This window comes from Haliotis cracherodii, unplaced genomic scaffold (genome assembly GCF_022045235.1).
Source record: "Haliotis cracherodii isolate W230 unplaced genomic scaffold, xgHalCrac1.p SCAF_5, whole genome shotgun sequence".
Lineage (NCBI taxonomy): Eukaryota > Metazoa > Mollusca > Gastropoda > Lepetellida > Haliotidae > Haliotis > Haliotis cracherodii.
In genome coordinates, this window is record NW_027266308.1 from 34729110 (window position 1) to 35017467 (window position 288358).

Consider the following 288358-nt stretch of genomic DNA (forward strand, 5'->3'; position numbering starts at 1 on the left):
GAGGAGTACGTCAGGGTTGTGTATTAGGCCCCCTCTTATTCTCGATGTTCATTAACGAACTAGCTGCAGAACAGTTGAACAGAATTCTGGACCAGGAATAGAACTTCATCCTGATATTACAGAGATATTCCTGTTAATGTTTGCAGACGATATTATACTAATCTCAGATACCATAGGTGGAGACCGCCTCCGTGGTCTAGTGGTAGAGCGTCCGCCCGGAGAGCGGAAGGTCCAGGGTTCGATCCCCGATCGCGTCATACCCCGTTAAAAGATGGTACTTGTTGTTACCCTGTCTGGCGCTCGGCATTAAGGGGCTAAAACAAGGACTGGTCGGCTCGGAGTCGGTATACTGTGTCTGAGTGGGGTATTCATGTTAAACTGCGGCATAGTATCTCAGTGAGCTAGCACTACAAATCGGCATCAGTCCGGACTAGTACAAGCAGCAACACAAACACACACATACATGCACGTCGCTATATAAGTGCAGTAATCTTGGACGCGACGTTAAACCACATTTCACCTCACCATAGGTGGACATACATAGTGTATTGATGTTCTAGAAAAGTATTGTAATGATTATGATTAAGACGTCAATTTGGATAAAACAAAGGTGGTTGAATTTAAGAAAGGTGCAGAGTTGTCAAGAAAAGAGATTTGGTACTATAGAGGGTATAAAGTTGGAGTGGGCGTTACTTTTACGAGAAGCCTGTCCTGGTCAAGTCGTTTCTCTAATGCTGGTTTACAGGGGGAAAAGGCAACGTTTGTAATGGCCATTGACAAAATTACATCCTCTTCGACAAGACTTATATTGTATTTGATATGAAAATAGTCCCAATTTTGCTCTATGGTTCCGAAGTCAATAAAAAAATGAGTGGCGCATGCGGTTATCGTTATGTGTTGAAACTGGGAGATACGCTAATTTCCCACGTGACAGAAGATAATGTTGTGTTTGTGATGTTGGGTGTGTGGAGGTATATGTTGGTTTGCCCCGTTTATAACAAGTCACTGGTGGATCACTTACCAAAGAACTTTTGTGAAAATTCAACCCAACAAAAAAATAATATCATTATGTCTACAACTGATTGAAATTTAAATAAACATCTAACTATCTATTTCTATCAAGCGACTTCGTATTACATTAATGTCAGAACAATTAGATGTGTTCACATCACCATCCATTGTCGTACATTTTTTACCATTGGCCGATGGCCTACACTTACGAAATAAACCGAATTGAATACCGAATTGAACAAAAGACGTTAAAAGACGTACTTGTTGTTACTCTGCCTTACGCTCGGCATTAAAGGGGTTAAAGCAAGGACTGCTCTTGGCTTCGGGGTCACTATACTGTGCCGGAGTGGCGTCTCCTTGTTAAACCACAGCATGGTATATCTGTGGGCTGGAACCTGTACAGTCGACGTTTGTCCAAGAGCAAGCTACACAAACACTACCACATTAACGTCGCTATGTAAGAGCAATGATCTCAATGCTAAAACCCCATTTCACCTCTAACTCGTGTGGACTCGAAACAAGAGCTTTACACAACGCACTTATGATAGAATTCTGTGATTTTATTTTGTGATATTTATATTATTTTTAAAGGCTCAGAGAATAATATAACGATGTTCATGTTAAAGTTTGTTGATGAGAAAAAAACTAAAGACAGGCTAAATATATCTTTGTTCATGGCTCTTATTCCCTTATTCTTCGACTATGCATTGGAAAGACCAACCCGTGAAAGAGCTTGCCGGAAGTACAGCAGCGGCAGGGAACACATGTCACATTCATCACGCAAAGGCGATTCACACAGCACAAAGGACCCGTGTAGATCCGGGCTAGAATAGGTCTTCAGCAACCCATGCTTGCAGTAACATTTACTATGGTTGTTGGAAGAGGCGACGAACGGGATCGGGTGGTCAGACTCGCTGACATGGTTTATTAAGTGTCTTCGTATCCCAATTGTGTAGACTGATGCTCATGATGTCAATCACTGGACTGTTTGGTCCAGACTAGACTATATATTGAGTATTTGTCAAACAACAAACAAACAAAATATACTACAAAGATTTTTCGTTCAAATATTATCCACAAAATGTTTTGTCAAAGTCCAAACAGAGGGATCTGTTTTTAGTTAGAGAAAATACTCGGTAACTATCGGTTTGTGACCATGAATCTGCGGGGATCGGTGAATCTCATTCCCGAACCGACAGTTACGAGTAGGTTCTCCTTAACAGTCAACAAATGGACACATGCAGAGCAGAATAATCTGGCGATTTGTTTACAATCTTGGAATATAAACACGAAATGTATCTCAATTATCAGAATAGGTCTTCAGCAACCCAATGGCATGCTTGTCGTAAGAGGCGACTAATGGGATCGGGTGGTCAGGCTCGCTGACTTGGTTGGTGCATGTCATCGTATCCCAATTGCGTAGATCGATGCTCATTATGTCAATCACTGGATTGTCTGGTCCAGACTCGATTATTTACCGACCGCCGTCATTTAGCTGGAATATTGCTGAGTGCGGCGTTAACCAACAAGCAAAAAAATTGTTTTTATTCATAAGTAAGGGTTCTGTGTAAACGCAATGATGGCCTGACGCAGGGAGTCTATACAGGTCTTCTTATATGGACTACTCGCAAAATATAAAGACGACTTCTGTGTGTGGCAAAAAAGGAAGTATACAGGTAGACGCGTATCATCAATTTTGGTGAGGTATTTCCATACACTATATGTTACCTTTGCTGTTTGTATCAATGACACTTGAACCGCCCTTACAAAAACAAAATAAAACTGTTTTCGCTCTATTCCATTGTCACACACACTATCGCATCTGTCACAAACTATCTAACCATTTAACCTATCGATGAAATAGGCGCAACCAGCGCATGTTGTCATGACAAAGACAGTATTGATCCGCAGTCATGGTGGGGATTACATGAAGACAGATTATATTAAGTGTTACTATTACGTATTTGTCACACGTACTCAAAGCTACACCGGGGGTGGGGTGGGGAGGGGGTGGGGGGGTGGGGGGGGGGGGATTGTTCCTTACCTGTTGCACATATCTCACAAGGGTCGCTTGTGAAAATCTGCTGGTTTTGTTGGTTCTCAACTTAGGCAACCCATCAAACAGGTTCAAGTATCTTCAGAAACGACCATCCGGGGAGAGGCCAGACACTGTTTTCTATAACCACGTGCAGCATGTACATAACATGTACTCACTTATGCCTGTTCAATTTGAGTGAGTGAGTGAGTGAGTTTTGTTTTACGCCGCTTTTAGCAATATTCCAGCAATATCACGGCGGGGGACACCAGAAATGGGCTTCACACATTGTACCCATGTCGGGAATCGAACCCGGGTCTTCGGCGTGACGCAGTTCAATTTGAATATAAGTCTGGTTGCAATGCAATTACAGCGTTTTATACACGTAGTGCAACCATTGCACATGCACAAATAATATTTGCTGCTTCTTCCGTGAAAGATATGCGGTTCGCCAACATTTACTGTTTGAATTAGTGATCTGAAGGCACGGGCTGGTTTTGCAATTTCGCCATCATAAGACTGTGGGACATGCACGTCAAGATTATATACGTGCTGTATGGGTTATAATCAGAATGACACCCACGGTCCGAATGGTTCAATTTCATGGTTTCATGGCGTTTGTGTGAACAAACATGATCAACAGGTATTCTAACATGGGGAGAAAATCACAAATAAACAAACGGGTTGCCACTCAGATCATATTACCACCGTTTCCACGTCACATCAAGGTTGGTTGACATTTTACGATTTGAGGGATGGCAATGTTCAGCAACAGGTGCGAGACACACGTACCAAATGATATACACACGGATACAGACTGTGACAGAGGAGGTGCCAAACAGCCTACAGATATAACTGTTATCTGGTCCTTGCTAATAAAACGCACGTGTGCATATTTATTAACCCTTACTGCACGCAGATCGATTTTAATAGCGTCATGAAGTTTTTATCTAAATAACGATTTACTCTCATTTGTCGATTTGTCATTGCTTTCTTAAATGAAATCCTGAAATGTTGTTATAAGCATATGCTATGTTGTAGCCATCATTTGAAATCGTACCCGATAAGGATTTTATGAAGATATTGTCAGATGTCATAGTTTTTTTCAAAAACTCTAACTACTAAAATCATAGTAAACAACCAGTCTTGGTAAAAGCAGGTTCCATACGGCACACATTTCTTTGCAGTACCTCATCATTTTCCACATATATCAATCCCATGCAGAAATGACAAATTCAGTTTTGGTATTAATTTTTTATTTACGATTTTACTACTTTTGCGTTTCTTCTTTTGCTGAGTATATAAGAAAAATACATTTTAACATATAATCATTTACCCCCGCGACGAGCCATACTGAGTCGAGACCACCCTCATACCTATGACATGTCACGAGGACAAAGAACAAATGGTATTTGGTGTTGCAGAGGTAACTTGTTTTCTTATAAGTTGTAATCATGTTCTACCTTCAATAGACAACCCGGTTCGAAACATTCATTTTCAGAGGTTTGTCTGAACCATACGGGCCGTGCTAGTGGTAAACGTCTGAGACCTGCATCACTTCGGGCTTTCCCTCCATTAATTAAGTTGACGCGCCGTGATATAACTGGAATACTTTTAGAAGCGGCGTTGAACCCAAATCACTCACTCAAGAGACAAACGTTTGGATCCCTTGAAGAAGTGACACAAACTGTAGAGCCCTACATATTTCTGCTCGGCAGTGTATAACATGGAGGTGTGTGACTGTGCACTGTAAAATAATATATCTCTTTTCAACTCAATTGGGTAATTACCATGGCATTATTAGGATGTTTATGGACGTGGCTCACTAATGAGAAATATCGTCTTGTTGTTTTAGTGACATACAAAACCGTCTGCTCTTTATTCGTTAAAAGTCCACATCTGCCAAGGTTGTCGTCTGCTTTGCTTGTGTTTGTGTGACCTCCTGTTTGACTGTTTCGTAGCACGCAAGGGTTAATGGAACACGCTGGAAACAGTCACACATTGGTGTGCATTATAGCCGAATGTTAGACAGTACATTTATAAATATCTCAATTGAGTAATTACCATGGGCAGATATTAAAGACCAGATGTGCATGGATGTGTCGGACTATAAAGATACATAATGCGGTTTCAGTCAAATGCAAAACCATCTCCTCTTGATTCGTGAAGCATCTACCATGATGAAGGTTATCGTCTGCTTAGCTGTTGTGACATTCCTGGCTGGACAAAGTCAGCAGCAATCTTCTGATGAAGGTAAGTTATACAGAGTTAAGGCTATTCCTGTTGCCTTTATTGCTAGAATGCGCGACATAACAGTTACCTTACGTCATGTTTCAATACTAGTACTGTCCAGGTGCGTGGCATGACACATATGTTCCCTAACATCATGTTTCAACGGTGTGTCACAGCGTGCATCTTTTTGTTAAAATATTACCTTGGTGTCTTGTATTGCATATTCTAAGATGCTTTGTTGAAAGATCATAGCGGCCGAAAGTACTTTAAGTTGCGATTAAAGTACACCTTTGAGTTACTTCATAATGGGCTGACGTCACGACGCTGTTCAAATTACCTCCCGTGTAAATCTAACGTATCCTTGGTAACGGTGTTCCATCATTTTTGTCAATCAATCCACATCAGTAACCGATCGGTGGATTAGTTTCTTTAAAGATGTGAATTTTTTTTTTAAATTATTGCCCGAGAAGAAATATAGCAAAATGACAACAAGCCTCTCCCAGGCTTTATATATATACATACAACGGTGTCCGTGTCCACGCCATCGGATCGTGTAGTGCAACCAACTCCATATCAAGGCTTGCTGTCTGCAGTCTACTAACATTAGCGGTGGAAACAAAGTTGAAACTTTTATATACATAAAACACCTCAACTCACAATAACCAGCGACACAGAACTTCGGCTTTGTTTTGTGTTAGTCGGCTCGACGGTTAAGATAAACTTTTTTGTGTACATTGTGTTACGTTTTCGCATGTGTGGATGTGTCATATACCAAATAACGACTACTTTATATGGTTTCCTTCTGGTAATATTACACTTGTTGTGTTACTTGAATTACCCTTGGGTGTGTACTACGTCACGGCATGTGTGTTCATCCGTCGGACATGTAGAAGGACCAGTAAAGAACAGTCGCTCAACACTTAAACATGTTGTATGTTCTTTTTGGACCCACAAGTCGTATGCCATTGATATCAGCATGTAACATGTTTCTCTTCTGGTCTTGACTGGTATGGGGGCGTTCGGGTAGCCTAGTGGTTAAAGCGTTCGCTCGTCATGCCGAAAACCCGGGTTCTCTTCCCGACATGGGTACAATGTGTGAAGCCCAATTCTGGTGTCCCCCGCCGTGATATTGCTGGAATATTGCTAAAAGCGGCGTAAAATCATATGCATTCACTTGACAGGTATGGTGATATGCCACATTATACTGTTCATGTACTGCTAATATGTGTGCTAGTTCGTCGTGTTGAGGTCAGGTGTCCGCGTTTCCAGTATAACGAATTTAAACAGATCTTGAAAGACATTACTTTCTAATTAATTCAGCCTGCAAGCTGAAGCGAGAAACCGGATTATGCAAGGCGTATTTCCTCCGGTACTACTTCAAATACAACCCTTGAATGACATCTATTCCTTCTTCATTTAGTCATTGCAAGAGAATCGCCAGTCTTGATTATCCACCGAAACAGATTTCCTTTTGCCGTAAAGGGCAAAATAGCTGTGAAGATCATATAAATGGACCACTGAAAATCAGTCAAGCATGTTTTGGTGTGTGACATACCAAATGGCTACCTTATATAATGTGGTGTTTGGAATGGAAGATGGCTACACTACATAATTATGTCTCTTATGACCTTGCCAGGTAATGCGATATGCCCGATTAGCAACCCATACTTGCCGTAAAAGGTGACTATGCTTGTCGTAAAAGGCGACTAACGGGATCGGGTGGTCAGACTCGCTGACTTGGTTGATGCATGTCATCGATCCCAATTGCGTGGGTCGAAGCTCATGATATTAATCACTGGATTGTCTGGTCCAGACTCGATTATTTACAGACGGCCGACATATAGCTAGAATTTTGCTCAGTGCGACGTTAAACAAAAAACCAACCAACCAACCAACTGTTCATGTACTGTTGATATGTGTGATAGGTTGTGTTGTGGTGACCAGGTGGCCGTGATAATGAACCTGAACATATCCATTGAAACACAGATCCATTGAAATATTGAAACACGTCTATTTCCAGTTCCTTCAGTCTGCAACCTGGAGTCAGAAACCGGATTATGCAAGGCGTATTTCCCTCGGTTCTACTTCAACCACGTCAGCCAAAAGTGTGAGACGTTTATCTACGGCGGCTGTGGTGGCAACGCCAACAACTTCAAGAGCATCGCAGACTGTGCGAAAACATGTACCTGATCTGTTACGTTAATAAAATCGTGACACCGATGGGGCTTCCTGTCATGATTATCATGTCCTTGGTCAGATGGGCACAAAACACGTGTGCCTGTCCAAACGCAATATTTGTGTCAAACGAATATATCGACGCCAATAACTTCGACGCCACGTGTCATAACAGCACAGTATTCCAATACATAAAAATACTTATGCTAAAAGCACGGGAGCACATACCAGAAGTAACAATAGGAAATTGCATCGGACATCGTTTTGGTCACTGTCCTCCGCAAGTTTGGAAATGTCCTTCACATGTCTACCACAAAACGTAAACGTAAAAGTTTCAAAATTTAGAAATCTTGGAAAAATGAAGAACCATCAGTGAAAATATAATATAAATACATGTTGTCGCCATGGGTTCCGGGTTAGAATTGGTACCAAGCAACCTTATCTATGTTTTTCTTACGAGGTAATGTATGATGAAGCTCGGTGATTTGGGTGAGAGTGTGTCAACGAGTCTTGATTATTTACAGGAATACACCGCCATATACCTATAATAAGTATGAGTATGGCGTTAAACAAAATATCCAGCAAAATTTTGTAAACAAAAATAATTATTTTGGTCACTCAGAGTCAGAGGTTTCAAATCACAATAACAACCCCTGAGTGAAACAGCAACACCGCGAAAACCAGTAGTTATAGAAATGTTATTTTCTTCAGTCATTGCCGATGGACATTTTGTAACTGCCCTACATTTCACAATACAGTTTAGCCCGGTGACCTATCTGTACATTTAAAACACAGTATGTGTATCCCCTAAAAACATATACAACATTTTGTTATTTAAGTCTTCAAAGTCCATTTCTGGTTGATTAGATAGCAAACATATAATCCCAATACACTAAAGAGCAACTACCATTTGATGCATTCGTTACAAAGCCAATTGAATATTTTCAGGTTGGACAAACATACTAATTCCGTATCTAGAACATTATCAGATTCATTATTCTAAATATCAGTTTAATTTATATTTCTGTCTGATGCAAAACAAAATTTCAAACTGTGGGCTTCTTTGAAAAAAATTATCATTATTATTTTGAACAGGGCGACATATACATAGAGAAGAACAGCAGTATTCAGATGTGCTTTGTGGTTGATCATACTATTTGCTTGACATGGCGTTACGAGTCACCATTATTATCAATTTGTTGTTAATATTCCAAGGTCAATATTTCTGTAAAATTGTAATTTGGGGATACAATCATTGGACTTCAAAGTAAATCCTATAAATGCTAGTACAGGGGATACAGTGTCGCCAAAGTTTCTGAACACAGAGAAAGTCTTGTGGTAAGTACACTCTTGGCATTTTACAACACAGAGAAAGTCTTGTGGTAAGTACACTCTTGGCATTTTACAACTACAACTACGGGACTTCCGTTTTAGCGCACCTGAGGTAGACGTTTGAAATTTCCGCTTCGACAATCCTTCGAAAATCTCAAATAAATGGACTCATCTACACGCGGAGAAGCCAGATCAAGTAGAAAGAGTGTGTGAGTGAGGTTTAACGCCGCTTTTCACAATATTCCAGTCATTCCTGACAAACCTAGAAACATAATTGGGGTGAACCGGGATTCGAACCCACAATCATAGGTTTCTGGCGTGCCCAAGGGATGCAACTCTACACAGCGAATCGCGGCGCCTTAGACGACTGGGCCACCCGTGCCCCCCTGGTAGAAAGAGAAACAGTTTGGATAATTACATTGTAACAAAAGACATGAACAAAAGGTATCCATTAAAACTACGCAGTGTTAGACGGAGATTGTTATGATTGTTTACTATGCCTCAACGAAGAAAAACAAATTCTTGTTTGGAAGGAAGAACTAGAAGGCAACCCGAGCCGAAATCCCGACTCATGAACATTAAGAAACAGATCAGCAAGAAGCAGAATAATTGGTTCCCATGTGGATGCCTACTTTTTCCCTAAATGTCCAAATTTCACATAGATGTTTTTAATGAGGAAGTACAACAATTCACGTTTTCTCAGTAAAATTCAGAAAACATGTGCTTTCATTTTTGACAAATTGTCCTAAACAGCTTAGCATGGAGATTTAAATATGGTCACCGCGTTTAGTATCAAATGCCCAACGACTGAATGAGTGAAGTTTACCTTTAGCTTGTGTGGGATTGTGCTGTACAGAGTTGAAAAAAGATATTTTTTGACAGAACATGAAAGAGAGAGAGAAAGATGTCGTTTAAAGTATGGAAACTTATACCTGTACAATGGGCATGTGGTCGACAAGATTTGATATTCGACTGGCTACCCACACCATATTTCTGACACCTGCATTTTCTCCAATGATTTGAAACCAATATGTCAAACAGATTTCAAGAACAGTCAGCTCAAGTCATTCCTGAAATTCAAGAATTCTCTGGTATCTTTGAAGACTGTTATGTGTGATAGTTTCGAATGACCAGATTAAACGAGTTACTTGCCTCTGCTCGGTTCATTATTGCAACTATTTCGCTAAACCAAACATGGTATACACTTGAATGGATAGCGTATAATATAAGTCACTGTGAAATATGTCAGCGGTTATGGCAGAGGGGGTCAAGTGAGCAATTCCAATAAGGCAGGGAGGGACAACTTAGGAATGGCCAGGAGTCCGAACTTGACCGACACAGAAGGAAGCGAGCTACAAAAACATGTTTTATGTCACTGGAAAGCTCTCGAAGAGACGAATCCAAATAATGTGTGTCCCAGTGTGTTCACATGTTCATAAGCTCAAAAATTGGCTCAGAAAATGCATTACTGCAGAATTTTCTGGCAGATTTTTTTTTTCTGCAGAAATTTCTGGCAGAATTTTTTTTTTTCTACAGAAATTTCTGGCAGAATTTTTTTCTGCAGTAATATTTAGCCAAATTATTTTATTTCAGGAGAAATAAGGTTCAATCAGTGGATAGTTTAACCTGGAGTTGCTTCAAATGACCTTTTTCCTCAAAACAAACATTTTTAGTTCACATGATTACAAGCAAAAAAATCATGGGGAATCGAAAATCAGAGGTTGAGGCAGTTCCATTCACTCAGTCATCAACAGATTTCCGAAATGCATCAACGATTATTGAGACAGATCGTATTGTAACGTCGGCCATGGTCTCCATATTCAAGATGCCGTATAAACGGAGTTCGCTATGAGAGAAGGTGTATATCCTAGTGGGTGTTTATTGCTGCCCTTAGGTACGCTAGAAACGTATGATCGAGGGCTCGAATCCCTGTCCGCGCAGATTATGTTTCTTGGTTTGTCAGCACCATACATGTGCTTGTGGGTTTTACCCTGCATCACTTCTGGTCTTTCCACCCACTTCAATCTGAAACGTAGTGATAGGACTGGGATACAGTTCAAAACGGCGTTAAACCCAACTCATTCACTCCCGCTTTAACCCAACTCACTCCCGCTCTCACTGTTTATGCTGCAGCAACAATACTGAATGTAATCGAACAATATTTAGGTATTTCATTCGTGTGATAGTCAAAAGGGTGCCGGTGTAAGAAGCGCCTTTCCCATCTTCCCGAGGCAAGTGAGTTAATTGACTTTACAAGTCAAGTTTCCACCTTTGTCGAACTAGGATGGAATTCCTGGGCTCGATCGTAGCGCCACCAGTGGCTATTACATGTTATGTTCCTTCTATGCTTCGCCTATGGACCAATCAGATTCCACCTCTCGTATCACTTGCATTTGCTTCAAACAAAATGGCAGCGCCCAGTCACGACGATCTGATCGATAATGAAGATGTGAATTGTAATAAAACGGGTCTTACATCGCCAAGTGCATCAAGTCACGCGAGCACCTTCATTTAAGATTAAGCACCGTCAACATGAAAAGATTTGAAAAATATGTGTTGACGAGTTGGCGGTGCACATGCTTTGCAAATCCTGCAATCGACCAAAATCTGCATCACAGTTTACGAACAGGATTTCGATTTGATTGGACGAATCATAGCCTCGTTTGTCCAGCCAAAATGTAACTCCATAATACCAGCCTAGTTCGGCAAGGGTGAAAACTGGACTTCAGTTAACTCATTTGCTCCTTTCCTTACTTAAATGGCACATCTATCGAATTATGTTTGTTTGCTATTGGTCAATTACTTGTGAAACGAACAGTGCAACAATAATGTGTTAAAAAAACCTGGCTATCAGGCAATTACAAGAAACTTTGTGAACTGTGGGATAAGGAGAAAGCATATGTTCGACGTGATAGGGCGGCCATATTAGAACAAAGATTATACAGGCCTTTTTCAGGTGTCTCTTCCCACGATAAGCTAACTTGTCATAACACCACCAAGAAACGGTTCAACACACCTGCGGCCATGTTGAAGTGTCTTCTCTGCTTGTTGTTTGTGGGTCTCCTGATTGCGCCAAGCTGGCAACAGTCCATGGATCAAAGTAAGACACCCTAGACATCAAACAGTATCCCGAGTATACAGCGAGGCTTCATGTCGGGCTGTTTTTATTTCTCATGCATATGTGACAAAGATAAGTGTTATATTTACAAGGTTTGTTAAACTGCCCTACAATCATCTCCTACGACTGCCTAATCTTCGGGGATTTGTGATTAAATGACATAAGAAGTAAATAATTACCGACAACGGTTTACCGAGATTTTGTGCTCAAAGGATAGAGAGATTACTGCACGAGTTGTGATATAAATGGTAGAGCTATAATTGTTCCTTAAACACACTAGCTTGGGCACCTTTTAGTATCGAATCGAGGCCTATCGTCATATTGCAGTGGCGCTTTAATACATAACACAACGGTCTTGATTGACGACGGGGGCACGGGTGGCCCAGTCGTCTAAGGCGCCGCGATTCGCTGTGCAGAGTTGCGTCCCCTGGACACGCCAGAAACCTACGATTGAGGGTTCGAATCCCGGTTCACCCCGATTATGTTTCTATGTTTGTCAGCACCATACCCATGCTCGTGGGTTTCACCGAAGTGGTAAACGTCTGAGACCTGCATCACTTTGGGCTTTCCTCCCACATTAAGCTGACACGCCGTGATATAACTGGAATAATGTTAAAAGCGGCGTTAAACCCAACTCACTCACTTGATTGACGACAACCGGCTGACAGCTTACAACTCAAACCTTGTGTGACCCTCCACTAAAACGTCTCAGTGGATTATCAAGGCGATAAAGATATTGAAAACAAGAAAAGATCTAGAAACATTCACAACACACTCTCAAACCAGTTGCGACACAGACGCAGGTGACTTCGACCGAAAAGAAACGCATTTATGAATTACAACTAGGAAAGTAGTCCGTCATATTCTGACATAGTTCATCACCATGGTGTAGCCAGTCACGGACCTAGAATTCGATCTCACACCAATGGTTGATATCAGTTAACCCAAGTGTGTTCTCGACCACAGGTGAGTAAGAAAAGTCGATCAGGTCCGAAGAAACGTAAACTACACATGTACGAGTGCGATTCTATAATTTTATCTGCGCAGATGTGAGTTTTTCATCACTATAATTAACACACGGGCAAACTGAATCTCGCAATCATAAAATGAGTTAGATTTTACGCTGCTATAATTAGTGATGCTTGCGCTGTCTCACTGGAGCTTACCTTAATTTTCAAGATATTTGTGAGTGAGTGAGTCTGGTTTTAACAGTATTCCAGTCATATCGCGGCGTGTCAGCTTAATGTGGATGGGAAGCCCGAAGTGATGCAGGTCTCAGACGTTTACCCCTTCGGTGAAACCCACGAGCACGGGTATGGTGCTTACAAACCCAGAAACATAATCGGGGCGAACCGGGATTCGAACCCACAATCACAGGTTTCTGGCGTGCCTAAGGGACGCAACTCTGCACAGCGAATCGCGGCGCCTTAGACGACTGGGCCACCCGTGCCCCCAAGATATTTGTGTGATAGATGACATTCTTAATGCAGGATAATGAAATTTGTGAATAGCTATGGTCAGCAGGAAAATCAATACTAAATAATCAAATTAAAAAACTTTACATAGTATCCTGTACATGCACAAACATATTGAAACTGTAACGACTGTAGGATGTTTTTTTAGGAAATCTATTCTTCCGTTGCTGATGCCATATGCACACGATGCGTCAGTTTCATGCGTTCAGTTGTTTCCGATATGTACGGTAATGAGTTCTAGTGTGGAAAATACTAAACAAAATACATCACATACAATTTCCCACTGACATGTGCAGGAATGGTTAAGAAAAAGAGACGTTTTCAATAAGGCTAGCATTGCTCGGATCATCCACATGATAATTGATTATTCCAATAGCCAACAAGGATACAACCCACCATTCAATGAGCTACTCTCACTCACGCGCCTACCCCTGGGGACTCGGATAATACCGATACCTAGCAGACTATGCTTGTTGTCATGGGCGACTAAACGCATCAAGTGGTCTGACTTGGTTGACGTTATGTCATCGTATACCAGTATTGTGTGGATCGATGCTCGTGGTGTCAATTACTGGATTGCCTGTCCACATTTGATTATTTACAGACCGCCGTCATATAGCTGGAATATTGCTGAGTGCGGCGTTAATCAACAAACAAATACTCACGCACCTGTTTCAGTGAACACAATCTTGTTGCAGCCTGTCACATGAAGCCGGAGACGGGGATGTGCAAGGGGCTGTTCCGCCGCTTCCACTACAACGCCGACACCAATCTGTGCGAGATGTTCATCTACGGCGGATGTGGCGGCAATGGCAACAATTTCCTCAATATCGCCGAATGTGAGAAAACCTGTCATACCATAAAAGTATGAAATGCGTTGAATGAAACCCGCTTATAACAAGAATAGTACAATCTGCCAAACAAATGTTTTGTTTTCTCTACTTCATTGAAAAGATATCAAACTTTTCTTAGAATATCAAAACTTTATTACGCCATTACCAGAATATCCAGAGGGATTGGTGGGGTCTAACATCTACTACTAGATCTAGGGCAACTGGCAGCAATTCTTATCCATGGTGGCTGCTTGTACTAGTCCGGACTGATGCCGATTTATAGTGCTAGCTCACCGAGATACCATGCCGCAGTTTAACATGAATACCCCACTCAGACACAGTATACTGACTCCGAGCCGACCAGACCTTGTTTTAGCCCCTTATTGCCGAGCGCCAGACAAGGTAACAACAAGTACAACCTTTTAACGTCTTTTTGTATGACGCGGCCGGGGATTGAACCCTGGACCTTCCGCTCTACCACAAGACCACGGAGGCGGTCACCTGCTTTGAGAACAATGGGATGACTACACAGGAGGCTTATGAGTAACAATACAATATTATATTATATATAATATATTACTGGCTATTGAACTTAATCTGTTGGGTCAAGCCTTGGATTGACCCTAGGTCAAGCCATGGGTCAAGTCATGGTCAAATCATGGATCAAGCCTTGGGTAAAGTCATTAGTCAAGCCTTGGGTCAAATCTTGGGTCAAGCCATGGGTCAAGCCTTTGGTCAAGTCATGAGTCAAGCCTTGGGTCAAATCTTGGGTCAAGCCTTGGGTCAACACAAGTAGCTGATCAGCATAAAAGAACAACAGAAGTTGGGTTTATTCACGGTTTATCATACATGTATCATCATTTCAAATGAAAATAAATTAAAATTAGCACACACTGTACAAGTGACAACTGATGTACATAATTACACACACTGGATCTCTCTAGCCTTCTGTATTGCTCACAGACTGCATGGATAGGATAGGATTCGTTATTTGACACAATTAGCACCACTGCAACATGATTGACCACAAAATATTTGCAACATCGAGTGGATCGCTCAGAACAGTGACATAAAACATGATTAAAGTTTCACATGATACAACAAAAGGATTATTTGAATATAAAGAAGCTTGCCCAAAATCAAATTTCAAATGATGACTTCCAATCAGAGCCAATCAAACATCAACAGGTGACAGTAAGGACATACATATATTTATTACATGTATTTTTCTTCAATCACTTTAACACCACTACTTTAAGTGTCTATTTGAAAGCAGATATAGATCCAGAATGTTCTAAGGTAATGGTGTGTGGTGTGGAGACGTTTGAGTTCTCTCCAGTGATAGGTTTAAACTTTGAGGTATTGACTTCAATGGTGGGATGACGTAGGGTGGACATCCACCACTATGACAGCATGATGACAGCACATTATCTTATAACTCGCAACTCTCAAATCATGAACAAACCTATACCCACTCAACCATGGTTCTAACCAAGATCATTCATGAAGATGATCAAAAAACATCATGAAATACATACAATCTGTGTAAATCATTAAAATCAACCTTCATATATTATTAGTTCCAGATACTAAAAATAAAATTATATGTATCTCCCAGTATTTTGTCTTTATAATTTGGCACATGGCACCACTCTAATTTTTCATTGACTATTTTTATGAAGTATGTTTACTTTATTGGTAAACATAATAACCATCCTCAATGCATGATGTTCATGCAAAACATGCCATCTCAATATTGCGTGCACATATAACTCATGAAACAATAAACTGTAATGAAAGTGGCACACTCATTTCTATGGACAGGTTTTCTTTCCACTGTGACATACATATTTTTCTGATGAGTCTATTTGAAGCATATTACCCCTGCAAGAAATGCTATTTTGTCTAGTTTCCCATCTCTTCACACTGGGCTGGGAAATGTCATTTCCACAAATGGGCACCTGTGTGTAATAAATGCATCTCATTGCTAAGAAGCAGATTCAACATTGGCTAGTTCCTGCTTCTTGGATGCTGACAGCTTCATGTCATTTAGAGAAAGTCTAAAAATTCTACTCTGATGAATATATAACAGCTGATAGCCTCACAGGTACTGTCCTTCCATCTAGCACCTTGTATCAGAAATGAATGTTACAATGTTTTCCAATTTCAAACAAACCTCACATTAGACAGTTGAGATAGAAAATTGCATATCTGTTTTTCCACCTTTAAGAATTATTGTGGCTACTCTATTATCAAGATGCTCTGAATATATTGAAATAATACACTTTTGGGTGTGTTCATTGTAATTCCTGCAGTCTGAGACCCGTGAAGGTCCGTGGTAGAATAGGTCTTCAGCAACCCATGCTTGCCGTAAAAGGCAATCATGCTTGTCGTAACAGGATCGGGTGGTCACGCTCGCTGACTTGGTTGAAGCATTCCATCGATCCCAATTAAGTGGATCAATGCTCATGTTATCAATCACTGGATTGTCTGGTCCAGACTTGATTATTTATAGACCCCTGTCATATAGCTGGAATATTGCTGCGTGCGACGTAAAACAAACCAACCTGCAGTGAGTCAGATGATTTCACATTTCCCAATGAATGTAAAACATCATCCACACCCACCAACATGGATTACTTTCACCACATCGGTCTGTATCGGAATAGCTGTTTTCCTAACCTTTTCTTTGTTTAAGTATAGACTGTGTATTTGTTGTTGTTTCATTGAGGTATGAATAAAAAACAAAACAAAGTGCAAACCGTATGTATCTGAATAAAATAGTTAAACAGGGTCAGACATATAGGTGTACTGATACGTCATGTAAGCAACTTACTCATTCAGCTTCTTTGCATTTACAGTACTTAACTTGTTCTAAGACAATAATTCTCAAAATCATGATGGCCTAATCTAACTTCCAGGGGAAATATTAAATAGTGTTAGTTTGTAGTCTATTGCCCTGGGGTCCTATTCTATACAGCAATCACCACAGGTTTGTCTATAGGAGTGAGCGAGTGAGTTGGGTTTAACACCGCTTTTAACAGTATTCCAGTTGGCATGTCAGCTTAATGTTGGAGGAAAGCCCGAAGTGATGCAGGTCTCAGACATTTACCTCTTCGGTGAAACCCACAGGCACGGGTATGGTGCTGACAAACCTCGAAACATAATCAGGGCGAACCAGGATTTGAACCCACAATCATAGGTTTCTGGCCTGGCCAAGGGACGCAACTCTGCACAGCGAATCGCGGCGCCTTAGACGACTGGGCTAACCATGAATCCTTGCCTATAAGTGATAGATTTAGATATATGCATGGTGGTTTGAGTTGCGAAGGAAACAAAAAAACATACCTGCAGACATTTATAATTTTGAAGGAGTGCCACTGATTTTTTCACATGATGACCTGGAATATTTGATTTCAAAACACAGCCCTTGAGTGATTTTTTTTCATTGAGGGTTACATAAGATAAAGAAGTCCTCAATATATGAATGTCTTCAAATTAATTGAGTCCGTGGACAATGTGTGAATCACATGGATTATTTTCCATCAAAGGAATCTCTGATATATTTGTAGCGAGCCAGTTCCATCTCGGACACAGACGGAGTGAGCTGTTTCAGAGCTTCCAGGAAGTCAATCTCACACACCTCAATAACTGACTGGTCCACCTCTTCACCTGGAAACAAAACAATCAACTAAAGCCACACAAAAAGCAAATATATTCTTGGTTATCAGATTTTTGGGGGGAAATTCCTGATATGTGTGGGAAATATAAATTAAAAAAACACATTTCAGATTACATTTTCTTCATTAAGTAATTTGCATATGATGCCATGTGTGCAGTTTTAGGGTTAACAAGTTTAATCTGTTGTATCCAAGATAGCCTATTATCATGCAGTTTTACATACTGTATGCACAAAGTTTTAGCATTTGGCGGAATAAACAATATAGTGCTTCATATATTGCCCAAAATAATATTATTAATCACATCGATCACCATCAAGTCTTCATTTGGAATATCATGTTCTGATATGCATCTACACTAAACTAACGTCATAACAAACAAGCTTATAACAAACTGACGGATATAGACAAACTGTTTTTTGGTCCTGGCCATTTGCTGTATATTTTATCAAATATAATTGATGGATATAATGAACACGCTGTTTATCTCTGAGCTGCTAACGTGTCACCATACAGCATTTGAAAGCAGCAATAAACAATGGAAGGCAAGTGATTAACTCAATTAACAATAGAAACCAGTGATTAGGCTTTGAAGTGGATATATTCTGTTTATAAAATTTTGATGAAGCGTTTGGAAACGTTGCTTGATCAAAGAGATCTGAAACACAAACTGTTTATAATGAAGTACAGTTATAACATACTAAAGTTGTGTGTGTGTGTGTGTGTGTGTGTGTGTGTGCGTGCGTGTGTGTGTGGTTTTTTTCTGGCAGTCAGTCTTAGTGTTGTTGTTGGTCATCTCACCTGCTTCCAGCATTATAATCTTCCTCTTTATGGCGAACAACATGGCATCTGATGACAGGGCGTAGAAGTCCGCGCCCGTCATGTTCCAGGGACACTTCTCCACCACCGACTTGAGAGACAGATCAGGGTCAAGGTGAAATCTGCAGTCGGACACATTAAATTATGGTGAGTAAGTCAGTAAGTTTTTTACGTAACTGGAAGCAATACTCCAGCAATATCATGGTGGGGGACACCAGAAAATGGGCTTCACATATTGTACCTATTTTGGGAATCGAACCCGGGCCTTGGCGTAACGAGGCAATTCTTTAACCATTAGGCTATCCATCATTAAATTATACTCACTGCCAAAAAACCGCAAACCTTTCAAAAATATAGAGAAGTTTGTACGTGGAGAAGAGATGTTTCCAATGTGTACCAATTAATGATAAACCTAAAAATCAGTCAAGTGTTACCACAGAGTGTCTTTATTCTTTTAAGTAGTGATGTGAGAATACTACACAGTGATGTGAGAATACTACACAATGATGTGAGAATACTACACAATGATGTGAGAATACTACAGTGATGTGAGAATACTACAGTGATGTGAGAATACTGGTGATGTGAGAATACTAGTAATGTGAGAATACTACAGTGATGTGAGAATACTACACAATGATGTGAGAATACTAGTGATGTGAGAATACTACACAGTGATGTGAGAATACTACACAATGATGTGAGAATACTACACAATGATGTGAGAATACTACACAATGATGTGAGAATACTACACAGTGATGTGAGAATACTACACAGTGATGTGAGAATACTACACAATGATGTGAGAATACTACACAGTGATGTGAGAATACTACACAATGATGTGAGAATACTACAGTGATGTGAGAATACTACACAATGATGTGAGAATACTACACAATGATGTGAGAATACTGGTGATGTGAGAATACTAGTGATGTGAGAATACTACAGTGATGTGAGAATACTACACAATGATGTGAGAATACTAGTGATGTGAGAATACTACAGTGATGTGAGAATACTACACAGTGATGTGAGAATACTACACAGTGATGTGAGAATACTAGTGATGTGAGAATACTACAGTGATGTGAGAATACTACACAATGTGAGAATACTACACAATGATGTGAGAATACTACACAGTGATGTGAGAATACTAGTGATGTGAGAATACTACACAGTGATGTGAGAATACTACACAATGATGTGAGAATACTACAGTGATGTGAGAATACTAGTGATGTGAGAATACTACAGTGATGCGAGAATACTACAGTGATGTGAGAATACTACAGTGATGCGAGAATACTACAGTGATGTGAGAATACTACACAGTGATGTGAGAATACTACACAATAATGTGAGAATACTAGTGATGTGAGAATACTACACAATGATGTGAGAATACTAGTCATGCGAGAATACTACAGTGATGTGAGAATACTACAGTGATGTGAGAATACTACACAATGATGTGAGAATACTACAGTGATGTGAGAATACTACAGTGATGCGAGAATACTACAGTGATGTGAGAATACTACACAGTGATGTGAGAATACTAGTGATGTGAGAATACTACACAATGATGCGAGAATACTACAGTTATGCGAGAATACTACAGTGATGTGAGAATACTACAGTGATGTGAGAATACTACACAGTGATGTGAGAATACTACAGTGATGTGAGAATACTACAGTGATGTGAGAATACTACAGTGATGTGAGAATACTACACAGTGATGTGAGAATACTACACAGTGATGTGAGAATACTACACAATATTAGGCTATCCATCATTAAATTATACTCACTGCCAAAACACCGCAAACCATTCACAGATATCGAGAAGTTTGTACGTGGAGAAGAGATGTTTCCAATGTGTACCAATTAATGATAAACCTAAAAATCAGTCAAGTGTTACCACAGAGTGACTTTATTCTTATAAGTAGTGATGTGAGAATACTACACAATGATGTGAGAATACTACACAATGATGTGAGAATACTAGTGATGTGAGAATACTACACAATGATGTGAAAATACTACACAGTGATGTGAAAATACTACAGTGATGTGAGAATACTACAGTGATGTGAGAATACTACACAATGATGTGAGAATACTACACAATGATGTGAGAATACTAGTGATGTGAGAATACTACAGTGATGTGAGAATACTACACAGTGATGTGAGAATACTACACAGTGATGTGAGAATACTAGTGATGTGAGAATACTACACAATGTGAGAATACTACACAATGTGAGAATACTCCAGTGATGTGAGAATACTACACAGTGATGTGAGAGTACTACACAGTTATGGTGAGAACATTACACAGTGATGGTGAGAATGAGCTACTCACTTCCTGGTGAGCGATGCAAGCACCTTCAGCTGTGCATCTCTTGTGTCAGCAACGCCCAGGTACAGCAGCTTGTCAAACCTGCACACACACAGCATCTAGGGTAACTACCTGCTGATGTGACTGCAGTCAGTGGAACATTAACCAAGTCGCATCTATTGCTTGTCATAAGAAGCAACTAAATGGATCACATGGACAGGTTCATTGACTTTGGTTGTTTTTTGTTTAACGCTGTACTAAGCAATATTCCAGTTACTTGACGGCGGTCTGTAAATAATCAAGTCTCGACCATGTATCCATCCACATAATTGGGATACGATGACGATGACAAGTATAGTCGCCTGTTAAAGCATGACACAGCATACTGCAATTTCACATTGGGGCACACATTGTCATTCGTTACCAGTCAGAGTTATCTGCCCTTGATATCTCACAGCCTTCTCATCAGCATGTAGCTCGATACCCAGACAAGGGGTCGATGGACAGGCCTGAGACCTGCTGTGTCAGGATAAGTATACTAATATCAGGAATATACAAGTTCAGGTAATTATTTGTTATCCTGACACAACATATTATTGCAATGCTTATCTCACAGTTGACTTGTGTTTTTGGTAACCAGTGCTGGGTTACCACTGGTTGAGACTATGCTCCACAAGAAGAAACTATGCTAATTGTATTCAACATAGAGATTCCAACTGACAATTCAATACAGACCTTCCTGGTCGGAGGAGGGCAGGGTCTAGCAGGTCAGGTCTGTTTGTGGCTCCAATAACGAACACATCGCAGGACTTGTGAAGTCCATCCAGCTCCGCCAGTAGCTGGGATACCACCCTGTGAAGGAAGGAGAGATCATTAAGAAGTACAAGATTATAAGATGTTTGTTTCTGATAACTTCCACAACAAGAACATGTCCCCTCTACTGCCTCCCTGTCCATGACTTTCCGGAATCCCCTGTACTGCCTACCTGTCCATGACTCTTCGGAATCCCCCCCTATTGCCTACCTGTCCATGACTCCCCCGGGATCCCCTCTACTGCCTAACTGTCCTTGACTCCCTCGGAATCCCCTCCCCCCACTGTCTACCTGTCCATGACTCCCCCGGAATCCCCTCTACTGTCTACCTGTCCATGACTCCCCCGGAATTCCCCTACTGTCTCCCTGTCCATGACCTCCCGGAATTCCCCTACTGTCTCCCTGTCCATGACTCCCCCAGAATTCCCCTACTGCCTACCTGTCCTTGACTCCTCGGAATCCCCCCTCTGTCTATCTGTCCTTGACTCCCCCGGAATCCCCCCCACTGTCTACCTTTCCATGACTCCCTCGGAATCCCCCCCACTGTCTACCTGTCCTTGACTCCCTCAGAATACCCCCCACTGTCTACCTGTCCATGACTCCCCCGGAATCCCCCCCTCTGTCTACCTGTCCATGACTCCCTGGGAATCCCCCCCAATGTCTACCTGTCCATGACTCCCCCGGAATCCCCTCTACTGTCTACCTGTCCATGACTCCCCCAGAATCCCCCCCACTGTCTACCTGTCCATGACTCCCCCGGAATCCCCCCCTCTGTCTACCTGTCCATGACTCCCTCGGAATCCCCCCAACTGTCTACCTGTCCATGACTCCCCCGGAATTCCCCTACTGTCTACCTGTCCATGACTCCCTCGGAATTCCCCTACTGCCCACCTGTCCTTGACTACCAAGAATCCCCTCTACTGCCTATCTGTCCTTGACTCCCTCGGAATCCCCCCCACTGCCTACCTGTCCATGACTCCCCCGGAATCCCCTCTACTGCCTACCTGTCCTTGACTCCCTCGGAATCCCCTCTACTGTCTACCTGTCCATGACTCCCCCAGAATCCCCTCTACTGTCTACCTGTCCATGACTCCCCCGGAATTCCCCTACTGCCTACCTGTCCATGACTCCCCCAGAATCCCCTCTACTGCCTACCTGTCCATGACTCCCCCGGAATCCCCACTCCGACCTCTGTTTGGAGCAAGGGAGTCCAGCTCATCAAAGAATATCACACAGGGCGTGGCACTTCGAGCTCGCTTGAAAACTGGAAATTGACACAGGCAAGATTTTCACAATCATTTTACCAATAACCCTCATTACATGTATTAACAATGCACTGCATCCAGCAATCATCTCCTCTATGACATAAGATACAATTGGAGAAATGTGGTAGTGATAATATACTGATTAGTATATAGAGAGTATAAAACGAGCATGTGTGTCACACTGATTTCACTAAACGAGTGTCAGAATTCTTGTATTTCCCGAGCGAGAGCAAGTTTTGAAAAATCAGTATGACCATGATGACACACATGTGATTGTCATAATTTCTTTATTACGTATTATTTCTTAATCTTTTTGAGCTCCACTTTAGAAAAATGCAGTGATCACTACGGCTGTCCTAGAAAAACACAACTTGTCGAATGACTTCAATTATCTTCAGCTTTTACATTGTTTCTAGTGTCATTCTGACCTATGGGTAATGACTTAAAGTATTCAGGTAAGCATATTGCTTGGGAGTGTATGTCTTTTACTGAAAGCATAGCAATGAAAATTCTGTAAAGGATGTCGTTGTCCATACATTTGAAGTACTAGACATACCTGGTACTGAGGTAGATACACAGATATCATTATATATCATCGTCATTTTGGCAAGTAAAAATGATTCATCATCTTACCCTCTCTGATATTCTCTTCACTCTGACCCACGTACATGTTGATTAACTCAGGACCCTTCACACTGGAATAATGAACAAACGTACAGTGAGGGATGTAGTTGAGAGTCACAGGTGTGACAGATTAACTACAGTATTATCACCCGTGAAGATCCTGGTCTTCAGCATCCCATGCTTGTCGTAAGAGGCGACTAACGGAATCGGGTATTCATGTCACTGACTTGGTTGATGCCTGTCATCGCATCCCAATTGCATGGATCCATGCTCATGATATCAATCACTTGAATGTCTTGTCCAGACAAATGTACAGTGAGGGATGTAAGTTAGAGTGACATGTGTCACAGATTAACTACAGTATTATCACCCGTGAAGATCCTGGTCTTCAGCATCCCATGCTTGTCGTAAGAGGCGACTAACGGAATCGGGTGGTAATGTCACTGACTTGGTTGATGCCTGTCATCGCATCCCAATTGCATGGATCCATGCTCATGATATCAATCACTTGAATGTCTTGTCCAGACATGATTATTTACAGACTGCTGTCAAATAGCTGGAATATTGCTGAGTGTGTTGTTAAACACCAAGCAAAAAAACAATAGTAACATGAAAGAGTTGGGGGTCCTCTGATTAGTATACCTAACCTTCAACAGCTATAACAAGCTCTTTGTATCTTGATTGATTTGTTTGTTTGTAATTTAAAGCTCTGCACGCTAACGTCGAACCCATTCGACAGAGGTGTCCATCCCCGTGCATCTGATGTCGAACCCATTCGACAGGCGAAAAGCATAACAACACCCCAAAATAAAACTCGCCATATCTATTTACCAAGAAGGCTTTGCGTAACATTTAAATTACGTATGACATGCATAAATGCTCAGCTTGCTCAATATCAAAACGTTCAGTCATTTATTTACCTCAAAAAGAAAATATCGCGAGTTAAAAAAGTTTCGGCCAAACTTCTCGGCACACATCTACCAGGAACGGCCATTGTTGACTTTTGGCACTTCACGTTGAGCGGCATGCAGTCCGATATTTTCTTTATAATTTCATCATTTTTCCTATTTGATCATAATTTTTTGTTTGCTGACGAAAGGAAAACACTCATGTTCCTTTATTTCTAAAAATTAGCAACTTTCGGTGTAATTAATTGTAAACAAAAACAATCTGAATCGTAACATCATCGATTGGATGGAACTTGTACGATCATGGCAACGGTAGTAAACAAACAACTCCACATGCATAGTTATCCCGTTAGACTATTACAATCATTTTGTTACATCTAACTTAATTTTCTAGAATTATTGACACGCATGTATAAATCTTTGTAAAAAGAATTTCATTTTTAAAGAGTTTGCAAATGATTTCGTTTGATAAATTTTCCGACCTATTGCCAAGCCGACAAACGTCAGTGATACGTTTGGGCGTGGCCTAACTCGCGATTTGTTGAGTCGAACAAAGTCAACAAACACTGCGAAAAATGACAAATATTGGATGATACGCAAAATCTGAACTGATATACATTCTAGGTAAACCATTCAATAGCAAAATAATGCATTTTACGAGAAATAATCAAAATACTTGCAATTTTAGCTATCATTTCTGAAACCGGAAGCACGTACCGCATGTGACACATGGAAGCAAAATATGCAAAAGTTGGTAAGCTATCATAAAGAAATTCCGAAATAGATTCCAATTCAAAAGAAAATACATAATTTACTATTTTTCGTCAACTATTTACTATTTATTGATCTGGAGAGCAGTCTTCACTCTTATTTGTTTCATATTTCTTCGTGATTGTCGCCATAAAATGTGTAAGTCTAAATCCGAAACTGTAATGGATTTCACGCTCGATGATTTTAATTTTAAAATATTTTCTATAAACGAGCGCAACGGAGAGCGATCCAACGTATTGATATGCCATAATAATAACATAATATTGTTATTGGTCTAACATTACAAAAAGAACAATTTAAATATTAAAGATGTTGTTGAAAACTTTCTGAGAACCTCCCGTCCTCTGAACCGATAACATTTTGGTACACAACGAGGTAGTGTAAATATATATAGATTCTAGGCTCCTATTTATATATATGTGTGATTTTGTACCCAAAACAAATTAAATTGTACCCAAAATACTTTGTGAATTTGTACCTAAGAAAATAAGACAATAGATCTATAATTATATTTATGTTTTAATGTAGATGAACAGAACACATAATAAAATATTTCATCAAGTTCCAAATATGATTATGACTGATCCTTGAAATTGATTGTTTAGTTTTGAGAGAAAACTGACGTCTTGTCACTGAAGGAGAGGCCAGTTAAGTTGGTTAAACCTAAGTTAGAATGAATTGTTTTGATAGGAAAGTGATATTATGTTAAGTTTAAGACACCAAATTAATGTATATCTTTGAAATAATTCTAGGTAGATCTACAAAATCACATACCCATTTGGGTAACAAATTACTAGAAATTTTGGGTACAAAAGTCACCACTGTACATTTCAACTGATTTTCGTGAATCAATGGGATAAAAAAAATTCGTCTGAATGATTCCTTTTCTCATTTTTTAAGACAAGAATTTGTTTTACATAACAAAACAGGCAGATCTACACGGATCACGTTTAGTCCTAAAAATGTGAAAAATATGGACACCTCAGAAATGAGGGCTTACAAGGTTATAATTCTACCTAACTAGTCACATGGTTTCACTTAGATCTAGGTCTATCTAAGAAAAGTCCTTATGAAAATCTGTTTTTATTTTTTTTATGACACTTACATTTCTGGCACTTAGACAAAGAGTATTCAAGGAAAGACAGATATGTTTTTGAATGAAAATATGACTTTCCTTTATAATTCTTTTTTCATGATGACAGGGGAACTTTTATACACACCAGCTGAGGAAGTTGTGATACTGTGATTGCATACAAAGAAAAAACAGTTTGGAAGCAGTACCTGTATGTATAAAATAGACCACATAAGGTGAACAAAAGTAATGGATTGGCTGACTGGAAAAAATACATCTGGCAAGGGTAAACATGTACACAGGCATGTTTCTTTCATTCCAACCAGAAGACTGAGATAGCATTTTCTAAGAAACCTATGGCAAACTTACCAGCTTATGTGCCACCATGGTTCTTGTGATTAAACAAATAAAAATGTCATGTACTGTTACAAGTACTGTTACTGTAATTAAATTAAATTAATTCCTATTAAATTATATTTCAGAATTGTTTTATTTGGAAACAAACCACATAATGCACAAAATTAATGTCCATATGAGTTTAGTATGTATATGTTAAGGATCTGATTTAATCATTATTCATGGAATACTAAAATTAAAATGATGACATCAGAGAGTTACTTATTCACATAGTTGATTTTCAGAGTGCAAGATAATAATTGTTGAATAAATATGTTTAAACTAAAGATAATAATTGAAGTTTGATCAGTTACACTGTGTTGATGCAAAGACTAATATTTACTGTCCCCACACACCATCATTGTGGGAAAAATAACTATTAAATATAACTTAAAATTTTAAAACCTGTAAAAAGCTGTAAATAATTAAACAATTACAAATCTATCATCAATGCGCAACCATGGTGGTCTTCATATTTTCGGAATAAATTTAGAAATCCTTCGTGAAACTGTTCTAAAATCATACTAGAATCTATGAATGTATTCCCGAAAGGAAACCTATCCTAAATGTAATGTGGAACTACCACCGAAAATATGTACGTAGAATTTTATTGCTTATATATACCCTATCATTTTCAGCAACGCGGGGATGTTATTTTGAAACACGTTTTGTCAACCCCATTTTCGCGCACCTGTTGTTGAGGGTGATCTTGCTGATCGACGATATCCATAGACGTATTACGTGGGATACACTTGTTGTAGTGAAACTTATCAGCATGTACATCGCAGAAATATGAATCATGTCCCATTTATATTCACAACATTGAATGGTGATTCTTAAATATCAACAGAAGTTCAAATAAAAGATACCGAGAAACTTGCATGTGGCATGTTGATTTATCGTCTACCGTTTCCGGGTCACGGGAGCATGCAAGGTCAAACGGATTAACTAATACGCGAATTATATCGTCAAAGTCACATTTTTATTTCATGTTAGTGGTGATTACTGATACTGTGTATCGACTTATATTTTTGCTGTATGTGATAGGCGAACTATTTAAAAATTTACTGTAATTGTTTTGTTTCGAAAGCTTATCAGCAGACTACCCCTGTCTGTGACATCACATCCGGTGACCTTTGCACTAATTGAAATAGTGCTGTCAGAATTCACGATCTTTATTTTCATTTTTCTCTCGTCATATTTATTGGAATATGACGAATAAAACATTTTTCGATTGAGAAGATCGTCAACTTTCGCCAAGTTATATTTATAAAGGCAATGTAAACTTTGTTGATATTAAAATAGCAATAAGTTATGCGGAGGTCGGGCGAAGCGCGCCATGTTTGATTTTAGGACGTCTACTAGCATCATGACACGGGTTGTTTATTTCTGTATATCGTAAATATTCAACCAAAACGCTTGAAATTAGGATTAGTGAATATTTATAAGTCATTAATTGTTTCCTGCAAATTTTATAACATGACACGTCAGATTAACCCGAATATTCGTATTTCTGCAACCGACATGATGACCTCGAAAATTAAGTTATTTTTCTGTTTAACGTTTAGATAATAAATTCACTGAAATGGTTCATAATTTACCATCGCGCTGATATATGCCGATTATAAATCCCGAATTTTTACTCAATTAAAATTATGATATCGGAGATATGATTATTGAAATCAATTTGCAAAAATGTTACGATATTAGAGGGTTCCTAGCATGAAATGCAAACCACCTTCAATAACGCAATTCAGGTAAGTTCAAGAAAATTAACAAATTTTGTGTTCGCTTTGGTCTTAACCTTGGTATGATTGAAAACACCAGGATATTTTTATATAGAATTGTGTAGTTTTCTATCGGGAATAAATGTGCAAAATATTTCTTCAATTGGCCCTTGTTTAATGAGGCACCGACTGTTTGAAATCACCCACCCTCTTTAGAGCGCCTTATGCTAAAATTAATCCAGCAGGCAGGGGTAAGAAGTGTGAAAATAATTCAGCAGGCTAAAGGTTAAAGCATCACTGAGCCATATTCCAGATGAATGAGGTGAGGTGAGGTGAAATGGGGTTTAACGTCGCGTCCAAGATTATTGCACTTATATAGCGACATACATGTACGTGTGTGTGTTTGTGTGGCTGCTTGTACTAGTCCGGACTGATGCCGATTTATAGTGCTAGCTCACTGAGATACCATGCTCCAGCTTAACATGAATACCCCACTCAGACACAGTAGACTGACTCCGAGCCGACCAGTCCTTGTTTTAGCCCCTTAATGCCGAGCGCCAGAGAGGGTAACAACAAGTACCATCTTTAAACGTCTTTTGGTATGACGCGACCTTCCGCTCTCTGGGCGGACGCTCTACCACAAGACCACGGAGGCGGTTGGGCGGTTGAGTAAGGAAGGGCGCCACTTTAGGCAATATTCTGGCAATATCATGGAAGGGTACACCAGAAATGGGCTTCACATAATGAATACACATGGGGAATCGAACCCGGGTCTTCGGTATGACGAGCCAACACTTTAACCACTAGGCTTTTCCAATGCCCCCTGTTACCTGAGGAAGTTTAGAGAACACTCCGTCGCCACAGCTTTAGCCAGGAGGGTCTTCCCAGTTCCTGGAGGCCCATACAGCAGCACACCTGGTGGAGAGAGGGAGGGGGGTCAGCGAGTGAGTGAACTGTTTCATCATATATCATAGCAGTACATTACTCGAATCCAGCCAAACCAACATGCAATGGTCTGCACTTCCAGGCCTGATGACACACCACCACCCATGTTCCACGCTGCAACCACCTAAACCTCACACTAGTCAACTGGTACCAGTATGGGTGGTTCGACCATGAGTTTGGGAATTACCTGATTCTGGTTGGTTAATCAGAAACTATCAAATCACAAATACCACCTCTTATTGTCAGAGACAATTTGACAACCACATCACTGTGGAAGATACTATTGATAGAAAAGTATTTTCTTGTCAGTCATTGTCGGTAGGCATTTTTAAATAAGTATATGTACATTATAGGTTACACTTTTGAAAACTCACGCTTTGTGTTCAGTTCCATGTTCAATTTAGCGTGGTTATATGTACAGGTAACCTAGCTCTAACTTGAACACAGTATGCTTGACTCCCAACTGACTCTGTCCAAAATTAGGTCAAAGATGATACTATCTCTTCCATGAAATCATAATCCTTGATCATGTTAAAAGTTAGTCTCTGGTGTGTTACATTGTTCAAGACTGACAAGTGTGCTGGGTCAGGCCTTAAAGTTGCGACTAAAACGGCGACCTTAATTTTAATTTGTCTACTGTCTAAAATTCAGAGGTAGCCAAATGACTACCTTGAAAAATATCTTTTGGCGACTAAATTCTATTGCTACACATATGTAGACACAAAAATGAATAACAGCTGATCTTGGTAAACATGTCTGCTAATAATTGTACTCACAAATAATTCCTCCTTTAGTCAACAATGAACCAAAATACATAAATATTTATGTAATTAGTATTTTATTTTATTTTAGTTGACAATGCTCATTGGATAAGCAAGGATATACCCATATAATCTAGTAACATAAATTGCATCATTGTCACAAATAACAAAAATCAAGTACAGTTTCCACTAATACCGTATACAATTCCAAGACTAGTGCTATGACTTGTACATATTATAATATTTATTTGATAAAAGATAATTTAAAATGCTTTTGGCTACCAACAATATTGGCTTTACTTTTCGGTTTTACCACTGGCTACCTGGAAAAAAATACTTGCAGTCATAAGACTACTTGGTAAAACTTTAAACTTTGTGGCGTGTGTGTCAAAATGCCTCTACCTGATCTCTTCAGTCCAGCAGCCAGCAGCTCAGGATGTTGCAGTGGTAACTGTACTGTATCCAAGATGTCCGACTTGACGTCTGCTAAACCTCCAACATCCTTCCATGTAACATTAGGAATCTACCAACAGAAATATTTGAATAAAAGTTACAGACACAAACATATACTACCCTGAAGCTCAAGATAAAAATAAACAAAACTTATATTTAATTTTTTCAATGAGCTACCTTCGGTGCCCCAATGGTGTCAGAATGTGCTGCTTGCAGTTTGTCCAGTGCGGTGTCGACGTCCGCCTGTTCAATGACCACCCCAGCTGACACCAGGTCCTCTTCCATCTCCAGTGTCACACCAGTAGACCTTGCAGCACTGCAGAACAAGACCAAGGCAGTGACTGCAGGATTGTTTGCAGGCGTTAGCAACAACCAAGCAATATCTTGAATTTTGGGGAACACCAAGACTGGGCTCCACACATTGTACGCAGGTGGGTCTTCAGTATAAGGTAGCCAGGTGGCCTAGTGGTTAAACATTGGCTTGTCATCCTGAAGACCTCAGTTTGGCTAAGCATCAATTTCAGTTGTGCAAGCTTATTAGACCCAAAAGACATTTTACTGGACTTGGGTTAAGGGCTAGGGACTTAAGTCAGAGACTGAGAACTGGGTTCAATTCCCCACATGAGTACAGTGTGAAAAGCACATACTTGTTGTCCGCTGCAATTAAATGGCTGGCAATATGTTAAACATGTTAAAAACTCCAACTACAGATTGCTTAGCAACAGAACCATGATTCTTCAATGAATACTGGTGTAAGACCTTTCTCATTTCTTTACAAAAAACGCTGCTCAGTAGTTGCAATAAGAGAAATTAAACAGACATTTCAGATTATTAACTTATCATGCTCAGTGCTAACCTAAAACTGTTTATCCAAATAAACCTCCCAGACTAAGAAGGAACAATGAATGAAGTTCAAATCTCCCGTTAAATATTTGGTCGAAAACAACTCTTTTATACTTGTACATACACAATAATTTGCTATCTTTCTCTAATGCAGTAAGAAGCAATGCATACCACAGTTTGAGAGCCTTCACATAGGCCTGTCTCTTGGCATGGCCAGCCAGTGCAACAAGATCCCCCAACACAAAACCCTAGAAACAAAGACAACACATATCAGGCCAAAGGAATCTATCAAAGGGTAAACAATAATAAACCAAACAACATAGTCCTGAAACTTCCAAGAGGAATAATTACCATGCAATGTACTAATCAGAAAAGTTTGATTCAAGTCATAATAAACCCACTTAATGATCATCATGCCGCTGGTCAATCTTTAACACGGGTTATTCTGAATGATAGTTACAGGTTTAACAACTGAATCCATATAATCTAGACCATCTATTAGCCATTCCAGAATGTTCTTTTGTTCAGGTTTCATATTTTTAATCGAGAATGTGTAAAAATATGTTTCTCGCTACCGCCAAACAAAGATCTGAGGACATCACACTAGGGGTCACGTCAGAACGACCATTCATCCGACCAATCAGAGCATCGCTTACCAGATCATGAAAGTGACACTCGGAATATGATTTCTAATCATGTAACCGCAAAAACTTTAACACAGGGTTTCCGAAAGGTAGTTGCGGGTTTAACGACTGAATCCATACAATCTAGACCATCTATCAGCCATTCCAGAATGTTCTTTTGTTCAGGTTTCAAATTTTTAATCGAGAATTTGTCAAAATATGTTTCGAAGCACAGTCTCCAATTTGAAATTAGTGCCGTAAAGCACAAGAAAGCTGCCTTCTGATTGGCTAATGTCGACTTCTTGTCAGTCCTTCCATTGGTCGGTCAAAGTTCATGCAAGGTCAGTCTGACGTGACCCGTAATGGGATGTCCTCAGATCTCTGTTTAGCGGAAGCGAGAACTCTGATCTTATTTTAATGAGATTGGAAATGGTCTCTCTTTCCTGATGTAGGTCTGTAGCATTCAGTTCATACAAAGGAATGTTTGAAATTGGATCTGAATAATGATACCAGTTGTAGAGACATCATAGCTGTGATTATCCATGTTTAAAGTTTCAATTTAGAGACCTTGTGGTTTTCAGAGACTTCGAAAATGTGAAAGTCAGACAGATAGACATAAATGGGAAAGTCCCTACTGATTCGTACAAGGGAATTCCATGTGTGGTGTATTGTACTTACAGCGGTTCTCTGTGCTATCCTGGGCAGGGATATGTCTGCAGACCTCACCTCCGATTCCATCAGGCCATGTACGATCTCCCTTCTCTCCAACTCATTTGGAGTCTGCAGATGTAAGCATAGTAAATAATAGCTAAGGGAGAAGACAAAGATAGAGCTAGCATTGATTTCTATCTACTGAAGGTGAGTAGAAGTGGGGTTATTATGCATGTTTCTTGTGTTATACACATCTGTGTGTGTGTGTGTGCGTGCGTGTGCGTGCGCGTGCGCGTGCGACTGTTCATACGAGTCCATAATTTTGCTGGTTTTATGGTGCTAGCCCACTAGAGACCATGCCACAGTTTACAGTATGCAGTATACTGACTCTGACAAGACCAGTCCTTGTTTAATCCCCTAAATGCCCGAGCGCCAGGCAGAGTATCAACATGGTGTGACGCTGTCGGTGATCGAACCACCGACCTTCCTCACTTCGGGCAGACTCTGCATCTATTAAATTTATCCATTGAAAAATATTTTAGTCAATATATATTGAATCTTGGAATATTTCAGAAAACGTCTGCTTTTAAAATTAGGAAATAATATTTACTTTTAAAATAAGTTATGAGACAATCAAGATGTTTGTGTGGGTCCTGAATGCACCATACCTCTATCTTGATATCATGTAAAAATGCTTCCTGCATGTCCTGCGAGAGCTGCTGTGCATTGTGAGTGGTTGCTATGACGATGAGCGGAAACTCCTGTGCCTGCTCTGTCATCTCCAGGATAGAGTTGTGGAAACTGCTGATCACACGCGGGTCTGAAATAAACAAGTGCCCTGATGAAACTGCTATGCACGATAATATATGTGATTCATAACCTCCACTTGAAATTTTCCATCTGCTACACTGGATTTTAGATATGATTCATATCCTATCCGCCAATGTTCCATTATAGATATGATTCATATCAAAGCCTTTGATGTTCCCGTCTGCTACATTGGATTATAGAATCCAATGCCCTCCCCGAAATTCTTTAAACATTTGATTGCATTTAAGCAATTTCGTGCAGTTTGGACAACATTCACACCAAGAAATGTAATAAGTCAATGGCAAAAGTCAATAAGTCAAATAAACAAGATGGCAGATGCAGCAAAATGTTTTCGAAGTTAAATCAGTACCTTTAAAAAATAGGGCATAGCTTCCGCACACCTGGCTACCCGCCAGGTCTGGGAGCAATACTGCCATAAACTTCAAACCCCCATCCCCCAGACACAAGGACAACTGTCACAAGCGTGCAATGTCTGACCCTTTCCCCATGTTGAAGCATATTAAAAAAAACTTACCTTGTACTTATACTTACCTTTTGTTGAAAAAAACCAAACTCCATTGCAAACATAAGACATTAATACAACATATATCCCCATGTTATGGGTTTTTGGACGCTAAAGAAACATTCATAGTTTTCTCGCTAATCACATGAACAACTGTAAAACATCTCATTCACTGACAGGCTAAAAGACAACTTTATCTTAAAAACAAGCCATCATCTGACTCTGAGTATTTACAATTTCATTGTAGTGCAAGTATTCGTGATAGAAAACGTATGATGTCCGAAAAACTATGCTGCTGAAAGCTCTGATCGAAAACAGGACAATCCACGACGGTTGTCGGTTTTCGATCATATTTTTCGGAGTGTTCTTTTTTTTAATCTTTGATTATTTTTTTACGCGGAAGATGATTTTTTTCGAGGACTACAGTTTTAAAAAACATGATTTTTCCCCTTTTCCGTGGAGATTTCCCATCCCTGTCAGTTATCATAAAATTTCCAAATGTGTAAACTTATCCTATCTCACACTAGATCTATGTGTTTATCCCACGGTTGGATGGTGGGGAGGAGATACCCGAGCCTGCAAGAGACTACAAATGGGAGACATACATGGGGAAGCTGGTGCTAAACAGTGAGATAAATAAATAATCTTAAACACTGCCTAGTGAGCGGGAAAACACACCACAACAGGCAATACAATCCCTAAACATTAGTCAGACATAACAGCATGATTTGGTATAACATGCGTTGCCTGTTTTCTTGTATGACATCGTTACATGATCGATTGCGTAGCAATAAAGAAGAATCGATATAGCTTCACAGCTTCATAACCGATCAATCCGGAAGGGGTCTCCAGCCAATTGATGCTACAAGACAGGTCACAGCACTAAATCCCAGCGAAGGCCCAGAAAAACCTTCCCATTCTTTAACCTCTCAAACTGGACCCTCTTAATTTCCAGAGACCGCCTCCGTGGTCTTGTGGTAGAGCGTCTGCCCGGAGAGCGGAAGGTCTGGGGTCCAATCCCCGGCCGTGTCATACCAAAAGACGTTAAAAGATGGTACTTGTTGTTACCCTGTCTGGCGCTCGGCATAAGGGGCTAATACAAGGACTGGTCGGCTCGGAGTCAGTCTACTGTGTCTGAGTGGGGTATTCGTGTTAAACTGCGGCATGATATCTCAGTGTGCTAGCACACACACGTGCATGCACATCGCTATATAAGTGCAATAATCTTGGAGGCAACGTTAAACCCAATTTCACCTCACATCTTAACGTCCAGAGCACAGAGAATGATAAGAAAGAGAATGATGTGGCTGGAGTAATCACATGATCAGGTAATGTAGGTTGCTATGCACAGGATTACAGTGTGTGACCCATTTGTTTGGGTTGTGACCATAGTGATGCTGAGTGTTCGGGTGATTTGTTTTTTAGAAGCTGGAAACTTTGTTCGAGGACGTTTCCATATCGGATCGAAAGAAAAAATGCATAGTGTGAGACAGGATAAGTTATAGACATGTAATAGACATGATTTATATCCTACCCCCTGATGCTCTGTCTACTACACAGGATTATATATATGATTTATATCCTACCCTCTGATGCTCTGTCTACTACACAGGATTATAGATATGATTTATATCCTACCCTCTGATGCTCTGTCTACTACACAGGATTATAGATATGATATATATCCTACCCTCTGATGCTCTGTCTACTACACAGGATTATAGATATGATTTATATCCTACCCTCCGATGCTCCGTCTACTACACAGGATTACGGATATGATTTATATCCTACCCTCCGATGCTCTATCTACTATACAGGATTATAGATATGATTTATTTCCTACCCCCTGATGCTCTGTCTACGACAAAGAATTATAGACATGATTTATATCCTACCCTCCGATGCTCTGTCTACGACACAGGATTATAGACATGATTTATATCCTACCCTCCGATGCTCCGTCCCTCTCTTTGCCAACAACATGGACATTCTTGAGCAGCAGGATACACGGCGCATACACAGCAGCTGGAATCAGGACAGGACGGGACACAATGAAATGGCAGAGGGATAAAATATTCCATGTTAAGACATATCTGTTATCATGGTTACTGGCGCTTATGTTTGACTCCGAAGTAATTGTAGCTGTGAGCACTAGACAACATGAAAACTTATTTCCATACTTACTTTTTCTGATATAAAAAAGTGATTTCAAATGCCAACTCAATTTGTGATTTAAACTTGGCTTTGGTTGGGGGGAAGAATTTATCTAGGACTCCAAGCTATGTGTCGTTAGAAGAAAAATTGGGAAGAAATGAAATTTGGTTCAAAAGTGAGATTTACTTAAATGTTCCTATTTTCTAAGATTTAGGGGTATCTTAATATTTCAGTCAATGCAAACATGTAAAACTATTCATTAAAGTCTCATCTTGTTTACAGTCTTGTTATCTGTGAAATGAAGTCTCCTTTGCAAAGCAATAACATTAGTTATTACGATAATAACATGATAAGGCAATCTATTAATTCCAATTTGGGATTTTTGCGACATTTGCCTTAGACTTGGGGCTTAATATCAGCCTCTGAGGTCTAGATAATTCCCTGAATTTTTTATTAGGGGCAGCATAGCAAACCCCTGTATCCCATTAAATTGTGAGATGTACCTGCAAGGAATGCGTTCTTGATCCGACTCTCAGTTGCCCCAGCAGCATCCCCGGACAGATGGTGACAGTTTACCTGTTGACATCACATGTTCCTCCATCACTGAACAGTCAGGTAGATACACAAGCAGAGTACTAGAAGCACTACAGGTAGAGGAGCGCACACTGAGCAGGCGTGTGCTAGCCCACCTGATTGGTTCTAAAACCATACGACCATGGACCAGGAGTTCTCTGTGAATGTTTTGGATTTTTTCATTCATGGCAATACCTTATTAGAGAGGATGAGGGATACGAAAATATCACTGATCAAGTTGATGTTTATTTCTAACATAATGTTCAGATGTTTAACTGTTGCCTTTCTCCTGATGTTTCCTTTTGCTTCAATATTTTGTTTGTTTTATTTGTTTGTTGTTTAACGCCACACTCAGCAATGTTCTGGACCAGACAATCCAGTGATTGACATCACGAGCATCGAACCACGCAATTGGGATCGATGACATGTATCAACCAAGTCAGCGAGCCTGACCATCCGATCCCGTTAGTCGCCTTTTACGCCAAGCATAGTCACCTTTTACGGAAAGCATAGTCGGACTTTACGGCAAGCATGGGCTGCTATTCTAACCCGGATCTGAACAGGTCTTTTGCTTAATATGTTCATGTGATACTTATGTATAAATCAAATAATTAATTCATGCTGCATAAACGTTAACTTGAATAAATCCAAATAAAAGCATAAACTTAATTGATATTTCACTTAAACTGAAGTAATGAAATGTGTATTCATATAAAGCACAAGTGACTGCCATTTGTGAAGAAGTAATGCATGTATAATAGCAGTATCACTATCATAATCATCAGTTACAGAGCTAAGATTCCGTGAAGCAGTGATACATTCAAAACCAATTTTGGTGAGTTGTATTAAAACTAGAGATGAAGTTGCCATGGTTACCTGATTGACATGTAAACACAGTCTCTTGGCAACAGTACAGACAACAGTGGTTTTACCACACGCCGATGGTCCAGACAGCAGGACAGACGGAGGTAGCTCCTTCAGCCGAGTGTTGTCGAATCTGTATGTATAAACCTTTATTTCAAAGCATTGCTTTACTATCAATTGGAGTTATGAAAAGGGAAAAAACGGAGCTCTGTAGCTCACCTAAATTGGGAATATCATGTAAGAACAGAAAGGTCTGACAAGGGTAATCATAAACATAAGCTTTTACAAAACAGACATCTTCAATAAATGTTCCATAATTACACATTATTGTGATACCACCATTTGAATGCGAATGAATATGTATCTCAGTATGTTTGGAAAACACTGGTATATTGTGTTTTTCAAAATCATGTATAATTTCAACTTGTTGGCTAAAACTAAACAATTCACAACCAGCATAGTCAATGACTGTCATAATGGACCACAACCTATCGGTAGTACATGGAAAATGGGCATAGCTCGATCATAAATTAGCATGATTAGATCTATGCACAGGTAATATAGAATGTAGAGCGAATTGGAAATAATAATCTTGAAAAGGGTTTGTTATTTGTAACAAAAGAATTAATGAAAAAAAGTTCCAGTGTGACATTAGTGAGGTCACGGTCATTCAATATTAAACAAATTAAATGCCAACCTTGTGAGACACATGTATGATGCATGGATTTATTGTTACGGCCTGCCTCCTCACTGTGTGAGCAATGTACATGACGATGACATGTTTCTGCAAGAGGGTTGACTGACCTCTTGCTGAGATGAGGCAGCAATATGGACTCCAGTTTGGTGATGTAGCTGTTGAGGCCTGGACAAGTCAGCTGTTGCCAGTAGCTGGGGTCTGACTCAGCAAAGTACTGGTAGGCAATCTGTGGTACATAGCTGTGGACAGACCCCACCTGTAAACACATGTATTCCAATGAAACTCGCAGAAAGTATGTGTAAACTGAGTAATCTCCCCTGCATCAGCTCTTCCACCACATAGCACTGTCCTGTTTATATCACAGTCCATAAGAGAGAAGGTCAATTTTGACTAGACAGACTGGCTTTACTGTCCCAGGAAATTCAAGATCTCATTATAATCAAATCGTTTATTCATTACCTCTCTTCTGGAACGCTGCTCAACTTTACCTGATTTGTGACAAACCCCCCAATACCATAGTCTGAAGCATGACCGCAGCCCTGTAAACTCACAGGAGTCGAGATGCCAAGCATGGTCACCCACCCAACTACTCTCCACGACTGACGCTGCTCAACTTTACCTGATTTGAGACAAACCCCCCAAAAGAGGTCACGTCCTCTTTTGATTACAATTCTTTTAATTGAAATTTAAAATGTGGATTAACCAATATTCAGGTTAAAAAAATGTATCTATTACAAACTAAATGATACCCACAACAAACTTAATTGTTTTAGCATTCTTACGGCAAGTCATACTGAGTAATAATTTATTTCCTTACATTTCATCTAGTTTGGAAAACTACATTCATCCTGCAGAATGGTATGAGTCTTCATCATATAATTGGTAGGTTTCTCGGCAGGATAAAGCCAATGGATAAAAAGGATTACGATTAGAGTAGCTTCCCTCTGACAAAGGGCAGTTACTCTAGCGGACAGACCGCTGCATTGCCGCGAAAGGCAAGTTAAAACAATTGTTGTTTTGCGTAAATGTTGCTTCGCCAGTGTATAAGAAACAGATTTCATTTGGAACTATATTGGGTACTGTCACTGTTCGACTGACACATCACTTACCATGTGACGTAATAAATATTAATGCTCACATTCCAGGAAAACTCATGTTATGGTAATGTTTGTGAGAGAGGGAAAGTGATTTTCAAGCACAGGATTAAAGAACGAGGTTATCACCCTTGTGTGTTTGGGGATGGTAAAGGCTCGCTAAATACAATGTTTATTCCTAATGCAGGATATTTACCATCCCCAAACGCTCGGGTAATAACCTCTATTTACCTGAAGCAGTCTGGTGTTGAATGAGTCGACCATGCAGGCCACCAGGTCAGGACGGCATGGCTCCACCCGGGTCACTTTGAAGAACATCACCGGGAACCTCATACCAGTGTCCAGACTGGATGTCTGCCAGAACTGAGGATCATCTGAAATTAGGGCAAGATTGCTCAGACAAGATATCACACACAACATAAAAAGTTCACAAACCTTTAACCTTTTTCTTGTACACACGTTCTGCGACACAGAAAATCTGATCATGGTTATTGTTATACCTAACGTAGGGCTTTGCGGAGGTGACTTTTTCACTGATAACCATGGTTACGGAACCAATATAGATGAAGAGCTTTGATGCATAGTTTTTTATGTTAAATTACCTCTGCATTCAAGAAAAGCGGAACTTTACTGAAGAAACCTCATTTTCAACAAAATAACTTTTCTGTTTTTCCAAATTTGCCTGACAAGGGCACCTAGATACTTGAGAAAAATTTACCTGAGGATTGGGCTGGTACAATTGATGACCAAGCGACATATTTTTATGAATTTGCATAGTGCACTTTACAATTCATAACTGCATTTGCACTATTACAGATCTTATTATTAACCCGGTCACTGGATCAGTGTGCACTTCATTTCCATTCTCAGCTCCCTGGGGAGTATACAACCTAGGCCACCTAGTGAGGCGCTAGAAGGTAAACAGTTCACTAACAGACCTCTTACTGAGTATCCTTTCCCTGCTGGGGGAACAGAAGCATATTTCAAAGTCACTTTCCTAAGGAGACACCATAGTGTGGAGCAGGACCAAAGCCCTATAAACTCACAGGAGTCGAGCTGCCGAACATGATCACCACCTAACAACACTCCACGACCAACTCTGTTCAACTTTACCAGATTTGTGACCTGTGCACTGGACACGGGACCATGTGACATAGCGCACCAGTGTCAAGGATTTTAATAAAAATATGTCACGATATTAACATCAATGAATGCTAATGGTCTTGTGATTCATCTTGTGATTCATCTTGTGATTCATCTTGAGATATAGTACATAAAATAATCGGAAATGATTACCATAACTGCCAAAACTTATTTCAGCCTCAGGCCGATACTTTATATTACTTATTATCCAAGACAAATGACATCATCTTAGAATTTAATGATAAATAGATATGCCTTTTGATGAAATATTCACCTGCACTCTTGATTGCAAAAACATCTCCATGACTTGCAATTCTGAAATGATAATAAGGAAGCATGATTTAAGCAAGTTCAGGGACCTTTGGCAATATTGTCCACCACAAGAACTGTGACAACAGTCCACCAAAGAACTGATGTCTGTCTTACATCCTTATAAATAGAAGATCCGGGTTAAAATTGGTCTTAAGAACCCATGATTCTTGAAACTGGCAAGAAATAGGATCGGGCGGTGAGGTTTGCTGACTTGGTTTATGCATGTCATCGTATCCAATTGCACAGATGCTCATATTGTCAATCACTGGATTGTCTGATCCAGAATTGATTATTCACAGACTGCCGTCATATAACTGGAAAATACTTGGTTTATGTATGTCATCGTATCCAATTGCATAGATGCTCAGATTGTCAACCACTGGATTGTCTGATCCAGACTTGATTATTCACAGACTACCGTCATAGAACTGGAAATAGCTGAGTGTGGTAAATATCAATAGTGAACATGATGAATGGGGAAGTTTGTACATGATCATTATGCTGTTCTCTTAATACACTTAGTTAATTGTAAATTTGTCAAATGTTCTACACTTTTAACATGTTTAAGGTTAATTCTAATCACAGGATTGTCAGCATTACCTGGCCACCTGGAAGTACTTCTTGAGGGCCTCGGTGTAGTTCATGCGTGGACTGTAGTTGGGCGAGTTGATGATGGAGATGTGGATCTCAGAGGCCACAGGGAGACTGGTGTCCAGAGAGGAGCTTAGGGAATGGCTGCCCTCGTCAACATCACTCTCAATCGAGTCATCAGATAATTTCTGTCATGAATATATCAGACACCTAAATTTTACAGATGTATGTACATGATGTACGTAAAGATTAAATCTGAAGCTGATGAAACTCAAGCAATGGCAAGTTCGCCCAACAAACAAACTGCAATATGTGCAATCTTTAAGGAACTCGCCTTTGTTTGACCATGTAACAAATTGTCTGGGAAGGCCTTGTATCATCATGATGTATTATGTTTATCATGTTTAAGGTGCCAGCATGATTATGAGGATCATCATGAACATGATTAATCAGTCATCATCATGATCATCGATCTTTCAAAAATGCAAGGGAAAAAAATAATAATCTGATAATACAAAAGCTCTCAGTATTCAAAGTCTAATAAAAGTCTGTACAGCTCTCAGGGATTTCAGGAATTTCTCTAGACCTCCTCAGATGCAAAATATCTGTTTGCAGACAAAATAATTACAAATTCCCAAATCGGAATTAAGAAAATTCCAAATTCATGTTCTTATCATGGTTATGGCTGTAACTAATGTTATGGCTCTGTAAGAATGGTGTACATGTTGTAGACATAGTAGAGGTGACTTGCATCTCACTGATAACAGGACTAATAACACGATAAAGAAGGCCCATTTTTAATTCACCCACATAGGTACAATTTGTGAAGCTCCCATTTCTGGTGTTTCCCTCACCCCCATGATATTGATGGGATAAAAGCAGTGTAAAACCATAATGTAAGGAAAGTTAATACAATGCGGAATGCATTTTACCTCACAAACCAGAACAGGATCCTCAGTGAGGGGAGGTGCCGAATGAAGATTGAACCATAACAAAGCAGAAATGAAAACTTTTTCTGATCCACTTAGATGTCTTGCAAGACATTTGACAGTTACAGCTTTCTGCTTTGGCAATTTACGTGATTCTAGAACTGGAGAAGTCACTGGATCATTTCCATGGCGACCATAACTCCCAACCAGACTCATAGGGTCTTCACTCTCACAGTTGACAGAATCAGATAAAGACACTTTCAAAATACTGCCTTCGAACAACCCATGCTGCAGCATCAGCTTTTTTGGTATGCCAATGAAATTATGAGGATCAGAAGTTCTCTCCAAATCTTTCCCAAGAATCTTTCTCCACTGTCGGTCTTGTTCAACAACGAATGAATTGAATGTTATCAGAACTGAACTGGACTCGAGGCTAGATGCACTGCCTGATGTATGACGACTTCTATCTGTTTGATTGCTAACTGTACTGATAGATCTACAGAAATCCGAAACATATAAATTGTCCGGCTTTGAAATTAAGTGTTCAATTGTAGCAGTCGACAGACGCTTTCTCCTGTCAACAATAGTTTGGTTTGTGAACTCATCAAAGAATAGCACAATCTCTGTGTTGACAGTAACAATTCCTTGGTGAAGTGGAGTGCATTCTACCACCTTCATTGTGCTGAACCAAGTACACTGAAAAGTATTGTCTTCCAGAAATAAAGGTGGGTAAGGAGCAAGGAAGTCCTGATCTTTCTTGGCAACAACTTCATGTTGTATGATTTCAGTGATGATTCCATTGCTGAATTTGTTATTTCGCAGCCAAGTATAGGCTTCTTTGTCAGACACTGCAATTACAACCTTACGGAGAGGAAATAGATGGACTTGTCTGAAGTACACCACATCACTCAAACTTAACTTGTAATGATCAAGAAAATCGTCACTACAAAGGAGTCGTGGTCTCTTTTCATGATTTAGTTCTTCCTCGTCGTCTGCTGTATCTGCTAACAGCGGCGTTGACAGGTCTAGAAGTAGAGGATCATGAACCCACACGTATGTGAGGATTTCAGAGCTGAATCTGTAACAGACATTGTCACTATATGGGGGCAACTTCACTTCACCAGACACTGAAGGCGACGGTGATTCCAACCCACTGGACATACTCAAGTTCAAGCCAGAAACTTCATTTTTTAACTGGTGGCGTACACTCAGAGCAGCAATGACACACGTTGTGTCATCTGCGATATGGAGATCATTTGCATCTTCCCTCGACACAAATAAATGCAGTGGGTGATCATTTGGTCCTAACCGTGCCGCGAGTAATTCAACCCGTGTGTTCCTCCTTACTGCCATTTCCCCCATGGCCGCAGCCATTTGTAAATAAAGCGCCACCTCGTGACGGACCGGTGCGTAATGAAATGAACCCCTGTAAGAAATTTTAGGTATTCATGCGTTCATGTTTGTATATATTGTTAGGTCAATACCATAAACTGAGGTGATTCTTATTTGGGTTTAAAATATAAAGTAAATGACTACTACAACCACAGATGGACGTTCTATTTGGTATACGAGAGTCAAAGACAGACGGAGAAGGTATTATCATTTTACAGGTAACTAATGATATTACACCGCACACCTGTATCCGGTGTACACTTCCGGAAAGCATGTTTTGCAGTGTTTGCAAGTAGTGTCATAAGATCAATTTGTTGCCGTGACAAGCAATCTACAATGAAGTACGCTTTATATCTTTATGTTTACCTCAGTTTCTTTCGAATTTTGTTGAAAGGAATTTTCTGAATAGTGATTTTGGATTTTTATCAATTTTCACTCTGATAACATTTAAAGGGTCACTAATCTCTGGCTTTTTCACGGCTGTTTAACACTGCCCGTAAGAGCTCACTAGCTGCCGTGGGTCGATTTGCTCGCTAACGCAAATGAGCCTGACAAGAGACTGGTCTACCTACTGTACTATGCTTGTAGTAAAGATATTGGGTGGTCACGCTCACTGACTTAGTTGATACATGTCATCGATCCCAATTGCGTGGATGAATGCTCATGATGTCAATCACTGGATTGTCTGGTCCAGACTTCATTATTTTACAGACCGCTGGAATATTGCTGAGTGCGGCGTTAAACAACAAACAAACAAACATATATTCGATCTATGAAGGTTTTGATATTACAAAGGATGCATGTTAATTAAATGCATGTTGATTAAGGTTCTTTGTACAGCTGAGCAGTACCGAATATTGTCCCTTTATGTGTGCATTTATGGATATATTCCTCGAAACAAGGTATCTGCCAAATATTATACATAAGACTTTGGTGGGTTGAATTACGCTATTTACATTTTGTTTTCATTCATTTGCTGTAGCATTGAACAGGGTCATTCATGTTCCTCTGCATTTTCTTTGGGAAGTTTTCTGAAGCAAGACACACAACACTAAGTCGTTGATTTACAAGCCTTTTCATTTGTATGCGTGTATATCATTTGTATATGTTACAGCCAATGTGTAAAATGTTATTATCTCAGGCAGTTAAAACATATCTAAATATTTCAGTCATTTTACAAATTGACTGAAAATTATAAAGACGTTCAAAAGAGCTTAAAAACATCACAATAAACTAATTAGGCTAGGATTAGAAGCCAAAAAATATGGAAATGTACTTTGATTTTCGTTTTCTTTTAATCCTATCATTTTCAGTATAAACTGGGTGATGAAATTAAACATCTAGATGTTTGGAATTCATCATCACAACAGCGTAATGGACTTATTTTTCGTTCATTTTGTGAAAGAACTGCATAACTTTATGTGATAAAGTGATAACTTTAGTCATTTAACACATTGACTATAACATATACACCCGATAAAATAAGCAATTCTCTGATGAAATATTTACTTTGAGTTACAATAGTGTAAATGGAAATCGCACAATACCAAACATCAAAACTTCATCACCATTACCGATGCTACCCCCAAAGATGTCTACATTTCCTTATTATTTCAAGACAAAACTGTATTTCATTTTGTTGACCGATGTTACGATACACCCCTATTCTATCAATAAAGGAACAAATGCACTTACGATTTGCGCAGCACAGGTCACAAACTAGTCGAGATTTCTGGGATATCATCTCGGTATCCACAGAAAAAACAAAAACGAAGGCAACAACCAGTCCCGGTGAAATGTCAGAGATCAGTGGTCCTTTAACTTTGAACAGTGATATATCGTTGGTTACCTGGCTAATCTATGTACAGATGATTCAACATATGATATATGCTCTCAAAATCTGTAACATGTTTACAATTCCAGGTTGAATGTAGAGGGCCTGTTAGTGTACTTTCCCTATGATTACATCTACCCAGAGCAGTATTTGTACATGGTGGAGCTCAAGCGTTCTCTGGATGCAAAGGTAACAGTTCTGGTACTAGTAGTGTGGTGTTTCATCAGATTGCTTCGGTGATGTTCACCCCAAAATATAAGATATCAGAAAACATAAAGAAGAATATTGAGCTTCGTTTAACCTTTAAACTTAAAACCCGTAAATCTTTACATAATATCTTTTAAAGGGAGGGTCATGGTAGATATGGGTACAGTCAAGTCTCGTTAATCCGGAAAGTGTTAATACGGAGAGTCAACCTTCCAGACGATTACTGCTGGGAATGTTTACAAAATGGCAAAACTTCTCAAGCATGATTTGTTAATTAGGCAATTTGTTAATCTGGAAGTTCCCCGTGGGAATACTACCATCCACTTTAGTGGGGCTTTACTGTGTCAGAATTTGACATAGTTTCCTGTCCCCTAGTGAAAATATTGTTGAAGTACTGAAAGCAGTTCTTGGTATATGCATGTTTATATATTTTACATAAATAAATTGGAGTGAAAAGAGCTGTGGACAAGTTGGATATAACCATGATAACTCATGGTGTCCACCGGTCAGTGGGGTGGCCTAGTGGTTCAAGCGATCACTCACCAAGCCGAAGACCTGGGTTCGATTCCCCACATGGGTGCAATGTGTGTCTCCTATATTGAACTTATCTGGCTTGTTGGATTAAGCTAAAACAGAGCAGCCTAAAATGTCTCCAAGATTAGCATTGATAACACAGATATGGATGGATGGATGGATATACTGTTGATCGTGTTTATTGTTGAAGTTACTTGCCAACACTTTTGTCTCAGTCAACAATTGCTTCCCTATGTTGTATCTTCAGGGCCACTGTGCACTTGAGATGCCATCGGGAACAGGCAAGACAGTGTCACTGCTCTCGCTGATCATCTCCTACATGAGGGTAAGGCCATCTCCTGTACTTATCCTGTACCAATATAATTATTAATAATAATGATAAGTAGAGGAACGATACACTGGTGCAGTATAAGTATTGATTACAATCACACACAAATTAAAAGTATTGATTCTTACCTTAAATGTATTTTTTTAATAAATGTTACACCAAACACTAATTACTAGTAACATTGAGTAGTAAAAACGTAAATATTTTCATCCATTGCGCTATACTTGACACTGCCAACTGTAAATTGTGAGTGTGGTAGGTATTTGGCTATCCTGTCTATGAAAAAGGTGGCTTATGCAGCACATGCATGTATCGTTATACATATCGGATCTTGAGTAAGGTATCTTGATACATATCAGATTGCACAGTTGGTATATCGTTCTAGTCCTAATTTTAATAATAGTAATAATCCATTTATGTGGCACTGTACTCCATGCATAAGTTTAGTTTCAGCATTTAGACATTATTACCCCTGTCAATGGACCAGTGTGCACTTGATATTCATTCTCAGCTACCTGGGGAGTATGAAACCCCTGCTGTCTGAGCGCTAGAAGGTTAACTGTGAATACCATCTCATCCTACCGGGTACCCATTCACTGCTGGGTGAACAAACACCAATTTTGAAACAAATCACTTGTGCTATGGTGTGGGTCAGGACCGAAGTCCAGGAAACTCTCTGGAGTCACCTTTGTGATCACGTTCACCCATCAAAGGACTCTCTGAGACCTAGGTTGATTAACTTCACCTGATTTGTGATTCATGCACTGTGCACAGGAGCACATGCCATCACTATTAGCTGAATACTGAATGTCATCTTCAGCTTAAAGAATTGAACATTGTTGAACATTCTCTTTAGCATAAAGTATTGAACATCATCTGTCATGTCTTGAATGTCAGGTAGCGGTCGGGTAGCCTAGTGGTTAAAGCGTATGCTCCTCATGCCGAAGACCCGGGTTCGATTCCCGACATGGGTACAATGTGTGAAGCCGATTTCTGGTGTACCCCGCCGTGATATTGCTGGAATATTGCTAAAAGCGGCGTAAAACCATACTCACTCACTCTCTCTTGAATGTCAGCATTGTCTGAGAGTATGGAGCATCATCAGGGGTTGAGTGTGTTGATCATCACTGTCAGCCAACTGAATGAGAGAGCCCTTCTTCCTTTTCAAGGCTCACCCTCTGGAGGTCAGCAAACTCATCTACTGCTCCAGAACAGTGCCAGAGCTGGATAAGGTAATGACTCACTTAACTTTATGTAAAACAGTGTTGAATGTTAAAGGTGCGTTGTTAGCTTTTGATAATTTTATATTCTATTTGATACAGAATTTTTATTTGATAAGCTGATATTTGGAAATGAAGTAATCATGTTAATAAATGGGAGAAATGTTCCCTAATGATGTTCTTCGCCATCAGCAGAAAATAGATTGGTCAGTTTTGAGTGCAAAGAGAGCTGATCTTTCAACATGATTAATGTGTTTAGCAGGATTAGCCAATTTAGTGTAATGGTAAACACACAGCAGTGGTGACATGTTAAGATAAAAGTGTGGTCTTGGTGTAGACAAAATATTACTTATTTGAAAATGCAATAAAAACATCAGCCGTCCAAAGAATTAATCTGATCTGGAACTTTTAAGTGAGTGTTATTCTACTGGTTGCTGGCTGCTTTTGAACTGCCTCCCTGGTGTAGTGGATAGAGTGTCTGCCCAAAGAGCCAAAGGTGGTACCAATCCCAAACACGTTAAAATATGTTACTTGTTGTTACCCTGTCTGGCGTTCGGTATTTGTGGGGTAAAACAAGGACTGGTCAGCTCGGAGTCAGTCTACTGTGTCTGAGTGGGCTGTCCATGTTAAAAATGAAGCATGGTATCTCATAGTCCTGCACCATGACCGTGGAATATATTTATTTTATAAAAAATAATAATCTAGAAATGCATACAAAAGCAAGTCTAGCCAGCTAAAGCTAGCTCTATTCCACAGCATAGGGATTTATTTTTTTTAGAGTCAAGAAGTATATTGTGTAATGTAAGATTTCAGAGACTAAATGTTAGTCTAGGTATCTCAGTGAGCTAGCAATGTAAAACCAGCAAGAGTCGGGACTAGTACATGCAGCCACACATACACGTGCATGCACGTATAAGTGCAATGATCTTGATGCGGTGTTAAACCCCATTTCACCACACCTCACCTCAGCTATTTGTTTTCCTACCTATATTATGTACAGTATTAGTTGTATCTAAATGCAGATGTCCAACCAACAGGATTTTAAGAACTAAATTACTGTTTATCATCCATGCCATTTTTATATTTATGATATAGAGGTTCTTTTGATTTTCATCATGTCTAACATGAAGTAGGCTCACAAATTTGAGTGTAAATTCAAGTTTCTAATAGCAATAGGACTTCATTTGTTACTTAAGGTTGTGGAAGAGCTGCGTAACTTGATGAAGTACTATGAGAAGGAAACAGGCGAAGTCCCCAACCTGCTTGGTCTGGCTCTCAGTTCCCGTAAGAACATGTGTGTCCATCCTGAGGTGAGAACATCGAGTTTACCATAGTGTCCATCCTGAGGTGAGAACGTTGAGTTTACCATAGTGTCCATCCTGAGGTGAGAACGTTGAGTTTACCTAAGTGTCCATCCTGAGGTGAGAACGTTGAGTTTACCATAGTGTCCATCCTGAGGTGAGAACGTTGAGTTTACCATAGTGTCCATCCTGAGATGAGAACGTTGAGTTTACCATAGTGTCCATCCTGAGGAGAGAATGTTGAGTTTACCATAGTGTCCATCCTGAGGTGAGAACGTTGAGTTTACCATAGTGTCCATCCTGAGATGAGAACGTTGAGTTTACCATAGTGTCCATCCTGAGGTGAGAACGTTGAGTTTACCATAGTGTCCATCCTTAGGTGAGAATGTTGAGTTTACCATAGTGTCCATCCTGAGATGAGAACGTTGAGTTTACCTAAGTGTCCATCCTGAGGTGAGAACGTTGAGTTTACCATAGTGTCCATCCTGAGGTGAGAATGTTGAGTTTACCATAGTGTCCATCCTGAGGTGAGAACGTTGAGTTTACCTAAGCGTCCATCCTGAGGTGAGAACGTTGAGTTTACCGTAGTGTCCATCCTGAGGTTAGAACGTTGAGTTTACCATAGTGTCCATCCTGAGGTGAGAATGTTGAGTTTACCATAGTGTCCATCCTGAGGTGAGAATGTTTAGTTTACCTAAGTGTCCATCCTGAGGTGAGAATGTTGAGTTTACCATAGTGTCCATCCTTAGGTGAGAATGTTGAGTTTACCTAAGTGACCATCCTGAGGTGAAAACGTTGAGTTTACCTAAGTGTCCATCCTGAGGTGAGAACGTTGAGTTTACCTAAGTGTCCATCCTGAGGTGAGAATGTTGAGTTTACCTAAGTGTCCATCCTGAGGTGAGAATGTTGAGTTTACCTAAGTGTCCATCCTGAGGTGAGAACGTTGAGTTTACCTAAGTGTCCATCCTGAGGTGAGAACGTTGAGTTTACCTAAGTGTCCATCCTGAGGTGAGAACGTTGAGTTTACCATAGTGTCCATCCTGAGGTGAGAACGTTGAGTTTACCATAGTGTGGGTGTGTGGATCAAAAATAATTGTTTGTTTGGCATTTCTTACAAGTTGACAGACGACAGTGTTGACTAGGGCTGCAATGAATACACTATGAGGCGAGTACAATTTGTATCACAAATATGGTGTAACGAATGTGAATATTAATTCATGAATACAATAACAAGTCAGCAGTTGATGTATTATTTGTTATATTCAATGAAACAAAAGCAACACAAATTATTTGACATGGTTTGTTAATTATTAATATATTATACATTTATATGCTTCACTTATCCAGGTACTAGTATCTGCTCAAATGTGACAATGACCAGTGACCACAATACTGTCAAATTAAATGTTATAAGAGTGTTGAAATATATGCATATAATATGTTCTTATGGATATTTTTAGATACAGGGTATGTAAATGAACATGACTGCATATTCATCATGTTCATAAATATTTGATTCTATTGGTCACGAATAAAGAATTCAATTCATGAATGGATACGGTTCGATTCACCGAATACGCGAATAATACAAGTTGTTATCCATAAATTGTGTCAACACTAGGGCTGTTACGATTCACTCGCGTATTCGGTGAATCGAACCGTATCCATTCATGAATTGAATTCTTTATTCATGACCAATAGAATTTATGGATAACAGCTTGTTTATTATACTGTAATAGCGATGTGCCAGTATACATCCTTATACCACTGACAGTGCAGTAGGGATCGGGGGTTGACAATGGTCTAAGGATCTATACCGGAACTTCACTATTAAAGTGTAATAAAATAGTTTTGATCCATAATTGTGTCTACTTTGTAATCAGAAAGAATGTTGACAAGTTTGTTACTGAATCAGATTGGGCGTGAAAGAGATGGTAAGGTGGTGGATGGCCGATGTCACAATCTAACAGCATCCTTTGTCAGGACCCGACACAAGACAGACCCTACTGTTCCAGTTTGTGACTTCTATGAGGTGAGTTGTTGAGGTGATATTCAAATTGTACTCTAATAGAGCTGTCGATTCCTGACAACGTCAAATGTTGTAACTTGTAATAAATGTGTGATTACTGTTGCAGAGTTTTGACCAACATGGGAGGGAAGCACCTTTGCCGCCCGGTGTATACAGCCTGGTAAGTAGGACTGACTGATCTGCACATCTTAGAGGTGGTAGTTTGTAAAATAGGCCTGCCTTTCAGTTTGAATGTAGATTGAATGGAAATTCCTTGTAGTTAGTCTATGTATATGTATGTTAGCATCATTAAACACCCAGCCTGGGATGGTGGGGTTGCCTAGTGGTTAAAGTGTTCGCCCATCATGCTGAAGACCCGGGTTCGATTCCCCACATGGACACAATGTGTGAAGCCCATTTCTGGTGTTCCCCTGCCATGATATTGCTGGAAATATCGCTACAAGTGGCGTAAAACCACTTGCTCAACACCCAGCCATTTTGACCATGTAACCATTTTGGTCATCTCATGTATGACAAATGTAAGTCATCACAGGTTTCAGTCCATGTAAGCAAATTTGACACTGAAGTTCTCCTCACACTATAACTTGGTTACCATAGTAACTGTTTTCGTTTATTCCAGGATGATATGAAAGATTATGGCAGGAAGAAAGAATGGTGTCCATATTTCCTGGCCAGATACGCAGTGAGTTGATGCAGGGGCTGCCTGTACTACAGACATGATTGATAGTGATAGAATATTGAAAGAAGTGGTGTTATGCCCTGTATTGTGAGGAACTACTGTTCACAGTGGTGGAGTTTGAATCCTGGTTCGCCCTGATTGTTTCTACTTGTGTCGGCACCATACCCGTGATCATGGGTTTCACCAAAGTGGTAAATGTCTGCGACCTGCATCACTTTCGGCTTTCCTCCCACATTAAGCTGACACGCTGTGATGTAACTGGAATACTGTTCAAAGCAGCGTTAAACCCAACTCACTCACTCATAGTGGTGGATGACACAGTATTAACAGAAGCAGGATTATTTAGTCTGCAGTGAGCTTAACCTGAATGACATTAGTAATTATTATTTTGTCAAATAGACACGAGAGATGTCAGACTGGTCAAAAGGAAAAAGAAGTTTGATTGTTGTTTGACGCCGCACTCAGCAATATTCCAGCTGCATGATGGCAGTTTGTAAATAATCAAGTCTGGACCATCGTCATCCAAACTTATGTATCATATTGTGAAAAACAACACAGAAGCTTTCATCATGTTCATCATCCAAACTTATGTATCATAATGCGGACAAAGAAGTGCATTGTGTGACTTTGGTGTATCGCGTGTGACTTTGGTGTATCGTGTGTGATGTTGGTGTATCGCGTGTGACTTTGGTGTATCTCGTGTGACTTTGTGTATCGTGTGTGACTTTGGTGTATCTCATGTGACTTTGTGTAACACGTGTGACTTTGGTGTATCGCGTGTGACTTTGGTGTATCGTGTGTGACGTTGGTGTATCGCGTGTGACTTTGGTGTATCGCGTGTGACGTTGGTGTATCGCGTGTGACTTTGGCGTATCGCGTGTGACTTTGGTGTATCTCGTGTGACGTTGGTGTATCTCGTGTGACTTTGGCGTATCGCGTGTGACTTTGGTGTATCGGTAGAATGTATCCTACGTGTTGAGACAGGTATAGGCTGAAGCTGATGATGTGTCTTGTCTGTCCCCAGCTCTCCCATGCCAATGTGGTAGTTTACAGCTACTACTATCTACTCGACCCCAAGATTGCCGAGACAGTGTCCAAAGAACTGTCAAAAACAGCAGTTGTTGTGTTTGATGAAGCCCACAATATAGGTAAGACTCAAGTAGGAGACGAAGGCAGTTTGTCACTATGATAATTTAATATTTTAGTTTGTGCAACGACAACAGTACTTAGTCATGCATATAGTTCTCCACAATACCATGTCAGCCACCCCATTACAGACAGACAGACAGACATTACTGTTTTAATCAACACGATTCCCAACACCACTATCGTCTAAACTTTTTCTGTCAGGATTATGTTACAGTAATTATTTCCCACAATTCCACTTCCAAACAGTCTGCACATGCCCAGTAAGGCGGACATGACATCACAGTGTTTACCTATATTAACCACATCAGCCTCGTACAAGTTTACAGTCTCCATTGTATCAAGCTACCAAACTGTGTAGAGCTTCACAGTAGGCAACCGAGGGAGCCCCAATATTACACAAAACATGTGTATGTAAATAAAAGGTTGTTTTTATGTACTACATGTTATGTTGTTTGTCGCACAAACTGAAGGTTAATGTCAGGAATATAGTGGAACCTCTTCAAGTATGTCAGGCCCAAGACATATTAGATGACTAACTTGTTAAGAATACTTCTCCAAGCTTTGTTAACCCGTGAAGATTCCGGGGTAGAATAGGTCTCCAGCAACCCATGCTTGCCGTAAAAGGTGACTATGCTTGTCGTAAAAGGCGACTAACGGGATTGGGTGGTCAGACTCGCTGACTTGGTTGATACATGTCATCGATCCCAAGTGCGTGGATCGATGCTCATGATATAATCACTGGATTGTTTGGTCCAGACTCAATTATTTACAGACCGCCGTCATATAGCTGGAATATTGCTGAGTGCAGCATTAAACAACAAACGAACCAACCAAATCCAAGCTTTGTTGTTTGATCGAGATTATTCAGAACTACAGAACTTTTTTGTATGAGCTTAGGCGTTCTTTAAGCATGTTAAAGCCAAATGCAGTGTAGGACAGATGGATATATCATTCAGAAGTTGTTGGGCCTAGACACAACTTTGACACATTTAGCCATTAAGAGGATTACACTTAATGATTTGACTTGAGACTGCTTCTGTGGTATAGTGGATAGAGCACTTGCCAAGAGAGCGGAAAGTCAGTGGTTAGGTCCTCGACCGCGTCGTACCGAAAGATATGAAAAATGAGGATTTTAGTACTTATTGTTACCCTGCCTGTCGCTCTCCATTAAAGGGATAAAAAAGGTTTTGTTTGAATATTGTGTTATGGGGCTGAAGGATGGGCTGACAATTTGTCCATGTTTGATTGCAGATAATGTCTGTATAGAGTCAATGAGTGTGATGTTGACAAGACGAACATTAGACAGGTGCTCCCAGAATATAGAGGCTCTCAACAAACACATTGACAGGTAGGAGGAAACTTAGCAAAGTTGGATAAAAATTGTGTTCTTTTTTTTTTTTTAAACAGATCAAGGTGCTGAATATTGAACTGCAGTGTGAACTTTGTCTTTTAATTATTTAAAAATGCAGTGTAGTCTGTTTTAAGACATCACACATAAGTATAACATAACCCTTACCTGAAAGTTTGAATATATTATTGAAACATACTAAGAAGACAAATGCATTTTTGGTGAAAAAATATTTAATAAGTTGTCAACAAGTGTGGCATGCAGACTACAGATTAAGGTTCACTGGACAAAATAATGTCCACTGAAGTGAATATACAGTTGTCACACTCCTCTAGTTTTGATCTTCTCAGCTTAATTTTTCCTCAAAACCCACTAGGTGTTTTGACGATGACTAATGTTAAATCCTTCCATACTCTTTGAGACATATTCTCTAGGTCGACACATAGAAGTGGTAATGTTGAGATCATATTACCCTCTTAATACTCCCATTCTCAGGATGAAAGCCAGTGATGCCCAAAAGTTAAAGACAGAGTACCAGCGACTGGTGGATGGATTGAGGGATGCCAGTGTTGCCAGGGAAACCGATGTCATCCTTGCCAATCCAGGTTAAAATCAATGAATGTTAAAATGGCTGTGGGAGACTTAAAAACTTGGAGTAATAAACAAGCCAGGAGTTTAAAAATACAATGGAAACCCGTTTATTTTTCTGAATAATTTTCCTTCTCACAATTCATATGTATACATCTATTGTGTTTCAGTACTACCAGATGAAATTCTACAAGGTAAGCCCTACGCCTTTCCTGTTATATTTGATCTGTGAAGATTCCGGGGTAGAATAGGTTTTCAGCAACCCATGCTTGTCGTAAAAGGCGACAAACAGGATCGGGTGGTCAGGCTCGCTGACTTGGTTGATGCATGTCATCGATCCCAATTGCGTGGATCAATGCTCATGATATTAATCACTGGATTGTCTGGTCCAGACTCGATTATTTGTAGACCGCCGTCATATAGCTGGAATATTGATGAGTGCGGCATTCAACAACAGTCCAATCCAATCCAATCCAATACAATCCAATACAATCCTGTTATATTTGTTCATGTCCTTCATTCTAGATCAGGGGCTTAAAGCATTCGCTCATCACGCCGAAGATCCGGGTTCGATTCCGGACATGGGTACAATGTGTGAAGCCCATTCCTGGTGTCCCCTGCCATGATATTGCTGGAATATTGCTAAAATTGGTGTATAGCCATACTCACTCACTCACTCATTCTGGGTCAGAGTGCATCTCGAGTAGCTGTTTAGTGTCCCCAGAGCACAGTGTAGTAGGGATCAGGGAGTTACAATATGTAAAGTACTATTCCTCTGAATGCCATCCAACCCATAGTGTTAGGACTTGCCAACTTTCATAACTATAGAGGGGCGGTCGGGTAGCCTAGTGGTTAAAGCATTCACTCGTCACACCGAAGACCCGGGTTCGATTCCCGACATGGGTACAATGTGGGAAGCCAATTGATGGGGTACCCTGCCTTGATATTGCTGGAATATTGTTAAAAGCGGAGTAAAACCATACTCACTCACTCATTACTACATAAATTAGCAACATTATCACAAGAAATTTTATTTGGAGATCAGTTGACATTCCTTTGCGTACCTTATTTAAAACAACAATATCATTTACATAAAATTAAATTTTCGTTGTGTTCATTGTAATTCCTGCATTCTGATTAGCTGAACTGGTCACGTGTTATTGTATTCATTTCCCAATGAATGTAAAAAATTAAACCGTGCCCACCGAAGCGGACTACTTTTATTACTACGGAAAGTCAGGGAATCCCAGTATTACAGTCAAGTCCCTTTCTGCACACTTGTATCGTCAAGCTCTCTTGCCTGTTTCGTTTCCCACAAATTTCATTTAAATGGTACAGTACATATTGTCAGTATGTTAGGCAGATAAAATATGTCTTTTAGATTCATGTTCATATTTGTGAGGCTGGTTGTGTTTATTTATTCTTCATCCTGAACCTTGATGTGGGTGTCAGTTACCCTCTGTCTCCGTGCTCTCGTTATACAGAGGCAGTTCCAGGGAATATTCGAACAGCGGAACACTTTCTCGGGTTCATGAAACGTTTTTGTGAATACATGAAAACCAGACTACGAGTGCAGCACGTGGTATCGGAGTCTCCACCCTCCTTCCTCAAAGACTGTCTGAACAAAGTCTGCATCGAGAGGAAGCCCTTGCGGTAGGTTGTCGCTGCACTTAATCAGTGAACTTTCAAAGCAAAACATGTTATTTAACAGACCAGTGTTCGAAATAATTTTAAAACCCAACAAGACAGTCGGGCAGGTGACCCATACGTGTTGCCTGGCTATCTTCAAAGTTACCTGCCCACATTCAGGGATTATAAATATTGAAAAATCGCAAAAATAAGAGACAAATCATGTCTTGATTCAGATGAAATAATGCTAACAATTACTTGAGAATCTACAAAAACTGAATACATAAGTAGTCTTAAAATTATCTTTTCGGGCAGATGAAGGAAAATGTCATGCAGCCTGACAGAAAAGTTAAGAGCCACAGGCAGGTGGGCAAGCAGTTATTTCGGACACTGTAACAGACCAAATCCTAATTCCAGAGCAGCTTTAACAAATCTAAATTCTTCATATAGATGCCAAATTGTGGAATCCACAGTATAACAAACTGATTTCAACATTTGCATGAAGCATCCAGAAGGGGAGGCCTATGCCGCCAGTGTCTCCTGAGTTTACATCTCAGATTCCCTGTGGTTATGATCCTTTGGCCCTGTGGGGAATCTGGGTTAGAACTGGTCCCCAGCACCGTACGCTGGTCGTGGTAGGCGACATAATGGATCGGGTGGTCAGGCTCAGTAACTTGGTTGATAGCGTGTCATTGTACCCCGATGGTGTGGATCATTGCTCACAATATCAGTCACTGGATTGTGTGGTCCAGATTTGATTATTTAAGGGCTGTGCTGTCATATAGCTTGAATATTGCTGAGTGCAATGTAAAAGACAAACACACACACACTCGGATCCTTGGTCTCACTGGTCCACACTGTATTTTGGGCTTTCCTCCCTAATTATTCTGATTCCCGTTTCTTATCTGGCATGTTTGAAATAAAAAATAACAAAAAAGAACCACACACTTACATAAAAATGATAAAGAAGGTGATGCTAGATTGAAAATTGTATTCGTTGTTCTCCTGATATAATATGTCACCCCACAGGGAACAAGCCATTTCACATTGTTCTGAGATGGAAAAATGTTGATCTGTTGTTTTTGTGATGGAGAACAAATTTGGGGTATTAATTGTCATTTGTAGATTCTGTGCTGAGAGGTTAAAGTCCTTGATGAGGACCCTGGAGCTGGCAGACACTCAGGACGTCTCCGCAGTGACACTGCTCTCCAACTTTGCCACACTTGTCAGTACTTACGCTAAAGGTGGGTCCATTTTGCTCATTATTTCATATTCTGCTTCTTCACAGTGTTTAACAAGTTTGGAATCCATATGGGAGTTCTAGGGATGAGTCCCATTATTCCAGGCTGGTCGTTAAGCTGACCAGAGTGAGTCTGGTGGATGATGCTTGTTGACTTGGCTGATTTTGTATTCCCAGTATTGCATGCTTGTCATCATCTTCCTGACTATAAAAGTCCAGTTTCCGCCCTTACCGAACTGGGCTGGTATTATGGAGTTATATTTTGGCTGGACTAACGAGTCTATGCATAGTCAAATCAAAATGGCATAAAGAAATCAACATCTGGTTTGTAAATTGTGATGAAGATTTCGGTCGATTGCAGGATGTGCAAAGCATGTGTACTGCCAACTTTATGTCAACAGATATTTTCCAAATCTTTTCATGTTTTTAATCAAGGTGCTCACATGCTCTGCACTTCACAATTTAGATCTTGATTATCGATAAGATCCTCTTGACCAGCCGCCGCCATTTTGTTTGAAGCAAATGCAAGTGATATGTGAGGTGGAATCTGATTGTCAATAGGCGGGACATAACTCGTAATAGTCACTGGTGGCACTACGATTGGGCCCAGAAATTCCAGCCTAGTTCGGCAAGGTTGAAAACTGGACGTTTATAGTCTGTTAACTCCTTGCCTTGGGAAGATGGCTTGTCATAAGGAAGGACTAAAGAGAGTCAGATGATGAAACTTTGGTGACTTGGCTGATTTTGTTCATCATGACTTGATGATGTGGATGGTTGTCATATAAACATTTGTTTGACAATCTGCATTTAGATGGTAGTCATTCTCGTCATTAGTCTGTTGATATGGAGAAAAGCAATACTAAGAAAATATTTTCATTGATGTTATGCAGGATTTGTCTTGATCATCGAGCCCTTTGATGACCGCACCCCAACAATCAACAACCCCATCCTGTACTTCAGTTGCATGGATGCTTCTATAGCCATCAAGCCGGTGTTTGACCGATTCCAGACAGTTGTCATCACGTCCGGGGTAAATATTGCCAGTATACACCTTCTGTGTTATATGCCTGTTACATAGATTTGTCAATAAAGCAAGAATTAACAGGCGAGGTTTTATTTTTTTAGAACTGTCTTGTCATGTGCGGGTACTCAAAATATTTTCAAAACTATGTACTGGTTCGTACTTTGCCTGTAGCAAGGAGACACGATCACTGTGTCAGATTAGCAAGCATGCAATCCTCTCTGTTTACAGGCTACATGATCCTGATGAGAGGGAATCAGTAATCCAAAATCAGTTTCATATTTTCAAAGACACTTTGTTAAATACTCTAATCCCAGAATACATTCCTGGTTATGCAAAGATATTATAAGATTGTATTTGTTGTTACCCTGCCTAGTGTTTGGCATTAAGGGCATAAAACAAGGACTGGTCTGCTTGGAGTCAGTATACAGTGTCTGTGTGGGGTAGGTGAGGCATGTTATCTCAGTGGGCTAGCACTATAAAACAAGAGTCCGGACTAGTACAATCAGATACATGCATACAGATGCTTGCATGTCGCTATATAAGTGCAACAATCTTGAACGCGATGCTAAACCCCATTTCATCCTACCTCACCCACAGAGGGTGACTATACTGGGGATTCCATGTGTGCCTGCATGGACAACCTCGTGTCTGTGTCATCCTGGCTTATTGCTGCTCATACACTCCAGCACTGGTCCGTGCCTTGTGTGATGTTGCTGAAGATCATGTAGGAAACATTATGTATCTTCTGAAACCTTTTTCCTATTTTAGTAGATATTTTTTGTTTGAGCTTCTGAAAGATGTGTGATCTGATTTGCATTTATTTTGAACATTTTCTCTGTTCTGATGTGGAAAAATCAATAATTCTGATTCAAACTTGTGGAAGCTCTAAATGTTAAGTTCTGTCTTGAAAAGTCCTTGAATTTAGATTTTTGCCTTGAAAACGGATAATGTGCCAAAAAGTTCTTGAATTTTACCATATCTACTGATATATTTTCAAAATTTGATAAAGCAGAAAACTGTTGAACACAATTGTAAGTGTTCTGTTCATCATGTTTATAGTCAATAACGATAGAATTATCTCCCTTGTTACATTTGAATAAGCCTGTCATGGTAACAAAATGAATGGAAAATTACAGAAATTTGGGAGAGGCAACCTTGAAATGAAAGTTTGGCCCTGAAATTCTGTACAAGATGTAAACAAGCAATGTCAGTGACTTCCTGTTTCTTCTGCAGACATTGTCACCTCTAGATATGTATCCGAAGATTCTAGATTTCCGTCCAGTAACCATGGCAACATTCACAATGACACTCGCCAGAACCTGCATATGCCCACTGGTAAGTTTGTCAGCTGACCTACTGAGTCAAAGTATATATTCTTAAGTGTTGAATCACCCTACAGTCTATCTCTTGGATCACAGACATATCAGCCTTCGAAATTCACGCTGCTCCGCTAGTCCGAGACAACTAAGATTGTGCCGAGGACAAGTAAAAATCCACTGATGGTAGTCCCCATAGACTAGTAGCATTTGAGGGCTATGATTCTGAACCAGTTCCCATTGTTTTTATTTTGCTACAAATTGACAGAAAATACAACAGACAGAAAATGTAAACATAGTGAAATAATGTGTCTCGTTCAAGCAGCACGACAAGGTACAAATTCTGGAGACAAGTGAAAAAAGGTTTCTGCTCTTCCTCTGGACTAGAGTTAAAAAAACATCAATTTATAAGGCATATTCACTAATTCAAACATAGAGGGGGAAATCATCAACTGTAAGTTTATAAATAAACGCAAGACTTAGTTGTACTCCTTTAGACATTGACTTCTCTGGCAGACCAACATATATTGATAGGAACAAAACACATAAGAATAAGCCCAGACACATCTATGATACAAGCAATTATTGAAGGATGGTCATAACATCAGACTGAGCTTGTAAATTGGTCACAATCTCTTTAAACATTTATCATTACACTATTCTTTCATGGGTAACCATTTTTACAGAGAGCTTTCATGATATGATGTTGTTATAGGAGCCTTAACATGCCAAAGACCCGCGAAGATACAGGGTAGAATAGGTCTACAGCAACCCGTACTTGCCATGAAAGGCAACTATGCTTGTCGTAAGAGGTGACAAACGGGATCGGGTGGTCAGGCTCGCTGACTTGGTTGATGCATGTCATCGATTCCCAATCGATGCTCATGATGGCAATCACTGGATTGTCTGGTCCAGACTCAATTATTTACAGACCATATAGACTGGAATATAGCTGGAATATTGCTGAGTGCGGCGTTAAACAACAAACAAACAAACAAACAACATGCAAACACTTACTTTTGTGTAAATGAAGGAACCTTCTGTTGTTGCAATGTGTGATATTGGTGGCTGAATTCCCAGTGGAGGTAAGTGTCACTGATGATCCCCAGCATATGGTTGCCATAACTACCACCTCAGCTTCAGGCTGAGTCCAGGACTGTGATTAAATACATATTTTTCTTTCAGATTGTGAGTAAAGGAAATGATCAAGTGGCCATGAGCTCCAAGTTTGAGACAAGGGAAGACATAGGTATGTGAGTCAGTATGTGAGTCAGTGTTTGAGTCAGTGTTTGAGTCAGTATGTGAGTCAGTATGTGAGTAAGTATGTGAGTCAGTGTTTGAGTCAGTATGTGAGTCAGTATGTGAGTCAGTGTTTGAGTCAGTATGTGAGTCAGTGTTTGAGTCAGTATGTGAGTCAGTATGTGAGTCAGTGTTTGAGTCAGTATGTGAGTCAGTATGTGAGTTAGTATGCAGCCTGGGCCATTATGACAGAAGTGACTATAGTTGATCTGTACATAGCATCAGGCCATGCAAGCGTGACCACTGCAGCAGAAGTCACTGTAGACAATATCTATCAAACACTAAAGCTTGATCAAATCGTTGATCCTGATAGGACAAGAGACTGGAATAATTGGTGATCTGTCAAAGGTTAGCAACACTTGTTGCAGATATTAACTTTTTTACACACCTAAAGTCTGTGAAAAAGATCAGTTTGCAGGAAGTACTGCTGCCACTAGTTCCTTCCACTTTTGTACAGATGATAATGTCTGGCTCATTTGGTGATAATTATTTCAGCTGTGATTCGAAACTATGGCAATCTTCTGGTGGAGCTGTCAACGATTGTACCTGATGGAGTAGCATGTTTCTTTACCAGCTATATTTACATGGTAAGCATGAAGACGGTATTTCGCTGATAAACGGCACGATAGATAGGAGTGGGGTCCACAGTTTTGCTGAGATTTGCATTTTGTTTGATAAATACAGTAAGCAGATTAATTATAAATCAGGGACTGTTCATTTATTACAGGGGGGTCAGAGATTTTTGATGCACAAATGTAAGGAAAATAATGACCCTCCTCTAATTCTTGTCATAATTTTAGATGACACCTCATGTCCTTTTCATGATCCTCCTTGAAAAAACAAAGTGCAAAAGCACTATTGTAACATGTCCAGTTTTCATGATGATTCAAAAATATGTGTATCATTTTTTATGACCCTCCCCAATGTAGCTAGAGACTGTCCTATTTTGTGGTGGATGCTCCCCTGATTTGCTCTGACCCCTATAGTAAATGGATGGTCCCTTGATCATGTTCATGTGTATTTTAAAGTCATATATTTGTCCCTCATCCTGTATTTTTTCTGTTTTGCAGGAAACGATTGTGGCATCGTGGTATGAACAGGTGAGTAGAGATATGTGCTGAAAGTGTGTAGAAGGCTTGTTGTCTGTCCTCCTGTGTGTGTTCTCTAGTCCAGGATTGGCTGTAGGGTGACGTAGATGCTCCTATGTGTGTTCTCTAGTCCAGGATTGACTGTAGGGTGACGTAGATGCTCCTATATGTACAGACCAAATAGGTCAGATGACAGATCCTGGCATTGGTAGTGCAGTCTTATTGAAATCAGTTCTTTTACTCTCATACGAAGATCTGAAGACACACCCATAGAAGGTTACTTCTGATGAACTTTCTCATCAGCCAATTTGCATGATGCTTTTATATTCCTGGTACGAATGAAAGAAGCATTAGGACCAGCATGCCTGATTGTTATATCTCAAAAACATATTTATTGGCCTGTTCTGAATGTAAACAATAAAGGCCACTGCACTATTATATTATTGTGGATATGCACCATGTCCTATCTGAGAACCATGGCATGTACAAAGGAAGTATAACAAGTGTTATTTGTGTTCTGGGCGGAAATTTCCAAAACAAAGTGGTAAAGAAATAAGCAGCATTGTTTAAGAAGGCTGACATCTGATTGGCTAAGGAACCAATGCTTCCATCATTTAGATTGTGCATCACTTCATGCATAGAGGTATTGTATCAGAGTTAAAAGTTTGATGTAAATGAGATTTAGTGATACTGTTTCTTGCATGAATGATATTCTTGGCAAATAAGGAAGAAAACGGTTGAAATTTATGTCTTTGAAATATTGTCGACATAAATATTTCATCAAAGGCTTGAGGTCTCATGTGGTAAACCACGAACTGTTCTTGATGGTGATTTTTTTCTTGTTCACGGTGAGGTGAAATGGGGTTTAACATTGCGCCCAAGATTATTGCACTTACATAGCGATGTGCATGCACATGTGTTTGTGTGTGTGGCTGCTTGTACTAGCCCGGACTATTGACGATTTTATAGTGCTAGCCCACTGAGATACCATGCCGCATTTTAACATGAATACCCAAATCAGACACACTATACTGACTCCGAGACGATCAGTCCATGTTTTAGCCTCTTAATGCCGAGCTCCAGGCACGATATCAACAAGTACCAGATTTTAACATTCTATTTTTTCTTGTTATAAAAGCTAATGACCTGACTGGCCACTTGTCATCTTGTAAAGGCCTTGCTTGTTGGCAGAAACAATAGCTTATAGACTGATTAGTTTGTAAACTTGATATTGAAATGATCTCAGACTTATTGACTGGTGAAGGAATAAGGGAAGATAATACTCATGCTGATATCCTGAGTTTCCAGTGTGGTCCCCATGTGGTCCCTGTGAGATCGCTGTGTGGTCCCTGTGAGGTCCTTGTGAGTCCCAGTGTGGTCCCTGTGAGTTCCCTGTGAGTTTCCAGTGTGGTCCCTGTGAGTTCAGTGTGGTCCCCATGTGGTCCCTGTGTTGTCCCTGTGAGATCGCTGTGTGGTCCCTGTGAGTCCCAGTGAGGTCCCGATGAGTTCCCGGTGAGTTTCCAGTGAGTTACTAGTGTGGTCCCAGTGTGGTCCCAGTGTGGTCCCTGTGAGATCCCTCTGAGATCCCTCTGAGATCGCTGTGTGGTCCCTGTGAGGTCCCTGTGAGTCCCCAGTGAGGTCCCTGTGAGTCCCAGTGAGGTCCCAGTGAGATCGCTGTGTGGTCCCTGTGAGTCCCAGTGAGGTCCCGGTGAGTTCCTGGTGAGTTTCCAGTGTGGTCCCTGTGAGATCCCTGTGAGGTCCCTGTGAGATCCCTCTGAGATCGCTGTGTGGTCCCTGTGAGGTCCCTGTGAGGTCCCAGTGAGATCCCTGTGAGATCACTGTGAGATCACTGTGTGGTCCTAGTGAGGTCCCATTGAGGTCCCTGTGAGGTCCCTGTGTAGTCCCTGTGAGATCCCTGTGTGGTCCCAATGTGGTCCCTGTGAATTGATCCCTAGCTTTTCCTATGAGCAACCAAATGGTTCGAGTGGTGAGTCAGTTGTCTGGTCCAGGTCTGGTCCGGCATTATAACCAGCTGCAGCCAAATAGGTGAAATATAGCTGAGTGTGGCATTAAACAACACAGAAACAGTAGGTTCACTGATGATGTAGCGGATAACTGGAACCTGGAGATCATCAAAGTGTCGTCATTTGTCCACGAATTGTTGCCTTTCACCAGCTTTTGTTGTCAACAGTCACAGACAAATAAAAGCTGACAACCACTCTTGGATGTTGTGTAATTTATTATCTGGGTGAATAAAATGGACTCCATCATGACTTCCCTTTGTGTTCGTGGACGTATCTGGTTGAGTTACAAGTAGATGTAGTGTCCCAAGTGAATAATCTTAAGTCAGAGTCACTGATTGTTAATACTAGGAATGACCGAGTGTTAGCAACTATGCTGCTTTGTCCTTTAGGTGCCAGAATTGACAGCCTGATTGTGACTTGCATGGGATTCACACAAGTTGATTATGACTTGCATCAATTTGGGCATTCCTCCAAGAAGCTGATTCAACTGGCTGACATAACCAGCTGACAATTCAGCTGAGAGCACCATGATATAGTTGTGTTAACTCAGACTTTTGTGTGCACTGTGGTCACGTTGTCAACGACAAGGCTGTTTGTTGTGCAGAATGAAATCCCATAGCCATGCCCTGACCTGTTGATGTTAAGGATTGACTGTGGATTTTTTTCACTTCATTGAGGTGTGGTAAAAAATGCAATGTGCAAACTGTATGAGAAGACATAAAATTTGTGGAACCTAGACGAACTGGAAATATCAGTTTGGTGTTTCATTCCTTCTCGGCCTTCGGTCTCAAAGGGTAGTTTGAACAATGAATATGTGTGAATTACGCATGCCGATACACATGAGCAGAAAGGGAATTCCCTCAACCGTAATATTGAGATTCCTTTACATGCCATAGTATTCAATAAAGTAGTCGCTTTACTGGGCGTGGCTTAATTTTTTACTTTCGTTGGGAAATGAATGCAATAACACAATTCAGCTAATCAGAATGCAGGAATTACAAAACAAAAATTTGATATTTAAGTATAACTCACTCACAAGTAAGGGAGATGTTAAACATGTTACACAGGAGCAGAGCACTCTCGCATGTCGCCAACTGAGGCAGTGGTTGCATAGCAACTCATAATGGTTTGGTATGTTCAGTTGCATGATAAATGACAGAGTTTTGCTAAAGAACATTGCAAAGAAAGGGGTAGCGGGTGGTCCGCAACAAGTAGTACTATGGATATGTGCGTGTCTTGTCTCGGCTGGCAAGCTCTAGTGGCACATAATAGTATGCGCTGATGTGATGTACCCGAAGACAGTGAAAAGGATGACAGTGAAAAGGATGACAGTGAATGTGCATAGATAACAACTGAGAAGTATCGTGACAATGAAGGAAATTCATTTGCTGTAAAAATCGAATTCTTTTTTTACCTCAGAATAATAATGAATAGTGTCATGTCATTCATCACATGATTGTGAAGGTTGAAACCTTAACATAGAGATAGATGACACAATGACATATTCTTTCATTTATCCCATGTGATTGTTTATGGGGTTTCAGCATACTTTAAATTGTATTATTGCTAGCTGGACTTATCTTGTGATACCTGGATAATCATAGCACTAGTCTTCACATCCTGATGCACTGTGGGTCATGGTGTCAGCCTTGCATAATTTTTTATTCAAACACACCATGATTCCCAGTGGGGATTCTGGGTTAGAACAGGTCCCAGCAATCCAAATGGATCTGATGGTATGTGGTTGACAGCATGTCATTGTACCCTGACAGTGTGGATCATTGTTCACAATATGAATCACTGGATTGTCTAGGGGCGGTCGGGTAGCCTAGTGGTTAAAGCGTTCGCTCGTCACGCCAAAGACCCAGGTTCGATTCCCGACATGGGTACAATGTGTGAAGCCCATTCCTGGTGTCCCCCGCCGTGATATTGCGGGAATATTGCTAAAAGCGGCGTAAAACCATACTCACTGGATTGTCTGGTTCAGGCTCATTTATATACAGGTCAGTCATATAGATGGGATATTGCTGAGTATGGCACAAAACAAACGTTCTGTTAGTTGCATGTTGGCTCAACTGTGTCCGAAACAAGTACCTGTCATCTTGAAAAAATGCTTTTAATTTATTGGAAGAAAATAAACGGCATTTCTGAAGGTTTATGAGGTTTTATTCAGAAATAAGTTAAAAATGACATTAACTTAAATCCTTATGTACAACATTTTGTACATCACAATGTTGGTGATATGAATATGCATGAGACTTTGTACAATGATGTAGTAGTAAAATGTACAGGTACTATAAACAAGTCATCGTAGAATGTATTGAAAACTCAATGTAACAAATTTCTGCAATAATACACACCACAATATGAGAAAACAAAGTGATATAAAACATTGTTTTATGAATAAAACTATGCATGGTGACAGGATGAATGAATGATAGGAAACACTTAAGATTGAATCACAGTAGATAAAAACTTAAGGGCTATCACAATATTTGCAAATCACAGTTTCAGTTTCATAAGAAGGCATATCATACATATATACAATCAAAGATATTTACAGCATGTAGTTACTCTATGTACATAGCACTGTTATGTATATAGCACTGAGCAAGGCAAACTTGCAATTAGATATCACAATAACCATAAAACGAACATAACACTGCATATATGTAAAACAGTATTTTCAAATGGCACAACATTCAAAGAAGGCAAATCTAGATTTATCTCCAATCTAAATATGTAGAAATTGGTTCACCAGAGTTATCTGCCCTTAATGTTTTGCTGAGTTGATGAGGGATGAGAGCTGTTGAATAACAAAGGAATTATCCATTGACTTATGTTGGCCATCTTTGGATAGTGAATGACATATGGTTAGTAGACGCTCTTGTAAATGCTGTTTCTCTACTTTAGGACGGGTGTTGTTGCTACGATTTCGCTTGTTTGCAAACCAGGACTTGACCTGCGACACTGTAATACCTCCCTCGGTGGCCATCTTGAGTTTATCCTGTTTGTTGGGGTATGGATTTTCCCGGTGTCCATTGTACCACTCGACCATGATCATGATTGCTTGGTGATTCAGGGGCTCATTATGTCGTCCACGCTTGTAGCTTGTATCATCAGCCGCTGGATCTGTATCTTGCCGCTTCCTCTTGCCGGGCTTACAATGAGATTTGACGTCTGCTGCCACTAGGGGGAGTTTCTCACTGGATGTAGAAACCTGGGCAGACTGGATGTGGACAGGAGTGATTTGGGATGACGTCTGCTTGTGATGACTGATGTGAACTGGGGAAACCTTGGATGTCACATGGGAGACTTGAATGGGAGAGATTGGCTCATACTTAGCACAGATGGATCCTAATGGATAGGGTTGACTGTTGTGATGGGAGGGTGTTGCAACAACACTGCCAGGTAGCTTGGTAGTGCTGGGTGTGGCTTGGTTGATGGGTGTGCACTGTTTGACCCCATTAGTGGTATGTGACTCTGATTTCTGTTTGGAAAGCACTGAGAAGAAGGATGAAGCAAAGCCTGGGATCTGGGGGGGTGTCTCTTTAGTCTGTGGAAATAAAGAATTGTATTGATATATGGAAAATAACATTTATTTGGTATAATACCATTAAAAGGAAGTAAAGGACCACCTGATTCTTTCAAATTACTATAGTTAATGTCATACCATGGCATAACCAGAATTATATGAAAGAATCGACTGGTACCTTTTTCCCTTGTGGATGCATGGCATGTTGTCATTCTAACAAAGAGTTTTCCATTCATACTGTGCCAAATGATCACAGTTGAGTGAGTGAGTGAGTGAGTATCACGGCGTGGGGACACCAGAAATGGGCTACACACATTGTACCCATGTCAGGAATCGAACCTGGGTCTTTGGCGTGACGAGCTAATGATTTAACTACTAGGCTACCCGACTGCATCGATCACAGTTGAAATTGATTTACATTTCTGCATTACGAAGTACAGTAAACTCTACTATACAGAACATTGGCCTGCTTGTCATTGAAGTCGGGAAACAACTTACAGAAAAATACTTTCTATCTGACACAATAGAAAGAATACCAGACATCTGATGTAGATGGTTGGAATTAAAAGGATATTGTCAAATACCCTCAGGAGAAGGTTGGTGGATCTCTTCAGGAACCACATTAGCATGCAGAAAGCTGGTTGTCTAAATGGTTCGATCATTGGTTTCAACATTTTCAGAAGACAATTCAGGGATTTATCTAGACTGCTAAGTGGCCGAGATTTGGTCCTCTACATTTCTGAACTTACGTTCATATACTTATAACCATGATCACCAAGGGCATGTCCTGTGTTGTGGAAGGGGAGGTGAACCAGATGGAATTAGGGGAGGGTCATCCAAAATGTGACAAGCATTAAGGGAGGGTCATAATTTTTTGTATTTTGTACATCAAAATCTGTTATGATTTTTGTCATTGGGCTTTTAAGGTAAAGTAACTTTTCCTGCCATGAGCAATTAGTTCAGAATCCCTGATAAATCACTGCTATTGTTTTACAACATGATCGAGGACAGTTGGACTTGAAGAAACTCACCTGTGACTGGGAGGCACTGGTAGACAGTGAATGCAGAGAGTCCTCCGACAGGTATCCGCTGTCCATGTACTCACGTCCTCCCGGACTGCGCCAGATGGAGGTACAGGGACTCATCACCGGCGATGTCGGGGGTGGGGGGGACTGGAGGAGGCTGTCGGGGGTCATCTGTTTCCCAATTGGAGACACATCATGAGAGTCCATCTGTAAAACGGTCTGGATGATGTCCGGGGTTGAGCAACGGCCGTACATACAGTCAGGGGCATCTGTCACGGGGTAGTATGCAATGACTGGTGCATACTCGTGGGGGTGCTGTGGCGAGTCTATGGGCAGGCACTGCGAGAGGGTAGACCATGGGGAATGCATGCTCAAGTCCTCATGCTTCACATAGGATGAGTGGTGGTAGGGGTGACAGGCGTACAAGTCTGTGGGACTCACTTCTACTTTGTGATGGAGTCTGTCATGGTGAGCACCTACATGGCTAACCCATTTGGGTTTGGGCATGTGTTCCTGAAGTTGGGACAAGTTTCGGCTGGCTTCATGGAGGTTATAGGATCCAGCCACCATGGCTGTCAGGAAATCAGGAATTTTTGAAGATGGACCAGTGGTATGATACATTTTCCCTCTATTTGAATCAGTCATGGTACAGATATACAGGTAAACTGAGTCTGCTATGTTATGTGTAGGTCAGCTTGTTTGGATATCCTTGAGCATCCTGTTTAGTACTTATACATATTTGCCTCCACTGACACTCACTGGTCATGTGATCTCAATGCCAGCTTTGATTGGGTCCTCGGCTCTGCATGATGACAGCTGATTGGCTGTGTTGACTGAAGCCAAGCTCACTGTGTTGAGTGAAGAGTGCCTGGTGATTGGTGTCATTGTTCAGGTCAATACAGGTCAATCATTCATCCTAAATTGGTTTTGAATGAATGACACTCTTTTCTTAAATACATTTCATTGCAGTGAAGTTATTTTGGAGTGAGTACATAATCCTGTGAGTATTGACAATACAAACATTTGCCTTTCCTCAGGACATGTGAACTCTCTTAGGTGATGTCAACAACACTTGTTATGTATTTTTAATAACAACATCATTTTTAAAAGTAATATCTGTTTTAACTGCCATATACACACACCTTGTGATAACATCTTCAACTGTTATTATTAGTATTATTAGTATTATTAGTATTATTAGTATTATCAGTATTATCAGTATTATTAGTATTATTAGTATTATTAGTATTATTAGTTGTTTATCTGTGTGCTCTGGTGTTAAAATGTTAACTTAATTCAGGTCACAACGGAAATTAATTGGTAACATGAAATTGAGAAACAAGCTGTGTATACATGCCTCTTTATATGCTTGAGGGGCAGTGGGACAGCCTAGTGGTTAATGTATTCACTCATCACGCCAAAGACCCAAGTTTTATTCTCAACTCTGACACAACTTGTGAAGCTGATTTTTCTTGGGCCCACAGCCTTGATAATGCTGTAATATTGCTAAAAGCAGTAAGACAATACTCACTAACTCTTTGTTTTTGAAGTGGATGGCAAAGCTTGTTTTGTTGCTTTGTATGTGATAGTTCCGGAGCACCCTGGACTTGGCTAGTGCTTGTTGGGAGACAATTACCTACCTGTTGGCAGGAGTTAGGTAACCTGTCTTCATCATATGCATGCTTTTCATGAACTTGCACAGAATTCTTGTTTTTTGTAGGTGAATTGCAGGTATAATTGTAAATGGGCACAAGCATATGAAATTGACAACAGACCTCTCTTTTTAAGGGGAGGCTGGTACACTGATTTCCTGATCTGTTGTATGAGGAATTAGGGAGGATATATAATCCTCTAGTTTTGCTTCTGTGAAGTACTTAAATGTGTGTTATGCAGGGGTATTTGTATATTTTGTGGCAAATAAGCCAGTTTTTCTCGTGAATAATAAGATGATTTGGCCTCAGTAGTTGATGACCATGATAATCATGATATTTTATTAACATTATGCTCAGTTGGAAGGTCTTTTTTTAAATACATCTCCGGTATTATATCCCTCGTAAACATGGAATTAGCATGTTTGTTTGTTTATTTGTTGTTTAACGCCGCACTCAGCAATATTACAGCTATATGACGGCGGTTTGTAAATAATCGAGTCTGGACCAGACAATCCAGTGATTAATGTCATGAGCATCAAGCCATGCAATTGGGATCGATGACATGCATCAACCAAGTCAGCGAGCCTGACCACCCGATCCCTTTAGTCGCCTTTTACGACAAGCATAGTCACCTTTTACGGCAAGCATGGGTTGCTGAAGATCTATTCTACCCCAGATCTTCATTCGCATGTAGTGATTTTGCTATTAATCATAATTTTATGGCAGTGACAGAAACCTATGTCATCTGACGATCCCTATAACATCAGGATATCACTAATCAATGAACAATACTTATCAACAAAGGATTATCCTATTAATGGTATTGCTTTGATGTGAATGTTGACTTGTGATTACTAATGATTGGTTACACATGATTGACTGTTAGTTCTGGCTGATTGGTTCTCATGATTGCCATGTGTGCGTGACAGTGAGTGAGTGAGTGAGTTGGGTTTAACGCCGCTTTTAACAGTATTCCAGTTATATCACGGCGTGTCAGCTTAATGTGGGAGGAAAGCCCGAAGTGATGCATGTCTTAGACTTTTACCACTTTGGTGAAACCCACGAGCACGGGTATGGTGCTGACAAACCTTGAAACATAATCAGGGCGAACCGGGATTGGAACCCACAATCATAGGTTTCTGGCGTGCCCAAGGGAAGCAACTCTGCACAGCGAATGGCGGCGCCTTAGACGACTGGGCTACCCGTGCCCCCGTGAGTGACAGTGTGTTTATACAGCTCATGTGACCCACTCACTCAACTCACTAGGCTTACACTGCTACTCAGGGAGAATACCCAGACTATTGCAGCTCAGAATAATATGAACAATTATCACAAATTTATTGTAAAAACGCACCCACTTGGGACATTGTACAAAAATAGAACATTACATGGTGCTGTGATCAGAACATGGTTAATGTATACAACATAATTGTATAAAAACATGAGGAAAATGAAAATACAGGTGACCAAACCCTTTCCTAATTTTACAAATTTTAAAGATAATTGTAAGATTCACCAGTGTACATGTATATTTAAAAGATAAAATACTTGGTTCTTATTGAACAGACGTTAATGCAGATACAGAATTATCCAATTTTTGGCTTTTATGTTGGTCTTGGCTGAAACATATGGAAAAAGGCCAGCTAACAAAAGTTGACCATTCCTGTGGAGGGGTCAGTATTTATGGTTTCAAAGTGGGTGGTTTTGTCAGTCTGAAAAGGGTCAACTACTTCTAACAGTGCCATTAGAATGATCCTGACGTCTGCATACAGTAGGCATGAGCGCAGGAAGTGTTCCTCATCATCCACCGAATGGCAATCACAGTGTGGATAGAGCCAATTGCTCATTAGACTTGTGGTTTGGTATTTTGACATACAGTTTATTTTACTTAAAGAGCAGTTCCAAAGATCAGAAATGGAGAAATCATGAGAATCTCTCGATTTGACTTTTGCAATCAACAGACTCAAGTGATCTCACCGACTTAAATCATGTTATGGTTGATATTATAGTTTCTCTATAATTTTGCATAATGACCTATAGTAACGTCCGTTTTGCTTGCACAAAATACATGATCAACGAATTCAACTGCAGCAGTAATAGCGTGTTATCATCATGATGGTGTAAATGCATGTTAAAAGCATTCTACTTGGCAGTACATGAAGCTGGTGTTGCCACAGAGGTCTCCAGTCTGTCAAATATGTTTACTGCTTGTTTGCTAAATGCGTTTTCATATCTATGATGGAGATGCCATTCATTTTCAGGCTAAAAGAAACATGATTTGCAATCCCCTGAAAAGCGGATGGAAGATTAGCAGAACTGTTACCTCCTGCCCCAAGAGTTTTATCAAATTTTTTAAATTCCATCTTGCAGGGCATCATAGACCAGGTGCAGAAGCACAAGCTGCTGTTCATCGAGACACAGGATGCTGCAGAGACCTCGTTAGCTCTGCTGAACTATCAGAAGGTGGGTTATGTGTTCTCACTTAGCAAGGGGGCGCGGGTGTCCCAGTCGTCTAAGGTGCCGTGATTCGCTGTGCAGAGTTGCGTCCCTTGGGCACCACAGAAACCTATGATTGTGGGTTCGAATCCCAGTTCGCCCCGATTATGTTTCTAGGTTTGTCAGCACCATACCCGTGCTCGTGGGTTTCACCGAAGTGGTAAAAGTCTAAGACCTGCATCATTTCGGGCTTTCCTCCACATTAAGCTGACACGCCGTGATATAACTAGATTACTGTTAAAAGCGGCGTTAAACCGAACTCACTCACTCTCAATGAGCAATGCAAATAAAGAAGCTCTTCCAGGTTTAACTCACAGATCAGACCAGTTGTATTGTTTGCCTTACAGACTCCAACATGTGTTCAGTTTTCTGAGTTAAAAGAGGACAAAGAAAATATTGCTTTGATGAATATCATTAGAATTCTCATATAAGTGTGAAAATGCCTGTTGATTGGAACTATAAGGTTACTTAAAGTGGCAATAGGGGGGTTTCAGTTCTGAAGAAAGAATTTTGTTTGGGATATTGTTTTGTAGCATTTGTAATCTCCAATTACTATATACTATATATTAATACCTTATTCGACGTAATAAGCGCCCCGCTCTAATAAGTGCCCACGGCGATATTTGCTAATATATTGGCTAGTGAACAATCCCAATTAGCACCCCTTCCGATTGATCAATGTACACATGACTTATTTATTCGTGTATAATATGCATTCATGTGTTAAATGCACCCTTAATTATGGGCAATTAATTTCTGGAAAAATATATCTGTCATATATAAACTTTTCAGGCTGTCAGCATAAAGCACGAAATTTACGATCTTTGAACTTATTTTTCACCAAAATATTATTCTAGTAAGAGCCCCTTATTTCTAATTTTTGAGAGTGCTTATTGCAGCGAATACGGTATGTTGTCAAAAACGAATGAGAGATTACGTCGAACATGTTGAAGAGTTAGATGTTCATAATTTGTATTTGGATTTGTGTATGGGATAAAATCAGTGTTTTGTACATATAAAAACCCCAATTGATTACAATTTTATTGCTTGTCAAGAATTGTAAGAGAAATCAAAACACAGATTTTCAAGGAGGACTGACTGAGTGTTTTTATGTATTAGGCGTGTGAGAATGGCCGAGGAGCTGTGCTGTTGTCAGTGGCTAGAGGAAAAGTATCAGAGGGTATCGACTTTGGTTAGTATGTTCTCTAGATTCATAAATACCTAAGTGCTTTACAGTGTATAAATCAATTTGTTCTAAGCTGCTTTCAGAAATATTCTGAGGCGGTGATTGCCTAGTGGTTGAAGCGTTTGCTTGTCACACTGAAGTCTCGAGTTCAGTTCCCCACATGGATAGTATGTGTTAAGCCCATTTCTGGTGTCCCATGCCGTGAAATTGCTGGAATATTGCTAAAAGCAGCGTAAAATCCAACACACTCACTCACAGTTATCCAGCTGTACCACAGCAGCCTGTATTTAAAGATTAGAGACTCAAATGTGCTGAGTTGAATATGTGCATCATGTGCATCTTTATCCCTTGATCTAGTTACTCATCAGACCGCCTCCGTGGTCTAGTGGTAGAGCATCCGCCCGGAGAGCGGAAGGTTTGGGGTTCGATCCCTGGCCGTGTCATACCAAAAGATGTTTAAAGATGGTACTTGTTGTTACCCTGTCTGGCCCTCGGTTTTAAGGGGCTAAAACAAGGACTGGTCGGCTCAGAGTCAGAATACAGTGTCTGGGTGGTGTATTCATGTTAAACTGCGGCATGGTATCTCAGTGAGCTAGCACTATAAATCGGCATCAGTCCGGACTAGTACAAGCAGCCACACACAACCACACACACGTGCATGCACGTCGCTATATAAGTGCAATAATCTTGGACGCGACGTTAAACCCAATTTCACCTCACCTAGTTACTCATCATGATCATCATCAGTTTTGTTCGTTTGTTTGTTTTTTAACGACACACTCAGCAATATTCCAACGGTGTGACAGTTGTGTGTAAGTCTCAACTAGACAATCAATTGATTGGCATCATTAGCATCAATGTACGCAATTGGGATACAATGACATACATGAACCAAGTCAGCGAGCCTGACGACCAGATCCCGTTAGTTTCTTCTTACAACAAGCATGGGTTTGCTGAAGACCAATTCTAACCCAATCTCATTAAAATCAGATCTTAGTTCTCGCTATCACTAAACAAAGATCTTAGGACATCCCATTATGGGTGACGTCAGAACAACCTTTCATCCAACCAATCAGAGCGTCGCTTACCAGATTGTGAAAGTGACAGTCTGGATGTGTTTTCTGATCATGCAACCACGAAATAGTGAACAAGGGGTATTCTGAATGACAGTTACAGGTTTTATGATTATATCCATACAATCTAGGCCATCTATAAGCCATTCCAGAATGTTCCTCTTATCAGTTTTAACATTTTTAATCGAGAATACGTCAAAATATGTTTCGAAAGTAGTCGCCAGTTTGAAACTAGTGTCGTAAAGCTCGAGAAAGCTGCCTCCTGATTGGCTAATGTCGATTTCTTGTCAGTCATTTCATTGGTCGGTCAAAATTAACGAAAAGGTCGTTCTGACGTGACCCGTAATGGGATGTCCTCAGATCTTTGTTTGGCAGTAGCAAAAACTGAGATCTGATTTTAGTGAGATTGATTCTAATCCGGATCTTGAAAAATCTCTCTGAAGTTTATGTATTATTTTCAGACCACCATTTGGGCCGGGCTGTCGTCATGTTTGGTGTGCCATACGTCTACACGCAAAGCAGAATCCTCAAGGTAGGAAAGAGATGGTGGTGTTTTGTTAGTTAATGCAGCACTACATGGAGGAGTTGACAGATTCACAGAGCTTTCAACATCACTATCATAAATATACATTTAAACCTTCCAGATGAGGGAGGGGTAGAACAGGTGCCCTGTACCCAATGTATGGCGTAAGAGGTGACCAGGGCCCACTTGCACAAAGCGATCTTAGTGCTACGACTATTGTAAGCCTATGTTAAAGTATGGGAGTTACGATCATCTTAGCGCTAAGATCGCTTTGTGCAAGCGGGCCCAGGAGATATCAGACATAGTTGAACAGCTGAGAGAGGATTGGTGCTAGGAGCATGCGGGTGAACAGACATGGCCTGGCTGGGGTGTTGTTGAATATGACCCAAAGATGGGTTTTTCAGGGTTTTTCTGTTTTAGGCCATTCTACAGTTACGTGTATCTTTGGGTAGGGTTTAATAAGGATGGTGACATTTTCTGAACAATAATTTTCTGAATATATATCAATTCATTTAGGTTGTGCTAAATAAAATGAAGGGCAACATGGGCAAGGTAAACCGAGTTTGTTTTATATGTAATTGAAAATTGAAAGAAGTGTTGTAAAATTTGATTATGTCGGTTTAACCATCACTCATTCCTGCAACAGTTTGTGAACAGTGACCTGAGGCTGGGTTATGTTGTGTATGTTGGTTCAGTGAAGAGTGAAGTAAGAACTAAATTTGAAACCACATGACCCCTACCCTGTTTGAAATTAACAGTGATAGTGAGTTTCAAGTATAATGTCTAAGATATCAGCACTTTGTGAATTTTTTTTTTTTTTATTTTTGAAAGTTTTAAATGAAATTATATTTCAAGAAAAAAAAACATGTAGAAGTGTTCTTTGAGAGCTGACTAAGCACAAGTACAGTTCATTTTTGGGAGTTAATACTGCTGACATAATATATTTTCAATTGAAAATCCAACATATATGATAAAATCAACTGAGAGGTATGGTTTATATAAAGGACATGCTGGAAGCTCTCAGATGTAAACCCTCTGTCCACATCTAATTGTACACATACGTCATTTGATTTTGATTTGTCTTTAATTTGCAAGGAGGTCCGGATGGCCCTGTCATCTAAGGTGCCGCAATTGGCTGTGCAGTTACCTCCCTTGGGCTCTCAAGCACTCTATGATTGTGGGTTCAAATCCCGGTTTGCCCTGATTATGTCACTGATTTGTTTATTGATTTGACAGCACCATACCCGAGCTCATAGGTTGATGGGTCTGAGATCTGCATGACAGCAGGCTCTCTTACCACATTAAGACAACACGCCTAGGTAGAAATGGAATTCTATTTCAAAAGCGTATGCAGGTCACTGTAACATAGAGGAGATAATACAGACTTCAATTTGTCCAAACTCTGTCACAATCAAATTTCAAATAAGGAAGTGCTTTACAATTTGAGAAATCCAGACAATGTTTCATTGAAAATCATAATGTTTGTGTCAGGTTGTAAAGGGTGTACCGTATTCGACGTAATAAGCGCCCAGGGCACTCTCAAAATTAGGAATAGTGGGCTCTTATTAGAATGGTACTTTGTTTGAAAAAAAACAGAGTTGAAAGATAAATTTCGTGGTTTATGCTGACAGCCTGAAATGTTTATATACGACAGATATATTTTTCCAGAATTTAATTGCCCATAATTAAGGGTGCATATAACACACGAGTGCGTATTATACAGGAATAAATAAGTCTTGTGTACATTGATCAATCGGAAGGGGTGCTAATTGGGATTGTTCACTAGCCAATATATCAACAAATATTGCTGTGGGCGCTTATTGGAGCGGGGCGCTTATTACGTCGAATACAGTAATATAGCTGACAGATGATACCTTGCACTGACACAGGCCCGTCTTGAGTATCTGCGAGACCAGTACCAGATACGTGAGAATGACTTCCTGACATTTGACGCCATGCGGCATGCAGCCCAGTGCATGGGGAGAGCTCTCCGAGGGAAAACTGACTACGGCATCATGGTTCTTGCAGACAAGGTACAAAACCCCCTCATCCCACATTATTCTTTATTATGCCTCAAAGTGAGATTGACCAATCAGAGAGCAGAACTACTGACCCCACATGAGCCTGTATACCGTCAGTAAAAATCCAAGATGGTTGTTACTTACCTAATATGAGACTGTATACTGTCAGTAACAGCCATTTTGGATTTTCCAACAACCATCTCACATATTTCACATGGAAATTCTGGTACAGAAATTCATTATTCGACACTGTGTTGTGTTTTAATATCATTAATTGTGATGAGCAAAGACATTATTTATTAAAGAAACCACCTTTGTGACTTTATTGATAATAATTATAGAGAAAAAAGCTTACAACGGAGGTCAGTAAGTTACAAATAGCAACGTCATAGAATATAATATAGGATGACGTCACAAACAAGAAACGTACAGAAATTCATTATTCAACACTGTTTTGTGTTTTAATATCATCAGTTTTGATGTGCAAAGATGTTAATGTTTTTTTTATCACGTTCATGACTTTAATAAATGTTTCTGCTAACCTAATATGACACCGTATACAGCAACTAAAGACGGCATAACTAATAATATCCCACTGACTTCCAATGATGTTGGACCCTTGAAGATTCCGGGGTAGAATAGGTCTTCAGCAACCCATGCTTGCCGTTAAAGGTGACTATGCTTGTCGTAAAAGGTGACTAACGGGATCGGGTGGTCAGACTCGCTGACTTGGTTGATGCATGTCATCGATCCCAATTGCATGGATCGATGCTCATGATATTAATCACTGGATTGTCTGGTCCAGACTCGATTATTTACAGACCGCCGTCATATACTAGAATATTGCTGAGTGCGGCGTTAAACAACAAACCAACCAATCCAATGATGTTGTCATGGAGGTACTTGTTGATTTATTGTTTGTCTGTTAGCTATCTCATTCACCTTCGGCAGTACTGAGAACATTTGATATATAAATCAAAACTGATATGGTGTATTTGTCCAGAATATATGCTTGTGTGTAGTTGAACATTTTGAAGAAAATAGAGTGCTTTTTAGTTCATAAGCCAAAGTGTAGTTTACAATTTTAGTCCAGCTTTAGGAAATTGAGTTCCAGGTACAAGCTGTGCCTATTGTGTACCCTATCTGCCCTGATACTCTGTACATTGGAACCTGTGAAGATCCGGGTTAGAATTGGCCTTCAGCAACCCATGCTTGTCATAAAAGACGACTAACAAGAATGTGTGGTCAGATTCCAATTGCCTAGATTGATTGATGTCAATAGCTTGATTGTCTGGTCCAGATTATTTTCAGACCACTGTCATGTAGCTGAAATAATGTTCGGCTAAGTACGGCTTTAACCTACCACACAAAAAATCTGTTCTTTGGTTCAAATCCCTGAGAGGATTCCGGGTGCAAATCGGCCTCCAACCTTTGCAGGTCATAAGAGGTGGCCAAATGTATTGTGTGGTAAGGCTTGTTGACTGGTTTGATGACATATTATCGTTTCCAGACAGCATGGTTCAATGCTTACAATATCAGTCACTGGATTGTCCCATTCTGACTTGATTATGTATAGGCTGTTGTTATCTAGCTGGAATATTGCTGAATGTGGCATTTAACAGAAATCCTAGATTTGCCCTGATTGTGATCCTGGTTTGTCAGCACTGTGTCTGTACCTTTTTTAGAGCATTGTACTCAACAGTGGTATGCAACAATGACTTGCATACTCAACACTGACATCTGTCCTATAACTGAAATACAGTTTAAAGCAGTGTTAGATCCAACAGACTAAATGCAAGGTTTAAAATTAACATAGGTCTTCCAGTCCATGACTAGAAAAATGCAAGAAAGACTAGTGTCTTTCACTTTTACCATTACGTAAATGGCAACTCTAGCAGATCATGTTTGCTTACAAGTGAAAATACTAATATATTTCTAACCCTGAGAAGTAGCACTTGTCCTGTATATGGAAGAACTGTACACTTGAAAGGTTGTTCTACAGTGCCATGTTAGTCAACTCAAGTCCATAGTCCATATCAGATGTCAGTAGCTTCAGGTTGATAAATCTGCCTTCTCATTAATTATGTTCCATTAACAACATGTGAAAGCATTCTTCAGTTTTAGTTTCTATAAGACAATCCCAGTTGTTTAATCATCACTGTAGAGTTGTAATGCTATGCAACTATCTGACAGAGATTCGCAAGGGCAGACAAGCGCGGGAAGCTGCCTCGATGGATCCAGGAGCACCTGAATGACCACTTCTGTAACCTTTCCATTGATGAGGCCATCCAGGTGTCCAAGAAGTTCCTACGGATGATGGCTCAACCATTCAGCAGGGTAAGTATAAACGACCAGTTGGTGGCTCAACCATTCAGTAGGGTTAGTATAAACGACCAGCTGGTGGCTCAACCATTCAGTAGGGTTAGTATAGACCACCAGTAGGTGGCTCAACCATTCAGCAGGGTTAGTATAGACCACCAGTTTGTGACTCAACCATTCAGTAGGGTTAGTATAGACCACCAGTTGGTGGCTCAACCATTCAGTAGGGTTAGTATAGACCACCAGGTGATGGCTCAACCATTCAGTAGGGTTAGTATAGACCACCAGTTGGTGACTCAACCATTCAGCAGGGTTAGTATAGACCACCAGTTGGTGACTCAACCATTCAGCAGGGTTAGTATAGACCACCAGTTGGTGGCTCAACCATTCAGCAGGGTTAGTATAGACCACCAGTTGGTGGCTCAACCATTCAGCAGGGTTAGTATAGACCCCCAGTTTGTGACTCAACCATTCAGCAGGGTTAGTATAGATCACCAGTTGGTGGCTCAACCATTCAGCAGGGTTAGTATAGACCCCCAGTTGGTGGCTCAACCATTCAGCAGGGTTAGTATAGACCACCAGGTGATGGCTCAACCATTCAGTAGGGTTAGTATAGACCACCAGGTGGTGGCTCAACCATTCAGCAGGGTTTGTATAAACGACCAGTTGGTGGCTCAACCATTCAGTAGGGTTAGTATAGATAATCACATGGTGACCATGAAGGGTTGGACACAAAGAACTTTCAAGTGTTCTTTGAGCCAGTTGTTTTGTGGAATTGCTGTTTTATATTAATCTGCTACAGTTATCAATACTGCTTTGTAACTGACAATTTGCTGTATCAAAACACTAATGTACCAGAGGAAATGCTTGACCTTGACTTTCTATGACTCCAGGAGGACCAACTGGGGCTGTCCCTTCTCACCCTAGAACAACTCCAGGCAGAAGACATGCAGAAGAAGCTGGAGTCCAAGATGCAATATGTCTGATGTCTGTGTATAATGCCTGTTTGATAATGTGTGATAGATATGTCTGATGCCTGTGTGTCTGATGTCTGTGTGATTTGTGTCTGATATGTACATGATATATGTGTGTCTGATGTATGTGTGTCTGATGTCTGTGTGTCTGATGTATGTGTGATTTGTGTCTGATATATGTCTGATATATGTGTGTCTGATGTACGTTTTCCTAGCAAATCTGATATGTCCCCAATGTTTGATGTCCTCTTGACATGTGTGTCTGATGTTGGTGTACACCCTGTCTGAGTGCATCAAACAATTATCATGTGATGCCTCTGTGAAACTTGAAGTGGACAAAGAACAGAAAATGCCATGATTCCACTGTATAAGGACAACTGAATTCGGCAGTATTTGTAGTAACACTCCTAAGGCTGAGTTGACAGTTACCCCAATCTTCATCTGTTACAACAAGGCCACAGGGCTCTGTTACTCCACCTCGTGGACAAACCTGTTGAGACAGCTTTGGAATACAGATCAGAGAGGAAAAGTATGTGACAAGCCCCTGTGACAATGGAAGACCAAATCACAACTATGACCTTTTTTTTATTGCATGTCACATTCCCTGGCCTGTGATACTCATAGGCAAAGCCAGTGGTTTGGTGTTGCTTTTCAGGATGCTGAGATATGAGACATGGAAAACGGTTACACCTAATCTTGAATTTAATCTTCCTGACTGGAATCACTGTCGTCCTGATAATATTCCTAGGTTTGTCAGGACCATACCAGTGCTTGTAGGTTTTACCAAAGTGGTAAGCATCTTTTGTCACTTCCCTCCCACATTAAGCTGACATATGGTGATATGGCGGGAATACTTGTAAAAGCGGCATTAAACTCAACTCATTCACTCACTCACTTCCTGACATTTTATGTTGGGAAATCTATGACATTAAATGGACATTACCACTTGCCAATGTCTCGTTCATCTAGAAGTATGTTAATCTGGACAATTTCAGTGAGACAGTGCTATCTGGATTAACATGGCCGTTGTGAATACATTTTGTACACAGTTGTTTGTATGAAATGAATGTGAATGATTTCTACTATGGTTTAATAAAATGTGACATTTTGTAAGTTCTCTGTTATTATGAATGTATACAATGAAAGTCATTTATGTTTAGAGAAGAGTTTGCTTTTCCTTGGTCACTAAGAAGCCGACCATTAGATAATCATAAAATAAAATAAAATAATCCGTTCCTGAATTGCTGTTATCCTAAACAATAAATCTTTCACTGGACATTCTGAAAATAAAGTTTGGTGGGTAAACACATACTGATTGGATCCTTTTCATAGCAAGTGTTGATAAAATATATTCTGTTTCAAACAAAAATCCATATGGAAATGTCAAGAGCGGTGTAGGATCTGATAACATTTTGGGTGACCTGATAAAGGTCACGACAGGTCACATCGTGAAACATGTCGCAATTGGTTTAACTGACCTGAAATTATTATTTTATCAGGAATAATATATTCCAATATAGTGTTATTTTAGTTGCAGCTTCCACCATATCTACTTAAAATTATAAGCGTAGCACTTTGGTACAAATGGTATGCAGGATATTTGACCAGTGACCGTGGGCACTTCCCGCGCTGCATGTATTTCGACTGCGAAAACGTTATGTTGGCATTTATTAGTCAAACTGCCTCAAATATGACTTTTAGCGAGTCATGGTACGGCATTTATGATATGTGTATCCATTCTCTTGCAACGAAAGTTCGTATGTGTATCCATTCTCTTGCAACTAAAGTTCGTTTCAAGGCGTCAATAGCGGTAATCTGACCGTGGTTGCTGTAAATAACGGCGAGTTGTGCGATCTACCTATCACTTCGCATACGATTTCGCCGAAATTATTGTAAACATTATTATAATTATTGAATGAAATTTTGAATATAATTAATCAAATATATTGCAACCATTAATCCAGATAAACAATGATCAATTTTTTTATTACCAGATATAATAATAGGATTAAATTGCGTACTTCAGTTCGGATTTGTTGACTGGTATTTCCGGTGTTGCGTGATAGCGGTGATCAGCTGATAATGTTTTCTGACATGGGGGGAAAACATCGTGTCATTGGAAAACTTGAGTTTATTTAATATGTTGGTAAATTTTGGGAGCCATGCTTTACCACGCGCTATAACCGAAGCGCGCATTAACGAGGGAACACTTATGTAACAACTTGTTAATAAATGTGTGTGAAAAGTCGAACTAAAATACGCCATTTGAAGGGGGCGTGGCCTAAATGCAAAATGTCCGATTGGGATTTTAAATTTTCCGGTTCCCTGGTTTAATGCATGAAATAAAATGCAGTTTTTATTTAGTGAAGATCGTCTTTTAATAACTAAATGAACACCTGTGATGGTGTCATTGTCAGGCTGGGGATGGGTGGCCCAGTCTCTTGGGTGTGTCAGTACCTCCAGGTTTGTCAACATCATACCCATACTCAGGGGTTTCAGCAAAGTGGTAAATATTTAAGACCTGCATCACTTCGGTCTTTTTTCCAACTCCGTGTTAAACCAAACTCACACATGGTCACATTCAAAAAGCAAAATCCCAGGAATACTTTTTCAGTGACCCTCCCTGATGTGTCAAATGATTTGAATGTCCGATTTAACCATCCATTCTTCCCATGATATGTTTGTGATAGTATATCCATATGACTATTTATAGAAGACCACCAATATATAGATGAAGCTCATTTGGGCATGATGACACACAAGGGGCCATGTCACGGAGCCTAACCACCGGATCTCCACTGAAATAGGATCCTACAAGTTGGTAGTAATATTTGAACAGTGTGAGGTTGGTTGGTTGGTTTGTTGTTTTACTCCGCACTCAGCAATATTCCAGCTTTATGACGGCGGTCTGTAATAATCGAGTCTGGACCAGACAATCCAGTGATTGATATCATGAGCATCGATCCACGCTATTGGGAATCGATGACATGCTTCAACCAAGTCAGCAAGCCTGACCATCTGATCCTGTTAGTCGCCTCTTACTACAAGAACAGTCGCCTTTTATGGCAAGAATGGGTTGCTGAAGACCTATTCTACCCCGGATCTTCACAGGTCAAACAGTGTGAGGAACATTATTGGATATATGCATGTGCTACAACTTTTATTGGCAGTTTAAACTGTATCACAGAAATATCAGAAAGCTTTGGTATTTGTCGGATTGTAAGTACATCTACTCATCAGTTATGAAAGGTATGATACAATGGGGAACTTGCTGGTGCTGCAATTGTCCATTCTCTAGCATTTGGGGGATCGTGGTGACCATTACAAACGAAGCAAACACGCTGCTTCTGACGGCAATAAATGCAACATTTTGGCATTGTCGCATCTTGTTGAAAGCTGCACTTTTAGCAGACTGCCTTTGACTAAATAGCTTCAGTCTTCCGCGATTGTTCTGACTGGCGGAATAGATACACCTTTTCATGTTTTTATGTGGTTAAACAACACTCAGCAATGTGGCGGTTCCCTGTAAACAATCGAGGTTGGACCAGACAATCCAGTGATTGATATGTTATTATGAGCAACGATCCACACCCCCGTGGTTTACGATGACACGCAGCCAACAAGCCACCGAGCCTGACCGCCCGGACCAGAGTTGACTCTTCCGACCAACTTGCTCAAGATCTGTTCAAACATTGTAGCAGTTACTGTACCTCACTGCTGCTTATACGATTTTAATGTTGTCTTTTCGGTAAACAGAACTAGGTGCTGTGCCTTAGTGTTTACCGGGAGCACGGGTGGCCCCAGTCATCTACGGTGCCGCGATTCGCTATGCAGAGTTGCGTCCCTTGGACACGCCAGAAACCTATGATTGTGGGTTCCAATCCCGGTTCGCCCTGATTATGTTTCTAGGTTTGTCAGCACCATACCCGTGCTCGTGGGTTTCACCGAAGTGGTAAACGCCTGAGACCTGCATCACCCCGGAATCACTACGAGCTGCTTTTACATGCAGCGTGAAAGGCGACTATGCTTGTCGTAAGAGGCGACTAACGGGAGTGGGTGATCAGACCCGCTGATTGCTGGTTGGGACACGCACAGCGAATACAAGGATTCCCTGGACAGGAAAGATGGAACAGGACCTATGGCGATTCAGACGTGATGTATATATTGTACCATTGTAAATATCCATCTACTTCAAGAGCAGTGTGAAGTATGCCAACACTGCATACGATGAAGTACTCAAAATCTTTCAAAAGTTTCTAAAAATTGCTTTTTCCAAATCGGATTTGATCAGCTTCAATGGAACTAATGTAGGCGGTTTGACATAGTTGTCTCCCTAAAGAACAAAACGATGTTTTGTCGTGATTGTTGTCGGAGGCTTTTCCTCCAATGAGATGTTAATGTGTATCCATCAATTAGAAGACTAGTATAATCTACTGAGTGATGAAATCACGGTTTCTTTAATACTGCTCTTCCCATTGTCACAGATGTGAGTGAGTAAGTGAGTATGGTTTTACGCCGCTTTTAGCAATATTCCAGCAATATCACAACGGGGGACACCAGAAATGGACTTCACATATTATACACATGTGGGGAATCAACCTGGGTCTTCGGCGTGACGAGCGAACACTTTATCCTCTAGCAGCCCCGTCATACCAAAAGACGTTAAAATATGGTACTTGTTATTACCCTGCCTGACGCTCGGTGTTAAGGGGATAAAACAAGAAATAGTCGGCTCGGGGTCAGTACACTGTGCTTGAGTGGGGTATTCATGTTAAAACTGCGGCATGGTATCTCAAAGGGCTAGCACTACAAAACCGACATTAGTCCGGACTAGTAATGCATCTACACACACAGACGTGCATGCATGTCGCTCTACCAATCCATTAATCTTGAACGCGATTTTAACCCCTTTCACCTCCCCCAAGTCGGCATTCCTAAAATAACTGTATTCATGGGAAGTGATGATTCAGCCGAACTCGTCTGACACACACCTGCCTGAACACTGAATGCAGAAGCAAGTCTGTCTGGTCCTACGCGTCTTAATTTATCCCAATAAGTATTCTCTGTATCGCCAAGGGCCAGTGATTGTGACGCGGGGCTTGACGTCGACCTCACTATGCCGTATTTTTGCTATGGGAGGCTTTTCAGACTCTGGCTTGAACATACAATGATGAAAATTCCTTCTCATATCATTTAATTGGATTACCATATATACTAATACTAGAGAGGAAGGGGAATACGAATATTGATAAGATCATCAAAGCCTCCTCGAGTCAATATGAGCGTTCGTCAACATGTTATTGGAATCGGAGACATTATATGTAAAAGCTATTGTTGTTGTGTGTTTAATTTAGTTCTCAAGTCCGCCTTTTGAGAAAAGCATGGAGTGAGTATACACTAGTTTTACAAGAGATATTCACAATTCCAGTTATCCAAATATATACTCCGTGTCTAGAAGTTGTAGTGGGCGTGAGTAGTAGTGAATCATTAATATTGGCTAAGGATTATACACTTATAAAATAGATTTTATGTGAATTAGGGGTAACTCTCTGTTTTAGAGTGCAATGTTGAAGAGAAAACAATAGTTTGAGAGGAGTTCAATATAGTACGTATTTACCCAATCCGTGGTAGCTGCGGGTAGGCGTGGCTTCGACCTACTGACACACAGAATACATGAACACACAATGCCATTTAGAAAGTAGTTAAATGTAACAAATGTTATATTTGGTATAAAACTTTCTTAGTGAAGTACAGATGCTAGTACTTCTGGGGGGAAGACACTGCCAGAGTGAGGCACCTAATCGCCTGCATTCAAAGTCAGCGATCTAACCCACCCAGCCACCGAGGCTTCCATAAAAAATGAAAGTATAACAACAGGTAGTCAAGATAACGTTTTTGTCTCACGCATCTATATTTATCTAAGGACCTATCAAAACTGTCTGAGCTCGGGACATGGTGGGTCCGGTTTCACAAGGCGATCTTAGCATTAGGAGTGTCGTAGGTCTATGTACGATCGTACAAGTGCATTGGTTACAACGTTCGTTTTGATGGAACTGTTTTGTGCAGAAGGTCCCTGATTTAACTCAGTTCAAGCATTTACTTTAGCCTTTCCAAATCATGACGGGGCCCGCCATCTTGTCAGCCAAAACGATGCCGGCTTTTGTTTTCGATCTAGAATTCTTATTCACGTTCTATCATAAAAATTACATATATTTACAGGCAAGTGATTAAGGAAGGAATTGGCATTTATAGGTATGAAAAATATTTTATGATTTGTAGCTTATCAGAGATGTAGAAATGCGTTGTAAATCTTACAGCGAACATTGGCAGATTTTTCTATCGGGTCGATACGCAGTGGTGATATCTAGCCAGTGGTGATATCTAGCCAGTGGTGATATCTAGCCAGTGGTGATATATACATCAACTGATAGTAAACGATGAACACATTAAGGGACATACGGAAACTGGAACTTTGCTCAGCTATCTGGGATCTATCTCAAATTAATGGCGTTGCAATTAATTTTGAAACAGGGACATATTTGTCTTATATGATAATCCTTTAATGACAGAGAGCAAACAAAGTCATTTACAACTTAATTACAATTTGCCAGGGCATATAAAAAGAATGACATTTAAATTTGAGCGGAGAGGACAACTCTCCGCGCTCTGGGACATATCTCAAATCAAATCTCATCGTTGTAATTAGTGCCAGGTATGAAATTGGAACGTTATCTTTGTCGTTCTGACGTGACCCGTAATGGATGTCCTCAGATCTTTGTTTGGCGATAGCGAGAACTAAGATCTGATTTTAATGAGATTGGTCTTAATAATGTAAGTGAATGAATACAAAGAAAGTCGCTTTTTTCAACTTTAATCAAAATCAAAACGGCCAATGTTCAGAGACATATCCCCTGGATTGTATTGCTTCACCAGTATGGAGGGAAGAAGCTGTTATTAAATGCTACTTTTCCGTCTAGTGTATACAGATTGTTGTCCGTCCCACGTAGCATGGCTGCCACCCTCCCGAAGCCGCTGTCTGTCATCAGGTAGACATCACACGTGGACAGAATTTGCTGATCTATCAGAACTTTGCCAAATCCATCACAAGCTTGTGCGCCGGTATCCTGGTCTACGTGAACCAAGGGACCATCAACATCCGCGAAGACCTCCGGAAACATGCGCCGTGACTCTTGCCGCACCTGCTCTGAGTTCGTTGATACAAACACCCGATAGGTGGCGCTGTTGTTGTACTGTTTCAAAAACGCCCACATCATATCTATGTAGTCTTTTTTTTGTGCAGCGAAAGATCGATGAAGACGAATATGAGCACACACAAGTTTCCTACCGTTAGCTCTGACAGAGGTTTGGAATTTATCAATTTGTTCTTGATATTTGGGTTTCAGTTTAAACAACCGGCGAAGGACAATGTTATATATATCCACTGCTGTTCTATTTTGGGCCCATTTTAGGTCTTGAAACCGAGGAAGTTTCATGATATATTGCACAAATTCTTGATTGACTTTAAACAGTATCACATCTTGGGTAAACCGTTGTTCCAGTTCTATAGTGTGTATGTTCTCCCGGAGTGTCCAGGCACTGCTGTCCAGCAGCGTGTACGGGGTGACACTCAGACCAGACAGAGAACCCGGCGGTATGATCCACTTAGCCTCGTTCTCGTCCAGAAAGTTGGCGATATCACATGGTATGGTCATAATGATCCCAAACCGTCGCCCCATCAGCTGAGAAATGAGATAGGCCGCTAGGATTCCCTCCTGTCGATCGCCGAGTCCTCCACAAAGTTGCTGACTACAGTCATAAATGAAATACTTCTTATCGTATTTAGGTTGAGGGAAGTCCTTCTCCAAGGTCACTGGTACTCGGGAGGGACCATAGAAATATTTAAACTTGGGCTGTGTCGTGAGGCCGTGTTCAGGTGCCTGGTGAGTAGGCCCGTTGTACCCCAGGTTAAATACATACAGACCTGTCATGATAATCATGGCAAACACAAACAGTTTGATCACGGTCCTTTTTCTGCATGAAGTTGTTCGTGACATATTTTCATCTGGGAATCTTCAACTTGGCCCGCCTCTGAAATAAAAATTATACTGTTATTATAAAGATATTTCCGTTAGTTTCCATATGGATAATTTTCTAAAAGTTTTGTTAATACATGTCTCATTAGAGTGAGTGAGTGAGTTGGGTTTCACGCCGCTTTGAACAGCATTCCACTTACAGCATGCGTGTGAGGAAACGAAGTGATGCAGATCTCAGACGTTTTACTACCTTGGTGAAACCCACGAGCACGGGTATGGTGCTGACAAACCTAGAAACTTATTCCGGGCGAACCGTGATTCGAACCCACGATCATAGGTTTCTGGCGTGCACAAGGGACGCAACTCTGCACAGAGAATTATGGCGTCTTACACAACTGGGCCATTCGTGCACCCATATCGCCGTAGAGATAACAGTGAATGTTGTTAAACGCCACAGTCGGCCAATGTGAGCGACCTCTCGGCGGCATGTATTCATACGAATCTTAGCCAGGCCAGCCAATGGTTGAGAGCATGAACGCCGACACACGCCGTCCTTATACTGTGACACATAACAACATTTCAACCACAGCATCCCTTGTAGTCAACTCATCCTATATCTATTGGTTGGGGCACGGGTGGCCCAGTCGTCTAAGGCGCCGCGATTCGCTGTGCAGAGTTGCGTCCCTTGGGCACGCCAGAAACCTATGATTGTGGGTTCGAATCCCGGTTCGCCCCGATTATGTTTCTAGGTTTGTCAGCACCATACCCGTGCTCGTGGGTTTCACCGAAGTGGTAAACGTCTGAGACCTGCATCACTTTGGGCTTTCCTCCCACATTAAGCTGACACGCCGTGATATAACTGGAATACTGTTAAAAGCGGCGTTAAAACAAACTCACTCACTCACTCAACAGATGAAAATCTTCCTGACTTAATTTTTAGGTCATTCAGGCCAAGCCTAAAACGAATAGTTATGTTACGAAAATTCCTGTATCGTAAGTTTGATAAATATGATTCTGGTTCAAACAATGACTTGAACTGACGATAGGTATCATATTTTGAACTTCACAAATATCTGAATGCCATTTCTGATGAAACATAACGCATGCGAAAGTGCTTAATCAAACCATTTGCATTACCTATTGTGTGAGACAGCCATATGAAACCAAAGCCATATGTAGAAAGCTATGTACGTATACAAGAAGCCCATGTGTTCTCTCCAAGTGTATTGGGGTGTACGAGCATGTTGTAGGCTTTCTCAAGGGGCGACAATGTGGATTGGGTGGATATGTTCGCCAACATGGTGAATCGTTTCTCATCAAACCGAAAGCGACAAAACTGTTTCCATAATCATAAGAAATCTCTGCTAAAGCAGAGTCCATTGTAACTTCATCATAAGCATGTAAGTATGAATCACTTTCACATTGTCATGATACCAGGTGTTCGCGAAGTCAATCACTGGTTTGTCTTGTCGAGACCCGACAATTTACATGTCGCTGTCATACAGCAGGGATATATATGATACAATATCTAATAATAATACACCCATATATCCCTCACCTAAAACATAACAACAACAAAAACAAAAAACAACAACCCTAAAACAACCCCCTAAAATACAAAATGCCCAGTGGCTTGGTGTGTGTCGTTGCTCATCAATATTAATCACTGGACTGGCTTGTCAAGACTTGTCAAGAATATTGAAGAGTGCAAAGTTATTCAAAGAAACTGAAATTGTCTACAGGACTCCATAGTGACAGCCTCTACAAGACTCCACAGTGACAGTCTCCACAAGGCTCCACAGTGACAGCCTCTACAAGACTCCACAGTGACAGTCTCCACAAGACTCTACAGTGACAGTCGCTACAAGACTCCACAGTGACAGTCTCCACAAGGCTCCACAGTGACAGCCTCTACAAGACTCCACAGTGACAGTCTCCACAAGACTCCACAGTGATAGTCGCTACAAGACTCCACAGTGACAGTCTCCACAAGGCTCCACAGTGACAGCCTCTACAAGACTCTACAGTGACAGTCTCCACAAGACTCCACAGTGACAGTCTCCACAAGACTCCACAGTGACAATCTCTACAAGACTCCACAGTGACAGTCTCGACAAGACTCCATAGTGACAGTCTCAACAAGGCTCCACAGTGACAGTCTCCCCGAGTCTCCACAGTGACAGTCTCCACAAGGCTCCACAGTGACAGTCTCCACAAGACTCCACAGTGACAGTCTCCACAAGACTCCACAGTGACAGTCTCCACAAGACTCCACAGTGACAGTCTCCACAAGGCTCCAAAGTGACAGTCTCCCCGAGTCTCAACAGTGACAGTCTCCACAAGACTCCACAGTGACAGTCTCCACAAGACTCCACAGTGACAGTCTCTACAAGACTACACAGTGACAGTCTCCACAAGACTCCACAGTGACAGTCGCTACAAGACTCCACAGTGACAGTCTCCACAAGACTCCACAGTGACAGTCGCTACAAGACTCCACAGTGACAGTCTCCACAAGATTCCACAGTGACAGTCGCTACAAGACTCCACAGTGACAGTCTCTACAAGACTCCACAGCGACAGCCTCTTTGGGACCGAATCCAAGGTTCGGAGTGAGTGAGTATGGTTTTACGCCGCTTTTAGCAATATTCCAGCAATATCACGGCGGGGGACACCAGAAATGGGCCAAGGTTAGGGATAACGATATGTATTTGTATATCGACTTCGAGATAAGCGGTCAAATGTATATGTATGTATTTATATAGTAAGTCGGGACTGGAGAATATGTTCGATATATCGGTACATTCGAGATAAAGAATTTCCACTGATTGACATCATGTACATCTATCCACGCACTTGGGAACGTACGATGACATGTATCAACCAAGTCAGCGAGCCTGATCACCCGATCCCGCCTCTTAGTCGCCTCTTACGACAAGAATGGTTCCCTCTTGCAACGAGCATGAGTTGCTGAAGACCTATTCTTTGTCCGGAGGAAAGCCCGAAGTGATGCAGGTTTCAGATGTATACCACTTCGGTGAAACCCACGAGCACGGGTATGGTGCTGACAAACCTAGAAACATAATTGGGGCGAACCGAGATTCGAACCCACAATCATAGGTTTCTGGCGTGCCCAAGGGACGCAACTCTGCACAGCGAATCGCGGTGCCTTAGACGACTGGGCCACCCGTGTCCCCTCATAAAACATAGAACCTCAGGTTCATCTTTTATTCAGTCCGATGACATTTAAGGGATGGAGATGTGTTATTTGGTATAAAAGAAATAATAACCAATCACTTAACATTGCTGTTGTTTTTAAATAAACATTTCTCTGAAACGTTTGTGATACCTTTTTGGAATGAGTTGATAATTTGTTGTACATATTTACATAAAATATCTATTACAAGATATTTTTCACACTGCTTCACGCCGCACTCAGCAATATTTCAGCTGACGGCGGTCTGTAAATAATCGAGTCTGGACAAGACAATCCAGTGATTAATATCATGAGCATCGTCCCATGCAATTGGGATACGATGGCATGCATCAACCACGGGTCCTGAATGGAGAGGACTGGTTTGACTGAAAGTGCACCTCATTGGTGCACGTTACATTTACATACTGCCAGCCGATTGAACCAGGTTCCGGGTTGGAATAGGTCCCCAGCCACCTGTGCTGGTCGTAAGAGGTGACCAAATATCACACGTTGAGGCTCGCTGACTTCGTTGATAGCGTGTCCTCGGATCGTGTAGATCGGTAATCTTACTATCAGTCCAGATTCAATTATTTACATGTCGTCGTCATACATATGTAATATTGCTGAGTACGGCGTTAAACAACAAACAAACAGGAAGTAGAAGGCCATTTTATATACACAGCCGCAGTGAGTGACTGAGAGAGGCAGCACACTTTTATTTCCCAGAGGAAGGGATGTAAATGGCTTATGACAAACAAGTCATGTTCAGAAACCGGATAGTTTTTCCACATTTGACCTGGCTTTGACAACATATTCATTAAACATTTAACATTGGTACTTGGTTCATACAAATACATAATGATTCTAGCTTATAATTCGTGTGGGGTATTTGCAGTTTACCAAATGTTCAGTAAATAAAGTAAGTAAATGATTGTTTATTCAACACACATAGGCACGCACTCTCTGGATTGTATAAGTAGCGTATGTCCACTACATTCTACTACTTCCATAGCTATAAATAGTATAGACTAGGTCCATGCCCTCAATATATCCTTTTACATATATTAGGGTCCTGGTAGGTGTGATCATAAATCAGAGGGGCGTTTGTCTGTACAGACAGAACTGTACTATTAGAGCCCTTGGTCAGTAGGCGGTACTATGTAGGGCCTTTGGTCTGTACAGACAGTACTGTACTATTAGAGCCCTTGGTCAGTAGGCGATACTATGTAAGGCCTTTGGTCTGTACAGACAGTACTGTACTATTAGAAGCCTTGGTCAGTAGGCGGTACTATGTAGGGCCTTTGGTCTGTACAGACAGTACTGTACTATTAGAGCCCTTGGTCAGTAGGCGGTACTATGTAAGGCCTCTGGTCTGTACAGACAGTACTGTACTATTAGAGCCCTTGGTCAGTAGGCGGTACTATGTAGGGCCTTTTGTCTGTACAGACAGTTCTGTACTATTAGAGCCCTTGGTCAGTAGGTGGTACCATGTAGGGCCCTTGTTCATTAGGTGGTACTATGTAGGGCCTTAATCTCTAGGCAGTACTTTGTGTGCCCTTTGATCTGCAGGCACTACTATTTAGGGCCTTTGGTCTGTAGGCAGTATTATTTAGGGCCTTTGTCTGTAGGCAGTACTATTTAAGGCCCTTGGTCTCTAGGCAGTACCATTTATGGCCTTTGGTCTCTAGGCAGTACTATGTACTGCCTGTGGTCTGCGGGCATTACTAAGTAGGGCCTTTAGTCTCTTGGCAGTACTAGAGCCATTTGATCTGCAGGCAGTACTATTTAGGGCATTTGGTATGCAGACATTACTATGTAGTGTCTGGGGTCTGCAGGCATTACTATGTAGGGCTTTTAATCTCTAGACAGTACTATGTGTGTCCTTTAATTTGTAGGCAGTACTATTTCGGGCCTTTGGTCTGTAGGCAGTACTATTTAAGGTATTTCGTCTGTAGGCAGTACTATTTAGGGCCCTTGGTCTCGAGGCAGTACTATGCAGTGCCTGCGGTTTGCGGGCATTACTAAGTAGGGCCTTTAGTCTCTAGGCAGTACTAGAGCTATTTGATCTACATGCAGTAATATTTAGGGCCTTTCGTCTGTAGGTAGTATTATTTAGGGCCTTTAGTCTAAAGGCAGTACTATGTAGGGCCTTTATCTGTAGGCAGTACTATTGAGGGCCTTTGGTCTGTATGCAGTACTAAATAGGACCTTTGGTCTGTAGGCCATACTATTTAGGGCCTTTTGTTTGTACGAAGCACTATGTAGGCCTTTGGTCTGTAGGTCCCACATTACCTGTTTCGCTCTTAACCATTTCAAGTAAATGAAATCATTGTCAATATTTCATGTAACATATGTGTAACTGTTCCTTTGCTCTTTTTCAGGCATCGTCGCAGGACTCTAAGGTGATGCAATTAAACTTTGGTGCGGCACCACGCTGCCGCAAGAGAATCTACAGAGAGACAGAGAACCGCCTGGTACGCCTCAAAGATCAGCTGCAGCAGGGTGACAAGTCTGCTATTGAGTTTTTAGATGCTTGTGGACACTTGCTTCGTCTGGGATAAATAAACTGTTAAGTATAATATTAAAGTATCTATTTAAATCTGCTTTGCTTTGTTTGTCAGATCTTATCTGGACTATTCTATTTTAAAGTCTGAGGTAACACGCATAAGGATTAGTGTGCACTCAACCGTTTAAAGTGTTGTTATAAGCTGTCTAACTATTGGGACGTCTAACTAATGGGAGGACACCATCCTCATTGCTCATTGTAAATACTGATAATTTAATGACACACTCTCGCCAGATTACAGCATGCGTCCATGCTTACTTAACAGAACAATGGACACGTCACATCACCATCGCGTTGATACTGACGGAGCTCAAAGGAGTAAAGTACTTCTCCAATAATGAACCCCTTGAATATTAAAAATGCAGTAGTGATAATAAAAGTTTCAAATACGGTACGGTAAAAAAGTTCTGTTACCTTTTCAGTGCAGTCAAAACGTCACCACCTTCTCAGTATGAGTCAATGCTAAATAATAGTCCTTTATCAGGTGTGTTGGTGTTGGTATCGATAAGATACAGGACATTGATCAATGAGACTGACTGTGTGAAGTCACCCTCGCCCCCGACTGCATTAAAGCGGTAGTAGAGAGACCGCATGTATTCCTTCCGGTTGAATATCCATGTAACCTATGTCATGCAACTCAACTCCGTATCGTGAAATAACAGGAAAAGACGTTCGTACAATATCTGGCATTATATGTCCTGGCTCACGCCCTCAGATCCGCTAAACTGTGAGATCAAGCTTGCAGAGCAGGTTGTCGTGTTAACGTTTTTATTACAAAAGCCCCCCCCCCCCCCCCCCCCCAATTACAAAAGCCCCCCCCCCCCCCCCCATCTAAATGGGACATCACCGTACATCAAGAACTTCGACCCTTGAATATGACAAGCCAACACAACAAGCAAGACGATGTTACTTACCTCAGGTACTCAAAAGAGAGTGGTGGGTTGATGACGCTTTTGCTTTGTTTCTTGTTTAACGCCGCACCCATTAAGTCGTTGCAAGCAGTGGGTATACTGTTTAAAGTCAATGGTTGACTATAGAACCGTAACACAACGCTCAATCACATCATCCACGACCCGGCCTTGTCTGGCTGCTTGTGTGAGTTGGCCTGTGCGTAACTTAAGTGTCCTGTGAAAGCATGTTTTCAAAGGTCCTATATTTTGTAATAAAAGTGAACAGGAGATAACACAATGTGCTTAGAATAGCACGTCCGGGTCTGTGTGTGTTTCGGTGAATATAAACGGGCGAGTGCGGATATGATATAACAGGGTAGATTGGCCGGGTAGATGTATATTCGATGTATATTCGCCCATGCAGGGTACGTCGTCATCAATGAGAGCATTGTACCGCAGCGTTATCCCAAGACGAGGTTGAACCCCCGCCAGCATAGCTGATATATGCATGGCTTTTTGTATAGCTCACGTCTCACAAGAGTAACCTCTTAAACACGGTGTCAGTTTATTTACACCGGTATCAGTCAGGACCGGTCTCGTTTAAGAAAGTTATACGGGGAGCACGCCCAATGTAAAAAAATCAAAAGAATAGATTTACAAAAATCACAGGACACATTTACCATCAAGTAAACAATATGGGTTATATTTTAAAGGTCCTTTACTTCGGTCCCATACAAAATTGCATTATTCGGTGTTATGATTATATTGAAAAATTCATGAAGTAACTAATAGTCAATCAATAAATTTTATTTTTGTTACCGAGGCATATAGCTTTTCGGATAAGAAGGCTTTATTTAGCGATATGGCGATTTGCATCCAGTTATTTTAACGAGTGAGTGATAGTCAAATATTAGATTGAAAACCAAAACAAGCAGCTTGGTTTATAGTCAATATATATTGATTATTCGTTTTATTTAAGTGATATACATTCCCACACACATAAAAACATAAACATACAGGCATTTTCGTGTACATTTACACATACAGAATTACATAAACATACAAGATTTTTTGGTACATTCACAGGTACAGAAATACATAAACATACATGAATATGTGATACATTTACACATAGATATACATAAACATACATGAATGTGTGATACATTTACACATAGATATACATAAACATACATGAATATGTGATACATTTACACATAGATATACATAAACATACATGAATATGTGATACATTTACACATAGATATACATAAACATACATGAATTTGTGGTTCATTCACACCAACAGAAATTCATGAACATACATGAATGTGTGATACATTTACACATACAGAATTACATAAACATACATGAGTTTGTGGTTCATTCAAACATACAGAAATACATAAACATACATGAATTTGTGGTACATCATTTACACATCGGGAAATACATAAACATACATGAATTTGTGATACATTTACACATAGATATACATAAACATACATGAATTTGTGGTTCATTCACACCAACAGAAATACATGAACATACATGAATGTGTGATACATTTACACATACAGAATTACATAAACATACATGAGTTTGTGGTTCATTCAAACATACAGAAATACATAAACATACATGAATTTGTGGTACATCATTTACACATCGAGAAATACATAAACATACATGAATTTGTGGTACATCATTTACACATCGAGAAATACATAAACATACATGAATTTGTGGTACATCATTTACACATCGAGAAATACATAAACATACATGAATTTGTGGTACATTCACACATCGAGAAATACATAAACATACATGAATTTGTGGTACATTTACACATACAGAAATACATACACATACATGAATTTGCGGTACACTTACGCATACAGAAATACATAAACATACATGAGAACCGAGACGTGTTATTTTAGATATATGCATATATAATTACTTATTGTGTATCACACACATACTTAGTTCCATTATTTATATCACAGTGAATGTCTATAATCAGGCAATATGTATATTGACTGAAATTCTAGGTCGATATGTATATTGACTGAAATTTAGGTCGATATGTATATTGCCTGAAATTCTAGGTCAATATGTATATTGACTGAAGTGAATTAGACATCTGGATTCAATATCCTCATTTTTATTTGGATCTATTTTAATCTCACGGAGATCAAAGTAACAATGAATTGATTGGTTGTTCAAACATGTTTACAGTTCTTGTTGGCACATGTAAGACTGGAGTGACACCTGGCGTTGGAGTGAGTGAGTGAGTGAGTGAGTGAGTGAGTTGGGTTTAACGCCGCTTTTAACAGTATTCCAGTTATATCACGGCGTGTCAGCTTAATGTGGGAGGAAAGCCCGAAGTGATGCAGGTCTCTGACGTTTACCACTTCGGTGAAACCCACGAGCACGGGTATGGTGCTGACAAAACTTAGAAACATAATCGGGGCGAACCGGGATTCGAACCCACAATCATAGGTTTCTGGCGTGCCCAAGGGACGCAACTCTGCACAGCGAATCGCGGCGCCTTAGACGACTGGGCCACCCGTTAACATTTGCATCTATTTGTCTGATACTTATGCCACTTACTGCACAAATACACTTCATGGCAAATTCCTGACCACCGCACTTGGAGGCCCACCTCATATTTCCTCAGTGGTGTACAGCTGTTGGTTGCACAGGTCGAACTGGTTTATGCTATAGTGTTCTGCACGAACAGCTACCCGACACTGGCCATGACCATGCTTTGTTTGTTGTTGTTTAACGCCACACTCGGCAATATTCCAGCTATATGACGGCGGTCTGTATATAGTCAAATCTTAACCAGACAATCCAGTGATTAATATCATGAGCATCGATCCACGCAATTGGGATCGATAACATGCATCAACCAAGTCAGCGAGCCTGACCTCCCGATCCCTTAGTCGCCTTTTACGACAAGAATAGTCACCTTTTACGCAAGCATGGGTTGCTGAAGACCTATTCTACCCCGGAATCTTCACGGGTTGTACACATGTAAGCAAATAAGAGCATGTAAATGGGTCACCCTGTCAGTTCTGTGTGAAATGAGCATCAGGAATTATTTTGTGTAGAGAAACGTAATGTGTAATAAAAGATTAAAGTTTATATGTTAGTGTAAGTTTGCAGATGCATACCAGTCTGGATAAACCAACATGCTTTGGTTTGGTGTAATCTAGTACAGTAAACTACGGTTATAACGAACTCAAAGGGACCACTTATTTTAGTTCGTTATAATCGTTGTTCCTTATAAGCATATATACAGCCTATATACAACAAATGGCCAGGACTAATAAATAAGTTCGTTCTATCGGTCAGTTCGTTATAAGCGTCTTCGTTATAACTGTAGTGTACTGTATTCCAACCATCCCGTGGTTCCTGCTACGATTATGGGATGAAAATTTGATAGATTGTTGGGCACTTGTCTGCTGAGCCACTGTGCGTTCCCACGTTTTGGATTCGCATACAATCTCCTTTAAGAACTATGACTTCAGAATGAGAGAGTCTAGTTCAGCAACAATTTGAACAATATTTAAGTCACATTAGGCAGCCTGTCAGTTGGATGTGGGAAACTGACCTAATTATGTAGGTCTCAGACCATTACCACTCTGGTGAAACCCCCGAATAAGGGTGTGGAGCTGACAAACCTAGAGACATTATCTGAACCCATGATCACAGGTTTGTCATGTCTCAGTATGAAACTCTGCACTGCAGCACCTTAGACAATCCTGCCACCCAAACTTTGGAAGTATAAGGAGCTAGATAAGTAGCTGCTACTGGTAGTAGCATATTTTGAATATACCACTCAAAAGAAGCTAAAAGAACACCCCATTATTTCATATTACTGTAGTTACTATGTCATTGACTATAGTAACATGAAAGACTCCAGGCTGGATAGCACCACCAGTGGCTATTACGTGTTATGTCCTTTCTTTGCTGTGCAGAGTTGCGTCCCTTGAACACGCCAGAAACCTATGATTGTGGGTTCGAATCCCGGTTCGCCGGATAATGTTTCTAGGTTTGTCAGCACCATACCCGTGCTAGTCTAAGACCTGCATCACTTTGGGCTTTCCTCCCACATTTAGCTGACACGCCATGATATAACTGGAATACTGTTAAAAGCTGCATCAAACCCAACTCACTCACTCTTATTGACCAATCAGATTCAATCTCTCATATCACTTGCATTTGCTTCAAACAAAATGGCGGCGGCCAGTCAAGATGATTGATAATCTATAATTTATATCTTACCCGTGAAGTGCATCAGATCACTTGAGCACCTTGATTAAAAACATGAAAAGATTTGAAAAATATCTGTCCATGGTACACAAGCTTTGCAAATCCTGCAGTCGACCGAAATCTGCACATGTTGTTTCTGAACAGGATGTCTATTATGCGATTTTGATTGGACTATAGCATAAACTTGTTAGTCCAGCCAAAATGTTACTCCGGAATTCCAGCCTAGTTCAGCAAACGTGGAAACTGAGCTTTTATAGTCAGTTAACGCCCTTAGGCATTCTTTAACTTCTTTTGTGTAGTATACATCCACATTGTAACAAACAAGACAACATCACATAAGCACCATTTTTTAATTTTTCACCTCAGTTAAAATACAAGGTTGTATTGTGTGAATAATACAATAAAATAAACTATTTCAAATTTCTGTAATTTAAAAAATAAATATATGTTTAGATTTCACATCATAAAAGCATAATAATTCAACAAAACATAGAGTATCAACTTTACAGAGGGTTCAATATAAATCATATTTTCACAGTAAGTTGTGCATTAACACAATTGCATGGGAAGGTGGAATTAGGCTCCACCGTAACATCACTGAACACTGAAGTACTTTGCCTTGTAGTATAGTGCACAATCAACCATACTAGGACTTTGGACCAAGTGATATGACCCACTGCATGCATTTTGTTAAGTCCTCATTTGTTTTCGCTAACAGGTACATGACATGGTCATATCTATACTGAGACAACTGATGATCTTCGTGATATACGGAGAGTTTGACCACTACAGATAAACCATCAGATAGTGGAACCTTAAAAAAACCAAAGACCTCACGACCCTCGAAAATATATCTGAGTGAGTGAGTATGGTTTTAATCCACTGTTACTAACATTCCAGTAATATGAATATTAACCCAGTCACGTTTCTCAAAACCACACAGTCAAAACCCAGCTGAGTTGAGTTCGATCTAGTTCATTTTATGCCCATGATCTTACCAGCCTTGGATTGGAACTAATCTTTTGTTTCTGATGATAAATTGAACTCTGTTTTGCGAAATGCATTTTGTTGAGTTTTCTCTAGGTCGAGTGTAAAAGTGGATTAACGTCAAGACTCGAGGTATATGTTTCCTTCTAGAGCCAGGTACAAAAGATCATTGAGATAATGAAGTTGTACTTTATTACACGGAAGGAAATGGCCACAGGTTAGTTCCATATTTGCATAGGAACTAGATTATAGATACCCTGTACTTGTTATACTGATGTCAACACAAACACAATCAGTTGGTTATTTGAAGGTTCTCAGTGGGTTTCATGTAGAGTTCACAGTTGTTCAGTAAATTGTAACACAATTCTAGACATACTGGTCCCAAACACCTAACTTGCAACTGTATAAACAAGCAAATAAACATTACAGAATGTTCAACAACAAATAATTAGCCTGAGAACAAGTATTTTTTACATCCACCTTTTATGTATAAAGAATGAACACTGAATGCCAGAAAATACATGGATTCTTTGGTTTGACAATTTGCATTTACCTCCTAAGTAATCAGTAAAAATGGCACAAGCCTACAAAATAATTTGAAGAATGACTTGTGTAGTGTGTACATCCCTTGGTAGGATTGGTCAAGGCAGAAAATGTTCCTTTAAGTTTAATCTGTGCAATGTGACCATGGCAACAATGCTATGCAAAGATTGATGATAAATCCATTGTTCTCAGATCATGATTAGCATCATGTGTGAACCAGGAGATGGTATTACCATTTGATCACAACTCATGAGCTGACAGAATGACTTGACAATACAACAACAAAATATCCTGCCATCAAAATGTCTTTCATAATCTAATGATAACAAACACAACAAATGATACAGTTTGAGTACATAGGGCAGATCGTCACAACTCAGCCACTGGTATTGGGGCATACATCATGTAGAAATAACTTTGCTGAGCATACCATGGTCCTATGACAACATTGAAGACAACCCAGACAGATTTATCTAGGATAGCAAACTCAGTGGTTTTGGCAGGCAAATTTGGAAAAAAAAATGTGATATTGTCCAAAACTGAATTATTTTAATGTTATTTTCATAAATTCTTAGGAATTGGATTTTGTAATTTGAATTGGGAACTTTTACTGTGATTTGATGCAGTAAACTGAGTATCAGCCTCTGAGCAGGTCTTGATAAATCCCTGCCAGAACACCCACATGCCATTTAGCCATAATGGTTTCTTCAACAAACAAGCACATCAATGTATTTTTATGTTAATTATTGCATAATTGCAGGATTCCCAATATCACAGCGATCACCTTCCACGATAACCCTTGTGACTGTTTTCACAAAACAATTATAACTTTCTTTAACAGATTCAAGAAATAAAAATCAAGAAATTCCAATAAACTCCAGTACAGTTGCCTGGTAACCAAGACAACAATGATGATTTCACTGAGGCCAGACTCATTTAAACATAGTTCATGAATCCGCAACTCCAAAACATTGAAATATGAATAAATAATAAATGAAAAGCAGTGTTATCTTATTCCCCCAATCAGAAATAAGTACAAAAATACAAACCCAACTAATTTACTATCGCTATCAAACTAAATAAATTATATATAATACGATTAAAACCCGTTGAAAATTTTTGAATTTAACAACTTCTGTCTCCACCCTTATTTCCCAACATACTTAACATTTCGAGGAAATCAAAACAAATTTTTGTAATGAGTCCTCTTTATTGTTATTTTTTCTACATACCAACCTGAAATTTGGGCCAAAGATATGTAAACCAAAAATTAGAAGTCTACCTGGAACGCAAACAATGTATAATGAATTATGCTGCCCATGAAAGGATGTTTAACAGTAAAGCATTTGCAACAGTCAAGCCATTCACATATTAAGCAATGGAATGGTCTTCTCACAGACGTTTCCAACATAAATAGCAGTATGTCATGACAGATAAACCTTTAGGAATGTTCACATAAAGTATCTCAGCCCGGCATACAATGTACAAACATGACATTTCAGATCACATTTCCTTACATTGTCACAAATAGAATTAATTATCAATTGGTTTTCCCATTTGATCAGAACTCAGGACAGAATGACAGGACCAAACATAGTCATTGCTTAAGCTAGCATCAGCTGGTATCATTATAATACTCAATTGAGAATGATTATATAAGGGACTGGTCATTTATTATAGTGGTAGGCAGGTCAGAGGGAATTAGGGGAGGGTCACCCAAAAATATGACAGTCTCCAGGGGCGGGTAATAAATAATGTCATGAAAAAATGTAAAAAGACATAGGGAGGGTCATCCAAAAATATGATTTTAAATATGAAATAAGCATTACGGGAAGGTCACTATTTTCAGTACATTAGGGCATCAAAAACCTGACTCACCCAGCCCTATGATAAATGTCTGGTCGTTAATAACTATTTTATTGCTACTCAACACACAGGAAATGAAAACTACATCAAGTTAGTAAGCAGGTTTTTGTTATGTTTTTTGTTTTTGTTTAACACCACACTCAGCAATATTCCAGCAATACGATGGCGGTCTGTAAATAATCAAGTCTGGACCAGACAATCCAGTGATTGACGTCATGAGCATCGATCCACATAATTGTGATACGGTGACATGCATCAACCAAGTCGGCGAGCCTGACCACCCGATCCCGTTAGTCGCCTCTTACGACAAGCATAGTTGCCTTAGTTTGCAGGTGTAGTCAGCTGTTACTGAGGCAATCAGTGAATGTTGTCAACATCACAGTCAACATTATTCCAGGTTGCCGTTGTACAAAGCGACGAGGTGATTGTAACTCCCATGCCTGAACATAGACTTACGACAGTTGTAGTGCTAAGGTTGTTTTGTACAACAGCACCCTGATTTATTAATGTTGCCTGTAGAGACATCTGGGGTAGGCAAACCAGTGGTGGAGAGTAGGAATGAGATCCACGCTGACAGGCACATTCTTATCTCCGAGTACAGATAGTAGGGGTTTGTGTAATGAACTTTGAGCATGCTCATGTGTGGAAATATTATAATGGTAATGCTATTTTTCAGGGCATTATCATTTTCAGAAGCCTGAGGACTTCCATTACCGTAATCGACGTAATAAGTGCCCCGCTCTAAAAAACGTCCACGGCGATATTTGCTAATATATTGGCTAGTGAACAATCCCAATTAGCACCCTTCCGACTGATCAATGTATACAGGACTTACTTATTCGTGTATAATACACACTCGTGTGTTATATGCACCCTTAATTATGGGCAATTAAATTCTGGAGTAATATATCTGTCGTGTATAATACGCACAGACTTTTCTTTTGTATCATTTCAGCCTGTCAGCATAAACCATGAAATTTACGATCTCTCAACTCTTTCACCAAATTTATATTCCAATAAGAGCCCCCTATTTATAATTTTGAGAGCGCCCTGGGCGCTTATTACGTTGAATACGGTAACTGCCCGACAAAGGAGGGCAGTTGAAAAGACTGAGGGCTTCTGCAAATGATAATGCCCTGAAAAATAGCGTTACCGTTATTATAGCCAAAATGGATGGAATTTGTTATCAAATTGAAAGAAACAACTACAACAGTTTTGAAGCATTTACTGCAATCAACACGAATGTCAATGACCCACTTTTACAAATATGGAAACGTCATTACAAACCAGATAACATCACTATTGAACGTGACGTCACCTTTCCCTACCCAATGACGTCACCTAACAACGGGCATGATAATGGCCGGTCGTCAAGCAATATGAGATCATTATCAAGTTACAGTGGCCCGCTGATCTCTGATAACCTGCGGGCGGTTTAATGATAATTCTATCCATTTTAGCTATAAAATGCAACATAAATGGCCTTATTAGGGTGTATGATTATGAATATTATTACAAATGGATTCTGTGAAAGGCCATTACGATTTTATATTTAGTGTAGTTAATGATTGGAGAAAAGATTATGTGTTAGCATACAATATCTTTTAACTTTGTGTATTACTGAGAAAAAGTTCTAGTGAAGTGATTTCACTCGTCAAAGGAAGCAAGTTTGTGAAGTGTGTAAATTATGACTGATGACTCATAGAGCAAACGTCTCAACGTTTCTTACATATACATATATATATACATATTCCTTTGGAAGAAGATATTGTGCCAATGAAGCAACTTTCTATTTTCTAGGTTTTCAACATTTCCTTTAGGAATAGATTGTTGGTGGTAGGTGTTAGTGTTGGAGTCATTGTTTTCATTTTTAGAACAATTGGTTGATCGATTAACCAAGAAAATAAAGTTTGTGCATAATACAAGTTTTGTATATTACCCCAATATATATGACAATTCTATACATTGTACATCCCAATCAAGAAAACTGTAAATCAACTTGGTGATGACTGATGATGGAAACATTGTACATATTTTGTAGTTTTCTGTACAATATTCTGATTCTGTTTCTTACATGAATTACATGTACAAATCTACAACACATATTTGTGGCTGTGTTTTCCCTAACCGTCATCACATGTGGCAGTGGCAGGTCTGAGACTGGTGGGGGTGTTCTAACATTACTTATGGATCTCAATGACATGAGCCATATAAGCAAGGCCAGATCATTTTCTCAACTTGGTTTATGATTCCACCGACTCAAAAATACTGAAATGTGAAAAACATAAATAAATGGAAAGCAGTGGTTAGTTTACTTCGCCAACTAGAAAAAAGTAAAACGTTAAAAAAAACCCCTCATTTACTGTCAATATAAATAAATTATTTACTGGTATAATAATTTGATTACAACCTGTTGAAAACATATATATTAAAAAAAAGTCCAAAACACAACAAATTAGGATGAAAATATTTGAAAACCAACCTGATTTTTTTGGCTAAAACAAATTCAGAATATGACATCCCCCACCACCATAGGAAAGCTTGGATCTGCCTCTGTTGTGATTACCGGTTCTTGTATCTTACACACATTTGGTGTTCCATCTGCTTTACAGTTCTTCAATAGCACATTATCAAGCTGACTCACAGTACTTGCTAGACTCTAGTTCCCTACAACACCCCATTGTGGCACCACGCTGAGTACTGTATTACTGGTTACTATTGTGTCTCCATCCCTCAAACACAATCTTGAGATTCAGTACATTTCCTCTGTGTTCATGAGAAACATCTGTACAAGGGTCAACTCATACAGGGTGACAGACTCCCAGCACTGTGTCAGTTATACTGGGCCATTACAGGCTGCAATGTGATTGTGTAGATTGGCAACCAAGCATATATTATGATATTGTACAAAAGGCATACTTTGATGATGAATCTCAACAGACTCGTTTTCAGAAACAGTAGAATCAAATTGAACTTCCATGACACTGAATGATATGCAACTATTGGATAGCATCCTCAAGTTCATATATCAGTCCACCATATTCTAGTATTAGAAATCCCTTGATGTACATCAGTTCTTAATGCTATGACTATCATTACGTTGCTAAAATTAATATAAATAGTGAGGTAAGGTAGTACCTTTAAGCATTGATTTACGAACTTAAGAGTTCATGCATATGTGTTAACAGCATTCGATCAGTAAATATAGCAAATATCAGTAAAAATTTGATCGTGTTTCTAAACGATTTCATAAGTAGATTTCCATCTTACTGTACATAAAAATCTAAAAAAATAATAAGGTAACATTAGCATATATGGAGCTATGCAATTACTTTCTAATGTCACCACATTACACTGTGTGAATCTACACTTTCTAGCCACAGTTCCAAATTTTATAGAAACGTTAATGCATGGAGAATCTCCTCCAACTACAACAACAAACACATCCAATGTTCAGCATTAGAAACTGGCACTAGTCCTGAAGTCCTTGCCAAACTGCCCAATAGCTCAGGTATCATAAGGACTTGTAGAAATTTGCCATTTTTAAGGGTTTTGCTACATGTTATCATTATAAGGACTTGTGGACTAAAACTGTTAGTTTCTATCACTGATGCTGGTGAAAGTGCATCCCAACCATGCAAGTAAAAATATCCAGTTTCCAGTACATAGTATACATGAATGAGTCTACTGTTTCTGACTGAGCAGGTATAGGATGTACAGGTGCGATGACCTGCCTATGACTGAGGTTGTTCCTGAGTGTTAGTGAGGTGATCGAGCTCCTCCTTGCTCTTTTCCGGCACCAGCAGTCGGAGGAGACTGGACAGCATCAGTAGTGATTCATGCTGACCCTGTGCAGGCAGGTAGCGTTTGTTCCACACCATCTTGTACATCTCCATCAGCTCCAGCAGCCTACACAGAGAGGTCAGTGCCGATACAAGCAGAACGCAATCCAGTTATCAAGGGAATATGGTTCTCATAATGAGCTCCAGCAGCCTACACAGAGAGGTCAGTGCCGATACAAGCAGAACGCAATCCAGTTATCAAGGGAATATGATTCTCATAATGAGCAGGATGGTATGGATCTAGTTTTTCCATTTCAAGAATTAGGGGTGGAGTGGGACTTGAGGTAAGGTGAGATTGTATGGAGTGTGGATTGGAGTTTGGGTTGCAGAGAAGTATGGGTTGGAGTGAATTACGGGATGTGGGTATGTACTGGTAGTGATCTGTAGGTAAACATATAGTAAAGGTGTGGAGTGTGGGATTGGAGTGAGGTGTACGGTGTGTAGGTGTTCTGTTGCGTTGTGGTGTCTACAGGGTGTAGTGTGGAGTGTGGTGTTGTGTGGTGTGGTGTGGTGTGGTGTGGTGTGGTGTGGTGTGGTGTGGTGGTGTGTGGTGTGTTGTGTGGTAGTGTGTGGTGTCTACAGGGTGTAATGTATCAGATGTGGAGTGGTGTGGTGTGTGGTGTTGTGTGGTGTGGTGTGTGGTGTGGTGTGATGTGGTGTGGTGTGGTGTGGTGTGGTGTGTGGTGGTGTGTGGTGTGATGTGGTGTGTGGTGTGGTGTGGTGTGGTGTGGTGTGGTGTGGTGTGGTAGTGTGTGGTGTCTACAGGGTGTAATGTGTCAGATGTGGAGTGTGGTTGAGTGTGGTGTTGTGTGTTGTGATGTGTTGTGTGGTGTGTGGTGGTGTGGTGTGGTGTGGTGTGGTGTTGTGTGGTGGTGGTGTGGTGTGGTGTGGTGTGGTGTGGTGTCTACAGGGTGAAATATGTCAGATGTGGAGCGTGATGTTGTGTGGTGTGGTGTGGTGTGGTGGTGTGTTGTGTCTACAGGGTGAAATATGTCAGATGTGGAGTGTCGTGTTGTGTGGTAGTGTGTGGTGTGGTGTGGTGTGGTGGTGTGTGGTGTCTACAGGGTGAAATATGTCAGATGTGGAGTGTGGTTATAGTGTGTAGTGTTTGGTTAGGGTTTGTAGTTCATGTTGCAATTTGACTACTGCCTTCACCCAGTGAACACATTAACTTAATATAAAAGCCTCACCTGTTTGCCAGATCTGTTTTGTTAGTTGGCGTAAGCATATTGATCCCAAAGTTGACAACATTGTAGCCTGTCTCCTTGCTGTTGGGCTTTTTGCCTGACATGACCAAGGCACGTCCAACCCTACAGAAAGAAAGTCCCATGACACATTGTTTGATGACTGACATTCATCAAATATACAGACACTTAAAATAAGATAACTTGCATGAAACATCTCATCACCTCCATCGGTTTGCCATCATGAACTCTTTCATGTGATTTAACATTTTATTTGGGTGTTTCTTGTTTAATGCAGTACTCAGCAATATTCTAGAAGCCTGTAAATAATCAAGTCTGGATCTGTCAATCCAGTGATTGATATTGTGAGCAACGATCCACGACTTCTTGGTTCGAGGACACGCCATCAACCAAGTCAACAAGCCTCACCGCTCCATCCATTTGGTCACCTCATACGATGTCATAGTGTGCTGGTTGATCAATTCTACCCAGAATCTCCACAGGGTTTCATCTAGCAGTTTCACATATCACTTACTTTGCTGCGAGCATCATAAAGTCACACGTGAGGTTGATTTCTTCTATAATCTCCACAGCCTGTGCACAGGCCATTGCTGCATTAGGGAGGATTGCTTGGCACTTCTTGATGTGACGAATGGCTCTCTGAGACAACAGAAAGAGACAAGGTTTAACAGTAGTTGTCAATACATGGAGCAGCACTAGAGTTGTAACGATACGGTGGATCGAGGTATAATACGTATCCTGATACTATAGTTGCGATACGATTCGTGTCCTGATCCAGTACTTTCATTTTTCAAGTTGGTACTCTTTCACTTTGTAGGTGAATCACATCCCTGAATCATTTGTTATTAAATTTCAGAGATCAAAGATGAGATATTGGAGGGTAGAAACATATTGGTAGAGGGCGCTGTGAATGTTATGCTATTTATGTCCAACCATGAGTACTAGACAATCTACGAAAACTGGTTGTTAAACAGTTTCTGTGATTTTTCATCAATACAACTTGTAATGAAATGTATCGTATGTATCACGATACAGGGGTTGCAAATCGATGTACTGTATCGTGGGCCTCGTATCGCGATACGATACTGTACTGCTGTATCGTAACATCACTAAGCAGAACCTGACAAGATAACTGTGCTGGTCAGTGACTACACGCCTACAAGAAACCTGGGATCAGAAAACCGATGACTGCTAACAGTGCCAAAACAGAAACTCAAATCCTCTGGTTTCCGAACATTTACATGCACAGTACCTGTTCTGTGGAATCTGCTCCCAATCAAGTAATCTCCATCTATTGACTCTTTTAAGACAGCTCCAAAAACTCATCTTTTCAAGCTCCACCATAATTAATTGCCTAACCACTATTTCTTTTTTTAACATAGCAATGTGAGCATCTGTGGGTGGATTCGGTGCATTACAAATGTCCCTTTTATTATTATTATCATTATTATTTACAGATTAAAATAAAAAATGCAGCAAAGAGGGTTTAGGTGATCCTAGCACAGTCAGACTGGTGAGGCTCATCATCAGCTCAGGGCCCTTGCCCCATTAACACGCAGCCCAGACTGAGGATGGGACTTCTCGCAGGAGGCGCTGCCTAGTCAAACCCACCCAGAAAAATAAGTCGGACAACTTGGTACTTGGGATGCAAGCGTGACCATTCAAAAGCAAGGTCTGCATATTTGCCATGTTTTTCCTTAATCTTGTCAATCACATTAGTGTCAAAAGGGACAGAAAATTCAATCATATAAATGATTTCATTGGATTTATCAAAAAGGACAAGATCAAGTTTATTGGCATGGATACGCCTTAGGCTGTATACGGACCTATTCCAAAGTTTATCATTTTCCATGACGCCCTCGTCATATTCTGGGTCGTACCATGGATGGACCTCTGCATCAAAACCACAAGCATTGCAAAGACGGTAATAAAATGATCAAGCCACTCCATCATGTCGCTTAAGATACTGTGATAGTGCCAAATCTGGGCATGCACTGACAATGTGTTGGAGAGTCTCATTAAATTCATTACATAATCTACATTTCATATTTACATTTTGATGCAAAATCACACATTGACGGTTTCAAGTGGGATGTGACTGTCCTGAGCAGCAAACAGCAAACTTCGCTTGGTTGACACTCATATTCTGTACCGTCCAGCAGTACAGAACCATCAACAAAATCAACATTGACATTTAGATTATGTCCCACATCCTTGGCTTGTTTACGAAAACTGTGGAATGCCTTGTTTTCATCATGAGTCTTGACATGCTTCACAAGAGGATCGTCAGACAAATAGATGTGTCTATTATCATGGTTATGGTATTTACCTGTATGACATCGGGAGCCAAATATTCTAAGGGAACACCATCAGGGTAGGACAGAAACTGGAACAGGACAGATCCGTGCTCATCCGGCAAATCTCCCACATCATTGCCTGGGGAGTAACACAAGGCAATCTTTAACATAATGGGGTCATTTTCATATAGTGTAGTACAGAAATGTACCCTCAATGAAAGAGTTATACAGAAATGTACCCTCGATGAAAGTGTTATACAGAAATGTACCCTCGATGAAAGAGTTATACAGAAATGTACCCTCAATGAAAGAGTTATACAGAAATGTACCCTCGATGAAAGTGTTATACAGAAATGTACCCTCGATGAAAGAGTTATACAGAAATGTACCCTCAATGAAAGAGTTATACAGAAATGTACCCTCGATGAAAGTGTTATACAGAATGTACCTCTGCCTGACACTACAGCAGCTTGGTGAGTCTGTCAATCTATGCAAACTTTATTTTATTTGTAACATAATTCTATTCTGTTCTCTGGAAATATGTAATGGCAACTATGGTATTTGCATAAAAAGACTTTGGTACAACACATGATTCTCTCCCAGAATGTACAACCTCACTGAGTTTTTCCACCACAGATTTGCATACCCGTCTGATGAGGTGTGCAGGGGTACAGTACTGGTTTTGTGCACCTTTGGATAGGTCTGTCTAGCTGCTTCAGTGCTGTGAAGTAGCCAACCTGACCACCTGAACCTGTTTGTCCTTACTTATAACAAGCATGTGTTTCTGAAGACCAATTCTAACAGGTATGTTCCCGAGGGGCGGTTGGGTAGCCTATTGGTTAAAGCGTTTGCTTGTCACGTCAATGATGCAGTGAACCCATGTGTGAAGCCCATTTCTGATGTCCCCCCGCCATGATATTGCTGGAATATTGCTAAAAGCGGCGTAAAACCATACTCACTCACTCACTCACTCGCGTATGTTCCTGGGCTACATGCAGGTATGAGTGTACTTGGTGTCACGAAACCAAAAAATGAAACACGCTGTAACCAATGAACCCATGATAAAATGACAGCGAAAGAGGAGGGGTTGCCAAATAATGCATTCTATGAAAGAAGGAGAATGAAATAAAAATTGCTGTCTGTGATAAAAAAACAGACCTGGGCCAACTTGCACAAAGCGATCTTAGCCCTAAGATGATCGTGACTCCCATACTTTAACATAGGCTGTATTGATTTACAACATGTACAACATTTATGGAGACCAGTTTTTAAATTATACATCTGCTACATAGATTATGATAACTAGTAACATCTGCAGAAGAATTGATATTTGGCTTTTCTTGTCATATTTATTTTATCATGTTATATGACATTGACAAAGTGGAGGTAACCAAATAAGATAAATAAAGCCAAGCAAAAGCAAAATATTTTATTATTAAATGTGATCTGACTGATAATAAATCTGAAAATCTACAGTTCTTCAGGTTATCTGGATCTAGCCATGTCTCTTTGAGAAGAGGTTTTATTAACGCCTTCTTCATGTCTTAATCTGTTTATTCAGTACATGAGTGGGCCAGCGGCCCATAGTACAATTCGGTTCACCAGACATGTATAAAAATACAACTGTGTACACCTAAATACACAACAGCAAGGCATTCATAGATAAAGAATATTACTTCTGCAAAAATGAATTCCTTAACTTAAAAGCGTGGTAAATATAACAAGCCAGACTTCTAATTGTTGACTGATGCAGAGACGACATAAGTATGTAAAATTGTTCTATTGATGGATTTACATAATATTTTTGAGGAATATATGTCACTCGGAGAGCATAATATTTTTCACAAACCAATACAAAATGGTATTCAGACTCAACATAGCCTGTTTTACAAACCATACATAACCTTCGCTGTCTTGGGATACCAAAATATCTCCCGGTTTCTATGTGGAGCGAGTGGGAGCTAGCTCTAAAACGCGCCAGTGCAACGCGAAACTTATTGATTGTAATAGCCGATAAATAAAATTCCCTGCTAAACCTAAATTTATAACAAAGATATGATGAATACTTGGGGCTATTGGTCAAAGCAAAATGCCAATCTTGTTCATAAGAGCATTTTAATCTTTGTATGAACTCATCAATAAATCTCATCTTCATGTCAACTGGCATCCCTCCTGACTCCAGGCTCTTGATGAGTGAGTGAGTGAGTGAGCCGTTTTTAACACTGTTCCAGTTAAATGATGACATGTCAGCTCAATGTGGGAGAAGATGCAGGTCTTAGACGTTTACCACCTCGGTAAAACCCACAAGCACGGGTATGGTGCTGACAAACCGGGGCTAACCAGGATTCGAACCCACTATCATAGGTTTCTGGTGTGCGCAAGGAACGCAACTCTGCACAGCGAATCGCGGCGCCTTAGACGACTGGGCCACCCATGCCCCGGCTCATGATGACTATTCTGCTTACTATTGGGAGAAGAATGTCAATATTTTCATACAAAGGTCTAGTTGGGATAGGATATAGAGGACACAATGGTGGCTTTGCTCTCGTCAGAATTGACACTATCTTACTTTCAGTCAATGACACCTGTGTATTCAGAGGTTCTTGATTGAATACTGCTGGACATGAATCTGTGAAGCCAGTTGGTTTCCTTCAAAAGGCCTTGTATTATTTCAATCTTAGTGTTGAAGTAATTAGCAAATGACTGAGCAGTTTCTTGAGTATCCCCGATCGAGGGGCAGGATTTACTTGTTGATTTTTCCATCAGAGTAAACAAGAGTTTATAGAGAGCATTAGGGTTTGACAAACTTTCGTTAATTTGGGAGTTCATGTATTTTCGTTCACATCGTGTGATAACTGATGTCACTTTGTTCCGTGTAGACACATACATCTGTCTATTGATTTTAAGACGTGATTTTCTCCACTTTCTGTCTTCTTTTCTCCAATCCCTTTCAGCAATACTCACTTCTGGGGTGAAAGTCCGGGGTGATTCTGGCCTGTGTAGTATTTTCTTTCTATTCTCTGAAGCATGTTTGTCCAAAGTCCCAACATGAACGTTGTATATTTCCAAAAGATGTTCCCATTTGTCAGGACTTTGAACCAGATTACAGCATGGGAGGTCCTCTCTGAAAGCCTAATTATCCATTTATCTGATATTTCTGCACCTAACAGATATGGTAGGGCGGTGTGGCCTTGTGTCCACCACTGTGGTCATGAGGAAGTGATCTGATATTTGCATGTCAGTCACTTCTGTAATGCGCACACAATCTTCCAACTCACGGTGAGTACCCAATCCAGAATGTGGCTACATTTGTGAGTTGTGACCACCACATGCTGAACGAGGCTATTAATTTCAATACTTTCATCATATGTTTATAGTGTCAGAATTATGAGGTTTGTCAAAGTGAAAGTTAGTCACCAAGAATGATCAATCTTCCTTTAGTATGGATGGCAGTTTCCATGACTTCTGAGGACTCATCTAGGGCTGGGACGGGTAACTCGGGTACTTGGGTCGGGTGGGGCCTGGGTAGGACCTGGGTACCCACAGGACTACCCGCCCATGGTTAGTCATGTGATATATTGTTTATTGACAAAAACTCATTATAGCTCAGTGGTTACACTTCAAGTCATTAATGGTCACATTTCTTTCTGACAATGCACACATTCATTCAACTTCTGTATGTTCGGGTAAAGATGAAGCTTCAGTCAACTTCTGTGTACGCATGATCTGATCATTTGATACATGTATCTAAATATTTTTTCCAGGGCTGCGGTAAAACAATTCCCAATCAGACATGTTGTACCCAACTCTTGAGACCTACAGTGGGTACACGGGTAGGGTCGGGTAATTGGGGGTTGGGTACCCGGGTAGTAAATTTTAACTCGTCCCAACCCTAGACTCATAAAACATAGAGTTTGGTAACTGATTCTTCTTGGTTGGTGGAGGACGGTATAAGGCAATGATTTGAGTAGTGGTCTCACCGTTGATAAGGAAAAAATAAATGTATTGATGTGATTTAGCATCCGGAATCAGAAACAGGGTTTGACATTTAAATAGTTCATGAAAATGATGGCAAGTCCCCCACCTTGAGTTGATGAGTGCGAGTGAGTTTGGTTTTACGCCACTTTTAGCAATATTCCAGCAATATCACGGCGGGGGACACCAGAAATGGGCTTCACACATTGTACCCATGTCGGGATTCGAACCTGGGTCTTCAGCGTGACGAGCGAACACTTTAACCACTAGGCTACCCGAGCGCCCTTGAGTTGATGAATTGTAACCTGTTGGTGTCAGAGCTGCAATGGAAGCCCCATCCCCAACTTCCGGCAGCCAAGTTTCGGTTACAATAAATGTCAGTATTGTTACTAATAAGTCAGCCCAATCTTCCCATTTGTTTCTTAATGATCGAGCATTCAACAGACATAATTTCAGAGCATTTGCTAGGGTCATTGGGTGAACATAAACAGGGGTTTTGTTAATACCTGATGGTGATTGGTGGGGCTATCATCCTGAGATCCAATGAAATGGTTGAATACTGTCTGTTTACCCCTACCACCTCTCTTCCCTCTGCTGGTCTTTCTTCTGTGCCTGTATGATTGATGTCCATTTTCTGTCAGCTTGGGCAAGATTGTCCAATTTTTATTGTTTACTGTTGGTAATCCATCCGGATGTCATTGTACTATCGGCCTCATGGCCACATGAAATAAATCTGTCTGTCTGTGTGTCTGTCTGACTGTCTGTGCCCTCCCCAGCTCTACTAGACCAAAGCTCTGTCTTTATACACATGGACTGTAGTACTCACCTGGCTGATTGCGTGCACAACGCATGAGGTAAGTCTCTGCCCTCCCTAACTCTACAAGGGCGTGGCCCAAAACCATAGCTTTGTCTTTATACACATGCTGGTTCAACAAGTCCGCTAAGTTGCCAAGGATGAAATCCTATTCAAGAAAAAAGAGACATCAGTTAAAAGAATATGAAAGATTATAGATAAAAACCTGAATCTATTGCTTTAAAATTACCTTCTGCACATGGCTCTTCTGGAAAGGAGGAGCTAAGGGAGGTAACTGAGTTATCCAGACTCATGTACCACACTCAAAACAGTATATTCCTGTGGAGTCTTCCCTGACAGGAGAATAAGGCTATTATATTCTTAAATTGGACTTGAAGCTATAATTACACTTTTTAGGAATTGAATCTTTCAAATCTGGAACCTTACCCAGTGTACATCTGTGCCCCAGCTCAAACCGGCAGCCATCAGTAGCCCTGCCCAGGAGAAGGGGAGGTGGGTGAGATGTCCCTTCCCCGTCCAGTTGCACACAACCATCCCCATAGCTCCCTGTGACGTTGCACACTTCATGGCGTTGTAGATGTTACATAGAGCTGCCTCAGGACATCCTGCCAGGCTGCACATAGAGACACACAGTCATTACATGGTACCAACTACTGACATCCAGTAACATGTAAGTTGACACCGATCAGTACAGGTACAATTAATCTGCTGAATGGTTGGATTAATTGTTGATGGGAGAATCCAGGATGGTCATAAAAAATATTACACATATTTGGGGAAGAATGATTTTAGATGAGAAATAGAATCTTATCCTTGAGTCTCTTGATATCAAACTTATCAGTACTCAGCTATAAAAGTTTAAAACTCTATGGCCATCTTCGACTCATTATGATATATTTGATATCAATAGACACCTAAGTGAGATTCTCTTTGACTTCCCAAGGCAAGAGAGTTAACTGACCCTTAAAGTCCAGTTTCCACCCTTGCCAAACTAGGCAGGAAATCCTGGGTTCAATTGAAGCACCTCCTGTGGCTATTATGAGTTATGTGCCTTCTATGCCGCTCCTATGGACCAATCAGATTCCACCTCTCTTATCACTTGCATTTGCTTTAAACAAAATGGCGGTGCCCGGTCAAGACGATCTGATCGATATCAAGATCTATATTGTGATAAAAGAAGTGCATCAAATTCCGTGAGCATCTTGATAAAAAAAGATGAAAAGATTTAGAAAATCTGCATGGCAGTTTACAAAATGGATTTCGATTTCATTGCGCGATTTTGATTGGACTATGCAAACCTAGTTCATCAAGGGTGGAAACTGGATTTTTACAGTCAGTTAACTCACTTGCCTCGGGAAGATGAGTAACGACATGTCACGTGATGGGACACAACACACTCATCCAACTCACCTGTTCCACGCTGCAGTGCCAGGGCAGGTCATGAAGCTGATCCTGGGAGACACACGAACGCACATTACTTCAGCTCTTTAGTTATATTAATACAACATTCAAGACGCATAAATTGACAAATTCAGATTATTGTTAATTTGCTTATATGAGAACTTCTTACCCTAGATCAGCCAATGGGCCACAGAAGTTGTGGAAGTCATGGTCTGCCTGAAGAGGAAGCAACACTTGTCACACAAATACTGAATAGAAACTTCCATGAATCATGTTAATCAGTGACCCAGCACGGAATCTGTCTGAGCAGTTACAGGGTTGGTGCCGATTTGTCCTCGCCAACTTCAAGGCTTTTTCAAGGCATTTTTAGTTAAATTCAAGGCAAATAAATAACACAAACAAGATGCAAACATTAAGTGCTGTGATTTAATATAGACATTACAAAGGAAAGTAACACATCCCCGATCGCAGTCACATTTATTTGGTAGAACACCATTAACATGGTTAATTCAAGAAATTATCATTGAAATGAGGTAAGCAAAGTCAGCCATGAAGTTTAAATTACTTGTTGTTATGCAACATTTATTGCATACATTCATGGACATTCACAAGCATGTTTGTAATTCACATATATATCTAAATAGTAAAAAAAAATAATGTGTAGTTAGGGTTTAATCATGATAATTTAAGGTCATTTCAAGTCATGTTTACCTATTCTACCCTGGATTTTCACGGGTCACCTATGAAGAAGGAAGGGGAGCTCACCTTGACACCAAACTCGTTAAAGACAATATGTGGTGGCAGCTGCTGCAACAGGGATGTGCTGAGGCCATGGAGGGGATAGCCACACAGCTGCAGGGTCTGGTCCCGACTTAGGGGCAGGTACCGACTTGCGTCATTCACGTTCAGGTAATCATCTGTCACATCCAGAAGGAAGCTGCTGAGTCGAGGGCCAGCACTGACAAACCTGTACACAGACAGCACCACATCCTAGACATGGATGGTATAGGACATGGTATAGGTCGGGTAGTGTTAGTTGTAAAATTTGTTACATTTCAGATTAAATATTGTTTGAGACAAATCGCACACCAAGATAGCTAAAATCTGATGCCATGAATGCCTCAAGTTGCTCTATCTGTTTTGTTCTGGGGAAGGAGTGACTTACACATCATTCCCCTCAGTTCACAGAATAACACTGAAAAAGAATCTTGAACACACTGACAGGGGACAATGTGCAATAAAATGTACAACAGATTACATATGTTCAGTTGTTGAGTACTAAACTAGCTCCAATATAGTACTAAACGAAGTACAGCGTAGTACAAAACCAGGTACCATACGGAATATAACCAAGTACTAGTCAAGTTGTTTAACAGTATTTCAGTTACATCATGGCGATATCAGCTTGATATTTGGGAAGGAAAGCCTGAAGGGATGAAGGTCCTAAAATGTTTGTATGGTGCTGACAAACCAAGAAACATAATCATGGTGAATCTGGGGGTAGAACCCACGATCAAAGATTACTTGCATGCCAAAGTGATGCAACTCCGCACAGTGACTTGAGCCACACTAAGACAGCTGGGACAACTTGGCCTCCACTGCCATATGTAGGAAAGCAAGTGCAACAAAACACCAAAACAGGTGCCACATAGCACCAGACCAGGTGCCATAAAGCACCAGACCAGGTGCCATAAAGCACCAGACCATGTGCCATAAAGCACCAGACCATGTGCCATGTAGCACCAGACCATGTACCACAAAGCACCAGACCATGTGCCACATAGCACCAGACCATGTGCCACATAGCACCAGACCATGTGCGATAAAGCACCAGACCATGTGCCATATAGCACCAGACCATGTGCCACATAGCACCAGACCATGTGCCATGAAGCACCAGACCATGTGCCATAAAGCACCAGACCATGTGCCACATAGCACCAGACCAGGTGCCATAAAGCACCAGACCATGTGCCATGTAGCACCAGACCATGTGCCATGTAGCACCAGACCATGTACCATAAAGCACCAGACCATGTGCCACATAGCACCAGACCATGTGCCACATAGCACCAGACCATGTGCCATAAAGCACCAGACCATGTGCCACATAGCACCAGACCATGTGCCATAAAGCACCAGACCATGTGCCACATAGCACCAGACCATGTGCCACATAGCACCAGACCATGTGCCATAAAGCACCAGACCATGTGCCACATAGCACCAGACCATCTGCCATAAAGCACCAGACCATGTGCCATAAAGCACCAGACCATGTGCCACATAGCACCAGACCATCTGCCATAAAGCACCAGACCATGTGCCATAAAGCACCAGACCATGTGCCACATAGCATCCCCAGATAAGATGACACTGAATGTCTGAGTGGGATCAGTTTGGCTGTAATTGTGTCCCCTTTAGGTAGTGACCATTCTACGCAATGATGCTTAGCTGTCAGGAGAGTAGTCAGAGATTATGTCATAAAGAAATACATTGGCTCTGTCATGTCTGTTAGACTATTCTTACTCTGAGTGTGAGCAGCATGTCACAAAGTCCTGGAATGCAGTGTAGAGGAGAGGAAGATCTTCAAACTGGACCTTGGGACCGACCTCAAGGACCGGCACCAGCTGCAAGCCACGGGCTGAACACAGCAAGTCCAGATGCACCAGATCACTGCACAAACAATAATTGTAAATTTTACATCAAAAAATTATTTGTTTGTTGCAAACAAATTTTGTTTATGTGGCGAAAGCAACAAGCGAAAGACCTCGTGTAAAGCAGTTTACTCACTAAATTGCCCATGCATAGTAATATATTTCCTTTTTTCTGAAGTGCACTATTCCTCAGCCCATTAGTCACAGTCATCTTTCCTGGCAAGTTCTCAGCTAAATCATACCCACCACCATCCCCTTTCTCCTCCATTACATACTTTGTTATTGATTGATTGATTGATTGATTGATTGATTGAGTGAGTGATTGAGTGAGTGAGTGAGTGAGTGAGTGAGTGAGTGAGTGAGTGAGTGAGTGAGTGAGTGAGTGAGTGAGTGAGTGAGTGAGTGAGTGAGTGAGTGAGTGAGTGAGTGAGTGAGTTGGGTTTAACACTGCTTTTAACAATATTCCAGTTACATTGCGGCGTGTCAGCTTAATTTGGGAGGAAAGCCCGAAGTGATGCAGGTCTCAGACGTTTACCACTTCGGTGAAACCCACGAGCACGGGTATGGTGCTGACAAACCTAGAAACATAATCGGGATTCGAACCCACAATCACAGGTTTCTGGCGTGCCCAAGGGACGCAACTCCGCACAGCAAATCGCGGCGCCTTAGACAACTGGGCCACCCGTGCCCCCTACTTTGTTATTGGCTAGCAGCTAAGGGTACACTTAAGCTTAATCTTATTAACTTGCCACCCAAAAGACCTTTATACTCTTACTTTGTATATCATAACCGATATCGTGTACTATACTAGTTTGCACTTTATGTCACTTTAACAATGCTCCAACCAGGGCCTTCCAATATGGCTTTCCATACCTGGCTTACCCTACTGTCTGTTAAGTAATAAACTATTGCACATTTAGCTTCGGGTGCAACAGCTTGCATGTATGACTGCTTACAACTTCCGTCTATTATAGATAGTGGGTATTGCACCCCCAAATTTGCGATACTTAATAATTAATATATTTAATATCCCTCTTAGTTGTTTTTGAGGGCATAAATTGTATATTTATATACTGATCCTATCTCACACCAAGCATTCGATCTGTCTGTGAAAACACGCTTGAACAAAGTTTCCAGCTTCTAATTACAATTCACCTGAACACATCCCAGCATCACCATGGTCACTACAAAGTGATCTTAGTGCTAAGGTGATCTTATACTATATGATGTCAGTCTGTAAATAATTGAGTCTGGACCTGGCAATCCAGTGACTGACATCATGAGCATCGATCCATGCAACTGGGATACGATGACATGTATCAACCAAGTCAGCGAGCCTGACCTCCCAATCCCGTTAGTCGCCTCTTACGACAAGCAAAGTCGCCTTTCAGTGCAAGCATGGGCTGCTGAAGAGTGAGTGAGAATGGTTTTACGCCGCTTTTAGCAATATTCCAGCAATATCACGACAGGGGACACCAGAAATGGGCTTCACACATTGTACCCATGTTGGGAATCGAACCCGGGTCTTCGGCGTGACGAGCGAACGCTTTGACCCATAGGCTACCCGACCGCCCCGGGTTGCTGAAGAGCTTTTCTACCCCAGATCTTCACGGGGGAAAGGTTTGTGAGAGTTAAATGATGATAGGCTGCACCAGAATGCCCTACCTTCTGGAGTAACACAACTGCCACTCTGTTGGGTTTTTGCTTCTAAATCGTGAATACAGATAAATCTGAAAATGTAATAGCTGACATCAAAACAAGCAAGTGATGAACAGGACAATGTTCAGATCATGGACAATTTCATTTCCAGCTTCTTTTCTGATCAAGGATAAAATAACCCAGAATGCATCGTGAGGAAAAACTTACTTGATTTATCTTCAGTAGAAACAATGTGTTCAGTAGTTCTTGGAGAGTTTCCTGTAAAAATGATCAAGAAAGCCATCAAAGATCAAAGAAATAACGATGGTTATACAGGTTGTTTATTTGTTGTTTAATGCCTCACTTGGCAATATTCCAGCTATGTGGCAGCGGCCTGTAAGTAATCAAGTGATCCAGTGATTGATAATGTGAGCAAACATCCATGCCGTCAACGTACAATGACGTGCCATCAATCAATGCACTGACATGACCACCCAAATGATTAATTGCCTCTTACGGCTAGCATAGACTGCTGTGGTCCAATTCAAACCCCGAATTACCACGGCGTGGTAATAATGCTAAAAACATCTTATCATCCAAACTCCTGAGTGTACTTACCATATTAGGTACTCGTCCTTGTGACACATCCAACAATACACCTCGATAATGCAGCGTTGGCCAATCATCGATCTGCAGGTACATGTGTTTGCATTTAGATTCATCAAAACAATGCGATCATCAAGATAAAGTAATACTATAAATATAAAAGATAAACTATTCCTATTCTCTAGATAAAACTGCTGACATGGCATGAGGAATAGTCATGTAGATGAAAGAAAATCACAACAAAATGAATTGGCCAACAGAAGTTTTACTTTGTTTGAATGTTTAATGCCTCACTCAACATAATTCCAGCTATATGATGTCTGTTTGTAAATAATCAAATCTGGTCTCGACAATCTAGTGATTAATGTTGTGAGCAACAATCCAAACTGTTGGGGTACGATGACACCCATCAACCAAGTCACCAAGTCTGATCTACTAAGTCGCCAGCATAGGATGTGACAGATGTGGTGTCAGTACCAGCAACGTTGGGACGGAGATTCCCTCTGCGGTCCTGTAGAGCTCCAGCAGCTGGAGTACTGTACACAGTGCGTAGTTCAGGCTCTCCAGGCTCCCACACGTGATCTTCAACTGGTAACAACAATAATGGCAATTAAACACTGTATTATTCACAACAAACACATGTTACAATCTTTGGTTCAATCTCATTAAATTCAGATCTTAGATCTGAGGACATCCCATTACAGGTCACATCAGAACGACCTCTTGTGAACTTTGTCCGATTAAATAACTAACAGGAAGTTGACCGTGGCCAATCAGTTTTCTTTGAGTCTTACAGCCCTTGTTTCAAAATGGCGACTTCCATTCCAGACTATGCTTTAAAAAATATTGATTCAAAATTTGAAAAATGAGCAAAAGGACATCCTTGAATGTCTAATAAATGGCTGATATTGTATGGCAGTAGTTCCCCATGGGTATTCTTATGAGTTTGTGAAGGAGTAATTGCTGAAAAGACTATTAATTAATAAAAAGTTTATAGGTACCAGGCAATATTCTTTACTAATTTGATTGACATCTTTACTTCAGAACTACTTGAAACATTCATCCCAGTTTTCCCGACATCCCAACTACAATAATAATGAACATCAATTGCCCAGTAAGTTAACAACCACCCCACTGACTGACATCCTCACACCTCTCACACCACACCTCCGGCCTACCTGTTTGGGGGAGATGGTGATCTTGTACGAGCCCTTGTTCTGGCAGAGCCTGTGGTTGACATGACACAGCACATGGGGCGTGTCACACACATTCAGGGGTGACAACATCTCCAAACCTAACTTCACACCAACTGCCTCAAAGTGGCCTTTCTGAGATTCCCACACTCCCATGATTCTTGTGTGACCTGTCACAGTAAATGTTTGGTATGGAATACCTTTTATGAATGACTGGATCATGCCTACACTTTGTGACATGTTCTACACTATGATCCTTAGTACACTGGGATATTGAAGATATTAACTCACATCAGTGAGTGAATTACATGAAAAGCAATGTTCCATAGTCAGAACTGATTGTTTGTTTGTTGTTTAACGCTGCACTCAGCAATATACCACTTTTGACGACTGTAAATATTTGACTCTGGATCAGACAATCCAGTTATCGACGTCATCATGGTCATCAATTGGTCCAGGCAATTGGGATAGATGACAAGCATTCAACCAAGTTACCAAGCCTCACCACCCCATTCATTTTTTTGTCTCTAATGACAAGCATAGCTTGCTGGGGACCTGTATTCTTACACAGAATGACAATAGAAATGAAAAGGACATTCAGTGTTTGGACAATTGAGACCTTTTCGGGGAATAAAGGATTTTCATGATGTCATTTAAAGTTTTTAAGTCAAATAACAAACATGGAAGTCGTTTCCCTTTTTTTGTTCACTTCAGGAACATTTCTTATTAACCTAAGGGCCAAAGTGATCTTTGTGCCACAAATGTTGTAAGTCTATTCTAAAGTATGGGAGTAGAGATTCTCTTAGCACTCAGGGCCTAGATTTTCGAAACGATCTTAGCTAAGATAAATCTTAACAACTTACGTTCAAAGATAAGATATCTTAAGGCTAAGATAAGATAGATTTTCGAAACTATCGTAAACCTGTCGCAAATCGTTCAGAGTTACGATACCTGTCGTAACTCTGACAGAGAACTCATTTGTGTTGGAGATAGAAAAGCGGGGTGTTTTCCCAATGACGTCACAGGGATTTCCCTGCTGCTGACAATAACAACAACATAGATAAGTGACACGGAATTCATGATCACATTGTCAGGTCACATTGTTTAACACGCACATATTTGAGTGAAATTCTGTACAATCCTACTTATGTCCTACATGTAGACGTGTTGTTCTTATGATAAAAGATGCCATGACTAACCGAACACAAAAAGCATTCGTGTGCCATGCAATAGCATTTTACAAAGCCAAAAAATGTTAAAATCAATAAGTATAGTGTTACTACACTTTAGCTATTAGAATGGAAATAATGTGCCAAAAGATACTTCACTATTTTCCCTTCAAATGGTCCTCTCGTGACCGCGCAGAACTTGGTGATATAAACACATCGCGTACAAAGTCAAGGACGAAAGTAAGGGACGTTATTCTAAATGACAATGACGAGACCTTTGATCGAACAGCATATGCGTTCAGCATTTAACATGCGTGTTCAAGTCTTATGTTAAGTGATGTATACTTATATGTTTGTGTTTATGTCAAAAGTCAAGTTTATATTAGTGTAAACACCAACATTATACCTGGAAACACTCAAAACAAAAATTGTTCAGGAAGCAGCGCACCCACAAGCAAGATTTTATGAAAATCTAAGCTTGTTAAGTTTGTTTTGTTATGTATGTATCCAATATATTTCACGGATTAACCAAGGACGTAAATACTATATCAAGCTATAAGTATTTAGATGATGAAATTATTTTTTATCTATCTAGATCCATGATTCTTTTCAAAATTTAAAAGTGACACTAATTTTCGTTCGCAAAGAGAGATAATTTCGGAATTGTCAAGTTATGTTGTCTCATGGAACACGCCACAAGTTAACGTAAACATACATATAATGTAGTCATTGTCTATCCTTTTAAATTAAGTAGAGCTAATAAACTGATTTGTCTGATTTCATTTAAATCTGACTAAGGAGCGAAATACTTTGTAATGTGTCAAATCTATTCCAGAACGTAGTTCAATGATGTTTGGTTTGTCTGACAGCATTGCTGAGGATCATTTACTAGTATTTGTCCGTTGACCCTAAACGTGACAACGATTTTATTGCTTGAATGGTCTCCAGTATATCTATATATTTTATACATAAAACGGGAAGATGTAGACTTAAATATTAAAAACACCAAAATATTTTAAAATCGGTTTATTGAATGCAAAGATTATTGTGTTGAAAATGTGTTTTTTATATTGATCAGTAAATTTCATTCAATAAACTTTTTTTTCTGCGAACATATATTGGAATTTGCAAACCATGCTACATTTTGACGAGAACCAGAACGAGCATGGGAACACATTTTATATTTAATTTGTCGATACGAAAATCTGTGCTGAACTTTTATTGTCAAAATTTCAGTAAATTGTTATATTTAATTGAATACATCTATATGCCGATAATCAATGTTTTTAAAGAATGCAATTGTTCGACAGACAGTTTTTAATCACTTTTTATCAAATATTTGTCTTTCAAGAGGATATAGATAACGTAGGTATTGAATTTAAAACGAAACAAATTACAATTACTTTTGCAAGAAAAATATTAGATATTGTATACAAATATTTGATCACATGTATTTCCTTGTTAAGTCAACAAATACTACACTGTATAGTTAAAATTCAATTATTAAAACCACCTGTCCCACACGATTTTAGATGTAAAAATATATGCGAAACCTTTATGGTTTGTTTTTACATATGTAGATTGATATAATTTTATAAAATGCGAAAATAAAGACTAAAGCATTGACACAAATGCGACTCAATAATATAACAGCGGAACTCTGCGCTTTATGAAAACTGTACCATTGAGCAAGGTGTCCCGGGCGAATACAAAGGGAAACCACTCTCAACTAGAGTTTGAACTAAGATTAGCTCCCCCTAAACTATCAATAAGGTCACGGTCATTACTGTAGCCTGCCGACACCTTCCGTTTTTATCCTTCCCCAATTATCGAAAAGGTATGTTGTTTCACACTTCTTCAGCATGGACTCGGATAGAAAAATAATGTAAGCTATCGACTCCACAGTTATGTGTATCGCTGTCGCGATTAAGAACATTTTTGACGTGAAATCCTTGATGCGTTCTTCGTGTTTTCGAAGTGTCAATTTGAATCACTCAGTTTTACAAAATGAAATGTCAATGTTTGAACGTAAAGCAGACTAGTTGTTTGGCACAATATCTATGGAAAAGTATGCCGCCATCTTGGATGAAGATAAAATAAACTTACGACAGGTATAGGGCTATCTTAGATTTACGACAAACTTAAGATATCTTAGGGCTACGATAGTTTCGAAAATAGGCTACGATAGCTACGATTTCCTTACGATAACTTTACGATAATCTTAGGGCTAAGATCGTTTCGAAAATCTAGGCCCAGATCACAATGTGGAAATGGCCATTCCTGTTTGGAACTGGGAAAAAGTAAAGGTTTCAGAAGGGTAACAGAAAAGTCTTTTTGACTTACTGAAGATAGGGCCTCCAGCTACAATGACTGGGAGATGGTCTTGAATAACAAACGGCTGACCGCCGCCCTGGACAATGCTTTGTGGCTGTGGCCACAGCAGGTTCAGCTTCTCCTCCGTCACCACAGCTCGGAGCGGCGACATCATCAGGTCATCATACACATGGGGCTTCGGCTGCAAGAGCAAGTATTTTGTTTGCTTAACACAGAACTCTGCAATATTCCAGCCATGTGACGGCGGTCTGTAAAAAAACTAGACCAGATAATCCAGTGATTGATATTGTGAACAAAGATCCACGCTGTTGAGGTATGATGACATGCCATCAATCAGTCGAGTCTGACCATCTGATCCTTTAAGTTGCCTTTTAGGGCCAGCATAGATTGCTGGGGACAATTCTAACCAATATCCTCATGGGGAGGATAAGTCCCAGGAATTGGCTTCAAGTGTTGTACATGAGAGGGCCGAACATCAATGATAGCTTCAACAAGTCACTGCATTTTTATCATGCCCAACATGCTTTACATATGAAAAAAAATATCTAACTAGAGTGTGTGTTTACTCATAAAAACAGAGGTCTTCCCCGCTCCATTTTTTCAACATTAGTTCATGTTGTTACTATAAATTTGTTGCAAATTAGAAAAAAACAATAATAGCCAAAATATACTAGTAAGGATTCTGATTTAAGCACTCATGAAGCAGCATAACAGTCATTGCCATGTTGACTCTATGACAGATAAGACTATTGAACTTGTAACAGCAGTTTGGATAATGGATTCTAGTGTGCAAGTAGATGTACCCATAATCAACAATCAGTAGCTTCATGCTTAGTGGAAAGACTCTTAAGAATTTCCAAATTGTTTCCATGGAAACATAAGCATGATAAGAAAATTGACAAATATGAAAAGGCAATAGTTGAGCATTGCACATGTATACTTCATGCAAAAATTTGTCATTAGTTTGTGAGTTATGGCTCTCTAATGACGTCTAGAGTTGTTTGAGACTAAGTCCAAATTATTTTCGTGGAAACATAACCAAATACAATTTAGACAAAATTTCAAAATAGCAAAAGGCACCAGTTAGGCTGATGAGCAAAGCATATACCAAGTTTTGATTAAATGTGCTGAACGGTTTTCAAGTTATAGTCCGCAACGAACACTACCCTCGTTTGAGACAATGTCAAAATTGTTTCCATGGAAACATAAAAAATTCAATATAAGAAAGCTTGAAAAAATAGCAAAAGGTACCTGTTAAGCTGATGATCAATGCATATGCCAAGTTTTGTTCGAAATAGGATGGGAACGCCAACACAAATATGAACAGGAACCAAGCAAAAAGCGCATAACATACACTATTGTACATAAACTGAACAACAAAAGTTCCTGTGACATTGAATAAAGTTATGTTTTTTACCAAAACTGAAACAATTTCGGTTTGCAACAGATAAAAGACTCCTGTAAGTGTTCAAATGGTATAATTTGCCATACTGACTTCAGAAAATGTGTTTTCATAAAAAAACATGTACATGCCAAAATGTCAATTTACAAATCAATAGTGTGTGTGTCCACCTCTGGTTGCGATGCAAGCAACACATCTTCGTCTCATGGAATGGACCAGGCGTCGCATAAAGTCCTGTGGGATATCTGTCCATATCTGCTGGAGCATGTTTCGAAGTTCTTGGAGTGTCTGTGGAACACGTGGTTGACTTCAAAGGCACCGATCAATCTCATCCCCCATGTGCTCGATTGGTGAGAGATCAGGGGAGCAAGCCAGCCAGGGGATGACATTCACGTTGTTTTGTTGAAGAGAATCCTGAACAAGTCAAGCAATATGAGGCTGGGCGTTGGGCTGCCTGGGCCATGACGATGCAAACACGGTGGAACAACAGGGCCGATGATCTTGTCGCAATAGCGCTGTCCATTGAGATTTCCGTCTTTCACTATGAAACGGGTCCTCTGTCTTACTGTAATCCCACCCATACCATAACCCTGCTGCCACCGAACCGATCTTCTTCCATGACACAATGATTGACGTAACGTTCACCTTGATGTCGGTACACTCGAATCCGTCCATCACTGTGGCTGAGGTGAAAACGAGAATCGTCAGTGAATAGAACTTGTCCCCACTGCATGGCCGTCCAGCGTAGACACTGTCTGCACCACTGTAGACGTGCTTGACGGTGGTTTCCTGTCAAAATGGGATGTCTGGCGGGTCTTTTGGCGACAATCCCTGCACATCTGAGGCGACGACGTACGGTTTGTGAAGATATTCGTCGAAGGCCAGGGATGCTTCCTGCAGTCTCTGTTGCTGGCTGGAATCAATTTCGTAGGTGTGTTGTTCGAATCCAGTTGTCTTGTCGATTATTGGTTACGCATGGCCTGCCACTTCGAGGATGGTCTCTAACTGCATTTGTCTGTTGCCAACGTTGCCATAAACACCAAATGGTGTTTCTGTGGACGTTAAATTGTCTTGCCACATCACATTGACTCGATCCTGCTTCAAGCATGCCAATGGCTCGCAGATGCTCATTTTTGGACAGGCGTGGCATTTCGTAATGTTGAATAATTGCGTAATTTTGTTGTTTTTCTGAGTGGTTGTTGTCAGCACGATGCTTAACAATGCATATGGAATCCCGTTAACGCACATGTTTTATACCCATTCTTGGTTAGTGAAATGCATGGGGCTTGCATAAAAGTCAACTTTAGCATGGAATGCATTCTTTTCTGTATCAGTTGTGTTTTTGTGACTTGATTCCATACATGTACTACAATATTGAAAACCAAACTGTACTTGTTTGAAAAATACACTAAAATATTGGTGTCACAGGAACTTTTGTTGTTGAGTATATATGATGCTGGTGCCAGAATTAGTAAGAATGTACATAAAAGTGAACTGACACAATCAACAGACTGCAACACTAGCTTGTCAATTAACTGGCACTTGTGCAAAAGCAAAAAAAACATTTTTGCATTACCATAATGTACTTGATGTATTTTTTGTAATGGAGAAATGATAAGAATCTGCAGATTCTGGAAACAAGAGATTATGGTGATTTCTCTGACTTCAACCATGTTATGGTCGATAGATAGTTTCAGTTTAAGTTTGCATAATGGCCCATTATTGTGCAGTGAATTCTTAGCTCAGAATCAATTGCAACAACAATAGCGCGATGTCATCATAATGGTTCAGTAAACAACTTCAGGAGCTCTTGTTTACCTTAAATGATGGGGAAGCAAGCTGTGGACCGGGGGACTCCACTCCATTGGCTGCCGTGCCGTTGACCATACCCGCATCTCCAGCACCCACACCACTCTCCACTGACACAGAACTGTCCAATCTGGACAGAGGACTCTTCTCTGGAAAACATAGGAAGGAATCACATCAGCTACAGCCATTCTGAAGCACTTATATGTAGTAATCAAAGGCAGTTTAAGAACACCATGTCATGGTATGACGTCAACTATGATGGCGGTCTGTAAATAATCGAGTCTGGACCAGACAATCATGTGATTGACATCATAAGCATCAATCCACGCAATTCGGATACGATGATGTGCATCAACCAAATCAGTGAGCCTGACCACCCGATCCCATTAGTCGTCTCTTACAACAAGCATAGTCACCTTTTACTGCAAGCATGGGTTGCTGAAGACCTATTTTACCCCCGATCGTCATGGGCCAATTTGAGTTATATATAGTTATCTATATATATATATATATATATCAGCAACCCATGCTTGCCGTAAAAGGCGTATATATACTTTTAAATTAACACAACTCCACTGGCTCTGCACCAGTAAACCTCAGGAAGCACTTGTGGTATCACATCCATGTGAACTACCACCTTTAACATAAGGCCAATAGCAACACTGGAGCAGGTAATTCTTGCAGACTTGTGAAAAGAACAATTAATTTCTAACTCTTTCACTGATACAGAGCATGATTTTGGTTGGTTTGTTGTTTAACGCCGCACTCAGCAATATTCAAGCTATATGACGGCGGTCTGTAAATAATCGAGTCTGGACCAGACAATCCAGTGATTGATATCATGAGCATCGATCCACACAACTGGGATCGATGACATGCATCAACCAAGTCAGCGAGCCTGACCACCCGATCCCATTAGTTGCCTTTTACGACAAGCATAGTCACCTTTTACTGCAAGTATGCGTTGCTGAAGACCTATTCTACCCTGGCGTCTTCACGGGCCTACAGAGCATGAGCTTTTCATACTGCTTTTAGCGTTATCCCATCAATATGAAACATGACATCCACAAATTGTCCCACTTTTGACATTATAAACACCCTAGAGCACATTTCAAACACAGCTTAGATATATTCCTGTATGTGCACGGCTTCCAGCTATGGTGGTCCCTACCTGTATGGTTGTTGAGCTCGTGCTGGGCTGCCTCAGATGATAGGGTACGTTTTCTGGGCGGTGTCTTCATCAGCTGTTCGACTTTCTCCAGCCCTGAGGCCAAATCAAAAGCAGTCTTCCCTGTGTCAGGGCTGTAACAAACAGTGCAACATGGCTATTTAACTCATTATCGGCAACTTACATCTCTAACACATGGTCAACTGTCAACGCTTGGAAAGAATTAAATGATTAATTACAGATATAAATTTGGCTTTAAAGCACAGCACAGAACTGACACAGCAAAACCACAAAGAACATTTATATTCTTTTCCTTGACAACAAAGAAAGACAACTCTGACACTGAAAGCAAATATTTTTAAGAGTAGACCTTTGTCACTATATGTAGTCCTCAACAGTTAGTAGCTTGAACAACACAAAAATGCTTCCCATGTTTAATTTTCTGTCAGTTTTATTCAGTTCCAATATGTAGCAAAATTGAAGAACTGGTTCAGAATTATGGCTCTCAAATACTACTAGTCAACGAGGACTACCATAAAAGGATTTTACTTGTTCTCAGCACAATTTAGTAGTGTCGGGCATAGTCCAATCAAAATCATGCAACGAAATCGAAATCCGGTTTGTAAACTGTTGCGTAGATTTTGGTCAAGTGCAGGATTTGCAAAGCATGTGCATCGCCAACACGTCACCAAATATTTTCCAAACCTTTTCATGTTTTTAATCAAGGTGCTCACATGATTTGATGCACTTCGTGATGTATCACAATATACATGATATAGATCTTGATTATCGATCAGATCCTCTTCACTGGGTGCCACCGTCTTGTTTGAAACAAATGCAAGTGATGGAATCTGATTGGTCCATAAGAGAGGCTTAGAAGGGACATAACTCGTTTTAACCACTGGTGGCGCTACAATCGAACCCAGGAATTCCAGCCAAGTTGGGCAAGGGTGGAAACTGGACTTGTTTAATTTTGTGATTAAACTTCAGCTTTTTTAAGGCCAGGCTATTCACACATGTAAATTAAATGGCTGGTGAATACTTAATTAATGTTTCTAAATAATGGTTACTAAGGAGACTTTCGAAAGACATTTGGTAGTGTGTAAGCTACAGCTTACCCTGCTTTGACTGTGAGGGACGGGTCAGCTCCATAGCTGAGTAGCACCGAGATGATTGATATGTCACCTCTCTTCACTGCTTCATGGAGAGGGGAGCGGCCTTCCGCATTTACAGAATTCGGGTTAGCCCCACGAGCTATAATAAAACAAAATTCCAGGGGAGACATTCAGCTCAACTTGCCTGCAGCTAGTGTGTATGGGGAACTTGAAAGAATATTTAATTTAACAAAAACAAAAGTCCAGAAAAGTCAAACAAATGTTCAGCAATGACTTTAAAAAACTTAAAAACAAATCGCTTGATTTGGACTCTGAGAACCTTTTTAATAACTGATCAATAATAACTTTATTCTACAGTATCAATAGCAGTAGGCAAAATAGCCGCCATGATTCTCACTTGCAAGACACTGGACCATGTCGACGGTGCTGTATGTGACGCCCCAGTGCAGCGGTGTGTTCTGTGTGGCAGGAGTGTCCCTCAAGTTCACGTCCACACCTCCAGCCAACAGCTGACACACTCTCCCCAGGCTAAATGACACATGTATCATGCTTTGCTCATAACTGATGATGACTCAAGTTAATTTAGTGGGTGAGTTTAGTGCTATTCACTAGTTTTAGCATGTTTAAGAAATATTTCAGCAACATCATGCACTTGACATCAACCCTACACCGCACACATATGCAGAATCCACCAGGCTCTTGGATGATGACTTGTAGATATTTAACATGTTTAAGACTTATACGTGGTCATTTTTTTAAAAGACGTGTGATCCAAATTCAGTCCATGAGCAGTTCATCAGTTCTGTATGCAACACCAGATTTCAAGGTGTACGTACAATTCAGTCACTCTCTTGTGTCATTATGCTTTGCCATAGGCTTGGAACATAATCATCACGTACCACCTTGTACAATGTATATCTACAAAATACTGCAAACCTTTGTTTTCAGCAAATTTAGTTTACAATTTATTGTGATATGACAATAAGAGGATCCAGATAAACCAATCAAATGATTATCTTTCTCGTGAATCAGGTCACTGGATGCCGTAATCGAAGTTCGAGGTGCAATCCATTATCGAATGATTAATGTTCTAATGCAAAAAATAACATAAAAGATAAGTGTAGAACACTTTCCATTTTTGCACTTTTAAACTTTTTTTTGCATTTAACAGAGAAAAAGTGTCTGAAGGTTTTCTAGCATTCTTAATACTGCTGCCATTTTGAAAAGACAAAATGCATGATATGAGTCACATCCCTTGTCTTGTGATAACACGGTGTATGGTGATTTGAGTGTGATAAAAACATGCATGGTAATTTGAAGGCATTACTGGACTCTCAAGGTAAGGTCGCCAATAAGAATTACGTCACTTTAAGGTAGAATTACCGCTCTTGTCACACATGACAAATAAAGCTCTAAACACCCTGTAATCTGAGAGTAGCACTGACATTTGCATGTCTGGAAATCTGGTGTTGCATCCAGAGTTGTTCATGCCCAAGGGCCAACTGCTAAGGTATTTATACAAACTTTGAAAAGATATGAAATATTACTAAACATTCTCAACAAACGTTCACACTAAATTACTATGGAGACAAATAGATGGAACATGATCCTACATACTACAGATTAAACATTGAGTAAAGGTTATTTTTTAATTCTAATAAAACATAGTGAGCAACAGAAATAGTGCATCCTAATAATTCCTATACCAATAGGGGTGGTTGGATAGCCTAGTGGTTTAACCGTTTGCTCGTCACGCTGAAGACCCGTGTTAGCATGGTTAGATTCCGACTTGAGTACAATTTGTAAAGCCCATTTCTGGTGTCCCCTGGTGTGAGGTTGCTGGAATATATATTGTTAAAAGGACATAAAACCATACTTATCACTCACATACACCATTAAAAAATAAGAATGGACGTAAATAATACCTACTGCGAGTCCCCTTGGACGCAAAAGATCATGGTGTCAAAATGATCGAAACTTCTTACATTTTAAAATGTGCCTTAGAGTGAGTGAGTGAGTATGGTTTTACACTGCTTTTAGCAATATTCCAGCCATATCACGGCTGGGGACACCGGAAAATGGGCTTCACACATTGTACCCATGTTGGGAATCAAACCCAGGTTTTCAGTGTGACGAGCCAAAGCTTTAACCACTAGGCTACCCCATTGCCCCTTGAGCCTTAGACATGTTAAACCAAAAAAATCTGTTCTGATACAATGCAATCATCCTGATCATTGTTGGACAGTCCTTGTCAAATTTCCTTTACTCCATCACTAAGTTTCGATTCACACAAGGACATCACCATCAGTGTTAATCATTAGGCATCACTGATACTTCATTTGCTGTTGGTACAGTGGTCACCTCCTCCTTAATGCCAGCAACCCCTCAAGATTTATTACCGAGAGTCCCCAGGACTCACAGATATAGAGACATAGAGACCAGGGAGTCTTTCCACAAAATGATCTTAGCGCTAAGACGATCGCAACACCCATACGTTAACTTGATATGTGGACCGCCACTATGGTACCTCCCTGGGATTCTGTGGTGTGGGCAGGACTTACTTTGACTGAGCTGTTGACTGTAGCAGCTCCTCATTATACACCCACTTTATCTGGTCATTGGCAAGGTCCAGTGGTAGTTTGCCTTCACTGTTCTGTACACCTGGGTCGGCTCCATTAGACAGCAGGGCACGGACTATGTCAGCTTTACTCGCCTGTGTAACATTAACTAAGTGCAGATCATCTGAACGGGTCACCTTGAATACTAGCACTTGTAATCAGTTGTAATTCATGCATCCACTGCAGATTAATATTGAAAAACATCACTTTCAAATAGTTTTCTTTTACTCAATAATTAAACTGCTACCGGTTATATGTGCAGTGCTAGAAAGCATTTAGACAAGGATTTTTAATTTCCATAGGTGAATGCTAATGAATTACCTTAGTAGCATAGTGAAGTAAGGTGCCACAATCCAACTGAGGCTCATTCAGTACGTGCTGCAGCAAGTCCTCATCAGATGGACCTACAAACATGTACATAAACAACTTACAGGGATTTTTCAAGACTTGCTCAGAGGCCAAATCTGCAGGAAATGTCAGAAAAAAATCCAAAATTGGAATTTAAACATTCCCATGTCATGTTAATATACAGTCCAACCCTGTTATCCCAAACCTAGCAGGACCGTCTTATAACTTTGAGATATCCAGCCATTCGAGATAACGAGGCATAACTATCCAGACAGGTCAAGTAACAGTATTATAGATACATAGTGAGTGAGTGAGTTGGGTTTAACTCCGCTTTTAACAGTATTCCAGTTATATCACGGCGTGTCAGCTTAATGTGGGAGGAAAGCCCGAAGTGATGCAGGTCTCGGACGTTTACCATTTTGGTGAAACCCACGAGCACGGGTATGGTGCTGACAAACCTAGAAACATAATGGGGTGAACCGGGATTCGAACCCACAATCATAGGTTTCTGGCGTGTCCAGGGGATGCAACTCTGCACAGTAAATCGCGGCGCCTTAGACGACTGGGCCACCTGTGCTCCCTTATAGATACATAGCAATACTTTGCATACACAAGAAATTAAGAACACATCCCATGCATCTGATAACAAATTGAAACATTTTTCGCTGGTTATGATTAATAATAACTGTGACAAATTATGTACAATGTACATGTACCTTAGGCATAGCAGCAATCACTATTTTCCCTGTCATCGTGCCTCAAGCTTTATAATTCACAGCTTGGATAGGCTTTGATTCCTTTAATCTAACCAGCTAACTTTGATTAGCACTTTTTAAAGTAACCAGGAAGTGCCATGTTTTTACTCATGTCTACTTGCAATGTTTTATTTGTCAATAAAGATTACCATTACAATTGGATTAAAAGATTAGTACATTAATGGTTGTACAATTGGTTTAAATTGCACTGTCCTTTTACTGCGATGTTAGACATGTTAGATGTGTGAGGAAAGGTACAAGATATACTTGCGCTTTTCAAAACTGTTAATGTGGCAAAAGCCAAATTCGAGGTAAAGGTACAAAATTCTATAGTAATTTCAAAGTAAGGACCTCGTCCAAAGTTCGAGATAGCGGCATGTAATTTTATCTCAAACTCTAGAAAAGTGGGCAAACTTATATGAATATAGTGAGGGAGTCAGGACTGGAGAAAAGGTTTGAGATATTGGTACCTTCGAGATAACGCAGACAAAGAAGTTCGACTGTAGTTATATCTCACAGATATCAAGACCAATAAAGTGGAAGAGGCCTTAATGCTTACTACTACATTATTGAATTTAGTGTTAATATACAAATTGAATGTTAAACATGTTAAAAGACAGACCTATAAATTAAGAAAATAGGAACATTAACATGATTAAACTGAATCCCAATTTTGAACAAAATAATGATTTTCCCCAATTTGCTTGCACAGGGCTCGTAATCGGGTAGTTCGGAAGGTATGTTTAGTGTACTTACAGAAGTTCACAAATATAAAGCTCCACGCATGCATATTTTGATATTTACAGTCAAAGCAAGGTGATTTTACAGAGGCCACTTTGTTTTATTGCTGCTGTCTTCATATCTTTGTCGGAGCATTTACCTGGGGATAAAGGAGGTGGAACACCTCTTCTTCAGTATAATCACTCAATGGACAGTGTGCTTAGTTTGTTTTTACAGGACCATGGACATGGAAGTCAAATGCAGGACATGGACCCATAAAAATCCGGTTTAGAATTGGTCTTCAGCAAACCATGCTTGTCGTAATTGTCCCAATTGCATAGATTGATGCTCATAATGTTAATCACTGGATTTTCCGGTCAGGAATTGATTATTTACAGAAAGCTATTGCTGGAATTGCTGAGCGCAGCATTAACACTGACAGGCCGTCACGCATACGAGTGACCCCCTCTCAGGTGGTCACTTGTACGCGAGACGGGAGAGCCGTTTCGCATACACGTTACGTCCTCTACTGATTAAACAACAAACAAATAATTATCATGGTCATTCTATGTTAACTGAAACTATATATATTGCTAAACGGTTTATTGTAGCTGGTGTCAAAACAACAAGATTGCAGTTGTTCATGTTCCAACATTTACTTCTGTGAAATGAATTACCTCTAATAAAGCTATCGACTCAGATCCTCGGGTGTTATCAGAGACGGTTCTCGGGTATTGTCAACGTAGCCTGGCAGTATGGCAACAGTTGTCAAAGCACCCGAACACAAGCCCAGCATTTGTATTTTACTAATAATACTATGCCACTTCACTTTCTTTTTCAAACCATGATCTTTGCACTTTTAAAGCATAAAATTTCAATAGTTCGAAGAAGCAATGCTAGGGCACTTATACCGGTAATCATTATGATTACTGACAAGCCGGCAAAAACACTCATGACTGAAAAGTTAGCAAAACTTTTACTTTTCTTCCACGTTGATATGATAGTGCAAATAACGTCAGTGCGGTTGGAATCGACAGCCGTCTTCAGTTGCCCAAGCATGTCAGCTACTGTAGACATCTTAGTTGTTAAAGATCGAATTAATTCATGCCACAAAACTTAGCAGATACAGCCCTCAACCGTGACTGCCACAAAAGCGGAAGCAAGTTAACGGAAGTGCACATTTCTGACCTGCGCGGTAAAATATATACGCGTATTAATATAAGTAATATCTATTTGTTTTCTATTGTGGTATGTTTGTATCTCAATTAGGTAACATATATTTTTTTCTCATAAAATACAATGTTATATGTAATGGCGATATAAAATACTCGCTTTACAATATCAATACTGAAACTCTTTTTCGTTGTTCAGACTTCCCGGAAGTAGTTGCTAGGCTCACGTTTCTGCTCGATTTATTTACATCATATTGCGTTTTACAGACAGCCAAGTATGAATCGTTTGTTGACAAAGTCAGTCTTGTCAAGGGTTCCTATGACATTTTGTCGTCTGGCAGCAATTAGATTCTCGTCAGCTGCCGGCAGTAAGGAGAATCTTGAAAAGTTGGTGCAAAACAATAAAGTTGTTGTGTTCATGAAGGGCACGCCTGATGCTCCAAGGTGCGGATTTAGCAATGCTGTCGTCCAGATCCTCAACTTCCACGGCGTTGATGATTACGACGCACACAATGTACTTGCTGATGAAGATCTAAGACAAGGTAAAGCTTAGACTTGAGTACCTATAGTTAATAAATATTGTTACATTTTCTGTATTATTATTCATCATGCCATGTAGTTATTAATAAGCAACCCATCATACAATTTACATGAAGAGATACTGTGATAGTTAGATCCTGTTATTGCTGGTTGTGTGCTTTCTTTCAAATGAGGCAGACAGAGATAATGTGGGCTCTTAAATCACATAATTACTTATTTATCATACTTGCCTATTGTATTATGATAACATGACTTAAACATAGTGTTTATATTGCAGGTGTAAAGGAGTTCAGTAACTGGCCAACTATTCCCCAGGTGTATATGAATGGAGAGTTTATTGGAGGATGTGATATTTTACTGGACATGCACAAAAATGGAGAACTAATTGAAGAATTGCAAAAAGTTGGAATACGATCTCAACTTCTTGACCATCCTGACAAGCAGGCCTAGTGCTGAGGTGTGTAGGTTTGATGTCACCACAAGTGCAGAAAACATATGGACAGAGTCAAAATTAAGAATACCACTGTACCCAGTTTGAAGATTAGTGTCTTGAGTATTCAGATCTGTGTTTCCTCCTTATTCATAGTTCTGTGTTAAGAACTGATAGGTTCCTTGATGGACTTGAACAATTCTTTTATTCAGCTTAAACTATTTGCTAATAAAAGAGTTTAACATTTCTTTAGTAGTTAAAACTTGCATTTAATTGATGGAAGTGTTTGTCCACAGGCCATGACCTTATTTACATATGTGTCGCAATGTATCACGGATGCAGTTTATGTTTACCAATAATACAAACCTGCTTCATGGGCCTGAGCATGTGTCTGACCATCATACAATGTCATGTTATGTCATATTTATCATGTTTATAGTTAAACATATTATATTGTATATCTAAAATTTAATGACTCCATAATCATGATAATCACATTTGAAAATTTCATCCCATATTAATTTGATGGTACTACTATCATTAAATTTCATCTTTCAGTTTCTGAGGGTAGTTTGGAAGAAATCTTGATCCTAAACATATGGTTTCAAATTTTCAGTCTGCTGAGCAATGTTGAGCATGTTTAGTCGTGTCCCTTACCCTTGGAATGGAGCGAGTGAATGAATGTATTTGAAACAGAGATAGAAACACTTCAAACAGTTACCTTGTTTTCATGATGGTGCTGCAATGTTTTGAGGCAGTAATCCCTTTAGCAGTCATCAGAAGAGACAAAGTAAACTTTTGTTCCAACTGTCGTTGTAGAGAGGTCTCCTGTCCATACAGCTGTCACTGTAGCTATTGCTGTGATCTACATTCGTATTTATAGTGATGGCTCAACATGAGGTTGACATTTTGGCATCATTTGTACATTCCATTTAGTTTTACATATGGTTGTCGATGATGCCATATTTCAAACAGATGCTTTGATGTCAGCATAAACCAGTATGTTATTTGCCGAAATCAGTTATCTTAAAGTGAGGAGGCTCTATACACCAATAATTACCATGTAGCTGTGTTACTGTACATGCTGTATTCCCTCATCCAGTCATTGGTTATCATCAGTAGTCTTATGTCATACCTTGGGCTATGGATTAAAGATATATGCCAATGTGTTCTGTAGGAATTGCAGTGCAATTCTACATTTCCGACTCGATACAAAGCATAAGCTGTTTTTTAAATCAATACGCCATTCTCCTTTTTAATCACTTAACTCTATGTACCTTTTTACTTTATGTCTTTGGACTTCATCTTCCCGAGGCAAGGATGTTAACTGACTATAAAGGTCCAATTTCAACCCTTGCCGAACTAGGCTGGAATTATGGAGTTGTATTTTGGCTGGACTAATGAGTCTATGCATAGTCCAATAAAATCGCATAATGAAATCGACATCTGGTTCGTAAACTGTTGTGCAGATTTCAGTTGATTGCAGGATTTGCAAAGAATGTGTACCCTCAATTTAGCAGGAACATATATATTCCAAACCCTTCATGTTTCAAGTCAAAGTTCTAACTTGATTTGATGCACTTTGCGAAGGAGACCCATTTTATAACAATAAAGATCTTGATTATCGATCGTCTTCACTGGGCCTGGCAATTTTGTTCGAAGCAATTGCTAGTGATATGAGAGGTGGAGTCTAGTTGGTCAATAGGATGGACAATAGGGACATAACCTGTAAAAGCTACTGGTGCCGCTTCAAACCCAGAAATTCCAGCCTAGTTCGGAAACTGGACTTTTACAGTCAGTTAATTCCCTTGCCTGGGAAAGATGTTGGACTTAGGCTCCTTATCTTACAAGAATGACATATAGAAAAACTGATGACAAACAATGAGGGCATACAGTAACTGAAGCTAACACCATTACCACTACCTCTGTGTAATAATACAGAAAACATACAAAATATATCTATCATATAAATAATCAGCAAATGGTAAACACTTGTTCAAAACTTGCACACATCATTTTCATTGACCCAGGTTCCATATATCACACTCGGAACACTAGATTTTCAAGGTGATCACGTGAAATTCATCTGTTTGCAATATCTGTTATGGCCACCATTTGAGTCCAAAACTGACTGGCATCATCATCCCATGGAAGTGATTAGACCCCAAATTGTTCCCTTGGGAATGTTAACCCAACTGTCGGAGGTTCCGTGGTTGTTGCTGACATGGCTGTTGTCAGTATTGCAGTGTGAGGTCGGACATTGTCTTGTTGAAAAAACCCCGTTTGTTTGTTGCATAATGGGAAGGCCGTGTGGCGGAAGAATCTTATCACTGTAACGTTGTGCCATTAAGTTCCCTTGCACCAAGTCTGTTCTACCAGCTCGGAGAGCGGAAGGTCCGGGGTTCGAATCCCGGCCGCGTCATACCAAAAGACGTTAAAAGATGGTACTTGTTGTTACCCTGTCTGGCGCTCGGCATTAAGGGGCTAAAAGAAGGACTGTCGGCTCGGAGTCAGTATACTGTGTCTGAGTGGGGTATTCACGTTAAACTGCGGCATGGTATCTCTGTGTGCCAGCACTATAAATCGGCATCAGTCCGGACTAGTACAAGCAACCACATAAACACACGTACGTGCACGTCGCTATATAGGTGCCAGAATCTTGGACGCGACGTTCAGCTCCATTTCACCTCGCCTCACCTGTTCTACCAGTGTAGAAGATGGCAGCCCACATCATCGCACAACCACCAGGCACCACCAAATCTGTCCACATCTGTCCAGTTTCCTGCATACATTGCCCCCGACGCCTGCAAACACGATGTCTACCATCCGCACGGCGAAGCATGAAACGTTACTCGTCACTTAACCAGATGTGTCTCCAACGCAGTTGTGGCCAGTCTCTTTGACCTTGACACCATGCAGGTCCGCTAAAATGACACTCGAACTGGTTGTCTCACGCGAATACCTTCAGCGCGTAAACCGTTCCTCAGTCTGGACTGATACACGCAATCTTGGCATTGTCGTAGTTGTAGGGGTGGTCGTGGTGGATCTTTCACGTAAGTGACGTAGCCGTATGAATCGATGATGTGCTTTAGTAGTGATACGTGGTGGACCGGACCTGGAAAGGTTCAGTCTTGTCCCGTGTATCCGATAACTGTTCCACAGTCTTGTAGTTGTGCTTGGAGCTAGGCGGAAAACAATGGCTATCGTGCATTTTCAGTTTATTCGAAGTAAATTCTTCCAAATGTACGATTTATCAAACAATATTGTTGATATTCATACTTTACAATGCTCTCTTCCGATATCTGTCCCTTCTGTATACAAAAAATAACATTTTTTCTTCACACAACTTGGCCTAGAAACTGTAAGATATCAGCGTTTTTAATGTCCACAATAGAACATGCATAACTTGTCCCAGTGATATTGAAGAATTTCACTTTGTACTTAAGTGTCCACTTCTATGCTGTTACTCATTCTTAGCAAACTTGTGGACACGTTAATCAAACATGTGAGCAGACAGAAAAACCCTGATTAAAAAAATCAGAACTTTTCGTTTGGGCGACGATTTTTAATCATCTGCTCCCGTTTTTCAAAATATGATTTTAGTTAATCATTTGTGATTAGGCGTGCCCAAAAGAATTACAATCTGCAAAGTTGCAGATGTCCAGTTTATTTGCCCTTTAAACAAAGTTACATGTGTAATTAGAAATATAATTGACTGTGCAAACTGTTCTCTCACTATTTGCACGTGTTCTCGAATCCTAAACGGTTGTATACAACGCGGGTCGACCAAATAAAATTGATAAGGGATCAAGTAAACACAAATTACAGTCACCTGTTGGCCTGTACTGGCAAATGTATTTCGAGACATATGATCTAATCAGCGAGCTGGAGAGGAGGTTTTGCGCAAGAAAGCTTCAAAACAGATGTTGGACTAGAAACCATTTTATGCTGCAGATAACAAAAGTCAAGTATCCTGAACAAAGCATACAGTAAACTACGGTTATAACGAACACGCTTATAACAAACTGACGGGTATAACGAGCTTACTTTTTTGGACACGACTATTTGCTGTAGTTATACTTTTATATGCTTATTACGAACTACGGTTATAACGAACTAAAATTAGTAGTCCCTTTGAGTTCGTTATAACTGTAGTTTACTGTATTTTGATTTCAAACGTTTTGAGGTGCTATCGCAGAGGCTTTCACAAACGATTGCATCTGTGTCTCAAGAGAGGGAATGCTTGATGAAACAAGTTACATTAGTTTATACTGTATATGATGTCTTGATCACATCTCGGGTTTTGATGGGCATGTTCAGTGACGTTCTCAGGCAACTCAAGATTTACCTGACAACACCAGTCCCTACTGCAACAGACCCCCCCAAGATCCGGGGTAGAATAGGTCTTCAGCAACCCATGCTTGCTGTAAGAGGCGACTAACGGTATCGTGTGGTCAGGCTCGCTGACTTGGTTGATACATGTCATCGTCGCTCAATTGCATGGATCGTTGCTCATGATGTCAATCACTGGATTGTCTCTTCCAGACTCGATTATTTTACAGACCCCCTTCATATAGCTGGAGTATTGCTGAGTGCAGCGTTAAACAACAAATAAAACAAACTACTGCAACATCTGAACGATCATTCTCTTGTCTAAGGAGACTGAAAACACACCTTACAACTTCCAGGACCCAGCAGGGTCTTAGCATCATGCTGTTGCACATTCACAAAGTGGATACTGAAAACTGATGCCGTAGGGACATTGCCAAGGCATTTGCACATGCAAACCAGAAACATCGTACCTTCTGTGGTTGCTTTGTATAGGAACTGTCGGAAGTAACCAACACTGCGAAGATCGCATGAACATGAATATGGAAATTTGTTTTTTTAGATTTCAGCTATAAAACCCCTTGACAGATGTCACTAATTGTTGCTACTTTTAAAAAGGAAAGACGTATCTGTACTTAACAGCCTGAATACAACTACGTCAACACTATACTTTATTTAGTGGTGATATGAACTGCATTGGACTCGTGAACACAATTTTTTCTCTACGCCATTTATTTTACTTGACTTCAATGTTTGTGGAAGATGACGTCATCAGCACACTTCATCAAGATATGAAAAATTACCCGTGCAAACTTGTCACAACTGGTCACCTTTTTAACTGACTCGAGGGAAATAAATCTTCTTGAACACACGTTATAATTTGCATTTATTTTTTATACAACTAGTGCAAAATGCCAGTCCATGAGTACTTAGAATATACGTAAAGTAGACGATTTGGTCCTTAAGACAATACAATAGCTGAATTGTAGTGTCACCAAACCCCCTTCTCGACTACGCACTCATTGTAACGGACATTTAGTTTTTAGTTTTACAATGTGAAGTTAATTTTTTCAGCATGTTCAGACTATGAAGCACCATCTATTCATGATAGTTCCTTGTATTATAAACATGCATTTAGAATTTGAACAATCCCTTGTAAATACATGTATACTGAACAGCAAAAGAAATGCAAGTCTGATATTCCTTTCAAGTTCCGTATAAAAACAAAACAAAAACCCGCGATTGGTGTCATATCACACTTTAATACAGTGAGAACTCTCAGTTTAAGAGTGAGTGAGTTGGGTTAAACGTTGCTTTTAACAGTATTCCAGTTATATCACGGCGTGTCAGCTTAATGTGGGAGGAAAGCCCGAAGTGATGCAAGTCTCGGATGTTCACCACGTTGGTGAAACCCACGAGCACGGTTATGGTGCTGACAAACCTAGAAACATAATCGAGGCGAACCGGGATTCGAACCCACAATTATAGTTTTCAGGCGTGCCCAAGGGACGCAACTCTGCACAGCGAATCGCGGCGCCTTAGACGACTGAGTCAAATAGAGTTACCCTTCGTAGTGAATAATGTCTCCACAGCAGTGTGTATGGCACCGGCAGTAAAACCTCGCCTCTTCGAGTTCCTGAGATGTGTGACCCTTATTATGAAGCGATCTTGTGCAGGTGTTGTAACCTGGTCGGCCAGAAGTGGTCGATCAACAACAGATCCTGTCCTGTGGTTACGTTGTGCAAATCATGTGATAGTAATGATGACACCCTTACTGTCTGGCTATAGCAGTTGCAGATATCCCGGCATGCAATATCCCAAGGGCCATTTGTACAGGCGGCAGTCTAGGCATCGCAGACCTCCTCCTGTGAATAGGAGCGGCGGGGTAGCCTAGTGGTTTAAAGCCTTCACTTGTCACTCCGAAGGCCCGTGATCGATTCCCCACATGTGCGAACCCGATTGGAATATTGCTAAAAGTGGCGTAAAACCATACTAACTCATTCAGTCTCGTGTGAATACCCAACCGGTATTTAATATCCAAAATGCACATGCTTTTACCCCGGACCATACCTACACGTGCATAATTGTTTTGGTTGTTCGTGGTGTGTGTGTGTGTGTGTGTGTGTGTGTAATGAACGTCATATTGCATGGCATGAGGTCATCTGTCATCATGTCTGCATCTCACAGATGAAGTTCAAGGTTCTAAGTCTTTAAAATGTGTCCTCGTTTAAGTTTTAATCACCAGGAGTATCGAGTGTATGAAATTAGTCGGATATTGCCATGCACGTTATAGTTCTCATGCCATGTACCTGGCGACATAACTTATGCTATGATCCTATTGTATTCTTGGAGGTTTTGTGGGAGTGGGAAGTAATTAAGACGTGTCAGAATCCTAAAACTATGTGTGTTAAATTGAAACGAAGTATCCTCAGATACTTGGCCTGTATAAGATTGGGACCAGCTGCCCTTTTCGTCCCAAGGCGTGGCTATTTTCGCTATGTCCTTCTTTAGGCAAACACGTAGGTCCATAGGCCATACTCTTCGTTTCCTGAGCCAAAATGAAAACCATGTTAGCACGTGTAATTTTTTTTATCATGATAACGACAACCCTTTGTCACTGTAATGGGGGTAAGCAGATGTACTGTATTTCAACCCCGGGCCTAATTACGGAAAATAACGCTTTCTCATTTAAAATATGTCATCCTAAATTAAGCCAAGGGTTAACGCCCTTTTACCTAACTAAGGGACACTTTTTGCTGAAGAAATCGGAAACTGTTAAGATCACTCCAAATAGATATCGGAATGGGCCTAAATACGGAATTATTTCTGTGGGCCTAAATTCGGGAAGCCACTGTACACCATTCAGAATCAGATGGTGAATACTGTATGAAGCGGCATGTAAATATTGTAAGCGAAGGGGATTGTAGAGAAAACGAGTGGTTTGGGACCATACGGCCAATACTCTATGAAGCGGCCTGTCTATATTTGGAGATGAAGACGATTGCATTGAAAACCATACTCTGCCATTATATGTCGGCAGATAAATAATTTCCTTGTCTACGTTTGTGGCTGAACTGTCATCTTCTTCAAACTTTTAAAAAGCTAGACGTATCAGATTTCAGTTTGTCCATGCACTGTTTTGTGTGAAAAGGAACATTTGTGTGTGGTGATGCAGTTAATGTACGCCGTTTTGTTGCACGGCGCTTTGTCATTTGATATTGCTTCATGAAATATCCACAAGAAAACTTTGCTCCAGAGGATCAGCACGGCGCGAAGAAATGTGTAGCATATACCTACCTATTGATGCAAGTACCTGTACTGTCATAAAGCTCACATATGTAACCCAGAAGGTTGGTTGGTTGGTTTGCTGTTTAACGCCACGCTCAGCAATATCCGGCGGTCTGTAAATAATGGACCAGACAATCCTGTGATTAATACCCCGAGCATCGATCCACGCAATTGGGATCGATGACATGCTTCAACCAAGTCAGCGAGCCTGACCATCGATCCCGGTATCCCAGAAGGAGTTTAAGTAGATATGTTACTTAAAACAGAACTAGTAATATGTTTTCACATCAATGACTTCTGAAACATTTGTTATTGTTGTCAAGGAACAAGAGCTATTATGTTGACACAATCATAGTGGTATACATGATAAACGTTTAAAATTTTAACTGACAAGAATGACATGAAACTCTTATGTTGGCTCATTATATGTTAGCAACGGTGACGCGGTTGCTGGACGGAATGGCATAGGAATTGTTTTGTATATCTACGGTGGTAATTAATATTTTTCATAATTAATCTTTTCAAAGTAACAGTTACATTGTTGTAATATTATTATATGATGAACTAGAGCAGTGGAGACTTGAGTTTGTTAAAAATTGAAACCTACATCATTGTAAGTGCGTAGTTTTTAGACAACCATGAATCATACTTCTCCGAGAATGCTTAGCGAACTGGATGTTTGCTGTTGTAGAGTGGCATGTCAGTTAGTCACATTGTACGAAAGCGCTCACAGCTCGCAACACGGAAACTGGGCCAACGGGTTTAGAGTAATAAGTTAGGATATGAGGAATATTTAAAAAATATTTACATAACGGTTTCTGCATTTAGTACGTACACATATCATTATACATATGTGAGACAAAGATATGATTTCTTTTGAAAATGTGTTGAAAGCTGTCTGCCAGTTACTCACATCATAGAGTTTGCTGCCTTCGATCACTGTGTCAGTGTAACGCAGGCTTAAGCAGCTACAACACCTGTGGTCAGTCACAACCACTACAGTGTCAGTATCACACACACACACACACACGCTCGCACGCACGCTCGCAGCACATATATGTATGGCGGCTTTGATGTTACTATCAGCTGATTACATGATCAAGTTACATTGCTACAGTATTACCACCATTATCATAATCATTTCATTGTCAACGATGTACACATATAATAATTGACGTGCCACTCTACTGGAGTAAACATACAGTGCGCTAAGCGTTTTCAGAGAAGTATGATTCATAGTTGTATAGAAACTACGCACTTAAAACGCTGTAGGTTTCCGCTGCTCTAGTTCATTGTATAATAATATTACACCAATGTAACTATTACTTTGAAAGAAATTAATCATGATAAAATATTTTAAAACTTTACCACTGTGGATATACAAAACATATTTTATGCCATATCCGCCAAGCCACTACCATAAATGTTCGTTCAAAAGTTGCTAACATATAATGTTCCAAGAGAGTTTTACGCTATTCTATTCAGTTAAATATAGTTTATAGTGAGTGAGTATGGTTTTACGCCGCTTTTAGCAATATTCCAGCAATATCAAAGTGGACAATCTTGTGGAATAATGTTATAGTGCGTATCCTAGCTATTGCTAAACACTGTGCCTGGAACCTTTACTTCATTTTGTTTTATACCTTCAGCCTTCCAGTGATGCAGATCACTCAGTTTAGGTACGCCCTTAGATTCGAGTTCACTGCAGTGATTACGACGTTGTTTGTTTTAATATGGTATATTTTATCATATTGCTGAATAAAATGTTAAGACACTATTAGAGGTCACAATATTTGCACGAATACCTTTGAAATTGATTTAACGAGAATATCTCATTGTCTGAGATGACGAGAGTGGCCAATTGTCTGAAATATCGGAGTGGTTGACCGTCCGAAATTACGAGAGTAGGTTATCGTCCCAGATAACGAGGGTGGCTGAGAACTCTGACCGCCCCAGATTTCAACTTTCTAAAACGATTTGGCTTCACTTTTACACCACCTCGTTTCCCATATCTTAACAAACGAAATCCATACAGAGTGAGTGAGTGAGTTGGGTTTAACGCCGCTTTTAACATTATTCCAGTTATATCGCGGCGCGTCAGCTTAATGTGGGAGTAAAGCCCGAAGTGATGCAGGTCTCAGACGTTTACCACTTCGGTGAAACCCACGAGCAGGGGTATGGTGCTGACAAACCTAGAAACATAATCGGGGCGAACCGGGATTCGAACCCACAATCATAGGTTTCTGGACAGCGAATCGCGGCGCCTTAGACGACTGGGCCAACCGTGCCCCCAAATCCATACAGAAAACAAATAAACTTTTGATAGTTCAACTTTGTTAGTGTAGATGCCAAGGCGCCTAAGACACGACAAGTATCAACAATATAATAGCACGATTTTATCACTTTGCCTTCGGACTTCCCCGATCACATTCGTTTTCGAGATACAGATATAGAATATGTGTTCTGAATAATTTGCTCACTTGTGTCGAGAATTAAGAAGACTCGACGATGATCAGAAAGCATCTAAAGGCGACACCTATGGAGGAGTCCTGAGATTTTCACGCAGAGAGCTGTTATACCGTTTAATGAGGTTAAGAGTGGCTGATTGTCGGAAACAACGCGAGTGACGTCTCTAGTGCTCTAATGTACAGTATGGTCACTACACGATTGTTTCGTAACCAGTGTTTATTCAGGTCTCCAGAGCGCGCGTTAATGGGGTCTTATGTGTCGGACATAATGCTTTGTTTGTGTCTTTCTTTGTTTGTTTGTTGTTTAACGCCGCACTCAGCAATATTCCAGCTATATGACGGTGGTCTGTAAATAATCGAGTCTGGAACAGAAAATCCAGTGATTCACGTGAGCATTGACCTATGCAATTGGGATACGATGACATGCATCAACCAAGTCAGTGAGCCTGACCAACCCGATCCCATTAGTCGCCTCTTACGAGCCTAGTCGCCTTTCACGACAAGCATGGGTTGCTGAAGACCTGTTCTATCCCGGATCTTCACGGATCCGGACAAAACGCTGCAATATGTGAAGCGTGTGCTTGTTCAGGACGATAGTACCAATGGTCGATAGCGATAGCAGTGTTAGGTCTTCAATTGTTTGTTGTCTAAGGCCACACGCAGCAATATTCCAGCTATGTGAGATCGGACTTCTAGATAATCGAGTCTGAACCAGACACTCCAGTGATTGACATTATGAGCATCGATCTTCGCAATTGGAATCCGATAACATGATTTAAATAAGTCAGCGATTCTAACCACCAGAGGGCGGTCGGTTAGTGGTTAAAGCGTTCATTCGTCACATCGAAGAACTTGGGTTCCATTCCCGACATTGGTACAATGTGTGAAGCCCATTTCTGGTGTCCCCCACCGTGATATTCCTGGAATATTGCTGAAAACGGCGTAAAACTAGACTCGTTCGCTCACCCTTAACCACCAGATCCCGAAAATCGCCTCTTACGACAAGCATTGCTTGCCGAACACCAATTCCAAGTCGGATCTTCAGGGTTTCAGGCCTCCAAGCAACCAGGGGCACGGATGTCCCAGTCGTCTAAGGCGCCGCAATTCGCTGTGCAGAGTTGCGTCCCTTGGGCACGCCAGAAACCTATGATTGTGGGTTCGAGTCCCGGTTCGCCCCGATTATGTTTCTAGGTTTGTCAGCACCATACCCTTGCTCGTGAGTAGTATAGTAGTATAGTTTTTGGTTGATGGAGGTTGAGGGAAAATAGGGAAGGTGATTGGCTGATCCAAGTCACGTGATCGGATAGGATGGCTCATGCATCAACAGCGCGTCGGGAAAGGGGGGGGGGGGGATGAAAGGTGTGTGTTTATAAGGCAGAAAAGAATTCATAAGAAAACAAAAGTAAAGGGTTATGAATAGAGCTATGTGTATAGCGTGCTGCTCTAAATAGACACACCGCGCTTGACAACTCACGTGGCCTCGTCGTTTCAAATAACCCGCGCTCGCTAGAGCGTGCGATCTGATTTGATGAATACAGGGTGTGTGTTGAAAGTACATCATATCACAATAGAGACGGGTTGTGTCAACATGATATACGCCGGGTAATGTAGGAAAAAAAAAATGTATGTCTAGCTGGATCAAATTCATCTTGTACGGTCTACACGTTGTACACCATGAACGTTAGACAACCTGTATGGAACAAAATATAGACAAAATAGATAAGACTTCACAATCAGCAAGCTAGCAGTGTAGTTTACATTTAGCGCGCAACAACGAGGTAGTCATGTCACCCTGCATTGACTATAACGCTGAAGGCAGCCGTATTTCGAATCACCCGCGCTGCGTACTATTGTGAACCATTTGTAAAGAATTATTCAGCCCTGTCCCGACTTGCATAGTTGATGTTTCAATGCTAGCTTTTCCATTCAACGCGATGACAAATAAGCCCTACGGTTTGAGTTTTAACCGTGTAACATGATGTGCACAGTTTTACTTCAGATAGTGCTATTTTGAAAATAGATAGAAAACTGATAAGTACATGCACAGTGTGACGGCACGAAGCTAGGTTTGTTGGGAAAGTGATGGAAGCAATCTATAGGACATTTTCATGTTTACAATACTCACCCTTAATTCGAAGAGAGAACAGAGTTTATCATGGAAAATTGTTTGACGAGGAAAATGTTTTATTGGAAATATATGTCGAAGCAGATTTATTCATAGCTAATGTATAGCAGAGAGACTAAGCGACCGACCGCCCATAACAATGTCAACATACCCCAGCCTTACAATTAATGTCAACATACCAGCCTCGTCTGAAGCTTCCCATGCATAAATTGTGTGACCATTGTCCTGTATTTATGAAATGTTAGGGAAGATGTGTTGTACATTTGTTATTTTAAAAGGGAGTTATTTCAGAGAGGATATATATGGGTATTCCCCTCATTACACCTTTCCTTCGTTGGTGTCTATTAATGCATTTAATGATGTAGGAAAGTATGTCCGTGTAGATGTTGTACCTATATCCGAACACGAATGTATGACGGATCAGCCAGTCACCTTCCCTATTTTCCCTCAACCTCCCTCAACCAAAAAAGGTTTCTGCGGACTGAGACTATACTACTCTCTTTGGTTTCACCGCAGTCGTAAATGTCTAAGATCTGCATCACTTCGGGCTTTCCTCCCACATTAAGCTGACACGCCGCGATATAACTGGAATACTGTTAAAAGCGGCGTTAACCCCAATTAACTCACTCACTCACGCCAAGCAACCATGGCAAACCTGACACAATTAGGTCATATTGCTTTCACTCAGTCTCTGATGTCGTTATAAGACGCTCATTGGGTGGGTACCAACGTTCTATCACAACGCGTTAGTTTCATAACAGCCAAAACAATTGTTTAGTAAGATCTTCAGCATATTGTTAATTTTTTCCATCAAAGAGGCTTGAAGAAGTCTATTACTTGAGATGGATTTAGATTTAAATAATATAAATTTTGATAATACAAAAAAATTACTGTCACATAACAGTTGAACGAGTCCGTGTCGGCAGTGTGGCATGTCTTATAATTTTTGTTTGTTTGTTTGTTGTTTTAACGCCGCATTCGGTAATATCCCAGTTATATGACGGCGGTCTGTAAATAACTGAGTCTGGACCAGACAATCCAGTGATGGACATGATGCGCATCGATCTCCGCAATATGGATACGATGACATACATCAACCAAGCCAGCGAGTCTGGCCACCCGATCCATTTGGTCGCCTCTTACGACAAGCACAGTCGCGTTTTACGGCATGAGTTGCTGAAGACCTATTTGACCCCGGATCTTCACGGATCGAAAATGCATATCAACAGAAAAACACTACTTCAGAATAGAACATAATCTGTAATTGAACGTTCTGAGATCGACAAACATATATAATACAATGTGTACAAAACAAACAAGCGATTCTCGAGTAATTGTGTACAGAAGTTAAAAATGCCATACAGTAATCCTTCTGTATTAATACTTGTAGACCTGTTTCATAAAGTCCCTCCCCCTTTTTGGTTATACGAGGGTTCATTGATAAGTTCCGCCCCTTGCATAGAAGGAATTGCACGTTCTTCAGGTTTGTCCATTTCCTAAAGGCCATGGGGCCCTGCTTATTTCACCGACTTGTCACAGAGAAACAATTTACTTAATTGACTCAACTTTATGTGGCTATACCTCCAAGACGTCATGTCCACAACAAAATATTTCACTTTTACGTAATTCCCTCTGTATGAGATTCAGAACCTTTCAATCATCCCCCGTACCTTGCGACACGGACATGTTACTTAGGTTTATGCTTGACTAGTTTCAGTCAGCACCGACCAACTTCTCACATGATTCGACATAAGCATTCATAAAAATCCTTTGTTTTATGCAAATGGAAAACAATTACTTCTTCCATCCCATCATGCGTATCTCTTGTCTTAGGTTATAGCTAAAGGAGAGCTATGACCAACTTCATATTTTTATTTGATACAGTAAAAGAATCCAAAGTAACACACAGGCAATCGGAAAAAGATTCAAATCTGATTTAGCATCCTTAAGAGGTGGATTCTGATGTTTTGATGAAAGTGGATACATATGTTGAACGGTGATGTCAATTTGCACCCCCAATCTTCCAGTACTCGTCTTTTTGAATCAATTTACTATTCCTTTGAATCGATGGACTCTGAGAATATATGGACATGTCAATTTGAATGCATGGACTAGTCAAAATGAATCTACGAACTAGTTCATATTTTTTTCAACGATCAGTCTAATCGAATCAACGGACTAGTTTAAATTAACCAACCATGAGTCTGCTTGAATCAGCTGACAAGTCAACATGAATCCACGAAATATGCATTATGGAAAATGAGTCTAGGACCGTATATCAAGATTATAAGAAGCGTGGTGCACGTGCCTTGTAAATCATCGTGTACATCAACATACAGCGCCATCTAGTGGCCACACGTTGACGCACACTCTTGTCAACAACACATCTCGTTTATCTGAAACGGATACATATCACAGTATATGCTTTGGCTTCATAACCCTCATAGCGTGAATGAAATAAATCTGCCGTTCATTATGTCAAATCACAGAATGATATTGCGTAGGAAATTTGTATAATGGCATGAAACTGGCATTCATATAATACAAACATTTGTTTTTTTGCTTGTTGTTTAACGCCGCACTTAGCAATATTCCAGCTATATGACGGCGGTCTGTAAATAATCGAGTCTGTAACAAACATCACAAACACGTTCCAATGTTCTATACAACTGTCAGACAACTTTTGAATTGATACTTCATTATGAATAGAATATGATGGTTCACACAGACATCCAAAGTGTCATTGACCATGCCGTCTCTCAATGTATATATCATATAATTAGAATGGATGACTCGAACACGGTGTCTGCGTGGCAAGCGGCGACGAGCGGGATGTGTATCACAAGTCGTCGATGTCGTCGATGGAACTGTTGTCGCTGTTGGAGCTGACGTCGCTCAGGATGAGACCTGACTCCGACACCGAAAGCAACGAGGAATCACCAAACACGGCGTCTAGTTCCTCCAGGAAGTACTGATCTATTGGAGGCGGAAGTGGCTCCTGATTGGCTGGTTGGCTAAGAAAACTACTTCCGTTTGAGTTATTCTCCCGTGCGCATGTGTGAAAGTTTCCATTTTTAACAGAGTCGGTATTGCACTCATGGAGATGCGCTTCTGCTGACAGCAGGTCCATTGAGTGAGAATGAGACGAACTTGATGAGACACTATCTTGGTGCAAGAGACATCTGTGGTATCCGTCTCCGAAAGAAGTCCCCCTTGAAGCCCTTCGGCCGAGGTAAAGAATGTCTTGTGCTCCTCGAGTTTTCAAGGGGGACATTACTCCGTTATTGCACTCCCGGACGTCGTGCAAGCACTGGCACGTGAATTCCTGACCCCGGCTCGCGTAGGAGTCATCGCTCTGAGTACTGTCCTGTCGTGTGACGTGATCCCGGACGGAGACTGGTAGGCTAGAACTTCGACGGATGCGCAAGACGGTTTCCAGTTCCGTCACCCGTCTTGTGGCTTTCTTTAAACATTTGTCTTTTTGACGAAGCCTCCTCTGATATTCCTCACACTGCAAAAAAAAAATGACTCTGGATAAAAACCAGTTTAAAACATTAGCGATATAACACCTTATTCACTTCTAATCGTCAGACCTCAATATGCAATTGGACCCACTCTTGGGGTTGCAGTTACATGTATTAGTTAGTCCTTTAGTCCTTTATATATGTTACGTTCAATATCAACCCGTGATGATCCGGGTTAGAGTAGTTCTTAAGCAAACCATACTTGACGTAAAAGGCGACTATGCTTGTCGTAAGAGCTAGGCGACTAACGGGATCGGATGGTTAGGGTCGCAGACACTTGGTTGAAGCATGTCATCAGATCCCAATTGTGTGAATCGATGCTCATGATGTCAATCACTGGGTAATCTGGTTCAGACTCATTTATTTACAGACTGCCGTCATGTAGCTGGCATATTGCTGAGTGCGGCGTTAAACAACAAACAAACAATTAAACATTCAATATCAGTGACCATGCAGAATACTGAGTGCCCACTATTTTCTGTTGTTTTTTTTAATTATCGGATGCCTGAGTGTGGGCAGCCATGAGTTCACTCAGCTTTGTAAATCCCTAACTGTCGACACTGCTTGCACTATCAGTGGTTGGTTTTTCGACACTCTGGCCATGAACGCTCTGAGACATGGCAGGTTGCGCGTCGTTACGCCCCAGTGGCTTCTAGCCATGCTTATGTTGATTGGTCACTACGGATTGTTTGCATGTAGGGTACCATTCGTGACCAACTCGTGTTATTCCGGGACAAGCCGAATAGCGACTCGTGCCCCTCTCGTGGCCATTTTTGCAACCGGGTTCCGTCTTAGCGCAAACGGGCATACCTAAAACAATTGTCAACTCGTTGCGCAATGGTTCACATATATTTCCCCATATATCATTTATATTTCAGATGCAATTAAAAGCACATCAGGACATGCGAAATTATACAGTATGATTGAACACATTTAACTGTGTCTTGGGTATATTTTTAGATGCAAGACATATGTAAAAACAGAAATTATTTCTGAGGGATTCTTTGACAAAGAACTTAAAATCATACGCGCATTCTGATTGGTTTGTCGTATTTTCGCACATAACATTCCTCGATAGGGGGACGAGTCTTCTTGCAGGTTACGGAAAGGGGCGAGTGGTGACGAATGTTAGGGTAGACCTTGATTTCGAAGTATTGTGAAAGCAAAACATCGTTGTTTGAAAGACCATATCCCAAATAGTGTCTCCCTCGTAGCTTCACAACGTTATTGTGTCCATGCTCGTGGGCCACACCCAAAGTGTAAACGTCAAAGATCTGCATCACTTCGGGTTTTTCCAACATCAAGTCGACACGCCGTGGTATAACTGAAATACTTTTCAAAGCGGCGTTGAAACAAATTCGTTCAGGACGGTATTGATCGTATGAACAGCTTCGGCCTTAGACGTTCTTGTGTCCCCTTTGCATGGTTAGCAATACCTATCCGTGTTTATACTGATAATTATTTCAAATCAAGTCTACCAAAGATGAGGAATGTTAATTACTACACTAATTATAGAACGTTAATGAGTCTACCAAAGGAAATTGGACCAACAGCCGACGATCATCTTCTGACATTTCCATCATCAACCAATTTTCAATTACATTTACACCAGGTCAAATACACGAAGAGGCTCACCTGGCATTTCGCCTTACTGTTGCACTGCGAAATCTGAAACACAAAGCACAGCTCGGATCTCATCAATTCTAGTATGTTTTTATATTCTATTAAACTTTAGATATTACACTCATCATTTCATTCATTCGTTCTTTGTACTATAATATATGAAAATAAAGCTTCTTGAGTCCTGTATCTGTTATGAAATTGCACGACCTTGAATGACCCTTCGACCATTATTTTGTTTTATCTTGGGATCTAATATTTCCCTAAAGATATTTTTTTTGGTATAAAGTCATTCCATTCATTATTCACGAAGGCTGTGAGTTCTGTAATATTGGACATGATCAAAGACAGTATAATTATGTGTGTGTTTTGAAGAAGTGAGCATAATCCTCCAAAATCCTTTTTGGCACATGAGGAAGAATAAGGAGAGACAGGTACCTGTGTGAGAACCGTCTTCATATCGCCGATGACCTTGTGTAGCTCGCTCATTTCTTGACCTGCACAGTTGACGGTTGATTAGGATAAGGGAAACGATATTACATCGATACATTAGGCCATTTTCCCATATAGTATTAGTTGTAGACCTAGAGGAGCGTTGCTTTCACTAATGCTGACCTATACTTGAAGTTCAATAGGGAAACAAACATGTTTGTCCTAAACCTTTCATATTTTTTCACATTTATGGAATTGTGTATCAGCCTATAGGTAATAAATAAACCCCCTGATGAAACCGTTTTCACCGGATGCCAACTGGCTTATACTAGCAACTCCACTTTAGCCGTCTGTAACGTCGGTAATACTTGGTGTGGCGGCGAGGTAGCGCAGTGGCTATAGTTTTGGCTCGAAACGCCGGAGACCCGTGTTTGATTCCCCCTGGGTACACTGGTTGATGCCAATTCATGGTGTCCGACGTCGTGACATGGCTTGCTTCAAGCGCTGTACATACTACGCATCCATTCACTCACAGTAACCTATGGTAACCAATCAATCACACATCCATCCCCATCCCTTCGTAATGGAAATATTCTTTACGAAATAACAGGAGTGATTTCGCCGTCTTATTGAAGATATTCACAGCGAATTTCCTTGTAAAAATCTGAGAAAGTCTACATCCATGTTTGATGGTGGCTAAACATGAAACAAACAAGAAATTGTTATTTGATGGCGATGTATTTATATGGGAATCAGTTGTGTTTTGAACCTTATGTTTCGGCGGCTGTTTTCAGTCTCGTAACGTTATGCTAACGTTTGTAATTTGTGTGTCAAACATAATTTTTAAGAGTATACATGTACTTTCTTTTGCCCGGCAGTTTATTTTAGTGCACCAACAGGACATACACAACTGATAAACTCCACATGCTTCGCGGCATATTATAAATTTTAATGAGGAAGGAGAGTTCAGCGTGACTGTCCATTTCCACTTTTATGGAATCCATTAGCACAAAGATCCTTGCATTTTCAAGGGGCGCAACTCTGCAGAGTGTATTGAGGCGCCCCAGACCGCTTGGCAATCTGTGCCTCCCTGATGTTATGTAGGGATTCCAATTGGAAGAGGCATGGTCGCAATCGTCACTTAATGTATGTTTAATGTTCGTTGAAAGTTGTAGGGCGGCTTGTATCGATGTTCGACACTAGTTGCGATCGATCTGATGTTTAAAGGCGCCAGCTGGCTAGTGCATGTGCTGCTTTGGTCGCCATATGTCGCCTACAATCGCAAATGCCAACGAAATGAATAGAACTAGTATATACTTAAACATAGTTGTGACTAACCAGACACCAGGCCCCTGTATAGGTGTTCAATAGAAGGCTTGGCAATGCGTTCAGTTTACAACCTGTCCAGAAAGGCAAGAATCCAACGTGTGGACCTCTGTGTAGATAATAGTCTGATGTACAAGGTCTATGGCGTCACATTCCAGACAGATTTCTAATCGATTGCCCTTTTTCTGTTTTCATATTTCTAAGATGTTGGAATTAGACTTAACCGGACGACAACTTCATTCAGTTACGGACCTGGTTAAGAGTGAGTGAGTTGGGTTTAACGCCGCTTTTAACAGTATTCCAGTTATGTCGCGGCGTGTCAGTTTAATGTGGGAGGAAAGCCCGAAGTGATGCAGGTCTCAGTCATTTACCACTTCGGTGAAACCCACGAGCACGGGTATGGTGCTGATAAACCTAGAAACGTAATTTGGGCGAACCGGGATTCGAACCCACAGTCATAGGTTTCTGGCGTGCCCAAGGGACGCAACTCTGAACAGCGAATTGCGTCGCCTTAGACGTCTGGGCCACCCGTGCCCCCTTCTGGTTAAGATACTTTCCAATGCATTTATCAACTGTGTGACTGTTAAGAGTGGTGTAAAAACCAGATTCACTTATTCAGACACACACTGCAGTGTCTTCGCCGGGTCGACAAGAGCATAGCATCTAGTTTACTTCATCTTTCACTCTCATCAGAAACTCTTATCGAAACACCAGTTGACTCGAATATTGACCCATTCGGGTAACCCAAGGTCCTATATGTTTATAAAGCATCTATCTCGAAGTGAGTGAGTAGGGAGTTTCAGTTTTAGTGTTATTCCAGCCATGTGACGGGGGGACTAGAGGGTACACGAATTGGGTTTCACACTATACCACTGTGAGGAATCTAACCTGGGCCCACTTGCACAAAGCGATCTTAGCGCTAAGACTATTGTAAGCCTATGCTAAAGTATGGGAGTTACGATCATCTTAGCGCTAAGATCGCTTTGTGCAAGTGGGCCCTGGACCGTCGCTGTGACGAACCACCGCTTTGATCCCCTGGCTGTACCATATCCCCTCTGTCTCGAAACTATGGTTTACTCGAATATTGCTTTATCAAGTTACGGCGTTAATAACTGCATCATACATGCTAAAACAACCCCCCCCTAAAACCGCGACACCAACTGCAATTGCATTTTAAATATACCAATCCTTATTCCTTTACCACAATTATCTGTTGGCTCAAAGCTCATCACAGGTATCTTATACTTGTTTAGAATAACGATTATATATACCTCGTGCAGATATGAGCTTAGCAAACCCTTCTTGTCTCATGACGTCAGCAAATATGTCACGTGCTCGCCTCTTGGGGGTGGTGTTGGCCCTGCGGGTGCCAGCGTCCGACTTCTGTACCCCTTTTGTCTGCATCATCCTGGGGAATAACAGCTGAGTATACATCCCGACACCCTGATCCAACACATCAATACACAAAGCCCACCGTGACTCACAGCCCACGGAAATAATTATGTTGAGATTAAAAACTGTAGCGCCCAGGTCAGGTTTGGTTGGTTGGTTGGTTTGTTGTTTAACGCCGCACTCAGCAATATTCCAGCTATATGACGGCGGTCTGAAAATAATCGAGTCTGAACCAGACAATCCAGTGATTAATATCATGAGCATCGATCCACGCAATTGGGATCGATGACATGCATCAACCAAGTCAGCGAGCCTGACCACCCGATCCCGTTAGTCGTCTTTTACGACAATCATAATCACTTTTACCGCAAGCATGGGTTGCTGAAGACCTATTCTACCCCAGAATCTTCAGGTTTGGAAAAAGAGTTATTCAGACAGGTTCGAGCGGGGTAATTTTAACGGCTCTTCATATTTCATTCCTATGATAAATCGTGCCATGTGTGTGTCATACGTGCACATTACACACTGTGCTATCAATGCCGCATATTGAAGAGATACAAAAACATTTATCATTGGCTTACTGGATAACATATTTCTTTGTTTAGAAACAATTACTATCACAACGAACCTTAACATGACATCCGGCCAACATCTGAATCACTTGAAAGCGATTGGTCCTCAAGGCAAGTGGCACTTAAAGATTTGTCTGGTCAGGTGAAAGGTACTTACCGTTCCTTCGCCTGGGCCTCCAGTATTTCTTTTGCGTTTGGGTACTCCACAAGGGCCTAGGACAATCAGCATGTGTATAAGTAGCATGTTTGTTTGTTTGTTGGTTGACGCAACACGCAATATTCCAGGTATATGACGGCGGCCTGTAAATACTTGAGTTTGGACCAGACAATCCAGTGATTCACACTATGAAATAGGATCCACACCGCCGGGTTACATTGACATACAATCAACCGTGTCAACGAGCCTGACTACCCGATCCATTTGGTCGCCGCTTACGATATGCATAGGATGCTGGAGATGTATTCTAACCAGGAATCCACAAATACATGTCATACGATATGATGTCATATCAGTATCTGTCTGGTCAGACGCAGCCGGGTAGTTATACCTGTTACTTCCGGTGATGTCATGACTCATTTGACTGAAGTCGGAGTCTGAATCTGTTAAACGTTAGTGCCTAGACAACATAATAAATACAAATACTTTCACCCACAAAGTATCATTAAAACCTTGATTTTGGTAGGAACATCTACACAAGCAAGAACGCAAGCAAAAACGCAAGCACACACGGTCAAAATATACATGTGTCCATCAGCGCTACAACGTGTAAATTTAACAAACGAAGTGATAAAGACTTTTCCTCCTGTCAGTTAAAGGTATACTTCATAATTACTACACAGACCATTCAATATTTGCAACATTTCTAATTCAACACAATTACTAACAATACAAAACCCATCTCCAGATCATCTGATTTATTTGTTTGTTGTTTAACGCCGCACCCAGCAGCTAGTGCAGCTATATGACGGTGGTCTGTAAATAATCTAGTCTGGACCAGACACTACAGTGATTGACATCATGAGCATCGATCTACACAATTGGGATACGATGACATGCATTCATCAACCAAGAGAGCGAGCCTGACCACCGATCCGGTCTGTCACGTCTTACCACAAACAGGGGTTACTGAAGACCAGTTCGTATCTGAAGAAATAGGCTAGTGTGGTTTTTAGGTCAAGGAATATGAACAAGAATTGTGCTTGATAGTCCCACTGGCCGAGATAGGTGCTCGACTCATGCGTTAACTACGCAGTCAATATCCCAAAGCCAGCTGTCGCTCAGAGAGTGAAACTGTCTGTCGCAGGGTTATAGATTCTTGCAATCAAATATCCGTCAGTGACAGCGACCGGATTGTACTAATTTTCCAGAAACACAACGCAACACAACGCAAAACAATGACAGCCCTGGTTTACCGAACATATCAGGATATATCAGGACATATCTTTAAGGTTAAATCATTACCTTGTGTAAAACTGTACTCATCCTTACACCAATTAATTGATCTACTACATTGTGCTATTGTCATATTAAAGTGAGTGAGTTTGGATTTACCCAAAAAGGGTTTTTTTATATTTGATTCACATTGGGATCAAACCCCGATCTTCGGCGTGACGAGCTAACGCTTTAACAACTTGGCTAAACAACCTCCCTTTGTCTTTCTTTGAAAGACATGATAACCCCAGATACTAGTATAACAATACTCATATGTTAATGATAATAACTTAAATAATAGAGAGATCAATTATTGCGAGTATTTTCTATAGAGCCCACTGACATATGTAGAAGACAAAGAGCTCTTGCTATTTCATAATTTGTCACCTTATAAATGTTTCATAATATGGAAATGTGACATTGAATATTCCACACTATTTGGTTTTAAACAGCCCTTCTCCCAAAGGAATATGACGCCTTGAGTTACAGCAGTAGCACTGATACATCTGTAAAACTTCAAGTCAATAAAAAATGAAATCAAGCATTTTATGCTTCCAAGTAAAGTCAAGGTTGAATTCAACAACATCATGGCACAATAACATCGCCGGTGCGTCTATTGTAAAATGTTCCTTATTTATTCGTTTTGCATAAACAGTTTTGTGACTCACCGAAAGGAGATCTCGACGGGACAAACACAGTAGCTCTGAGTAGCCGATAGCCCGTACGTCCGCTGTACGTCTGATAAAAATATAGGCATGAATGTACACAAGCCATTCAAATACGATCTCGAACATGTTTTTTTGCGGAATTGGACCGTATAATTCCAGAACAGAACGTATGGCTCTTTAAACGGAGAAAAAGGAGATTTATAGCATTAATAAGTCCATGGCAGATACCATCGGTTTGTTACTCAATGCTCTAATGTTGTGTGATAAATAGAACCGTGTCGTTGCTTGCTCCTGGTTTTATAGTGTACATGACGTTAGATTACATTGTCTTTTTGCATGCAGCGAGGGATTAAAATCGTTCGCGCTTGTAACGGGGAACGTAATAATGATCGTAGCTGATCATTGGAAATATTGGAGTGCAGGATGAGGTATGCGTGTAGGCTGCAAGTGGAATGTCGGAGGACTTCGTTGTGGTGTAGGCTGCAAGTAGAATGTTGAAGGACTTTGGTGTGGTGTAGGCTGCAAGTGGAATGTTGAAGGACTTTGGTGTGGTGTAGGCTGCAAGTGGAATGTTGAAGGACTTTGGTGTGGTGTAGGCTGCAAGTGGAATGTTGAAGGGCTTTGGTGTGGTGTAGGCTGCAAGTGGAATGTTGAAGGGCTTTGGTGTGGTGTAGGCTGCAAGTGGAATGTTGAAGGGCTTTGGTGTGGTGTAGGCTGCAAGTGGAATGTTGAAGGTCTAGATCTTTGGTGTGGTGAAGGTTAAAAGTGGAATGTCAAAGGACTTTGGTATAGTGTAGGCTGTGTGTGGAATGTTGAAGGACTTTGGTATGGTGTAGGCTGTGTGTAGAATGTTGAAGGACTTTGGTATGGTGTAGGCTGTGTGTGGAATATTGAAGGACTTTGATGTGGTGTAGGCTGAAAGTGGAATGTTGAAGGTCTAGATCTTTGGTATGGTGTAGGCTGTGTGTGGTATGTTGAAGGACTTTGGTATGGTGTAGGCTGCAAGAGGAATGTCTAAGGACTTTGGTGTGGTGTAGGCTGCAAGAGGAATGTTGAAGGACTTTGGTGTGGTGTCGGCTGCACGTGGAATATTGAAGGACTTTGGTATGGTGTAGGCTGCAAGAGGAATGTCTAAGGACTTTGGTGTGGTGTAGGCTGCACGTGGAATGTTGAAGGACTTTGGTGTGGTGTAGGCTGCAAGTGGAATATTGAAGGACTATGGTATGGTGTAGGCTGCAAGTAGAATGTTGAAGGACTTTGGTGTGGTGTAGGCTGCAAGTGAAATGTTGAAGGACTTTGGTGTGGTGTCGGCTGCAAGTGGACTGTTGAAGGACTTTGGTGTGATGTAGGCTGCAATAGGAATGTTGAAGGACTTTGCAGGGTGTAGGCTGCAAGTGGAATGTTGAAGGACTTTGGTGTAGTGTAGGCTGCAAGTAGAATGTTGAAGGACTTTGGTGTGGTGTAGGCTGCAAGAGGAATGTTGAAGGACTTTGGTGTGGTGTAGGCTGCAATAGGAATGTTGAAGGACTTTGGTGTGGTGTAGGCTGCAAGAGGAATGTTGAGGGACTTTGGTGTGGTGTAGGCTGCAAGTAGAATGCTGAAGGACTTTGGTGTGGTGTAGGCTGCAAGAGGAATGTTGAAGGACTTTGGTGTGGTGTAGGCTGCGAGAGGAATGTTGAAGGACTTTGGTGTGGTGTAGGCTGCAAGTAGAATGTTGAAGGACTTTGGTGTAGTGTAGGCTGCAAGTGGAATGTTGAAGGTCTTTAGTGTGGTGTAGGCTGCAAGGGGAAGGACGTTGAATTTGATGTAATCTGCAGGTTGAATGTTGAAGTACTTTAAACTGCCTGTGGAATTTTGGGCTTCTTTGAGACAGTGCAAGGTTGAATGATGAAGCGCTTCAGTTTCAATTTTGATCACATTACATTCAACTGAACAGTACACTTTGGTAATATCTCACCTGTTCTGGCCGTCGTCCAACTTGAGGAGGCTGATCTCCCCGAAGTAGTTTCCCGGGGTGAGGATGGCCACCTGAGTCCTCTGGCCCGCCACGGCGCTAGGGACCAGGATCTGGGACAGACAGTCAGTCGATCATTCAGTGCCAAGTATACACCTTCCCACACTTACCATGAACAAGGACACAAAGGACTAACGCAAGGACATATTCAGGCAATATCGCAATACATGGGCCTCTGTCATGGGGCTTGTAACCTTGTCATCTCTATTATCAAAATATTACTTAGAATATATGTAAATTATATGTATAAAAATTTATGTTGTACGGAAAGCCTGTGGAATAATATAATGGAGTTATGTAGTTCATTTGTACATACGTACCTCTACCCTTCCATGGTTCAGAATGTACATTTCACGACCTGAAAATAAAATAAAATGAGTGTTTTCCTTATCTTCGTTTAGTATACATATGTGCATAGTGGGAACGTCCCCATGGACTTCCATACATACATGATTTTACATCAGGGAGCACCATGATACAGTATTGTTTCTGGGCGCAGACAATTGTGTTTGCACATAAAAGTGGAGGTTGTGAATCTTTATTCTCTTGCGACTGTTAACAGCATTATTTAGAAACTAACACATCGTTTGAACCATAAAGATCGTTACACATCTTTTTTACGGTTTTACTCAGCTGTTGTGAATTGCGTTGTATGTGTCTGTCCTAAGACTCTGCCCAGATGAATAAAGTCGCAAAACTAATATGTTCATCAGCCTGAAACATCTCGGAGGATGAGTCCCTCATTCAGGAGATGCATCATGCTGTTTGACTTTCTCTCTCATCGTTCTATCACGTATACATGTCTATCTGAGACCTATCCGGCAATCTATCAATGCTCTAGCTATAGGCTTTCTATATGGCAAGCCTTTGGACCTCGGATCTCCTCATATTAATGGACTAGACCACAGGCCTCTCTGTTTTAGAGACGTCTCTTAAGGATCCAAGGTACCAATGGTCCAAGGATCCACCTCATTCGTCAAATACACCCCTTGTCTATGCATCTCTCAGGGCGCTTACAGCTACACGTCAAAACACAGCCCCAAAAGGACGGCTATGTGTGCACGACAGAGTGTAAACCTGTGTGCCTTTCCTTCAAGGCCCTACCCCCTACACACCAAGCAGTAGCCCCCAAAGGGGTGACTGTGTGTCTGTAATGCTGTACCTATCTCTCCAATGCGGCAGATGTAGTCCCCCGGAGAATAGATCTGGGGCCGCAGTTTCAGCACCAGCTCCCTCAACAATCCTTCCTCGCACTCCTCGAAAATCTTCACCTGGACAGCAATTCTTGATCTTGTATATAGTTGTATGATATGGTCATATTTAACAGCAATATTGTCAAGTGCACTTCACCTTGTTTTGAAATTTAAAAATATAATCCAGTTATTTTCATGATTATTTTATGCAGAAGTAATAAACAAATGTAAGATGACTGTGCATTATGAATGACTTCGTTATTTCTGGAGGCGACGGGTGGTCCAGTGGTCTAAGGTGTCGCCATTATCTGACCTGGGTTCCGACCCTTATGCTGTCTAAAATTCTAATATCACTTGTTCGAATATCAGATTCGCTGTCATTGTGGTTATTACCGAGGGCTTGTTTCCAAGTGATTAACGTCTAAAACTTGGATAACTTCAGACTTTACTCAGGATTCGATATTCCTAAGTTCGAATCCCAAATTCTTCCTAAATGTGATCCTTCGTATAACGACAATGTCAGAGGTTGAAGGTTACACCATATTGTCTTCGGTCGCGTCTCTTCGGACCTTCCTTCCAAAATTCAACCAAGAGGTCGTGATGTAACGGAATACTGTTCAAAGCGGCATGAAACTCAACTAACTCACTTACTCAGTTACGATGAGTGGCCATGGAGTTGTCATTTGCACATCTTGTATTACCTTCTTTAGTGTCTCCAGATGTACATGGATGGCGATCTCTGTCCGCAGTCTCTCTGGCAGAAGTTGCAACACACTGGGCTCGTCTATAGCCTTGGTCCTACCAAACACAGATACACAGGTGTATACACTAAACTAGCATCACAATGTTCACCTGTACTCTACGTCCTACCAAACACAGATAAACGGGTGTATACATTAAACTAGCATCACAATGTTCGCCTGAACCCTCTACCAAACACAGATGCACAGGTGTATACACTAAACTAGCATCACAATGTTCACCTGTACTCTAGGTCCTACCAAACACAGATACACGGGTGTATACACTAAACTAGCATTACAGTGTTCGCATGTAGCCTTGGTCCTACCAAACACAGATACACAGGTGTATACACTAACTAGCATCACAATGTTCACCTGTAGCCTTGGTCCTACCAAACACAGATGCACAGGTGTATACACTAAACTAGCATCACAATGTTCACTTGTACTCTAGGTCCTACCAAACACAGATAAACGGGTGTATACACTAAACTAGCATCACAATGTTCACCTGTATCCTAGGTCCTACCAAACACAGATACACGGGTGTATACACTAAACTAGCATCACAGTGTTCACCAGTATCCTAGGTCCTACCAAACACAGATACACGGGTGTATACACTAAACTAGCATCACAGTGTTCACCAGTATCCTAGGTCCTACCAAACACAGATACACGGGTGTATACACTAAACTAGCATCACAGTGTTCGCCTGTAGCCTTGGTCCTAGCAAACACAGATATACATGTATATCCACCTGAACAGAACCACATTCTAAGACCTGGTCTATGGTGAACAAGTCGTCGCGAAAATATCGCGTTGTCAGATTACAACAGCGTTAAGCTCCACCCGCTGATTCCAACCAGACATCACTACAACTATCAGAAGTTACAGCAATATGAAGGTCCCTATCTGTCAAAAGCATATGGGCTTCATTTGATTTAAGGCTTTGGGGTCACGTTTGGCCGCCCCAGTAGAAATACGCTTCCAGGATCTACTGGTCGTCTCTGTGCCATACGTTCTTGGTTCATGCTTTCAAAGAAACATTACAAAACAATATCTGTACCGCTGTCTCGTGTACAACACAACAGTCAAACCTCAGAACAAGCAGTCATATTTATTGTCTAAATCTGAACAACCAGTTTTATTAAATCATCATATCCTCGAAATGTGTTGCTAGACGCCATATATATAACGGATAAACTTCTCTACTCCATATTCCTGACAGGTTGAAGCATCACCTTTCATCACCTACTGACACACGGTGCGTTACGGAGGACACAAGAGAGCGGGCAATAGGGCAGCCGTCACCATGTTCACCGTGAAGATAACGGAACCATTGTGATTGTGGAACTAAGCTAACTGTGCGGATATCATAACTGACTCAAACCGTAACCGATACAGCATCGGAACACACATAATGTACACTGGGCTTCCGATTTATTGTTCAAATGTGGTTGTCGAAAAGTAGGAAGATGGATTAATCTGACTCGGCTGGCGCTTGCTGCTGGCATTGTGCTTTGTTACTTCCGCACGATGTACTGTTCTATACCGCTGTCATGTCTGTAAAAATGCACCATCCTTGTGTTGTATTTATTCCTGAACCTGATTCCTCCTTTGGAATAATCGATATTATTGGACTATAAAAACACACAACATACTAACTAGAAGTAAAGTACCCTCCTATAAATGCTGTTACTGAGAAATGTCTGCTTTATGATCTTTGCTCCCATATAACATGCCATTATCTTTCGTGTGTCGATCGTCAACGTGAGGCTGTGGTCGCATACACGTTCTAAAAATTGGCAAGAGAAAATTACGTGACTCTTAAAAGAACCAGCTTCAGTGGCCATTCTGGTAGTTCAGTTTTGATTTCTTACATTGCACTTTTAACATAACCTCTCTGCAATTTGGGATAGGGATTAAATTGACCATAAGGTGTTTCATGCAGTAAGGATCCTATTGAATTCTTAGAGATGAACTGGAACCCCGTTTTTTTAAGTGGAACCTGTATTGTTTGTTGTAAAAACTCAAAACATATCAAACATCAGACCCTTTGTAGCTGCAAGAAATCTATAGCGTTCGCATGGCTCATCCCCGGGGTCGTACCAGATACATATAGTGTTGGTCGTACCACTTGGCGCTACCCATATCCTTCATCATTGTAACCATGCTCCAGACTTTAGCGTGCACATCGACTTTAGGGGCAGTAAGGTAGCTCAGTGATAGACGCGATCGCTTGTCCCGCCGAAGGCAGGATTTTGATTCTCCATATGGGTACAATGTATGAAGACCCTATTGCTGATATTGCTGAATATTGCTTAAGTTTCGTAACACAATATTCAAAACTCACTCAATTACTACTCTTCACGTTTGTCCAGTATTTTAATTAGATTACCTCCGATCAAACCTTTCCGAAACGTGTGTCCAAACCATTGAATGTTGGGGAGTATATAACCCAGGTTTCAATGTCGGCAAATGTCAATGAATAAAATGTAAAGAATTAAAACACGACGTTGGTACCTTGCGTCTATTTAATAGATTATCTTACCCATATATAGCGGAATATCTAAGGTTGGTTGGTTCGTTTGTTGTTTTACGCCGCACTTAGCAATATTCCAGCTATATGGCGGCGGTCTGTAAATAATCGAGTCTGGACCAGACAATCCAGTGATTAATATCATGAGCACGCAATGGGGATCGATGACATGTATCAACCAAATCAGCGAGCCTGACCGCCCGATCCCGTTAGTCGCCTTTTACGACAAGCATAGTCACCTTTTACGGCAAGCATGGGTTGCTGAAGACCTATTCTACCCCGGAATCTTCACGGGTCGGAATATCTAAGGGTTCATTTGGAATATCAATGTATAAGCATGAGCTCGGGACCAACCTGTTCCACGTATAGTCCGCCCATTTCTTCACCCGATCCTGAAGATGCTCGGGGACATGCCGGTGCTGCATATAGAACTTTATCTGGTCCATTCTGTTCATGGGGAGGTAAAGCGGATGACACAGGTGGGTAAAACAAACGTTTCATATCAGCTATATTAAAACATGATGTTCACCTTTGTTGGCCTTATCAAATCTTGTTCAACGTCATCGAATGGTATACTAGTAATATTGCATTTTAGTAATATGACTAGACACTGCTGTCCCACATACCGTGCCTGGAAATCCTGTCTTGCAGCGTGGATGTTGCTGATGACGTCACCGACGTTCCCAACAACGGCGGCGAAAACGAAAACGCCAATGAGGAACGTCAAGCCAGTGAAGACATATTCCTGGTACAAGGTTGAGAAAGGCACAGTTAGTATCCGCCTAAAAACAACCCAATCTCCCCCCCTTAACTCGAAGTCGAGTGAACCAAGAGACAATGAGAGGTTAGAGATGGGAGTGAAACGAAAACCTATGAGGGATTGCAACGGGAGAACACACAGCGTGTAGATTCTTGACGAAGAGGTTACACTTGTCTGATCATTTATCCTTTGAAATCTCCTCCTACTCTGCATCCAAAGCTAATACCAAACTAAAGGCAACTTTATGGACGAGGTCCATGTATTATATTTAAATAAATTATGACCTCATTTGCAAATACAACCTCATTATACTGCGTTATGGGTAAACACAACTCTTTAATGAATTCGCGCATCATAACTGGTTGTATGAGTTGGATACATCAGACAAAAAGGAATTTGTATTTTCAAGAAAACATGTTTTGCCATTTCATTAAAACTTTTCATTCGCCCACTTAAATTTGACTTTTTCTTTGACTTCACACCTGACAAAAAGACCCGATTCCATTTATTCTTCCCATTCAATCTGACTGACAACGGCAACAGGTTCCTGAGAATGTCCATGCTGGTGTGTGTCTGAGACGCGAGAACCGGAAGTGATGCCGCGGTCTTCCCGACTGTCAAAGCTTGTGAAAGTATGCTCCGATGACAGGTTTGAATGTACTTTAAGGGAATCCCCTCGGGGCCCGTGTCAAGATTTTATAAATTCTTCATGTTATTTCCGGTACATAGGGACGTTTGATCCCCCCCGGCACTGTACGCCAGGAAATACATTCTTAGAATCTGTCCCAGAAAAAGATTGTCCTTCACTGGAGAGAAACCATTTACTTTTGCAGACATTCAGTGCCCGATTTCCACACTAACACAGCTGGCTCGAATCGAGCAACTTCATACAATGCTAACAACTGCGTCACAAGGACGGAGATTATTCTTTATTCAAAAATTAATTTCCTGTTCGCTTTCCATCTCGAGTGGGATTCACGTCACAGACGGACTGAACATACACAAACATAGAGCGCATTCAAAATGTTCAAGTTACCTACTTAATTATTGCTGCTAGCTAATGTTTAAGCTACTACCTCCTTTGGGACATCACCCTTGTAACAGCAGGTACTCTAACATAGTCAGTTGCAAATGTTGACCAATATCCAACCGTTACTGCGGGTATTGAATGAAGTAAAGTTTAACGAGATAAAACAGTTTGTTTCATATTATATGAAAGGTTTCCAAAATCGGACAATTTCGTTGGGAACGCCACTCTTCATATTTACGAAGTCTCGGTAAGTCAAAGTTTCGGTAAATATGGGCCATTATTCACGTTGTCGAATTCCGTGTGCATTTCTGATGATACGTAGCCACGATTCGTTAATCCAGGATTTTATACTGCACTGTCCGGATTAAAGATATGCAAGTTGACTGTTAATAGTAGACAGTCATAATAGACGGTAGACAAACCTACCAGGTCAGTGATAGGCGAGGGTCTCTCCCCAATTGTGGTCAGTGTCATGGTTGACCAGTACGTACACCGGATGTACTTCCTGGAAACAGAGAAGGAATCTTCATGGATGGTATGGACACATGGTGGTATGTTATACCATAGGACAATGTATCATAAAGGCTCTATTCGACAGTAGGATTTGCATAATTTGAGAAATGAGCAAATTCTTAGAATTTGTTAGGATGTTTGTTTCTTTGTTGTTTAACGTCACACTCAAGATTCCAGCTGTATGACGGCGGTTTGTAAATAATCGAGTCTGGACCAGATAATCCAGTGATTGACATCATGAGCATCGATCCACGCAATTGGGATACGATGACATGCATCAACCAATTCAGCGAGCCTGACCACCTGATCCCGTTAGTCGCCTTTTACTGCAAGCATGGGTTGCTGAAGACCTAGTCTACCCCGGATCTTCGAGGGTCTGTTGTAGTAGTGACTGGCCCATCAAAACCCGAGATGTGGTCAAGACAGCATATATGGTATGAACTATTGTAACTTGTTTGATAAAGCATTCCCTCTCCTTTTTAAGGCAAGCATGGGTTGCTGAAGAAGCATTTTCCTATTAATATGAACAGGAACAGGTCTTTCATTCAAACTAAATTTCAGAGAACATGTATATTCATCTTGAGTCACTTGCTGATAGTAGCTCGATTTTCTCAAAACACAACCCTTTTCTCTAATTTTAGACATGCTCATCTATTTCGTCAACGCCAGAAATCCCAAACTTGCAAGTGTAAGAGAGAAAAAAGTCATCTGCGAGTCACTGAACATGTCTTTCATTTCAATGTTTCAAATTTTTCTGTTACTTCAAATTTGACATTTCCATTTCCAGGACCTCTCCAACCTACCTCGTCCTTGCCAGATCTAGTGCCATGTTAAACCCATCGGAAACCAGAGCCTTGACATTTTTTTATATAAAAAATAGGAAGCTCTCTCATACCACCTACGGATGAATTAAACCTTCACTCAAAGCAACAAATCAAAACATTTTGCCATGAGACCGTCAGCCCAGTGGTCTATAGACATAATGACATGTAGGTGCAAATAGATGTGTTCTGCAAGCATGGGTTTTACCAGTGCAACAACAGACCAATAATGATGGTTGTTAATTCGACAATCTGTATAACTGTGGTCGTAAAAGAAGCAAAGTAGAGTCTTGATCCCAAACGGACCCGAGTCTACGACTATTAGCAGATATACATCAAAGTGTAGGATCTACATCGGCTGCAGAGACATGATAACCTTCAGCATCGCGGCCCTTAAATGCAGATTCTAATTCCGTCTAGGATCTCCAGCGTAGTCGGACGATGAGAATTACACCAGCATGATCCGGCTACTGTTCAGGATTTCGACATTAGTATACAGAAGTAAGACTTCAAATGGTAGCAGTTCATTAAGACAGATCGATGACTATAGTGAAGGAACTGACCGTGCGAGGGCGCTGTATTCCTCGCCGTCGGGGTACACCCAGTCGTTGCTGCCCAGACCTTCATACTAGAAGAGGATCATTGGTATAAATAGGTTTGACTACCTTCGTTCTGGATATAATAAGAATATAATTTGACAAGGATATATCATGCAGTTTCAATGATATATATCGTGCATTTTCAAAGATAAATCTAATAGATTCAAGAACATATTGCCTACAGTTCCCGGGACATGTCGTACACAGATTCAGTGATATAGTACGTGTAGTTTCAAAGATATGTGTAACAGATTCAAGAACATATTGCCTACAGTTCCTGGGATATGTCACACCCAGATTCAATGATATATTATGTGCAGTTTCAAAGATATATATATGACAGATTCAAGAACATATTGCCTACAGTTCCCGGGATATGTCGTACACAGATTCAGTGATATAGTACGTGTAGTTTCAAAGATATGTGTAACAGATTCAAGAACATATTGCCTACAGTTCCCGGGATATGTCGTGCACAAATTCAATGATATATTACGTTCTGTTTTCAAACCACAACGATTGAGTTGAAAGGATACATCGATTCACTAAAGTACCTTATACAGTTATTTGTTGTATCAAATATGTCGTATGAAGGACAAGATAAGATAAGAGACCGTTTGGGAGCAAGGTAGCTGCACAATTAAAACATATTTAGAAATTGTAATGAAAGATATTAGATATTTTCATATGAATGAGAACTAACCTTTGCTTTTTGCAACAATTGCTTGTTTGCATGAAACCCTGAGGGCATAAGTAAGGATAAAATGTGTCAAACAGGCTGATTTTAGGGGTTTTCATGAAGCGTTTTCTAACATTCAACCATCAGCAAGTATTGACCCCAGCTGATTTTCTAGGAGATGTATGCATAAAATAGTACAAACATACAGTAAAAAGAACATCTTGGGTCACAGACTTACTCATAGTTAGATCTTCAAACGTAGTAATACTTAGATTTTCATTTGAAGTTCTAAATATCTGCCTTTTTCACACATTGTATCCCAAAGTGTGAATTTGACCATGTCTGAAGTCCAAAACTTGCAAGAGTAAGAGCGAGAAAAGGTTAATGGTCTGCCTAAGTTTTCGTTCCAATATTCAAGGATTTTCAAAACTTTAAAATTTGATATTTCAAGTAGGCCTGAAAAAGGCCCTATTCTATCGCCTCCTTTTCAAGTTACGTCTTTGACTCATTCACCAGCATTTCTGAGAGACATACAGCACGATACATACACCACAGTTTAAAATAAATGCATTATAGTATACAGTTTCAGTTATATGTTGTGTAGAGTTTCCAGAATATATTTTACAAAGTATCGGGAATTCGAGCATAAATATACTTACTTAAACCTAAAAATCTATAGTAATTGAAGCAACGTGTTTATCATTTTAGAAAATTTTCTGTTAGTTTGCATTTTGAACATACACATGCTTCTAGTAAATGATACTAGTCTTATACGTAACCGGAATCTTATGATGTGGCATCGTTGCCCACAACCAAAGCCACCGTAGAGTACGAATGTCGTCCCGATGATCGGTTGGTTAAGATAAAATGATAAGCGTCTGATTAACTTAAGATAATAGAGCCCTTCTTGTATGTATTCCGGATGCCAGTACTGTTAACTCTGTGTTCCTGAGACCGCCTCTAACCAGTAGCAACATCTGCAGGGCATTGAACACAGTGTTTATACCGACCAGTCCACATCACTCACATACAAACAACGTCTCGCCCTTGATCTGCTCGTTGTACAAACAATGTCTGGGCTCCTATTTGCAGAATCTTCAAACGTAGTCCCCGCGACTAAGGATTCCGCCGTGACGCCGAATGAAGTCAACTTAGATTAACTAGAGTGACATAAACACGGAAGCACTTTGGTTTCTTTGACTTGTCGTGTATTGATCCCATCAAGATGTCTATTACAGGGTAATGAATAGGGCAGTTCTTCTAAAAGTGAAGCTTATGTGGACAGCGGATGACACGACACATGTAAAACACCACAAAGAGACTATGAAAGAGGACTGGCGACACAGTTGCCAGTTTTCAGGAAAGAGTGAGGGATGGGAACAGTGACCTACCTCTGACGCCATGTAGTAGATACATCCGATCCAATGGATGACCATCCACAGGTGGACAGAGAGCTTGAAGGCCCGGAGTAGATTGGGGTTGCTGGTGTGGCTGAAACAATGGACATGTCACAACGCTGCTAAACGAGAAGATCCGGGTTAGAATAGGTCTTCAGCAACCCATGCTTGCCGTAAAAGGCGACTATGCTGGTCGTGAGAGTCGACTAACGGGATCGGGTGGTCAGGCTCGCTGACTTGGATGATGCATGTCATCGTTTCCCAATTGCGTAGATTGATTCTCATGATATCAATTACTGGTTGGTCCATATTAGATTAATTTACAGATCGTCATCACATAGCTGGAATATTGCTGAGTGATGCGGCGTTAAACAACATTAAAAAAAACCTATCACCAAACATAACGCAACTTTGAACAATGTTGCAGTTATCTCCTGACGTGCCAGCATTATGTTGGTGGAAAATCTAGATTGAAGCATTTTGTAAGCGTTTACTAAATGGTGAACGGATATTGTACCGATTAATCAAGGTATTCAAACCCACGATCATCAGATGGTGCACGATTATGAAAGGAAACTTTGCAGGGGTAGCATTCGGTCGTCTTGCCCCCTCGCAAACCCCACCAAGTCTTACAACTTAATTCTTAACACAATGATTCTTGAGTATTGTATATGGCGGTTCTTCTAAAATGAACCTTATGTGGATAGCGGAATACGGATGTCTTTGCTGTTGAATACACATTCACATGAAGGAACACTAACCTCAAAGCTGTTTACATCTTATTTTCCGTCCTATTAGTAAATTACAACCTGCACCCAAGAACCAGTTACAATGATATATTTACAAAATGTGAAGCATGTCCTGAAAGGTCCATTTGAAGTAGTTTGTTGTAAAGCATTACAAGTCTCTCGACAACATTTGTCAACCAACAACTGCGAGTCTTTGTACCATCTACGTTATAGTTGTTTCTACTTGAAAACAATCACTTGAGTACACACTTGTTTCGAATATATATTGTACTTTAATCACCAAAGACATGACGATTCTTCAAAAGAATACATCTCGTGAGCTATTCAGCGAATGTCGGTAGCATAAGACAGTTTCGCGATCCTCCTTGTTTAGAACTACTATATATGCATCAGCCAATCTCGCGGGAAATGTGTCCAGTAAGAGGGATAATGAAGTAATTGGAACCTATTTAACAAACAAGAAGAGCTCAGAGACAAATGGCTCTAACTTCAGATAAGACCTGGATTAACCTATCTCTCCTCGGGTTTTAGTGGCGTATTATCTTCCTAGCTTGACACTTCAACAGTTTCCAACGTCCTTTATCATGCTAAGTGTTTAATATGCAGCCTTTTGATTCAATTCTGCTCTTGTTGCACGATCAAAAGTCAGGGCAGTTTAACGGCAAGGCCGGTGAGTGATCGAGGTTCGTATCGCAAGATGAAGCCTAACTGTAGCTGGCTGTCCGATCGATGGCCGCGCTGACTGGCAGCTTACAAAGGTAACATTCGGCATCTATGTAGGTAATTACGATTCACTCGGAAACACCATCTGTTTAAGTAATACTTGTAATGCTTCTTATAGTGGCAGATAATCCGACAGGAGGCTTCGTAAATCAGACACCGATGAAATTAATTTTCCATTGGAAATCATTCTGACGGAACACTGTCAGAAAACCTATTGAGGTGTGGGGAAATGATGGACGCGTGGTATGATGGCTTCATATGGCAACACATACCACTCACACAGACAATATTCAGATAACTGTATTGAAAGTATAAACTTCTCAATTCTGACAACCGTATCCGGAACCTCTCTATCAACTGAGTAGTATAATAATATCCAGTGCCGGGATTCGGTTTCATCCGTGGAGCTGTGATTCACCTGCTTCCGCGTTTGTTGATCCGTAATTCAGGTGCTTCCGTGTTCGTACAGCTAGAGTCCGTGTTTTTTTAGCTGTGATTCAGTTTCATCCGTGTTTGTTGAGTGAGTGAGTGAGTGAGTTGGGTTTAACGCCGCTTTTAACAGTATTCCAGTTATATCACGGCGTGTCAGCTTAATGTGGGAGGAAAGCCCGAAGTGATGCAGGTCTTAGACGTTTACCACTTTGGTGAAACCCACGAACACGGGTATGGTGCTGACAAACCTAGAAACATAATCGGGGTGAACCGGGATTCGAACCCACAATCATAGGTTTCTGGCGTGCCCAAGGGACGCAACTCTGCACAGCGAATCGCGGCGCCTTAAACGACTGGGCCACCCGTGCCCCCGTGTTTGTTGAGCCATGATTCAGTTTCATCCGCGTTTGTTGAGTCGTGATTCAGTTTCATCTGTGTTTGTGGAGCCGTGATTCAGTTTCATTCGCGTTTGTGGAGTCGTGATTCAGTTTCATCCGTGTTTGCGGAGCCGTGATTCAGTTTCATCCGTGTTTGTGGGGTCGTGATTCAGTTTCATCCGTGTTTTTGGGGCCGTGATTCAATTTTTTATTCGTGTTTGTTGATCCGTAATTCAGGTGCTTCCGTGTTCGTGGAGCCGTGATTCAGTTTCATCCGTGTTTGTGGAGTCGTGATTCAGCTGTTACCGTGGTGATTCAGGCGAGTACGTGATCGTGGAGCCGTGATTTAGGTACGTGATTCTGGAACGTCCGTGTTCTAGGGAGCGTGTTTCCGATAGGCGCTTGATAGTTTAGCCGTTATTCCTTGTGTCCAGTAAATGTTCAACCGCGATTTCGTTTCCGCCGTCTTTGTGGAGCCACGAGCAATGCGCATCAGTGTTTTTGGAGCCGTGAATCCGGAACGTCCGTGTTTGCGGAGCCGTCATACCAGCACACCCGTGATTGTTAGGCCGTGAGTTAAACACCTGATGTCATCACTCTAATTTTAGCAGGAATTTCTTATGAATATGGAAAGGGTTTTGGCGCTCTTTTTTAAGGGTATCCGTGTTAGTAGGGCATTGATTCCGGTATACACGTGTTTGTTAAGCGTTATTTATTCATATATCCAGTCGTGACTGAAGCATATACGTGTTTACAGAGTCGTGATTCCGGTGCACCTATGCGTGTGAAGCCTTGATTGAAGTATATCCGTGTTTACGGAGTCGTTATACCGCACACCTATGTATGTGAAGCCGTGATTGAAGCATATCCGTGTTTACAGTGTCGTGATTCCGGTGCACCTATGTGTGTGAGGCCGTGACTGAAGTATATCCGTGTTTACGGAGGCGTGACACTGTACACCTATGTGTGTGAGGCCGTGATTGAAGTATAACCGTTGTTACGGAGGCGTGATACTGTACACCTATGAGTGTGAGGCCGTGATTGAAGTATATCCGTGGTGACGGAGTCGTGATACTGTACACCTATGTGTGTGAGGCCGTGATTGAAGTATAACCGTGGTTACGGAGGCGTGACACTGTACATCTATGTATGTGAGGCCGTGATTGAATTATATCCGTGGTTACGGAGTCATGATACTGTACACCTATGTGTGTGAGGCCGTGATTGAAGTATAACCGTGGTTACGGAGGCGTGATACTGTACATCTATGTATGTGAGGCCGTGATTGAAGTATATCCGTGGTTACGGAGTCATGATACTGTACACCTATGTGTGTGAGGCCGTGATTGAAGTATAACCGTGGTTACGGAGGCGTGATACTGTACACCTATGTGTGTGAGGCCGTGATTGAAGTATAACCGTGGTTACGGAGGCGTGACACTGTACACCTATGTATGTGAGGCCGTGATTGAAGTATATCCGTGGTTACGGAGTCATGATACTGTACACCTATGTGTGTGAGGCCGTGATTGAAGTATAACCGTGGTTACGGAGGCGTGATACTGTACATCTATGTGTGTGAGGCCGTGATTGAAGTATAACCGTGGTTACGGAGTCGTGATACTGTACATCTATGAGTATGAAGCCGTGATTGAAGTGTATCCGTGTCAGTGGAATTGGATGCATGCTGATGTCATGCCAGTGTTTGGGAAAGCCTTGAATCCTTTACTTTCGTTTTTTCCAACCATGGGTTTGGTATATCCCCCGTTTGTGGGGCTACATCCCTGTTTGGAAAGGGTTTATCGTGGTTACATTTGTACCAGCAGTATTATTCTTGTCGTCATCACTCACTCACATCATGTATTCCCGGGGTATCGCTACGATTTTGTTGAATCTTTATTGCAAGTAACGTTACACACGAAATTGTAACGCACAAAAGTGACACACAAGGTATTTACAACACTGCTCCCATATTCATCAAACTGTTTGATCCAAAGTCTCCATATATAACTAGTGTTATGGTCGACAATGGAAGTCTGCAAATTGACGCCCAAAACGTCATTTCTGAAGAACTGTCACGCGAACACATTACAATCCCCCGATACCGGAACGTGGTGCGGACAGAGACTGTGAGTTAAACCTATAAATCTCCTCCTGAAATTCTGGGTAATGAGTTTGAAAAAGCACACCTCATGCCATCTTGCCTGTGCTTTGATGCACAACAGCAGAAGTCCAGCTTAGCTCGATGTCCGAGTCTGGTCACGTTTTGTTGCTGATGTGAATCATCATTACCCACTTGCAGATGAAGTACTGGGAGCACGTGCTGAGATATAGGCGTTTACGGATTACAATAAGCCAACTAGCGGGGGATCAGGGCACAATGTCCTTGTACAAAATATATAAAAAAACACATTCTAGGGAACAAAATCAGTTAAATCCCTATTGCAAATCACATTGCTATCGATTCTATGCTTTTCGAAACGCGATTAAGAAATACCATTGTTATGTTAATAGAATGTCTTTATCGAAAAGGACATCTGCATACAGTGAAACGTCACAGACAAATGTCCCTAAGAAATCTGCCAGAAAGCACACTCCTTTATTGTTTTTAACTCGGGAATAATGCATGGCTTGATGAAGTTATGTAGCTGATGCCTTACCTGTCCGTTGCTTGGAAGAAGTTGGCAAGCGTGTGGTACTTGAGCAGGCGAGCTATCCTCATGATAGGGGCAGCCATGTGAGCTACAGTCAAAAACACAGTGTAGGGAATTACTAGTACTCAGAGACCACCAATCAACTTCCAGTATTTTGGGTTGTTTACCGCTTCTTTCGCGTTGCAAAAGAGAAATGATTCTTTCAATTTTTTGTCCTACATGTTGGTCAAATTAGGGAGAGAAGTAAGTCTTTGACCCTTTCTTTTTCCCAAAACATATTCCAAATTCTGTAAATTTATTTCAATCGACTGAATCTTTTCAGAAATCACTTATATAATGTTTTTGATGTATAGTTTTATTTCAAACATGATACAAGTAAAGAATGTATAAAATAGAGCCCTAAGGGTTAAAGCACTTTAAAACTTATCATAATTTGTCCATGGACCCCCGTGTTTATAAGTACAACTGTAGCCTAGTTCTTTCAAATCTGAAGTTGACCATATATTAAATTTTCAAATTAGTCAAATCTACCAAATGACTACATAATCTATATTTGTTACGACTCGTAAAAATAATTGGAAATGAAGGCTAAAATAGAACGAGAATTACGTTAGAAAGTCGAACTTGTGTATTATCTCTCTACGCTCCCGTTGCTGCAACCGTATGGCGTTTAGTTTCTGCACAATTCGTCAACCATTCGCGAAGCCATTATGAGATGACTCGGGGCTAATATCTGATTTATTCTATCAGGTAACTACAATAGATACTTTAATACTTGAGTTTGGATAGCACGAACAACACGAGTAATCCACATCCATCGGATGCTGAAGAGGGGCCGCAGGCGCTGGACAATTACGTTCTGCCAGAATATCAGGCTAATTGTGCTGAATCGGCACTTTATAGTACAGTAAACTACGGTTAAATCGAACACGCTTATAACGACCTAACGGATATAACGAACCAACTTTTCAGTTCCGACTAAATGCTGTAGTTATGCTGTATATATGGTTATAACGAATTACGGTTATAACGAACTTAAATTAGTAGTCCCTTTGAGTTCGTTATAACCGTAGTTTACTGTAGTTGTTGGAAAGGTTTAAAACCAGTCGATTTTTATCTCGTTTCTTGTTAGCAGTCCGCACACCCCGTGTTACCCTTCACGGAATTGGTTTGGATAAGTCGAAGTCTGAATCGTTTAAATAGGGGTATACCGATCACCATGGTAAGTAAGAAAGGGATGGGTTTCTTAGACAAGCGACAGTTGCGAGAACACATTTAGTTGTCATATACGACTGTTAGAACAGAGTGAAAATTAAAATGAAATACCTCTGTTAGATAAAGACGTTATGTAAAAATATAGGTTTGTGACGTAGCACAGAGAAGTAAAAATGAAAAAAAAAATGTCAAAGAGAGAGAACTCACTGGCATCGTGAAATATGACGTTAAAGGGTAGAAGCTGAAGAACACCTGCAAGAGAAGGATATGTCATCACGTGACTTCTCTATGTATTGAACAGATGTAACGCGTACAAACTGGTGAATATGTTTAAATTAACTGATTATATTTTTTAAAGGGTAACAACATTATCCGAGACTTTGACGCGATACTGGTTGAATGTTATCAGATTCGATTAGTGTTTGGCTGCAATAACATGTTCAATGTACAGAAGTCTCGTGTCAGTGAAACCAGGTAAAACTCCTTGTCCCTTGAGGACCCACCTATTCTAAGTTTAAGTCAGACATTCTCAGTGTTATGAATTGAAGTATTTGAAGCATTTGATGGTAAATTAAATGAAAAGTGTTACCCCTCAGTAAGTGAGTGAGAGAGATGTTTTACGCCGCTTGGCATTGTTCCCTTCACATCATGACGGGGGACACCAGAAATGTGATTCACCCATTGTAGCCATTCGGGGAATCGAACCTGGCTCCTCAGCGTAACGTGCGAACGTTTTAGTGAGCAGGCTACCCTACCGACCCTACTTCAAAAGCAGTAAATATGCATTTTGTATTTTATACATTCGACACAACTGATGTTGATTGTCTGACTTGAGCTTGAATAGTTATCATCATGCACACATGCTGTAGGTAAACAGAGGTAAATAATTAGATATAGTAACTCTTAGCATAAGCGTCTTTTGTGTCCCTATCAAAGGACATCGGTAGTATTGACATTATCAGCATATCTAATGATGGACATTATTAATAATTAACATTAACGGTGCCATTAGTATTACGTTCAAGCTGTTATGTTTCCCTCTGTCAGACACATATCATGCATTACAGTATAATTCTTGGACAGCATTAATATATACTCCTAAAGATCAGCATGTTAATCATTTTAATGGTGCAGTGATACATTGACATTTACAAGATGCGTGTGGGTGTTCCTTGATTCTAGTCTCACCTGTCAACATCCCATACGCTGTGGTGAACGGAAGTATAGCCGACACATCCAGCAGAAACCTCGTCTTCCCGCGATAGTGACGAAACAACTGCTCAGGATCCCGAACCTATGTAATCCGTTATGTATGTTAAATACTGGATCTGAATGAGCACCTTCCTATATGCTATTCCGCCATACCGATAGTCAGAGGAGCCACCTGTCAATTTGACCCAGCTGGTGTATATGGAATATAGTTAATAAAACGACAAAACCGTTTCAATTTCCAATAGAAATCTCTGCATAAAGAAGAGTCTATAGTACGATTCCGACTACATCAAAAACATGTGTTTATGAATCACTACTTGTGATACCGGGTGTTCGCGAAAAGGCGAGCGTATCCTGTCCCACCGGTGGCGCGTGTCAAAACACATGCAAAGGCAAGTCAAAACACGCTGCCAGGCACATATTGGGCATAATGCATGCGTATGGGAAAACAGTTAATAGGGACACGTCGAAGGTTACACCAAATTGGTTTGCGTCTCATCGGATGTTCCTCCCACATTAGTGAGTGGGTGAGTTGGGTTTTACGCCGCTTTTAGCAAAATTCCTGTAGATTTCTCCCACTTTAAATCAACAGCCCGTGATATTAATAAACGGCTGTGCCAAATTGCGTTAACCCCAAATCACTCACTACCTTAACATTTAAGACTTGAACATATCGTTCTGCAATTAAGCAGTAAAAATACCTGCCGTACGAAGATTTCAAAGAGCGTCTTACGACTCTTGCTCAATGGTTCTTTTCTCAGAGTTCCAACATTCAAGGATTAGGTGAAACTTTCAAAAGGTTTTATCGTAGATAGGTGGAGGACATTTCCAAATTTGACGCATCATTGACAAAATTAATCTCCGATGCAAATCTCTATTTTGAATTGTACAATATGTTGCAGTGTTTTGTCAGGTGAATAATTGACTTCCCTCAGCATGTGTTGGTGACGGGAGACACAGGTAGGGAACCAGACGCTCATATATTCGCGAACACCTGGTATTTTCACTGTAAGATAGTGAGTCATAAACACATGCTCGTGATTTAGTCGGAATCGTACAGTGAGTAGAGTTTTCTAATGGTAATGGAAATGGTTTTGTCGCTTGGATTTAAATACCGTGTTTACAGGGTCGATATGATCTACTTTGTTTAAGGACTGCATGTACAACAGCCAGGTGCTATGGATCTGCCATGAGGCATTCACGCACACTAAGAAACAATGAAACTCATGCATTGTTTATTCGTGATTTTCAAACGCTCGGTATCCTTGTAGAGTATTGAAATTTAAAAGACCTCTGATCTCATTTCTGCTGACAGACACTGGTTGCCATGATAACAGACATACTAATTGTGCGACCTTGCCATTCTAGTCCATAGAGGATATTCTCATTCATGAATATTTACACCACAAGCACGAGATAACATCGGAGGTTTTGTCTCTCTTAGTGGAATTATCGTTTTTCGTAACTGGTTCTATTAATCTTGCAATAACTGCCGGAAGGCTTTCAAACTGATTAAGTTGATTAGCGTAACCAATGAAACAAACTTGAAACAAAATTTGATAATATGACAAAACGCATGGGTGCCATTTGAATATTATCTACACTATCAGAATCTATTACAGTCGACAGCAATATGACCATATTGGCCTAAAGCTATCATTACTCTTCTGTTATTATTATCCAACTTCTGTTTTGGAGAGGCCACATGGGGTAGTGAGCCATTAACAAGATGCTTGAATCATCTTCCGCTAATCACACACTTCTTCTGCACGCCGTGACCAGAATACTCCCTGACATATCGCCGACGGCGCTGTCCACCAGGGTTGGGCCAAACAAATGCCGTCACTGCCGGCGTCTCTTATCTCTATAGTAACGATGCTTCCTGACAAATAATCTTAGGCAAGCATTTCTACTCATGACTACTGTTCACATTACAGACATTGAACAGGAGGACTTAGGAATCGGAACCTTCTTTGTATTTTAAGTGTTTGGCCGGTATGTATTGTCGACTTGTTGCAATAAAAGAGGGAGGTGGACTGTTGTGTGCGTACCGGTAGAGCATGGCCCACTTGCACAGAGCGATCTTAGCGCTAAGATGATCGTAACTCCCATACTTTAGCATAGGCTTACAATAGTCTTAGCGCTAAGATCGCTTTGTGCAAGTGGGCCCAGGACATGCTTACCCTTTGTGCAAATACCTGGTGTCATCACTGGTTTTAGGTATCCATTCATATACCGTATTCGACGTAATAAGCGTCCTGCTCAAATAAGCGCCCACGGCGATATTTGCTAATATATTGGCTAGTGAACAATCCCAATAGCACCCCTTCGGGTTGATCAATGTAGACAAGACTTATTTATTCGCGTACAATACGCACTCGTGTGTTATATGCACCCTTAATTATGGGCCATTTAATTCTGGAAAAGATATCTGCCGCACATAAACATTTCAGGCTGTCAGCATAAACCACGAAATTTATTTTTTTCACCAAAATAATATTCTAATAAGAGCCCCCTAATTCTAATTTTGAGAGCGCCCTGGGCGCTTATACATTGTATACGGTAGTGTGGCTATTAAGCCCAATGGAATCTTTTTCCGCGGATAATCGAGACAGATTATTCTCTGGTGTGGACGTCTATAACGTTACTTATACACATGATGAAACCTATATTAAACACTGATATTAATTATATTCCTACCGGAACTGTATTGCTTCTTTGAACTAAAAATTAGTAATATCAGCGGGTCAGCTCAATATGGGCGGAAAGCCTGGAAGGAAGCTAGTTTAACGAAGGCATCGTCAACAGGTGTGTGCATACAATCGCAATCGATGCGAATGTGGGATTTGAACCATCGACCAGCGGATCCGCGTGGTTAAGGGATGTAACATTGTTCGCTGAATCACGATATTGGGTCACTGGGCTTTCGTCTCCCATATCAGACCTGTGTGGAGCCTCTTTGACCGAACTAGTGATGATGGACAATGGATGTTATTCACATGAATGCAAAGGGTTGCATCAAAGCTGTTGTCAGCATCACTCCATGAACTAATACTTTCGCTAATCTCACCAAACAGCCATCGAGTAGGAAGGCCGTCCTGGCCTGAACTCCGATGTCGATGAGGTATATGACGTCCCCGATGTTGTCAAGGGTTGAGAAGATGCGCTGGTACACTGACTGCAATTAATATGATAAGTAGATAACCTATCGCAGTAGATTGTGATAGATGCCAAACAAAAAGAATTTACTTCCCTAGATTTATTAATTATTTCCAAAATACTTAATAACACGTTGTCATGGTATGATAACTGACGCATGGTTCAACTGTAAATTGTGAATTTTGTTTGTAGCGATCAGAATCATATCTCGTCAGTGTGTCGAAAATATATCCATATATCCATAGCTGAGACTACGGGTGTGGGGTGGGGGGGTGGGGGGGGGGGGGGGGGGGGGGGGGGGGGGGGGGGGGGGGGGGGGGGGGGGGTGTGGGTGTGGGTGTGGGTGTGGGGGATATTAGACCACAGTGCAAATAAATGCTTATATGGGACCGAAAGGTTACATCATTTAAATATAGGGTGAAATCCCGTTAGTCTGGAAATTCCTCTTTTCCATCGAGTGAGTGAGTATGTTTTACGCCGCGTTTAGCATTGTTCCAGCAATATCATGCTGGGGAACAGCAGAAATGGGTTTCACACATTGTATCCATGTCAGGAATCGAACCCGGGTCTTCGGCGTAACGAGGGGACGCTTTAACAACTAGGCTACCCCGCCGCCCTTTCTGAATAAGGAACATCCTGGCATATATACGAAGGTATCATTGATTCGTTAATCCGGACATGTGTCGTTCTTTACCATTTCAACTGTAAAGGTACCGTCCGGATTAACGGGGTTTCACTGTATCGAGTAAGTGAAGTTAACTAGCATTCCCAGCATAACATTCCCCCAGTATGATAGTGTGGCTGATGTATGTTCCTTTAAACACGAGGGAACGCCGAAGACCCGGGTGCGATTCCAGACATGGGCACAATGTGTGAAGCCCATTTCTGGTGTCCCCAGCCGTGATATTGCTGGTATATTACTATAAGCGGCGTAAAACCATACTCACTCACTCACTCACTCACTTAAAGATGAATGTGAAGAGAGGGACGACACGTAAACATGAGCCGTCGTTCAACTACACAGTAGCTGAAATCCATATCATCTTGCGTCTCGATGAAAACACTTCATGCAATAACTCCCCTCAAAGCCCAAAGTCCCCCATTGTTTAGTCTTTTGTTCCAGGAATTTACAGACTTTTTGTGTTACCGACAGGTGTAGTTTAAGAAATGGGGTAATATAATAAGACATTGCATAGCAACCAACATCCCGTCTATCAGTTTATGCCAATGTTTCGTAATATCTGTACTAATCAATGTCTCATAGATGTTTTTCTTCAGAGACTAATAAGTGTGTACACTGATAAACACGTAAAGAATGACGTCAGCCATGCATGATGACATGATTGATAAACGGCGTCATTGACGACTTAGACCACTGTGTTATAGCCATTTGGACAATGCAACAACACTCTAAGTCTGGCATCTTAATTGAAGATGGGTAGGAACATTATTATTTCAGATAACAGTGTTTATTCAACATCGGTGACGTCAATTTTTTGACAATGTCGGTTGTTGGTGACGTAGGTGGCGCTGATTTACTCACGTGTTCACGGAGCTCCCGGAAGGCGACTCTGAGGATGATGACGGCACAGTTGTACATGACGGCGGAGGCAACGACACCCTGACAACATACATACGACATCGTTATGTCCCATAAGAGGACATGTGAATGCCTTGTCAATAATAGTTGTTAATAGATGTTAAGCTTTGTACTTAACCGCAGATTATGTAATAGTAGGGTCGTTCCAGGTGGCAAGCGTTTAAGAGAACATATTTGTTATATCATCAATTATAAGGGTAACGAAACTAATAAATAGGGGATATTTGTCAATCGTTTTAAATGTTTATCTGATAGAGTGACCTGACAGTTAATAAAATATACATGAGATAAATATAGCATTTTCATTACAAAATACGTAATATATTATGTTACCTTAATCGATGTGTCAGAAGTCATTCCTATCCATGTGGCCACTTAAAGGAGACGTGACGGTCACGAAAACGCTTCATGTTAGGCATTACACTTGAAAATCACATTGCAGGTAAGTATAATATCTGAGAACCAGCCACAATCCGGCCAAAGACATGACTAACCTTAGTAGATACATACTCCATCAAGACCGATCACAAATGTATGACGTGATACAAAGACTGTCTGTTTTCATCTTCTTGGCATTATAGAAAACATTCAGCTAAAAAGTTGTAGATGACCTGTTACCTGCCTCTGAATCCCCGTGGGGATTCCTGGTTAGAACTAAATTAATGGATCGGATGGCCAGGTTCTGTCACTTGGCTGATAGCGTGTCATCGTACTCCGACGGCGTGGAACGTTGCTCCTAATATCGATCACTGGATCGTCTGGTACGGTCTAGTTTATATAACAGACATACTTACCATCCAGTAATACGCCCATTTTCCGTTAGGGTCCAGGACAAGATCCTCTGGGGTGGGGTCTACAGGGATCGGGTTTATGACCTGTCGCAAATGACATATATTTGAATTTTGACTGGGTCTACTTTGATTTGCTAGATGTCTATATTGAGATTCAAAATCAATAATCTGGTATGAAAAGGCCTTTTTCTACCAAAGAAATTATAATGATGAATAATATTTCAAAAACAAATCACGACGACCGAAAACAAATTTCGTATGGCCTATATCAGCCAAACTGGACAGACATTCCTGAAACTTTAAATGACCAGAAGTTCGTAATCTGGTTATAGACTTGCATTATTAACTTGCAATTACTCCATATTTTATTATTCTGCAGACTCCTCAGCCTGGGACTGATAATAAACGCCAAAGATTAGCCCTCCCTTATAATTTGTGATTTGTATGCAATGGATAGGTCAATAACATCTGTTTACTAAGACAGATCCCAGAGTCTGGACTGCCAGATGTTCTTCAAATTCGTGTTAAACAAATCTTTATCATGTGAATCTTACTACCTTACCAGACAAACTGTCTTTGTCGAATGTAGTTTCATAATTTTAGAGTAACAGTGCTTAGATGGGACATGACTACACACCGATCAACTTACTTATGGTGTCTTTAAATACAGTAAACTACGTTTATAACGAACACGCTTATAACGAACTGACGGATACAACGAACTGGTTTTTACCCGTCTTTTTGATGTATATATGATGAAAGTGTGCTTATAACGAACTACGGTTATTACTAACTAAATTGTGTGGTCCCTTTAAGTTCGTTATAACCGTAGTTTACTGTACAGATGGTCATAATCGTAGTGAATCTTGCATCGTCTGCATTGTGGCGAAATAGGGTTTAACGTCGCATTCAAGCAACTAAAATTACTTTACAACTTTTTATCATAGTTTGAATATAAGTGTCTTATACACTGCTGCCATCACTATTTCATTGTGATTCTTAAACACATTCTAATGACATAGTCGGGATCTACAATCGACTCTGCTTTTAGCAGAGATTCTTATGAATATAGGGAGGGTCTTTATTTTATTGTAGGATCTGGCTTATCTTGGATTCGGTTTCTAATTCTGAATGTCAAGCATTCGTATTGTATAAGGTGCAATCAGGTGAGGTGAAATGGGTTTTGACGTCTCGTTGAAGTTATTGCACTTATACCACAACGTATGCGCGCGTACGTGTGTGTGTGTGTGTGAGTGAGTGTGTGAGTGAGTGAGTGAGTGAGTGAGTGAGTGTGTGTGTGTGTGTGCGTGCGTGCGTGCATGCTCGTGTGTGTGTGTGCGTGCGTGCGTGCATGTGTGTGTGTGTGCGCGCGTGCATGTTCGTGTGTGTGTGTGTGTGTGTGTGTGCGTGCGTGCGTGCGTGCGTGTGTGTGCGTGCGTGCGTGCGTGCGTGTGTGTGTGTGCGTGCGTGCGTGCGTGCGTGCGTGCATGTTCGTGTGTGTGTGTGTGCTAGTCCTAATGTCGGCTTTATAGTGAAAATCCACTGAGATACCTTGCCGCAGTTCAACATTGATACACTACTCAGACACAGTATACTGTGTCGACCAGTCAATATTTTATTCCCTTAAACCTAGTGCCATGCAAGGTGCAAAGTACTATCTGTCAGTGTCTTTTGGTGTGAACCACCGACCTTCTGCAGACACTAGATCACAGATGCGGTTCTTCATGGTCTATGAGGAGTTTTACTAACCAAACAAGGCTGACATTTCCTCTGGCATATACTCAAATAGACCTCAACTAAAATGTCTTCAAGACATTAAAAAAAAATTAAATAAGAACATTAAGAATGACTCATAGGCTACGTAATATAACTTAAAATATGAGGTTCGTTCGCCAAAAAAGCTTAAAAGAGACATTCTTTGCAAAATCTTTTGATGATCTGAGATCTAGTATCCCGAACGGCTCAAAATAATTCCAAAACATGTTGGAAGCTGTCAATCATTGCTTGTGTCACCTTTTTGTCGTCCTTAGGGGAGTCTGGACTGCCGTCAGCTGACGTGGAATTAGGGGGCATCTCTGATTGGTCCGGTTCGTCACGTGACCTTGACATGGTCATGGTGCTTCCCTCCTTCAACAGGGTCGGTCGCCACTTGTCATGGGGTCTACGTTGGCAGTAACAGTAATGAATGCATGTGTATCACTATTTTGCAAACACAAAAAAGAAACTCAAGCATGAATCGAATATTGATTTCGCATGGCCGTGCTGCCTGAACCTGCAAAACAGGGTAATAGCATCTGCCGAGTTGTAGAAATGTTACTTCTAAAGTTTGAACCCCCTCGGAAGTTCTGGTCAGAGTAGAGTGAGTGAGTGAGTGAGTGAGTTGGGTTTAACGCCGCTTTTAACAGTATTCCAGTTATATCAAGGCGTGTCAGCTTAATGTGGGAGGAAAGCCCGAAGTGATGCAGGTCTCAGACGTTTACCACTTTGGTGAAACCCACGAGCACGGGTATGGTGCTGACAAACCTAGAAACATAACTGGGGCGAATCGGGATTCGAACCCACATTCATAGGTTTCTGGCGTGCCCAAGGGATGCAACTCTGCACAGCGAATCGCGGCGCCTTACACGACTGGGCCACCCGTGCCCCCTGGTCAGAGTAGAGCCCCAGGCACCTGTTTCATGCATGGCGATCGTAGAGCTACGACCGTCGTAGGTTTTTGTTAAAGTATAGGGGTTTGACATGCCTAGCGCTGAGATCGCGTTGTGCAACTGGGCCCAGATCTACGTACTTGGGACTGAGCAGTGGCTAACTGGAAGTCCCATTATGCATCCTGATCTTTGCGATGCGACTGTCGTAAGTCTGTGTTAAACTATGAGAGTTACGACCGTCGTATCCTTGTGGTAAGTGCTGACCAGGGTGCCGTTGTACAAAGCGATCGTAGCGCTAAGGTGATCGTAACTCCCATACCTTAACATAGACTTACGACAGTCGTAGCGCTAAGGTTGTTTTGTACAACAGCACCCTGGGGCGAAACTACCATTGTAGCAAATAGTAATTGCCTGCACCCAAAAAAGTACGATTTTTTACACCTATAAAAACACACTTTTGTTCACCTCAATTTACCATCAAATGCAGTAAATTATTAATTTAAACTCTACCTGGTTGAACATAATATTTATTGTCTAACTCGAAAATCGGAATCTTTACGCGTTTCGGGATTTTAGTGGTAGATGGCTTGTGACGTGAGCAAATACACTCACACAAGTATTTTCATTATAATAATTCATAAATATTATAATGAAAAAAGAAATAACCATAACATATTACAAATGAACATTTAAAAAAACACATAAAAGAAATATTATCGATTCGTTTTTATGTTCAAATTTCATTTGTCATCAATGATGTTTATTTAATGAAAGTTGAACATGTGTTGGAGCTAGCGTGCCCTCGTAAAATTGATTTTGCTTCCACTTAAAATTCGCCTAGTTGCGTCCCTGGTGATCACATGGCTGATCAGGTCAGCGCGGTGTGTGGCTGGTGTGTGTCACCGTTATTCGACGGCGTGGACCGTTGCTCATAATATCAACCACTCGCACCCTAAGTAATAAAGCATGCACTTTGTTATATTTAATTTAAAAAAACGTGTAAAACGTGTAAAATATTTTACTATATCATCGGAACGATGTATAAGATTAATTATACATTTGATGTGAAATATTTTGAGTGAATGATGTGACAGAATGTCCATAGTATAGTGTGACTCTATATTATCGCGGTATCGGCAAATCTCGTAATCTATTTCTCCTGTCGGCTGTTTATTCATTCAAAACTAAGTACAATATTTCTCGAATGATCGAATATAGGACTCGTTTCGTTACGTCACGGCTCCTCGTAAGTACACACTTTAACTTTTATATGATAGTTTCTGGAATGTTTTGAAATGGAATAACCCCTACCTACATTCGAAATTGGTTAGAAAAGAATCCACTTGTTTGGACGATTTCCATTGACCCAGCCTAGGTCATATACTGATTATGCATTATCCAAAGTGATGTAAACCACATTAATCACACTTATCACACACACAATAGTGATAGCGCGATAATAAGAGTTGCCCGCACCTGAGTCGCGAATGACAGGTACTTTGTTTACTGAAATCGGTAAAGAAAATCAGCATCGATCAATCCTGATTGATGCGTCATAAAAGTTGAATAAAGAACCAGATACATTTTGCGTATGACATAGTTAATGTGTTAGTAAGCATTCGCCATTACGATCCATTATAAATTAACTACCGCGATAATATAGAAAACCATGCTACATCACAACACGACAGCTCAATCGGGGGCATGAATGACCCAGTCCTGTATAGCGCCGGAACTCGCTGTGCAGACTTGCGTCCCTTCGGCACGCTTAGATCTATGAATGTGGGTTCGAATCCCGGTTCGCCCCGATTATGTATCGAGATGTGTCAGCGCCATACCCATGTTCGTGGTAAACGTCTGAGACCTGCATCACTTCGGGGTTTCCCCCAACATCAAGCTGACACGCCGTGATATAACTAGAATACTGTTCAAAACGGCGTTTAACCCCGCTTACCCACCAACAGCTCCTGCCTCAACATCAAAACAACATTACAGCTACAGTAAAACAAAAGTACAGCTATATAACAGCAACAGTTAAAAGAAATTAGAGCTGCATAACAGCATCCCCATAACAATATGGGGCTTCTTCACCATAGCAATAGCCACATCACAGTAATATCAGATCAACATCACAGCAATATCACGGCAGCATCAAAACAGCATTAGAGTTACATGAAAGGATCACCACAGCAATATAACATCCATATCAGGGCTACTTTAAAGAAGCCACGCCATATCACAGCAACATAATTTCTACATCACAGTCATATCGCAACAGAATCGTGTACAAGATTCTGATGGATGACGTTTTGCTACAATTAGAAAGTTATCGCCGAAACACCCCAGCGATAAAATACATATTTGACGATAAGATTGTTCACAGGCAATTTCTTGTTTATCTAAACGTGTTTTCCCTTGTGTCAACCAGGCAGGACATCCCTGAGACTGAAGATCGCTATTGACCCACTATCCCACATGTTTACTCCAGGGGGCTATACAATCACAAGATTCCGAACAATATGTTTGCATTTAAACGCAGCTCTTTATTCACGAGCAACGTCAATCCTACAAGGGAATACACTCAGCTATGCAATTTTCATGTTACCATGACAGGCCGTTCTTTAAAACATATTCGATGAAGACAGAAGTCAGACTTGATAGACACACCGTATAGTCTCTGTGTGGCCCAGTTATGTCTCAATAAGAACAATGTGCAGGAAATCTTAAGAAAACCTTTCTGCATCGGACGAGACGCGGTTTTTGTGTGAGCGTGGGGCAAGGAAGATGTCCCGGACACTCACAATAGCCTCGTTTCAATACACTTTAGAAACCCGCTCAACTTGAATATGGAGAGTTTAAGGTCAGATTACGTTTTTAGTATTGAGGGGTGCTTGTTACGCGTAGTATTTATCTGGTCATTTCTACTCATGGAATGAATTGTTTGATTCCGCTGCAGTGGAGTTTGAGCAAACATGCTAACATCTCTTACGTTCCATGATACATAAAATAAATCAAATATATTTATAGCATAATGTCAGTATCTGAAGGTCTCTAAAAGATAAATTCTAACACACACACATACGCAGGCACATTATGTTGATGCATGAAGCAGTGCACAGAAAGGTAAACTAAAACAGTCGTCAATACAATACAGTTTGACATTGAAAGAACTTTAAAGTCCTCATACAGCTGTTTAAACACCGAATATATTCATACAACGATAACACACTTAACATAGTCATAAGTTTATCACCATTTGTCAAAAAAAAGGATATGCGTAAATTGTGTTTACGAGTCATATGGGATACAATACTCCGTCCCGCGCACTGCAATATTCCACATATTCTGCTATCTACATACACACAGAGTCACAGGTTGCCATCACCTCAGCAATGTATAAGCTGAGTTGTACGGTTATACATATACAGTAAAGAACGTTTATAACGAACACGCTTATAACGAACTGACGGATATAACGAACTGTTTTTTTTAACCGACTGTTTGCTATTTTTATACTGTCTATATGCTTATAACGAACTACGGTTATAACAAACTAAAGTTAGTGGTCCCTTTGAGTTCGTAATAACCGTATTTTACTGTACTGTATACTGTCAAGGTTAAACAAATAATAATTGTGTTATCAAAATTCCATCCTGAATACGCCAATGAGCAACAGAGAAGAAACTGGAACAACATAGGACCCACCGGCTAGCTGGCAAGATGATGGTCATATCCTCGTCTTTGTATGAATGTCCCCTGTCCGCGGTGATGAGTGTACACTTGGGTCGCTGTCTCAAATCATTGCATAATTGACAATAGATGATACTCGTGAATTCATGGATGTGTATATTGCCGTGAACAGACTGTATAATATCCATTGATAGTTTCGCCTGGGGCAGGAACACTCGACGTCTCATCCACCGAGATGAACACTCCACTGTTAAAGGTACTGGTAGCATAAAGTAACGTAAGTAAGGCAAGATGGCGCACTGAACATTCCAAGACGTCATTGGTCTGAACATTTATACGCAACTACTAGCATAACACGGGTTAGTATGTCAGTAGGGGATACGTCAGGCGATAATTGGAAGAGATTGGTCACAGATGAAGGCATCATCCATTAATTGTTGGCTGAATGCGATACATAATTTAGAATGTAACATGTATAGAAAGTTGGGTTAATTTGTAACGTGATCGTCCTTAGCACATTACAAGGTAGATCCTTCGTGACTGCATCTGGCCACCTGTGACTTAATCTGTATTATTTACCGGTTGTGATTTAAACGCTTTAAATCACTTACAGTGGAGTCATTAAAACACACACACCACCTGGTGAATACTGTCATTTTTATATCTGGACAGAAGCGGACTTTTAATGCGATCATTCTGTTATACATCAAATGTTTGTTTATTGTTCAACGCCGCACTCAGCAGTATTCCACCTATGTGACGGCGGTCTGTAAATAATCGAGTCTGGACCAGACAGTCTAGTGATGGACATCATGAGCATCGATCTACGCAATTGGGATACGATGACATGCATCAACCAAGTCAGCGAGCATGACCACCCGATCACGTTAGTCGCCTCTTACGACCAAGCATGGGTTGCTGTAGATCAATTATAACCCGGAATCTTCACGGGGCTATACATCAAATGATTAGCATAACATTACATTACGATCATATGGTTGACGGACATACATGTTTGTGTGCATGTACAGTACAGTGAGACCCCGTTTATCCGGACTGTGCCGTCCTCAGTGGTTTCCGGATTGATGAAATAATGTCACGGGGTTATATATGAACCTGCGATCGTCCAACAGCGAGGTTTCCGAATTACCGGATCTAGAGTATCAATGCCTCACTGTAAATACTAGTGAGTAACACACTATATAAACATGAATTTATTTATACTTTGGTTCACACAGGGAACTAGAAACCATCATAATGATAAGGCAAAATTGACTTAATATTATTACTCAAGGGCTACAGCGTTTAAAATAATAAAGAAAATCCATTTAATTCAAAGATTTGGTGCCATGCCTAAAATTGGATACAATCGCGTACAATCAACTTTACTAAAGATATTTCTTATGAATATGGAAAGGTTTTGTCTACTTGGGATAGGCGTGAAACATGCGTGTCCATTTGAACAGAAACTATTATACCTCGACAAATATAACGATTAGCGTAATGTAGTGCATCCTCGTGTATCAGGGCAAATACGAAAGATTTATGTCTGAGACCAAGGTGAACGAATCCCTTTGACATCATGACCGGGGATTTTAGCACCAGGAACACGTCATGAAATTCATGCAAACGAAAATATAAACGAACTCTGCTACATTTCGCACATCAACACATACTCGACATAAACTAATGTGCTCAAAACTATTTCTCGCCTTTGGTAAAAACAACAGCAATAACTTAATGTTTTCGACCAACGAACCCTTGCAACAGGATATCCCAGCCACGTCGCTTTCCGCTTCACAGTGTCGTCCTCATACACAAAACAACAGGAACTAAATAACACATGCAAACCATGCCCTTTCCTTCCCAGCCCAGAGAAGACTCGATAATGCTTCATAGTGCATATACACCAATGCCACTGGATGAGATACATCTTGCAGCAGTAAGAACTACACGAGATCAAGAATGTTTAGCGGTAAGCTGGTCCTACCTGGATGTGAGGGGGACTTCTTCTTCCTCGTCCTCCGGCGAGTCGCGCTGAAAGTGAGAGAGAGAGGTATATTGAAGGGGCACCAGATCGATGAGGTTGTATTGGGGAATACATCAGGCTGATGCAGTGTCGCATGGACCAGTGCGTGGGACTTGGCATGCAGTCAGCAGTGCCAGTTATTGAGGGTCTTATCTCTCGAATATGGTTTAAGTCGAAAGCTTGCGGAATTGGGGAGGTTTTGAGGAAAGTCTTAACGTGTTACATTTCCAAATTTGACGCATTAGTGACAAAAATTATGTCTGATGTAACTCCCTACTTTGACGTGTACCATATGTTCCCGTGTTTTTTTCTTCAGGTGAACAATTGACTTGACTTTGCATGTGTTTGTGTCGGGTGCCACCGGTGGGGCAGGATACGCTCACCTATGCGCGAGCAGCTGGTGTCGTCACTATTTGATAGTGATAGTGATAGTGCTCATGATATAGCGCTATTGTACAACGGACTCTGCTTTTAGCAGAGGTTTCTTATGAATATGGAAAGGAGTTTGTCGTTATTATGTAGACAGAGTTGGTGGTTATTCATGCTTGCAGAAAGAGATTAGTCACTATATCATTGAGGACTTGATAGTTTGATTGCGCGCTAAGCATAAAATCTATGTTAAATAGGATCTTTATAACAGGCATCAGGTTATTTACTCTAAGGCCAGGTTTCACAAATAGGATCTCAGCGCTAAGACAACGGTAAGCCTGTGTTACTGAGGGAGTTGCGATAGTCGTAGCGCTACGGTTACTTCCCAAATCATGGCGTTTGTTGTCCGGATATATATAACGTTAGCGCCCAAGAGAGAATAAACAGTCTCGATGATCTGCAGAAAAAGGTTTCCTTGGGCGTAAAAGGGAAAACGGTGGTGAATGTTAATATGAATGGATCGCTAAATATCAGTGATGGCACCAGGGGTTCACGGAAAGGGTCAACATGTCGAATATATGAAGGTTTGTATTGCGATTGAGTGAGATTGCTTTAACGCCGCTTTTAACAGTATTCCAAATATATCGTGGCGTGTCAGCTTAATGTGGGAGGAAAGCCCGAAGTGATGCAGGTCTGAGACGTTTATCACTTAGGTGAAACCCACGAGCACGGTTATGGTGCTGACAAACCTAGAAACATAATCGGGGCGAACCGGGATTCGAAATCTCAATCATAGGTTTCTGGCGTGCCCAAGGGACGCAACTCTGCAAAGCGACCGAGCCACCCGTGCCCCCGTTTGTATTGTGAAATATAATACACATTTTCATTCTATCCAACTTCTTCCGAGAATATTGGATCAATTACGAGCTTCTAAAACCTGGAACTTCGCAATCAAATCTGTTAATTTAATTAATTTGAGTGGTTGTGGACCAATCAGAGGTGAAGCTAGACTGCCGCGCACTGCAGTACTCCTGCCAAAGATTTGTTTGCAAACTACTAACACTCTTCAGCAACATCTTTTTGTACTTGTAATTTCATTTTTCATCGAACACATTCCCAAACCCCACCAAATACCTGTTTTGTCGAGATGACCACATCATGACGTCACTGTACGTAACATCAACGGTTTAAATTGGAAAGTTAAGTCAAAGTTAAGTTAAGTGCTCCAGTACGTTTAGCAGTATCAGTTAAGTCGATATATAGAGGATATTTCACGAGACACACGGAAGATCCTATTTATTATATACTTTTTGTGTAGTTGTCTACTAGAAATTTAATTATTTCATTACAAATGGAAAACCTTGAAACGTAAATTCTCCCTACCTAACTCACAGGGGCGGTTCACCACCCATTGTATTTGCGACTAAAAAGGTAGTTTCGTGTTTACAATATCTTTAAAAAAATATAAACATAAGTAACAAAAAATATTTAAATTTTAAAATAAAATATGAAAATTCTGTATCATACATACAGATATGATTATATACAAAACCAACATAAACAAAAATAGTCTTGAAAACTTCGAGACCGCTGTTGGAAGCCAAAGAATACAAGCTGGCCAAGAAACAAATGGCGCTTTGCGAAACGAACGGTCTCGATTGACGAGTTGAGTGAGAAATTTACAAAACATTTTCAAGATAATAACAAACGCCATTAAGCGATAGTAACCGTATAAATGATCGTCTGTCATTATTTTGCCTTGTCAATGTGGAACTAACGTAAAAAGGAAGTCAACAGTTTGTGAACAGGCCAGACACTTACGACAAAGGGAGACAATTTGAGGGGAGATCACTCTTGTATGACAATAGATCCGTCAAAGTGTTATTTTCGCAGCAGTGAAATATTAAGTGTTATGTTCATTGCACTGAAATATTAATTGTTATGTTCGCTGCAATGAAAATATCCCTTTTCTTAACTTCGGAAAATTCAGTCTTTCACGCTTAAGTATATAAAAAATGTCTAATGCAGCAAAACTCTCTGTTATAGCCTCATTATGATCTAATATCGACACTTCGTTGTCACGAACTACGTGCTACCACTGGGAACAATTGCACAAAACGGTCTTAGCACTGGGACGATCGTAGTCACATACTTTGAAATAGGCATATGGAAGTCGTAGCGCCTTGTGGAACGGGACCTCGATGTCAGGTTAACGTGGGTTCAATGCCTTATATACGTCTTATCTGTACTTTCTGCTTTAACAGATTAACCAACATTCGGAATATATGTCCCACCGGGCTGTGTCGTCTCCTATCACGTAGAATGTATGGCGCCCAACAGTAGGACGGGGCAGGATATGCTGACCTTTTCGCGAACACCTGGTATCATCACCATTTGACAGTGATTCATAAATTCATGCTCATCGGGGGATTTCTTATGGTAATGGAAAGAGTTTCGCCGCTTTTATCTGCTGTATCTGGAAATACCGATTACGCCTAGACAAGACACAGCTAATGCTGATACAAGATATTGTTTATACTATACCAAGACACAGATCATGCTTATACAAGCTATTGTTTATACTACACTAAACTACGGTTATAACGAACTCAAAGGGACTACTAATTTTAGTTCGTTATAACCGTAGTTCGTTATAAACATATATAAGTATAACTACAGCAAATAGTCGGGTCCAAAAAAGTAAGTTCGTTATATCCGTCAGTTCGTTATAAGCGTGTTCGTTATAACCGTAGTTTACTGTATATCAAGACATAGATCATGCTAATACGAGATATTATTTATACTGTACCAAGATACAGATCATGCTTAAACAAGACAGATAATACTTAGACACTACACGGATAATGTTGAGACGAGACACAACTAACGCTAAGACAAGACACAGTTTATACTATAACAATGCACTTGGAAATTTTGACAGCAGGTATAATTTTAACACAAGCCTTGCGACCGTAGGTATATTTCCTGTCATTACGAACGCTGATGGTGATGTCTTGGCGGATCTGGAACACTATGGTTTGGACGTGTGTATAATGCACATTCCCTGAGGGGGTGGCGCAGGTTGTGGAGTAGGTCCTGCTTGTGACCGCTTCATCCACAGCACCCCCCGTGACGCGACTGTCCTGCTGGCAATTAACTTTTCAACTTGATTAGATGTTTATCACCCTAGCAGCTACAACACCTAGGGAGACTTCAGCTGTGTCCATTATACGTTCGTGGTTGGACACATTAGTTTCGTGCTTGAAGCTATTATGCGTGTTTGTGTATATAGTCATCTATTATACAACGGCCGGAGGCAGATTTTGATTAACATATGGTGTCACACTACAAGTGGCTGGTATGGTTGAACTGATTTTTCAATGTTAGTGTCCAATAAGTACTATATGTAAAACGTAAGTGTATAAAAGTGGTCTTTGGAGAGTCGGTGGGCATGTAAAATTTAACGCTGCTTTAAAATGACGGTGTGTTCACACGGTAAATCTTATCGAACACAAATCGTTGTGCCAACATGTTGTACCATGTAAATGCAATTTTAGACAACTTTGCAACAATGCTCTGACAGTGAATATGATATTGAGTAAAACCTAATTAACCCACCAGGGTTTAGTGTAGTGAAGGTTTATAACGCTGCCGTACCTACTTTATTGATTGGATACTTGGAACTTGACTTTTCCATAATATATTGGTGGACTCTTCACTACCCTGTGTCAATAATCCTTCGTTCATACGATACGTGAGTGAGTTTGGTTTTACGCCGCTTTTAGCAATATTCCCCTCAATACCAGAAATGGGCTTCGCACATTGTACTCATGTCGGGAATCGATCACGGGTCTTCAGCGTGACGAGCGAACGCTTTAACCACTAGGCTACCCGACTGCTCCTCATACGATGAATACTTGACGTTTAGAATTTTGGAACCGAATCCATGATTAGCCACTAAATCAACATATGACTCTCCGTGACTAGCTAAACAAAGATGATTAGACATACAGTGCCTGGCAAAGAAAGTATACACTTGAAGACTTGATTTGAACAAAACACTACAGACGTTATCAAATCGTTGATGTGTGGTATCTGTGAACTGACGCAAACTGATGATGACATTTCCTGCGTCACGCTGCTCCTTACATCACCATCGAGTAACCATTACTTGTTTGTTTCAGTTTAAGTTACTATCAAACATAGGTGTATATTTTCTTTTGTCAGGCAGTGTACAGTAAATAAAAGACACGACCTGAAACACTAATGTTCAAACTATGATAAAAACTAGACAAAAAAAGGTAGAGGACATTTTGTTTTGAGGAGAAACTACAGGAAAATACACCAGTGCCTGGCAATGAAAGTAGTGATTTATGTGTCAGGAACATTTACGAAGAAATCAGGCTCCCAAACACAACCTTGTGACAGTCATAAAGCACGTAACTTCGGACAGCACGTGCAAGGGGTGGGATGCCAGATTTACCATTGTCACTCAGACTCGGCATTCGTGTCCAAATCGTGTTATTCCGGAACAAGCCGAATAGCGACTCGTGCTCCTCTCATGGCCATTTTTGTGACCGGGTTCCGTCTTAGCGCAAACGGGCATACCTAAAACAATTGTCAACTCGTGCCGTAATGGTTCACATATTATTTCCCCATGTATTATATATATTTCAGATGCAATTTAAAGCACATTGGGACGTGCGGAATTATACAGTATGACTGAACACATTTGACTGTGTCTTGGGTATATTTTTAGATGCAAGACATATGTAAAATCAAAAATTATTTCTGAGGGATTCTTTGGCGAAGAACTTGAAATCATACGTGCATTCTGATTTTGTCGTATTTTCGCACACAACATTCATCGATAGGGGACGAGTCTATTTGCAGGTTACGGAAAGGGGCGAGTGGTGACGAATGTCAGACTCGGTTGTGAGAAACCACATATTGTTTTCTTGGAACCAAACGCACAAAGACACCTTATACAACACATTCAGTCATGAAGGAAGCAACAACATTCATCATGCGACGTATACAACGTGCTGAATGTTACCGTGCCATTAGCATGTCGCAGGTAGGCACACGTTAGCATATTGTTGCCCAAACGCTGTTTCTCAGTCTGCCACCAGCAGATGGTAGGCACCATATCAACAAACACATAACATTGATGATGGACGCCGCCCAGGCCAGATTAGTCAGAACTATGGCATTTAGAAACCGGTTGCAAACTGCCATTGAGATAAGGGGCCGGTTGCAATAATCAACTGGTATAACAGTACATGCCTAGGCGGTGCGAAATATCGTCAGGACAGGTTGCATTTGCGTGCACGACGTCCACGTGTTATCCCATAACTTACTGCACGTCATTTGAATCACTTGGATAATCGGCCTTGGGTTTATGTCCTGTTTTCTTTAAGAATCGGGGTTCACTCACGACTTCCATAACCGAAGGAACTGGGTTTGGAGACGCCATAATGAGGGATGTATGGACATTAAGGTCGTACAGCATAATCGTTTTGGTATGGGTCGGTATCATATCATGTTACCACTCGTGTGCTATTTGGACAATGTGTTAGGAAATGTTTCATCTTTCATGTTGATAATGCACGTGCTCATTGTGCCAGGATTGTGACCCAATTCCCCCAACAGCAAAACATCCATGTCATGCAAGGCAAGCACTCCGTCATGACCTTCCTCCCACTGAACACGCCTGGAACATCACTGGCAGACGTGTACGTCAACGTCCACCCATCATTGGTGTTACTCTCACTGATGAGTTGAACAACATGAGTCAACATGTCGACTCATCAGAAGCATGCCCCGAAGAAGTCGTGCATACCCACCCAACAAAGGTGGTTTTACACGATATCAGTGACGCTGGCTGAATAATACAAATTTCGAATTTGATCACCCGACCTCTTCAACGACCCAGTGCGCCACCACCTTATCACACCAGCTGTTAGATTTGTGTAGATCTGATCGCCAAATCCTCAGCAGAAATGATAATATCATTTCCATTTGCCAATAACTTACACACCAGAAGATGTGTCTTGGTGATTCCCACTGTCCCCTATTTTTGCATAGTATATAATAAAAAGTTGAAAATTAATATCGTTTCAAGACACATATAAAAAGAGTGGTTTATACATTCGGAACACGTCAATAACAAATTATAAATCGGCAAATGATTCCTGTCTAGCAGTGGCCTTATCAAGTAGGTTCTAGTTCGCTGACCGTTGTGAAAAATAAGTCGACATTTCAGTTGTTATTCTCTTTGCACTGCAAGTGATTTAGTGCACAGGTTGGGAAGCAGATAGCAAGCAATATGTGAATACTGGTGCCAAGAAAGTCCTACATACAAAGATAGGGCGCATCACATCTGATGCCGTACAAGATTTCTCTGGCAATCAGTACGTGAGTGCCATGTCAATAGCTTCTTTAAAACTGTGTGAGCTGTATCACAATGTGACACTCTTTATTCATCTAAAGGGCCTGGAGGAGAGACTGCGCCTGTAATTATCTACTCTGTCTCCATGTAACATATGTTTTATTTGGAATAACACTGTCCAGTAAAGTACAACTATTCTTTATAAAGAGAGCGTAATCCCAAATATAACATGATCCCATTTGTTACATTTGACCTCTTCCTAGAGGCCATTATCTAATCTTATCTATTCCTGTTGTTTCAAATGAGCTTACTGCGGTGACATTTCAGTAAAATGGTTATAACTGACAATTCTCACCAACTTCACAGAAGGACGTCATTTTTCAAAAGACAGACCTCGTCCATCAAACCCTTCCATGGCAATCAAAAGCAAGGACAGGGAAACATGATGAAAATTATGTGAAATAAGATGCACTGTGCATTACAAGAAAACAGCATCAAACGACACGACATGTTTTCAGAGACAAAGTACATCGATTATCCCAAAATTAACGTCACAGAGTCAATATAAATCTATGCACGACTTCAAAGCAGCATTTAAAGAAAATCTTCATCGATTGAGAACCGCAGCCATGTTAAAGTAACGGGAACCTTCATTGCTGAAATGGCTCTTTGTCATCTCTCTTGGAAGGTCTTGTACAAGTCCTAACCAACATCAATTCAAATTACGTTATAACGTTGTGTAATAGCCATGTAATACAATGTATTTGTTAGGCTTAAATTTTTATATTTTCGGTTTCAGTCGTGAAATACCCCATAAGAGAACAGTTTAATTAAATATTCATTCATTCATCATTTCAAAGGCTGATACTTTGTTATCAAGCACACGATACGTTGCGGGTACAACTTTCATATCATATCAACATATCCTAGAGACGACCTGTTCATTATCCAGTCCTTTTGTCAATACCTTAACTATCAATACGGTTCCGTCTTGGTTCGACACAATATTTCTTTAACATTTTCTGACGATCATATGTACCATAGTACTTATCTAACATAATACGTCTATTCGCTTAAACCTGCAATATCGCCTCATATTAGCAAATCAGTTTTCATCTGGTAAATGTATAAACGGAAACGAATCATTAAGACACAGCGACAATCAAATTGCGTTGACACTCTGAGACACTCGTTTTTGATTAAGTCATATATTTACCTCTGTAACAGAAGTTACATGTAACAAGTAAAGTTTGTGGAAGCAATATAACCTACGTCTGCCAGCAATATCACTTACCGACTCTTCCCGGAGAAGATAAGCCATGCTGTCTCTCCTGTAGATCTGAACACACTGATAACGACGTGCCGAGCCTCACGTTGTCCTCCATTACGTTACGTCTATTGCTTCATGTTTTACAGCGCGCGTGATCTACTACCAAATCGCGCTTTCCGCATCGTGATTTAGTGCTCATTGAAGATTTAAAGATCATTTTGTCCCGCGGATGTATTTCCGGCGAGCTCTGATTTGAGAGTGCATATCATCGCAACACGCCCCATCCTAACGGTAAACCAACTTACCATTCAGTTTCGTATCATGTGACGTGGAGACCAGTCAGAATGAAGGCACAGGGGAGATCAGATTGCTTTGGTCTTCTGGAACAGCGACATGTCCTTAATTTGCTACAAGTTGTTAGCGACGAGAGGGTCATGTGATTAATAAACTCTTAAGCCCAAGACGTCCATATCATTCTGAAGACCCGGCCTTGTTTCCATAACATATTAAAGTCATTCAAGTCAATGCAATTTAAAATTGGTATTGATCATCTGCATTCTTCATTCTTACAATGGAGTCCAAATTCAAGATGGTTAGTTTTTTCCCTTGATCTCGTCGTCTCCTATTACCAAAATAATTCCACAATTGAGATGAGCAGTGGAGGCAAGGATGATGGTCGGATAAAGAATATAAACAGCTTCACGAACCGCTGATTGGTCTACAACCACTCAAATCAATGACACAGATTTGATTTGCGATGTTCGAGGTTTTGGAACCTCGTAATTGATCCAATATTCTCGGAAGAAGTTGGATAGAATATAGTGAGCGAGTGAGTATAGTTTTACGCCGCTTTTAGCAATATTCCAGCAATATCACGGCGGGGGACACCAGAAATGGGCTTCACTACCCTGTGTCAATAATCCTTCGTTCATACGATACGTGAGTGAGTTTGGTTTCATGCCGCTTTTAGCAATATTCCCCTCAATACCAGAAATGGGCTTCGCACATTGTACTCATGTCTGAAATCGATCCCGGGTCTTCGGCGTGACGATCGAACGCTTTAACCACTAGGTTACCCGACCGCCCCGGATAGATTATAGACAAGATAAAGGACGAGTACCATATTTCAGAATACAAACATGGATATAGTGGACAGGTTTACTCTTTTCGCGAACACATGGTGCCATCACTGATTTTCGGTAATCCGTTGATATAAGTTTTATCACTATTTTGCATTGTGCGCCCTGAGGAATCTGTTTCGGCAACATTCAGGACTTATTATTCTTTGGCTTTGACATTTTAACTTTTATTACTTGTACCCTGACCGTATTAAGTCGGCAACCTCGTCTATAATTGCTGTTACATGTATATAAACGAAAATTACCCTTGAATCTTTTTTTTTTCAGAAACGTGTCAATCCGGACTGTTTTGATTGTAACGATATATACCCGGATTAATGAGAGTTCGCTGAATATGGGCATATGATGTACAATGAAAACGTTTTTGTAACGGTAAAATCAACCACTATCAGCGTCAGCTACCAACATCACATACAACTCTGAGAAAACACCTGGTACAAGAAGCCATGTTGACATTAGAGCGTCGTGAGTGTCGTATGTCTCCATTAGCTTGAGTTGTGCCCTATTTGGCCGATTAGGGGCATAATTGGAGCCAATGTGTTGATGATTCCACTTCAAATTGAGAAGGAGCATCCACTCAAGGGTATGATTACACCTTATATTAGGTCTTTGATTTGCGGGTACTCACAACGGGCGTGCCATTAAATAATGGTTGATTCATAGCGACGTGCATGCACGTGTGTGTTTGTGTGTGTTTGTGTGGCTGCTTGAACTAGTCCGGACTGATGCCGATTTATAGTGCTGGCACACTGAGATACCATGCCGCAGTTTAACATGAATACCCCACTCAGACACAGTATGCTGACTCCGAGCCAACCAGTCCTTGTTTTAGCCCCTTAATGCCGAGCGCCAGACAGGGAATCAACAAGTACCATCTTTTAACGTCTTTTGGTATGACGCGTCCGGACGGACGCTCTACCACTAGTCCACGGAGGCGGTCTTGTGATTCATAACGCAGACCAAAAATATAGTCGGAATCGTACAACGGGTTTTAGATTTTTGTATGACAAAGGAAATGGTTTTGACGTTTTTATTTATTAGAACCATTAGAAAGAACTACACGTGTAAAGAAACCATGCATGTTAACACAGTTTATGGTTATAGTGAGTGAGTGAGTATGGTTTTACGCCGCTTTTAGCAATATTCCAGCAATATCACGGCGGGGGACACCAGATATAGGCTTCACACATTGTACCTACTCATGTCGGAAATCGAACAGGGTCTTCGGCGTGACGATCGAACGCTTTAACCACTAGGCTATCCGACCCCCCCTTATGGTTATAAATCGTTATACATATTAATGTTTGTATTTACAAGTGGCAACATTTGTAAGTGTAGCAATGGGTTTTTCATGTCTGCATTTCTAATGTACGGTAAACATGTTTACCTATAACAGGGAATGACATCTGCTACCTGAATGTATGATCATTTGACACTGCTTGATATCACAATAATTTATACTAGTATATGGTAAGTGTATGCAAAATAATGATAATATGAAGGAAATTGACCTTGCCAGTGAATTAACGTCTGAGATGTCGATTTAAAATATGTATTTTCCATGATGTTTACTTCAGCTACATGTCATGTATTATTCTATATTTGTGTTTATTTATGTTACACTGAAATAACATACAAAATTATGTGTTTTCGCAATTTGTTTACAAAATCTACCTTCAGTCGCCATGAAGTGCCAAGATTCTGTACTTTGTCGATTAAAAAAATAACAAATATATTTTCCAAAGCAGAACGAATCATAAATTCATAAGACGTCTAGGGTATTAGAGTCCCCTACATTCTCCGACAGCAGTTAAACCCTGCACTTCACGTATCACTATTTGCCGGAGATGATAAGAGTACACACAACAATGGACTAGTCTATTGACCTCTCTTGACCCCTACCGACTTGGTGATAAGCGTATTGCAGACGCTGCCTCCAGGCCTAGCTACATAACGCATTGTCCACTACAGTACAAATATCATACTTGTTTTATTCGGCGATGGATCAATGGCCGGTGTTATAGATTAGTATATTACCATAAAATTTGGTATTATTTGAAACGCGGCATCGTTGTATGGGTTATTTACGAGACATGTGACAATTCATTATTTGTCATTGGACAATTTGGGCGTTTGTTCGAGCGTTATATGCTAGTCTGGCACTGGTCATAACAACAATTATAGCACTGCGTCTACTACTACTACTACTACTACTACTACTACTACTACTACTACTACAACTATTACTACTACTAGTAGTAGTAGTAGTAGTAGTAGTAGTAGTAGTATTTCTGCTACAACGACTGCTTACCCGTGTAGATCCGGGGTGGAATAGGTCCCCATGCTTGCCGTAAAAGGCGACTATGCTTGTCGTTAAGAGGCGATTAAACGGGAGCGGGTCGTCAGGCTCGCTGACTTGGTTGAAGAATGTCATCGATCCCTATTGCGTGGATCGATGCTCATGATATCAATCACTGGATCGTCTGGTCCAGACTCAATTATTTACAGACCGCCGTCATATAGCTGGAAAATTGCTGAGTGTGGCGTGAAACAACAAACCAACCAACCAACTACTGCTACCTCTGCTATGGCTACCGCTACTGACATCATGCCGCAGTTTAACATGAATACCCTACTCAGACACAGTATGCTGACTCCGAGCAGACCAGTCCTTGTTTTAGCCCCCTCAATGCCGAGCGCCAGGCAGGGTAACAACAAGTAACAGGCTTTAACGTCTTTTTGTATGACGCGGCCGGGGATCGATACCCGGACATTCCACTCTCCGGGCGGACACTTCTACCAGTAGACAAGTTAAATTCTTCTGATAATTTCATATCACTATCTGGTATCTCGTTGGATTTTTACATAATTTAATTCGGTACATTTGACAATAGTTGTGCCATGTTAGCCATACAACGACTATATTGCGAGAAACATAGTTCCTCAACACGAAAACGTATATTTATTTTAAATGTCCGACTGCCGCCCTTTGAAGTTTGATTACAATAAATAAATTTAGATGGGCATTTCTTCTTAAGAATTACGCAAGTAAGTTGGTAACTCTGTGCGTCGAAATACATGTACACAAAATTAGTGCACATGAAAGGACATTGTTGCGTTGTCGCATTGTCGCCCTTCTGAAACAAGCAAAACGTGTCAAAATTAACGAAAGCGCGACAGTGCGACAATGCGACAACTCGACCTATTTTAATATTAAAAAATGTCGCATTGGCACTGTCGCCTTTTGGTAAAATATAAAAAATGTTAAGCGACAACGCGACAAGTAGCCAAAATGTCGCGTTGTCGCGCTTTGGTTAATTTTAACACGTTTTGCATGTTTGTGTCACAAGAATTGGTCGCAGCGACGTTATTCTATCACAGACATTCAGTCAAAACCTCTGACAATTTCCAGTGTTGGAAAATGAACTGAGCAAAGTATCTGAATGTAAGCAACAAAAACCATTTCCACAATCATAAGAAATATCTGCTAAAAGCAGAGACCATTGTACGATTCCGACTCTCTCATGATCATGTGTGTATGAATCACTTATCAAATTGTGATGATTCCAGGTGTTCCCGAAATGATGAGGTGTCCGACCCACAGATGGCACTGATCATTAAACAGCTTCTGTATTACTCATGCCAGGTGCGTACGCGGAGATTTGGAAGTAGGCCGGCCGTGTTTACGTCATTTTAAACTGTCTCGTATAAAAAGTTATGAAGGTCATAGGCTTTTAACGTCAGTTTGGCAGTCAGGTCAATTACAGAAGCCGCATATCGTGTAAATGTAACTGCAATCACCACGACGACGAAAGGTGTAAGTTCGATCACGACGACTACATGGTCTGATAGTGTCACTTCCACTAATTCTACTACAGGCACAATAACACTTCTTCTACACTCATAGACCAATACTAGTCTCTGTAAAACATATTTTACAAAAACAGTTGTTAAATTACCTTAATAGAATAACTGCTGTAATCTAAACTTGCCCACTGTTATGGACTGACATAGGCTGTATTGGATATATTTGTTTTATGGTATGCATGACAAACTACACTATCTACTGTTACTACTTTCTCTGCAACTACCTTACACCTACATCCTCGAACACTATACTTGCTACATCTACAACTAGCTTCACTTCTAATACTACATCTACTGCAGCTCTACAACACGTAAAACCAAACCACTCAAAAGACGTGAAGGACCACCTGATTAGTTCGTATTACTGTGGCTAGTCTGTCCTGGCATGGCAGATTAACTATAGGGATATAGCATGACTAACTACGTACCACTCTAGATCTGCTATACGTGGCGTCAATAACCACATTACATCTACCACCAGTTGCCAATGATGTTATGGGTGATGGTGATTATAAGTTAGACCGAATGCTAAACTGGAATGAGAAAGTATACTGAGTTTGTTTTTAATGTAACTGAAAATTGAAAAACTGTTTTTGAATTTGATTATTGCTACTTAACAATCCCTCATGTCTGCAACAGTTTGTAAAAAGTAATCTGTGGCTGGGTAATTTTGTGTACAAATAATTTGGTTCATTGAAGCTTGGGGTAAGAAATGAAATCGCAACAATACGACATCTACCATGTTTGATATCCTGTACATTGGTGTTGAAAAATATAAAAATGTTTTAAATAAAAACATTTTGAACAAAAAAAGCCATGTAAAAGTAATCTTTGAGTGCTGACAGCGCCAGTTATTGGATAATATCTCTAACTTAAGTCATTTTCATTTGAAAATCAAACATGATAAAATCAACTGACAGGTCTGGTTTCTGTTGCCTCCCCGTTTGAACAGGGAGCCCTGGTGTGATAATACCTATACCATTACGGTGACCACAACTTTCCATCAAGCAGCACGCCTTCGGTGAGACTGAAGCGATAAATACTAAACGAGTCTGCATTGTCAGTTTTTAGAACTACTTTAGAACAGGCACGGGGACATTTTCTCTATACTTTATACTTTACAAAAGACACACGCCAACATAAGGGCCATACGCTTCCGACTTAACCCCCACTGGCCAATGGTCAATTGTCCTTGATGTGTGCGCTCCCTGGGGAGGAAGTATTTGGTAAGTGATTGGGAGGGTCAATGGCCACGTGTGGTCAAGGGTTAGAGGTGTGATGGTGTGTAATCGTCAGTGGGCCACATACAGTGTGGCAACACAAGATCGGGCTAGCTAGAGACGTGTTGCAGTACTAACTCTCTCATCTATTATACAGTACGTTTCGTGTTGGACATTGTCCCAGTGTTGTTCTAAGTGGTGTCAGAAGCGTCAAGAAGCAGCATTCTATATTAAGAATAAACACGTTAATCATTTTGACACACTTTGAAAATGTCGTAATATAATAATGATAATAATAAGTATATACAGTTTTTCTTACAAACCCCAACTCCCTCCCCGTAATTAAGATGTAGTTTGTACTGGATTGTATAACGTACTGCTGTGAACAACGCATTTACTGATCTTACGGGTCGGTACCTAGTGGACACTGAATTCGTGAAGATCGGTACTCACTTGACATTAAATTCGTACGGATCGGTACTCAGTTGACATTAATTCGTGCGGATCGATACACACTTGACATTAAATTCCTGCGGATCGATACTCACCTGACATTGAATTCGTGCAGATAAGTATCTACTGGACATGGAATTCGTGCAGATCGGTGCGCACTGGACATGGAATTCGTGTGGATCGGTACTCACTGGACATGGAATTCGTGCGGATCGGTACTAACTTGACATGGAAATCGTGAATATCAGTACTCACTTAATATGGAATTCGTGCAGATCAGTACCTACTGGACATGGAATTCGTGCAGATCAGTACCTACTGGACATGGAATTCGTGCAGATCGGTACTCACTTGACATGGAAATCGTGCGGATCGGTACTCACTTGAGAAGAATTCATGCGGATCGGTACTCACTTGATATGGAATTCGTGCGGATCGGTTCTCACTTGACATGGAATCCGTGCGAATCGGTACTCACTTGACATGGAATCCGTGCGAATCAGTACTTACTTGAAATAGAATTCGTGAGAACCGTCACCAATGGAACACTCATGCGTACGAATAGGAAGGATCCCACGATACATTGCTGGAGTACGGATGCTTGTGTGCGTGCGTGCGTCTGTGTTTAAGGCGGAAGGGGTGGGGCTAGAGTGTATAAGTGTCGAACAAATCCTTCGATTACCCCCACAAACTTGGCTTTAACGCGCCGCGTTATGATGTTTGAGAACATTCAGCGCAGATCAAATTTGGACAGTGGACACATTTCACCCACGACATGCCCTGCTGGACAGCTAGCCTATCTGTACCCGCAGGGCGTCTGGGTATTGGTTGTATATAAACAACGCGGCGAGGTATACCCAATCAATGTTGGCTACGGTAAAAGAGAGCACTGTATCACCGTGGGTGATAAGTGACCCATATCTCAAGGCTGTCATGTACTTACACGGAACAATCCAGAGTAGATCCACGTGTCGTATGTGCCCTCTTCCGTCATTGTTTAACAGATGTCCGACATTAATGTGTTCCCGTAGCTAGAACTAGTCACTGATAGAACAAGCAATATCCTTGATTATCGACAAGGTCCATTTACAAAAGTTTTCAAACGACGTAATGCCTCTAATCACAAGTGTTGATTATTAAAACTTCGACGAATAACAGTAATAAAGCCCTGAACTCCTTATTACCGACATTTCAAGACCAGATTAAAGTCACGGTGGGCGGATTAGGCCTTTCTGCGATCAGTCCTTATTATCGAAGCATGGCACTGTGTGAAGAATTAAGGAGCGTTTTCCCGAGGGTACTGATGTGTTACGGGGGTTCACAATCACTTTTACACCACCACAAGTCCTGAGGCTGTGCACGTCCCATCGCTGGGTCACAGCCATACACAGACTCAGTGACGACAACAACGACGGAAGTGTAGGCCGGGTCATGGTGATTTATGTATCAGCAATAAAAACGGATAATTTATTGATGACGTGATCCTCGTAGGCGTTGTTTCTAGCCATTTTGGGAACCGAACCCAGGTCTTCCGCGTGGCGTTAGATAGAGTTGTAGTGGACTATCAAATTACAATGTCGACTGATTTAAATTTGTATGCTTGCGTTCTTATCTCTTACCTGTCATTAATCATTGCTCTTACCTGTCACTTGTAAAGGATGCTACGGGTGTGCCGAACAGCTCCCGACATATATTAAGTGTTGTCTTTTATTCACTAATCAACATGTTTCACCCCCATATGTTATTGCCCTCAACTGCATGCGACTTTTCAATACCAAACGTGTTGACGGCAGTAGCTGTCAAAGTCCATTGTTTACGGTATCATACCGACGACAGATGGCATGGCTGGAAATGAATATTGGCATGTCACTACAGCCTGGGTGGTCATTGGTGGGTCATTTGCACCAAGGTCATGGTCATGAGTGGTTTCGGCGTATCAATGGCAACTGAAGTATTAATTGATTGATTTCTCGCTATTTTATCACTGGTGGTATTGATGTGTGTATGGACAATGTGTCTGCATGTGGTTATGGACATTGGGACTAAACGAGCTCGCCATTAAACAGTCTTGTTAAAATAGAGTCAACAACTTACGAAGGGCGAGTAAAGTACTTCAACGACATAGATGTACAAAGGGTCACGGCGTTGTTGTAGCCGCGTAAGCTATTGTCGTAGCTGACGTAGTTATAACAGTTCTTGACACCAAACATATGCAGGTTTACTCATTTATTATTATATCATATTCCGTTTCTCAAAAATGTGTTCCTCGCTGTTTGTTTTTCTGGAACATTTAGTCTGACAGATTCATAAAAGCATTCCACATCGAAACCCTTGATATTGCAAACTTCATTTCTGATTCGTGGAGATAACAAACCCTGAACAAATTAATTGGGAAGATTCTTCCAAGATTGATGTTTTGATATTTGGTTCTTGGTTTCTGCACTCCCAGAAAGAGTGAGTGAGTATGGTTTTACGCCGCTTTTAGTAATATTTCCGCAATATCACCGCGGGGGACACCGGAAATGGGCTTCACACCTTGTACCCACGTGGGGAATCGAACCCGCGTATTCGGCGTGACGAGCGAACTCTTTAATCCTAAGGCTACCCCACCGTCCGTCTACAAACAGTAGGCATTGAAAGGGGATGACTGTCTTGCAGTCCAAACCGTATTTAATTTACAGTCAAAACGTTTCCTACTTTTCAACTTCAGTTCTAGGTCTTCAGCAACCCATGCTTGCTTTAAAAGGCGACTATGCCTGTCGTAAGAGGCTCGCTGACTTAGTTGATGCATACCATCGTATCCCAATTGCGTGGATCGATGATCATGATGTCAATCACTGGATTGTCTGGCCCAGACTCGATTATTTACAGCCGTCATATTGCCGTCATATAGCTGGATTGAGTGCGGCGTTAAACAACAAACAATCAACTTCAGTTCTAACGATTTACCATGAACCCCAAATGCACTCTAACTGAAATAACAACGTTTATTCGTGAATAGGAGACGGGATGCTATATGAATTTGTTAAGTATTCACGGGCAAATGCTTCATGTTGAATTTTCATTGCGTTTTAAGACAACCAAATGTATCGAATTTAGACCTTCAGTTGATTTTACTTTATTCTGCTATCATTTGTCCAGTATATAAACCATATCTGTGTACGCGACAACAGTTCCAGTCAGTTCGTCTGACGATGTCGTAATGCTGACGTTCAACGGCACTGCCAGTCACTGGGGTAATAGGCCACTTGACATTACATGGACACAGCTATTTCACCGCACTGGATGCCTAATAACGCACCTATCACGTGTAGTCCTAGACGAGCAGTTGGGTGTAAATATAACAGAGCATACCCTTAAGGATAATCGACATTTCCTAAGGACACTGCAGTGTCCTAGAAGAATGGACACTCCATTGTCGTTAGAGTCGCGTCGACGCTGTAAGTCGCAATTAGCGTTCGTTGTATAAAGTGTTTGGGTGGGGATATGTTAGAGATGGGAAGATGCAGATGATAATCTGCCTGGGGGATCGTAACAGTTTTCACATACAGTAGACATGCTGTCTCACGGGGCTCACAGAGGCTATTGTTAGGGGCTATGTTCACAGGGAATCGGTCGGTTAAGTATGTTATGTATGTCAAATGGGGGTGAGTGAGTATGGTTTTACGCCGCTTTTAGTCCGGGCGGGGGACACCAGAAATGGGCTTCGCACATTGTACCCAAATCGAACCCCGGGCCTTCGGCGTGTCAGGTGGACGCTTTTACTAGGCTACCACACCGCCCCGCACAATAAATAAAAGCGACAAATTACTACCGCAGGAAAGTGGGTAGTATATGTTTTCTGTAACTTATTCTTAAATATAAAGTGACAAAAACCATTTCCACAATCAAAAGAAATTTCTGCTAATAGCAGAGTCGACTGTATTACAGTAAACTACGGTTATAACGAACTCGAAGGGACCACTAACTTTAGTTTGTTATAACCGTAGTTCGTTATAGGCATATATATAGCATAACTATGGCAAATAGTCGGGACCAAAAAATCTGTTCGTTATATCCGTCAGTTCGTTATAAGCGTGTTCTTTATAAACGTACTTTACTGTATGTGCATGTGTTCAGAATCATTATCAAATAGTGATCATACCAGGTATCAGCAAAATGTGAGCGTATCCTGACCAAAAAGTGGTACATGACATAAACACACAAAAAGGCAAGTCAATATTTCACCTAAAAAACATGGTACAAGTCAGAATATGGAATTGCGCACTTAAGTCTGTGATGCGTCAAATTTGGTAATGTCCTCCACATGTCTACCATAGAACCTTTTGAAAGTTTTAAGGGGGCGCGGATGGCCCAGTCGTCTAAGGCGCCGAAATTCGCTGTGCAGAGTTGTGTCCCTTGGGCACGCCAGAAACTAATGATTGTGGGTTCGAATCCCGGTTCGCCCCGATTATGTTTCTAGGTTTGTCAGCACCATACCCGTGCTCGTGGGCTTAACCGAAGTGGTAAACGTCTGAGACCTGCATCACTTCGGGCTTTCCTCCCACATTAAGCTGACACGCCGTGATATAACTGGAGTACTGTTAAAAGCGGCTTTAAACCCAACTCACTCATTTGAAAGTTTTACTGAGACCTGCCAAAAACTGGCTACCGAAATTCTGAAACGCGATTGGATACAATGTTATATTTGTTCTGAACACAATCCAAGGGTTGTAGTGTCTTATCAGTGTCAAGATACAAGACGAGTAGTTAGCTGGAGCGACCAGATGGTAGTGTCACAGGTCTCAATTCATCATGATGACAATGTAACATATACCTCACCCCAAGAGGCAGTAAACATCTGTCACGACCAGAATATGGACACAGGAATCTCCTGTTATGTAGATATAAACGTATTACCTAATCAGTTAGCTGTATATGTGGTAACTCGTGTCACGAGCTGTAATACGTTCCCGTGTAACGCCGTTAACGAGGCGTTACACAACCCCAGCTCACAATGTAATATTGTGTATACAGCTGTACCTCCCCTACCGTGAGAAGCATGTACGGAGCTGATGCTCTGAGTCATAGATTTAAGTACGTTTTACCACTGTAACACAATACTTCAATAAATCAGACATCTATTAGACGTTTTCTGAATACTGTCGTCTTATATATCATCATGTTTACTTAAAAAACTCTTAAAGTGTGGCTGACGGATAAGTAACTAAAGGTTTTAACCTGACTGGATTAGTTAGGGGTACACAAATACATTCAAGGATTATCGGCTAAAATATAAACCTCGTCATTGTACGAGTTCAATGCCCGTGATGAATTGTGTTGACAGTTAATACGTTGCCACATGTTACGTCAACCATGTAACTGTCAGTACGCGGGGTTCTTTTCCGTAGTGTGTTGTTAAAGTTACGAGATAAAGAATGAATAAATATTACACCCAGGTAGGTTATTGTGTGGGACAACATCATTCACTCTTGTGATTTGGATACGTTGTGTTTAATACCCATAGGTTGTAGTGTCACACGTGGGGTGGTCGGGTAGCCTCGCGGTTAAATCGTTCCCACGTCACGCCCAAGACCCGTCATGGCTACAATGTGTGAAGCCAAATTTTGGTGTCCCTCGCCGTGATATTGCTGGAATATTGCTAAAAGCGGCGTAAAACGTTAAGTGACACGTGATCATATTGTCATTTATTTAACACAGACTGCCGAGCAAGAGAAAGTACACATAATACTTATGTTTTGGATCTTAAGTTTGTAGTATTTCGGTCATTGTTTTCAGCCTTGTAATGTTTGATAAAGTTAGATATATTTTAGTCAAATGAATTTATAGATGTATACTTTTTTGACCGACAGTTTGTTTTTCTAGTCCATATGTAATGAATGATAGATAAACAAATATTACACTTTATACCCATGGGGGGAATCGAACCCGGGAATTCGGCGTGACAAGCGAAAATCGTGCATGACTCTACACAGATGTCAGTATTTGCATAAAACAAGGTGAACATACAGTAGTAAACCTCAGGTAGCTTGTTAGAACACGGAGGGCATGGTGAAGATCACTTACACCACGAGTGAGTGAGTGAGTTGGGTTTAACGCCGCTTTTAACAGTATTCCAGTTATATCGCGGCGTGTCAGCTTAATGTGTGAGGAAAGCCCGAAGTGATGCAGGTCTCAGGCGTTTACCACTTCGGTGAAACCCACGAGCACGGATGTGGCGCTGACAAACCTAGAAATATAATCGGAGCGAATCGGGATTCGAACCCACAATCATAGGTTTCTGGTGTGGCCAAGGGACACAACTCTGCACAGCGAATCGCGGCGCCTTAGACGACTGGGCCAGCCATGTCCCCACAAACACGAAGCAAAATTGATCGGAAAGTATAATTTGGTCTGCATCGAGTAAAATATAGGGATGTACCATTGTACATTTGAGACAGATCTCGTAATACCGAAAGTGGTTGGTAGTTATCATATAAACATCCGCAATAACATTTGGCTCCACTACTCTTTCATAGTCCGTTCTCTTGACCCATAAGGGTCAAGCAACATTTTAAAACGAGTACAAATATAATAATAAAATCAGAAGAAACACAGACGTTTTAATAAAATGGCCACTGAAGTAGGTGTAAGTACGGATATTTCTTTAGCCCAAGTTTTAAATTTGTTATACATTCCATCTTCAGTATAGACCTATTAATATGATTCATCTTTTTAATATATTCTTAAGTTGTCAAACGTTCGCTGTGTGACGATATCAGCTTCAGCTTCACACAGAGGCATAGGAGTGAGTGAGTGAGTATGGTTTTACGCCGCCTTTAGCAATATTCCAGCAATATCACGGCGGAGGACACCAAAAATGGGCTTCACACATTGTACCCATGTCGGGAATCGAAGCCGGGTCTTCGGTGTGACGAGCGAACGCTCTAACCACTAGGCTACCCGACCGCCCCCAGAGGCATAGGAATAAGAGCGGAAGGTCCGAGGTTCGATCCCCCGCCTACACAGAGAAGTTAAAAGATTGTACTTGTTGTTACCCTGTCTGGCGCTCGGCATTAAGGGTCTAAAACAAGGACTGGTAGGCTCGGAGTCAGTATACTGTGTCTGAGTGGGGTATTCATGTTAAACTGCGGCATGGTATCTCAGTGAGCTAGCACTATAAATCGGCATCGGACTAGTACAAGCAGCGACACACACACATACACGTGCATGCACGTCGCTATATAAGTGCAATAATCTTGGACTCGACGTTAAACCCAATTTCACCTCACCTCACCTCGCGTAACCATCCGTCCCTACACACTGATCAGCTTATAAAGTACCCCAATTGGATCATCTCATAGCCATGTGAAAATGGCCTCTCTTGCAGCGTTGGAGATGTGGTCGAGCAGATCCTTTTTACAAAAAGGTGTATACAAAATAAATGACGTTACATTAGGTGACAAGCTAGAATGAATAACTATAGTTGCGTTCTGCAGTGATTTAAACACACATGCTAGAACTGGGTGTGTAGAAGATAGTTTTAGATTATGCAATCATTATCATAAACAGATAAAAAATATATAAATGCAGATAAGATGGTTTGGGTGATCCTGGCACAGTCAGGCTGGTTAGGCTCATCAGCTCCGGGCCCTTGTCCCCTCTACACGCAGCCCAGACAGCGAATGGGACTTCTCCCAGGAAGCGCTGTCAAACCCACCCAGAACTTTTCGGAGGATGTGAAGACTCCCCAACACTGCAGCCTTCTGTATTACCCAGATTCTCAAAAGGTCTGTATTCCTGGAAGCAAACCCGGGTACTCTCCCAATGTCAGTCAACAGATTGGTAGGTACTTAACCTTAGGCACCGAGAACAAATTGTAGGTATCATTTTCCATGACGCCCTCAACATATTCCGGGTCGTACAATGGATGGCGAAGACGGTAAAAAGTATCGATCCAATCCATCATGTCGCTTTTAATATACTGTGTTTGTGCCAAAGCTGGGCGTCCACTGAAAATGTGTTGTGCAGTCTCCTTAAATTCATTGCATAATCTACGTTTCATATTTACATTTTGATGCAAAATCACACATTGACGGTTTCGAGTGGGAAGTGACTGGTTCTGAGCAGCAAAAAGAAAGCCCTCTGTTTAACATTTCAGGCCTGTGAGTCGTTTAGAGAGCCTCTCCTTGAAAAAACTGGGCCGATTTGATATGACACTTCGCTTGGGTGACATTCATTTCTGTACTGTCCAGCAGTACCAAACCATCAACAAAATCAACTTTGGCATTGAGATTATGTCTCACATCCTTGGCCTCGTTTAAGGAAACTGCGGAATGCCAACCCGGGACATATGTAGTCGCATAGTTGTACCTTTATTCCGATGAACATTCAGTCAGCTGATATATGTTATAATTACAACGACACTGTCTATTTGCTGTTGCCTAATTGAATGATATTTTTGAATGATTCACATTTCGTTTCATATTATTTAATGTCCCTATCCCACGGCATGGTTGATATATAACATAGTATCAGAGCCATACTTGTCACATTCCTGAATATACGATTTCGTGTTTCTATTTTGGCAGTGTATATATCAATGTGCAGCGGGACAGTGATTAAAGCATCACCATGGATGTCATTAATTCCGTTCTTTACATGACCACAGCTCGTGCTGTCCGTTGTAGTATTGATTTATCATAATATATTGATGTTGTAAATAATGCGTAATGACCACGTAGCGCAATGCTGCAGGTATATATTCGACTGTACAATACATTACTGACAATACGAAGTAATATACAGCGGGAGGTATATTCTGAATTGATTAAACCAGAGGGATGAATTTAGAATAAAGGTAGTAGTAATATTATCAGTATCAGCAGTACAAGTAGCTTCAGTGGCAATGGTAGTAGTAGCAGCAGCAATAGTACTAGTAGTAGTAATAGCAGTAGCATTAAAACGTGAAGAAGAATGGTAGCAGCAGAACAGTGGCAGTAAATAATGTTTACTAGACAAAGAACAAGCACCAATAGAGCATTAGTAGCGAAGTATGTATATAGTAGCAGAACAAGCACTAGTAGAGCATGAGTAGTGAAGGATGTATGTAGTAGCAGAACAAGCACCAGTAGAGCATTAGTAGCGAAGGATGTATGTAGTAGCAGAACAAACACCAGTTGGGCATTACTAGCGAAGGATGTATGTAGTACATACAACAGTAGAGCATTAGTAGTGAAGGATGTATGTAGTAGTAGAACAAGCACCAGTAGAGCATTGGTAGTGAAGGATGTATGTAGTAGTAGAACAAGCACCAGTAGAGCATTATTTAGCGAAGGATGTATGTAGTAGCAGAACAAGCACTAGTAGAGCATTGGTAGCGAAGGATGTATGTAGTAGCAGAACAAGCACCAATAGAGCATGAGTAGTGAAGGATGTATGTAGTAGCAGAACAAGCACCAGTAGAGCATTAGTAGCGAAGGATGTATGTAGTAGCAGAACAAGCACCAATAGAGCATTAGTAGGGAATCATGTATGTAGTAGCAGAACAAGCACTAGTAGAGCATTAGTAGTGAAGGATGTATGTAGTAGTAGAACAAGCACCAGTAGAGCATTGGTAGTGAAGGATGTATGTAGTAGTAGAACAAGCACCAGTAGAGCATTTTTTAGCGAAGGATGTATGTAGTAGCAGAACAAGCACTAGTAGAGCATTGGTAGCGAAGGATGTACGTAGTAGCAGAACAAGCACCAATAGAGCATTAGTAGGGAATGATGTATGTAGTAGCAGAACAAGCACCAGTAGAGCATTAGTAGTGAAGGATGTATGTAGTAGCAGAACAAGCACGTATAGAGCATTAGTAGGGAATGATGTATGTAGTAGCAGAACAAGCACCAGTAGAGCATTGGTAGTGAAGGATGTATGTAGTAGCAGAACAAGCACCAGTAGAGCATTGGTAGTGAAGGATGTATGTTGTAGCAGAACAAGCACCAGTAGAGCATTGGTAGTGAAGGATGTATGTAGTAGCAGAACAAGCACCAGTAGAGCACTGGTAGTGAAGGATGTATGTAGTAGCAGAACAAGCACCAGTAGAGCATTAGTAGTGAAGGATGTATGTAGTAGCAGAACAAACACCAGTAGAGAAGTAGTATGTAGAGCCTAATGTTCTGGGTATGTAACACAAAAATTACATGTTTGATACCTAAATTCCTGCATACACGACGTCAGGTTATTGTCTCAGATAAAGGAAGGAAGCACATAAACACATACAGATAAACAAGCACGCTACTACCAGCAGTATTATTGTTTTGGACATTGGGGAAAGCGATTAAGCAAGGAGTCCAAGAACAGGCAGACTAAATGATTCGGTTGTAATTTATACTAGCTGAGGCCAAACGATCAAAACCAAATTATCACCCGTCGATAACTGGCACTTGACCCTCACAACACATGTTCCTTGTTTGTTCTTATCAATGTTTTGTCCCATACAGGCATTGTATAAGCACCAGAGACATTTAAAGTGCAAGTACTCAGTAACACAGTCATTACGGAGTTATACGTACATGGAGATATATCTGAAATGACGGTTATTCAAATACATTCAAGTATACCATTGAGAGTACATTTGCATCGTACACGGACACGATTGAGAATTCATGGCGTACAACAGCGCATGCGGTTGGACAAGTGGCTATAAATGCCATGTGTACGACATGCACCACATGTGTACAATCAACTAGGCAGGGGGAAAGTATGTTGTTGATGATACATATTTGTTTATTGGTGACAGCATGCCACTCTCCAGGTAAATATACAATACGTCTGTCGTTCATACGAATATGTCACCCTGACATTCTCCAACTTTTTATGTTAGTGCACAGTCCCTGCTGTGATTTATGTGCCTCTAAAAAGTTTGAGATCGTGTGAATATAACCAACAAGGAAATGAAACACACATGTACATTACAATGACGTGACACATTCTGTTTGACAACATGTCAGTAATGTGCATTCCAAATGTTCTAGACTAATTAGTTTCTTACAACCGTCAGGTAAATGGATGAATATTTAATGAACATAGCTTCTAGTTAATGTCTTTAAAGGATACAAGACAACGAGAAAGATAGAGCGACTGTAGGCTAGATTCGATGGGATCGTTTTCTTTCAAATATCCAATGGATGTAAATTTGACATCAGCGTTGAGTTAAATCGTCTAGATTTTAGTTTTGTTTTCGCGGACACCTATGTCACCACTGTATGTGAGTCATCCATCCATTTAATGATATTGCCGAGAGCGGCGTTAAACAACAAAGAAACAAACAAACATTTAATTTTCAGCGCTATTTTTCCTCTTACACCCAATGTAATCAGTTTCGGCAGGTATAATCGAGACTGGTGATTCTCTAGCGTTGTACATGATATACGTCCAAATCCCAATTTTATATTTGTAACCCGTGACTATGTTTCAGTGAAGAGAGAAAAAGCTATCCTTATCTTATATAACATACGAGGGGAAAACATGACTGAAATCACACCTGTTGACTACAGATTGACAAAATTAATATCATATTGACTTAATGATATCAAGTTGACTAAATTATTCAAATACTATCTATACATATTTCCATATTGTTTGTTAAAAACTTACCGTGTCACCATTGTCCTGGCTGTCATTTCTGAAAATAAGAACGCTTCGATAATAAATAGTGACAAGTGAAAACGTAACACAATATCCGAGCAGCTGTCACAGCTAGCGGCCTGACCTCAAATATCTGCTTTGTGTACATTTGGTAATGTTGCCATGCTTGACATAATTTCCACTGCTCAACCAAAGAACGCTCTTACACCATGCAGTGTGTCGTATCATTTAACTGCAGAAACATTAATATGTGGAGCGATGTACCCTGCATCACCTCTGATGTCGCGAAGTAATATCAGTCTCTGCGTGTTTGTAGTGGGATAATTTAATTTGCGGGCCTGATTAATATATATATCACTCGTGACTGACAGCTATATGCGTGTTTAAACTGAAACTGTTCAAGTTTTGTGACACTGATTTGAACACCACAAATACCACAAATATGTTGTGACCAGCAGTCTCAGGTAAAGATTCTATATCCGTCTCTCTTTCCGCTAGGAACCAATTAAATATTAGCAACCTGTAAACATGTTGTATACATACGACTAACATGATACAAGCATATCCTAGCATTTAAAGTCATCGTTAACGAACCACCTGTTGAAATGGCATGCATTAACTTACACAGAATCTAAATTTACATGTGGCTTTTAAGCATGATTTAATGTCCATATATACCATAAAAGTTTATCAATTATTGATTAAATTTAAATTTTTGAATACCTTCTTGTAAATGTCTTGAACCGCTTACCGCGCTCCCCAATCTGCCAGGACTGTGGCATTGCGCTTTGTTCGTCGTTTGTTGCCTTCCAGAATGTTTACGACAGCGAACATATCCAGGTCTGTTCCACTGAAACATTGAAAACACTGTCACATGTGGCGAGCTCGCTGGGCCACGACGCGACCGGTGATTTGGCAATTTGTCCCCTGGATGATTATTATCCGCCCAACGGATACTGACCTATTGAAATTGTTTGTGGATTTATGTTGTATTATCGCTGAAAGTATTAAACGTATTATTGTCAGCAGCAGGTGTTTATTTATTACGTCTATACAGTTGGATTGTGTAGTGCAGGGCGATGTGGTGTAAATGATAGGTTATGGATTTTTAGAGGGTTCAATTCAACTGAGTGATTTATGTTTTTTTAAGTCACGGCCAATAAACAGGTTCCCGGGGATTAAAAACTAGCTTGGAATAGAGTTATGTCCCCTGGTCACAACTTTAACGACTGGTGGATTTTACCTACGTGCCCATTATGTTTTTTCCTATATGTCATATTTCTACATGCATAATGCCGTGAACAACAACATTCCAGGTATAATGATGCATTTTCAAGCGGAACGTTGTTCCTCCTCAGCAATCTGCTAAGTGCATGGAGAAATCCCATAAAATAGGAAACATTAAACTTGAATACAATCATTGATTGTGACATATTGAAAGTTTGACCTGATTTGAATTGGAAAATAATAAAGCGGGGTGAACTGCTCTGTCATGCATTGAGAATATGTCATGCATTGAGCCATATGAAGGTGCTTAGAAGATGACATGTGTTTATCTGGTGAGATGCAGTTGCAGCAAAAATGCCATTTAGTTTTTTTGGGTACTGAAAATGATGTTGACGGAGGCACAAACCTGCATTCATTCATGTGGGAATTGTAGATAGAGGTTACCGTATTATAAACGGGGACATACCCAGGGGAATTGTCGATAGAGGTATTATAAACGGGGATATACGCAGGGGAATTGTCGATAGAGGTATTATAAACGGGGATATACACAGGAGAATTGTCGATAGAGGTATTATAAACGGGGATATACACAGGGGAATTGTCGATAGAGGTATTATAAACGGGGACATACACAGGAGAATTGTAGATAGAGGTATTATAAACGGGGATATACACAGGGGAATTGTAGATAGAGGTATTATAAACGGGGATATACCCAGGGGAATTGTCGATAGAGGTATTATAAACGGGGACATACACAGGGGAATTGTAGATAGAGGTATTATAAACGGGGATATACGCAGGGGAATTGTCGATAGAGGTATTATAAACGGGGACATACACAGGGGAATTGTAGATAGAGGTATTATAAACGGGGATATACACAGGGGAATTGTAGATAGAGGTATTATAAACGGGGATATACACAGGGGAATTGTCGATAGAGGTATTATAAACGGGGATATACCCAGGGGAATTGTCGATAGAGGTATTATAAACGGGGACATACACAGGAGAATTGTCGATAGAGGTATTATAAACGGGGACATACACAGGGGAATTGTCGATAGAGGTATTATAAACGGGGACATACACAGGGGAATTGTCGATAGAGGTATTATAAACGGGGACATACACAGGGGAATTGTAGATAGAGGTATTATAAACGGGGACATACACAGGGGAATTGTAGATAGAGGTATTATAAACGGGGATATACACAGGGGAATTGTAGATAGAGGTATTATAAACGGGGACATACACAGGAGAATTGTCGATAGAGGTATTATAAACGGGGACATACACAGGGGAATTGTAGATAGAGGTATTATAAACGGGGACATACACAGGAGAATTGTCGATAGAGGTATTATAAGCAGGGAAATACACAGGGGAATTGTCGATAGATGTATTATAAACGGGGAAATACACAGGGGAATTGTCGATAGAGGTATTATAAACGGGGATTCATTCACATTGTAATCATAGATAGTCATTATAAAGGGGGATTCATTCACACTGTAATCATGGATAGAGTCATTATAAACGGGGATTCATTCACATCGTAATCATAGAGAGTCATTATAAACGGGGATTCATTCACATCGTAATCATAGAGAATCATTATAAACGGGGATTCATTCACTATAAACGGGGATTCATACACATTGTAGTCATAGATAGAGTCCTTATATAACGGGGATTCATACACATTGTAATCATAGATAGTCATTATAAACGGGAATTCATTCACTATAAACGGGGATTCATACACATTGTGGTCATAGACGGAGTCATTATAACGGGGATTCATACACATTGTAATCATAGATAGAATGATTATAACCGGGGGGATTCCTTCACATTGTAATCATAAAGAGTCATTATAAACGGGGATTCATTCACTATAAACGGGGATTCATACACATTGTAGTCATAGATAGAACCATTATATAACGGGGATTCATACACATTGTAATCATAGATAGTCATTATAAACGGGGATTCATTCCCTATAAACGGGGATTCATACACATTGTAATCATAGATAGAGTCATTATAACGGAGATTTACACACATGGGAATTATATACAGGGGCATTATAAACGGGGATTCAAACTTATATAAACTGGGATTCATTATGTCCATTTCTTCTGACAATAAACTCTTTGTATAAATCCTGCACGTGAGGAGCATTATAAACGGAGACATACTAGATAGGGAATTACATGAATCTTACAGGGTTATGCTATATACTACTCCACCTACTGTTTCGTTGTTCTCCCGATTACATCCAGTGTGCCCTCATCACTCGTCCTATTCGTGTGTCAACATCATCAGTTAGATCATGTCAATATCTGCCTGCAGCTGGTCCAAATGACATCTTCATGACGCAGGGACAGGCAGAATCCGCTCTTTGACAGCTCCATTTATAGGACAAGGTGTAGGTCTGAGGTTTATCATTACGTGCAATTATCCAGAATCTGTGTCGTTATTAATAACTTATTGTCTTGTAGTAGGGCTTTAAGTATTACGGAAACAAACAAAACATAATGGAGGTAACTGTTAATCTGTGACCTGGGTATTTTAAAGCGCTAGTCCTAATCACTGATTAACGCTGGGCTCCGTCCCTAAATATTACGCGCACTGTGTCCATGCGCTGATGTAGTCGAGAACCAGTTCGACTCGGGGAATATCCTAAGACACCTACATCTTTACGGAAGATAAATGTTTGTAAAAGTTTTACCCGACTTAGATTAGCATTGATAAAATTATAAGATGCCGCACTGTGGAGCACCTGCGTCAATAACATTTACGTGATCTTAATACCAATGTACTATATCAATAAATAGATTAGCGTAAACGCTAGTGTCCAGATTTCATTATCAAAGTCTGTATACCTTATTCTGACATGACTATATTAGAACATCAAATATTATGCGTGATTATTCTTTCTTAGAAACTTATAGCAACTAGCCAAAAGTCATTAAAAGAAAGTAAGGGTTCCATAATGTCATATAATTCATAGGGTAATAGAGGGGATAACCCAATCCGATGAACTTAGTATCTCTATTAGATAAATATGCAAATGAAGTCATCTAACAGGAAGTACTTTTTATAAATCTAATTATAGATGTGATTGCCAATCTACTAAAAAAATAATCTAGGTCTGCCCATACACATCAGTGACAAAAATGATGTCTGATGCAATTCCCCATTTTCCCATGTTTTTTCCCCCAGGTGAACAATTGACTTGCCTTTGCATGTATTTGTGACGGGTGCCCCGATGGGCAGGATATGCTCACCTTTTCGCGAACGCCTGGTATCATTACTATTTGATAGTTATTCATAAACACATGCTCATGATACAGTCAAAATTGTACAATCGACTCTGCTTTATGGAGAGATTTCTATTGGATATGGAAAGGGTTTTGTGGCTTTATTTATTACATAAAGCAACATGGTTGCAAGACACGTGGCACTATATACTACATGGGGCGATTCACTTATTTGATTAGAGATTATAACCATCGTACGCTCGCCATAGACTCGCACAATACAATTTGTATTCCTAATGTTTGAAAATTTAAGGATATTTACGATGACACACTCATGTATTAATCACTGTTTACGATTAAGACCGTTTTTCATTTTATGGAAACATTAGTACACAGAAATTGTATAGATGGACATCTCAGTAAGGCATCATGACCTCACAAACTATTTCACTGTCACAGTGGGAAATATCTGACTGCTCTTGATACGGGGACACAAATACATTTTACGAGCGCTTAATGCAGTTGCGGTGAAATCGATAACGCACTTTTGTGACATTAAAGTACTCTAACTATCGTTTTCGCTTTATAACTCTAAAATATAGAATCCCAATTAGCATATACATGCAGATTAGTTCGTTGTATGCATCTTATGTGTAGCATGCCATATTACTCAGTAATTCACTACATATGTACGCAACCTATTCATCCTATGTATATTATTTCTTGATTATTTGCAGGGGGCACGGGTGGCACAGTCGTCTAAGGCGCCGCGATTCGCTGTGCAGAGTTGAGTGCCTTGGGCACGCCAGAAAACTATGTGGGTTCGAATCCCGGTTCACCCCGATTATGTTTCTAGGTTTGTCAGCACCATACCCGTGCTCGTGGGTTTCACCGAAGTGGTAAACGTCTGAGACCTGCATCACTTGGGGCTTTCCCCCCACATTTAGCTGACACGCCGTGATATAACTGGAATACTGTTAAAAGCGGCGTTAAACCCAACTCACTCACTTGATTATTTGCTAGCAACATGAAACTTTCACGATCAATACGTTTGTGGGAATGTGTAGTTTGTTTTACACGAGCGGTTTCGAAAAAGCGTGCATATTTCAATGACACATGGAAAGAATATATTCCGAGTGGAATTACATTCCTTGCACATGGACGCCTAGGAAAAATAAAAATAATATTGACGGTCTTGCTATTCTCAATGCTCGAACTGTCTTGAAACCCAAATGATCGGTTGAAATGGAGATTGTTCGTTTCTTATAACCTTCATTAATAAGATATAACACGTGGGTTATCGTTTAGCCTATCCAACGTTTCGATGTTGACAGACAAGCTACAAAACTTGAGTTATTTACGCCCGGCTTTACTGTCCGTCATTTCCTTGTTGCTAGTAGAGTCTGTTTATTTGACTCTCTAGTATAAAACGAGTCAAACACTATCGTAAGCGAATGATCGTAAACGTTTATTGTGAAACGACAATGAAATAGTGCTCTGTGTATACAAATGCAAATGAACACTGAACATCGACTGTGTTCTCGGTGCCACTGAGGGTTTACGGTGTTATAACTGGTGAGTGAGTTAAACACACACACACGCACGCACACGCACGCACACGCACACACACACACACACACACACACACACACACACACACATATTATATATATATATATATGATCAGCAATGTATTGGCTAAAAAGAGGTAGGATGCTGCCTTGAGGGACGCCCTGATCGAAATGATCAGACAGCATACGGCCCACTCGTACTTGAAATTGTCTGTTGTTTAGAAACTGAGTTATGAAGTAAGATAGTCTGCCCCTCAATCGAAATTCATGCAAATCTTTTAGATTACGATGTTTCCAAGTTGTATCATATGCCATCAGCAGAGCAAAGAACTAGTAGAAGTGGTTACAGTAAGACCTGCAACCCTCTTCTTAGCTTCTTGAAAGGAAATGTTTTGTTCATGCTTAATTTTGTATTTGTAATTCACGTAGCCACACGGTGCAGGATTTAGAAGAGGCAAAGTGGTTCCCATCGCAGGTTGAACACTTTACATCCCTCCTGCAGTTAGTGCTCTCGTGATTGTCACCGCAGCGGTAACAAGCAGCAGAGACATGGAAGGACCTGGATCCACGTCCAAGCGCTTGGCAGGTGCAGCACTGGAGTGGAGTGAGGATATACATCTCGACTCCAATGTTACAATAACCAGCTTTTACAGATTTGATCCAGCTTTGGGATATGTGTTTGCGTAAATGTGAAGAGATAGGTGTTGCACCCATCCTTCTTTACTGCAAATCGTTTAACAGCTGTGATGGACTGCTGTTCAAGTTAGTTGGCAATTTCATCTCCGGTCATGCTGGACAGACAGCAAGCTCTGTCACGAGTTTAGTGTCTTGTGCACTGAGACAGCAACCTTTTAATTTGAGCAGATGTACAGAATGCAGTCCCCGTGCACATTCTACAAGAAGAAAACAATATTGGAGCTTTGTGACATGTGTAACCTCTCCGCAGAAACCAATGATACTTTTGGAGATTGCAAATAGATTCAGTTTGATTAGTACTTTGTCTAAAACTTCCATACCCAAGATACATGGCCAATAGTCAGATCGAATGGGCGTAGTAGTCTATATGTAGCCTTCTATATGTCGTCCTTTTTATTCCGGGTGTTGGGAACCCACGAACAATGATTAAGTACCCCCTTTCCCCCAGACACCATGGAGTGACAACAAGGACAGTCTCATGAAGCAGCGGATCTCCAAGCTGCAAAGAACGAGGACAAATGGACGTTATACTCAAGCAAATATGACACGAAAGTTATCTGCCGAATAAAAAGTCAGGAAGGTTCTACCCATGACAATCAATTTGAGGTCAGCATCACCAGATTGGCCCATGAGCCATTGCCCTTTGGGCATAGTGCTCTAACCACGTTCATAGATTGATACATATATAATGAACATTTATAATTAATTCAATTTTAAAATACCAAATATTTGTGCGATATAGTATATGCACAGGGCAGGACAAGACCAGCCGATTGATAGAATCGGGCCCGTTCTACCACCCGTCTAGGCAAGGTTAGGGTCAAAGTGGTGTGTTGCACCAAGGAACACTATTGCCAGCTCCGACTCCATTCCTCTACCGACACAGGGACGCAACCCACGGCATACAGGTTACCGAATTCTACCCCATATTGTCCATGGATGCCCAGCTTTGGCACAAACACAGTATCTTAACGACAAGATGGAGTGGTTTGACATACTTGTTGTTTTGACACAGAGGTTCATCCATGGTACCACCCAGAATATGTAGGTCTCATGGAAAATGATCAATACAAAATTCTTTGGAATAGGCCCGTATGCAGCCCCAGACATATCAAGGCCAACACACCATTGACAAAATTGAAACAAATGCAAATACAGTGGTAAATGCATGATATTCCCTTTTTTTGTTAGTTTCCCGATATGAGTTTCATTAACTTTGGGCGTTTATTTCATATGACGCTACAGCAGGTGATGCATTCATTCACCAGATGAAGGAGTAAGCATATACCCCGAAACGTTGTGTTCCACATCATAATAGAAAGTATTACGTTGACATCCATATATTTTCTCTCTTATGTGTATCACTTCCAAATGCCTTTCAAAGACCTATTCCATGCTGCGTTCAAGCATTTACTAAATTTACATCGGCAGCGACTTTATCAAGTATAAGTATATCTACCTACCGACAAAAGCCCTTACTGTCTACTGATGAATCTCTCAGTAAGTAGTCAACAATATATGTTGTAATTAAACACAACAAAAAACCTCTCCTGCAAATTCTCATTGTCATAATGTCAAAGAAACAACGTCTCGGCGCTATATTGTCGGAGGTTAAACATTTGGTGCTTTATAGTCGGAAGTGAAGCGTCATTTCGCTATTTCCGTATTTTAACGTCCTGGTGCTATATGATCGGAGGTTTAATGTCATGGCGCTGTAAGGTCTAACGTTGTGTTCCTTGGTGGTATGTGATCTGACGTTGTGTTCCTCGGTGGTATGTGATCTGACTTTGTGTTCCTTGGTGGTATGTGATCTGACGTTGTGTTCCTTGGTTGTATGTGATCCGACGTTAGGTTCCTTGGTGCTATGTGATCCGATGTTGTGTTCCTTGGTTGTATGTGATCCGACGTTGTGTTCCTTGGTTGTATGTGATCCGACGTTGTGTTCCTTTGCTGTATGTGATCCAACGTTGTGTTCCTTGGTGCTATGTGATCTGACTTTTTGACCCTTGGTGCTATGTGATCTGACTTTTTGACCCTTGGTGCTATGTGATCCGACGTTGTGTTCCTTGGTGCTATGTGATCTGACGTTGTGTTCCTTGGTGCTATGTGATCTGACTTTGTGTTCCTTGGTGCTATGTGATCTGACGTTGTGTTCCTTGGTGCTATGTGATCTGACTTTTTTACCCTTGGTGGCATGTGATCTGACTTTGTGTTCCTTGGTGCTATGTGATCTGACTTTTTGACCCTTGGTGCTATGTGATCTGACTTTTTTACCCTTGGTGCTATGTGATCTGACTTTGTGTTCCTTGGTGCTATGTGATCTGACTTTTTGACCCTTGGTGCTATGTGATCTGACTTTTTGACCCTTGGTGCTATGTGATCTGACTTTTTGACCCTTGGTGCTATGTGATCTGACTTTGTGTTCCTTGGTGCTATGTGATCTGACTTTTTGACCCTTGGTGCTATGTGATCTGACTTTTTGACCCTTGGTGCTATGTGATCTGACGTTGTGTTCCTTGGTGCTATGTGATCTGACTTTTTTACCCTTGGTGCTATGTGATCTGACTTTTTGACCCTTGGTGCTATGTGATCTGACGTTGTGTTCCTTGGTGCTATGTGATCTGACTTTTTGACCCTTGGTGCTATGTGATCTGTTTTTTTTACCCTTGGTGCTATGTGATCTGACGTTGTGTTCCTTGGTGCTATGTGATCTGACTTTTTGACCCTTGGTGCTATGTGATCTGACTTTTTGACCCTTGGTGCTATGTGATCTGACGTTGTGTTCCTTGGTGCTATGTGATCTGACGTTGTGACCCTTGGTGCTATGTGATCTGACTTTTTGACCCTTGGTGCTATGTGATCTGACGTTGTGTTCCTTGGTGCTATGTGATCTGACGTTGTGACCCTTGGTGCTATGTGATCTGACTTTTTGACCCTTGGTGCTATGTGATCTGACTTTTTGACCCTTGGTGCTATGTGATCTGACGTTGTGTTCCTTGGTGCTATGTGATCTGACTTTTTGACCCTTGGTGCTATGTGATCTGACTTTTTGACCCTTGGTGCTATGTGATCTGACTTTTTGACCCTTGGTGCTATGTGATCTGACGTTGTGTTCCTTGGTGCTATGTGATCTGACTTTTTTACCCTTGGTGCTATGTGATCTGACTTTGTGTTCCTTGGTGCTATGTGATCTGACTTTTTGACCCTTGGTGCTATGTGATCTGACTTTTTGACCCTTGGTGCTATGTGATCTGACTTTTTGACCCTTGGTGCTATGTGATCTGACGTTGTGTTCCTTGGTGCTATGTGATCTGACTTTTTGACCCTTGGTGCTATGTGATCTGACTTTTTGACCCTTGGTGCTATGTGATCTGACGTTGTGTTCCTTGGTGGCATGTGATCTGACTTTGTGTTCCTTTGTGCTATGTGATCTGACATTTTGTTCCTTGGTTGTATGTGATCTGACGTTGTGTTTCTAGGAAAGTATTCTCTCGGTGAGCGTTAGCATTAAGCATTAATTTCATGCTAATAACTTCCCTCATTTGGTATCCAAATCATGACCCGCTCCCCATCATGAACAAGTTATTCAATCGTACTCTGAATAAAAGATGAGTGTTCACAGTGTGGCGCCAAGTTTCGGATGATGGAAGCCGTGCCATCTCGGTGTTCTCACAATGGGAAGTGATGGTGCATAAGCATAAAAGTTAATGACTGTCTAATAACGAATTGCCTTCAATTCTTTCACAACATGACAATTAATGTTGAAAGAGACAGGCAATCTGTGATGCACCATACTGATGAGATACCATATTTCTTGGTGAATGTTATTCGCCACTTACAACAATCATAGACTCATATTACGGCATGCATGGGTTGCTGAGGAACTATTCTACGCCGGATTGTCACGGGTCTACTGGAGTTCACCTGGTGCTTTTATGTCCTGATGTTTCGGACATGGGCCATAAACTGCGGGTAGAACAAAGGCTTGCCAGAGAATAATCACTTATCCGCCGAAACACATTCCACAGGTTCATACATTATTACAATAGCCACAGAGTTGTGTGGTGGTGTCGATTCAGTTTAAAATATCCATGTCACCTCAAACATCCTTCGACCACCTCCGTTGTCTAGTGGTAGGGCGTCCGCCCGGAGAGCGGAAGGTCCGGGGTTCGATCCCCGGCCGCGTCATACCAAAAGACGTTAACAGATGGAACTTGTTGTTACCCTGTCTGGCGCTCGGCACTAAGGGGCTAAAACAAGGACTGGTCTGCCCGGAGTCAGTACACTGTGTCTGGGTGTGGTATTCATGTTAAACTACGGCATGGTATAAATTTGCTTCAGTCCGGACCAGTACAAGCAGCTACACACACACGTGCATGCACGTCGCTATATAAGTGTAATAATCTTCGACGCGACGTTAAACCCAATTTCACCTCATCTCAAACATCCTTTTTTCATCCCAGGGCTTCAGTGATCCATTCATAATTTTCACCACTAAATATTGTGCCTGTTATACCAAAAGGTATGATCTTATTTGGCTGATAATTGAGACTGGTTATCCTCAGGCGTTGACGTTTTATATTTCAGAAAAAAATTATTTCGTGTTTCTCTTGTACCATTATTTCCGACATTGCACAAATACGTGAGTGTTTTGCAAAAACGTAAACACGGAGAGGGGCCAACTAAGCAGCCAGCGTGACGCAGTCATTACATAAACACTATGCCACTGTCAAATGAACAGATGTCACTGGGTAGTTGTTACCTGCAAATGAGAATGTGAGACGCCATGTCTGTTATTGATTGTGGAGGATTGGATTGATTGGTTTACCTCCCTTGGGGTTGAGATCCATTATACGATGGAAGCAATTGCGCACCAAGATGCTTTTTGGGTGCAAAACTGGTACATATTTCTAAAACAAATTGAGGAGACAAGTTGATCGATCTAGCTAGCTACAGAGCAAGGTGAGGCACGTCGCCATGAATGCAAGCTGCATCCACGTCAGCTTCCAGCACGCCGCTATGGCTGACAGTATGTGCGAGTTTACTTCCAGTGCACTTGTTGCAGTCTTCATTTGAGATAGGCAAAACATGATTGTCTTCTACCACACATCTGATTGTGTCGACATGAGTGACGTCACACAATAGTGTCCTTTCATCAATGGGCGGGGCCAGGGTGGCCTATTGTCTAAGGCGCCGCGGTTCGCTGTGCAGGGTTGCGTCCCTTGGGCATACCAGAAACCTATGATTGTGGGTTCGAATCCCGGTTCGCCCCGATTATGATTCTAGGTTTATCAGCACCATACCCGTGCTCGTCGGCTTCACCGAAGTGGTAAACGTCTGAGACCTGCATCACTTCGGGCTTTCCTCCCACATTAAGCTGACACGCCGTGATATAACTGGAATACTGTTAAAAGCGGCGTCAAACCCAACTCACTCACTCACTCATCAATGGAGCGTGTCAGCATGTCCATCTGGTGTATATATCATCGACTCCCATACCAGGATACATTTTAAGATTTTAGATGTTTCTTTCGAATTTTTAGATGTAGAAGGTAGGTCTTCAGCAACCCATGCTAGCCGTAAGAGGCGACTAACGGGATCGGGTGGTCAGACTCGCTGACTTGGTTGATGCATGTCATCGTATCCAAATTGCGGAGATCGATGATCATGATGTCAATCATTAGATTGTCTGGTCCTGACTCTTTTAATTACAGACCGCCGTCATAAAGATGGAATATCGCTGAGTGCGGCGTTAACAACAAACGAACGAAGCATACAGAAAGTGGGCAGATTTGGTGGTGGTAGTGTGCCTCACGCAGCAAGACTAACAAAATTCTTTTTGAGGAATCACAACATCTAGGCCCTGTCTGGACCACAGCCCAGAGTGGGTGAATATTTCCCAGGGCCACAATTCGGGATCTGATTGCTTGCATGGGACGACGATGCCAGTCAGTTTTGAATTTTAATGGTGTCCACACAAGATATTGAGCACACCTTCAACCTGAAAAGCTTATTTATACGATACATAAAATATACATCTAAAATCACTTTTGCGTTTCTTTTATTTGCAGAATATATTTGATGGTAGACCATAAGGTGATATGAGAGAGAAGAATACCTATAGATATCAACAAGGTTGCAGTTTGGTTGACTATTTTATAGGCTCTTCAAAAAAAAACACCTCACCTTCTTCCAATCACTGACCGCCAGGGTGAGCTGTTTCAACAGGACAACGCTCCACCGCACACAGCTCGTGTCACGGTAGACTACCTTCATAACGCCAACATCAACGCCTTGCCCTGGCCGTCGAGATCTCCAGATCTCAATCCAATCGAACACGTCTGGGATGAACTCGATCGACGTGTACGTCAACGTCAGAACACGCTGCAAAAACTCTCACAACAGGCCAAAGCGTTACAAGCAGAATGGCGCAGAATTCCGCCGGACAGAATTCGTACACTTATCCAGTCGAGGATATGCAAAGCCGTTATTGCTGCCCGGGGTGGTCACACGAGATACTCTATGTGGCTCTATGTGACATGACAATGAATAGTTTTCAATGCCCTTGCACAACGACAACATGTGACTATCGAGCACCAAAATTTCATATTTGTATCTATGATATTAAATTAAATATATCGGCTTTATTGGGTACAATACATTTACTAAAAATCTACCTATGCATTTCATTTTTTGAGTGTACATACGTTTTGTCGTGAATGTCATGTTGAATTCATGGTCGATTACAAACATACATTGACTCCATTCATACAATTTCCATCTGACCATAACACGGGATAAGCGCACTTTTGTGTCAACGTAAGCTTTATTGGGCTATTTTATTCTTTTTATCAATGTATTACCTTTCTGTGATGTATATATTCCGAGATATTTAACAAAACAATAACTTTGTTTGTTTGTTTGTGTGTTGTTTAACGCCGCACTAAGCAATATTCCAGCTATATGACGGCGGTCTGTAAAATAATCGAGTCTGGCCCAGACAATCCAGTGATTGACATCATGAGCATCGATCCACGCAATTGGGATCGATGACATGTATCAACAAAGTCAGCGAGCCTGACCACCCGATCCCGTGAGTCGCCTTTTACGACAAGCATAGTCACCTTTTGCGGCAAGTATGGGTTGCTGAAGACCAATTCTATCCCGGATCTTCACGGGTTACAAAACAATAACTGTGCGCGTTGATGGTAGTTGGTTTAAAACTGTCTGGGCTGACTTCCGTGGTGATTATAGTTTGACAAAATCACATTTATACCTTGTTGTTGACTTTCAGATTGCCGATAGGCCAAAAATGACACCATATTTAGGATGTTTATCAATTTAGGAATGACAGAAGCCATTTTTCATTTCCATTACTGATTACAGTGAATTCTTTTCACATGCAGTGATACGCCATATTCATATTTGTGCATCTTCAGACATGATTCACAGATTCATATTTCTCTTTGGCGTGGGTGCTTAAAGCTAAGGGACTGGTGTTAAGTGACACACATGACTAATCAGTTGCCTCAATGCCTGTGGTTCTGAAAGAAAATGTATAATGCCCAAAGTGTACTTAAGATGGATGAAAGAACTTGGTATAATTGACATATCAACTAATGCCATGTGCTAGGGTAAGGCTAGTGTGTCAGCTGAGGAAGAAATCTGCAAAAGACTCGCATCACAGAAAGTATTTGAGACAAGTGGAATTAATACCATGTGGATTCTCAAAAACACAAGGATTTGCTTGAAGTTTTACAATCGCAAAAAGTACCAAGTTCAGTTATGTCAAAATATTTGATTTTTCAACTTTCCCACATAAGCGTTCTCCATGACAATCTAAAGGGAAAACTTTCATTGATCCATGGGGCATGCGTTACGAAGCGTGGTGATCATAGTTACATCTCTGTCTTCAGAGGGGCGGTCGGGTAGCCTTGTGGTTCAAGCGTTCGCTCGTCATGCCTAAGAACCGGGTTCGATTCCCGACATGGGTACAATGTGTGAAGCCCATTTCTGGTGTCCCCCGCCGTGATATAGCTGGAATATTGCTAAAAGCGGCGTAAAACAACATATTCACTCACTCGCACTGTCTTCAGAGGTTCAGGACAATTTATTGAGAAAATAATATGTGAAATGCCCGACTTCCTAATTGAAAACATCCATGTGAAATTTAAGGATAAGGCATTTATGCAAAAATTAGGCATCCCCATGGGCACCAATTGTTCTCCCCTCATGGTTTATTCGTTTCTTCATGCGTATAAATAGGAATTTTACACTCATTGGCAAAATCAAAACAAGGGAATCCCGAGTGGAAAGATTGTGTTGTTTTCATTTTACGATCACCGTGTATTGACAATAAACATAAAGTCCTTGGTTTCATTTACGTACCCATGGAGACACCGGCGGAGAGCTGTGGACTTGAAAATGTGGACGATAGTTTATGTGGACTACCAATCAGGACTACCCAGATTGTGAGGGATACGATGACATGCATCTACATAGACAACGAGCCTGACAACCCCATCCCGTTAGTCACCTATTACGACAAGCATAGTCGGCTCTTACGACAAGCATGGGTTGTTGAAGTCTTATTCTAACCCGAATCGTCATTGAAGAGGACTCCACCAACTATATTCATAGTATGATAAGAGCAATATACCGCCTGTTTTGTTCAATACATTATGCAGTTTTATCTTGGACTGAGTCTGATCACCTCCCTTTGTGTATTTTACTCCATCTTAATTTCCACAGTAAACATACACAACTAAGGGTGGAAAATAGTATACATAGGATAATGTATAAGTGGAAAGCTGACAAGCGCAATTGTTTTCATATTATTAATCATTTCAACTCATCTTGTGTTGTGTTGGCCTGTAATGGTTTTATGAGGAATGTGCTGCTGCTGAAAAAAAGAAAAGTATACAATTTTGAAAACTGTTCACAGAGAAATATGCACTTCTTGTGATGCTGACGCATTTTGTATATGTCATATTCAACTGCCCTTTATATGAAGAGTTACATTTCCGATCCCCGGCCGCGTCATACCAAAAGACGTTAAAAGATGGTACTTGTTGTTACCCTGTCTGTCGCTCGGTATTAAGGGGCTAAAACAAGGACTGGTCAGCTCGGAGTCAGTATACTGTGTCTGAGTGGGGTATTCGTGTTAAACTGCGGCATGGTATGTCAGTGGGCTAGCACTATAAATCGGCATCCGTCCGGACTAGTACAAGCAGCCACACACACACACACACACACACACACGCGCGCACGCGCGCACGCACGCACGCACGCACGCACGCACGCACGCACGCAAGCACGCGCACACACACGCGACGTTAAACCCAATTTCACCTCACCTCCAATGTCCATGACGATTAAAACAGGATTTGATCAAGCTACATCTGAGTTTTGAGATACTCGTATGTGTGATGAATCTACTGACTCCATTCACGGAAGAACTGTTATCTGGTGAGATCACAGAACAAGAAGTGAGAGAAGCATTAAAACGTCTTAAAAATGGTAAAGCGTCAGGCGTTGATGGACTCCCACCAGAATTTAACAATATATAGGAGATTTCCTAATACTATATTTGTTGCTTGTATTCAATAAGATCCTTGATACGGGTATTTTCCCCGATGCATGGAACATTGGAATGATACTGTCATTATACAAATCAGGAAATATTAGTCAACTACACAATTACAGAAGTATATCTGTTTAGAATGTCATGTGGAAACTATTTGCATTTATTGTTGAAAAACTACTTAGAATTTGTCTTGAAGTAAATGATATGATATCTGAAGGAGGATTTCGGTCTGAGTATTCTACAGTTGACAATATCCTTGTTCTACAGTCACTTTGCTTCAAATATTTATGTAGCTCGTTTTTATTGCGCCTTTGTTGATTTCCGCAAAGCTTTTGATAACGTTGATATAAAAAACTGCCGTACCTATTGATCACGAAAGGATGTCGTGGAAACCTGTCAATAGTTCGTCAAAATATGTATTCCTCAGCCAACGCAGGTATTAAAACTGACTCGGGTATAACTCCTTGTTTTACTACTTCCAGTGGTGTTCGTCAAGGTTGCATCTTCATCCCCGTCTTATTCATCATTTTTTTTTATAAACGGACTTGTTTCTGAAATTTACAAAATAAATGTCATCATGGCCTGTTTGTGACACAAGACATTACAGATATTATGCTATTGTTGTTCGCGGATGATGTTGCTCTGGTGTTCTACCATGTGTCATACTTGCAGAAACAGCTTATTGAATTGCAGTGATTTTGTATGAAGTGGGGTTTAGAAGTAAACCTTGAGAAACCCAATGTTGTTGTTTTTGGAAATGGTGGAATTGTATCGAAGCATGAAAATTGGATCATGGTGATAAACATTTAAAATTGCTAGTTGTTATAAGTATTTAGGACTATTAATGTCCTCAAGACTAATTGGTCAAAGGCATGTAAGACCTTAGCGCTTCAGGCATCTAAGACAATGTTTCCTGGTTATTAAATATTCAAGGAAAACAAATATATCTCATTTTCCACAGCAAATTCAATATGTGATGGTAAAATTCTACCCAGTTTGTTATACGACTCGGCAATATTGGGCATTACATATTTTGAATCCATTGAAAAAGTTCATACTTTGTATTTTAAGCAATGTTTATGCATTGGTAAGTATGCTTCAAATAAGTTGGAACTGGTAGCTGTAGTATATCATAGCCAGCTGCTTGTTATTAAATATTGGATAAAATTATTAAAAACAGAAGCTCATAGGTACCCATTTCAATGTTACAAAAAGCTAAAGCAACTAGACGATGAAGTGAAAACAAATTGGGTGTCTGGTGTAAACAGCATGTTATTTAATACTGGATTTTCCTTTGGGTGGATCTCACACGACACCGGTAATGAAAAACTATTTTTAAATACATTTAAACAAAGATAATTAGATATATTTCAGCACCAACATGTTTCCTCTTAACACATTCTCAAGCATTATGCTAGTATCAAATCCTTGTAACAACCCGAAAAAATATTTCGCTATATTACAGATAAATCTCTTTTGAGAGTTCTTTGTAAATTTAGAATATCTCTCCATAACTTCCTTGTCAATAAATGTCGTAGAACCAAGGATATGGATTTTGTAAATTGTATATGTACTAACTGTACCAATCAGAACATTGAAGACGAGTTCCATGTTCTCTTTATGTGCGGAAAATATAAAACGTTGAGATCAAAGTTTCTATCTAATTTAGATATTACACACAGAGACAATCAATTAATGATCAATTTGTTGAATTCGACCAATGAAGATGTTATCAAATATTTAGCAATGTATTTAAAACATGTATTTAGAGTAAGATAAATATAGATATATTGTGCTATGTTCAAGATCACGTTGATTTTCAATGTATCAGTTAAAACTGAACTGTACTATATGACCTTACACTCTGAATAAACAGTATGTCTGTCTGTCAATAAACATCGTGAATCTTGAATTAATCTTGAATCTTGATAAAAACATAGAATACCTTTATCTGCCTAACATATATTGTCATAATACAAATATGTATAGATTTAGAATGCTTCTGTATTCAAACAATGTCACTTAACTGAGGTAAACTTCTATATCAATATGAGACAAAGTTTTGCAAATACAGGAATAATATGGCGTAAATATTAATTGCCAATGCAAGAGAATAACAAGTCGAGATGATCCCCCGAAACGGATTCTATTTGGCGTAAAGGGTAAAATAGATAAGAAAATTATATGAATCGACCTCTGAAAATCAGTGATGACACCAGGGTAAGCGATATATATAGTCTGCAAAAAAAGAAACGCAAAAGTGATTTTAGATGTATATTTTATTATATCATATAAATAATCAACAGATGATAATAGAGTGTTCAAAATTGGCACACATCATTCTCATTGACCCAGGTTCCATATGAGGTGAGGTGAGGTGAGGTGAGGTGAAATGGGGTTTAACGTCGCGTCCAAGATTATTGCACTTATATAGCGACGTGCATGTACGTGTGTGTGCTTGTGTGGCTGCTTGTACTAGTCCGGACTGATGCCGATTTATAGTGCTAGCTCACTGAGATACCATGCCGCAGCTTAACATGAATACCCCACTTAGACACAGTATACTGACTCCGAGCCTTGTTTTAGCCCCTTAATGCCGAACGCCAGACATGGTAACGTCTTTTGGTATGACGCGATCGGGGATCGAACCCCGGACCTTCCGCTCTCCGGGCGGACGCTCTACCACAAGACCACATAGGCGCTCAGGTTCCATATGGCTCACATGGAGCAGTATTGCCGTGTGAAGTCGGGCGTTGTCTTGGAAACTGACGTGCGACTTGGTGCATAATGGAAAGGTAGTTGTGTTGCCGAAGAATATCATCCGTGTAACGTTGTAGCGTTAAATTCCCTTGAATTGCACCAAGTCTGTCCTACCAGCATAGGAGATGGCTGCCCACATCACACTACCACCACCAAATCTGTCCACTTCATGTATGCAAATTCGTGGATAACATTCCCCGCGACGCCTGTAAACACAACGTTTACCAATCCGCACGGCGAAGCATAAAACGTGACTCATCACAAAGCCAAACTTGTCTCCATCGCAGTTGTGGCAATACTCTGTGACCTTGACACCATTGACGTCCCAGCCGATGCTGCAGGTTCATCAAAATGACACCTCGAACTGGTCGTATAGCGCGAATACCTACAGTGCTTAAACGGTTCCTTAATGTCTGGGCCGATATCTTACGCAATCCTGGTATTGCCGTACTTGTAGAGGTGGCCTTGGTGGTTCTTTCAACTAAGTGACGTAGCCGTATGAATGTGTCCTACCCTCTAGTAGTGATACGTGGTCGACCGGATCTGAAAAGGTCCCACAGTCTTATAATGGCGCTTAGTGCTACGTGGAAAAACCTGGCTTCAGCTGAAGATGGTTCTCCTGTTGCAGTCGTCCGATGGCATTGTTGCGTTGGGCTTCCGTCAGCCGTGGCATGTTTTCGCTGTTCACTTGCTGTAACATTTTGATGGCATGTAAATGAAAACCCAACGTTTTTATAGCCCAACAAGTGATGTTGCACGTGCATGTCATGTTGGTGTGTTTCGGCTCCAGGCTCTGTCGTGGTTTGTGTTTCACTGATTTTCCTTCTTTCCACCAAATTTCTGCAGTAGTTCATTCTTTCCGCACAAACCAATACCAATCCATGTAGAAATTACAATTCAATTTTGGTATTAATTTTGTATGGACTCAGGTATTACAAAATCAGATATTTACGATTTTACTACTGTTGCGTTTATTTTCTAGTCGAGTGTACAAACACACACAGACACACACACACACACACACACACACACACACACACACACACACACACACACACACACACACACACACAAACACACACAAACACACACATACAAACACACACACACACACGAACATGTATTTAAAAAGTTACGAGAGAAATATTGAAGGAATAGTCAATTGTAACGTCCAAAGAGACATGTCTCTTCTGAACTTGAAAGATGGCAGATTAGGAGCTGATATGTGGAGGACGTACAACAGATGGCATTCTGAAAACCTCCCTCATCCTTGGCATGATATATTAAACACACACGTAATTGAAGTTTGTGGTTTTGCCAAAGTACCCCCTGTGAGTGGATGAAGACTTCCTCAGTAGCACTTTGGTTAGAACAATTGTGATGGAGCCAATACAAAACTTTCTCTGCAAGATTTATTCATATGAATTTTTAATGATATTCCTTAGTTTCAATGTAGCCTCGTTCTACTCGAAACACATTGTGTATCTGCTATTGATCATGACATTCGCCAGCGCCAAAAGCGTTGTCCCCATTGTGTTGCTCGTACATCTGTGATGAATGACAAATATACCTATGTTAGGAAAGTGTTCCATTAGTCTAACGTTTTCTGCCTGTGTTATACGCAGATGAGTCTATCTTCAACGTAGATGGACACTGCTTCGATGGCGTTTTCCATGTTCCTTATGTAGGTTTGGTTGTCCAATGCGAGCAGCATGTTAACATTGTTCAAGAGACAGCGAGACATGTGGGTGTTCGGTTTTGGAGTACTGTTGTGTGGAGTTCCTCTAGCGGAATTGGCTTGTACTGCTGTCGGTGGCCAGATGACGTACCTGTCCGGTCAAAGGTTGACTGGTCATACCTATATCAATGACACTGTTGCCACTGTAGATGTGTGTGCACTTCTGTGTATCAGCGAGTCCCTGTGTGAGTCCTTTAACTACAACGTACTGATTGGAGCGTGTGAGAGGAATTACGAAACTGGAGATTCCAAGCCAAGTAATCTTCAGTCGGAGTCAAGCTGGCTATATACTGAATCTGTGAAAATACCGAAGGTACACTATGTTTTGTTTGTGTTTCTGTAGCTACAATGCACGAAAGACTTCTGGTGTCTTCCACTGTGAAATTGTTGACATAATGAGTCGGGTGCATCAACTTAAACATGGCCAATGTGAAAAATAGATATAATGGGTGAGGTGAGGTGAATAGGGTTTAACGTCGTATTTAAAGTTATTTCACTTATATACCGACATGATCAATAGCAGATACACTATGTGTTTCGAGTAGAACGAGACTACATTGAAACTGAAAAAAAATCATTAAAAATTCATATGAATAAATCTGGCAAAGAAAGTTTTGTATTGGCTCCATCACAATTGTTCTAACCAATGTGCTACTGAGGAAGTCTTCATCCACTCACAGGGGGTACTTTGGCAAAACCACACACTTCAATTACGTGTGTGTTCAATATATCATGCCAAGGATAAGGGAGGTTTTCAGAATGCCATCTGTTGTACGTCCTCCACATATCAGCTCCTAATCTGCCATCTTTCAAGTTCAGACTAAAGACACGTCTCTTTGAACGTGTCAATTGACTATTCTTTTAATATTTCCCTCGTAACTTTTTAAGCGCGCGCGTGCGTGCGTGTGTGTGTGTGTGCTTGTACTAGTCCGGACTGATGCCAATTTATAGTGCTAGCCCACTGTGATACCATACCGCAGTTTAACATGAAAACCCTACTCAGACACAGCATACTGACTCCGAGGCCACCAGACCTTTTTTTAGCCCCTTAGCACCATGCAGGGTAACAACAAGTACCCTCTTTTAATATCTTTTTGGCATGCCTCGGCCGGGTATCGAACCTCCCGCTCTCCGGGTGGACGCTCAACAACCAGACCACGGAGGCAATCAGATATAATGGGTACTGGAATGAGGTGGTGTCATGATACGCCGATGTTTTGATGCATCGCCAAATTATACATGGTGTTACATTACACGATACACCTACCCGTGTATCGAATAATGTTTAAATTCTGTATAGGTTTAAAAAGGGTTACATTTACGAAGTTTTCCTCGGGTTAGAGGTACTTTTCCTTCTGTTACGTGACACGATGCTACACCAATTTGCACAATACTATACGAAAAAGCCTAAATTAACATGAATTAAACACAAATTTGTTGATAGCAACAACCTCCTGTCCCTCAGGTCACTTGAAACATGATGAATTCCACGTAAAACGATACAAATCGTCACGTGATCACGTGTATAGTTACACGTCTTGTCCTTACTTAGTGAGTCAGTTGAATGGGCCACTGCTTTGATCAGTAGTGCAGCTGTGTCACAGCGTGTTAGCTTATTGATGGTGGTTTACCACAGACTACACACTGTTTTGTTTAACGCCGCACCCAGCAATATTCCAGCTCTATGACGGCGTTTTGTAAATAATCGAGTATCACCCTTCCCTCTTTGCCTTTCTATGCACTATGTTTCAGCAGTAACTGAATATAGTCAATAAAAACTAAAGAAAAAAGTAATACATACAAGATTTTATAAACTGAAAAATAGGCTGTTACCGCCTCATTGTGTGATCGTTTGTGAAAATAACACCGTCTGTATTCTTAAAGTGTCCTAAGTATGATTCATTTCAGACAATTGCATAAAATACATCAAATAGTGTGTTGTGGCGGGGTAGTTATCAAAATATTACTGCCCTAACATATACGAAACGTCAACACCTGAGAAGTACAGCATAAAAGAAAATGTCAACACGTCGATTATCTGCATATCCGCCGTAACAGATTTCTTTGGACGAAGATGGCAAAATAACGGTGAACATTATAGGGACGGGCCACGGGAAGATAGCAAGTGTTCGCGAAAAGGGTAAGCATGGTCTGCCCTACCTGTAGCACCCGCCACTCACACAATTTGCAGAAAAACTGATTGTTTGCTGGCTGACGCCGCACAGCAGTATTGCCATGAGGTGACGGCGTGGCAGTATACGGGACTTACAACACAAGAAATAGAAAAGAAAAATATATGCTAGATAAATTTTATATACAATACAAGACCTCTTCTTGAAGATTGTTAGGACAGTTATTATGTGATTGGAAATTATAGACCTGGGGGTGGGGTGGGGGGGGGGGGGGGGGGGGGGGGGTGGTTAAAGTGTCTCGAACGGCGTCAAAATACCATTGCTCTGTATTTGCATTCTACTCAGGGGCTTGCAATAGACTCTCTTTAGCCACTTTATAGTCCAACACTCTCGCTTTACTAAACTAAGAGTGAGTGAGTGAGTGAGTATGGTTTTACGCCGCATTTAGCAATACTCCAGCAATATCACGGCGAATCAGGAATCGAATCCGGGTTTTCGGCGTGACGAGGGAACGCTTTAACCACTGGGCTACCCGACCGCCCCTATTAAACTAAGAAGCAAAGGAAAGTATATTTGTTTTATTGTTCAAGTTTTTAAAACAATTTAATCGTTAACGGACAGTAAATTGGTTGACTAGAATCAAATAAAAGACACATCCCGTACGGCTGACGTCATTGGTATGGCACAGATGGGTGCTACGCAAGCCCAAATTCCCGAACGTTTGGATGTACCCCACTGACGGTACCGACATTGACATAGGCAGACAGATGGGACCCAAGGCAGACCGCAAAGTGGTAGACCACGTGTCACAACAGCTCAGGAAGACCGCTATATTCGCACGATACATCTCCGAAATAGATTCGTGACGTCAACGTCAATGGCTGCAACGGCGTTAGGCCGTCGCATCAGTCCGCGCACACTGTTGCGAAGACTACGATCTGCATGAATCCGAGCATATCGTCCCTTCCGAGACATGGCTAGGACTCAGTAGCAACGAAGATTTAACTTCACCAACGAAAGTGGGTTTTGTTTATTTCGTAATGACGGTAGACAGAGAGTTTACAGACGTCGGAGAGAATCTTTGATACCAGCATGCGTTCGAGAAGTGCATCCATACGGCGGCGGGAGCGTCATGGTATGGAGCGGCATTTGTGGCATTATTGTGGCAAGGATAGCGCTCAGTGATAATGCAGGGCAATATGAAAACCAACGAGTACAGGCATCAAGTTTCGCAACCATTCGTACTCCCTTTCTTATAATTCTTCAGCTAGATATGAATCCGATAGAACAGCTGTGAGGTCAACCTGGAAAAAGCACCGAGAGAAGAATGGCAGTGAATACCACATCACGTCATCTGACGTTTGACGTAATCCGTGAGGAGACATGTATTAATGCAGCGGGAGCTCACACAAGTTATTAGTGCTAAGATTGATTCATATAATAAAGATTGAATGCTTCATGGCAATAATTTCCAGTTCACATATTCGTGAAAAGTCAATGTTCTTACCCCACGTGTTTTAAGTTCTGATTTTTTCTGGAATTTTTGGAATACTAAAATGCTTGTCCAAACGACAAACATCAAGTGATTACTTTTTATCATCCAAAACTGGCTCCCACAGGAGATATCGCTTGGATGAGATATAGAGGTTATCACGCGAGTGTGTTTGGGGATGGTAAATATCCTGCATTAGGAATAAACATTGTATTTAGCGAGCCTTGTAGATATCGCTCCAATGAAATTACATCACAATGCTTTGCAGACCATTGTGACGTCACTGTTACCATGACGTCACAATGAAATGACATCACTAATTGCTCTGCTACTGAAGCTGTTTGCAGTACTTTTTACACTGAAGACACTGCTAATTACTGTCTACAAATTGAAAAAGTTGAAAGAACGATGTTGGATGGTAAATAAAATCTCACCCTCGTGTCTTTTGATATCAAATATATCAACACTCGTTGATATATTTGATATCAAAAGACACTTGGGTGAGATTCTCTATATAACATCATATTACTTTGAAACAAAACTATTTTAATTTCTGTGTGATATCTATATTTAAAACACGCCCTATATTTTCTTTTGCCTCTGAGTATGTTTAACACTGATGTACCCAAATCGTCTTACTGTTTCAGACCCTGGCGGGAGTTTGCGCGAATCATATGTGTCAGCGTGAAGAACAATGTAGGCCACTAGGTGGCGTAGCTACATGCATCAAAGGTAATTATATTATTAAAACTAACAGTGAATATTTTTTCAAGTGATAACTTTGCGAGTAACATCCTCTGTGGATTGAGAACCAATTGCAAAAAGTATTATTATTACAAGATTTGGAATTGAATTCGTCAAGGGAAAGCGTAAGTAATCAACAATAGATGTTTCAAATAAACTTAAAGGCCCACCCTGACAATAAATAGCCCGCAAGGTGGCGGTGTTTCAGTTTCGAACAGTGATTGAATGTCGTGAACCCAACCGAGTGCCTGGAGAAGCTTTTGAAAACCGTACGCAAACAAGATCACCATCAACCGTGAATGACAACTTAAATGACAAACCCTGGATACCACAAATGGCTCCACATCTATATATAACTCAATATATTTTCTGTAGTTTTGTCATAAAAAAAAATCCAATCGATCGTGTTTAGCGTCTGCATCAATCACAGTGGGCTGAGCTTATTTACGGTTGCGCTATAAAAAGCAAAGCACATCATCATGTGTACATGGGCACGGGTGACCCAGTCGTCTAAGGCGCCGCGATTCGCTGTGCAGAGTTGCGTCCCTTAGCACGCCAGAAACCTATGATTGTTGGTTCGAATCCCGGTTCGCCCCGATTATGTTTCTAGGTTTGTCAGCACCATACCCGTGCTCGTGGGTTTCACCGAAGTGGTAAACGTCTGAGACCTGCATCACTTCGGGCTTTCCTCCCACATTAAGCTGACACGCCGTGATATAACTGGAATACTGTTGGAAAGCGGCATTAAACCCAACTCACTCACTCACTCTGCAACATGGTGGGCGCAGCATTCCCCTAACTGCGATTGACTGCGCTGTGTCACGCATGGTTGACAAAGGAAGTGTGTTGGATAAATCGTGGACATTCCACAGTATCATTTTCGGAAGATGTGAAGACGACATAACAGTAAGGTTTTGAAACCCAAGACGTACCCGTTTGTTGAAAAGTCTTGGAATCGTTTGATGTATATTTACTACCATTAAAACTTACGTACTTGTTGTTAAACGGCCAACCCACGTGGGTGGGTGTTTACATGACGTCACCCGTTTACGCATTAACCAATGAAATTTATGTGTTAGTTATCATGACGTCATTTGACCTGTCAGATCACTCGTATAAGCTCCGCCCACTAGAGTGCGGTAGTCACTACCGCGGATCCCCCTTTAACAACAATATCACTTCTGCCTTTTCATAATGCCATAATGTCACAGATGAAACGTCTCGCCGCTATATTGTCGGAGGAAAAGATTTTTTCGCTATATTCTATTAGCGTTATTCTGTCTCGGAAAGCGTTGACATTGAGTATTAATGCGATGCTGAGGCTTTCAGGCACGTGAGAGACTGATTCGGATCAACTTCATAAACATAACTTCATAAACAGCATGAACAAGATACTTTAGAATCCTATGAGTATAACATGAGTATTCCACACCGTCAGTTGGGATCAGCATGCCACACAGTTGCAGCTGAGAACAGTGTTGTCTCTTTGTTGGTACAGTAAGGAAGTGACATTATCCTGAGGTTGGTCGATAATGTATTCTGCGAAATATGCCACGGCTGGCGGAAGCCCAACGCAACATCGCCATCGGACGACTGTGTGTTTGTTATTCCTAGTAACACACATAAATCACTTGCAATAACTAGCATAGTTTTTTTAACACAACGGATACATCATCATTACAGCAAATCCTTTCGACTATATTTAATAATGAAGAAACACGTTAAAAAGCACAACCGGACGAATGTTCAACGGTTAAGCATTCAATACATTTTCGTGTATTTTCCGTATAGACTCTGTCAATGTTCATTAGGGTAGAAGCAGGTGTTCGATTGTTAAGGTTGAGGTTACTTTTCAAGATATCTTCGTATCTTACCCTTTGTTGTGAAGATGAAAACTGGCAGCACTGGCAACACGAACAGCTTCTTTTCGAACGACATGATGTTGTTGAAGATGACTCAAAGCGTTTTGGCTTGATTGGTCATGTTAACTGTTGATTCACCAGCAAGGATCTGTGTGTAGTGATATCTTCTAAAACCGCTTAGTCATAAATGAGAAACCATATGCTCTGTTTTATCCCTATGTAAGAAGGATAACATCTGTGTGTCCTCATAAAGAGTGATTGAGTTGGGTTTAACGCCGTTTTTAACAGTATTCCAGATATATCACGGGCGTGTCAGCTTAATGTGGGAGGAAAGCCCGAAGTGATGCAGGTCTCAGACGTTTACCACTTCGGTGAAACCAACGGGTATGGTGCTGACAAACCTAGTAACATAATCGGGGCGAACCGGGATTCGAACCAACAATCATAGGTTTCTGGCCTGCCCAAGGGGCGCAGCTCTGCACAGCGAATCCCGGCGCCTTAGACCACTGGGCCACCCGTGTCCCCTCCCCATAAAGAAAATTAGCTGATATCCTTTGAAGATCCATTGAAGATCCATTGACGATATGAAGCTGAGATATAGCTGGCTATATTGGCATAGCCATGAAAATGTTAGGCATGATTTCTTCGGGTCTCACGGATGAGAAGGGTGTAGACAGAGAACATGGCAGGGCCGGGGAACAGAACCTTGCGGAACAGTGTCGTAAATTACATAGTCTGGAAGGACCACATTCTTTGAAATTTTAAAACATTTTAAATCACAACTCATAACACATCTTTTCCTTGAAGCATATGACCTGTATGAAATGAATACGTAGTTCGAGAAACTGTGTACCATGTTTCTAGAGACATTTATTGTTATTGCTCACATGTAGCGCTTTGAGCATGCACCGAGTGTATAAAAGGCTAGCGCAATACAAGTACACATTATTAGTATAATCCCTCGCCACGAAGTGGTAGTGGGGATATAGGAATGGGTGTTGTCCATCAGTCCATCAACTTTCCGGAGCATAACCCTGAAACCGTTTAATATTTTAGTATACGATTTTGCACATTTATCAGTCACATGCTGAACTGATGGCTGATGGTTTGGTAGTTCTAAGAAACTAGAAAAAATGTGTTTCCTAGGCAACAAACTCAACGTATATTCAAATACGTGGAGCATTCGTTTCCGGAGCAGGGAAACCGTTTAATATTTTATACTGAAACTTTACATATGTATCAAACAGCTGAACTGGTGCCCTTTAATGTTTTGTTATTTCTACAAAATATATTTCTTGTGTTTTCTTGGTTTTACTTATTGCATAGTGGCTTATTAGGGACAAGTTTTCTCAGAAACTACTGACATTGAATGACCGTAACTGTGCATGCATCATACTTTACATACTTGATGCCGTAATTGTTATTCTTACCGGAGTTACCCTCCCTTTCTCCATGCTTTAGATTTTGCGCATCCTGTTTGCCTTGCATGCTTATAGAAAATTAGTAAGCATAAAGTAAACATCTGAAACTCTAAGTGCCCAATGGGAGGGGAAGGTAATTACACTCATTACTTTTCATTTATGTTGAGGGAGAACATGGACTGTAGGCGGGACTTTGTTGTACGTTACACAGCCCCGACTTGATGTCATCAAAGTGAGCATGCAGACACCTGTTGGATAGGTAGGGCATGAGCCAATCTAAAGGTATTCAGGTTATCTCGAGAGTATATTCAATTCGTAACAGCTGGATGGAAAACGTCTTTGATAGGCATTTAGTAACGGAAAGAGCATGTAGAATTGTTTTTTTTTTAATGACGTTTCAGTGTTACTTCCTGAAGGGCAACAAGTAGCCTGATTGATTGTAACGACGTGTCAGTGCTACGTCTTGAAGGGCAACAAGTAGCCTGATTGATTGTAACGACATGTCAGTTGTACGTCTTGAAGGTCACCAAGTAGCCTGAATGATTGTAACGACGTTTCAGTGATACTTCTTGAAGGGCAACAAGTAGCCCGATTGATTGTAACGGCGTGTCAGTTGTACGTCTTGAAAGGCAACGAGTAGCCCGATTGATTGTAACGACGTGTCAGTTGTACGTCTTGAAAGGCAACGAGTAGCCTGATTGCTTGTAACGACGTGTCAGTGCTACTCCTTGAAGGGCAACAAGTAGCCTGATTGCTTGTAAGGACGTGTCAGTGCTACTTCTTGAAGGGCAAAAAGTAGCCTGATTGGCGGATGTTACACATCTTTCTGAAAAGTTCATGAATCTATGTATTGTATCGAAGACCGCGGAAAGATCACACAGAACCACTGATCCATTGCCCGACGTATTTCATTCTGAACGCTCTTAACGCTCTGACTTGATAGCAGACTGATATATGTGACTAAGGCAGTGTGCTGAGCTGTGTGTTGATGATGTCAACTACACTATATTCAATTAAAAGCTACACTGCAAGGGACATTGTTTTTTTTGCATTTGATCGCTTATAGAGATTGTGAAATACGCGAATGTGGGCACGGGAAAATCTTCTAAGCTGATGTAAATGTTGTATTCATATTACCTGTCAAGGGATAGCACGACTGAAATAATGTTCAAGAAATTACGGATTTAATCTATGAATAGAAAGATTGAATTGGCCTCGACCCGTATAAGTTAACAGTATCCACTTGTAAGCATTCATAGCTCCAGTATGTGTTTCATGATAGCTCCAGTATGTGTTTCATGATATGAGTGTTTCAATGGATTGAGTGCAGGATCTTAAATCTTGTCTCTGGAAGGCTTCCGGATCGGACACCTTTCAGAAAACCTCCCCAAAATGTTTCACAAATTTTGTAGTGCAAAACGTTCACTTAAATTGTAAAACATATCATAAACGTCTGAATATCAGCAAAAAATGTGAAGGTTACAAGTACTGGTTAGAGTGCATGGAAAACGGTTATAGACAAAACAATTAAACATAAGTTCAGATTTATTGATTCATTAGTGCCGACTAACAAACGACAAGTACTTCTTTGTCTTCAGGACAATAACAGTAACACTAAGTCAATATGGCAACTAAAAACAAGAAGGCACTTTCCTAAACAGTCCACATCCCTTCAAAAGGAGGATCCTTCATAATTCGATCAATCAATCAACTCGATTCACCAAGGTTTGATTTTGGTCAAGTATGTATGTGTGTTCAAGTTCATTCTGCTTCACGAGAACAAGGAGCCAATATCGGTCACTGGAGAAGCCTGCGTTGATTGTGTCAATGTCCGCTTTCAAAGAATGGAAAGGGATTATAATTGGGATTATATTTAAACGTCAAGATAATGGTCTTATGTACATACATGTTTGCCTATACGTGTGTGCGTATGTGCGAATAACACCATGTTTTTCACAATTTTGATATTTGTTAATCTTGAGATACACTTTCATTTCGGGCGTGTGACTTCGGTCTTTCATTTCTCTCTTGAACACGTAACAGTTTCTTTTAAGAATTTCATCACATCATCCATGACTACATATAGAAAGAAAGAGATTTTATCTCACAATAAGGCCTCTAGTCCACAATAGGATCAGCTGCATAATAAAGAAAATTACATGCTGTTTCTTGCAATTATAGTGAGTATAAATTATTTGTACTCCTTCCTTTGTATACTTGGGTTAGATAGGTGGCAACATTTTATGAAATAATTTGTCCCTGTTCTTCGTCAAATTGATAAAGTTTTCATTGTTGATGATAATTATTAAATTTGCATTGTGTTCATTGTAATTCCTGCATTCTGATTAGCTGAACTAGTCACGTGTTAAAGCATTCATTTCTCATTGAATGTGAAACATTACGCTCCGCCCACCGAAGTGGACCACTTTCACCATTACGGAGAGTCGGGGAATCCCATTTACAGTTGAGGAATTTCCTTTCTGCTCACCTGTATCATCATGCAAAGGACATTGTAGCGATATTCATGCATATTCATCGCCCAAACCACCCTTCGAGGCCACAGACCGTGAAGGAATAGAAGGTTGGTTGGATTGTTGTTTAACGCCGCACTCAGCAATATTCCAGCTATATGACGGCGGTCTGTAAATAATCGAGTCTGGACCAGACAATCCATTGATTAATATCATGAGCATCATACACGCGATTGGGATCAATGACATGTATCAACCAAGTCAGTGAGCCTGACCACCCGATCCCCTTAGTCGCCTTTTACGACAAGCATAGTCGCCTTTTACGGCAAGCATGGGTTGCTGAAGACCTATTCTACCCCGGAATCTTCACGAGTCGAATAGAACAGCAAATAGCAGAAACATGCAGGCTCATTTGTCTGAGGCTCACATGTTGTTTTTTTCCGATTGCCTGGGTTCCACAAATGTCTTCATGTTTTATTTCTAACTCGCACTTTTCCAACTGTCTCTCGATGTTCTCAGGGAAGTAATGTTTGAATCTCTCGATGACTGACCATCGCATTTGAAACATCCGCCTTCTCCCTGATGTATTTGTTCCGATACAGTCGGACTGGTTCTTTGCGCCTCTTGTCCCGATTGACAGGTCCCGTGAACTTTGATACTACCACTGATTTTGTGGGCGTGTCAAAATATTTGCATAAATTAAACAATCACCCGATTCATGGCACGCCACAGGATGTATTCCTGAGCCGGAAATATTTATATATCTCTTTGATTTTTAGAATATTTTATTATTAAACTATTGAAGATAACATATATTTTTGACTGTGTATTTCTTTCGGTTCGTTGAGGTTGAGTTGAGTTCTAGGGCCTATATTTATTAGCATTTCAAGTAGGCGTGTGTTCACGGAGTTTGTTTCACACATTTGCTGTTAGCTACTTCAGCTCCATGAGTAGCTCCCGCGGGATTGTCTGTGCAGTGACTAGTTTCTCAGGTGACTGCGTTCCATGATTATTTAATCATATGCACTCTGCCAAAGTACCTTCGGTTAGCAATAACATCGTTTAGTGTGCAAGTGCAAGTCATGGTTATACACAACTTTGCAGATTTGTATAGATCGTAGTGTCGTTCATGCACACATCATTCATATTTCATTAATACATTACATCGAAAGCAGCTCGTAGATAAGGTATATTTACGCTGTTGTGCTGTCTGAACGACAATACAGCGGAGCCGGAGCCTTTACATACAGAAACTCCATATGTGTATGGATTTGTTGGAGGAAATTACCTTCTAAATTACAGCTTGATCGTACAAGGCCTAGGTACCTCCAAAGTTACACGATTGATTACGCAATAAACCCGCCCCTTCCGTTCTTATCCTTGCAAGCCTACGTTCGCAGTTATGATCGATTGCACACACTCTCGACAAAGGAAGCTTTAAGTATGGTGTGACACATAGATAAACAATTTCTCCTTTACCTTTTCTTTACAATTGTTAACTTGTAGACATTCGCCTTTCCATAATTAAACAATGATTATTTGTACATTTTACTTTCCTTCGTGGGATTTAAGGTTTGAAATATACTCCTCTTTCTTTCAACTTCTGAAATGTGACAAATGTCATTTACATCACAATTTGAGGTTACAATTCGGTGAGAAAACAATGTGAGAAACATACTATTTCTTCAATTGCGTTTATTGCGTTTCGGTACATTCATTTTTTTTACTGTGATATTCTTCTGTTTAAAATATTTGCTAATCTGTGTATGAAGTGATTAAGCATCGGTCGAAGTTACTTTGTTCCTTTTTTGCGGTATCCTTGTCATAACTTGCTGTTTGTCCGACTCTGACAGTGACAATAGTTTTCAAGTTATACTGGAATGGGAACGTTTCTCGGAAGATGAATTAGAGATTTCGATAGAAGTACAAGTGAACCCTTACATGTTTGAACCTGGGAGCGACAATAGTGGCAAAATAATCAGGATGATCCCCATCTAGAATGTATGGATTACAAGTGATTGCAAAACACAGATTGGTTCGTTTGTTGAGTACATTTTCTTTCAAATCACAATATTATGTTGTCGTCTTGAAATAGCACTACAGAGATGAAGCGACATGTCGAGTGAATCCGTGTCACTTGCTAACGTGTTACATTATGCTATACACACGAGTGACTTCTGGTAAGACAAATACCGTTCTGGTTAATTAACCCCTAAAATTGAAAAGAATGTTTATCTTACAATGTTAAAATTTATTATTCACGTTACATCAAGGTATCTTGACACGTCCCCATGAGCCATACTCTTGACATACATGTAATCCATAGCATTATTTATACAACAAAGGCCTCCCACAAGTATGAAACGATCGCGTATATTCTGTATCCATTTGGTTGTACCATGTAATGCCCAATCAGCTTGCAGGACTGACCAGCCTTGCTAATTAAGCCACGCCTCCTCGTTAGCGCCTTTAAGATTAGTTTGGGTTGTGACAAATAAGTACCCCAAAGAACGAACTTTTAATTAAGCGCAACAGCGCTAGGTTTACGTTTTCACACTTTTTTTCTCACTTAACGTATTTTACATTATACTGGCTACTTTATGAAGTAAAGAAAGAAAAAAATGTTACTATTTTTCGTGATGCTTGCACTATAAAGCTTGGTTATGATAAAGGTCAGTTACAGTGCGTTATTGATGTGTAATCGCAACGATTCATTCGCCCTGCACTGAAATGATAGGTGATAAAGGAACAAGGTGACGTTCTCTGATTTGGGTTTGAAAGAGATTGTCGTACTGCTTTCACGAAAACAATTCTGTGAGTTACGTCACAGTAAACAATTTTCCAGCTAATCATGTCATCCTGTAGATAATCGAGTTTACATGGTCAACAAGAGGTGAACAGAGCTGTCTCTATGACGTAGGGGAAAATAAACAATGCGAGTGAGAGATATTTTATCTTCATTTTTTATTTCAGTGAATCGATGTTATAACATGGTGAATGGCCGCGCTGAGTACGACGGGACACTATCCACTACAAGGAGCGGCTACTCGTGTCAGCGATGGGATGATCATACTACACACAGTCACTTAAACAATGGTGACGACTCAAGCCACTTCTCTGCAGATGACAGCCTTGAGGAGGCGGCCAATTACTGCCGTACACCAACCACAGACGGGGAAATATATCCCTGGTGTTACACCACAGACCCAAATAAACGTTGGGAATTCTGCGATTTACCTGAATGCTGAGTGGCACAGTTGTGATGTACTACAATATTGAAGGAGACAGTTCTCTAAGGACAAACAGTGATGTACTACAATATTGAAGGAGACAGTTCTCTAAGGACAAACAGTGATGTAATACAATATTGAAGGAGACAGACCTCTACGGACAAACAGTGATGTACAACAATATTGAGGGAGACAGACCTCTACGGACAAACTGCGATGTACAACAATATTGAAGGAGACAGACCTCTACGGACAAACAGTGATGTACTACAATATTGAAGGAGACAGACCTCTACGGACAAACAGTGATGTACTACAATATTGAAGGAGACAGACCTCTAAGGACACACAGTGATGTACTACAATATTGAGGGAGACAGACCTCTACGGACAAACAGTGATGTACTACAATATTGAAGGAGACAGACCTCTAAGGACAAACAGTGATGTACTACAATACTGAGGGAGACAGACCTCTACGGACAAACTGCGATGTACTACAATATTGAAGGAGACAGACCTCTAAGGACAAACAGTGATGTACTACAATACTGAGGGAGACAGACCTCTACGGACAAACTGCGATGTACTACAATATTGAAGGAGACAGACCTCTACGGACAAACAGTGATGTACAACAATATTGAGGGAGACAGACCTCTACGGACAAACTGCGATGTACTACGATATTAAAGGAGACAGACCTCTACGGACAAACTGTGATGAACTACAATATTAAAGGAGACATACCTCTACCTACAAACTACGATGCTTCATGATGTTGAATTGGACAGCTCCGTCAGGGTAAACGCACGAACTGGATATTCCGAAGCTGAAGAATCTCATGTTTTTGAATTGTATTGCATAACATTTCCGTGCAGCATATTTGTGTTGTATGTGTTTAATTTTATATATCTATTTGTTGTAACTTTCAGACCGTATTGTTGATCTGATTACGAAATATTTTGTTACTTTGACGCAGTATCAGAAGTCAGCTAACGCATACGTAACTGTAAATTCATTACAAATACTGAAACAAGCCAGCTCCGATTTATATTTACATATGTTAAGGGACTGGATATTCAGCTACATCGACAAAGCCAGATTTGTTTCAATTAAAACAATGTGCCTAAATATAAAATCCAATTTTATATATTACCTGGTACGTTTCCAAGCTTGTGTTCTGCGCATTCTACCCAAGGTAAACTCGTGAAGCTAAACAAGTTGTTTGTTGTTTAACACCGCACACAACTGGGATCGATGACATGCATCAACCAAGTTATCGAGCCTGACTACCCGATCCCGTTAGTCGCCTCTTACGATAAGCATAGTCGCCTTTTACGGCAAGCATGGGGTGCCGAAGACCTACCCCGGATCTTCACGGGTCGAGTAAGCAAGTAATCAGATATTGTAAAAAATAGAAGCTTAGTTCAAAGAATATAGTATTGTGTCAAATATGCATTTCTCTGCACAGTTGTAGACGAATATTTTGCTTGTAAAAAAAACACGAGCTTGGATGTTGCGCACACATTACAACATCATTACACCATGACTACACCATGACTACAACGACATCATTGATGTCCGCAAAGTTTGGCAGCAAGCTATTCATTCTAATAAACATTTCGATAATAATGTGAGTGTGTTTGTTGTTTAATGCCGCCTTCAGCAATATTCCAGCTATACGAATGCAGTCGAAACATAATCGAATCTGGATCAGACAATCCAGTGACCGATAACGTTAGTAATGATCACAGACTACTACAGATAACACATTTTTTACAGGCTTATATAGATAGACATGTTCAGGGTAAACATGGAAAATTAGATGCAATGTGTGTGGACTAAAGTATTTGATTCAGTATGTAGAAGTAAATCATGGTTTATATTTCATTCTCTCACAAGAAACACAATGAGGAAGAGGAAATTATTCATCTATCAGGATGTACAATCTTGTGTTAGAAATGATAATAGGATATTACACGAGTGTCAGTTTAACATCAAGTTTATGCCCCGAGCGAAATAATTCAGTTTCACAAACATACTGAGGCTTACTGAGTTTGGTTTCTAACAAAACCCGTGAAGATCCGGGGTAGAATAGGTCTTCAGGAACCCATGCTTGCCGTGAAAGGCGACTATGCTTGTCGTAAGAGGCGACTAACGGGATCGGGTGGTCAGACTCGCTGACTTGGTTGATGCATGTCATCGATCCCAATTGCTCATAATATTAATCACTGGATTGTCTGGTCCAGATTCGATTATTTACAGACCGCCGTCATATAGCTGGAATATTGTTGACTGCGGCGTTAAACAAGAAACAAACAAACAAACATGCCGCCCTCATATGGCTGGAATATTGCTGAGTGTACCGTTTTATCGGTTGACCAAAACCTACGAGCCTTAGTGTATCTTTAGGCGAATCTAGTTTCAGTTGACTTTGTCTTATTGCTCCTATATATGACCATAATGTGTGTGTGTGTGTGGATAAAAGTGGACAGAGGGTAGAGCTGAACATTGATGAAGCTTAAGATATGAACTCATTGTCTTCTCAGATAAAGACCGCCGTCATGTAGCTGGAATATTGCCAATCAATCCTTTTTGTAGTCACCGAGTGCATCTGCTGAGAATTTCAACATGCTCAAATCTGACGAGAAAGTTTCAAGCTTGAAACATAGCAGTGCACATATATACTGTCAGACACGTTTTCACTGACAGTTTATCGAATCCAGTGAATAGGTCGCGTGAATAGGTCGCGTTGACGTACTGAATATTTGTGTTTCATGTTTCAATGATTTTTACTCTTAGGGTTACACGGGGACAGTTCGCCAGTACAAATGTGTGTCTTTGTCCGAAGAACAATTAAATCATTAATAATTGACAGCGAGTTACTTAAGTTACTTTAATTAGCCCGGGTGCTGTGACCACGAAGGAACAATATTTAAACTTCAAGACAGACAGTTTATTATTTGGTCCTCATTCTGCATAACACAACCAGTAAATTAAAAACAATATTAGATAGGGTCTCACACACAGATGTGTCATTTGAAGTAAATGTTTTATACCAATTACAACCAGTCGTGGGGAATACGCGCATTACAGCCAAGTAAAGTTACGCATTATAGCTAGTCTGAAGGAATATATATTCAATGTATATACGATTAGAATCCATGCGTAATGTCTTACGTCTCCATTATCCCAAACACATCATTTCACTGTACACGAAGTAATCATGGGTTTGTACGATCTTGGATCGAAAACGTTAAACCTTGGAACCGTTTTAACATGACCAATGGCTGTCCTCGGGCAGGTAGTCCAATGGAGACAACTGTTGTGCTGGATCGCTACATTCGCGCCAGCAGACTACCTAACCATTTCCAAAGTCCTACCATTTTGGCGAGACGAATGTGGCTGCTACAACCATGGAGAAAGACCATGAACACCAAAGCTCAATCACCACAAGTGAGGGGATTCGTCCTGCCAGTTTCAAGATACACATTAAGTTGAAATATTTAAGAAAATGATCTTGAAATTTCAAGATAATAAGTTGATATCTCGAAATTTCAACTTAGTATCTTGAAATTGCAACTTATGTATTTGACCCGTGAAGATCCGGGGTAGAATACACTACATTTCAAAAGTTCCTTCCCCTGTATTGCGAAATAATTTCGGGATACGTTTGCAATAGTGCCGTGAAAGTATCGCGAAAGTGACTCGAAAATGCCGCGATAGTGGCGCGTACATGGTGCGATAATGCCGCGATAGTGGCACAAATGTGGCGCGATGATGCCGCGATAGTGGCGCGAAAGTGGCGCGATGATGCCGCGATAGTGGCGCAAAAGTGGCGCGATAATGCCGTGAAAGTGGCGCGATAGTGCCGCAAAAGTGTGTAATAGTGCCGCAAAACTTCCGCCACGTCGATAAACTACATTTCAGAAATAGTGCCGTGTGTTACTTCCCCATTTGTAAGATACATGTATGTTCAGACTAACCTGGAGCTATATTAGGCCTGTGCAAATATTTTGTTTGTGCTCCTCTTGTTATATTTATAAAGGTGTATCAGGTTACATCCAGTAACAGTGCAAGGCTTTACATGGACATGCTCTTAAAAAGTGTATTTTTTCTGCATGGATACAACATCTATTCCATATTACACAATAAGTAATTCATAGACAAAAGTATATGTTCGCTAGTGTGTGTAACATTCCTCGGATTGAATAACTCATTTGTATCAGTTATCAATTGACTTCGGAATCGGCAGTAGTGTATGAGAACGCAATTCGCAGTGGTGACTAAATACACTGATTTCTAGATTCACCCCAATTTTGGTCCTCGGTTCATCTGATTCATACAAACTGACACTGCAAACACGAAAACGTCGTTTTACCCGTATATGGACATTGGACGAAAAAACGACGCTTTCTTTACGCTTTCTAACCATCGTTTTTCCGTCGAGAATCTGTCGTTATTTGCCATCGGAATTTACTGCGAGAAACGATTTCATCAAGCTCCTCCCTTTGCTTGACTGACATTGTCAACCGACCTTCATCGTGCTCTAGCATTTCTATTTGTCGAGCTTTCATTGGCTAGCTCTCGCATGTTAGATTACGAGTTTGGCGCGGTGCACGTGACTCCGAATAGAGGTAATGAATTCTACCGTTAGACTTCTACGCAGATTGTTTTCAACTTGCTCAAATTTGTCATTCTACGACTTCGCGGATTGTTTAGAGCACGTAATTGATCTAAGACAACGCGACTGTTGCATCCTGTCAAAATTATTAGAAAAGTGAATGTTGAAAAAACAGCCACACGTAGATATTTCTGTTTTGTTGTCAAATATAACCAACAAATACGTAAACAAAAATCTGTAAACTGCAACAGAATAACTTATTGGCTGTCACAACTTATTTTTATAGGTGGCGACCGTTTGGTTTATATTGCCAGAGACAATATACGCACAATTCGTCTCTGATATTGCTTGCAATTATTGGCTAATTGTATGATAAATAGTCAGATGGCAGTGTAACAGAATACTACATATTATCCCGCACAGTTATGTTTCAACGTATATTTTCATGTCAGAAAAAGTACTTGAAAGGCGTAATGTCAAATTCAGATAATGAATATTCCCCTTACATATAAGATACCGGGGTACCACATTTGTCTTAACTTTAGTTAAAATCATTAGAAAACGTTCAGACTTAGAAACGGTCAAAGAATAAGAAATGCATATACTTTGAAATAGATATTTGGAATGTCATACAATCTAGTGAATGATAAATCATTATCTTCCAAATGTAATGAATAAATACGCAAGCAAATGTTACACTTCAACTGAAATATATTAACACTTGCAGGCTAAACTTTATGTTAACAAGATATACAGTGTGTCCAGCCAATAAGGTTCATTCCCACGAGGCCAACATAGTAAGGATGTTTGTCGACGAAGAGTAACGAGAACGATAATAATCAACATATATATTTTTTAAAGGCCAGATCCAAATGAATGTTTTTTGTATTGTATCCGCTATTCTCCTGACGAAAACGAAACATAGCATGACGAGAGAGCAGACCCCACCCATCACCCCATCACCCCATCACCCCCACCACCCCCAACAACCCCACTACGCCATCACCCCCACCACCCTCACACGTAACACAAATAATCAAGGCCTCGACCTGACACTTATGAAACGACATGCGCGCAATGAGGTCAGGTTGGGCGCTCCCCAAATCTATGCCTGTGTTATAATTCCAACCCGTTACCAACACTGAACACGAACTTATTCCTGGGGTACGTTCACCACACATATACAAGAAGCACTATGAGCCAGGTCAGCACATACTGGCAGTAGTGTTGGTGTTGGTGCCCCGACGTACCTTGCCGAACCCAAGCTTGTCTGTGACAGAGACCACCTCACTTCGTGTTGTTGCTTTTGTGTGTATTCGAGGTCGCCTTCTGCCTCAGCAATTCCGGTTGATCATTCTTTGGACACTTCTGTACATAAACATTATCCTTAAAAGGTAGGCCATGGCATATGTTTGACAATACAGTCTTCTTTTAAAACGTTTAAATTATGTTTCGATGTGTTTATATAATATTATGTTGAGTTTATTCCTACATCTTACATTGGATTGCTAAATTCCATATGCTTAGCTTGAGTAGATACATTAAGGAGTTTTTTCGCAATAGTGAGACAGTGAGTGAGGGGATTTGGAAGCTCTTTTAACAATATTGAAACTATATCCAGCAACTAGCATACATTCCAGTTATGGTTATCATAGAATTGGGTCCACAAGCTGCAACCAAAGTAATAAGTTTGAAGTGACATATAAATGCAAAATATTATACAAGATTAATTTGCCACAGTCACATGGCACTTAGTAATAATTTCCAAGTACTATTATAGACATGTATTGTCATTTTATCATTACGTATGTACATGTACACATGTATTATCAAACACATATTTTTTATTCATCGTTCATAAGTTTTTTTTCAGTTTTCATCTTTTCCTGTACACGTGTACACGAATGCTGTGCAATGAATCAATCCAAGTCGATCACTTCAATAAAAACCCTCGCTCCCAAAGCTGTAGTGAGTGAATGAGTTGGGTTTAACGCCGCTTTTAACAGTATTCCAGTCATATCACGGCGTGTCAGCTTAATGTGGGAGGAAACCCCGAAGTGATGCAGGTCTCAGACGTTTACCACCTCGGTGAAACCCACGAGCACGGGTACGGTGCTGACAAACCTAGAAACATAATCGGGGCGAACCGGGATTCGAACCCACAATCCTAGGTTTCTGGCGTGCCCAAGGGACGCAACTCTGCACAGCAAATCGCGGCGACTTAGACGACTGGGCCACCCGTGCCCCTACCCCCCCCCCCCCCCCCCCCACCCCCCACCCCCACCCCTCAAAGCTGTAAGGGTGTGGGTAGAGTAACTCCTAATAGTGATACCTTTTTATAAATACTGATCGTAGATGACTGTAGATCGTGCAAAGAGAAACCTTCATGCGTCTGGTTCCTACCACGTTTAGCTATATCCGGCCATATTGGTTTCACAAATGGACTGGGCTCTCTGACGTGATAAAACCACAATGATATACTCCATAACGTTATATAGAAAAAGAGGCAAAAGCACGAATATAGATTGCGAGGAGACCCTTTACATGTGTATGGAAATGGCCGAATAACGAACCACTTGAGGTTAGTTATTTGTTACAGCGAATAAAGCCCAAGCTCTTGTTACAAAACATGCTGTTGTATGTGTTGTATTACTATTTTAATTAATCATTACAATGTGTTTTTACAAAAGTATATCAAAGGATACACACAGACATGCACACATAACCTATCCGCCAGTGTTGAAAAACACACACGAAACAATGGTGATCTGTTGATCTGTTCAGCAAGCCTCTAAATTAACGTAGATTCTATGAATTGAAATTATTTCATCCAAAAAGTTAAGTGGCTTTTGATACATGATCGGGACATGCAGAGAGTCTGCTGGGGCATCTCTTTGCGGCGGGAGGCACCGGTCTGCAGAGAAAATCTGGACTTGCAAAACAATTTTAGACTTGCATGGAATCTTTTGGTTCGGTTAGATTAACGCTTAGTCTCTGAAAATTTATTGTTTTGATAGAAACAAGCAAATGCATTTAATTTGAAAAGGAGCCTTAGTGAGATGGAAATTTCAACCCAAAACATTTGGAAATCTAGGCTTGCTTCATATAGGGCTTTAAGACTGTAAGACAGTAAGACAGACTAGCAAACCAAGTGCTGTTTGCCGTCTAAATATTTAGGGCTAAGCACATCGAGCCATCTGAGACAGTGACACCACACCTGTTTGCACCTATCAGATACCAGTCACTACTGTCACAGACTACTTTCCGGAAGAAAATTAAAACGGGAAATTTGGAAAGTGTATATTTCTAAACCTGCAAAATTACTAATTAGATTCATGTTCAACTTCAACTTCAAAATGATCAATGTACCTCGAGTACATGAAAGTAATATTCATATATGTGATGCTTGTACAATTTTGTGTCGCAATTGATTATTTATTTATTATGAGGAACACAACGTTTCGGAGTATATACTTACTCCTTCTTCAGGTGAATGAATGCCATGAGACAGAGAGCATATATATGTACATGTAAGGACAACAGAATTAATAAGATAACAAAAGGTGGAAACTAACAAAGGGCACAAGCTAACAAAGGAAGCCAACAGATAATTGGCGCTGATAAGATGATTAGCAATAGACAATGGAAGCCAACACTTAAGTAATCAGAATTAAGTAATTGGTAATGGGCACTGGGCAAATGGGGGTGGGGTAATTAGCATTGATAGGTGTAAGAATGGACATAATATAGAAGTTGACATCCATCTATTCTCTTCCTTATGTGAATCACTTCTAAATGCCTTTCAAAGACCTAGCGTAACATTATCATGAATATCAAATCATAATCACTCATATCCTAGGGAATAAATTTGAAACGGACTCCAAATCAAGAATGATTAGACAAGTCTAGAATGCCTCAGTTCTGGTCCTGAAATCAAGCATTGCACTGGGCTCATTTGGATTCTATTGAGTAGACCACGGACTTGTGTAAGTCCGTGAGTAGATTTATAATTTCATCTACGAAAATTGTATATCCCGGATGTTGATTAATTTCGATGTGGGTATTTAAAGATAACAAATATTATGAAATATATATAATTTACTATGCAGCTAAGGTATGTGCACATGTAAAAACTGTATTTTGTAGTCAACCAAAGCAGATCTTCAACACCTTATACAGTATGTTGTTTTGAAATGTCTCGTCTTATGAACACGTTCCTTATTTCAGTATTGTATTCAATTCCACACATGACTGTTCACAACTCCAACCTGCAATCATGAGAAATACATCCCCAAACCATTACCGAGCCCCCGACGTATGCAACAGTCGGTTTAATATCCCTTGGGGTGCAGGGCGTGTTCCGGTGCCTCCAAACTCTCGTTCTTCCATCACTGACTTTCGTCTGACCAATGGATCCGTCTCCAAGTTCTCAGATTCCAGTTCTGTCGCGAAATACACCATGCTAAACGAGCAGCTTTGTGGTGATCTCTCAACAAGGGACGCTTTATGACTCGTCTAGCCCTCAGTCCTGCTTCTTTCAGCCGGTTCCTGACGGTTCTGAAACGACGATTAGGCAACCACAGCTGTTTCAGACGAGTACTTGTTAAAAGGGGTTCTCGGTGTATGAGACGAAGAAGGCCCCTGTCTTCGCGATGTGTCGTCACAGGAGGTATTCCGGATCTGGGAGGTCCTGCACATGTTTCTCGACTAAACGGCTTACGACACTGAGGTGATACCTCAAATTCCGACCAATGTCATTACAAGACATTCCTGCGTTATGCGTACCGATTATTTGATATCTTGTGGCGTTTGATAATCGCCTTCGTGTCATAGTCACAAAAATGTCATGGAATAACTGTTTAAAACCGAACTTAAGAAAGCAATTTTAACGTTTGGATATACTGTTTGTAGAGATACTACCATGCACGTGAGCTTTCGTCACGCATGACTGATTACTTCATCTTCAGAAAACATAATTCTTCCCGTAATTATATCTTTCATGACTGTTACAAATATTGGGACCAAACAATAACGAAATATATTAGGGTGTGCTTCACTTTTTTCTTTGTGTATATTTCATGAATGATATATTATTTAAAACAAACACATCAGCTTACCTCTTGCTGTGGCTCGGTCAATATCAAATAGCTGTGACAAAAGATAACCCAGACTCTTCGGGCATACAAATATTATTTGCTGTCATGTAACACCAGATGTCAACCAATACTCATGTCGTAGACAACCATAGATATATGAAACATCAATGCTAGAGAATAACCAATTTCGATTTTCCAACAAAACAAATAAATCATTCCGTTTGGCGTAAACGTTAACAATAGCGGTGACAAATATATAAATGGATCACTGAAAATCAATGATGACGCAGTTGTTTGCAAAAATAAGTTGTTGCCTCAGATGAATATATGAAGTTATGCCGGAACAATAAACTCTTAGAACTTTTGTTTGGACCACGTCAATATACCATGTATGAAATGTATGAACATGTTGAAAGCATTGACAGCGGTTTCTGCAAACGATGTAGACATTTTGTGATTCCATTAATGCACACGAAGATGTTTTATTTATCAAAATATGCCTATGTTTGTTTGACGGGAAGTTGTTCTTCACAGAGTTTGCTGCAGGCTGCTATGCAGGGTTTGGGTACACAAAGTTTGTTTTTGTATGTTGTTTAACACCGCACTCAACAATATTCCAGCTATATGATGGCGGTCTGTAAATAATCGAGTCTTGACCAGACAATCCAGTGATTGATTTCATGAGCATCGATCCTCGCAATTGGGATCGATGACATGCATCAACCAGAGTCAGCGAGTCTGACCAACCGATCCCGTTAGTCGCCTTTAACAACAAGCATAGTCGCCTTTTACGGCAAGCATGGGTTGCTGAAGACCTATTCTACCCCAGACTATTCAGAGACTTTCAATTCAATCAACTAGTCAATGCTACCAGTGCATATAAAGAATGTTTATGTATTTATAACATGCATACTCACATAAATAAAGTACAAGTTTACACTAGTAACACAGCCAGCTTCAATTAAAGCATATACAATCTTTAGAAAATATCAAATCAGTTCTACGTATGTGAATAAGTGAATATTGAACGGATGCTTCCTGAGTAATGCCTTACCAAGCATCACCAAGCGCTGCGATCATTCCGTCAGCTCATTGAGCCATTCTGGTTTAAACCTGTATTACCTCAATATCACGTATACGCTCGTACAGTATACCACCCCACCGACAGAAATATAACCTGTTTTGTCGAAATAGATCGACAAACAACCAATCCAAATTACTCTCCAAAAATTACATTATTTTATTTATAAGACCTTGCACATCACATTACAAAATTGAATAAGAAAACAATAAACAAAAAGCGAAAGTTAATAAAGCGAAAACTAAGATAGTGAAAACAACATCAGTGTCTAAAATACCCGTCGCGATATATATAACATAAGTAAAAGAGGCCAAATGAAAGAAAGTGGTTAGGTTTCAATTCAGCATTTTTCAATATTGGCCGGAAGCCATGATTTTGTTTGATTAGACAGACAATGCAAGTCAGTTTGCTTACTTCATGTCCTGTACGTCGTGGTAATGTATAAAATATGCATAAACTTCACACAGGATGAATGTGTTTTTATATTTGTGAGTACTAATGCTATAACATTAAAGCAATGACTGAACAAATGTCAAGGAGTTACAAAATGTACTGGTGCGCTTTCCTGATTAGGTCAGTACTTCGACCATCACCTGTACCGAAACGTCACGTTAAAAAAGTAAAGAAGATAAAATCCATGTCAATACTATCTGCATGTGAAGGGCGCTTCGCAATCGCATTGCCTCGTGATTTCTTGATTGTTCCAAATACATGTTTACAGTAACTGTACATGAAGTGATGCATGTTTAGACCGATGTATACTTTTACTTTCGGTTTCAAAGGGCAACATCTGAATAATCCACAGTTGATTGCAAGTGATGTGTTACAAGATACCAAACCTCTCCCTCCCCCCCCCCCCCCGCTCGCTCTCTCTCTCTCTCTCTCTCTCTCTCTCTCTCTCTCTCTCTCTCTCTCTCTCTCTCTCTCTCTCTCTCTCAGGGATGCATAAGCGATTGTCCTGAAGTGATATTTTAAACAATTATAATTCATTTTCATATGTTCAAAATCAATCTAGATTCACAAAAGCATCCACGGAGAATGCAATCAATATAATTTGTGATATAGTATATAGGATGTGACGCTATAAATGTACATATGTTGTTGTTTTTAAATAAGCGCATTTACAAGCAAAAATAATTTTACAGTGTCTTGATATTGCTGAATTGTTGTCTGGCCACTCAGAGGCTGGCGTTGGGTGTTATCAGGCACCCTATCATTTGTCTGGCTTGGACTGCTCTTATTGATATTAATATGTCAGCCTGGGTATACCATCGTTTACTTCTCTCACTCGCATGTGAGACGGTCCCCATAATCCTACATTATTTTACCAATCATCGCGCTTCAATGGTTTGCCTACCTCGTCCCAAAGAATTACATTTTTCTGTTGGAATGAGACATTCTTGAAATAGCTTTTTACAAAAACGAGTGATTTTGGTTTTCTTTTTACATTTTTTTCTGGCACATATTCCCTGGATAGAGCAGTTATTAGCGATGTTGGTTTCATCATTTGATGTTTGTAAACACTTCAATTTATCAAATTGGAGCTTGAGCATATGTTCAGGAAAGTAAGTGGTTTAACCATATTTTTCTAACTGAAACTTGGGATCGGTAAACAAGACAGCGCTTATTTGAATACATCTCCTTGCATAGAAATCAGGTAACAAAGCTCGTCAAGGTGTATACACACATGAAATTTACACAAAAATACCTTTGTGGTCAGTTACTAAGCATAATCAGCAGTAGTGCTTCAACGGGTCCAAAAATATTGCCTCGAGTACCCGAGGGGTAAGACTCGGCTCGTGCTCTAGTACCCGAAATTATACATCTGTTCAATAAACTTGGCAATTATCCAATCGTATACCAAATGAAAGAGTCACAATGACATCGTAGATCACTAAGAAAACTAATGTGATCGCGTATCAAATAAAATACCTTTGAAATTTGTATGCTGAAGCTTCATTGAAAAAAAGAATTGTCAACTTGGGAAAAGAAATTGTTTACATCTCAATGTAACACACGCCGTGTTTAGAGTGAAAAATATTGCACATTTGATCGTCACGTGATGTTTGTTGCGAGTGGTGATTGCTTGGACTTTGGCGGGCTGGCTTCTTAGGTATACCTTATATGATAAATAAAGATCATTTGATGCCAGCGCCGAAGGGAATTGTTAATAATTGACAAAATAGATAATAAGTTAAAAGTAACATTGTCAATGTTATCACAAATTCACAAGTCAGTATTTACCTTTTTCTAAATTGAAAACAAAACATTGATAGATTCATAGGCTTGTAAATTCATAGTTGATTTGTACCCGACAAATAGATAGATCTACTGCTTACGACAGTTAAATAGTTTCGCAAAACATCCCTTTTAAACAAGAAATAAAGTACTTTTTTAAACCAGGAAATATCCTTATGAAATGGTTGTAAATAAGTGTATTTTTTCGAAAAAATAACTGAAAAAAGAAAGGCTATTGACACTTTTATTTGATTTAATTGATTACTCATGAAAAAGAAAGTTACGCAAAGACACGTTTCTATTAACTTATTGAAAGCCGACCAAATCAGAGTTATCTCTCTTGGTCGAGTACTCGCGTCCTTCAAACTGGACTCGTGTCCCATTGAACTCGGCCCGTGCCTGAGTACTCGAGTACTCTTTGGAGCCCTATTCAGCAGCGTCCGGTTTTGATAGTCAGAATAACGAGATTATACGTCATTTTAAGTACTACATAATGTACACAATATACATACATATTATATGTGTGGGTTTGGTGTATCATTTAAGTTTAAATCTACCAGAATTTGTGATGAAAGTATGGCCAGACAGAAGAATTTCATGATTTGCTTCAGATGATAGGCCTTCACATCCGTAAAGTCCGGTATTAATATCATATCCTTTTATGAAATATAATAAATTGCTTCTACTTTGATTATAATTGCAATAAACAAAGAAGTTGTGAAGCGGATCTTCATAGTGGTGACCACAGGGACAACCTGGGCTGTCAATTATGAATCTATCGAATTTATATCCGTTTAGGTCACTACATCCGAAAGTAAGTGAGATTCTGATTACTTCTGAGTGTGTTATCGTATAAGTCCAATTGGCTTGTTATATCATAACAAACGCCATAAGCTATTAATGTTTCGCCGACAGTGGATTCGAACTCGAGTTAGTATATTTCGAAAGACAAGCGTCAATACCGACCGCACAATGTTGGTGAAATATTTAATATGCTGCAGTTTTGATAATAAAGGCGACAAAATCCTTTCCATATTCATAGGAACTCTGTGCTAAAGGCAGAGTCGATTGTACGATTCCGACTGTATCATGGGCATGTGTTTATAAATCACTATCAAATAGTGATGGTACAGGGCGTTCGCGAAAAGGTAGTGCCATGTAAGTGGAACATAAAACCGAACACAATCGTCTTGCTACCTTTAATCCCAGCTATGTTTCAAGGATATTGTTTTAACAAACATGCATGTGTTTCGGAAGAAAAATAAAATAAATAATAGATTTCATATATTTAAGGCCAAACCCGTAAGTAATATACCTACCTTAAACTGTCACTTTTGCTATATACACTTTTTACAGAAAACACCCGTTAGTACGTTAGTACGGGACATGGAGTCTGTTTTTCCATATTTTGATATTTCACTTACATTTATCGTAACCTTTTGCAAATTAACACGATTTGTCTTACAAATATGTGATAAATCATGTGTAAAGAAGATATTGAATCGCTGAAAAACGAAACGAAAATGTCAAAAACTAAAATGAAAATACAGAAAAATATTTCTACCGCGGTGATAATATTCCCAACGCGGTGATAATATTTCCACCGCGGTGGAAATAGTTTTCTGTATATTCATTTTAGTTTTTGACATTTTCGTTTTGTGTTTTTGACATTTTAATTTTAATTTTTGACCTTTTCGTTTAGGTTTTTGACATTTCCATTTTAGTTTTTGACATTTTCACTTCACATTTCAGCGACTCAATAGCTACTTAAAAGTACATTTTCCATGTTTTCGGATGTTTTTATACATGATTTATCACATATTGGTATGGCAAATTGTGTTAATTTGCAAAAGGTTACGATAAAAGTAAGTTAAACATCCAAATATTGAAAAACAGACTCCTTGTCCCTTATGGGCCACCGTACGTTAGACTAGTTCAGTCATTGATTCATCAAATTATTAAATATCCGCGTCCAACGGGTCGATGCGTATATGTACCAACTATTTACTTATCTGTTTTAGAACACTGACATTAACATTACTTATCAGAATAAATCACTGAAATCAAAATCGGGACACGATGTCATAGTTCCGAAGACGCTCAAATAGCAGTTCATGGAAGATTTACATCTTCTTATCAGTTCAAAAATCGTTGTTTTCAAAAAAGGTGGCAAATTATCAAGGTCTGAAAAGTGGTTATTTAAAGGTCAGTGTTTAGAAGTAGTTAAGGGTTATAAATATTTAGGTGTGTATTTTTCCAATACGTTGGCATGGAATACACATGGAAATAATGCTGCTGTACAGGGAAAGAAATATTGTTGGGCATGTTCAGTAGTTTAAAAAATGTTGGGGCTGTAAACTATAGAATGTATTTCAAAATATTTGACACGAAAATTAAACCCATTTTTTTATATGGGGCAGAAATTTGGGTATTTACACAAATAGATGCTTTGGAAAAAGTTCATTGAAATGTCAAGATACTAAGTTGGAATTTCAAGATGCTGTGTTGAAATTTCAAGATGCTGTGTTCAAGTTTCATAAGTTTGTTTGTTTGTTTGCTGTTTAACGCCGCACTCAGCAATATTCCAGCTATATGACGGCGGTCTGTAAATAATCGAGTCTGGACCAGACAATCCAGTGATTGACATCATGAACATCGATCCTCGCAATTGGGATACAATGACATGCATCAACCAAGTCAGCGAGCCTGATCCCCGATCCCGTTAGTCGCCTCTAACAACAAGCATAGTCGCCTTTTCACGGCAAACATGGGTTGCTGAAGACCTGTTCTACTGCGGATCGATCGATCCACGCAATTGGGATACGACGACATGCATCAACCAAGTCAGCGAGCCTGACCACTCGATCCCTTCAGTCGACAAGCATAGTCGCTCTTCACGGCAAGCCTGGGTTGCTAAGGACCTATTCTACCCCGGATCTTCACGGCTCCTGTCTATCATCATTCACGTGTGGATTACATGAAGGCAAGTCCACATACAGCGTGGAGAGTTGCTCAGTGTATATATCACTGGTTTGTGTGTCCAGACTCGATAGCTTGTTAGATTGTTAACGCCACACACGGCAAGATTCCAGATATAGGACCGCGTTAGTAATTATCGCGTGTGGACAAGTCAATGTAGGGATTAACATCATATATATGAAGCGACAGTAAAATATTACAAACCACCCTTTTTACGACAGTCTTTTATGAATCCAGAAACTGAATATATTGTTGATGGTAACAAGCACAAAGCAGTAAAAGTTGATTGCTTATTACAGGTACAGTTTATTGTTGTTTTACTGAACATAACGGTATGTCTCTAAACGAGGACTGTAGAACACAGAGCACCACATAGCTTCTAAGCATGGATGCAACCAACCTTTTTACCAGTTACATTTCATGATGATATATACCAAGCTTACTCAGCATTAAGAATTAGATGCTGCTTCACTCATTCAGAAAACGCAGCTGACAGACCAGCAACGGTTTGTTGGTGTGTTGTTTTATGCTGCACTCAGCAATATTCCAGCTATATGACGGCGGTCTGTAAATAATCGAGTCTAGACCAGACAATCCAGTGTTTGATATCATGAGCATCGATCCGCGCAATTGGGATCGATGACATGCATCAACCAAGTCAGCGAGCCTGACCACCCGATCCTGTTAGTCGCCTGTTACGACAAAGGGCAGATAATTGTAATAACTATACAACAGATATAAAACGTCAACGCCAGAGAATAACCGTCTTGATTATACGGCGAAACCGACTAGCGGTGAATATGATATGAATGGATCACTGAAAATCAGTGATGACACCAGGTGTTTTTAAAAGCCTTTGTTGCCGGCAGCGGTTCAGATATTGCCGACCGCCTCCGTGGTCTAGTGGTAGAGCGTCCGCTCGGAGATCCCCGCCCGCGTCATGCCAAAAGACGTTAAAAGATGGTACTTGTTGTTGCCCTGTCTGGCGCTCGGCATTAAGAGGCTAAAACAAGGACTGGTCGGCTCGGAGTCAGTATACTGTGTCTGAGTGGGGTATTCATGTTAAACTGCGGCATGGTATCTCAGTGGGCTAGCACTATAAACAGCATCAGTCCGGACTAGTACAAGCAGACACACACACACACACACACACACACACACGTGCATGCACGTCGCTTTATAAGTGCGATAATCTTGGACGCGACGTTAAACCCCATTTCACCTCACCTCAAATATTGCCTCAAACATCACTTGGATTGTTTTAATTTTTGCAATCCATGGACACCTTCATAGCAATAATTGCATGCCTCGCAGCCATACCAAACAAAACCACATTGGAGTGATACTGAAATATTGACAGTTTTAACTTTTCCAAACAAAATCAAGGCCAAACCCCATTACGTGCGGTTGGTTCACTTAAATACGCATGCATATATAAGTGAATGGTTCCTCTTTAGAATGATTAAGTTTACACTTTTGTATTCAATCATAGAAGGGACATTGTCGCATTGCCGCCGCAACAAATATGTTTTAAAAAGGCGTTAAAATGCGCGACAATGCGACATATTGAAAATGCCCTATTCGATTAATGGAGAGCAAGTTGAGTAAATAAATTAATCTACGCATGCGCAGAAATGGTTTACTTCTTTTCAAACTCCAGTGCTCTTTTGTTAGCTCCGGATCCAATGGTTCATTTCTCAAAATGAAAACAAATCTTTCATCATTGACTTGGACATTAGTTCATATATCGTTATTGTCAGCAAGAAACAAACACGTTGTATTTCTATTTAATTCAACATTGCAAAATCTTTTCAAATCGACGAGGACACACGGTTTTAGACTGCGCAATTCGCTGGCATCGTGGGTTCGAATCCAACCACATACACATACATCACTTAGGGATTTCCTCCCACATCAAGCTGACACGCTGTGAAATAACTGAAATTTTGTTCAAATCGGCGTTTAACCAGAGGTCACGTTAGTCACATCTTCCCGAGGCAAGAGAGTTAACTGACTTTAAAAGTCCAGTTTCCACCCTTGCCGAACTAGGCTGGAATTAATGGGCTCGATCGTAGCGCCACCAGTGGCTATTACCAGTTATGTCCCTTCTAAGCTTCTCCTATGGACAAGTCAGGTTCCACCTCTCGTATCACTTGCGTTTGCTTCACACAAAATGGTGGCGCCCAGTCAGGACGATCTGATCAATGATCAAGATCAATATTGTGATAAAAGGGGTCTTACATCGCGAAATGCATCACATCACGTGAGCACCTTGATTAAAAACATGAAAAGATTTGGAAAATCTCTGCTGACAACGAGTTGGCGATGCACATGCTTTGCAAATCTTGCAATCGACCGAAATCTGCACGGCAGTTTACGAACCGGATTTCGCATCGGTGCGCGATTTTGATTTGGACTATGCATAGACTCGTTAGTCCAGCCAAAATGTAACTCCATAATACCAGCCTAGTTCGGCAAGGGTGGAAACTGGACTTTTATAGTCAGTTAACTCTCTTGCCTCGGGAAGATGCGTTAATCACGGGAAGTCCTTGGATGGGTTACCGTGTTCGGCTCCTTGGCTTAGAAACGGTATGCAGGTTATAATCGCACAACGTTGCAATCAATAGTATTAACCTCCGTGTGGGTATCTTGAATCCTAAAATATCCGTCCTCGTGTTCAATTTCGACACATGTGAGTACGTGTGCCTCAGGGACCAACTCATAAACCTTCGCATACCGTCAATTAAAAAAGAATCTAGAAACAACGCTTAATATTTTACGAGAGCTTCAATTAGCTGCTTCTAACGTATCAGAAATAAACTTTAACAACAAATACTCCATCTTTCCGAGGCAAGGGAGATAACTGACTTTAAAAGTCCAGTTTCCACTCTTGCCGAACTTGGCTGGAAGTTCATGGCTCGATCGTAGCGCCACCAGTGGCTGTAGCGAGTTATCTCTCTTCAATGTCCTTCCTATTGACCAATAAGATTCCGTCGCTCATATCGCTTGCATTTGCATGGCGGGGCTCAGCCTAAACCATCTGATCGATAATCAAAATCTATATTGTAATAAAAACGGATCTTACCCCGCAAAGTTCACCCAATGACATGAGCACCTTGATTAAAAACATAAAAATATTTACAAAATATCTGTCAAGTTGGCGGTACACATGTTCTGTAAATCACACATAACTCTGTACAGGCGCATTCTGGTGTCAGGCGCACCCGGATCATGAAGCCAGTTGCGGGATGCATGAATGATTCTGAAAGTTATGAGAGTTTTAGCATCGTTGTGAATTTAATTAGGCAACTCAAAATAATGTACACACAATTATGTGAAAGAAGAGGAACTAGGTATTATAGATATCCGCTGACAAAGGTATCGTTACACTGCTGACCTGCAACGTAAAGTTGGATAATGTGCAAGAGTGAGTGAGTGAGTGAGTTGGGTTTAACGCCGCTTTTAACAGTATTCCAGATATGTAATGGCGTGTGGAGGAAAGCCAGAAGTGATGCAGGTCTCAGACGTTTACCACTTCGGTGAAACCCATGAGCACGGGTATGGTGCTGGCAAACCTAGAAACATTATCGGGGCTAATCGGGATTCGAATCAAGCATATGTTTCTGGCATGCCCAAGGGACGCAACTCTGCACAGCGAATCGCGGCGCCTTAGACGACTGGGCCACCCGTGACCCCCACCCATAGCTGCTGCACAGGAAGGGACATGTAGTCAAGTGAATGAATGACTTTATTTCGTAAGGGGGGCACCGGCCCACTATACACTGTACATTGTTCATTAATCGGTATCCATTGTAACGATGGAGCGCCAGATGATAACAGAGTATATAAAACTACCAATGGTAAAAAAATAGAGCAGATCATACTAAAAAGATCATTTCTTGTCCACAGGGGTTTACACCAACCGATTACTTTATATGTAGTCAAGTAGTGATGTGGTCACCTTTGGTGTTACGCCCTTTTCCTGCAAATACTTCACGTCCTTCCAGTTTGTCCATTTTCCAAGGTCACATATTCCTGTTTATTTTAATTGTCATATAAGAACAGGTTCCTCAACGGGCTCAATTTCATGTGGACATACATGTATAATATCATGTATTGTCCACAACAAAATGTAATGGACTGCCTGGATCCTACGGCGACAGTGTCAGGACCAGATCGATTTTCTGCTACAATCACGGTGTCCCTATTGGCATCATTAGCATCGCTAGAGCGTTTGTCTCCAGTCACACAGTCCATGACGGCTCCGACAACGCTGACCACAACCCGTGAGGTGGATAACACGGATAAGAATTATCCATGTAGCTTCGTTTAAGCTGTGCATTACAAGAACTAAAGGTGCGACACGTTTCTAAGTCAAGTGTTTATTATGCAACACGTGTTGGGCTGGTAGATATGAGACGTCCAGGCCAAAGAATACACAGTCTCGATTATCCGTACCGACGTTGAAAACCTTTCTAAGATAAAAGGTTTCTTACGAACCACATACTGGAGAGGTGTCAACTTTTTAAGAACACAACTGTACAGTGTTTCTTGGCTGCATATGCAGGACAAGTATCACGGCTGCGACACATTTCTACCATAAAAACAGAAACGCGTTTCTTCATCAACGCATGCTGGAGAGGTACAACGTTTTAAAACGTTTTTCAGACCACAACTTACAGTGTTTCTGGATAGGTACCAACGCTGTGACTAATTTCTACCATAAACACAGAAACGTGTTTCTTCATCAACGCATGCTGGAGAGGTACAACGTTGTAAAACGTTTCTCAGAACACAACTTACAGTGTTTCTGGATAGGTACCAACTGATTTCCACCATAAAACAAGAAGGTGTTTCTTACTCAACGCATTCTTGCCACGTGCCCGCGCTGTGACAAAATCAAAGATGGCAAAGGTAACAATTGTTGTGGCAGTTTTGTTGCTGTGGTGGACTCAAGTGTCCATGGCCTGTACCGAACTTTCAGAGCGACTGTCCAGCGGGGTGTTCCAGAAGCTGCGTGTGTTGAGGTCCACCTATGTTGTGTTGTCTTCTCACACCCAGTACCACTGTGCCATGCAGTGCATGTATGATGCTATTTGTGCCTCCTCCAACTACGACACCACGACGTCTTCATGTGAGCTGAACACCGAGACATCCACCACCACGCCTGATCAGGTTGTCAACACACCTGGATGGATTAACGCCAATGCGGACAGCTTTCCACAGGTATTGTCATTAGTAGGTGACTGAGTGAGTGAGTGAGTGGGTGAGTGGACGCGGTATGATGTATGTGGATCCATGTACATTTGCTAGTGGGTGAGTGACTGCTGTTATAGCCATAGTCTGTTAACAGTTGTGTCTGGACCAGCCCGACCTGTGAGTGATAGCATGAGAACGTCTCATGCGATCGGATACGATGACAAGCGATGAACCACGTCACGGTCTGACCAACAGATCCCCGCTAGATGACTCCTGCCAAGTATGTGTCAACCACTGGTTGCCCTGTCTCAGACTCGATTGTCCGAAATAGGGAATATTGCTGACTGGGGTAAAAACAATAAACTCACGTAGAACTTGACAGCCAATTCAGATTAAAGTTCGACTGCATAAAATGAGATACATTGTAAACTTCAAACTTGTTGTAGAATAGCCCCGGAAGAAATATACTACAACTTGAACAACCATGTAGCTCTTACATTTACAGTGGTAAACTTTCTCCAGGATTTAGTCGAAATATATTTCATGTAATAAATGTGCTTGACGGCGGTCCTTCGGAAACCCGTGTCTGTTTATGGGCGTAAAAGATTATCGTTTAAGTAACTTGTGTGCTATTTATACGATGGAAGGAACATCATAATCATAATTTAGTATCAGGTTTGGATATTTCGTGCAGGTACGAGTAATACCCTTTGATTGTACGTCATATTTAACATTCATTTCTGAATCATAAAGAGCTACCTTTCTGTTATCAAGGTTCATATTAATACATACATGTGCAGTGAAATACACAGATACGTAAACAAAGAGGCCCTTAATTGTTCATATGAACGATGACCAGGCTGATCGTATCTGCGTGTCATTGTGTGGGTGATGCTTATAGTCAACATGCATAATATAGAATTAGATGCAAGGCAAAGTAAATATGATATTATTCATAACGCAACAATGTAATTGGACAATATATACAATAAAAATGGATCTGAAAGGGTTTGTGTGAGGTATTAATCGACAACAGTTCGTTATAAAGGCCATAACAACGTAAACTCAGACCGGTTAGATGTGAGTAGGAAATGATCTTATGTGAGTGAGTGAGTATCACGGCGGGGGACACCAGAAATAGGCTTCACACGTGTGGAGAATCGAACCCGAGTCTTCGTCGTGAGGAGCTAGCACTTTCACCACTAGGCAAAGTAGAAAATGAAAAACGAGCCTTTAGATATGATGATGATTTTGAGCCTCACATAGAACGATTTGACCTAAAGATATGAACATGATCTATTTTGCAACATAATGCCCTTCCACACTGATGTACGTTTGCCAAAGATGTTGGGAATCATTCTATGTCTAAGATTTTTTGGCTGTTTAAAAAGTTCTCCACAGGTGCTATCACGTGCGAGTCGTAATGGATTCTGGATAGGTAAGGTGAAATGAGGTTTAACGTCGTGTCCAAGATTATTACACTTAGCGACGTGCATGCACTCATTAAAAATATTATACACCCGACCTTTATCTCAATGAAAATATCAAATATGTATGACGCCACTACCTCCTTCCACAACATGGCGTTCTCCCAGACAGTTGCACACGGGATGTTCAATCGTACTTCACCCCCCGCCGCATTTAGGCGATTTTACTGTTACAAGAAAGGACGTTTCGTGTGATTTGAGTATCAGATTCATGTCTGAACGCACTGACATACCAAAGAAGACAGTGATTCTCATGGGACTGTATTTCTAAACGCACTGTCATATGAAAAACCATATTTCTAAACGCACTGTCATGCGAAGAACCATATTTCTAAACGCACTGTCATGCGAAGAACCGTATTTCTAAACGCACTGTCATGCGAAGAACCGTATTTCTGAACGCACTAACATACGAAGACATAGAATCATGACGTTGTGGAACTACTTTTCTGGACACACTGACATACGAATAGACATAGAATCATATTTCTGAACGCACTGTCATGCGAAAGAAATACAGTCCACCAATACAGACACAAAATGGCGTTTCATCTGAAACAAGGCTTTTATGCGTTATAGATAAAAAATGGGTTGCGTGACTTTATCATCCACATGTCTGGAGAACAATCTTAACACGACGTTTATGTAGGATTCCTATGTATGTGTTTCAAGTCATGCGGGATCCTGCAATACTGCGTTCCTGGAAGGATCAGGTGAGGTGAGGTGAGGTGAGGTGAGGTGAGGTGAGGTGAAATTGGGTTTAACGTCGCGACGTGCATGCACGCGGGGGTGTGCTTGTACTAGTCCGGACTGATGCCGATATATAGTGCTAACTCACTGATATACCATGCCGCAGTTTAACATGAATACCCCACTCAGACACATCATACAGACTTCGAGCAGACCAGTCCTTGTGTTCGCTTCTTAATGCCGAACAAGTACTAAGTCTATCTTTTATCGTCTTTTGGTATTAAGCGGCCGGGGATCGAACCCTGGACCTTCCCGCTCTCCAGGCGAACGCACTTCCTCTAGACCACGTAGGCGGACGGAAGGATCAGGAGCTACCGTCTATCAAACTGGAAATAACAGCGACAAAACCCTTTCCATATTCATAAGAAATCTTTGCTAAAAGCAATGTCGATTGTTCGATCTGACTACATCATGAACATGTGTTTATAAATTACTATCAAATAGTGATGATACCAGATATTCGCGAAGACAGTATCCTACCCCACCGGTGGCACCCGTCACAAACACATGCAAAAGCAAGTCAATTTTTCACCTGAAAAAAACACACAGGAACTTATGGTAGAAGTCAAAATAGGAATTGCATCATTTCAGTCACTGATGCGTCAAACATCGACAAAGAAAAAATATTCGACAATTATGTAATCTTTATATTTTCAGCAACCCTTTTATTACAGGGGCGGTCGGGTAGCCTAGTGGTTAAAGCGTTCGCTCGTCACGCCGAAGACCCGGGTTCGATTCCCGACATGGGTACAATGTGTGAAGCCCATTTCTGGTGTCCCCCGCCGTGATATTGCTGGAATATTGCTAAAAGCGGCGTAAAACCATACTCATTCACTCACTTTTATTACATTTTTTCTAATCTCCTGTGGGGATGCCGGGTTGGAGTCGGTCCCCAGCAACCCATGCTGAGAGTAAGAAAACAAAAACAAACATTTACTCTACTCTAAATACTCTAACATCACTAACGTTAGAGCAGGGTACGTAACGACCTAACATGGTTTATGCCGTAAACATCGTGAGCACTTTGGGGGCACGGGTGGCCCACTCGTCAAAGAGACAATTTGATGGACAATTTAGTTACGTTACGTACATCATATTAATATTGCTGTGTAGACACTGGACACTGGACAAATCTTATCTACCGTATATGAATAGGTTGTGACACAAGGAACAGAAGGTCAATGAAATTATCGTATTTGCATTCTGATTGAGCAGTGAACTTGTTGAAACGATACGAATAAGTTGACATACTCTTCGGGCTCTGGTCCACAAAGTGTTCTTGGGAATACGACATTCGAAAGCCTATAATACTAACTCTAGAGTTTCGACAGGTCGTAAGTCTGCGAATGCTTATATATTTTATGGATATCTAGATCACTATTAGTTGTGCGATTCTAATGGCATATTGGTATTGAAACCATTTTAGTTTAGCGATGATCGTTGCCCTGAATCATCCCTTATTTTAGAGTCAATTTCATTTTCCCATACTTTTTACTGCGAACGTTTTCCTTTTCCTTTAAATTTTTCACGAACTTTGAATAAAATATGCTGCATCCTTCATCCCGATGAAGACGTTACTTAAAAGTACGTACGCTCTTATTGATGAAATCAACTCTGCGAATAAAAGACAATTGTGTTTTTTGGTTGGTACTTTTCAATAGATTCAAAATAAACTAAAAAATGTACCATCGTATTTCAGAAGACTATTGACAATTTAAACATTGCTTTCAAATTGTGCTTATGTAAAATTGGTTTATTTTCTACTTTTGTCAATGTTTATTGTGTGCGAATCTCTTCATTCTCTTTGGTTAAGTAACTGTAAAATTGCCATGACTCATTCATAAACATCGATATCTGATTGTATGTAAAATGCTTTTTTTAAATATCTCTGTCGGATGCAGTTTTGGGTTTTCGATGTACCGTTTTATCTATGATAATGTGTTTGAAATGTTTCTGATATCACAGTATGGTCATTCTGAGCCCATGTCATAACATTTCATTTAATCCTGGCGGGTTTTCTCTACCAAATAAAGGAGAAGCACGTGAAGGTTCGTTATAATATCAAATTTAGCATTAGGAAGTATTGTAAAACGATGGTTAAACGCGGGTAAAACCATTAACTCTTTACTATTGTTATCTTTCCAAATGGCCTTAGGTCCTGACGAGACCGGGGGCACGGGTGGCCCAGTCGTCTAAGGCGCCGCGATTGGCTGAGCAGAGTTGCGTTCCTTGGGCACGCCAGAAACCTATGATTGTGGGTTCGAATCCCGGTTCACCCCAATTATGTTTCTAGGTTGGTCAGCACCATACCCATGCTCCTGGGTTTCACCGAAGTGGTAAACGTCTGAGACCTGCATCACTTCGGGCTTTCCTCCCACATTAAGCTGACACGCCGTGATATAACTGGAATACTGTTAAAAGCGGCGTTAAACCCAACTCACTCACTCACTCCTGACGAGACCATAACGTCATAATTTTATAACCGAGAACTAACCGATTGTAATGATTTTGTTAAATTAAATTTTACACTTTATCAATTTTCCACTACATTCATGATTGAACAGGATTGAAATACTTAGTGTACATTGGGATTACACACGTCGACATGGTCATGTCTATATTGACATGACTGTAAAACTATTTAGGCGACATTGGAAGACTTTTTGGATAGATATTGATGATACAGTATGAAAGGGGCATGGATGCCTGTGTTCTGGGGACCGCACTTGTCTCTGCGTAGTTGCGTCACTTAGCTGTGCCACGATAGTGGGATGGAATTCCAGACTTGGCTTGTTTCGGCACAGCACCATCTTCCCGAGGCAAGCGTGTCATCTAGCCCACATCAAAGCCTAGTTTCTACCCTTGCCACATCAAGACCACTTTTCTTGCTCGTAGATCACGAGTTATGCCCCTTGTAATGAAAACGCGTTATCCAATCAGATAGCTGTTCTTATCTCGTATTGCTTCACAAAGATGGCGACTACCATAGGCGACGACCTAGTCGATCAGATAACGAAAACAACCCTGATACAAATTCATCCCTATTCAGTGACACGATTTCATCCCTGATACAAAAACAGAGGGGGTTAAAAGATGAAAAAGACGTGTCAACAAAGACAGGCGGCAGTAAGTCACTTTCATACGAAGGTGTACCAGACGTGGATGTTGATTTTGTCAGACGTTCTCCGATTGGACTATCGTTATGTGCTATAGTCCAATCATATTTAGCACAGGAAAGTGGGCTTGGTGTGGCAAGGGTGGAAACAAGACATTGATAAAAAGGCTAGAGGACGCTCTTGCCACGGGAAGATGGCACCGCAAACGTGCTCATGGATTACATCAAAGTGGGAAGCCACTACCTACATCTGCATAACCTCAGGCTTTCCTCCCACTTTGAAGTGGAACGCAGTGATGTAACTGAAATACTCTTGAAAGCGGCGTGAAACCAGATTCAGTCACTCATGTGAGATAGGTTGGCTAGTTTAGGTATTTACTTATCATGAATATTGTTTTGTGTTTGGATATAAAGAAATCTATGTTGTGTCTTGACACTGTCGGCATTCGACAATTGACACGAGTGAGTGAGCAATTTAGCAATATTCTAGCAATATCACGGAGGGGGACACCAGAAATAGGCTTCACACTTTGTAACCCATGTCGGGAATCGAACCAAGGTGACGAGCGAACGCTTTAACCATTAGGCTACCCGAACGCCCCTACAATTGACACGAAATGTATTTATGATCACTGCCAGAACAGAACACAGCCTATGAGAGTTTGTGTTAGTTAAAACTCAAATATACGCAGCCATCATAGTTCCTACTGCATTCTCATATGAGTTAAAACACAAGTCTGCTCTTACAATGAGAGGAGGGGGAGGTGGTGACGTTTACTGTCAGGTGTTTAACAACAGGATAGCCAGTTGATGCAAAAACTATTTACGAAACATATACAAACAAACAAACAAGGTTTGACATCTTTATGGTTAAAAGAACGTTGATGATGTACACACAAGCACGAATATTTCACTGAACTTATACTCCTTTATCACCAACACTTCCAGCTGTCGTCACGAAACACAAATTCATGTTGAGGTTTGATAATAGTCAGGATAATGGATGCATGAGTAACTGGTTTTATTTATTTTATTACAAAAAACACCGCCACACCTATGGCTAAAAAGTACGTTTCTGACAGTCGTGTCGTCCCATCTCTTGGCATTGAAAACATTTAAAGGTCATTCACTCAAGGTCATTCTCCCTCTACTCTTTACGCAGCAGTGGATGACAAAGGACACATAGATATTAGTTCCTAGAAGCAGCAATGCCTAACAAAGGACAAATAGATATATTAGAACCGGTTCCCCTACTTCTGATCTAGTTCCTAGAAGCACCAGTGGCTGACAATGGATATATAGATACTAGGATCCAAACACCTGCTCGTGTTCTTAGAAGCAGTAGTGGCTGACAAAGGACATATAGACACTAGTACCCATACCTCTTATCGTGTACTTAGAAGCACCAGTGGCTGACAAAGGACATAGACACTAGTACCCATACCTCTGCTCGTGTTCTTAGAAGCACCAGTGCCTGACAAGGGACATATAGATACTAGGACCCAAACATCTGCTCGTGCTCCTAGAAGCAGTAGTAGCTGACAAAGGCCACATAGACACTAGTACCCATACCTCTGCTCGTGTTCTTAGAAGCACCAGTGGCTGACAAAGGACACATAGACACTAGGATCCAAACATCTGCTCGTGCTCCTAGAAGCAGCAGTGGCTGACAAAGGACACATAGACACTAGTACCCATACCTCTGATCGTGTCCTTAGAAGCAGCAGTAGCTGACAAAGGGCATTCAGATATCAGTCCCCCGTACCCATGATCTAGTTCCCAGAAACAGCAGTTTCTAACACAAGACACCGGTTCCTGCACCCGTTGACATTTCTCGAACCATCAGTGTCTAACACAAGACTTATCAGTCCCTCTAGCAATTGTCAAGTCTACACAGTCTCTGTTCCGTCATCAGCTACAGATCAATAGAAGAAGCATTCACGTCTTAACTACCGACATCTTCAGCATCACGCTTCCCTATGGTGTCATTTCTGATTTAATTACCACAACGCTTACTGCTTTAATTCAGTTATACTTGGAATTCAGTTCCCTTTAGTGTGTGTTTGTAGTCTCTGCTCCTTCGCTGTCTTGACAGGCCGCATAAAACCTGTACAGTCTAACAATGAAATGCTTAGCCTCAGGCAAGAAACGGTTTTGTCACGCCAACGACTATAAGAGTTACTGTAGATCACAAGGAATAATGCATTAGTAACAAAAACACCTACTTTGGTTCAAGTCCGAGGTCTAGGTACACTCTAAATTGGATGATTTCGGGGGAATAAATATGTTTGCGTAACATATTTATGACGGTTTTATTGTTGTCTGTGTACTGCAATGTGCTTATTGCTGTTGCAAGAGCAAACTTTTATGGCTCAATCAGCATGTAATGTTACTGAACCAGAATTGTGTAGACATGTGCAGTTGAACATGTAGCTAACCTATTCTAAGGAGGTTATTTTAGTATGCAGTTGATGGTCATAAAATACTTTGTCAAGTTATTTTACAATACGTACGTTAGTGCATCTAGACATTTGAGTATCTTGCTTAATCTTGCAATGACGATTATCGATGCCCATGATGTCTAGACTCGATTATTTACAGACCGCCAGCATATAGCCAGTGCGGCGTTAAACAGCAAACAAACAAACCGATTTCGCACTCCTTTGATAAATCGTTAATTTTCATCTTTTTCTTGTTCCTCGACTTTTAATACAGTTGACATTGACGTTGTAGATGGTCACAGCAGCCTATCAAAATGACATGTGTCGTAAAACGTGTTCTATGTTACAAGTGTACACTTGAGCACAGGTGGTCCATTGATCTAAGGCGCCGCAATTCGAGTTGCGAACCATGGATCCGCTGATCACACGCACTGTGGCCTGTCAGCACAATACCCGCGCTTGCGGCGATTTATTCTATATCTATTGAAATTGATGTCTGTAGTAAACATTAATGAGAGTATCTTAAGTCTTGCTGTAGTAAATTCCTTTTATTGCCTGAAGACAAGGGATCGAAAAAGCTAGACTTACTTGAGGCTACATTTTGAGGGGTGATGGTGTTTTTAAACCAAGAGCCAGAATTGACAATGTTTAGATCGTTATGTGCATCTTCCATAGCTCTCGATAACATGTGTTTGTTTGTTTGTTTGTTTGTTTGTTGTGTAACGCCGCACTCAGCAATATGACTGTGGTCTGTAAACAAGCGAGTCTGGACGAAACAATACGGTGATTGATATCAAGAGCATGGATCCACCCAATTGGGATACGATGACATCCATGCATCAACCAAGTCAGCGAGCCTGACCACCCGATTCCGGTAGTCGCCTCTTACGAAAAGCATGGGTTGCTGAAGCAATTTTTAGCTGCTCTAAAGTAAGTGATGCAGCAAACTCTCTTTTCGAAGCCTTTGTCTTGATAATTAGCAGGACTGGCTTCAACATTCCATGTCTCTGTGGGGAGAACTATTTAATGTCGCGATTGCTTCCAAACCGTGACCCAGTCGTAAAAAATAGGCGATTCTCTTATAGGCGGAGTAATTGAACCATGGGAGACATTCTGTCCATAAATTATTCATGGTCCGTCAAAACTAGGATATTTCACTCCTGGTCATTTCCTGTCTGTTCTGTTTAAAAAATGTCACAAAGATGACTAAATCTACCTCTGGGGCTGTAGGGTAACGTAGCAGGCGTTTGCTCGTCTCGCAGACACCCCGTGTAGCTAACATGGATGCCATGTGTCATTCTCAAAGCCCCTACCAAAACATGGCTGGGTGGTTCTGAACCATGCTTACTTTCATGAAATGGTCAGAACCATGGAACATTTGCAGACGAACTTTCTCAAACCATATGGCTTGAAATGACAATATCGTGTCAAGGAGCTCTTTTCGCTCATTCGGGGCGGTCGGGTAGCCTATTGGTTAAAGCGTTCGCTCGTCACGCCGAAGCACCCTGGGTTTTTTTTATTCCCGACGAGGGTACAATGTGTGAAGTCCCCCCCCCCCCCCCCCCCCCCCCCCCACACACACACACACACACACACACGTGATATTGCTGGAATATTGCTAAAAGTGGCGTAAAGCCATAGGCTCACTTTTCAATCACGTAACATTCGGGACTTTCAAGTATTAGTTTTGTTTGTTCCTTAACGCCACCCCAAGCAAATAGTCAACGTATACAACGGGTTTGTATAACAAATCCAGTCTTGGCCAGACAATCCAGTGATTGATATTATGAGCACCCCACGTCTTCGGGGTAACTCTCCAAGTCACCAACTGATCCACTGAGTCGATGCTCACAAGCATCGGTTTCTACTAGACAAGAACTAGTGTTACCAGGGACTCTTAAAAGGCAAGGGAAATGATTGTTTGTTGAGTAGTACCGAACTGAGCACTCGTCCAGCACTGTGTCGGCCCGTAAATAAATAACTGTTGACAAGACAGACCAGTAACTCATATTTTGAGCAAAGTCCCGCCGGGGTACGATGACATGCAATCAACCAAGTTACCGAGTCTGACCATCGATCCAGTAAGTAGCTTTAAGACAAGCATAGGTTGCTGAGGACCTATCATAACCCGAAATCCCCAAGGAGGGGAACGGGAATGAGTTGTTTGAGCCGGCAAACATTGATTCTAGCCACATAGATAAACAGAAAGACACCTCTATCCAGAATAATTATAATGAATGATGACAGTTGACACCCTGGACTAGCACCACATGCTCACTCACACCACACGTAGGGAAATACGTCACGACAGCAACATTGGTGGGTAAAGTTAGGTTTAACGCCGTTTTGTATTTCAGGTGAGTTGAGTGGGGTTTATTGGACTTACATAGCGACGTGCCTGCACGTGTGTGTGTGTGTGTGTGTGTGTGTGTGTCTGTGTGTCTGCTTGTAGTCCGTACTGATACCGATTATATACTGCTAGCCCACTGAGATACCATGCCGCAGTTTAACATGAATACCCCACTGAGACACAGTTTGCTGACTCCGAGCCGAGCAGTCTTGTTTTAGTCCCTTAATGCCTAGGCAGGGTAACAGCAAGTACCATCTTTTGGTATGACGCGGCCGGGGATCGAACCCAGGACCTCCCGCTCTCCGGGTGGACATTCTACCACTGGACCACGGAGGCGGCCTCGTTGTATTTTAGTTACATCACAGTGTGTCTGTTTGATGAGCGAGCAAAGTCGTGGAGCCTAACTACGTCGGTGTAATCCACTGGCACAGGTTTAAACTAGACTCGAATCAAATTGTTGTTTAAGGAAATTAGACGAACATGAACACCTGGTG

General features: G+C 40.7%; 9 protein-coding genes across 13 annotated transcripts in view; 5 read left to right on the forward strand and 4 right to left on the reverse strand.

Moving 5' to 3' along the window:
- Positions 1-11747: 11747 nt before the first annotated feature.
- On the forward strand, positions 11748-14292 carry LOC139442363 (PI-actitoxin-Aeq3b-like). Its single transcript, XM_071223165.1, has 2 exons — positions 11748-11885; positions 14077-14292. The coding sequence occupies exons 1-2, from the start codon at positions 11810-11812 to the stop codon at positions 14247-14249; spliced, it is 249 nt and encodes an 82-aa protein (XP_071079266.1). The 5' UTR covers positions 11748-11809; the 3' UTR covers positions 14250-14292.
- Positions 14293-17057: 2765 nt separating this feature from the next.
- Positions 17058-43986, reverse strand: LOC139442984 (peroxisomal ATPase PEX6-like). The gene is made up of 20 exons (XM_071223914.1): positions 42616-43986; positions 41693-41871; positions 41055-41095; positions 39869-40011; positions 38651-38799; positions 37859-37979; positions 36913-36985; positions 36203-36280; positions 33588-33739; positions 32947-33048; positions 31817-31893; positions 30980-31118; positions 30752-30872; positions 29474-29558; positions 23779-23840; positions 23036-23144; positions 21804-21920; positions 21093-21170; positions 18693-18832; positions 17058-17883 (listed from the first exon to the last, which is right to left on the reverse strand). Exons 1-20 carry the CDS (start codon positions 43984-43986, stop codon positions 17747-17749), a joined length of 3474 nt encoding a protein of 1157 aa, XP_071080015.1. The 3' UTR covers positions 17058-17746.
- Positions 43987-44269: 283 nt separating this feature from the next.
- LOC139442163 (general transcription and DNA repair factor IIH helicase subunit XPD-like) lies at positions 44270-82728 on the forward strand. Its single transcript, XM_071222958.1, has 25 exons — positions 44270-44345; positions 45928-46027; positions 46827-46904; positions 48077-48139; positions 49324-49437; positions 51344-51460; positions 51564-51617; positions 52077-52139; positions 53161-53284; positions 54537-54633; positions 55129-55238; positions 55392-55415; positions 56706-56874; positions 57976-58094; positions 58981-59120; positions 60348-60449; positions 61616-61679; positions 62225-62316; positions 62800-62829; positions 73424-73516; positions 74669-74741; positions 76270-76340; positions 78221-78364; positions 80546-80689; positions 81565-82728. The coding sequence occupies exons 1-25, from the start codon at positions 44341-44343 to the stop codon at positions 81655-81657; spliced, it is 2283 nt and encodes a 760-aa protein (XP_071079059.1). The 5' UTR covers positions 44270-44340; the 3' UTR covers positions 81658-82728.
- A 5785-nt stretch (positions 82729-88513) lies between these two features.
- On the reverse strand, positions 88514-96623 carry LOC139443175 (uncharacterized). 2 transcript variants are annotated; one of them, XM_071224136.1, is made up of 2 exons: positions 96355-96623; positions 88514-89733 (listed from the first exon to the last, which is right to left on the reverse strand). In XM_071224136.1, exon 2 carries the CDS (start codon positions 89697-89699, stop codon positions 88572-88574), a length of 1128 nt encoding a protein of 375 aa, XP_071080237.1. In that variant the 5' UTR covers positions 89700-89733; positions 96355-96623; the 3' UTR covers positions 88514-88571. The 2 variants fall into 2 exon arrangements, with proteins under 2 accessions (XP_071080237.1, XP_071080238.1); XM_071224137.1 differs by lacking the exon at positions 96355-96623 and adding an exon at positions 95855-96102.
- An 8129-nt stretch (positions 96624-104752) lies between these two features.
- Positions 104753-138222, reverse strand: LOC139441928 (uncharacterized). Its single transcript, XM_071222674.1, has 23 exons — positions 138060-138222; positions 135578-135660; positions 135200-135351; positions 133036-133166; positions 132642-132777; positions 131527-131657; positions 130365-130504; positions 127154-127325; positions 123627-123811; positions 122926-123036; positions 122461-122532; positions 122071-122121; positions 121870-121934; positions 120077-120223; positions 118313-118514; positions 117717-117763; positions 117557-117598; positions 116573-116759; positions 116159-116294; positions 111390-111496; positions 109575-109699; positions 109046-109165; positions 104753-107922 (listed from the first exon to the last, which is right to left on the reverse strand). Exons 1-23 carry the CDS (start codon positions 138154-138156, stop codon positions 107748-107750), a joined length of 2814 nt encoding a protein of 937 aa, XP_071078775.1. The 5' UTR covers positions 138157-138222; the 3' UTR covers positions 104753-107747.
- Positions 138223-138470: 248 nt separating this feature from the next.
- On the forward strand, positions 138471-139426 carry LOC139443295 (glutaredoxin-related protein 5, mitochondrial-like). Its single transcript, XM_071224269.1, has 2 exons — positions 138471-138793; positions 139069-139426. Exons 1-2 carry the CDS (start codon positions 138529-138531, stop codon positions 139239-139241), a joined length of 438 nt encoding a protein of 145 aa, XP_071080370.1. The 5' UTR covers positions 138471-138528; the 3' UTR covers positions 139242-139426.
- A 13269-nt stretch (positions 139427-152695) lies between these two features.
- On the reverse strand, positions 152696-223165 carry LOC139443313 (cyclic nucleotide-gated channel alpha-3-like). 4 transcript variants are annotated; one of them, XM_071224291.1, is made up of 25 exons: positions 223042-223165; positions 222300-222327; positions 195929-195975; positions 189614-189761; positions 187604-187684; positions 186753-186830; positions 185121-185228; positions 182027-182132; positions 181046-181090; positions 179630-179711; positions 174683-174782; positions 172577-172641; positions 171106-171184; positions 169516-169634; positions 169244-169336; positions 166306-166402; positions 165574-165682; positions 164732-164769; positions 164355-164464; positions 162398-162467; positions 160455-160510; positions 159605-159741; positions 157014-157072; positions 156591-156623; positions 152696-154942 (listed from the first exon to the last, which is right to left on the reverse strand). In XM_071224291.1, exons 1-25 carry the CDS (start codon positions 223122-223124, stop codon positions 154271-154273), a joined length of 2643 nt encoding a protein of 880 aa, XP_071080392.1. In that variant the 5' UTR covers positions 223125-223165; the 3' UTR covers positions 152696-154270. The 4 variants fall into 4 exon arrangements, with proteins under 4 accessions (XP_071080392.1, XP_071080393.1, XP_071080394.1 ...); XM_071224292.1 differs by having other exon boundaries at positions 223014-223156; XM_071224293.1 differs by lacking the exon at positions 181046-181090.
- A 19958-nt stretch (positions 223166-243123) lies between these two features.
- LOC139441980 (plasminogen-like) lies at positions 243124-256519 on the forward strand. The gene is made up of 3 exons (XM_071222728.1): positions 243124-243462; positions 247421-247505; positions 256245-256519. Exons 1-3 carry the CDS (start codon positions 243124-243126, stop codon positions 256517-256519), a joined length of 699 nt encoding a protein of 232 aa, XP_071078829.1.
- A 20908-nt stretch (positions 256520-277427) lies between these two features.
- LOC139442067 (putative macrophage stimulating 1-like protein) overlaps positions 277428-288358 on the forward strand; it is a 22815-nt gene continuing 11884 nt past the window's right edge. The window contains exon 1 of the mRNA XM_071222849.1: positions 277428-277748. Coding sequence (XP_071078950.1) covers positions 277428-277748 — 321 coding nt within the window. The remainder of the gene's footprint in view (positions 277749-288358) is intronic.

Coding starts and splice junctions, on each gene's coding strand:
- LOC139442363 (XM_071223165.1), top strand. CDS start 11,810: ATGTTGAAGTGTCTTCTCTGCTTGTTGTTTGTGGGTCTCCTGATTGCG. Junction 11,886..14,076: donor GCAACAGTCCATGGATCAAA/GTAAGACACCCT, acceptor ATCTTGTTGCAG/CCTGTCACATGAAGCCGGAG.
- LOC139442984 (XM_071223914.1), bottom strand. CDS start 43,986: ATGGCTGCGGCCATGGGGGAAATGGCAGTAAGGAGGAACACACGGGTT. Junction 33,740..36,202: donor GAGGGACGGAGCATCGGAGG/GTAGGATATAAA, acceptor TGTTTATTTCAG/ACCCGCGTGTGATCAGCAGT. Junction 18,833..21,092: donor CTTGCATCGCTCACCAGGAA/GTGAGTAGCTCA, acceptor GTCCGACTGCAG/ATTTCACCTTGACCCTGATC.
- LOC139442163 (XM_071222958.1), top strand. Junction 46,905..48,076: donor TGATCATCTCCTACATGAGG/GTAAGGCCATCT, acceptor TTCCTTTTCAAG/GCTCACCCTCTGGAGGTCAG. Junction 62,317..62,799: donor TTACCAGCTATATTTACATG/GTAAGCATGAAG, acceptor TCTGTTTTGCAG/GAAACGATTGTGGCATCGTG.
- LOC139443175 (XM_071224136.1), bottom strand. CDS start 89,699: ATGTCACGAACAACTTCATGCAGAAAAAGGACCGTGATCAAACTGTTT.
- LOC139441928 (XM_071222674.1), bottom strand. CDS start 138,156: ATGTCTACAGTAGCTGACATGCTTGGGCAACTGAAGACGGCTGTCGAT. Junction 133,167..135,199: donor CAGTCAACAGCTCAGTCAAA/GTAAGTCCTGCC, acceptor TGTGTCATTTAG/CCTGGGGAGAGTGTGTCAGC. Junction 116,295..116,572: donor GGGGCACAGATGTACACTGG/GTAAGGTTCCAG, acceptor TTTCTTGAATAG/GATTTCATCCTTGGCAACTT.
- LOC139443295 (XM_071224269.1), top strand. CDS start 138,529: ATGAATCGTTTGTTGACAAAGTCAGTCTTGTCAAGGGTTCCTATGACA. Junction 138,794..139,068: donor TGATGAAGATCTAAGACAAG/GTAAAGCTTAGA, acceptor TTTATATTGCAG/GTGTAAAGGAGTTCAGTAAC.
- LOC139443313 (XM_071224291.1), bottom strand. CDS start 223,124: ATGTTCGCTGTCGTAAACATTCTGGAAGGCAACAAACGACGAACAAAG. Junction 164,465..164,731: donor TGAACCATGGAAGGGTAGAG/GTACGTATGTAC, acceptor TGTCTGTCCCAG/ATCCTGGTCCCTAGCGCCGT. Junction 159,742..160,454: donor GAGGCCCAGGCGAAGGAACG/GTAAGTACCTTT, acceptor GTTATTCCCCAG/GATGATGCAGACAAAAGGGG.
- LOC139441980 (XM_071222728.1), top strand. CDS start 243,124: ATGTTAACATTGTTCAAGAGACAGCGAGACATGTGGGTGTTCGGTTTT. Junction 243,463..247,420: donor AATCTGTGAAAATACCGAAG/GTACACTATGTT, acceptor TTACTGTTTCAG/ACCCTGGCGGGAGTTTGCGC. Junction 247,506..256,244: donor CGTAGCTACATGCATCAAAG/GTAATTATATTA, acceptor TTTTTATTTCAG/TGAATCGATGTTATAACATG.